The sequence below is a fragment of the Eulemur rufifrons genome, chromosome 8 (assembly GCF_041146395.1).
Source record: "Eulemur rufifrons isolate Redbay chromosome 8, OSU_ERuf_1, whole genome shotgun sequence".
Taxonomy (NCBI): Eukaryota; Metazoa; Chordata; class Mammalia; order Primates; family Lemuridae; genus Eulemur; species Eulemur rufifrons.
This window is the reverse complement of record NC_090990.1, coordinates 25728542-26013246: the sequence shown is the minus strand read 5'-3', so window position 1 is coordinate 26013246 and position 284705 is coordinate 25728542. Positions and strand designations below refer to the sequence as shown.

Sequence of the window (284705 nt, the reverse complement as noted above, 5' to 3'; positions counted from 1 at the left end):
CCTCCTGCCCCAAGCCGTTCCCTCCTCCTCCTCTTCTTCCTCTCTGGAGACTTGAAGCTTTTCTCCAACTCCAGCCGAGATGAATGAGGGGTGCAGAGGACGTCTCTGTGTGGGGACAGGGTCCTCCAAGGAATGGCTGAGGGTCCTGTGGCTCAGACAAGAAGAGGACACTGTGGAGGGGGCATGACCTTGGTTTTCCAACCCCTGCAGAGCCCTGTGGTGGTGGGGTCCGGGGGGCCCAGGGAGCTGGTGAGTGGGAGGGACACAGGACTCGGGACAGACCTCCCTCCGCGGGGGTCCCATGTTGGGTCAGTAAGGGGAGAGTCTCTAACAGGAGAGCTGCGGGGGGCTACCTCGAGGGGTGATAAGCGCCCCGTCTCTGCACGGCTGCGAGCACAGGTGAGGACGGTCGGATAGAAATTTCCAGGTCAGAGTCTGTGAGAACCGGGCGGCCTGCGGATGCTCCTGCAGGCTCCTCGGGAGGCGGGGAATGCAGGGGCGAAGGTGCTGCCTCTCACCTGTTCCCTGGGGGCGGGTGGGGCCCAGCTGCCGCCTCTGCGATTTGCATTCAGCCCTCGTGTGTGACAAACTCTGCGTGCAGCAGCCTGCTCCCAGAGATGTGCTATTTTAAGTGCTTCCCCTCCGCCCCTAAGGGTGCCATGTGTTTATCTTGCTTTCGAGTTAAAAAGGAAAATCGATTTCACTCTTACCTGAGGAAGGTTTGGGGGCGGGGGCCATGGGGTGTCTTGGTTTCATTAAAATGGAAGTGGGAGGGGGGGCAGCAAGAGCTTCAGATCCCCCCCACCCCCGCCCAGGCCGGTTATGAATAAACAACAGCCTGGGTCCACAGCCGGCTTCCTTCCTGCTTCCCTCCTGCTTCAGCCCAGACCTCAGGGTCCCCGGAGGCCTGGCGATTGCCTAGAATGGGCAACTGGATTGTGGGGCTACAACCCTCACTCTAGAGAGAGGACCAAGCTCCTCACTGGGGGTGTGTGTGTGTGTGTGTGTGTGTGGCTGGTCCATGGACTCCGGAACTCTCCGTAGTCTGGTCACTGTTGGCCTTCTTGGCTACTTGAGCGGAACCAGGCTCTGCGTGCTGGACGCCAGCCTCTTGGATGGACGCAGGCTCAGCTGGGCTAGACACTCTGGCCGTCCTCCTCGCCTTTCCCTTCGTAGCTGCCCCTTGGTGGTCTGTATTTCTGTCCTGGATCTTCCCAGCAGCCGACAGGGAATCCCAGCTCCAGCCCTTGGCCAAGGCACTGCCTGGGCCGCCCCCTGCCCTGGGACCCGGGCACAGCAGGCTGGGCTGCCCCAGAGAGAGAGGCCGAGGCGGCCACGTGGAGCCTCCCTCTACGGTGCAGGAGGGTCTGACCAGAGAAGGGCGGTGGTGGTCTCTCTTTCCTGTCCGGGAATTTTTTCATGAGAAGGACCTTTGGAGTTGAAGGTTCAGAGAAAGGGGCTCCCTGGGGACGTTCTGGAGGTGGAAGACTAGAGATGGAGCCACAGCCTCCCTGTGCGGCCGCCTGGCCCCTCCACAGACCACCAGCCCCGGCTTCAGCGAGAGCAGAATGAATGCCGGGGGGGCAGGGGGGGTGGGGACGTGGGTTTGGTTGGCTTCTTTCCCATCCTTCTAATTCTGGAACTGACATTTACTGCAGATCCTCCATTTACAGCCATTTTTACATTTCCTTAGGCCCATCCGTTTACCTCCAGTGAGGGACATCAGTGAGCCAGACAAGGTTCCTGTCCTCAAGGGGCTTATGATCCGAGAACCAGACACAGAACAAACTGGATGGGGAGTGCTTTGTTCTGATGGAGAACTACAGGGAAAAGGCTCATGGAAGTGGGGGTGGAGCTGCCCCTGGAAGGATGAACAGGGTTTTAAAAGTTGCCAAATCTGGTGAGGAGTAACCCAAACCGGGAGGATGGCCCTGGCAGACATTCGATGACATGTGTGTGCTGGACGAGGGGGCAGACAGTGGGCTGCAGAGGGGCAGGTGGGTGGGAGAAGACACTGGGAGTGTGCACAGAACCGTGGTGTCCTGAAGCTGTAGCGGGCCCAGCATCCTGCTTTCATCCTCACGGCTATACTTCAAGGCCAGCGTGATCATCCCCAATTCACGGATGAGGAAACTAAGGTACAAAAAGGACAAGTGATTTGTCCAAGGTCGGTCAGATAGTAAGTGGCAGAGTTAAGATGCAAACCTGAGTTAATCTGATCCCAGGTTTGTGCAGCCAGGAACAACTGACTTAGACGCTTAGTGTTCATGATGGAGGCAATGGGGTGGAAACAGGGGTCTCGAAGGTTTTGGGGGAGAAAAATGGAAGGGCCTCAACTGTTGACGTAACATTATTACTTTGTATGCGCGGTGGAGAATGGATTGGACAGGGAGGAGGGGACAGGGTCCAAGAGCCATCAGTGGGCTGTCAAAACAGCCCAGGCTGGAGACAAGGAGTGCTGGCAGTGGGAGTGGAGGGGACAGGAAGGAGGTGGGAATCGGGGCTTAGTGGCTGGCACTTTAGAGCTGGCACTGGGCAGGGCTGTCACCACCATCTCACAGAATCCATAGGTTGGGAGGTGCCCGTAAGGTCATGTGGTCCATACCCCTGCCCCGACCCCTGATGCTTGAGTCCTCTTTGAAACTCTCTGGTCTTTGGGAGACCAGTGAATGACTCAGCCAGAATTCAAAAATACCTCCGCTCCTGAGTGCATCCCTCACCAAAGCGGGTGCTCCCTACCTTCTGATTTTTTGGTGCCTCTGTCTGTTAGACGTGTCTCCTTTCAATGGAAATGAAACTCGCCTCTCTGCAGCCTCCACCCATCGATCCAATCATGTCTCCTGGGACAAGACAGAAGGGTCTGATGCATATTTCATATGCCCAGTCACCACATACTGGATGATAATTCTCATGTCCTTACAAACTCTTCTCGTCTCCAGGCTATTTAGTAATAATGGTAATTATATGAACATTTATTGTGCTTTTCTTGTTTCAGGCACTGTGCTGAGAGCTTTGCATACGCCGTCTCAGAGGCTGCTCATGAGTAGCTTTGAAATGTCTTCATAAGGCGTTCCATTGTAATCCCACAGGCATGGGGGCTCATTGCAGAATTTTAAGTAGGAGATGGGACATTTTAGACCACTCAGGTGGCTAGTGTGAAGAGTGCCCTGGCGGGAGTGAGAATGAGGCAGGGGCAGGGGGGCTGTTAAAATAATCCAGGTGAGAAATGAATAAGATGTGAGCTTCTGTGGTGGACACTTGGAAGACACTCAAGGGTAAAATCAATAGGACATGGGGAGTAGTTGGATCTGGGAGGTGAAGGAGAAAGAAGAACCCAGGGTAGCTTCAGATTTTTGTTGCAGGTGATAGTCTACAAGACAGAAAATCTAAGAAGAGTATGTGGATCATTTGGGAGATGATGGCAGGAGGGATTAGAAGGAAAGATTACATTTAGCTTTCAACACAAGGAATTGCAGATATCAGTGGTATACTATTCGTTCACTTCTTAGTTTATTCGTTCATCCATTTAACAAGACTTTATTGAGGATCAACTATGTACTAGGCACTCTGCTAGGTGCTGAGGTTAAGAAGATTTGGTCACCCTGCTCTTGACAAGTGTGAAAAATTAGTATTGCAAAATGTCCTTCAGTAGATGAATGGATAAACAAACTATGGTGCATCCATACAATTGAATGTTATTCAGTGCTAAAGAGCAATGAGCTATCAAGCGTGAAAAGGCATGGAGGAACCTTAAATGCATATTACTAATTGAAAGGAGCCAATCTAAAAAGGCTACACAGTGTATGATTCCAACTATGTGACATCCCAGAAAAGGAAAAACTATGGAGACAGTAAAAAGATCACTGGTTGCCAGGAAGGAGGGGAGAAGGAGGGATGAACAGGCAAAGCACAGAGGATTTTTAGGGCAGGGAAACTCCTCTGTATGATACTATAATGGTGGATACGTGTCATTGTACATTTGTCAAAATCCATAGAACGTCCAACACCAAGAGTGATTCCCAATGTAAACCACGGACTCTGGGCGATAATGATGTGTCAATGTTGGTTCATCAGCTGTAACAAATGCACGGCTCTGGTAGGGGATGTTGATAATGTGGGAGGCTGTGGCTGTATGGGGCCCAGGGGCATGTGGAAACTATCTAGGCTTTCTGCCCAATTTAGCAGTGAACCTAAAATTTCTCTGAAAAAAAAATTAAGTCTACTGAAAATTAGTATTGTGCAATGTTAAGCTTGAAATATGTACAGGGAATAGAATGTTAAAGGAAGCGGGACGGTCAGGAAGGGTTTCATCTAGGAGGTGACCATTGATGTAGGGCAGGGATTAAATGCAGATAGTGGATCCATCCACCAGTCTGTAGCTCAGGGCAGGGCTGTAGGTGGGAGACAGTGCTTTGGAATTCATCAGGTTGTTAGTGAACTCTGCGACAGCCAAGGGCACCCCAGGAAGTGTGCGTTGAGTCAGAATAAAAGAGACACGGAGGTGGCACCGCAGTGCTCATGCCACAGGGGAGGGAAGACCTCGGGGGAGAGGAGAAGGCATGGTCTGAAAGTGCAGAGGAAAATGAGAGAAGAGGGACACTTGGGGAAAGGAGAATGATGGAGAATGGAAGAGCAGCTAATTCTTTACGAGAGTCGCCCGGAGAACTTGGAAATGAGGGAAATCGATAACCCTCCGAGAGGCCATTCGAATCAATGGATCAGAGCAGAGAGATGCTAGGTCATCTCACAATGAAAAATAGCTTTGGGGCCAGGACTACTGGGCTGTAGCCTATCTGGTGTGTCTAGAAAATCTAAAATAAGGATGTGTGGATCAGAAGCCAGTTGGAGAAGGAAGTGAGAGTCCCCAGAGGAAAGATGGGCAGTGCCCGTCCCGGAGCCATCTAGAAGAGAGAAAACCTGGGCCCTCAGTCTCAGCAAACTTGAGGACAGATTCCTCAGGACAGGTACAGAGGGCTCCAGCCATACAACTTTGGGTTTTCAGGTCCGAATGGCAAGACCACCTCAAGGGCAAGGTGGATGGAGGCGGCAGGCTGAGGTGGTCTCTAGTCCCTTTGTTTGGGTGGCCTCCTTTGCCAAGTGCCCCAGTGCCTGGGTAGATGCCAGGTCCTGAGCCAGCCTTCCCCAGTGGAGACTAAGAAGTCACAGCTTGGGCTGCTCATCAGATCCTTCCTACATGGCAAACGAAACCTCCTCATCTTCCCCCACCAAATCTGCTAACCTATCATGTCTGGTTATGGTGGATGAAGGTCTCGTGTGCCCACCAGGTGCAAGCCCTTCATTAACACCCTGGCGTTCACCCCAGCCTGCTTTGCACCTTCCGTCTCCCCCCCCCCCCCACTAGAACATCCTCATCTGCAGATGCGCATGCTCTGGAATAACCATCTTCTCAAAACTCCTCCATCGACCAGACACCTACCTGCAGATGCTGTCTCGTTTCCCTGCCATGCACAGCAAGACATTTCCAATTAAATAACCGTCTACAGCCACCATAATCACTTCTCCACCTCGCATTACCCTTTGACCTTTTCTACCCAGGCTTCCCTCCCAGCGCTCCACCCAAACTGCTCCTGGCGGGATTTCCCACCACCTCCATCTTGCTAAATCCACCTGCTGCATGTCACTGGCACGCACCCTGATGACGGCACCCTCTGCCTTATAACAGCCCCTCGCTTGGCTTCTGCAACACCCTCTCTCTTTGATTCCCTGCCCCTTCCTGGGCCCTCTTCAGTGTCTTTTGCAGGCTCCTCATCTTCTGCAGGTTGGAGGACCGGCAGCTCCCCCATTTGTGTCTTCAGCCTTGACCTTCTCCTGAGCCCCAGCCTCACCGGCTGCGCTGCATGGTTGACAGAGCCCCGTGGCTGTCTATAGGCCTCCTGAAGAGCACATGGCCAAAGCAGAACTCTTAATTCCCTGACAAAAAGCCGTTCCTTCCTGGGGCTGTCCCATCTCGGGAAATGGCACCACCATTCAACCTTGTGCTCAAGCCAGATCTCCTGGAGTCGTCTTTGATTCCTCTCCTGTTTTTCTCTCCTATAACCAGGCTAACTGTGAGTCTCATCAGTCCTACCTAGGAATTACATTCTGATGCTCATTCAGTGCATTTCTATGGCACCACCTGCAGTGGATGCTGTGGTGTGCCCAGACACACAATCCCCAGCTGCTGGGTCTTTCTCTAGGAATTCCCCTCAGCTGAAGGGAACCCCCTCACCTGAGGCTGTGCCCCCTTCCCAGGCTTGCACCTGACACCCAGTGTCTGGTTAATTCTAGGGTATGAAAACCTGGCCTTCTTGCCTCGGTTCAGGACAGCTTTGAGGGGCTCTTCCAGCTCTGGGGCTTCCCTTGGGTGGGCTGAGAGCTCTGTTGCAACTTCATCACAGTTTAATTTCTCCCTCTGCCCAATCCTGGTGTCCTCACTCCCCCACAGGTGCTATTCCTGAGTGCACTCCCCAATAAATTACCTGCATGCAAATCACTGAATTCTAGAGTCTGTCTCCTGGGAAACCTGACCTACATCTCTAGTCAAAACCATCCTGATTTCTCCCTCACACCACTGTGATAGCCGTCCCACTAGTCTCCCTGCTTTTGCCCTTGCAAAATAATCTATTCTCCATGCAGCAACCAGAGTGATCTTCATAAAACGAAAATCAGATCAATGACTTCCCTGCTTTAAACCTCTACTGATCCACTGTTGCCCTTGGAATAAAATTCAGACTCCCCCCGCCCTGCCCCAGACAGTCTACAGGGCCCTGTGGGATCTGGCCCAGTTGATGTCTCTGACCTTGTCTCCTGCCACTTGCCTGCTTGCTCAACTCTGCTCCGGCCATGCTGGCCTTCCTTCTGTTCCTGGGACACCCCAAGACTTTTCCCACCTGACAGCCTTTGCATTAGCGAGAATCCATCCCCCCCAGGTCTTCCCATGGCTAGCTCCTGTTTCCATTTGGACCCCGACTCAAATGCCACCTGTCTAGAGAAGCCCACTCTGCCCACCCAGTCTAATGTAGCCCCTCTGTGCCGCATTTTCTTTGCCTTCATTCTGCCTTCTTGTCATCATAATACTTACCACTCTCTGCAATAGTATTGTCTGTTTATTAGTTGCCTTATTTTGATCTCCCCCATGCCTGGAATGCAATCTCCATTGAGAGCAGGGGCTGTGCCTATAGCATGGGGTGCTTTAGTGCCGCCTCTGCCGTACCCAGAAGGTGCGCCACTGTGTGAATGGATGAAGGAACGAAGGAAAGTCGCCAGGAGCCAGCCTGTCAGGGTCTGCTCCCTCCTGGGTCCTCCCCAAAGAGGCTTAGATTCCGTGAGCATCCCCTTTGGGCAAAGCTCGGAGCCACTTCAGTCACCGACATCAAAGGCTACAGAGGAGTCAAGTACAGGAAGGCCCCAAGCCATCCATCAGATGTGGCAGCCAGGGGATGATTGGGACCTTAAGGAGAACAGCTCCCATGGACTAGAGGGGCCAGAGGAGTTAAATTGCAGCAAAATGGGAGTGAACGGAAAGGCAAGAAGTAAATACAGAAACCCTTGGAAGAAATTTGCCACGGTTGGACAATAAAGACGGTGTGATTGTTTCTGTCAATTTTTTGAGATGGGCTTTGCTTGGTTATAATCTAGGGGAAGGAGATGATGTGCTACTACCACTAAAACCAGCCGACACTCGTAGGCTGCTGGCTGCGCCAGGCTCTCTTCTAAGCTCTTTGAATGTGTATTCCTGTGCTATTTCTGTGTGATAAGTGACCACAAATTTAGTGGCTTAAAATGACATACATCTGTAGTCCCAGCTACTCAGGAGGCTGAGGCAGGAGGATCACTGGAGCCTGGGAGTTAAAGGCCAGCCTGGGCAACATAGTGAGACCTTGTCTCTTTAAAAAGATAAAACAAACTCATAAAAAACCAACACACACATATTACCATATAGTTTCTGTCAGTCCTGACATGGCTGACCTGGGTCCTCTGCTTAGGGTCTCAGTCTATAATCAAGGCATCAACATCAATGCATTCTCATCTGGACCTTTGACTGAGGAAGAATTCACTTCTAAGCTCACTCAGATCGTTGGCAGAATTCACATCCTTGAGGTTGTAGCCCTGAGGGCTTCGGCTTCTTGCTGGCTGGTGGCAAGAGATTCCCCCAGGCTCCAGAGGCCACCTGCAGTCCCCAGAGCATGCCAGTGTTCCCTGCCAGCTGTGCTTCTCCAACACAGCCCCTCCCTTCATCAAGCCAGCAGGGAGAGTCTCTCTCTCCAGTCTGCTGAGATGGAGTCTTATGGAACGTGACATAATCATGGGCGTGACATCTGTCACCTTTGCCATATTCTGTTAGAAGCAAGTCACAGGCTCCACCCACTCAAGGGGAGGGGACCACACAAGGGCCTGAACAGGATCATGAGGCCACCTTAAACTCCATCCACCCTAACAGGTATTACTCATTTAATCCTCACAAAACACTATGAGGTGGATTTTAATATTACCCCCATTTTATGAAGGAAAATGCTGGTGATGAGAGAGAGACAGAGACAGAGACAGAGAGAAGGGATGTCTGATAGAGCAAGGCCCCCAGGGTAACAGGGAAGGATGAATGCAGAGCACGGATGAAGAACTCTCCTAACTGGGGGAGAGACCCCTCAGTCATTGACCCTGGAGGAGGAGGAGGGAAGGACGCAGACCAGCCTGGAAGATTGGAGTAAAATCCTATGTATCCACCCAAGAAAAATGAAAGCCTATGTCCCCATGAAGACTTGCACACAAGTGTGCATGGCCGTGTTATTCATACCAGCCAAAAAGTGGAAGCAACCCACATGTTCATCAACTGACTAACAGATAAACAAAATGTGTTATATCCATACAATGGGACTCTACTCTGCAATGAAAAGGAACCATTACTGATACATGCTGCAACATGGATGAACTTCAAAAGGATTGTACTGGCTAACAGGAGTCAGGCACAAAGACTACATATTGCATGATTCCACTTATCTGAAATGTCCAGAAAAGGCAAATCTATAGAGGCAGAAAGCAGATTTGTAGCTGCCCAGGGCTGTGGGTAGGAATGCAGAGAGACTGCTTTTTGAGGTGGTAGAAATGTTTGAAGGTTGAATGTGGTGATGGTTGCACAACTTGTCAATACACTAAAAATCATTGAGTTGTGCACTCCAGATGATCTAATTTTATGGCATGTAAATTACAGTCTGTAAAAAGCTGTTTAAAAAAAAGATTGGGCAATCGGTTGACAGAGTGCCTCCCACCCCCACAAATTGGCCTTTTTGTCTCCAGTGGAGGTAAGACCACACGCTGAGTAAGGTGGGTGGGTGGGGAGGGGGCTTGCTGAGAAGGGACAGGCCTGAGAAAGGCAGTGGGGGGACTGTGGACCAGGCTGATATGTGGAAGGTCATTGCTGGAAGAGCTGAGGGTCCAGCCCAAGGTGGGGACCACGAACCAGCTACAGTACAACACTGTCCGATCCTGCTTCCCTCAGAAACCCAGTGTCCAGGCAGGAAAAAAGAACAGTTGGATTAAACCAGACTTGGCATTTTTGCTGGGTGGAATAGAAAAAGGAGACAGGGGGCTGAGGATGCTGATGAGAAGGGGGCAGTGCTGGGGTGCTTGGAGGGGCCCATGGATTGAGCCCCAGAGGAGAGTTCAGAGGCCAGAGGTCTCCTGAAGGTCAAGAGCCAGGCACAGTGGGAGAGAGGGTCCCAAGGTACAGTCAGGGGGGACGCTGCAGATGCTGGTTCCTTCACCCTTCACGTCCTCAACTGTCCATGTCCTTCTGGAAGCGTGGTGCCCAGGCCTGAGCATCCGTCCCACCGTGTGTGGCCCAAGCCACAGAGCAGATGGTCCCCTCCTTGTTCTGCTGAGGCAGCCGTGTTAGAATAGTCTGTTTGGCAGCTTGGCGCAGCGTTTAAGAGCAGGGCCTTGCGGCCAGCGTGTGTTTCAGATGCTGCTGCTACTGCTCTCTGGTTACGGACCTTGGAAAAGGTGCTTCACTGCTCTCGGCACTCGTTTCTTCCTCTGCAAACCAGGGGTAATAACAGTACGGACCTCTCAGGGCCACTGGGAGGATGCCGTGGACACTGCTGTGAGTGTCCTGCCTGGCCCGAAGAACGCTGGGGCACGCGCCGGCTGTCGTCGGCACCCAGGCAGAGCGCTGATGGACACCCAGCTCACTGTTACTCACAGCCTGACAGCTGCGCGGCAGGGGCTGCTCTAAGCCCACAGGTGGGTTTGGGACAAAATGGGCAAAATCGGCAAAATTGCACATTTATACTTACGACATTTCATCTTACAAACCTCAGCCTCTTGGTCCAGCCTGAGGATGTCTGTTTGATCCCAGACCCTCCACCGCGACGCCACAGCCTCTTGCAGCTGTGTGCTGTGCACCTGTCTGCAAGCAAGTGACATTTGCCCATCCTGAAGTCACTGGTGGAGACGCTGGATCCTGGGCCACCCACAGCTCCTCACACTGCCTTTGGCTGGGGCCCCTGGATCTATCATCCAAGGATGAAAATATAAAAAAAAAAAAAAAAAATGAGCCCTTGGGTCTTTAAACACTTGCTGGGGATGGGAGGGACCCAACCTCTTCTATTCTGAGCCCTTCCTGGGGCTCAGCACCTCCTCTCCTCCCGCACCCAGGGCCCTGGGGGGCGAAGGTGGGGTCCTCCCAGCCCCCTCCCGGGCGCCTCCCATTCATGCTCCCTGGTCCCCGGTCCTCGGGAGGGAGGATCGATGCTTTCTGCGTCTCGCGGAGACGGCCCCACGTTCCCGCAGAACTATCGACAGCCTCGCCTCTCCTTCGTATCTTCCATACTTCATTTGTGAAAAGAACTGTAATTACCCTCGAGGAGTCATTGGAGAAAAAGTGTACAAATTGAAAAGGACTGGAAATGGGCACCTCTGGCTGCGGAGAAAACACTTTCCCTATCGAACCGTTCTCTCCCGGGCCGCGCGTCCCCTTTGCTCGGCCGCAGCGTTTCTGCCCGAACTGTGGCAGCCTTTGTGCCCGCCCCGACAATGGGCGTTTGACACGGAGGGCAGCGAGATTAATGAGAGACCAGAGTTTTCCATTTCTTCCTTCGGCAGCTAACTACTTTCTTTTCAACTCCCACTGCTAAGTAGCTTGGACAATTAATAAAGCTTCAGTTGTGCTTCTTTTTCTCTCTCTTTCCTCCCTTTCGTCCCACACAGTCGGTTGCTTGCGCTGCCTTAACCTAACCACCCAGCAGCCTTGTTAGCTGGTCCGGAGACGTTGCTCTTGCCAAGTGTGGAGAGTTCTGGGATTTGGGGAAGAAAAGGCTCTTGTTTGTTAGCGGGGAGTCATCTGAGGACGAGATGCTGAAAGCTTGGCCCCAGACCCTGAAAGGTGACCCTGCGCCAGGGCCACGCCCCGAGCTCCCTGCCCTGCTTCCTGGGCCGATGGTGCCTTTTGGCCTTGAGACCTTTCTGTCTGGGGAACTGTGTCCGTTTCCTGGGGCTGCCGTAACAAATGAGCTCCAACCAGGTGGCCTACAACAACAGAAATGTGTGCTCTCCCAGTTCTGGGACCAGAACTCCAAAATCAAGGTGTCGGCAGGGATGGTTCCTTCTGGAAGCTCTGTGGAAGAAGCCAGCGTTCTCTGCTTCTCTCCTCGCCTCCGGCTGCGGCCAGCAGTCTTTGGTGCTCCTGGCTTGCAGCTCGACGACCCCATCTCTGCCCCATCTTCACGTGGCCCTCCGCTCGCTGCGTCTCTGTGTATTTTCCTTTTCTGTCCCTTACAAGGACACCTACTGTTGGATTAGGGCTCCCCAATCTAGGATGGTGACCCCTGGACAGCAGGGTCCCCTCTGACCCTGCGGTTCCTGGCTGTGGCTGGGCTCATCACCAGGGCCTGAAGACTGCAGCTCCGCGTGTACCATGACCCTGGATTCACAAGCCAACCTCGGGACACCATCTTGTGTCCTCGCCTCCCGTTCTCAGGACGGGCAGAAGGGGAGTCACCCCATCACGCTTTCCCAGGGAAAGTGGAAGCCGCCCAGCCTGCCTCCTTAGGAACCTGAGAGATTCCCGTCTGCACTCCCTGGGTGGAGGAGGGGATGGCCTTTCAAGTGTCTTTGACTCTGGCTTTTGCTGATTCTAGAAATGGTAAGGGTTTTGGTAACTGGAGAAGGAATAGCAATTAAAATGCCAAGTTAATTGCCCTTAGTGGTCACGGCTTACTGCCCTTGGCTTAGGTCCATCTCTTCTTCCACAGAGAAGAAAGGAAGGTATTAAACTAGCGGAGCCAGAGAAGGGTTGTTCATCTTTCTCTCTCCCTCCCTCTCCCTCCCTCTCTCTCCCTGCTTCTCTCTCCCTCTCTCCCTCTCTCTTCCTCTCTTGCCTCCCCTCCCCCGCCACACACAGACACACACGTGTGTGTACAGTGGTTGTGGAAAGCCTTGCATCTGTCTAACAAGAGCTCTTCTCCGCCTGGTTCCACAACGAACGAGAAAGGACCCGATCTTGTCATTCTCGTGGGAAATGTGTCTGCTCTTTCTAAACACACAGTGTCTCCGAGGCGCTAGCTGCTTTTCATCGTCTGCTATAATCGCTCGTTTTTTATTGGCACATAAAAGGGCTTCCTGTAAAACATATTAAAGCTTCCAATTCTGAATGAAAAGCACTTGATGTAAAATCTCTCCACGAACAGGAGCCACAGTCAAGGTGGGGCTGATGGCACCCTCCCTGTGTGGAAGGGACAGGGCAGCTCGCGCGTGGTCTGGCGCCACCCCTCCGAGGAGCTGGGACAAGGAGATCATTCCGAGGAGGGACACGGCCTGGCAAGACCTTCCAGGAATCTCCTTCACCTCCTGCTGAGCTGTCCACAGATGTGTTGAGACGTACCGAGGGGGATTTGAAGCCCAGGCAAACATGATGCCTGGCTCCCACATGCCTATTTTATTAGAAGAGGCAGAGAAAAATGTTATCGTCACATGCAAACAAACGTGGCAATACTAGGGAGCAGACAACAAAATATGCATGCATTTTTAAGAGGAACACACAAGATTTTAGAGAGACTGCCTGGCTTTGCAACATGCTCCCTTCTAGTCAGGGAAGTTTGAGTGGCAATCATGTTTGAATTCTAGCGGTAATTCCTCCGTGTGGCCCCGCTGTGGGGGTGTAAAAGGTCACCCACCTAGAACACAGGGTCCCCTGATGCAGGTACTGAGGCTGTCAGTCCCACCATTGTACCCCTGGCACCCAGTTACTCCAGGGGACAGATATAAAGCAGGCACGTAATAAATATCAATGACATAAAAGGAGTGAACGAAAGTGTGCATGACCTAACATGCCCTCTAAAACACGTGCTCCAGCCATGCTACCCACAGCCCCGCAGGGTGGCTCCTCCTGCTGCATCCTGCCTAGGATGCCCGTCACCTCTCCCTCACCCTGGGAAACTTCAGTTCATCCCTTTCACCCCAGAGCCAATGACACCTCCGCTATGTCCTAACTCCTCCAACAGAGTTCGTCACCCCTTCCTCATGCCCCCACCACGATCTGACCACCCCTCTATTGGGGGTGTAACTTGCCGGCTGGATGTCTGTCTCCTACGTTAGGTAAGAACATCTCCAAGGCAGGGACCGGGCCTGTGTGTTTCTGCATTGTTGGCCCCTGGCACTTAAGAGTTGACCAACAGACTGAGTTAGATATGTGAAATTGAGATGGTAGATTTGAGACAAAGCGAACAAGTGAGAGAGTAAGAGAAGTTTGACTACTGGAGATTCTGGTCTGCAGTTTAGTGGTGGGGCAGGGCCTGAAGTGGGGGTCACTTGCCCAGAGCCAGAGAGGCCGGGGGCAGCTACCTGAGACCCCCGCTGCTCTCTGTCCCAGCCTTCTCAGCAAGACAGTTCTAGCCTAAGCTTTCCGCTTAGGAACCCCTACTAGAAGGAAGCAGAGCTCAAAGTCAGGCAGTTCTTTTGAAAGCCCACCTTTCAATCTTAAAAATGTACGTGTATTTTGTATTCTACTCCCTAATATTGTCATGTTTATTTGCACATGAAAATAGTGATACTTTTTCCTGAATCTTCTGATAAAACAGGCATCTGGAGCCACGTGTCCCGTCCAGGTGTAAGAGGCCGTTTCTGGCTTCTGGCCCTTCTCCCTCTCAGCCCACAGGCTCTGGGACCCCCTCGCCCCATGGATTCTTCCCGAACACTTCAAGGCCTTCATTATTGAAATAATGTTTACAAAATTCTTAGCACGGCATTCAGAAAATGTTAGCTATTGTCATGACCAGCTTTATTTGATAAGAGTGAGAAAACTATTGTGGTGAATATACAAAACACCTGTCTCCTTGGTAAGGTGCCATATAAAGCAACTAAACTGGCCAAAAAACCAACCAAACCAAACCAAAACAAAACAAAAAACCAAGTATTCAAGTGAAGAGATACAGACAAAACCATCCTGGCACACCCGACACCTGGCACCTGGTCCTACCAAAGTGAATGCAGCCAACCGGCGGGGCAGAGTCTATTTTATCACTTGAAGGGCACTGTCATCCCCTCTATGAGCCCAGTGTAGCTTGGTTAACAGGCTGGCCAGCTGATTCACCGCCCAGCTTCACAGCTAGACCCAAGCCTGGTCCGCTCCTGGGCACGGGATGGCTACCCAGGTGGCCTCCTTGTCTGAGAACCAGGATGCCCCCCAGCCCCTGGCATCCTGTGCTTGCCCGGGTATCACGAAGGCACTTCCCTTCAGGCGTGACCTGCCCCCCTTGTCACCGCATGTCACCCTCCGTGGTGACGTGCCTTCCCTTCCTCAGGCTGGGTGTGTAATTGGCCTTGCATTCCCCAGTAGTCTCTGGGGAATTGCTTCTGTCAGGAACGTAACAAGCTTATCTGTTTAGCCTGAGTTATGTCACCATGTGCTCAGTGTAAATCTGACTGCCTTCCCGACGCGCTGGGCCTGGATGGATTTGTGAATAATTTCACCACCACAATTATTTTACAATTTTGAATCTTCGCTGGCAACTTAATGCATAGTTTGCAGCGAGAAGCTGCATAAATCAGGACTCCAAACAAAGGCTCTCCAACCAGGCCTGGGCTGCCGGTCACGCCCGAGAGAGGCCGGTGAGCCCCTGACTCAGGGGACGGGAAGCTGGGCTCCATCCCCAGCCTGCAGGGCCACGCCCCAGCTTGGAGCTGCCATGTGCCCAGGGGCCCTGCAAGGCCCTCCAGAGTAGCCTTTTTGCATTATCTCAGTGGTGTTAGTTGATGTCCACCTTTATAAATGGGGGTGGGGGTGATAGTGGTTTCACCTCCTCTGCACTCTCCCTAATCTCTCCACCCTCCAGCCAAGCTACAGGTGTTACCTGAGTGGAATCCCCGGACCTCAGAGCTGGCAGAGGCTGTAGGGAGCAGCTACTGCAGCCTTTTTCAAAATCTGTTCCCAGAGGGGCCCCGGGGCTGCCTTGGGGGCAGCAGATGGGTGGGGGAGATGATCTCTGTCAACCAGAGCAGCTCCCTTTCTGTTTATCTCAACACTGACCTTCAGTTTGAATAAAGGTGTGGAGCCACTAAAAAAAACTCTGAAAATGCCCCGTCTAATATAACTCCTTTAAGTTTTACAGAATTGGAACTTGGGGCTCAGGGAGAAGTGGCATCGCTAAGTAATTTTGCTCTAAAGCACACATGTTAGAGACTCAGGCTCTGGAATAGGTCCTCAAAACTGGCTTTTTTTATTCACTTGCTTGTGTGACCTAGAGCTAAGCCTACTTAAGCCCTCTGAGCCTCGGTTTCCTCATCTATTAAATGGGACTAATAATAGATTTGTTCTGTGGATTCAGTGAAGCACATACATACTCAATAAATCAATAAGCAGTAGCTAATGATGTTAACCTGGGTCTCGGCTCCAAGCCACGAGAACACACGGAACAAGTCACTTTGCAGTAGAGAGTGGGTCTATAAGTAAAGAGGATGCTGGTGCGGACTGGGCGCCTGACACCTGCCGGGCTCTTGCCATTGCGTCTCCATCATCAGCAGGTGGAGTAAGAGGTGGGGCTGAGGGTTTTGATTTGCATTTTGCAGGGAAGGAAGCTGCAGCTCCACGTGGCAGAGCGCCCTGGGCAGCCCCCCTGCTGTGGTCCTACCTTCCTTAGACGGGGGCAGGCTGGGTGGGGGCCTCTGCAGCCGCTTCAGTTTCAGCTGGAAGGATTCCACTGGTGCTCTGGCTGGGCTGTTAGCAGCTCTCTAAACCCTGTTAGCTGTTTTTGCTTCCTAAGTACGTCTTATTAGCAGACTTATTTAGTCTTTACGCTGCCTTTTGACCGTGTTTGCTTTTACAGCATTCTGTTCCTGAAGTCCATTAGCTACCTTTTTTCCTAATTTTGTTTTGCTTTTACACTCTCTCCCTCCTGTACGTGGTGAGACTCAGGGGCCTCACGCTGGCACACCTGGGGGAGGGGGTGGCGAAGCTCCCAGAAAGTCTTAAGGCAGTGGATGAATGGAAGTTGTTCCTTCTCTGTATAGATGGGAAGGGACTGGCATTCATTCATTCTCATTTAACCATTTAGTGGACACTCACCAAGCAGCTCTAGGCACTGAGGACACAATGGTGGATGAGACAGACCTGGCCACTGTCTTCTTGGCACTCAGAGTCCAGCGGGAGGGCAGCCAGGTAAACCAGGCTCGGGAAGCCTGGGTGGCAGTGTCAGCATAAGAGAAGTCCTTGTTGTGGCCCCATCCCAGTGCCCCACTCAGGACACGGCCCAGCAAGGTCTCAGCAAAGTTTGCTAAAGGCACATTTGTGAGGAGTAACGGTGTCCAGCTCAGCCCGGGCAGCGCCATCGCTGGGGGCCTCCCTGGTCCGTTCTCAAGGGCCCACACCTGCGTCTGCCCAGCCCTGCGGTCACCCCGAGGACGCTCTCCACAGTCCGTGCGCAAGGCCCCACTATCTCCCCTTCCTCACTGGCGCTGCAGGTGCAGCCCTTTGTGGGTGTTCGCTCCGCTTGCCTCTGGGAGGCCTCCCATTTCCAGGCCGTTCTGGGAATTCCCCCCATTTTCCTTCCCTGGATTCCATTCAGGACCTGACAGATCCCAGCTGAAGCAGGATGAGCTGGAAAATAAAAGTCCTATCATTTTTAACACATGCAGTCATACATGCACATACGTGTACAGGTTCCTACTACACATACATGCACACAAAATTGCACACCCAGACAGGTGTGGGCATCCAGACAGCCATGTTTGCCTCCTCAGAGGTATGTGGCAAGCACACACACACACACACACCCCCCCCACACACAGAAAGCATAACTTCACCTGGTCACTAAACACCTGTTGAAAACCTACTACATACCAGACACTGTGCAAAGCACAGAGAACAGCAGGGTTATAAAGAGACACAGTCCCTAAGTCATGGAGCTTGCTGTCTGGGGGGGGTGGCTGGGAAATAATATAATAATAATTGACAAGTTAACATACAAATAAAGGTGTAACAACAAATGGAAATAAATGCATTAAAGGAAAATAAAAGGGCACTGAGAAAAACAGGGACCAGGCACTTGGATGAGGAGTAAAGTTGGATGAGGAGGTGACTAGCAGGGGCAGGAGGTGTCAGGCATGGGAAGCACACATGCAGAGGGCTTGGGGAGCAAAGAGCTCGACCCATTTGCGGAACCAAAAGACAAAATCCACGTTCATATGAACACAGAACACATGCGCGGACAGAGAAAGCCACACACAGAGCAGCATGCACAGCCAGCACACAGACCACACATACATAGACAAAGGCATGCAGTGCTCACACACACACTGAAGCACACATACGTGTGCGGACGAGCTCGTATGTACACAGGCAGCGCAGTGTGCAGCCGTACCCAGAGCGACGTGCATGAATGTGGACTTAGCAAAGACAGATACAAATAAACAGGGAAGTACACTGAGGCACCCGGCACCCACATCCAGCTGCACAAAGAGACACACACACACAAGTTTCTATATACACGCAGACTCTAGATGAGTCTACAGTGCGCACTGTATCTACACAGTTCTGCACACACCCACCCTCTGCACACGCATGCACACACATGCACACATGATCCATGCAAGGAAACGGCCAGCATGTGCTCCAGAGCTGCGGAAAGCTCCGTGATTCCTGAGCCCCGGATCATTAAAGTCAATGGCCGTTAAGTAGCTAATCCCTCATTCAATTCTCCCAACATTTGGGGGCATAATCCGTGGCCTCCTCCATTTCTGCGCAGCTTTGAAAGGATTCTAGAGGGTGAGGACAAGCAGAGGGAGATTGGGTCCTAGTTAGAGTCCTTGTTGTTGTTAAGCCTGTTCCCAGTGGTGGCTTCTCCCCTGGGCCCTGGGTAGGTGTTGATCTCACGCTGCAGAGAGGGCTTTGCTCTGTAATCCATTTTCCTATGCCTTTCTTTGGAGATTAGACAAGTGCCCCGCTGGCCACAAAACCAGCTAAAGCTAAAGCTTTCCCAGGCCTGGAGGCACTGTTTCCAGTTGACGAGGGATTGTTGAAGGCCCGGATAGCCCTGTACACTGCTGGGTGAGCAAGGCAGGCTCTGGGGACCCTGCTCTCTAGGGACATTCGGCCTGGCCAAGGAGTGCGAGAGATTTGGCTAAAGTTAAATAAACCTTAAAAATATCAAACTGCTTGCGAACAATGTGAGCTAAGTCTGAGCTGCCCAGACAGAGAGTTGCTTAATGTTTCTGAGCTTCTGTTTTGTCATCTGTAAAATGGGCCTAAAGATACCTTGGCTCCCACCTCCCTGGGCAATTTGGAAGACAAATGAGATAGTGGCCCTCCTTTGAGGCCCCTCCAAGATCTGAGGCCTCTCACTGCCCTCCCCAACCTTGTTATCAGCCTTCCCCACCCCAACCTCCTCCGGCACCACGGTCAAGGAGGAGGAGGAGGAGGAGGAGGAGGAGGAGGAGGAGGAGGAGGAGGAGTTGTTCAAGTTCTGCAAAGGCACCCACGCCTTTGCCTGTGCTGCTTTCCCTGCTTCCCTCACTTGTCTGCTCAACACGTTCCCTCTGACTTACCCAGACCCAGCCTCTACCACGGAACCCACCCTGGGCCACCCAGGCAGCATGAGCTGTTTCTTCCTCTGTGATTCTGTAGTTCCTTACTCGTGTCCCTGGTAAATCAGCTCGTGTCCCTGGTAAAGCGTGTCTCTGTGACTGTATTCTCCTGCCCCATTTGTAACTCCTTGAGGACAGAGACCATGTCCTGGCCATCCCCACGTCCCTAGGTGTTCAGTAAGAGCTTGTCGGTTGCTGAATGGATGACAAAGCACACACACAAAAAACATAAGGCCATGGAGATTTTAAAAAGACAACCTATTTTAAAAGCCAGATACAGAATTCCTCTTGGGAGAAAAATTGCCTTTGTTTAGGAAAGTGCTTTGGGGCGTAGAAGGTAAAGCCACTGCAGCCCTCCCCACCCAGGACATGGCCAGAATAAGCTAGAAAGTGAAAGGTAAAAAGGAAATAAAGAAGTGCTTTTCAAAGTGCTTTCCACTTGCTTTTCAAAACCAAGTGGAAAAATTTGGAATTTCAGGGGCAGCTAGGAGAGGGAAAACCAGGACCCAGGAGTAGGGAGGGGATAAGGGATGAGTGAGAAAGGACCTAGCCACATAGGGGGACCCTGGGGCCCCGGGAAAGAGCACCCATGGGACTGCTAAGAGCAGATTTGCAATGTGTGCCTCGTGCTGGGCAAGAGGTAATGCCTTCCACCCCCACCTCCCGACTTCAACACAGTCGGCTGTGCAAGCAGTGCCTGGGCTGGTCACACTTAGGGGAAACAACGTGGACAACAAAAGCCACGGGGCTCGATGCCAGAGGAAGAAGCAAGCAAGAGACACAAGGTGGAATTGGAGCTCAGCAGGAAGTGGGGGAGGGGCAGGGTGAGCTGTGAAAACCAAAGTCTCCGCGAATTGGCAGGAATCTAGGGGCAGACCCTGGACCTCCACAGCGGGTTCAGCCACCAGCCTGGAGGCCTTGGGCACCCTGGGCAGCTGAGAGGTCTGCTGGGGTAATAATCGGAATCTCAGGTCTGAAGCAGCCCTGAAGCCCCGGGAGTGGGAGTGAGGTAGGAGGAGGGGCAGGGAGATTTCCTGAGGGTGGGGGGCCTTGGAGTCCTCAGAGATGCGCAGAAGTTGGAGGGGCTCTGGAGTGCTAGGAGACCTGGAGGGAAGATTGACCAGGCTGGGTCTAAACCCAAAGGACTTGTCAGGGGACAAGAGGGACCTGTGCCATCCCTGCCAAATCCCAGGATAGGGGCAACCTGCCAGGGACTGGTCCGTCCCCACTCCCTGGCCAAAGTGGGCTGAGGCTCCAGCGGGGCAGTTCTGACCCCCGCAGGGGCCGCTGCTGCAGCCCCTGTGCCGCCGCCTCCCTGCGGGCTGCTGGGGGCCCACACAGTGAGCAGGAGGCTCAAAACATGCCCATCACGCCTGCCCCTGGGGAGGCTGAGCAGAGTTCACTCCACTCGCAGCCATTCAGCACGTCTATTAAATTAGATTGAGCAATTACGCTCGGCTTAGAGGCAGGGTGATGGAGCGGGAGGAAGGCATGTCAGGGAAGGGGAACGCAAACGCTTCACTGGAGTCACACGGGCTGGGTCTTTCTCACACGGCCTGGCTACCCGGCAGCAAAGCCCCTGCTCTCAGCCACTGAGCACTCCTGCCTCCCGGAGGGCTGAGCGGGGGTGGGGGTGGGGGGGATGTAACCCAGAGCTCTGTGGTCCTGGGGCAATCAGGACGCACTGGGAGAAAACTCTTTGAAAGGAGAGAGTGAGAAAATATGAGCAAGCAACCTACGGAGACAGCTGGAGGATCTGATGCTGGTCGATTTGAGAGAAAGGGGCAAGGAGTGAACATAACATATGGAGCTGCCTAGGAGAAACTCCTTAGGGACAGCGTTTCCAGGAAAAGCAAAGAAAACAGCTCATTCATTCATTCAATAAATATTTACTGGCCGGGCGCGGTGGCTCACGCCTGTAATCCTAGCACTCTGGGAGGCCGAGGCGGGTGGATCGCTCGAGGTCAGGAGTTCGAGACTAGCCTGAGCAAGAGTGAGACCCCGTCTCTACTAAAAATAGGAAGAAATTATATGGACAACTAAAATATATATATATACAAAAAATTAGCCGGGCATGGTGGCGCATGCCTGTAGTCCCAGCTACTCGGGAGGCTGAGGCAGTAGGATCGCTTAAGCCCAGGAGTTTGAGGTTGCTGTGAGCTAGACTGACGCCACGGCACTCACTCTAGCCCGGGCAACAAAGTGAGACTCTGTCTCAAAAAAAAAAAAATAAAATAAATAAATAAATAAATATTTACTGGGCACCTGCTAGGTGCCAATTCTTGGCATCCGTGGGAGAGTTTAGGAGAGCAATTAGGTTGGAATTTAAATGTCCGGACAAAGAGCAGAGTCCTGAATCTGAATAGTGAACTTGGAGCCTCAAGTTCAAGTGCTCTTATTTCCTCTTGATCAAGAAAACTTGGAGGAAGCATCTTTGATTTGACAGGGAGGTGGGGACATGGAGAGAAGCCAAAGGTGGAAGTGGGAAATGAACTTGGAGAGGTCGGTGGCAGCCTGACTAATGAGCCATCAGTGCCAACCCAGCAGAAGTACCTGTGCCTGTGGCGGGCGCCAGCTACCTCTGCAGACAGTGATGGAGGCCTTTTGCGCTCTGACCAGCTGAGCGAGACCGTGTGTGAGCTGAAGATGGCACGGAGGAGAGGCCTGGGGGGAGGGAAGAGGACGAGGCAGGACCAAAGCCTCCCCTTGGGTGGCAGCAGCAAAATGAAGTCAGGGCACAGGGCGTGCGTGCGTTTGGTGGGCCTGGCGCAGGGTCAGACAGGGGGTGAGGCGACCTGAGAGGGGAAGGGGGGGCTCCACACCTGGGCAGGGAAGGAGGAGAAAACAGAAGCCAACTGAGGTTCAGGGCAGGTGGGAGGCACTCACTCACGCCCCTGGCATGGATGTGGCTCCTGGTCTCTGTCCCACCGCGGGAGCCCTGGTCCTGCGGGGCCAGGAGCCAGGAGAGAAAGTGGGTAGAAGGGGCCAAGGGAAGATGGGCAGAAATGGAGGAAAAAACATGGTAAACACCAAAGAAATGATGCTATTTAGAAGGCCTGTGTTCGGGGAGCCTCCTCTCCCTGTCTCTGGAATAGGCTTCAGCCCGTTTGCATGAAAATGTTGATTTGGATTGAGGAAGGTGTGACAGTGGCCTGGGGAGAAGGACTGCAGCAGAGGAGAGGAGGAGAGAGAGAAAGGCCTCCCCACAGAGCCAGAGTGGAGCAGGCTTTTCAAGGCAGACCCATGGGTCGTGTGCCCCCGGGTCAAGGATTCCGGGCTGAGTTTGGCAGTTCTTGTCTAGATTTTGGAAACACTAACTCGGACCCTCCACCCCCAGGTTGGTGGCAGGACTGTGAACATAGAAAAAAATTACAAAAACTTTGGGGAAAGACCCCAACATGCTCCCATTTATGCTCATTCGATTGGTAAAAATAAAGAAACGCAGTCATACCACGTGTGGAAGAGGATGTAGACAGACACGATGTCAAACATTGCTACGAGGACGAGTCGGCACAACTGCCCTGAAACACAGTTTGACATTGTCTTGTAAAATTGAACAAGTCAAATACCCTGTGCCCTAGCAGTTCCACTGCTAAGTATATATGCACAGAAAGCCTCGCACCTGCGCCCCGGGAGACGCATATCCGAGGCCTCCGAGCAGCAGTGTTCATAAAAGTAAACATAAAAACACTGCAGTCTGGAAACAGCCCAAATGCCCAATGCTGGAAGAATGGCTAAATAAACTGTGGTAAAACTCACACAATAGAATGATACAGAGCAATGAAAAATGAATGAACTGCAGTTACACACAATAAGGTGGATAAATCCTAGCAACACAGCAGAGTGAAAAAGCAAGTCTCAGAAGGCAACACGCTACTTGATGCCTTGTTTATAAAGATCAAAAAGAAGACAGACTAAAAAATAATTGTTTAGGCATGGACGCACGTGTTCACCTGTTGAAGAGAGGGAGGGAGGGAAGGGAGGGAGGGAGGGGAAACCACAAACTCAGAGGAGGAATTCTCTGCAGGGGAGGGCAGGGTAACAAGATTAGGAAAAAGCACATAGGTAGATGCAAGTTACTTGTCACGTTCCAACTTGTGGGTTGAGAGTGGGTTCATGGTTGTTTGTTATATTACTGAAACAAAATTAAAAAAAAAATAATAACACAGGGTCCTAATAAACAGAGTGTATTATGAGCAAAAGTTGATAACTAAAATAGTTCTGTGCTCTGGGGTACAAAAATCAGCTTGGGGCCCCTTTGGCGGTCCCTCGTAAGGCCTTGCCCCAGCTCACCCCATCCTCAGTGCGCCCAAGTCCCACCCTGCCCCCGTCCTCCCGTCACCTTCCTCAACGTGTCTTCCCCGGCCCCTTCCTGAGCTCACCCTGCGGTGGGCACTCAGAAAGCAGGGCTGTGGCACAAGGGGGCTGACTGACCTGTTGCTGCGTCCCCAGGCCCAGCACGGGGACACCCAGCATCAAGTGGTTGAAGAAACGGGTGGTCTCCGGGTCTGGTTTGGGTCTTCGGCCTCTGCCAGCTCTTTGCTCCTTCCTGACCCCCTCTCTGCACCTTCTGCCCATGACGGGTGGGGGCACTTTCTGTGAGAGATTCACAGTCTCGGAAACCGTGGAGTAGCCCCCACCCACCTTCCCTCGCCCCCATCCCAGCCAGCTCAACAGCTCCTCCTGCCAGGTACAGTTCTGACACCAAGGACATGGCAGTGGACAAGAGGAGCAGACGTCCTTGCCCTGAGGAGCTTACATCCTTGGTGGGGCAGAGGGAGGATGGCGAGACGGGCAATAAACCAGACAAACATGGAAACATCCAGCTCAGTACGTAGTGGCGATGAGTGTCGTGGAGTGAAAAGAGGAGGGGGACTCGGGGTCAGGGTGAGGACGGCTGCCCCGTAAGCAGAGGCCAGCGAGGCCTTGTTGAGAATTTGGCATTGAGTAAGGGGCTAGAGGAAGGGAGAGTGAGCCAGGAGGACACTGGGGGAGGGAACAGCCAGTGCCAAGGCCTGAGGGGGAGCAGCCCGTCGTGGGTCCAAAGAACAGCAGGGGGTGCCAAGGCGGAGGGACTCAGGGAGAGGAGGGGGACGAGGCGATGTCAGAGGGGCACCTTGTGAGGGTCTTGGCTTTGACTTAGTGAGACAGGTGTCCCCGAGAGTTTCTGGCAGAGGATGATCTTATCTGATGTCACAGGATCATTCTGGCTGTGGCACCAACAGGTGCCTGTGGAGGAGGCTACGGTGACACCCAGAGGAATTGATGGCAGCCTGGACCAGGCCGGGGGCAGCTGAGGTGTGAGCAGAGCTCAGACTCTGGGTGCACACTGGAGGTAGAGCCGGCAGGGCTGCCAGATTGATGAGTGGAGTAGGAGGCAGGAGTCAACGACGGCACCAAGGCTTTTGTTGTCAGACGCTGAGATGGCAAAGCTGTGGGTGGCACAGGTCTGGGAAGAGCAGGACTTCTGTTTTGGACACGTTAGGTTGATGTCCAGGCAGATGATCAGTGGGAAGTCAGAGGGAAAAATCGGGAGTCAGGGCAGAGCCTTGGGCTGGAGACAGATGGTAGAGTCGCCTCTGCCTGTGGTTCCAGAATACTCAAGCTCCCTTTAGTGACTGTGCCCACCCAGGCCAGCAGGAGGGCAGGGGTCACATCCTGGGCATCTTGGCTCCTCAGTGCCCACTACAGGGCCTGGCCCACACTCTGTGTTACATAAACGAATGAATGAATGAATGAACAGATGAGTGAGTACACGAAGAACGAGGGTGTCAGCTGGCTGGTCGGATACATGAAGCTGGTGTATGACCAAAGAGGAGGACCTAAGAAAACGTGAACCATAGCTACAGGTACATTTTCAGGGGGGCTCTGAGAGTCAGCGAGCCCATCCCTCTGTTTTCCTACCCCAGGGTGGGCATTGACGGCAGGGGTGTCCAGGGCAGCGGCAGGGGCAGGGCTGAGGGCACTTGTGCTGACACCACCCTCCCTGCTCCTGCTCCGGGGCCGCAGGGAGGGAGCAAGATGTGTGCAGAGACTTGGCTTGTGGGTGAAGACAGAGCCCCCTTCCCCAGGGGCCTCCTGGCACCTCCCTGCCCTCTCTCTCACATGGTTTGGTCTAGCCGGTGGCCTTCAGAGTGTTTTCTAAAATCATGGAACCCTGCGATGAAGTCTCCCGTGGAGTGGGGACCGGGTTGCGGGGAGGAATCCCCAGGGTGCTGCACCCACGGGGGTGCCAATGTTGGTGCTGGGCCAGGGACGGGCTGCATCCAGCGCCAGACTCCCAGGCTCCCCACCAGAGAGTCTGAGTCAGCGGGTCTTGTTTGCGCCTCTGGTTTCTAACCCTGTTTCCTAAGGTCTGTGATTTGGGGCAGAGCACTCACTGTCTCTGGGCGTCTGTCTCCTGTGAAATGAGGACTCTGAGCGCATCGTGTCTGTAGACCAGGGTCCTGCAAGACAGTGCATCCAAAGCCGTGACTGTCCCTTCTCTACTGTCATTATCAAAAGGCTCCTCCAGGTGCTCCTGAGGTAGAGCCAGGTTTGGGGACAAGTGTCTGGGAGGTCACTGCCACTCTGAGGGCACCATTGTTGTGGGATCCCATTCTGCTCTTCCGCCAGCCTCTGTGTTCAAGCACTTTCCACAGAGCTGCAACTGCAGCCTTCTCTCCTCGCTTTCCCTCCCTCCTCGCTCCCACCTCTCACCTGCCTCCTCCCAGCCGCCCACCCCCAGGCCCAGGGAGGGATGCAGCCACTCTGCCCAGCACCTGCAAGACTAGCAGGTGCCATGGGGACTTCACAAGAGTCCCCCGCTTCCTGCAGGGCCTCTCAGAAATTGGGGGCAGCTTCTGAAGACGCTGTTTTTGGCTCAGGTACCATGGCCCAAACAAAGGCACTTTCCACGGCTGCTGGGAAGGAGCCGATTGTTTCCATTCCGCAAACATTTGCTGCCAACACCAGTGTTTTCTCTTGGAAGCTAACGTTCGGTTGAGAAGACAATGCCAAGCTAAATATTTTCTCTGCATAAAAATCCCTTTAATTTTTTAATCATTTGGCAAACACCACCTTCCTCCCTCCCCTCGCCCTTCTGTTCCTTCCTCCCCTCACTCTCTGCTTCTGGCTGGGGCTCTGCGACACCCAGCATCTGGACAAGAGGGAAAGGTTTGGTGGGCCACACAGATGTTTCCAAACCCACAGATGGTGGGCTTTGTGCAGACGCACATCTGGTTGATATGTTAACATTGTGTTCTTAGATGCTTTATCTGGGTATTTAGATGGATGCAGATGTAGCCTCCACCCTATTCTAGTCCATTCTGGGTGCCTACGTTAAACCCCGGTGAAGACGGGCCAACCAGACAGCGACGAGGGGCCCTTAGGCTGCCAACCAGGGGCGAGGGCTAATGATAGTTTCCATCACTCAGTGGCTGGTGGCTGAAGCGTAGTTAGGGTCCCTCTTGCTTCCTGAGTCCCCCTGAGGAGGAAGCCACCCATCTCACTCCCTGTGCCAAGGTCTAAGGGTACTCAGAGCAGCTGGCCGCCAATTTCCCTGGCTCTATGGAGGGAGTGTCCCCTGCCCTGTTCCCCACCGTGTCTCCTTCCTGATAGCGCCATAGCTTGGGGACTGGACCACTCTCTCCCACCGCCATCACGCCTGCCCTTCTGAAGCTGCCTTCCCTCATCCCACCAGGGGTCAGCCTCCTACCTCCCCCTTTGGATGCTAATGTGCACCTCAGATGAACTTGTTTTTGCCAAGCCCTCAATTTGGATTTCACCCAGGTCCCCTCCCCAGGAAACGAGGATTTCCATAGCACAACCCAGAGGGTGAAGCATCTCCAGTCAGGACTTGCAGAATAATGGATAAATAAGCCAGTGAGTGGATGGGTGGAGGAATTAGTGAATAGGGGAATAAGCGAGTGAGAGACCAATAAATGAACTCATCCTGCGTCTGTGCCCAAGGGCACAGTATGTGCACTGACATTGGAGTTGAGTCAGATAAATGTGAAATTATGTGGAACAAGTCTCCACGGAGCACCTCACTAGTAAAGGGCAATCGTGTTTATTCCTGGTAATGGTAACAGCTTTACCATCCGCAGAAAGAGCACCGGCTTTGGGGATGTGGACCGTCTTATCTGGGTTTGATTCCAGGCTTTGTCGTTTCTTGGCTTGTGCCCTCGAGCAAGTTGCTTCACTCCTCTGGGCCTCAGTTTTCTCATCTGTAAAATGGGATGTAACTGGCTTGAAGGGTTGTTTGGAGAATTTGAGGATTTGTGCATCAGGCACTTGCTCAGTATTATTATCTCTTCTCTCCCTAAAGGAAGGGGATGTTTCGGGTCAGTGGAAAACATAGGCTTTGGGGACAGATGAGCGGTGGCTGAACATTGCCTGGGAGTGCCGCAGTGAGGGCCACCTCTGCCTCTCTCATGGGGGTATGAGGAACCCTGCAGGAACACGGATGTACCCAGAGGATCGTCAGACACCTGCACTTGTCATGCCTGTGCTAGCTCCTGGTGAGTGTCTGACATCATGTGAACCGGGCCAGGGTAGGGGGATTTAGAAAAAATCCTTCTTGACATGAAGGAGGAAACTTCCTAGAAAGAATCACTACTTGAATACTTAGCACGGGCAGACCAGACAGAATGTTCTCTGGGGCTCAGGCATGTTAACCTCGGTGACCTAGTGATTGCTGCCAACCAGAGTCAGGCAGTGATGCAAAGCCAGGACAATGATGATGAGCTACGCACTGGCTTTGACCTTGGCCATGGTACTCAACCTGTGTGCCTGTTTCCTCATCTGTATGACAGTGATAATAGCGTCCACCTCAATGCTCAGAACAGTGCCTTTCACATGGTGAACAATATATAAACGGTAGCTATCCCGGTAGATTGGATTATTGTCACCAACTCTTCACTCCCTGTCTTTGCAAGAGGATTATACAATCTCTCCCCATTGACTTTGAGCTTGGCCGTGTGACTTGCTTCCGCCAATGGAACACAGGTGTGTGGGCCTGTGTTCTACTTCCCAGAAGAGGCTTTTAAGAGCATCTTGTGCTCTCTCTCTTTTCCTCCAGCCTCCACCAGAAGAATGGCCCATCCTACATAATGATTATTTCTTCAGCCTAAGACCTGGGGAAAAAGCCACATCAAGTCCAGCCAAGTCCAGCCAAGTGCAAGTGAGCTGCAGCCCTCATGTAACGAAAGCAAGAAAGACATGTTTGTTATCGCAAGCCACGAGATATTGCGTTGTTACTGCAGCAAAAGGTGACTAATACAGCCATTATTACTATCATTTCTCCATTTTATAGGTGAAGAAACTGAGGCTCCAAGAGGTTAAATCACTCGGTCGTGGCTACACAGTAATTAAGTGGTGAAGATGGGATTCAAACTCAAGTTCATCCATTCATTTAGCAATTACTTGGTGAGCAGCTACACGGTGTGGCAGGCACCGAAAAGGCAGAGAGGGTCCCTGCCCTCAGGGAGCTTCCATTTGCATGTGGAGAAACAAAGAAATGCAAGTCAACCAGTAATAAACAAAAATATTCCAGGCAGTCATAAATGGTTTGAAGGATATGAAATAGGGTGGTGCCATCATGACCGGGGAAAGGGTGAGGGATAGTTTGGAAAGGATACGCAGAGAGGACCCCTGAGGAAGTACCGTTTGCATTGAGATATGAAGGATGAGAAGGAGCCAGCCATGGAAGGAGACAGGAGAAGAGCATGGCCGGCAGGGGGAACAGCAAGTGCAAAGACCCAGAGGCTGGAACAAACATGGAGTGTTCCAGGAAGAGAAAGGGCCCAGTGTGGCTGGAAGGGAATGAGAGGCAGGGAGTGGAAGATGAGGGTGCAGAGTGAGAAAGGCAGGGCCACATATGGCTTTGTCATAAGCAGTTTGGAATTTATTCTATGTGCATGGAGGGCTTTCAGCAGAGGAGAGATGTTTTGGGTTTATATTTTTAGATGATGGTGACTTTGTATGGAGAAGGACCGCGGGAGGCCAGCAGGGAGACTATTGCAGTAGTGCAGGAGGGAGATGCTGGCTAGGCCCGGGGTGACCAGGGTGAAAATGAGCAAAACAAACTGCCTCGAGCTACACGTCCGTGGTAAAGGCTAGGTGTTCACGGAAGTTTGGAGGTGGGGATGAGATAAAGCGATGACCCTGGGTGAGAGTGGGGCCATACGCTGAGCTGGGGAGAGCTGGAGTCGGGCTAGGTCGGGGGCAGAGGTGGGGGTGACGGGTGGGGGTAGAAAAACAGGAGTTCTGCATCAGACAGGCTCACTTTTCAAGGCCTATTAGCTTTCAGGGGGCCTGTGAGCTGTCAGTGGGCTGTACTAGGCCAAGTTCAGTACACAGGTATGATTTAAAGGGACAGGACGCAATCACCTGGGCACTCAGGCATTTGGAAATCAGTTGGAATTGAAGGAGGAGCCAGAGAGGTACCTCTGTCCAATTCCAGAGACAAGGCTCATTGTTAAAGAAGCTCCACGACCCTTGAAGTCTGAGACTTTGTTGTCCGCTAAGGTCGTCACCAGCCACATGTGCCGACGGAGCACTTGACATGTGGCCAGTCCACATAGAGACACGCACTATGTATAAAACACACACTTCATCCCAATGATTCAGTATGAAAAACAGAATGTAAAATATCTCACTCATACTTTTTACATTGATTACATGTCTGAATGATACTATTTCAAGTATACTGGGTTAAATAAAATCAAGGGATAACATCAATTTTACCTATTTCGTCCATTTCTTTTGCTTTAAAAAATGTAAGAAATGTAGAAAATTTAAAATTACTATGAGGCTTGCATTTGTGGCTCACGCTGCATTTTTATTGGGTAGCTTTACCTGAGAAGGACCACAGCGGGGTGTTGTCCCAACACTTAATGATGTCATTGCCAAAGCACTTCCCAGAGCGGTCCCCAAGACTCTTGCCTGTCCTGGCCTCTAAGGTCCCCGGGCTTCCCCAAACAGAAGTAGCTGTCAAATTTCTCTACAAAGGCTCCACTGACAAGTTCTCACTCCAGCCCATCCGGCCTGTTTTTGCCTAGAAACCACATGCAGTTTTCATCAGAAAAAAAATACTCACAACATGAAACTAAAGAAAGGAGCAAGATTTCCCTGATGCACTGCCAAACGACGGTTCTATTTCCCACAACTCCCTGCAGTTTCTTCAAACACAAAGACGTTTGCCACATGGTCAATGAAAGCATTTGGGTAAGTGTCAGAAGACCATATGGGGGGCCAGGAAGTTTGGGAGCCATGAGACTTCCCCATTCTCCATGATGGTCTCTGGCCTGGGCCTCCACGCAGAGCTATTACCCATCTCCCCAGCTCAGAGCTTCCTTTAAGCCATGGCCCCACCAAACCCCAGTTCCCAAGGTTGGCATTTAGGGTCTGTGTGGGCCCTGGGGACACCTGGGGCTCTGAGCAGTGATCACCCTACCTTCAGGGAGAGGGAATCTGAACTCAGTAGGGTGAGGCAGTAATTAAAAAGTGCCATCTTCCTCTTGGCTTGTCCCCAGCCCAGACTGGGTAGTATGTCCCCCTGCCCTGGGGCCATTAAACAAGGTGCACCTCCGTCCTACAAGACAGAGGCCCTAGAGATACAGAGAGGGGCAGAGCCCTGAGAGACCACACGAAGAGCCTTGAGACAGTTGGTGAGACAGGGAGGACAAAGACCACAGGATAGGGAGGGTAACGTGGGGACTGGGAGTGGGGGCAGGCCTGAAGACAGCTCAGAGGAGGGGAGAGATGGAAGGAAGTGCATTCATTCCCTCTTTCATTCATTCATTCATTCGGGAAAGCGTTACCGAGTACCTTCTGTTTGCCAGGCGCTGAGCTGGGAGCAGGGCTGTGATAGTGAGTGAGGCTGTGGCTCCCACCCTCCTGGGCTGATGGCCCGTCAGGAGGATGTTGAACAAAGGAACGTGTGACTCTATTTAAAAGGAACACTGGCAGCGCTCTGCAGGACAGCCATAGGCTGCTGTGAAGTCACCCGCAGCGGCATTTGAGTGAGACCAGGGGAGACTTCCCTGAGGACATGGCATTTGAGCTGAGATCTGAATCTCAGTTAATTGCACAAAAGGGAGATTGAGTATGACAAGCAGAGAAAACAGCACGTGCAAAGGCCCTACGGCCGCAGGGCAGACTGGAGTTGAGGAATGGAAAGCAGCATGACCAGAGCAGGAGCAGCTGGGAAAAGCGTGGCAGGAGAGGAGTGTGGAGGGAAAGGCAGGCCCAGACCACACGAGCCCCCACAGACGCGTCAGGGAGGTTGGGAAGTAGAGTCGAGACCCTGAAGCCAGAGGCCACACAGAGCAGGAGACGTGTTCGTAACCAAGGAGCCCAGCGGCCTGGTGTCACCGGCCGAGGCAGTGATGAAGAACATCACCGAACCATGGGTGGGTCGCACTGGATTCAAGCAGACCCGGGTGGGTCCCACTCCCACGCTGTCGATTCCCGGCTAGGTGGGCCTCAGGCCTCAGGTACACGACCTCTCTGCCTCGACTTCTGCATCTACACAAAAGAGAGAATTTTTCCCTCGAGGGACTACTGTGAGATTGAATGAGACAATGCCTGGGATGATCTTAGCAGAGCTCGGGCATGTGGCAGTGAACACAGCTACAAAGCTGCTATTATTCCATTATCAGTATTGTGAAGGTGGGAGGGGGACCCACATGGGGAGCCCGAAGCAGAGCTGAGAGTTTAGGGACTGGAGGGCCAGGGCTGGTGTCAAACCAGGAGTCGGGGAGGCACCTGGGGCTGGGCATTACCAGGCTTCCCCACCAGCCGCCACAGTCTAGAGACCCAGTTCCCACCTCTTCTGCCACGTGCCGGGCAGTATTGGGTTGTCGGCTGGTGCCTCCCATGAGGGCAATGCAAAGACGGGGTGTCCTGGGGCTCTATCCTGGTGTCTCCCTCCCTCTGAACAACGACCTCAGCTTTGGAGCTTGAGTTAAAGAAAGAAGACCCTTGTTCCTTGTGCAGTGACCCTGGCACCGGCTTCTGACGCCTCCCCTGTGGAATCCAGTCACCCTGGAGCCTTCCGGGCGGAGCCTTCAAGGGCGCCTGGGAGACCGGCTGCTGCCAGGATTAGCATCAAAGGCCCACAGACGTGCGGACTGGGAAGGACGGGGCTTGGGGCATTTTAGTTTTCTCAAAGATCCCCCACTTTGAATCTGCCTTTAAAACTTTTTTTCAATTTCAAAGATTTAGTGTTGTTTTTTAAGTGCTGTCTATGTCAGAAGAAATCTGAACAAAAGAACTTGGGGAATTGGGGAGGTAATTAGTATAATGTAATATTTATCGTTTTTTTTCCTTAATTATAAAAGTAACATATGCTCAACCTGGAAACTTGAAAACACAGGAAAAGACAAATGTAAAAACTGACCTAAGCCAACCCACACTCCACACAGTCTCGCTGTTACTAGCATGAACGTATAGTAGATATTGTGTATTTGAGCTGAAATTACAAAATATAGCAGCCATGGCACTGTGGCTTTTCATACTTGATCTTATTTTGTTTTCACAACAACCTTGCAAGGTAGTTCTATTTTTCTTCCCATTCTACAGATTAGGAAAGTGAAGCTTGGAGCAGCTATACAGTTCATTCCATGTCATTTGAATGAGGTGAGAAATAGCCCCGCTGGAATCCAAACCCAAATCTGGGCTTAGGGATCTGACCCTGAGCCCACGCGGATCACGGCTGCCTTCCACTTCCTTTTTGGGTCACATCCTCATGGTCCTCTTTTCTGTGCATACATTTGCATTCATGCGTAAATTGCACTTGCACCAACTGCATCCCCCAGACTGTTTTCAGCCTGTCCTTTTTACTTCTCGGCACATCATGTACATTTTCTCAAATCAATCTCTATTCTTCTACAATACTATTTTTAACGTCTGCATAGTATTCTGCGGTTTATACTAGTGATTCTCAAACATCAGTAGCTCCAGCATCGCCTGGGAACTTGTTGGAAATGCAAATTTGGAGGCCGCACCCCAGACTTAGTGCATCAGAAATGCTGTGGATGGAACCCTGGGGATCTGTGTTTTAGCAAGTCCCCTGAGTGATTCGGATGCCTGCTAAAGTTTAAAAATGGGTCCTCTAGATGTTCCGTGTTCTTTCTAACCAATCTCCTGGAATTGGTACCTTTAGTTTGTTTCTAGGTTCTGTCTGTCAAAAACAAGGGAAAATCAGCATCCTCGTATCTGTGAAGATCAAGAAAGTGGTTTTAAAATAAAGCATGTGTCAAAACCAAACCAAAGCAAACAAAAAATGTAAATTAATAAATGTTATATTTAAAAAAGAAGCTAAAAGAAAGCAGGAGAGATTTTGGTCAGACCTAAGGAAGTACTGTCTTTCCTGGTAGGACCACCTGGTAGGAGGAATGTTGCTGGAAGCTTCAAGTCACCTATGGGGCCAGCTCCGTCCTGCAGGCAGCCCAGGAGGTGCAATGTCCCCAAGCACTGCCCCTGAGCTCCAGGCCTTCTCCTGTGGTTTCCAGGCTTTGGAGGGTAATGGCTGAGGTGTTTGTTAAAGAGACAGCTGCTGTCTGGGCCCACCCAGCAGGCGGAGGGCAGAGGGGCTCCGTAGCTGCTAAGATGGAGCTAGAGGGCAGGCTGGCCCCTCGCCTCCCAGCCTGCCAGCGATTTCATTAAGCACCGGCCTGCTGAGAGGGCTCTGCCCCGCTCCTTACTGTTGTCCTGCCAGACTGTGTCCTCGTTAGCCTGAGGCTGAGCAAAGGCTTCTGAAACAAACTCCAAGCCCTTCCCCAGGGTCTGGGAAGACACCCCCCATCTGATGCTGGGTGGAGATCTGTCAACAGGGCATTTCGCTGCCTGTTCTGGAGCTGGGGTTGCTGCCACTGCCTGCCAGTTGGCACCTCCCATCCAGATCCACAGCCCCCCTGTCGGCAGAAAAAGTTTCCTGGAATCTAATGGTCCCAGGAATGGCTTTACGGAGAACCAAGAAAAGCGATTTTAACTTTCTGGCATATGTCAGTTTCCTTACCTGGAAGGTGAGAGCAATAATCCCCCTCCAGTGAGAAAAGGGACCAAAGGTGGGCTGTAAATGGTAAGTCTTAGAGATGGATTTTTAATGTCATTGCTATGCTTTTTTTTTTTTATTCTGGAAGCTGCTGCTCGTGGCTAGTGAGGAAAGCACGGGTCTTTGGGGACATACTGGCCTGGGCTCAAATCACAGCTGACCTGTGTCCACTTACTGACTGTGTGACTCTGGGTGAATTCTGTCTCCTTTCTGAGCTCCCATTTTCCCACTAGGAGAATGGAGGTGATGGTACCAGCTTTGCCAGGCAAGCATGAGGGCCGCACAGGCTAACAGGGGAGAGAGCACCCAGCACCCCACGCAGCACATGGTAGGCTGCTCCCCAAGTGTGTGCTGAACCCTGGTCGCAAACCTTCCTGCTCTGGGGAGCTCATCTGCCTTTCTGCATGGGAGACAGTATCGGGTAGCGACCTCAGCTTCGACATCCCATGCCTGCAAGCGTGGCTCCTGGCTCTGCCGGTGAATGTGTGGCCTTGAACATGTTACTTCACCTCTCTGTGCCTCAGTTTCCTCATCTGTAAAATGGAAGAAACAGTAACACTTATTGCTCTCGTGAGAATCAAATAAAATCATATTATTAAAACGTGAGTGCTTGTTAGATTTCACGGCTATCATGTTTCCAGATGTGGCAAAGGCCGAGTCTTTGTGTCATCAAACATGGGAAGTGTGGCAATGCTTGGAGAGCTGGTGGAGAGCTGGCTGCTTTCCCGCTGTGACTGGACATTTAGCTGACAGATACTGAGCACCGATTATGTGGCTGGCTGCTTACCGGCCCTCCGGTCCTCTCAACCTGGGGCTGGTGGGGTCTTACACACGACAGAGAGGCCTCATGCCAGAGACACAGGAGGACGGAGGGGCCCTTGTGAAGGTCGGGGGCGGGGGGGACCACCTTTGCCACCTTCCAGCAAGGAAGCCAGTCCCTCCGCCCGCGTAGACGCGTCTCGAAACAGGAGCCATCTTTGACAGCCCCGCTCCCACGACCTCCAGACAAGCAAGACCTTGAGAAATTTCAGGTTAAAAAACTGCTTTCAAATTCCACTGTAGGTTATTCAAAGGAGAAAAAGAATAAAAATCAATGCAAACCCAGTCTCCAGTTCTGAGGAGCAGTCGCATCTTGTTGTAACCCAGAGGGATCAATAAGAGATGCTTCTTCTGGTCCATTTTTTAAGCTCAATACCATGGATGCAGTTTGGTTGACAATTATGAACAATCAGTTATCTCGTGGAGTCCTCCCGCTGCAGGCCCCCCGATCGGGCAATCATGAGCTATTACTGAGGGGGGCGGTATTGCGGAGGGGCTGGTTCCTACTCACTCACCAGTGATCGCTCAGAAGTAAACGGAATTTGCCGATCAATTGAGTCGCTGGATTGGAAAAGTTATGAATACTCGGATGCAGAAGCCTGGCTTCTTGAGTTTTCGGACCCATTAGCCACAGCATAAGTTCCTATTGATTAAATCATCTATCCCCCTGGCTTTGGCAGTTTCGAGAGGCCGAGAGTCTGGAATAGGACTTGCAGGAGTTCAGAAAATCCGAGTGCCCCTTGCTGCCATCAAGAATGCGGAGGGACAGCTGTCTTCATGACACCCACATCTGAACTGAGTAGATGAAAAAGCTTCAGAGCACCTCTGAGTATTAAATGCCCAGAGACAGGCCTGAGCCTGAGCTTGACCTTGGCAATTAATTCCCTTGCGGGGAACATTCCTCCAAGATACTTGGCATCTGGCCCCTTCACTGCTGGAACCCACAGGACTAGCCCCGTGCCGGGTGGCTGAGCACTGGAGACCTCAACCCCTTTTGGGTTGTGGATCTCTTCGAAAAACCGAGTGAAGGCTCTGCTTCCTCTCTAGAAAGGTGCTCAGATACCCCAAATTTTGCATGTAATTTTAGGGAGGACTTATGAAACCTAGGATAAGAATGTCAAGCCGGGGCTTTGGGAATCAGATAAATCTCAGTCCCCATCTAGTCTCTACCATTTGCACGCTGCGTGATTCTGGATGAGTAGCCTTAGTTCTCCCCGCCTGTTTCCTTCCTGTGTCAGGAATGGTAATAGTTTCTACCTGATAGAATTGCAAGACAATCCACGTGAAACAGTAATCCATATGCCGAGCATGTAGTAAGTGATTAATAAACATTAATTAGTATTAGTATTAACATGAATAATAATTAGTGGGAAATAGCTATGAGTCAGGTAATCTCTCTATGCTGCATCTATAAAATGAGGACATCATAGGACCTACCGCACAGACACATTTAAGGAAGTGTTACTTAAAAGAATTTGTGTGGAACTTGTAACCTAGACCTGGCCCATGGCAGGTGCTCAGTGAATAGTAGCTGTTTATTATGATTATGATTGTCAATATTTTGTTACTAGTGAATATTTCTGATTGTTTCCTGGGTACATCCCATCTGCCCAGGACTGGGCTGTGGCTGAGGGTGAGCCAGTGACGAAGACGATGGTGTTTATAACAGACTCTGGCAGGGTCAGGGTGCATGGGAAGGCAAAGCACAGCCACATGATGTGAGGTCTGTCATGGACATTCTGCGTGACCTTGACTCTCTCCCTCTCTGGGTAGCACTCGCCCTGAGCATATGGTGGAGGTTGAACTTGACAATCTCCAGTGGTCTAGACGCTAGTTGGCTCAACCCATCAGATGAGCTGCTGAGGAAATTTCCTGCAGCTGACAGGGGGTCTTGATAGGTGTGGCTTGACGGTGAGGGTGGACCAGAAGGGAGAAACAACCTGGGCAAAGGCAGAGTGTCCTCCTCCTCTGCCCTCTCCTGTCCCTTGGAAAAGACCGTCCATTGTCATTGGCCCTGCCAGGTCACCCAAGTGCTGTGTTCGATTCAGGTCCCTGACAGTCAAGCCTAACTTCCTTGCCAGACTGCAGTCTCCATGAGGCCAGGAGCCACGTGGATTGGCTTGATTCACCCTCGAGTTTCCAGCTCCTGCTCGAGTGCCTCCCACATGGTAGGTGCTCAATATACACCCATGAATGGGTGAAGGTATAGATGGATGGATGGATGGACGGAGAGGTTAAGAGGGAAAGTAAAGCCTTTCTATAGAGGCAGCCCTGTACAGGTGTGAGTTCAAAGGCAGTTAGAAGGGGACCTACATCCAGACGTCAGTGTTCTGTGGGTGTCTGGGAGGCATCACATCTCTGAATCAAAACCCAGGTCTTCAGCTCAGGGCATTGCCACCAGGAACCTGACAGAGTCACAGGATCCCAGATGGGCCCCACCCTTTCCTGAGTCTCTGCACCTGTGCTTCTTTCCACTGAGCAGAACCTTGTGCTCTTGTCTTTCTCACCCCAAACCGTCCTGATTTCAGGAAATGATCCGACCCATTTGGGAGTGCCTGAGACTTGAGTGAATTCCATTCTTGGGGTTATTTGCATTTTAATGACCAGGGATAAAAAATTTAAGTCCAGGGGTTGATGCAGAGATGCTGAGACAGCAAGCCCCTTGTGTGGAGGCTCTTCCTGACACTCAGAGAGAAGGTCTCTGGGTAAGGGGGCTTGGTCCTGCTGGTTGATGTCCTCTGGACAGGGCTGTGGATCATGCAGCTTTTCTTCCCAGCCTGTCCCTTAACATCTACTGCTCCAAAAACATTCTTTATTTCCAGAATCGAGCTGGGCTCCATGGTGGCCATCATGGAGTCTTCCAGAACCCAGCTGCAGGCTCTCCTTAGCTTTTCATCTCCTCCTCCACCCCAGCCTGGGGTCTCTCTGCCTGCTCAGCCTGGCTAGAAGCCCCTGACTCAGTATCTCCCAGAGCTGTGGCTCCTGCATGGGGAAGCAGAGGTGAGACCAGGGCAGCCAGGCTGCTCAGAAGCCAGAACTCAGTTTGCAGGCAGCCCCCAGCCCCCAGCCCCTCCCTGTAGTTAGGCAGGAGCCGGCGTGGAGGAAGGGAGCTGGAACAGGCCTGCAGCACCAGGAAAACAGCCCTGTGAAATGCCTGTGGATTCTCCTTTTAAACCCTCTCCCAGAAGGCCTAGATGGCTATCAGTGACCCCAAAGAGAACCCTGGGGGGCCGGTGGTGGAGAGAGATGGGTCAAGAGGAAAGGGGCCTTTTCCCAGCCTCCCCGGTGGGGTGGGAAATTGCTCTCCCAATGAAAAGAGGGACAGCCTGCGTTAGCCTAAGTGGCTGGTCGGTGCAGTGCACTCATCTGGTATTCACGATCCTGGCATTATCTCTAATGGCAAGGCACTGCAGCTCTGGCTTGGATACTCAGCACGGCTTTGCCGCTCCCTTCCCGGGCCACTCTGTGATTTCCCATTAGCGAAATGAACCCGCAGAACTTAGAGTGACAGTAGCCCAGACTGCTGGGCGGGGCGCACATGGCTGCACATGCTTGCACACGCAGGCGCGCATTGGGCTGGATTCCAACCAAATGCCTGGGGAAGGGTGGCAGGAAGGGCACCTCCAAACCCAGGTAAGCATCCTTGGGGAGCTGTCTGGGGGCAGCTGTATCATAGGGCACCAGAGAGCTACAGAGGAAGGTCACTGTCTCAAGGTGAAGAGACCTGGGGTGTGCCCCAGCGGAGAGCTAAGATGTGCTGAGTGTTACTGTACCCCTGATGCTGTACCAGGTGCACCATGTGCCTTATCTCCTCAAGCTCGCACGACAAATGCTCAAGCAGGTGTTACGAGCCCATTCTACAGATTAGGAAACGGTGATCAAGCAACTTGCTTGACATGATACGACTAAGAGGCAAAGCCAGGATTTAAACCAGGTCTGTCAGATTCTGGCCAAAACACAAGCTGGTACTGTCACTCTGCTACTTACCAAACTCATGACCTTCTCAGAGCCTCAGCTTCCTCATCTGCAAAATGGAAGCTCACTCTTTTTCCCCCTCCTGCACAGGAGTATTGTAAGAATGGCGGGTTACACACGTACAGACAGACAGACTCACTGAGATTTTTTAAGCCTTTTAGTTCATGTTAAACTCTAGGGTAAAGATTGAGATTGTCTGAGAGAGCAGAGAGAAGTCTAGATATTCTTGCCATGAAAATTCAGTCCAGTAACTCCAGAAACTTTCTCTTCCTTATGAAAAAGAGTGGAACTGACAGAGTCTGGAAGAAGCACCCCTAGCCAGCCTTGGCAGTGCCCGAGGAGACCAAGCTGAGACTTTCTGACGTCCACCTTGGCCTCCCGGACTCGTTGCCTTGAGGGCTGAGGCAAGAGTCAGCAAGAGGGGTTTGAGCACTCTGGCCCCTCAGCCCAGGCCCCCGTCTCTTCAAAAGGAGAGGAACCTGCCCCCCAGCAAACCTCCCTGCACCCAACCGCCCTGTGTCTTGCTGATGCTTCCCCCGTCAGCTTGCCAGGGCCTTGGCTGAGGGACGCTTACTCCATTTGTCCCCAAGTCAGAGACCAATGAGAAGGCTCGAATGGGCTTTCTGGGAAGAGGACTGGGCGGTCAGGAGGCTGATTTTCCTGTGGCTCGAGGACCTGGGCACGTGGAAGGTGAAGCCGCCAGGTGCAGGCTGCCCTGGGAAGACTGAGGCAGCAGAATGCCCGTTTCAAATCGCAACCCTCTCCTCATTACCCCAAGCACAGACACAGCTCCAGCCACCTGCAGCAGGGGTGGAGGGGTGCCCAGCTCACCAGTCTGTCACCTCCGTACCGAAATATCCCAGCCATGGGCACACGGAGACTTGTGCGTTCCAGGAGAGATAGGTGCTAGGAGACACAGCAGGGTGATGAAGACATCTGCTGAGCCCCTTGTCCCAGAGCTGGAGGAGGCCACAGGGCAGAAGCGGGCAGGGCCCTGGAGAAGAACCCGTCAGGGTGCTGAACATGAGCTTGCTGGGAGCCACCCTTGGGGTGAAGCTCCGCCCCCCTCATACTCCCCTTTCTCTGCTCAGCCCAGGGGCAAGGAGCCAGGAGCCTCCTCTTTCCTTCCCTTGATCTGCAAGTCTTTCTCACCACATTTTGTGACAGACCCTGCCCCGAGGACCCATCAGTGTGGGCGCACACATACTGTATGTATGTACATATGTGTGTATGCGTGCTTGTATGTGTGTGCATATGCATGTACAGATGTGAGCATGTTGACGTGTGTGACAACACATATGTGTGCATGCACACGAGTGTTTCATACACGCATAGGCCCATGTGCATGTGTGTGTGCATTCTCAGCCCTGCCCTCGTCCTGACTCGTTTCCCTCCCTGGGTAACTGGGCTTCCAGGGTCTGTTCTTGGCTTTGCCTCCCCTGAGCCTACACTCTCGTAGGGATCTCATTCTTCTCCATAGCGTCCTTCTTCCCCCATGGCGATGAAACTCCCAAATCTGTATTTCCAACCTCTGTCCTCTTTCTAAGAGCTAAAGCCTTATTTCCAGTGGGAGATCTGTGTACATCTCAGCCCAGTGGTCCCAAATTCTTCCTCCAGACCTACCTATGCCTGGGATTGCGTTTGTCACATCTCATCTGCTAGAGTCCTGTGGCTACTTCCTGTGAAATATCACCTTTTCTGTTTCCACCACCGCCATCTGAGGCCAGGCCCTTGTCACCATAAGCTTGTTCTACTCACCAGGCCGTCCCTAGCTGGTCTCCCAGCCCCCAGGCTCTCCGGCCCCCGTCCACCCGATTCAGGGACAGCGGAGCCATTTTTAAAAGCGCAATCTGATCATCTCCTTCCCATTCCAAACCTTTCGCTGGGTTCCTGGGCCTTTGGAGTGAGCCACACCTGGACCCCAATCTTCCCTCTGATTCTCGCTACATGTGAGTCCCTGACCACGTTATGGGACCTGTCGGAACCAACCACGGTTTTCCCAGAGTTATGAAAGCTGAGCGAGACAACATGTGAACGTACTGCCAAGAGTCTTTTATGTAATATGTATGTTATATAAATATGTTTTATATATATTTTATACATATGCATGTGTATTATATAAAATATGTATTTTCTTAATTTCAGTTCCTTGATTTGGGGAGAAGTAGTAGTAGTAGTGTGTGTGTGTGAATTAACAAATATCCTGGAAAATGAGTACTGTATGTAACTGCATGCACAGAAATACTTTTATCTACCTTGTTATTCATTCTCTCACTCATTCAGCAAGCATCTGTTGACACCTGCTATGCGCTATGCATTGGCTCAGATACATAGCAAGATACAAGTTCTAGCCTTTAAGAATTTGGCACTGTGTATGAACTTTCTCCTAAGTCATAAACCCTGAGAAAAGTTCAGATTTATCAAATCCTAACTCCTTTTCTCAGTCACAGTTCATGGGGGTGTAGTGGTGTTTTCAAGGAGGCCTGGCTGGCCCTCTGTTCCCATAGCTGAGGGACCCCTCACCTGGAGTTATTTGCCTTGGAAATTACCAGGCTTAATGAAGAGTCTTTTTGCAGTCTGGAAAGCCTGTTCTCTGCCCTGCTTTGCACTGTGGAGCATGAAGCCCTGGTCAGTGCAGATGGTGGGCCTGGGCAGAGGGGCAGAGGGGCAGAGGGGCAGAGGGGCAGAGGGGCAGAGGTGGGGCGAGGTCCCTGCACACAGCGCCCGGAAAAGCCATGTTTGCATTTGGGTGGGGGGAGGTGGAGGTCGACTAGACTCCATCAAACTGAAGTCTTTCCAATTTACTTTCAGGAAGGAGCTCCATTAACGCGAGCGTTTGGGGAAAAAAACAAAAACACTAATCACCATCCGAAATGTACATGCTATTTCCCATCTGGTGTGCGGAATTGGATCATCTCGGGAGTCTCAGGAATGTGCAGCAGATGGGCTGGGTTTGGAGCTCGTCTCCCCACAGGCAGTGGGGAGAAGAGGAAGAGACTTGGCACGGGAAGCCGGCGTGTGTGAGGGATGGTGGGCCCCGCCGGGTCCCCATCAGCCGGGTCCTGGAGGAACCCTCCCCACCCTCAGATGCCTGATGCAGCCAGAGCAGCTGTGTTGGCTGCCCCTGTGGCTTCTAGTCCATTCTGGGAAGCGGCAGCTCATGCTCTCAGTTTGCAGAAACTCTATTTAAGCTGCAGTAGGGCCGGGGAAAGATTTGAGGGGATCAAAGATTCAAGGATATTGCTTTCTAGCTGTGCAGCTCTGGCCAGTCGCTCACCACGGATCACAAGCAGTGCCTTCCAGAGTCACCAAGAGGTCAAATGAGGTCAAGGGGAAGCGCCTGACACTGTGCTCACCTGTGTTACTTGCTTTGGATGCCCCCAAACAGGGGACTTGGGGATGGAAATGTAATATTCCTCCCTCTACTGAGGAGGAAGACTCACCCTAGAGCTTGTCACCTGCTAGGCTGAGGAAGAGGTCCCCAGGGTGGTCCCCATGTTGCACCACTGCAAATAGGGCATGTGCGTTGCAGACAGCAGGTCATCCTGTGACCTTTGGGTGGAGTCAGCAAGGAGAGGGCGTGCACAGCAGGCGGGAGGCTGGAACTCCTCCTAGCAGGTGGAAAGAGAGAATCAGGTGAGAAGACAGGGACCCTAGAGAGAAGGACTATGAGGAAGGATGCCCTCAGGACTCAGAGTTCCTTCTAGAGAGGGGGCAGCCCCCTCCTCCACCTTCTCCCAATTCCCACGGAGGGCTGATGTCCTATCAGATGGCAAGATGCCACCGATACCTTTATTCTCTGCAGTGACTGTCAGGCCCCCTCCCTGGAGCACCCCCACCCCACCTTACAGCATCTAATTAAAGAGAGGAAAGTAATTAAGAAAGGGCATGCAACATTCCCTGTAACACTGAACTTAATAACGCCCCCAACCCCTCCCCCACTCCAATCCATAAATATGACATGCAGAATAACTCACTGCAACACCAAATTGTTTATTGCTTGCTAAGCTGGAAAGCACTTGAATTAACCTCCTGCATAAGTGGAGTTAGGAAAGATCCAGGCGTCTTTAAGTGGAAAGAGGACATGAGCCAGACAGAGTCCTTGTCAGGGAGCCCAGAGAATGGGGCCTCATTCACCCCCTCACCCACGCCCTCATTCATGCGAGCGTTCCCTGAGTGCCCACTCTGTGACAGACCATGTGGTAGGGCTCAGGAAGCGGAGGAGAATAAGCCAGTGTCGCCTCTGCAGTTGGAGACATGTTGTCCTCTGCAGGTTTAAAAATGGCAGCTGTGGCCCTGTGAGGCGAGGGCCTGTTGCACTGGAGAGAAGACCCTCCCTGGGCGGGGGGCTGGAATCAGATGGCGAGACACCCCCTGCCCCCGCTCCTGGCTGGACCCTTGCAATCCGGGAAGCCTGTTATGTATTGCAGGCACCGTGGGGAGGGGTGTGGACATTAAGCAGACACTGACCCTGACCCAGAGGCACTCACAGTCAAGGTGGGAAGACAGGCTGGGACAAGACTAAGTGCAGCATTCAGAGATCCTCTCCTAAACGGAGACGTGCACCAAGTCCAGGGAAAGCACAGGGACTGGAAGAGCGAACCTTTTCTTGGGGAGTTGTAGAAAGGGTCACAAAGGAGCTGACACTGAAGTTGGGTTTTGAAGCATAAACAGAAATTCCCAATGGAGAAAAGGGTGCTGGAAGAGCTAAGTACAAGGAAAGGCTTGTGCAAAGGCCTGAAGGCATGAAAGAGAAGATGGCCCATTTGGTTTGAAGTGGAGAGGGGTGGAGACAGGTGGGGAGGGTGGGCAGGCCATGGAGGTAGCATTAGAGAGGAAGATGATGCATAGCCCATGGTCTAGAGGGTAGGAGAATGGGAGCTGGGCAACCGGGATCCCAAACCTGGTCCCACCGCTTACTAGCTGTGTCTCCGTTTCCTCATCAGCCAAGTGGAAATAATAACAGTACCTAGAAGGGAAATGGCGTGCATTCAAAGAATTAACAAGTGTACAGTGCCTAGAACGCTGCCTGGCGTGTATCAAGCACCCGGTGCCTATGACCATCATTGACTTCTTATCACCCCCAACCCTGAGACGCCTGCCCAGGAGCCCTTGGAGGGTTTTGAGCAGAAGAATGGCACCTTCCCTTTGCATTTTGCATTTTGGAAAGGTCCTTCCAACATTGGCTGAGATACAGTGTGTCCCTGTCTTAGTCTATGTTGTGCTGTTACAACAGAACACCTGAGACTTGGCAATTTATAAAGAACAGAGATTTATTTCTTCCAGGTCTGGGAGCTGGCAAGTCTAAGATCAGGCCGAGGGCCCACATCTGGCAAGGGCCTTTGTGCTGTGTCATCCCATGATGGAAGGTAGAAGGGCAAGAGAGTTCGAGAAAGCAAGAGGGACCCAAACATGCTTTTCCATTAATAACAAGCCCACTCTTGTGGGAACAAGCCCACGCTCATGATAGCAAACTCACCCACAGAACTGGGCACAGAGTAGGTGGTCCCAAGCACACACTGGGGATGCACTGCCCCAGCTTCCTGTGTGGCGTGTGGATGGTGCTTCAGAACCCAGGTGGGGCCCCAGGAATGTGGCCTTGCAAATGCCTTGGCCTTCAACTCCTGGTTGCTTCAGCAGCTACGCCTCATAAGATGCTTCTTCATCTCCTCCTCCTCCTCCTCTGCCTACCACCAGCCTTCATTCATGTTTTTTCTCCCCTTCAAGGCTGCAAGTTGCTTACAGGGGAGATTCTTCTTGTGTCCCCCAAGTCCTCAAATTTGTCCCCTCAGTTTTTCTCTGGGTCTCCACGACCCCTACCTGTCTTCCTCCAGCTCTCGTCTGGGTCCTAAGAACTCCTACTTGGCTGTGACCCCTGGTGTGCCCCTTTGTCCCCTGTGTGGGTTCTCTAGTTCTCACCTGTCCCCTCAAACCCTGCACATATCCCCTTTGTCCTTTTCTGCATCCCGGTGATCTCTACGTGCCTTCCCTCTGTCACCACCCATGTCCTTTGGTCTCTCCCATTTACCTATCCCCTGGACCCCTCCTGTGACCCCGTGGCCCTTCTGTGTCACTGAACCTCTCCTGGTATCCCTGAGACGGTGGATCACCAGTAATGTTTGGGGGGAAAAAAGAGTAAATGAGGGATGCAGCTGGGCAGGATTTAGAACCAGCTTGAAGTGTGATTGGTGTGAAAGTGTTTTCCCCTGTGTTATCTGAAAAGTGTTCTACGTGTTACTCAATGGTATGTGTGCAGATGCCGGCCCAGCCCCGAACACCCCACCATGGGCTCTGGAGCTCCTGTTCACACCCTGCCCTCTGTCCTGGCTCTGGCCACAGAAGCTAGAATCAGCAAGGTAATAACCATCGAGCTGGGGCGTTGGCTCCCCCAGGGGGTCCCCGGGAGAGGAGTTGAGTAAAAAGCCAGCAGTGGCCCCATCCCAGCTGCTCGTTGTGCCCCTCTCTTTCCTGGGGCAGTGACCCCTGGAAATGGCCCCTGTCAATGGCCCCTGACCCGAAGCGTAGAGGGCCTCCTGTCCTTTTGTCAGGGAGGGCCAGTGGGTCATGTCCCTGAAGAATTCACATTGGAAGCTTGCTCTGTGTCCCCAGGCCCTGGCTCTCACCTGTCCTCAAGCTGGTCAGCTTTTCCGGGTGTCTGTGAGCATTGTGTGTTTGGAAGGGATGCGTGTGCATGTGTGAGGGCAGAGAGACTCGGCTGGCTGAGCCAATAGAACGAAACGAAGCCAAATCAGAAAACGAGGCTTTGGCCACTGGCACCTGTCCGCAGCCCGTTTACTCAACCCAACCAAAGCCAGGTGGAGGGCAGGAGCCTGGGATTAACTGATTGGCAGAACTCCGGTCCCTGCCGCCTCAGAGATAACAGAGCTGGGCTGGCTCCTCCAGCCAAGCCTGCTCCCTCCCCGGGCCAAGGCTCCCGCCCACCCCTCTGCCACGCCTCTGCGTTCCTTCTGCCCCTGGGAGACACAGCAGCCTTTGGCAGCAGCTGAGGCTCCCGAAGGCTCCCAGCTCTGGGTGGTGGGGGGGTGTGGGGGGTGTTCTTCTCTTTCTAAATGGGTTCTCCTGAAGTGTTCCCTCAGGTCAGAGGCTGGGCAGCTTCTCTGGGGATGGGTTGATACTGCACTGAGATGCAGGGAGAAGTCAAGGATATCACCAAGGGCAGGATCAAGAGGAAACCCAGGTGGGTAGGGGTGAGGGCATGATGGGACTGGGAAGGATCCTGGAGAAATGTCAAAACCTGGCAGCAGGTTTAGGGTGCAAGCCCTAGGGGTTTCCTTCCCCCAGGCAACCAGCCAGACTGCTGGATGAACACAAAGACCCTCGATTCAGCAACCCCACAGCTTCCGTGGTCGCGTGCCATGTGGTGGGGGGAGGGGGAGGTGGAGGGACAGCCCGACATGGCCCAGTCTTTCTGAGCCCTCCCCTCCCAGTGCAACATGCCCTTACAGTGTGCCAGGCACAGTCTAAGCACATCAAACGCATTAACTTGTTTAATCTTTGCAACAGCCTTGCAGGGCAGAAACTATTAACATCCCCACTTTACAGACAGGAAACAGAGGCACGGAAAGTTAGGTATATTGCGCAGAGATACTCTGCTGGTAAGAGACAGGGCTGATGTGAAGCCAGGCTGTCTGGCTCCAGAATTCCTGCTTTCATCAGGCCAAGGTGGATGTTATATTAATAGTTTGTGTGCGTGTGTGCGTGCACTCGTATGCAGAAGTATGGGCGTGTGTCTGTACCCATGAGTTTGTGTGTGTAACAGCTTAGCACCAGGGACAGGAACCCACTCCCGCCCAGCTCCCTTCAGTGAAATTGGGAGGAATTTCCCCCTTCTCCATCCCGAAGGAGCCTGTAGCTCTCCCCTGCCCAGGCTGCCTCTGCCTCTAATCAGTTCCATGAGGCTGGGGCTGAGTCTTTCTGCCCTCTTGCAAGGAGGAAGAACAGCAGTAAAGCAAAGGCACATCTGGACACATAGGTGCTTGGGTGTGGGGCGAGCTTGATTCTCAGCACCTGCTGCAGTTGGAATTTTGGCCACTCCCAGCCCATTCTGGGCACAAACAACAAGTCCTTCCTCCAACATTTGGTGGTTGCTGGAAAATCTTGTCTCCCTGGAGCAAGGGGGGACAGAGGCTGTATCATCAGGATCTGCCGTCTTTCGAGGTAGGGGATAGGACTGTCCCGACCAGGGCCCATGTCTAGCATCGTTGGGGCAGGGGGGACCCAGTGCCCACTCCTGTCTGGACCTTGGGCAGGGAGGCAGCATCTCTTCCCACAGCCTGCTGTCTCCCTCTCCCCCGGCTCCTCCTCCTGCATGTCTGGGGCACGTGCTCCTCTCCACTCTCAGCCTGGCTGTCTGCCGCCTCGCCTGTCTTGCGGGCAGAGAAGCGCCATACCTGTGTGCCAGAGAGGCACAGGTGTGTCTGCACCAGTCTCACAGTGTACCACCTGCTGGAATCTTGGCGTAGGGCAGACTTGGGATGGGATCCACGGGAGAGACAGTCTGTGGCATAATTAAGAGGGAGCAAAACACAAAACAAAACAATGTTTTCCTTCCTCTCTCTTTTCTACCACTTGCCCTAATTATTTTCCCACTTTAAAATTCTACATCAACTTTAATTAAGCTGGCCTCGGGCAGGGAAGTCTGGCAAACTTGGAGAAGTTCACTGGTTTATTTTCTTATCACTCAGTGATTGGATTTTCAAGACTCTCTCTCCCTTTCTCTCTCTCTCTCTCTCTCTCTCTCTCTCTCGATGATGGCAGCCTCCTGCCCGTGGGGGGACAGGTGCAGCTGAGAATTGGCTGGCTGCGGCCCCGAGGGAGGCACTTCTCTACAAAAATCTATTGTTGGCTGACTCATGCTCTAGTTTTGCACCGTCCCCCTTGCTCCACCCTGCAAGGTCAGGGTGTGGTAGAGGGCAGCAGTTGGTAAGCAGTGCAGAGAGTGCTGGGTTGGGAGTCCAGAAACTTGGGTTAGAAGCTCAGTTTTGCCACTTACGTTCTGGACACAAGTCATTCATTCATTCACTCGTTCATTCATTTATTCTTTCATGTGCCCTCATTGATCCCTTCGTGCATTCACTCCCTCACTCCCTCATTTATCCGTTCTCTCCCCATCACACCAAGTAATGATACAGCCCTGCTTCTGCCCTTCCTGGCAAATCCTTTGACTCCCATTTCTTCATCCCTGCATCCCTGGGTTGTTCCAAGGGCAAAAAGAGATGATGTAAGTGAAAGGCAGGATGGCTCCTGGCTCAGTGCAGAGGCACCTCGTGACGGCTCTGATGTCATATCCGTCACCAGATGTGGGCCCTGGGTCTTTCTGGGCCTTGGTCTTCGCTAGTAGGGCAAATGCCTAGACCATCTCCAGGGTCAGGGACGTTAGATGAATCCTGAAGTTTGCTGAAGTTTGTGATACAGTGGAGGATATGAAAGCTGGGGCTCTGGGAGGCTGGCTGGGGAGCTCAGCACATTGGTGAGGTGTCCTGGGTTGTAACAGAGACCGATGGTGTCTGAGGCTCAGCCCGAAAAGTGACTGAGGCTAGGAGGAGCTGGCAGGTGTCTTTGCTGGTTTGGTGGGGAGGCGGTGCGTGGCCCAGCAAATGAGAGTGCACGTGGATGAATGTGTGAGTGAATGAGCGAATGGTGATTGGGCAAAGGATTGAATAAGCAAATGAATAAGTGAGCAACCGAATGATTGAATAAAAGAAGAGACAACAAAATGAATGAATGGATGAACGAATAACAAGTAAGCAGCTGAATGGGAGTGAATGAATGAGTGAGAAAAAGTGAGCAAATAAGCAAAATTAATAGATGAATAAGTGAATGGCTACATGGGTCACTGAGTGATTGGGTGAATTAATTAGGGAATGACTGAATGGTGAGCCGGTGAATGGAGTGCAGATTAATTAGGGAATGATGGAGTAAATGAATCAATGAGTGGGTGAATGAGTGGATAAAAATGAATGGATGATCTTAGGAACAAACGAAGGAATGAATGGGACTGAATGAATGGCTGAGTGAGTGAGCAAGTGACTCTGGTCCCCACCCCTGGGGCTGCAGAAAGGAAACTGGTTGCTGGTGACCTGGTAGGCCAGGTGGTACTGGTTCCCTGTGACAGTTCTCCCCACTCCCCTCCCTGAGTGGCCGCAGGGCCCCCGTGGCTTTCAGCCCATCAGCAGCTGTTTGCTTCTGTGCAGATACCTACAGGATTGCCATGTTTCCTTCACCTCCACCAGAACTGCACCCAAACTATAGAAATGCAGATGTCAGTGGAATAACATATCTCTAGTGGCTTGTCTACCTGTATCCCTCACTGCTGAGAAATAACTTGCAGCAGCGGGTTAAGCTGACAATAAACACAGGAATTGACTTCAGTGGGAATGAACTTGCTTGACTGTTGACAAAAATCTAAGGTGATGCAACCTTCGCTGGGCTTGCTGCTTGCTCAGGTGGCAGCCTGGCTGAGCTTCTCTCTTCTTGGGACCGGTGTGAGGGACAAAGCCCCAGGCTGATGGAAGGGTCCCCGTGCCTGAGCCAAGAGGCAGGTCGCAGTGTCCTGCAAAGGCTGGGACTTTGCCTTTGTGGTGAGCGTGCACTTTGTGTTGAGATAACGCTGTGCAGTGTGGGCACCGGGGGAGGCTTCTTCCCTCCCCTCCCTGCTCAGGCAGTAGGCAAAGATCAGGCAAGGGCTGGAAGCTGCCTCCTTCCAGTCCGGGCCCCCTCCCCCATTCTTACCAAGGCATTCCAAGCTCAGGTTTGTAGAGAGGCCACAAGCAGGCTGGTGGTAGGTCACTTAGGGGAGTGGCCAGCGCCCCAGGGCTTTAGCATCCAGCCACTGCCAGCAGCCTGCCCAAGCAGCCTGCCCGCGGGCAGCCAGCCGGAAGGGAGATGAAGGTAGGCAGGCTTCAGCAGAGGGCACTCACGTCCTAGGAATCTGCACTCAGCCACCGCATGCGTTTGCTCGTGGTTTCCCAGGGAAGCAGAGATCATGAATCTCGGTAACTCGAGCCCAGGGCCTCATCACTCAACGTGATTGTGGGGGGATTGAGAGCTAGAGTGGATCAGTCTAAACAAAATACGCACACACGGGACTCGTCCAAACGAGCCCGATCGGCCACCACTGCCACCCCCCACCACCACTAGAAGCCAGGGAGGGGCCAGGGAGGGGGCTGGCAGTCTCTGATTTCTTCCTGGGAGTCTACTCTCACTCCCCACCTGTGAGCCGGTGGGAGACATGAATCTCCCTGGCAGCAACTTGGGCCAGCTCAGCCATTTTCAGGGATGTTAATGAAATGCGGGAGCACTTGTCCTTTCAGACAGCAGCCCCTTTTATTTGGGAATGAAAAGCTGCATTAGTCTGAATGAGGTTTGGAGGCCTCATAAATCCGGCGCTGGCTGCCTCGTGGGGGAGCAGGGAGCCGAGGCCTGGCTGGTGGGTAGACTTGTTTACCAACAATCTGAAAAGCTGGGATTGGCGGCTCTCAATCCCCAGAGATACGGTTTGAGATAGTGCCAGACCTGGTGCCTACTGGCGGCAGGGCAGCCTGGGGAGGTGCAAGATGCTGCCAGGGAGAGAGGGCTGCAGGTTTCTCTTCATGAGTTAGGGAGACTGAGCTCCCCAGTTTGTTCTGGTAAAGTGCCCAAACCCTGTTCTACTCTCAGCCTTCCTACAAGCAGCTTGGGGCCCCAGGGGGGCTCTGCAGAGGTGATGAGGATCTTTCCCTAGAGCCTGTACCCTGCTCAGCCCAGGGGCTATAGGATAAGGGGTAAGCCTGCAAGCTCAGGGGGCTGATGAGCCTGTATATGCACCTTGGATCCTCATCCACAGTGCGTGGCAAACAGTGATGCCCAATAAATTCTAGAGGGAGGGAGGGAGAAAGGAAGGGAGGAAGATAGGAAGGAAGGAAGGGAGGGAGGGAGGGAGGAAAAAGCAGGGAAGAAGGAAAGATCACATACTAGCTGTGTGACTTTGGACCTCTTAACCCCTCTGGGGCTCAGAATCTTCATCTGTAAAATGGAAAAATAGCAGAGATGCTATCATAGTGGGTTGTGGAGAGGATTAGATGAAGTGATGCGTGTAAGGTAGTGAGTATGTTGTCTGGAACATAGAAAACACATAATAAATACATACTAGTGGTCATTATTATCATTGCTGTTGTTGTTGCAATGCATCCCCGCTCCCTCTGGCTGGGAGGGAACAGGCTGCTGTCAGTTTGGGAAAACCTCTGTGTCACAAAATGGCTTGCAGATAGGTCAAGAATAAGGCCCAGTCCTGGGTTGGGGACTGCAGCTTCTCTCTGACCCCAGGGTTGCAGCTGGGCATCCAAGACCAGGGACTGAGCCCACAGCCTGTGCAGCTGGGAGGCTGTTTCCCACCACAGCCTTACGTGGCAGCAGAAAAAAGCCTCCATCCGCAGCACGCTGGGTAACTCCCGCCCACTCTGGGATGCAGCAGGAGCAAGCCCGGCTTGCTCTGCTTCCCTGGGGGTGCTGAGGGGCTCGCAGGTGACAGGGCCACACTGCCATCCTCTTGGGGCGACAGATTCCCACGTGCCTTCATCCATTCACTTCTCTAGTGCCGCTCTCGTGCTAGCTGTTTTGGAGGCTGCTCCTCCTCTTCCTGCTCCCCATCCTTCTTCCCTCCCTCCCACTGGCCTCAGATCTGCTCATTCCTGCGAGCCACACCTGTACCTTTCTGCTTCTTCCGTTTCCCTGCCAAGCTTGCAGGACAGCCCATACAGAATTAGCACCCAGGCTCTCCCCTCCTCGCCCCATCCCTAAAGCAGCCTTGGACACTGTTGGCGATGCCTTTTTAAGCCCACGTCCTTTGCTTCCAGTTCAGGTCCCCTTCCATCTCCACCAGGAGAACAATTTTCTTCCGTAGGGAACAGCCAGGCCTTTTGGTTTTTAGGGGCAAGGAAACCAGCTGCGGAGGCTGATAGGCAGGCCATGGGGAGGGGGTTCGAGCCTTCAATGAGGAGGCTTCCCCAGCTGTATCCTGGAGGGCGTGGCCCTCTGCTCCCCTCTCCCGCACTCCCCTCTGGCTGCTGCCCACTGGGGACGGTACCCTCTATCAAGAGGTGGCAGCTGCTGCTTCTCTGGTTCTGGTCTGCCTGTCCTTCCCTCTGGTCCCCGGGGCGACATTTTCCAGTGGCTGCTTGGGAAACCAGCCGCTCCTGCTCCAGGGAGAGGGAGGCCCAAGTTTGGCAAAGACCGACACCGGTAACCTCCATTTGCTGGATTTTCGAGGATGTCCTCAGGGTGGGCACACCTCTCTCTGTTCTTTCGCAGGGAGCTCGGGGAGCCTCTCCTCCTCCACTTCAGGCACTATGTGGAGTCCCCTCCCTCACTGGCGGGATTGGCCACACTGCCATATTCATATCCCCACACAATGCCACGGTCCCCTGAGCCCAGGAAGGGAGGGAAAGAAAAGAGGGAAATTAACAGGCGGCTTAGAGCTCGACTCATAGTATATTTGTAAGAAAATTAAAGATTTGCTCCTCAGATGTTGGGGGCCATGCTCTTACCAGACAGCTGGCAAATGCGAGAGATTGGAAATGATGGAATAGATCAAATTATTTAAATGAGAAAAATAAATTCACACACAGCCTAGCCGCTGCCCGGTGACAGATCCGTTTATTTATCTACTGTATCGGTACCGCTTTGTCTCTGTCAAAAAGGTCATTAAACTCGCCTAACTGCGTAATCCGCAGCCTCCTGCTCCAGCCTCGCTCCACAGCCCTTCCCTTCCCTTCCCTCGACACCCAGCGCCACTTGAAAAAAAATTTATTATTGCTAATAAACAACGTTTCTTTAACCCTTTCAGCTTGCTCCCCCACGGGTCCTGCTCCGCCCCACGGAAATTTACAGTTTCTTTTTATGCTCTCCCAGGAGCAATAGGGAGGGGGCAGCAATCCCTCCTGCACGGCTGGGGTAGAGGGCCGAGAGTGAGCGGGGCCGGCGCACACGCCCCTCTCATCTAAGGCGTTAGCGGTCTTCCTCGAAGCCCCGGGAGTTGCGGGAGCGGTCAAGCCCTGCCTTCCACAGCAGGGGGCCTGGCCTGGGCTCTCCCACCCCTACCAGCCCCTGCAGCTGCCCTGGCCCAGCGTAGATAGTTCTCTTTGAATTCTGTCTTCCCCCATCCCCAGCCCCAACTCTGCTGCCAGGAGCGATGCGGTTGGGGAGGGAAATCGGGCCCCGGGTCAGTCTCCCGCCGCTGCCGTCCAGCCAGCGCCCGCCGCGTGGGAGCTGGAAGGCGAGGCTCCGCAGACGGCGGGCTCCGGGTCTCGCTGCTCCCGGCGGGCGCGCCTCCTCCAGCTGGTCGGGCCGCTGGGCTGCCGCCGTCTCCCAGCTCGCGGTGCCAGCTCTCGCGCTCCACGCCTGGCTCCCGGGCTCGGTGCCCTCGCAGTTGAAGGGACTGGGGGCGGCAGGGCGGATGGGGACGTCTGGGAAGCGAGGAGAGTCCTCGTTCTCCGGGAGGCCCCCCAAAGCGAGTCTAGGGTCCCCTTCCCCGCCCCCCGCGCAGGTGTGAGAGCGCGAGTGTGCGCCTCGGCGGGTGTGAGTGTGAAGTGTGTGTGCGCCGGGGAGTGCGCGGAGGGAGCGCGGGCGGCGGGCGGCGCGGAAGGCGGGAGGCAGGGCGCGGGGGAGGGGGCTGGGAGGGAGTGTGTGCGCGCGTGCAACTCCACTCCGGGGCTTTGTGCGAGCCCGGGCGATAGCATCGGCGGCGGCTGGAGGAGGAGCGGCCGGAGACGCGTGCAGCCCGCCCGCCAGCGCCCGGCAGCCGGGGCAGGTGGGAGCCCGCGCGGGAGCCGAGCCGACGCGAGCCGGAGCCGGAGCTGAGTCCGAGCAGAGCCCGGGCGGAGCCCAGGAGCCTCACTCGCGGGCGGCCCGTGGGCGGCAGCCAGGCGGGGCGGGCGCCAGCGGGGCGGCCCCCCAGTAAGATGTGCGCGGCGCCGCGGGGCGCCCCCCACTCGCAGCGGCGCTCGGGAGCCGGGCGGCTGGGCCAGGCGGCGCCTCAGGGGCTGCTGCGCGCCCGCGCCTAGAGCTGCCGCCCCAGGGAGCCCGCCACGGCCGCGCCCTGGGCACGCTCGGCGGCGCCCAACGATGACCGCTCCCTGGCGGCGCCTCCGGAGTCTGGTTTGGGAATACTGGGCCGGGCTCCTCGTGTGCGCCTTCTGGATCCCGGACTCGCGCGGGATGCCCCACGTCATCCGGATCGGTAAGGGCTCCCTGGAGCCGGGGGTCTCCGTGTGCCTGGGCGGGGGCGGGAATGGGGGACCTCTGAACGCGATCCCGGGAGATTTTTCCAACCTCTCTCCGGGCTGCCGAGCCGGTAACCACCTGGAGGCTTGTCCCGGTGAGGACAAAGTTCCAAAGCCGGGGTCAAGGGCCTTACTTATTGGGGAGGAGGCAGCCGGGCCGCAGCGGGCGAGGGGCCCTTAGCGCGCTCCTGGGAGGTCAGACCTGGCGGAGTGTGGCGAAGGGTTCCAGTCCCAGCCCGAGTCGCGGGCGCATTTCGCGGCGACTGCCAGCATGACCGGCAGCAGACCGAGTTCTGGGATCCGGCTTCTCCGCCGAGTGGGAACCCTGGGGAAGGCGCCAACTTCTCTTTTTTCCCCTTCTCGCTCCCCTCGGGCCCCTCGCCCCCACCTCGGGCACAGCTCCAGCGGCCGCGGCGGGGGCGCAGGGCACATATTCGCGTGACGAGGGCAACCGGTCTCCTCTCCGGTGGCCTCCCTCGGCCTCGGTGGCCCCCATTCAGCCCCGTGGCGTGGGGCAGGGAGGGGCCATCCCCGCCACGCTCGCTCCAGCGGGTCCCTCGGGGCCCGGGCCTCTGCGCCCAGGGCAGCGCGGGTGGGGGAAGGGAGCGAGGAGGCCGCCCAGCGCAGCAGAGGAGGCGGCCGAGGGCTGCGAGTGGTTTGGAAAGTTAGCCGGAATCCCTCCGCAGCTGGCGGCGGCTGGCAGGGCTGCGCGCGGCATTTTGAGGCTGGGGCTTCTCCGCGTCTCTTCTCGCCGGAGACTCTTACTCCGGGCTTTAACTTTGTTGTGGCCGCCCAAAGCACCCTGCGGGCAGCGCTCTGGGCTGTGCCGGGGCGCTGCGCGTCCCAGGCCGGCGACCGGCAGGGCTGGGCCCGGCTGGGCTACGCCGGAGCCTCCATCACGGCGAGCCCTGCGCCCGCCGCCAGGCCGGAGAGACCTGGGCCGCCTGGGTTCACGAGGCCCCACCACCGGCGTCTGGCACAAGGCGAGCAGAACTCTGCCGAGCCAGGGCCACCTTCCTCCTCTGCGGCTCTTCTCCAGGGCGGACCTTGGGCTGCCAACGCCGTGAAAGGGTGCCGGGAAGCCGTGTCGGGCTTGGTTTCCAGATTTGAGATTTTCCTAGGAGGAGATCAGAAACCCCAGAGGGTCTGTCTCCTCCCCAGCTCTCTCCCGCGAGCCGGACCCTCTCGAACTCATATCTGGATGGGGCAGAGCACAGTCCTCAGCTCTGCCCACACTCTCAGGTCTCTCAGTCCATGCTCAGGACCCTGGCAGGCCGATTTGGGAGGCAGAGGAGGCCTGGCACAGGCAGGGCACGGGAGGGACTCTGGGGACAGCCCTCACGGTCAGGCTTAACCCTTTGCAGTCCAGTCTGCTCCCTGGCAAGCTGAAAATGCCTTCTATCTCCGTGTCTCTGCCTGCCCCAGCACCCAGCTTGGTACCCTTCCAGGGGCAGGCACTTCCTTTATTCCTTCTCTCTTTCCCTCTGCTTCTTGGGGGCCTGAGTGGTAGGGTGCCCTTGAGAGGAAAAAGGGGGGACTCATTGGGTGCTATGTGCTCCTCGCATGAATTGTAGGTGCCTCTACCTTGGTCCTTCCTCCACAGGGATGGGACGGGTGTGCTCCCAGCCCAGCCTCAGGGATAGAAGTCTTTGGAGGCCCGGAAAGACAGGAGCAGGGGAGGGCAGCCCCAGAGAGATGAACTGAAAAGGCACAGGATGATGTATCCTTACCTGCCCCCTCTTACTGTGGGATCGAATTGGGCTAGTTCCTCCCAGCCTGGAGGAAAAGCACATCCCCAAGCCTGCCCACCCTTTCTTGGGTTCAGCGTGTAATAATGCAATTAAAGGATGGCAGAGCCCTCCTCTCTTCTAATCTTCTTCGTATTAAGCCCCAGGATTAATTAGCGTGTCGGCCCAGGCCATTCATATCCAAGAGCCCTGCCCCATTTGATTTCCAGCCCATGGCCTGGGGTGCTGTGCTGGTGCCAAACGTGACCGCCGGAGCGGTGCCAGCTTGGGTGGAGGATGGGAAGGCTCTGAGGCCTCTGGGCTTCTCTAGAGCCTCCTGGGGAGCTGACTTTCTGTCCTTCCGTCCCTGGAACCCTAGCTGGAGCCAGGGAAGTACAGTGGACATGGCAGGGTGGAGGGGAGGGAAAGAGAGAGAGAGGCTGAGAAATGTCATGCTGAAACCCAAACCCACTGCCTTGGCTGGGCCCAATGCCATCTCCCTTTTCCCACCTGCCCCCCACTCCCACTTCCCGGGATCTCAGGGCTCTGGCTGGGGCTGCAGGAATTGGGGCCCTGGAAATTGGGCTCTGGAGTGTGCTGGGTGTTTCTGGTTCCCAGACTGGTGCCTCAGTCAGCCGAGCTTGGAGCCGAATCCTTCTCCAACAGCCAGGCATCACTGAGCACCAGCCCGGAGAGGGTTTTCCTGCAGGTGTGCGAGGGGCTCTCTGGGCCCGGGAGCACTGTACCCGCCCTCTCTCTTTGTGCCTCTTTTGGGGGCTGAAATTTCCTCTTAGACAAGGAGATGGATAGCTCAGCAGTGTGACAGAGTGTTCAAACAATCCATCTTGAATAGATGAATTGCATTGCTCTGTCTTTTTGTAATTGTGTCTATCAGAGGGAGAGGTCAAGGCATTGATTGCTTGGATGGTTTGCAAGTAACAAAGGAGAGTGAGGGAGAGAGTGAGGGAGAGAGAGTAATTGGATTGTAGTCTGCAGGAAAAAATGATCATTGATTATTTTATATGAATATGTGGAAGATGTATTCTGCCTGTGATTATCAAGTGTTGCTCATTGAAGGTTTTCAAGGCATATTGTTCTGCATTTTATTATTATTATCATCGTTATTATTGTTTGCACGGATCCTGGTCTTAACTCACAGAAAGCAGTTTAATGTGTGGGTTCTTCTCTCAGTCAAGTGGGCTTCTGTAACCTCCTATGGGGACCTGGATTTCCAGGTTACATGACCTAGAAGCTGAAGTGGAAGGGGTGCTGTGCTTGGAGCCGGGAGGTCTGGGTTTTCTGCTCTTTCTGTCACTAGTTTACTGGGCCACCTGGATCAAATCACACTCTCTCTTTGACTCCAAGCCTCAGTTTCTCCATCTGTACACTATTGAGTTGGCCTTAATAGTTGGGATTAAGGTGGTTTGAAAGTTCCCTTTAGTGCTGGATGGTGGGAACTATTAGTGCCGTTGCAGGTTTCATGGTTAGTTCTTCCCTCACGTTACAGACATATGTAGGATTGAGGGCCAGCCTGGAATTTGAAAAGGGAACCAGACAGTGGTGGCGCAGCTGGGGAAGCCTCGCCAGCTCTTCTGTGTGATGAGGAGCTTGAGTGGATGGTGGCAGTCTGCAGCCAGCCAGTGGGGAGGTTCGAAGCCAAATGACTGCAGAGACATAAAGCAGGGGTGTGCGCGCGCGCACGCGTGTGTGTGTGTGTGTGTGTGTGTGTGTTTGTGTACGGAGGGTGGGAGGGAAGGGTTGGCCCAGCTCTGCGCTTTCTGAGCATCTACAGACAGAGCAGAACAGAGCAGCGAGGTCCTGAGTTTTCTGAATGTACAGGGCCCCAGCAGGTGACAGCAGCCCATCCCAGGGCAGTGAGGCCCCTCCCCTGGAGTTCCCAGACCAGCCCCCTTCTGCAGCTCCTCTGATCAGTTCACCCCAATTGTCCTGAACGTTGAGGACGTTGAGTTTGGGAGCTGCTGCGTGTAAAACAATGAGAGATTTCTTGCAGTGACTGGTGATGCGCTGAAACATCGCTGCCTTGTCGGAGCAGACAGCAGCTGAATGAAGATCAATAGGGTTTTCCCCCCTGGAAGTAAATAGCTTCAGACAAGACCTGGGAGTGGCCCGAGGGGCCTTAGAAAGCATTAACTTGAGGAATTTCTGCTTCCACTTTTCAGCCCAGCTGCTTCTGTCAGCCTGGGCTTTCCTCCTTGTCGAGCTGGAGTTTAATTTCTTCCTGATGCCTGCCTTGCATTGCGCTAAACAGTCTTTTAACGTCAGGATGACCTGGGGTTTTTAGAGGTGGTTTCTGCAAGGTGAGCCAGGCACCCTGGCCAGACTAGGCTCTTCCAAGGTCACCTGCAATCCCCCTGTGGGCCGGCACCACAGTTGACTTCAGAAGTCCAGCCCACTGTGCTATTTTGAAAGGACTTTGTGGGGCGGCTCTTTATCCCCCACTCCTCCAGGAAAGCAAGGCTGCTTGGCTGCTTTTAGGATCCTTTGTGGAGCCTTTGAGCCTCCCTGAGTCCCCGCGTTCCCACAGGCACGCTGTGTCCCGGCCCCAGGAAACAGAGCCCCTCCTTTGGGGGCGGTGGAACTCACCCTCCCCTTGGGGGCGGTACGAGGCCATGTGCAGCAGAGGCTGCAGGGCTGCAGGGGGTGCTCTTTTGGGGGAGGCGGGTGTATGCTCAGCGACTGGGACTGTTTTTCATCCTCTGAGGCTGAGCCTCCTCCACCCGGTCACAGTCAGCTGCCCCTGCCCCTTCCTCCCGCAGCTGCAGCCGGGCCTCGCTCGCTCAGGACCCCCAGAGCAAACTGAGAGAACCGGTGCTTCACTCCGCAGTGCAGTGCGGAGAGGAGCCGGGGCTCCCCAGGCCCTGCCTGGCCACAGAGAGGACTGACGCTCCAGGAGCAGGGGAGGCTCTGGCTTGTCCTCTGAGGCTGGTGTGGGGTGGGGGGCTGCAGCTTTGGATGGATGGATGGATGGATGGATGCACCGAGGGCCCAGTGGAAATGGGGCTGACACCCTGGCCATGGGCTTGATTTCTGGAGTCACCCTTCCGCCAGGTGCTGATTCCCCAGCAGCAGCACCAGAGGGCAGTGTGCCTGTGCTGAGATGGCCGCAGTGTCTCCTGTCTGGGGGCGGGGGGGCGGGGGGGCCTCTGGGGTCTGGAGCAAAATCAAAACAATAGAACAACAGCAACAACAATACAATGGCCCTAATTGATGGTGCACTTACTAGGGCTAGGCACTGTGCCAAGAGCTTCTCAAACAATGGCTAATAGTGTGGGTGCATAGTAAGTGCTCAATTAATCTAGCTGTTGGGTTTTTCTCTTCATCTTATGTAGCCTTTGCAACCCTGCAGGCATTATCCCATTTTCTGGATGAGGAAACCAAGCTTGGTGAAGTCACTGGCCCGAGACCACACAGCCAGTGAGCAGTAGAGGCAGGATAGGAACTGCAGTCAGCCTGCTTCCAGGTCTTGTGCTTTTGGCTGGCTGTGCAGTCTGGAGATGGAAAGCAGCAGTTTTTAAAGGGGTTGCACACAGTGTCCCCGCCCCTGTGGTTCTGGTTGCAGATCATGGTCTGTGTGGGTCGGACTGCATTGTCCTGCTGTGGGAGGATGGCTGAATGGGCTCTGCCACAGCCAAGCCCACCAGTGCCAGTCTCAGTGTCAGACTGGCCTTGCTGATGAAGCATGTGGCCGATTTGCTTCCTCCAGGGGACACACACCCCTCCATTTACTGCATCCTGCCTCATCCTGGCTTCTGGGCTCTGCCTGAGGCTTTAATCCAGCCCCCATATAAAATATGGATTCGCCCTTGGGTGAGGTCAGTTCACCCACAGGAATCCCTTTGCTCTGGGGTCTCCAGTCTACACATCCCAGTGGGAGCCACCAGGCTGTCCGCAAAGACCTTGCCAAAGCCCTGAGTAAACCCAAGGGTCTGTGTCTGTGTCTCCTCCTGCCCCGACCTGCATCACCCGGAGACCTGGCAAGGGAAGGTGCTTGGAGAAGTAGCTCTCTTTGCTCTTCCCTGCCTCCCCTCCCCTTTCCCTCCTCAGTCCCATCCCCTGTCCTCTCCAACATCCCTCCCAGGCTAATTTTATGGTCATTTTATTTTAAGCAAGAGTCACATCCTAACCTTCTAAATGGAGTCTGCCTTGTCAGGAATTGAATCCGGTGGGCAATATTCGAGGGTGAGGCCTGTTGCCACTGGGCCCTGGAATATGTGTTGCTGACTCACAGACACCGTGGGTTGGGAGTGGTGGACCTGGATGCAAGAGCCTGCGTCTTTCCCATGCCAAACCCAAACCTACCCTTCTCTGTCCACCATGTTCGTTCTCGCAGGGGGCAAGGGGAGCCTGGGATAATGGTGGCTGCCAGGCACAGAACTACTCTGGAAGTGGGGGAAGCTGCATTGCTCAGTCACTGCCGAGCTGAAAGATTTGGGATGGGCATGGTCAGAGGGGTCATGTTATTTTCCAGGGCCTCCATTTTCCCATCTGTAAAATGGAGATGATACTGTCCATAGGGTTAAATAGCTGTGATGTCCTTTCACAAAAGCATACATGCTGTCCAGCAATGGGCATTTCTTTTGATCGAGAAGTCTGTGCACAGGGCTGGGACTAAGGTGAGGCCAGTGAGGCCTCCAGGGAGTAGACTTCGTGCAGGGTCTCAGATGGGGACCCTGTGCCTGCATAGCTGGCCGTGAGAGTGACTGCCTCCTTGGATCCTGGCCCTTTGCTGTTGGAGTCGTCGTTCCCTTCTGCTTCTCTCTGTGCTCTGGAGACAGATCTTATTTGGGTGTGATTTGGAGAGGTGAGACGGGATTGAGGGCCAGGGGACTGGATTGAGGAAAACTGATCGTTCCGATTTTGCTTTTCTCTCCCTTTGGCCACGTTTTAGAGCAGCCATGGCCCAGAGCCCTCTGCCTGCCTTCCTGTGTTTTATTTCCTCTGGAATTACCACCAAGGTCCACACTGCCTCCCGCTCCAAGTCTGGCACTTCCTTCTCCTCACAGCTCAGTTTCCCAGGTCCCTCTCTTCGCTTCCCTTGATCTTTTTACCCTGTTTATTAATGGCATTGACCTTGGCTGTGGTTATGCTGGGGCGTGTCTAGGCTTTCTCTAACAGCATGTGTCATGCCTCCCCCATTAGACAAGGACCTGCCCAAGGGTGTCGAAGGCCATCTCTTCCCTGTCACTGCCAAGATGCACAATGGATTTTTTTTTGAGTCAAATAATATATTTCACTGATTCTAAGATGGACTCCCTCCACCCCACATTTTCGTATCTCTGAAATCGGTATGTGCCTCACGTGTCATGTCCAAGTTTACTTGCGGGATTTTTCTTTCTTTCACTACAAAAATTTTGTGGTGCGTCTTGGGTTTGATGAAAAGTGGTGGATCTGTGTTTGAGTGTGAGTCTAACATGTACTTGCTGTGTGACCTTGGGAAAGTCACCCCACCTGTGAACCTCTACTTCCTCATCTATGAGATAGAAGTGTTAATGTTCTATTGATCCATGTTCAGCTGTTTTTGACCTACAGAAATTTCGTATGGTAGAACCTTATAGTATTGTCTGCACAGGGTTGTTGTGAGGATTAAAGGAGCTATCGATGAAGCTCTTTGCACAGTGCCTGGCACTTAGTAAATGTTAGGAGAAAAAAGGAGGGCTGCCCAAAGGTGAAGGCCATGCCTCCACCATCAGACTCTGAGCTCCGAGGCCGTCTGCTTCTCATGTGCCCTCTGCTTTGTGCTAACCCCACTGCTCAGTACTCCGGGCAGCGCAGCATGCGGCGTTTGTCTGTTGAGCACACGACCCACTTGCCCCCCAGTGGAATGAGTGGGGCCACCTGTGCCAATTACCCACCGAGCCAGGGAGCAAAGAGGTGCCCTTTCTAGGATGCCCTGATGTCAGCTCCAGACTCCTTCTGGCCCATTATTTGTCATACACCTGCAGCCATGGGGCTCCGGTTCTTTCCTGCATTTGCAGCATTTGAATTGAAATGCATTTTGCGTGTGTTCAGAGCTGGGAAGACCCTGGTTATGGGATGTTCTTGAGGGGTTGGTTCGGGGAATCCTGATCAGCCCTTCTTGGATGGGGAATCCAGTTGCTTCCTGGGCAGGCCAGTGGAGACCAGGGAGGATCTGTGGCTGGAGGCTGAGCCCTAGGGGATGGACTCGGCCGGCTCTACTGGGAGGCAACTGGTAATGAGGCCACGGGCAAAAGCCAGGGAGGAGAGAGTCCCCATGGTGATCATACATATGGGAGATAATGAGATGGAGTGAGATCCGGGGGGAGTGGTGGCTTTGACTCCAAATCTTTTGGTGCCATGCTGAATGGTGGTTAAGGATAGCAGAGGGGAAAAAAGGAGCAAGAAGGAGTGAAGATTCTGGTTTTTGTGAAGAGGGTTCCGATCCATAGGAGACAATTAAGTCTTGCGCTATTAAAGGGACTGATGCAGACAGGCTGCTGACGGAAGGGGCTTTATAGAGTTCTTGGAACAACTGCAGGGATGAGCTCTTTAAATATGGGCATGGGGGAGACTTCTGCAAAGCTTTCCCGCATCTGCTTTGCGGAACTGAAATATGCTATTCCAAAAGCTGCCCAATTGGGCGGAAAAGCAGGAGCGGGGAGCCAAGGACTTCCCAGGGCTTCAGGAATCACATTTTCTGTCTATGGTGAAGGAGCACAAATCCAGACTGGAAAGTACCCCAGGGGGCATTCTAGGCCTCTGGTTCTGAAACATTACTGGGCACCAGAGTCACCTGCATCACTCATTAAAATGCAGATTGCTGGGCCCTCTCCCCAGAGCCTCTGCTTCAGTGGGGCTGGGGTGAGGCTTCAGAATTTGCCTGTTGAACAGGTTCCCAGTTAACGCTGAAATTGCTTGTCTGAGGGCCACACTTTGAGAACCACTGTTCCGGGTGGGTGGAGGACCTCACTACGTGCAGGTGGATATCCAGTCTCTGATTGATTGTCACCTGTGATAGGCAGCAGCCTACTTTTAGGCCCCATCCACTCTTTATTGTGTTTTGGCCCACTCTGATCTTTATTGCAAATATTCCCCTAAAAAAGCTGAAATGTGTCTCCCTGTAGTTCAGGCAGGCAGTATAACCAGGATGTTGAGAATGTAGGTTCTGAAATCCATCTGTCTAAGTTGAAACTCTCATTCCTTCCCTTGTGGCTGTGTGACTTTGGGTAAGTCACTTACTTTTTCTAACATTAAGGAAACGTTAGAATTCCTCACCTGTAAGATGCAGATAATAACAGATTTCACCTCATGGGATAATTGTGAGAATTAACATGCCTGGTGCAAAGGAAGCTCTCAATACATTTTAGCAATCTAGTTTTGTGGATAAGTCCATAGATTCAGGAATCCAGTGGCCTGCGTTTGAGGGCTGCCTTCATCTCTTCCCACCTGCATAATCTTGGGCAAACTATTCAATCTCTCAAAATAATGATGATGATGATGATGATGACGACAACACTACCTGCCTCACAGGGTTTTTGTAAGAATTAAATGAGTTAATGCATGTAAGATGCTTAGAACACAGCCATGCTAAGCACTCAATAAATGTCATCTGTTGCTCTTACTATTGTGGTCACCCCGGCCACTGATGCTGGTGCGGATTTGTTCCCACACTGTATCTCTGCAGAAACGTAAAGGCATTTCTTCCGACTAAAGGGGCCTGATTCCTCCGGCACGGTGTTGCGAGCTGACCACAGTACTGCTTATTTGTTGAAACCAGTAAGAGTGTCACCTCCTCAGATCTCAGCTTCAGTGTCTGGTTAAATGACCCCAGATAATTTCAGCCCTTTTAGCAGCCATTTCACTGTGTTGATTTATACTGAGCTGGTGGTCTCAGGAGATCACAAGGGCTTTTCCACAGGCATCGCCACTGATCTATAACTTCTCTCATCCTCCCTTTGGCAGTTGATCTTTTGAGCCTAAAGGCAGAAGCTGTCATTTATCCCCAGTAAATTCTGTCGTTGCACCTTCGGGTGGTTATTCTCTCGCATTGTTTCTGGCCCTCCAAAGCTTATTCCCACTGCTCCCTCCTTGGAAGGGAGGCACAGATGACACCCTCTTCTTCCTCCCTGCTGCCCTCCTGGGGTGCATGGTAGAGAGGTTAAGTGGTTATGAGTCTATAGTATGGTTCGGGCTGGGAACCATTGTTTTCTGAACAGGGAAGCTTTTGGGGCTCCCATTCTGTTTTCTAGCATCCTTCATGCCATCTGGAGCCTGGGGTACACATGTCTTCCCTCCCTTCAGCTAGGCCTTCTGTAAACCCATCAGGCAGGAAATGACCGATGTCAGAGTCTGTTGGCTTTCTCCAAGTGGTCATGGACCCACTGCCCTACACTGTAGCCAGCTTCAGAATCCCACGGGCTTCCTTACGCCCACAGGCCCTTTATGATCTACATGGTGGCGTCGCTGGCTCCTGTGCTGTCCTTCCTTGCCTGGTGCTCTCTGCTCCCCTGTGTGGGACGTCTCAGTCCCCAGGAGGCACTGTGCTTCTCTCATACCCTGGGCCTCTGCTCTGCTTTCCTTCCTAGCCAACTTCTCCTCACACTCAGGTCTCAGTGAACATGTCTTTTCCTCCAGGAAGCCTTTCTCAACCTGCGCCCCCTCCCGTGAGTCCCCACAGCACCCCGGTATAGCACCTGCTGCATTGTGAGTCTCCGTCACTTTAGAGATAAGTACTGGACCAGCATGGACCACAGCTGGCTCGTGCATCCCTTTATCTAGTGCATCTAGCATAGTAGATGATTAATAAATATTTGTGGAATTAATGAATGCATTGATGAATATAGTCATTTGAATGTAAGTCCACCTCACTGCCCTGGTATGCAGTCTAACACTTTCCATTTTGTCAATGAGGATTTCATGAAAGACGTTAGATTTTTTTGTGAAGTCAAGGTGCTAATGATGTGTGTGGTGTTCTCCTGACACACCAATTCGGCAGCTTCTTCTACATGGTCTATTGGGCAGAGCTGGAGTATTTGGGGGAGTGGGCCCTTCTTTTCCAAGCCTAGGATTGGACTTTACATCATTGTCTGATTCATATCATGACAATTCTCTTGAGAGAGACACAAGCTGTCTACTTCACAGAGAGACTGAGGAAGAGACCACGATCTTCCTGCCTTTCCTGACCTCACCCCTCACTCCTTCCCACTTGCCCCTCGGCATCTCCTGTGCTCTCCGGCAGCTGAACCAAGGAAGGGACCTTCTGCTGTGCCATCCTTAATAGGCTGAGCGCTCAGGACAGTTGTCAGCCACCGTGCCGCTGCCAGGCTCCCCTTTTCCTGTCTTCACTACACCGTTGGATCCTGCTAGATGTGTAGATGCCTGGTCTACAGGACAGCTTTGTGTAAAGCAGAGGTGTTGACAGTTCATTTGGAGATTCAGGCTGCATAGACAGTGAGCCTGGGCCATGTGACCCTGGAAATATAGGCACCGTCCACACTGGTTCTCGGGAGTGTGTGTGCATGTGTGTTGGTGCACTTGCATGAGATGACCAAATGGAGTTTGCTTCTTTAGCACAGGCTTCCAAAATTGGGGCTCAGCAGCCACTCTTGATCCCAAGCCTGAGGAGTGAGTATGGTGACTTTCCTTTGGATTGGTAGAGAAACTGAGGACTTAAGTGATCATCTTGCTTCCTGACTGGCTGTATATTGTAGCTGAAAGTGAGGATGGGACAGGTTTGCAGTGCAGCCCTGAGCTCCCCCTCCCAAAGGCAACAGGACCTGGCTCTCCCCCAAGGCTGGGCTCTCTCCCTTGCTTGCTTTCTTCCCTGGGGAAACAGATGACACATGATGAGCAGGAAGAGCCTGTTGCCTACATGACCATTTTTCCTACCCAGTTTAATAGAGGTGACAGCCGTCTATTTTACTTGTCTCGTAACATTGAATCAGTAAATAAAATATGGGTGAACTCTCAGGTTTAGCTGAATTATGGCTGGTCCATGGGGACTGAGGGCTGGGAAAGTGTTGAACAGAGAGATTGAATCCTTGCCTTCTTGCAAGAGAAGCAGAGCCTTGTGTTTTCCCTCTGGATCCGGAAAGTCTTTTAGTGCTAGAGGAAGCCAGGCAAGGTCATCCTGTTTGATGGTCTCTGAGTCCGTGGAAAAACCAGAACACAAGTGGAGGCTCCACAAATGCTGGGGCTACAAGAGTATTGCCTGTATCCATTCTTTTCTGTCACCGATCAGGATGCTGAGGACAGGAAAAGGGAAATGACTTGTGCCATGTTTTTGGTGAGCCCTGGGAAAACCAGACAAATGCATGGGTCCTCTGACCCTCAGTCTATTAAGAAAACCCAATCTACATTCCTATTACACACACACACACAGAGACACACATACACACACGTTCACAAATTTGAAGCTTTAGATTTGCAATCTTAAGAGAGCTAAAGAGCCTAGATTTTTCCAATGTGGAAAAACAAACCTATGAAACATTTTCCACATTGAAGGAGAAATATAGATCTAATTTCTATGTGTTTAGAAAAACTCATAGATAATGGATACACCATGTGTGGTGTGACAAGAGCAGGGAGATTAAGGGTCACCTCAACCTCTATGTTCAGCACCACGGACAGCAGCCAGGCCCTGGGGTAAGGCAAGGCGCCATCTGCATGCTGACTCTTCTAGCAGGGGTGACGTGGTTACTGTAAGGTCTTGCTAAACAGGCATTCTTTTTTCAAATGCTATTCCTGTAGGACGCTGGTATTCACAAACTGGACGGAGGTGTTTAGTAGGCACACAGTAGGCTGGTAAGAATGGTTATTTGTGGTCGTTCAAACAGAGTAACACACAGTAAAAGAAAATGAAGTTAATGGATAGAATTTTCTCCTTTTTTTTTTTTTTTTTCCTAACACATAAATTGTTCTTAAACCTTTGGTGCCTTGTACGGCTTGTCTGCTAGGGAGCAGCAGCAGATGACAAAACGAGTGAACATCCCATTGTCAAATATCACACCTGATACCAAGCATCTTTGCTGAGCTTGTCAGCGTCATCTTTCACATTGCATTTGGTAAGTAGGCTTGTGTTATGTATTTTTATCTTGCTAAATGTGATTTCTTAAAAAGTATTTTGTGTGTTATTATTTCCTGAGTTGTGGAGCCTTGCATACCTATAATAGAGCTGTATTTTCTGCTAGTAAATAAAATTACTCCTCATTCAGGTGATGGGAATTAAATGTGTCACAGCTCTGTGGCATTCCCCAAACAACCCCAGCCGTTGCAGGTGCTCCACCACCTGGATGTGTCTAAGAAGCCTTGTGTTGGGGGTGGGATTTGACAAAGGCCTCTCCCAGACAGAAAAGTCATGCCAGGGGTGACCTTAGCATGTCTCGGAGAAAGGGGAAGGTTTTGTCCCTTACAGGGGTAATGAGAGCTGTCCAGGAACACCTGGACGAGAAGCCAAAGGGCCAGAGTAGGTGAAGAGTTTTAGAATGCCAGAGCCAGAGGAATTGGCATTTGCCTCTGAACTGGGAGTGAGGTTTAGGTAAATGGGCCCCAAGGATTTAGGCGGTAAGATGGCATCTTGAAGTCACACAGCAGATAGAAAGATCTGGAATGGTCAGAGAGGAAGTGGGGGTCTACAAAGTTAGGGCTCCTTCACGGGCCCTGGCTTTAAGATGTCTCAGTATGAAGAGATCTGGGGCTTTTTTGCTGCTCCTGCTTGAATTCGCAGAATCAGAAAAATCTGCTTTGGAAATGTGGTTATTTTTATGCTGTTTGTAATTTCGTGTTTATTTCCTGTCTTTTTCACATGGATTCTGGGCTGACTCATTGATTCACCAAACGTTTATGGAGCACCCACTCTGTGTACTGCAGAGTACACAGGGCAGGGGATTTGCGGGGGCTTTGGGGCAAGCGGGTGGAGCAGTATTCCCGCGCTTGGTGGAATCTGAATGTCCTTATGGTAGGTCTGAGTAGGTGACCTTCAGTGATAGCCACGGTTCTTTGAACATACAGGTATGTACAGTTCGGACCAGAGCCGGGCACTTGGATCTTCCTCTCTCTTCTGTGTCCTGGGTAGGAATCATGAGGAGCTCAGAGAGGCAAAGAGATAAACTGAAAGTCACACAGTAGAGTTGGCAGGAAGCCACTTCTCTCCCTTCACCCTTCACTCCTGCCCTCCTTCCTGCCCTTGCCACTTCGGAATCATTTCATCACTTATGTTGTTCTGAGAGTGTTCTTTCTCCCCTGAGCTTTCACATTCATCCTCAAGCCCCCCTGGGGTTCATTTTGGCCAGTTCTCTGTCTTTAGGAGAACTAAACCTTAACTTTGGTAGGCGGATGGATGCATGTGTCAGTGGGGAGGGGAAAGGTAGGGGAAGAGGGGTTATTATCCAATTTTTAAGCCTCCAAGTGATACGATTCTTTCTCCTTTGCTGAGAAAGTTCTTCTTTCTGGCTAACTCAGATTCTTCCTGCTGCAGTGTAAATCCGTTTCATCCCTGACATGACATGGCCATTCCGGGGGTGGGGGTGGGGGGGTGAGCAGTGGGAGGGAACATCTGGTTTGGAAGTCAGTAGCTTCAGGGCCTTTTCTTTCTGGGGCCACAGCAAAGAAGCTCTCAGACAATTAAATCGAAATGGCTACACTTTCACTCGCCAGGGCTGGGACAGATTTATAATATTTTCTTTTCTAAAAACTTGGGGTTTTGTTCATGGAGACAATGATTTATAGAATAATCAATTCCTTTATCTACCTAATACATTGGAGTGCTCCGTCAGCGCAGGCATCCATCTCTCCCTGAGGCCGGGGAGGGCAGACAGGCTTTGAGCCGGAATCACTGGGCAAAAGGTGGCTTTTTTCTGTGAGCTACTTTGCTCCCAGAGCCTGTATCTGAGAGTCATGGGGAGGTAGGGCAGGGATTCTTCCAGCCAAAATGCTAATTCTTTCTTCTTGTTAGTCTCCTCTCACCTGGAGAGGAATGAGGTGCAGTACGTGCTGTCCCCATCACACAGGTGTGGAGATTAAGTGCCAGAGAGGGTGCTCAAAGACCAGGACTCGGAGGCATGAAGACACGAGCCTCCATCTCTAAGTCTCTAAGGGCTGCAGTGTAGACACAGGAGCAAATCTGGTCTTAGAGGCCCCAGTAGAACTGGAGCCATTGGACGATGGGCCAGTAATATGCCTTGGGGAGGAGTGAGCGTCCTGTTATGGGAGATATTCAAGCACAGGTTGGGCAGGGATGTGACAGAGGGGCCCTGGATTCCTTTCACTGTGAAATTCTAGGCATGCCCAACCGTTCAGCTAGGGATGCTGTAAAAATCCAGACTTTCCGGGTTCCCTGCAAAGGCCAGGACTGTGTCTGCTCCTGGTTATGCAAACGCCGTGAAGGTCAAGCTCAGTGTGGGGGTTGTGAGGAATGCTCCTCCACTTCTTTTTAAGTTTTTAAAAAATTCTTTTTATTATAAAGAAAAAACACCTTTTGATGGCTCCCTCTCTTGAAGACAACCCCCTTTGCTTGGAATTCAAGGAATTTTCTTTCTGAACTCTATTTCTAGCTATCCCCTCCCCATCCCTATCAATTTCATTTTAAGTTGAATTAGTTTTTTAAGTCTAGTTAGCCAATATTCAAAAATCGGGATGTTTTATATAAAATTTTGGGTTTCCAGCTTCTCTTCCCACATTCTCGTATGCCACGGTCCCCACCTCTCCTTATAGTCATCCCCATCCGAAAGGGCCATTCATTGTCTGCTCTTGCTGCTTTTCTTTCAGCAAAGAGGGAAAAGTATTAGTAAAATGTCTTGTGTACCTATGATTTTATTATCAGGAGTAAACAGATGACAGACTAAGAAGGCCCATGTTTTCAAAATTTTTTCTGTCACCCATCCTGTTTTACTTTGTTTCCTGTTGGCTCCTGCAGGCATTTAGTCACTGGCTTCCTGCGTGGACAAGGAGCTTCTCAAAGGCAGAGATCTTGTCTCATTCCTGTTTCTCAGGATGATGACAGCTATTGTTTATCGAGCACTTTCCCAATCACATTGAACCCTCGCACTCACCCTAAGGTGAGTGTAATTATCCCCACTTTCCAGATAAGGAATCTGACCCGTAGTGAGGTGCAGGTAGGTGGCAGTAAGTGACGGGTGTCACCAAGATTTGACTCTGGCGTAATCCCCTGTGTATTCCCAGCAGCTGCCCCTACGCAGTAGGCAGTTAATGAGTGCCTGACAAGTCAACTCGAATTCCGGAGTCGCAGGTGGGATGGAGCCAGGCGGGGAACTTCCACTCCCAAGGTGGACCGTGGCACATTTAGGAAGCTCCTGGGTCTTCTTTCTTTTGGCGCCTGGCTGGCTGTGAGCCTCTGCTGTGCATCTCCAGGGCAGCGTTACCCAGAGTTCGGTTAGCATGTGCCAGGCAGGGAAGCTGCTGCTAGTCCCCTGCACATTACCATGTCTTTGAGGTGCGAGGACATGGTGCGGGTGTCGGAGCTCAGCAGGAGCATTTTAACAACCTCTGTCCTTGTTCGTTCTCTGCAGTCCTCGCAGTGGCCTCAGGCCCATCGCTCCAACACAGTCCCAGCAACTAATTGGGCCTGGATAATAAAGCACAGGGACACGCGCTCTTTCTCCCTCCCCTTCCGGACTGCAATGCGGGCGGGGGGCTCGCAAAGCTGCCACCCTCTGCTGGGACGGGATGGGGGAAGAATGGGGAGAAGAGGGGTGCGGTGACTCCCGCCACCCCAGGCAGGCATAGGGTGCTGGACACTCTGCCCTTGGCTAGGCTGTGGGCCTGGGGGCCCCTGTGGCAAGAGTATGGGCTCTCTGGTGCCACGAGTTGCCTGTGGACGTTGTCGGGAGGTGGCTGCCGAAGGGAGATTTAGCAACGAATGAAGTCCTGGCTCTCCAGCCTAGAAGAGTGTCTGTAAATCCCACCTTGCCCAGATCGCGAGATTTCATTATTCCACCGGCCCCTTGGAGCCAGGTGGCAATGAGAAGCTTCAGATTAATTTGAGAGATGTTTTCTTTGCAGAACCTCCAGCTTTCTGTGCAAGTAGATTAAATTCTGGACCAAATAGGGGCTCTTACTTTCTTGGCATTTGGGGCTGGCTTTGCTTTCCTGCCTGCGAGGAAGGATATGCTTTGGATATATGAATTATCCCCCAAATCCAAACTCTGGGGTCCTGAGGCTCAACAACGGTTCCAGTTTGGGATTCTAGACACCTGGCCTTTCTGGGCCTGGAAACAGGTTCTTTTCTGGGGAGAGAGTGCTCTTGACTGACGGTGCTGGATGTTGCAGCAGGGATGTGGAGTGAATGACACCACCCGGGAGGGTGGCAGAGGCCTCCTGGGTGTACAGTTCAGGGCCCACTCCCTGGGCTGAGCTCAGACCCTGCCCCACTGAGGGAACCGAAAGGTCTCAACTCCCTGGAAATGACAGTGGCCATAGAGATCAGAGTGGAGACTCGGCCTCTGCGACAGTCTGTCTGAGGGGCCTTTGTTCTTCCCAACCCCTGGTAGGGCATGCTGGGCTCATCAGCCCACCCACGGGGCAGCAGACCTGGTGTGTGCACCTCACAGGTGCTTAGAAAGAGGGGAGAGGACCATGGAATATGTGGCCTCTTACAGGCTCACGGCTTCCTGTTCCAGCTGGAAGTGACTTTCCAACACAGACCAGCAGGAGGCACAGGCCCCCTTGTTGGCGCAGACCTCGGACCCTCCAGGGTTTGAGAAGAGAAGAGCCCAGGTTCCCTGTGGTCCCTTGGGGTTGTTGCTTTAGCGCACAGTCCCCAGCGAGATATGGCTTCTTCTTTTTCTCCCACCCAAGGTGGACAGAACTACCTTTCCTCATTGCCCAAACCCAGGAAACACGCTAGCACTAAAAACAAACAAGCCTAAAAAAAAAAGAACTTGACTTAAACCAGTTAAAAAAAATATAGCCAGTATTTACTGGGCATTCACTATGCCAGGTAGCATTCTAAGCACTTTCGTGAATTCGTTCGTTTAATCCTCACAGTGACCTGATGAGATAGTAGTTACTGCCATTTTAGAGATGAAAAAATTGTGGCCTTCAGAGATTCAAGGACCTGCCAGGGTCACGCAGCCAGTAGGTGACAGAGCCGAGATTCCAACCCAGAGGTCAGGCTTCAGAGCCCTGGCCCTTAGCCATTTCACTCTAGGACATCACGAAGTAATTAGAGAACATCTAAATGATTTCTTAAATAGTAATTTCTTTCTGATTTTTTGAACCTAGAGTCCTGATAGAATCTGAGCAGGAGTTTCCTGGGTTTCAGCATCTCTCGATGCTAAGATGCAACAGGATGTTTAGACTCTGCTATTTGAACCCTACTGTTTTAACCCCTGAATGAACCAATGGAGAAGAATTCTAGTTGAGAGATGAAGAGTGAGGCAGGAATGGGAGCCAGTAATTGAGACAGAGACACTCAGAGAAAAGGAGACAGAGAGAGAAAGAGAACGAACAGGGACTGTGTTCTGGAATTGGGATGGTCAAGCTCTCATATGCCCGGTGGGGTCAAAGCATCCTCACAGTCAAAGTGGCAGGTTCAAATGTCCTAGAGCCCCACTTAGGACCACTTTTCTCTGATCCCCACCTGTGCTTCGGCCTCCTTGCTTGTCTCTAGCTTCCCATCAGAGAGGCCACTGGGTGTGGTTTATCTTCTATGGAACAAGTACCATCTATAAAATGCTTAAGGTCATGCCCACCTGGCACAGAGTGGGGCTCCATGAATTACCTGGTAGAGTTTCCATGGAAGAAACAGGTGATCTAAATGGGATACACATGGGAAGACCCCCTCACTCCATTCAGATGTGAAGAGATATCCCAGAACCCGCCAGAAAAGCCGGTCTGTAGATGGAATACACCTGTCCTTGCTGGTGCTCAGAAGCTGGTTTGCAGTTCATTTTGCCTGGTTCCTTTCCCCTCCCCTTCCTCCCCTCCTCCCTTCTTGCTTTTCTTCAGTAAGTGTTGGTTGAGCACCTACTATGTGCCAGGTATAGAGTGATGATCAAAGAGATGAGATTTCCATGGTCTTGGGACCTTGTCTACTCAGGGCGACAAACACCAAATACGTAAACAAGTAAGTACACAGTTATGAATCACAGCAAATGCTATGCATGAAGACGATCAGAGAAGGCCACGCTTGTTTAGCAGCAGGAGGAGCCTCTCTGGGGAAGTGGCCCTTAGGCTGAGGCCTGCGTAATGGGCGAAACCTGCGTTGTGAAGGACGCAGGGGCGTTCCAGGCAGAGGGAACAGCGTGCATGAGGAGCTTGGCACGGTCAAAGAACAGACAGAGGCCACGTGCCTAGGGTTTGGGGTGTACAGGGGAGGGGCATGGCATAAGACGAGGCTGTGGAGGTGGTTTTCCAAAGCCCTGCTCTGACTTTGTCTCAGGCCCTCAGGAGCTGGCCCAGGTGCGGGTCTGAGGCACAGGCCGGCCTCACACTGAGGACTGTTGACTTCTCTGGCCCTTTCGGGCTTCGGGTCTCAGCCTCCTTCTCCCTCCTCTGCATCCTTCCGTGGGGCTGCTCTTGGTGAGGGACGCCCCTCCCGGCTGGGGGCCTCACCAAAGCCTGCCTCGGGTGTGCGTGATCCCAGCAGCGGGGAGGCAGCGTTGCACCACCCACTGCAGGACAGAGCTCTCTGCACGGGAGGGACTTTCTCTGCCAGGGAGATTCATGCCTCCTGGCCAAGCCCAGCACCCAGGTGAGCGAGCTGTGGAGACCTCAAGGAGCCTGATCATTCTGGGGACAGGGTTGGGGGAGTTCAGTGACAAAGTTTCCCGTTGGCCCCTTCTATGAAGTGTGTGTGCCAGGGTCTGTACCTACAAGTGGCCCACATATCTGGGGGAAGGGTACACACACTCATCCGAGCACCCACATGTTTGGAGGACGGGACACCTGGCCATGTGGTTCAATCCACTGGTGAATTATTTAAAGCTAAGCGCTTCGGGGGATGCTGGGAAGAGAAACCGCTATCTGCACGGGCAGAATTCTCTTTGATTTGCCAGGGGTGTTCACATGGTGTCTTGTTTGATCCTCCCAACAGTAGGTGGGGCAGGACTGAGGATCCCCGGTTTGCACGTGAAGAAACTGAGGCTCGGCAAGGTCCAATCAAACGAGTCAAACTTGTCAACTATTCCAAGTCAAACCAGTAAAAGTGGCGTCAGGAAAGCCGTGAAGCCAGATGTGGATATGAATCATTCTCTTACCTTTAGTTGCTCGGGGACCTTGGGGAACACAACACCAGCCTCATTTTCCTCATTGGAAAACATGCAGAAATGTGGTGTCAAAGTGCTGAGCTTGGGGCCCAGTAAACAGCAGGTGCTTCATAAATGTGAAACTCCCTTCCCCTTGGCCTCCCGACTCTGAGCCAGTGTGTTTCTGAACGCATCGCCGTCTTCCCGGCCTCGTGGTGTTTCAGGTTCACGGTTGTGACCTTGCACAGGGAACATCTTGATATCTGCTGCCAAGTAGACAAAACATCTGGAAGATTGGCCCATCTTTTTTCCTCTCCAGCCAAATGTTTTGGTGTCATGAAGATAAAGCCACGGAGATGTAGCTGCCAGGGCCCAGTTCCCAGAAGGCCATAAAATAAAGGCGATCCCGCCTGGCCCGGCCCGCCGCCATCCCGCAAAGTGCGCCTCGCATCCAGCACACGGTTATTTTTTACAAAATCGCTGAACTAGCCATGTTAGCTGTATTGATCAATAAATTACTTTGATGAAAACTCAATAGACAATGGCCCCCTGGCACTCATTCCCACACAAAGGAAGGGCTCTTACACTTTTTCCATCTCAAAAACCTTGGTCCCTTTTCCTGTCCCATTTTTCTCTTCTGCGTGTCACTCCCAGGGGCTGCTGCCTGAGCTGGTCCCTGCCTGGAGGGGACTGGAGATCTCTGGGGCCACAGGCAGGGGTTTGTCTGGCCCAGGGCGTGGGGGCTGAGTGGGGGGAGAGTTCATCCATCTGCCAAGGCCCCAAAGAAAGGTTTGCTTTCCGGGGCACCTGGGATCCACCGGCGGGCGCCACACTTGCTGGGCATTTTCCCGAGGTCTGTGAAATCTGTCATGAGCAGCCCCGCTGGGAGAAATGACCGCCAGTTACAGCACCGGCCCCCCTGCTTGCGAGAGCCGGGAGTCAGAACAGGCCACGGTCTTCCCTTAAATTCATTCTTTCATTCACTCACGGTGCATTTTTTGAGCGCCTACTCTGTGCTGGGAGCTTTCCTTGTGTAACCTTAATGAAGCCTTAACCTAAGGGCAGGTGTTGGAAGTTAACTTCTGCCCGCTCAGACATAACAGTAGCCTTTATTGCGTGTTTATAAAAAGCAGGCGCCGTGCTGAGCGTATGTGCATCATGTGCCTGGGATGAAGCACTGCCTGGGTTCAAATCCCGACTCCTAACCGCCGGCAAGTTCTTAGCTTCTGTGTGCGTCAGTGTCTCCAGCTATGAAATGGGACTGAACAAGTGTTCACCCTGTAGAGATGTAGAATCAGTTAGGTGAGTGACCACGGGAAGCATCAGGTACTGGTACACAGTAAGTACCACGTTGGCTGCTTTTCGCTGGTGAGGATGAAACGAACTAATACGTGTAAAGTGCTCAGAAACGTGTCTGATGCATAGAGCTTAGGGCACAGAAGTGAACATCATCATCATCTCATTTAATTGTCACAGCAAAGCTGCGAAACAAGAACTGTTAGTGTCCCCATTTTACAGATGAGAAAACTTGAGGTCAAGCAGATTGCCCAGGATCTCAGAGCGGAGATTTGAACGTGGCGGGTCGGACTCCAGCCCTGGGCATTTCTCCCTAGTGCTGAACTGCCTGGTGCAATTGTGGCGTTTTGGAGTTCGAAAGCGCTGGGAGATACTGGACCACAGAATAGATGTAGTTCAGACGCCTGGGAAGGGACAGTGCCTCCCCTGACAGCACCCAGGCAGTCAGATCAGATGTCTCCAGGTGCTGGTGACTGCGCTGATTGTCTGGATGGTCCTTGTTGTGTCGCCCTGTGTAGTTATGAATAGCACCCTCTTCACTCCAGGGGCGTCTTTAACCCATCGTAGCATAGCTGTTAAGAGAGTAGGTTCCCGAGTCAGACTTGCTGGGTTTGAATCCTGGATCCACCACTTCCCAACTGCCTTGGTTTCCCTAGGGCTGTAGGAAGGATTAAGTGGGATGAAATGTCTGGTGCATAGAAGGTACTCAGAAAACGTTACCCCTTGTTTATTTTTCTCAAGAATAAACATTGAAATAAAAAGAATAAACATCCTTTTCTACAGCTCTTAACATGTTGACAACTCATTCTGACCCTCAGGCAACTCTGGGAGATCGAAGGGTAAGGTTTATTTTTCTTAATTTGCAGCTGAGCAAAGAGAGGCCCAGCTTGGGTGACTTGTCCAAGGTCACACGGCCCCATGCTGCTGGGAAACCCAGCCACCCCCAATGAAGCAGGTAAACATAGCATGCTGGCCTCTGAGGACTGCCCCCCCCCCCCCCGGGTGTGGGTGTCAGTGGGGGTGGCTTCCCCTGCTCAGCAGGCCTAGTACTTGCCGCATGTTCTCCCCATGAGCAGGGCATTGGCCACCCGGTCTGCTCCCTGCTGCCCCCCACCCACTGCATCCTTAGGACGGTGGCTGCAGGCCAGGGGCCATTTTTCCTAATTACCACAATTGCCCAAGTTCGTCCTCAGCCCGGCCCAGCCCAGCGCCATTTGCATACCATTAGCTATGATGCCATGCATTATGGATTCATATTTAATTTTAGTACTTTTTGGAGGCAACTCTAACCTAATTAAAATCTCCTTCTCCAAGAGTCTGACATTTCCCCGAACTCTGGTAACATGGGCTCGGCACGAATGGACCACACACACACACACACACACCACACACACACCCCTCCAGCTGTAGACACATGCTGCCATCTCAGCCCAGTTCTGTAGATTCCTTTTTTAAATGAAAAGGACAAAAATGAAAAAGTATTTTTCCTCCAAGGTGATTTGCATGCAGACTCAGCTTCGGCAAGCCCCCGGGGGGTCCTGCCTGGCCAGACTGCCACAGTCCGGCTCCGCCGAGCATCTGGGGCTGGAGGAGTGAGGGGACCCAGGCTCTGGCCCAGCCTCGACCTGCCTCCCTCTGTGAGTCACTGAGCTTGCCCAGGCCTCAGTTTCCCCTCTTTCTTGAGCTCATCGGAAGAGCAAAATCCCAAGTCCTACTTCATACCATAATTCTCAGCTCATTCTCTCTCAGGCGGTCTGAAATAAAGTCCTTGGAAATTTTCTTCCTTAACCAAATAAAAGAAAATAGCTTCACATTTCTTGAGTGCTCACCATCTGCCAGGCATTTTACATGCACTAATTAGTTAATTCTCATGACGACAATGTGAGGTTGACATAACTATTATTAATACATCCCCACTTTACAGATGAGGAATTTGAGGCTCAGAGGAGTAAGTCACTTGCCGAGGGTCACACAGCAAATGAATGGTGGAGATTAGATTTGGCCCCACACAATCTGGCTTCAGAGCCCGTGGCCTTAACGATACCACAACTGCCTCTTCCTTGGGAGATGGGCTGGAATTAATCCATTGTTCTAATTCTATGATAATGGCTTCATTCTCTCCTAACCCAGGGCAAGGTGTGGGCTACCATCCGTCTCTCTGACATTTCTCAGAATCAGCGTCAGAATTTTCTGACCTCATCTCGCTGGAGGTGGCAGAGCTCAGACCAAACCAAGCGAGCTGGGCCGACCCTCTCTGGGGGTGTGGGTGGGGAGCACATGGAGCTCCCCAGGGAGATGGGACGCCAGCCCAGCGGTGACCTGCCCATCCTCCTTCTGGAGCAACCAGAAAGATGCATCAACATGAATCGCTTTGTCTGGAAAATATAGTGTTTGCTTTTTCCCCAATATTTAATGATGAAAATTTTGAACACACAGAAGAGTTGAAAGAAGTTTACAGTAGATGCCCCTCTCCCCACATGGTGTTTTTCAGTCACCATCTGCTCTGTGCGATGGCACCGTCCTGGGTGGCTTCTTCATACAGTCATTTCAGTCCCCACACGAACCCAGTGGAGTGGGGCTTCTTGCTCCCATTTTACAGATGAGATGCTGAGGCCCAGACAGATGGAGAAACTTGACCGGGGAAGCCGGCTCGGCAAGGGTGGAGCCAGGAATTGCACCCGGAGCTCTCTGACCCCCAAGCCTGGCGCTTCCACTACTCCAGCCTCTGTTAGTCCTCTTGACAGTGGCAGGTAAAGCTGCTCCTCCCCCAGGCACCGCCCCCCTCCAGGTGCTGGGAGGGGACATTCGTGTGTGGCAGAGAATAAAAGGTAGACATAAGACACAGGGTGTTTCTCCCGGGCGGGCGGGCTCGAGCTGGGCACAGTAACCTTCACGGCAGTGACTCACGGTTCTGCGGCTCCTGGTCCGTGCAGGAAGCAGAGCTCTAAGGAGCCCAGGCTGGGGGCTCCCCAGCTCCAGGGTCCTTCCTGCCCAAAGCCCACTGCCACCTCCCGCCGCCGCCGCCTGTCTGGTTTGGTTTGCCACACAAGGAGGGCCAGACCAGAGCTGTGTCCTGTCGCTGCTCTCCTCATAACCCTGGTTCCCACGGTGTCCAGCTGTCCTTGGACGAGTCACTCCACCTCTTTCGTGGGATCGCCATTCTCCAACGGTGAGGCGGAGAAGTAATTGTTGAACCGATCCCACGGGCTGATGGCGCTGAGAAAATGCTTCGAAAGGGCTCAGCCCAGGGCCTGGTGCATAACAGGCACATGGTGCGGGGACCGTTCTTGTGGCCCCATCTGGAACTTCCCAGGGAGATTGATACCCTGTCCCCATCCGTGCACGCAGGCCTCCTGGCCTTTGTTCATTCAGTCCTGTCTCTCTGGAGTGCCCTTCCGAACATCCGTCAAAGTCAAATCCCGCCTCCCCCAGAAGGTTTTACGAGCTGCCCCCAGAAGGAATGGACTCTTCCCCGCTCTCCCTCTCCCCGGCACCTGAACTCGGTGGTTAGAAGCAAAGAGTCTGGTGACAGCCATCTGGTTTGACTCCCAGCTCTGCTACTTACTGGCTGCCTGACCTCGGGTAAGTTGCCTATCTGCTCTATGCCTCAGTTTCCTTGGCTGTGAAATGGGCGTGGCAGTAGCACCCACCTCGTCGTGAGGCCTAAGTGGGTTACGATATGAAAAATATCAGCTCATGTGCACACGTAGTGGCGCTCTGTGCAGTGGCTGCTCTTGTTTTGTCTGGACCACAGCCTCTGCCGGCTGCCTCCCAGGCAGCTCTCCTCCTGGGAATGGCCTCCGGAAGGCAGGCCTGGGGGCCTGTCCCCCGGGACTACCCGCCTCCATTCCCGTCTCTGAGCCCTGCACACCTGAGTGAAGAGGTGGGCTGCAGGCCTGCAGGGCGGGTGCCGCGGACCAGGGTCTTGGTCATGAGAAGCAGCTCTGGTGACAGGTGGACCTGTGTTCGAGTCCTGGCTGCACCACCGGCTCGCTCCTTGGCCTGGGGAAAGTTCACTGAGCCCTCCCAGGCCTCGGTTTTCTCCCCTGGAAAGACAGCAATTGTACCACCTCCTAAGGTGCGCAGCGCAGCCCGGCTGCAGCCCCCCCGGCATCCGTTCCACAGCTGCCACCTGTTCGTCTTGCGCCTGGCTCGACTGTCCCCACCTCCCTCACCGCACAGCCCCCGCCGGTGACTCGGTGACTCAGAGCAGCTCCGCTCTGATGTCTCGCCCACGTGCCCGGCTTGCACGGAGCCTGCCCTTTGTCCAGAGGGATTTACATTTTTAACAAATAAGTTCACCTGAGTCCTGTGGGGTACCGACTCGAACCTCCTGTTAGCTGCGTCCTCCTCTCATGCTGAGGCTTTTGCAGAAAATCATTTAATGTTTTCTCTGTGTTTAAAGAAAGCTCTGAGGGCCCATCAGGCTCAGGCTGGCTGGCGTGAATTTGAAACAAAGTGCAGTCCCCAGCGGAACATGGCAACCTCTGCTCTTAAGTAAATTCGGGGGAGCTTGCTGCACGTGGCCTGGCTGGCTATATTTAGGCCAGGCCTTTGAATTCCTTCCTCGTTGCATTATTAAGGTCACTGTGGGAGTGAGAGGGCTGAGGCCGGAGGGCAGGGGGAGAAGCCCCTGTCCCAGCCAACACCACTGGAGTGTGCCCTCCACGGTCTGGCATTCATACGTGGCTCTGACAGCTGTGCGTTCAGGAGAGAAGGCCACTGACCCCGAGGATGCAGACAGCCTTCTGTGAGAGGAGGCTCCCCCAGCCTCGCCCTCTTGAGTCCCCGTCACACTCCTGTTGACCCAAATGCACGCTCTTCTTTCCCTTGCTACAGTGTCCTCCCTGAAGCTGGCTGTCATCACCTTTCATGCTGGTGATTCTGACAATTTGTGGTATGTCTCTGCAGGGCACCTCACCCTCACTCTGAAACCCTCAAGGGCTCCCTAGTGCCTGTGAGATAAAGCCCAATCTTCTCAGTCCAGCATTCGAGCCTTCCCTGCTCTGGCCCCCACTGCCTCTCTGTCCTCGCTGGCAGCCCTAAACCTGCTTGCGGGTGAACTCCACGGGGACGGGGGATTTTGTCTGTTTTCTTCACCCCACATTGCCCAGTGCCTTGGAGGGTAATGAGAACATTGTAGGTGCTCAGTATATATTTGCTGAATGAATGAATGGCTAAGCAAATGAATGAACGATGCTATAGTCTGCACATTCCCCACCATCGTCTTTGTCCTGCGGCCCCTGTGCACCTGCGTTCCACACTTTAAGGCCCAGCCCTGGCGATCCCTCCTGCTAACTTCAGCACTCTCTGTTGTTACACACCCGGTGCCTCCTTGTCCTCTGACCTTCTAGGGGCCGCATCTGCTTTTACACTTGGCTGCACACCCCTTGAGAGTGGTGAGCGTGCCTCGACCCCCTTGGCCTCCTGACACCTCTCAGCGTCCCTCTCTGGCTGCTAGTGGATGTGGGAAGCGTTGGTCCGGTAGGATGGAACTCGAGCTGCCCAGGAGGGCAGGGCCAGCCCTAGTGGGGCGGAGGGTGGGCCAGAGATGCAGCCACAGGGAAGGGATGGGGCCTGGTCCTTTCAGGACAGATTGTGATGTCCAGAGGGACTGGCAGCTGGCATCAGGTGGGGACCCAGGCAAGCAGGGCCACCAGGGAGGCATAGCATGGGGTAGGGGAGTGGCCAGAAAGTGACAGAGCCCAGAGGGGGAATCCTAGGAGTAGATAAGCTTCGAAGTCCCAGGCAGCAGGTAAAATGGGTTAGAACTGGGGGTTCTGTCATCAGAGAAACTGTCCTTAGAGGGAAGAGGCTGTTAGGCAGGTGTCTGAGATGGACACCCGTGCCCAGGAAACAAGGCAGGAACCCTGTACCACCCCCAGGGTCCTAGGTCAGGGCTCCAGCTGGCCAACAGGGGCCCTTGATGGTGGGCCCAGTCCCTGCTGTCCAGGGCTGGACTGGTCAAGTCCCTCCTGCCTCAGCTGGACCTGCAGGTGGGAACCCAGTGGTCTCAAGGGGGATGGTGAGGAAGCTCAAGTTACCCACAGTGTTTTGTAAATGTGGGCTGCAGCCACTGCAGATAATGGCTGTTCCCATTGTTGTCACCATTCCTATGTCACACATGTGCCGTCTCCTCCATTGGAGGGCTTTAGAGGACACACACCGAATTCAGCCATGACCAAGGGACTCCAGGCATGAAGTTCAGGGAGCAACCAGGTGCCCTCCCCCATGGGCCCTGGGGACCCCTTCTCGGAAGACTGAAACGAGGGCACAAAGGAAAACCAAGTGAGTGGCGATTCCATTTGGGTGAGGGGCGAGAAGTGGGGGCTGGGGGCCCCTTGGTCAGACCCCAGGCCCCTGCCCCCTCCACATCCTAAAGCTCAGTTTCTCCCTGATTCTTCTGGGGTCACTCAGCTCTTGAAGGGAACAATTGCAGTAGCAATTCGCTACCTCTTTGTGTGAGTCTTTATCCTTTTCAAAGCCCTTTTGTGCACAGTTTTCCATTTGATGCACCACCCCCCCCCCCCCCCCCGTGAGATAGGCTGGTATTATTATCTCTGCTTTAGAGATAAGGACATGGAGGCTCTGAGAAGGTGCTGTGGCTTGTCTGAGCCCCCTTGGAGGGGGGCTGTGGAGCAGGGATTAGATCGAACCAGGAGCATGTGACTTTCTGCCCTGTTGCATTTCCCTCTGCCTTCTGATGTGTGGGTTTCTTTTTCTGGAGAGTGGCTTCCTTCGGCCGTGACGCCCCGATGGTTTCTGGGTGTGTGTGTCCAAGGGTTGGGGGGAGGGCAGGAAGGCAGAGACTGGGCCAAGTGCCGCCTCCAGTATTTCATCTTCCTCCCACTCCCTCAGGCTGGCTTTGGGGGTCCTGACAGGGGGCAGCTCCAGTCCTGGCTCCCTCCCTCCTCCCCCCTCCTCCTGCAGTGGGTCAGTGGGGAGCGCAGGGTGAGGAGGGGTGGCGAGGGAGATGGGAGATGCCACATCGGCTGGGAAGGGTGGCAGCCCACGGGGCTGGACTGAGAATTCGTAAATACGGAGGAAGCAGAGAGGAGGAACAGCCTGGCTCTTTGGTACCCACCCAAGAGGTACTTGGGTACATTGGGTCTTGGGACCCAAAGGAAAAATTTCAGGACAAGTTAAAAAGAGTTAAGATGCTTTTAGGGGAGAGATACAGGTTTATAGCCGGTTTCTCAGAACGCCCAGGAGCTGGTTTAAAGGTAGGAATGAAAACAAAGTGAGTGGCAGTGCCCTTTGGGCTGGGGGCGGGGCAGGAAGGTGGGGGAGCTGGGAGCTACTAGGCCAGACCTCACACCCCCGCCACCCTCGCCACCCTCCAGATCCTGAAGCTCGGACATCTTCGCCTTTTGAGGCTGCTCCATGGAGTTTGAGCAAAGGTCCCCTCTGACGTCCGAGGCAGACTCAGCAGCTGAAGTATCCTGGCACCGACCTGGGAGAGCGTTGTTAACGTGTCGCATTTGTGTCTGCAAGTGCAGTTTGGGCCATTGGCTGGGCTTAATTTGTAATTAATGAATTGGTAACTGTTCCATCTCGTTCCACAAAAATAATTTGAAGTTGTTAACAAGAATTATGTTTAATAAGGTAGTTAGCTTACTCAAAATAATTCAGTGCCAGGAAAAATATAAATTAGAAATAAAATGTTTCTTAGGAGGAAAACTAAAATGCTATTAAAATATTTAAGTCATGATGTCCACACATTTGTTATAACTGTGCCAGATATTTGGCTCTCTGCTCCCTGGTGACCAAAGGGAAAAGGGAATTACTACTAGTTACGTAAGTTTCACCTCTCCTATGTGGAAAAATCACCCTAGTATCTCTGGGACAAAATAAAGCTTTTATTAACCCTTCATTTAAAAACAAATTTTTCATCTGGGGCTTTATGTGGAAGACGTGAGAAATGCAACCGCCTTCTGACAAATGGCTAGCAGGTTTCATGGACTGCGTCTGGTGTTGTGTGTTCCTCATGTCAGACATAATGACAAAACACAGTTTAGGGAGTGAAACTATGCAAAGAGCTGAGGAATGTGGTTCAAGTGCACAGCTTGCTTCAGGGATAAATCCTAGACTCTGGGAAAGAGGTGGCTGGCCTGCTTTTCTACCAGTTCTCCAAAATGCAAAATGCCCTTTCTCTTCATCAGTTTTTTTTTTTTTTTCCTTGAGACTGGGTCTCGTTCTGTCTGCTGGGCTAGAGTGCAGTGGCATCATCATAGCTCACTGCAACCTCAAACACCTGGGCTCAAGCGATCCTCCTGCTTCACCCTCCTGAGTAGCTGGGACTGCAGGTGCATGCCACCACACCCTGCTAATTTTTCTGTTTTTTTTTGTAAAGATAGGGTCTTGCTCTGTTGCCCAGGTTGGTCTCGAACTCTTGGCCTCAAGTGATTCTCCCACCTCAGTCTCCCAAAGTGTTAGGATTCCAGAGCCACCACGCCTGGCCTTCTCATCAGATTTTTTGACTCATGTTGGGCAGTGGATGGAAACAGTGACTGGCAAGACCCGGCATCCTGCTGGTTGGGTGGAGGAAGCTCCCATTTAATCTGGAGCAGTAATCACTGGGCTTCTTTGACTATGTACCCATTAGTAATAAGGTTTGTATGCACCCCGATTGATTTAATTTATTATAACTGGGTTCATCTACTGTGTACCTTGTAAATGATACCCAAAATACGTAATTAAAAGGGATGAGATTCAAATCCACATAGGTAAAAGTTAATATCTTCTTCCTCGAACCAGTGGATTGTCTTGTGCAGTCCTTAGGCTGGGAACACCCCCCCTCGGATACCTGTACAAGCGGCAGCTGCTTACGGAGAATGCCCGCTGCTCTCTGAGAGCATTTCTCTGGCTTCGGGAGCATCCTGCTGGGAGGGGCAGTGTTAATGCCTCCTGCAATGAGGGAAGAGGACCTAGTCTTTTACTACCCAGCGTGTCCTCTTCTCCCAGTTGTAAGGACTCTGAGGCAGGTTCCACACTTTCTCCGAGGTCTCCGGTGGCAGGATTGAGTGCCAGTTGTCCAGAGTGATGATCTGCTTGGTGACACACCTGTTACGTTCTGCGCTCCCTTCCTTCCCCCAGCCAGTGTGTCCTCAGCTCCCCTCCCAAATAAACTATTAATACTTGCACTGGAATCTTTATCTCAGGTTTTTCCCCTGGAGAAATCCAAAGTAAAACAATTTGAGGAACCTCTCAAGGATCTTGTCTTCTCACTTTGACAAGGAGCGTCCATGTTTTTTTTTTTTTTTTATCTAATTTAATTTTTTAAAATAAAAACCAGTGCTCTGTCTCTTCCCACAAATGAGCAAATGGCCAGCTCTGTGCCTGGTGTGATGATTCTGGCCGGGAAGGTTTTCTTATCAAACACTCCAGGCCCCCACCGTGAGCAGGGAGAAGTTCCGTAATGCCCCCGAGGCCTAGGGTTGGAGCAACATGGCTTCCTGCCAGGGTAATTGGGTGCAGAACGTCCTCCAAGTAACTAAGTTAAGTTTCCTGCCATATGGAGTTATTGAATATAAACTCGTTAAATTTGAGAGGACAACTGCCAAATGCAATTGATTTTTGCTTTGGAACAATTGATCTGAGACAATTCTTTCTGACAATAGGCAGATGAAGGACCACTTGTCCATCATGGCCATTCGGGTTTGTGACAATAAAACGGAGCCATTGGCCCATGGGGGCTCATCTTTCGGAGTGCTATGGGCAAGGGGGTGGGGGGCATGGGACATACATTCACAGCATCTAAAGGTGTTTGATTCTTTATTTATTTTATTTCATAATATTACAGAGGTACAAATGTTTCAGTTACATAAATTGCTTTTGTACTGTTGGAGTCAGAGTTATAAGTGTGCCCATCACCCAGATAGAATGCATTGTACCCGTTAGGTGTGAATTTACCCATCTCCTCCTCCCTCTTCCACCTGCTGGATTTCCAATGAATGTTATTTCCATATGTGCACGTAACTGTTGATTGATTAGTTCCAATTTAATGGTAAGTACATGTGGTGTTTGTTTTTCCATTCTTGTGATACTTCACTTACAAGAACAGTCTCCAGTTCCATCCAGGTTCATACAAGAGGTATTAGTTCACCTTTTTTTTTTTTTTTTTTTTGTGGCTGAGTAGTACTTCATGGTATACACATACTACATCTTACTAATCCATTCAGGTATTGATGGGCACTTGGGTTGTTTCCACATCTTTGCAATTGTGAATTGTGCTGCTGTAAACATTCTAGTGCAGATGTCTGTTTTATAGAATGTCTTTTTTTCCTTTGGGTAAATACACAGTAGTGGGATTGCTGGATCAAACGGTAGTTTAACTTTTGGCTCTTTGAGGTATCTCCGTACTGCTTTCCATAGAAGTTGTACTAGTTTGCAGTCCCACCAGCAGTGTGTGAGTGTTATTCTTTTAGTTATGAATGAGAATTACTGGTTGGTAGTCCCAGGAATATCCTTGGATAGTTATTGACAGGAACTGAAGTAGGAACTACTGCAGCCTTATGCGTTTCACTCCCTAACTTCTGTAGCCAGGTAACACTGCCCACCTTCCTGGCAGAGGATGAAGTGAAATCAGGTACTCAGGGCAAGGCTTTGGTATTTGTCAGTGGGTGTTCATTGAATGTGGATCTCAGAGATGGAAGACTCCCGTGGGCATTCAGACCTGAGAAAAGAATTTGGATCCCTGCCACTGTTTCCAGTTTCTCTTTCTATAAAATAGCGTTATTGCCTTATAAAATACTTTTAGGCATTGAATGATATAACAGTTCACATAAAGCACTCAGCATGGTAACTGGCACATGGCTGTGTGACCTTAGGCAAGTTACTTAACCTCTCTGAATTTCATTCACCTGTCAGATTGGGTTAATAGCACTTACCTCATAGGGTTGATATGGAAGATTAAATTAATTAGATTATGTGTGTAAAACATTTTCCCAGGATCTGGCACATAGTAAGTGCTCAGTAAAAGTTGGCTGTTATCACTGTAATTACTCACTTGTGTATGTGATAGAGGTAATAAACGTAACACCTGTCTTGTCAACCTCAACCACAGGAGGGCTGAAAGATCAAACGAGACACTGGATTTCTGAAAGTCATCCATTCGTATTTCTTAAGTGCAGTGTGCCAGCACTTTCTAAGCGCTGAGGAGTGAACAGAAAGCAAAATAGCAGAACTCCTGGCCCCCAGGGAGCCTCCATTCTTTGGGGACACTGGTCATCAGCATGATAATTAAAGTAAAATACAGAGTATGCTTGACCATACTCAGTTCTAGGGAGACAAAGTAAACAGGGACGAGGAAAGGAGGTGAGGCAGGGGCGCCGTGGGCCCAGTGAGAAGGAAGGCTATTTGGGCACAGACCTGGAACGGTGCTTTGAAGCTGGGACGTGTCACCCACATGAGGGGGACTGTAATTGGGCCTGCCCTGCAGTGCCTTCTGTCTGTGTGGCCGAGTGTGCTGCCCCAGGCTCCCAGCCAGAGGACCCTGCTCTGGACTGGGGATGGGCCGATACTCCTAGGGGAGGGGCTGAAAGATCTGGGCTGGGCTGGGACAGATTCAGTGGTCACCTTAAGGCCCCTGTCCAGCTGCCTCGGGCCTCTGTGGGTGGGGAGTAGGGGAGATGGAGTTAGGGCCTCAGGGTGCTTTCCAGAAAGGACCTTTTCAGAAAGCAGCCTGGAAGATGGGATGTGGAGTCCTGCACTCTTGACCTGCCCTGGTGCTCACCTGGCTCCTGACTCGGTTTCCTGCCCTCTGAGAAAGCAGCATCTGGTTGGGGGAGGAGCTGTTTGCTCCTCCACCTGCCCCTGCAGCTCCCTGCTCCTCCCCAACCTCCCAAGTCTGTGCTCCCGAACCTGCCTCCCTGACTCCTGGGTTGTCCCTCCATGTGTGACCGACTCACCCCACTCCCACCCCCGGCTCTATGCACTGGAGCCCCCAGCCTTGGGCGCCTGACCCTTCTGCTGTGTACCTCATGCCCCCTCAGTCCTCTTGAGCCGCCCTCCCAGGTCTGGTCCCTGGGGAACCCACATCCCTGCCCCCTCCCTCCCCAACCCCGGCACACACACACCCCATTTCTGAAGTTCCCCAGAGTAGGGCAGAGTGGGGGTAGGAAGGGCTCTTAGGGGAGCTGCAAACCCAGCCAGATGCTGTCTGAGCACCACAGCAGGTGCCTCGGAATCCCTCTAGGCTTGGTCCACTTGGAGGGGCCCTTCGGTGGTTCCGAGAGGCTTGCCCGGCTCCCCCTGCCTGCCTGGAACTGAAATCCGAGCTGTCATTCACAGGCTGGGAGAGGGGCTCCCTTCCACACTAGGGGGCTGTGGGAGGAGCAGCAGAGTGAGGTGAAGGGGGCTTCTCTGAACTTCAGGTTCCTCTTCTATAAAATGGAGATGATAATCCCAAGCCACAAAGTCATCGGGAGGGTTAAGTGAGATGAAGCAAGTGAAACAGTGCTCGGCACGTGGTGGGGAGTCCAGTAGAGGAGAGCTGCGGGGAAGAAGGTGCTGCTGTCGCACGCGTGCCAGTCACCTGTTCACTGGTCAATCTCTCCAGCAGACATTGATTCAGTATCTTCTGTGTCTGGGCCCTTGTCCGATGCTGGAGACATGGAATAAGCCAGACATGGGGCTGGTCCTGGTGGAGGCAGCAGTCCCAGCATGGGGGCAACGTTGAGTTACAAGGCCCTGTGGTCAGGCCCTGACGGAAGTGAGACTGGGTGCCTGGGAGTCCAGCAGTAGGATGGGGCGGGGAAGTTTCCTGTTTCACCTGGTTGGAGGAGCCACTGATGGTCTTCCAGGCCTCTCTACCAGCGGGAGGCAGCAGCCTGTCGGCCAGAGCCGTCCGTCCCCAGATACGGATCAGGTTAGTGGCCACCTGTCTTGCTGGTGTCCTTTGTGTCCTCCAGTCAGAGACCTGGGCTTGAGGGAGCGGTGTGGCCAGCTTTGCCCCTATAAGATGAGCCTGGACACCACTGCCCCCTCCCATTCATTCATTCATTCATTCATCCTGCTGTGCCTACCTGTGTGCCAGGCATTGTTCTGTGCTCGGAAGTCACAGCAGGGAGCAAAGCAGACCCTGGTCCCTGGATTAATAGGGTGTACATTCTAGTCGAGGGAGACATGGCCAATAGCGTGGGCCTGGTCACCTCTGGCCCCTCCCAGGCTGGGCCTGGTCCCCTTTGGTCCCTTCCAGGATCAGGGCAAGGCTTGACCACCCTTGGTACCACCCAGCTTAAGCCTGACCATTCCCGGCCCCTCTCAGGACCCAGACTAGGCCTGAACATCATGGCGCCCCTCAGGCTGAGCATGGTCACCCCGGCCCCTCCCACGGTGGTCCCGGCCACTCCCGTTTCCCCAGAAGCAGCCTTAGAGGCCAGAGGTGGCACCAGCTTTGGGCAGAGTCCCTCTGCCTGGGGGCACCTCTACTGCTCCCGCTGTGGCTGTCTCCTGAGCCCCCTGCGTCCATCTCTCCAGACCTCACTGACCCTCCTGCCCGGTGACAGGGGAGGGGGGCCTGCTCCCCATGTGCGTGTGCGTGTGCGTGTGCGTGTGCGTGTGCGTGTGTGTGGTGTCGAGCTCTGGAACTGTATCTCCTGATTTAACAACTGCGCGTGTTTGCTGCAGCTTTACTGCCTTAAAAATGTTTTCTAATAATCCCCAGGTGTTTCTCTCGCATACAATAGTCTGGCTTGCTACAGCCCAATTAAATCCTTATTTGAGACGCTTAATTAAAACTCTGAACAGAACAAGCCATAAAGCTTGCTCCTTGCCAGCCTCACGCCAGGCGTACCCGTCCCTGCCCTCACCCACCCTCCCTGCCAGGGCCTGCCTCTGTCCACTGGGGGTTTGGGCTGGGGGGCAGAGACATCTGCTTCCCTCCTGGGGCGGCCCCTGGAGGCCAGGCTCAGTGACCGAGAGACACGGGGACGGGCTCCTTGAACCCTTGGCTTCCTTCCCAGTTCCTCACCCGGACCTGCCTCTTCAGGCTCCCCTAGAGCCAGGGTTCTCAGCCTCGGCAGCCGTTGGGCCAGGTGATTCTTTGGAGTGGGTCACTGAGCTGTCATTGTAGGGTGTTTAGCAGCACCCCTGGCCTCTTCCCACGAGATGCCAGTAGCACCCCACCCCCACAGATTGTGACAACCAAAGACGTCTCTAGACATTTTCAAATGTCCCTAGGGTGTGGGGGGATACTCCTCTATTGAGAACCACTGTCCTAGAGGGAGGCACCGCCCAACACCCCAGATGCCCAGAGCCAGGGGACAGCTGGGCAGCCGCCGGCAGCTAATTCTCACTCCCCACACCTGATCAAGTTCTAACAGAATGGGAGCTACAGACAGGGACACCTTTGTTCCCCACTAGGAACAGGGTGCCCCAGGACCCCAGGAATGTGCCCGGTGGGGGAGCCGACAGGAGGGCCTGCCTGGGAGGCCACAGACACACACTTCTCCATGATGAACCAACTCTTTTTCACATCTTCTTGGTCTTCACCTCTTCTCCCGTCCTCTTCTCAGCCAAGTCCCTTTGAGTGGCCCTGTCCTCCGGGTGGAAGCTGAAGGTCTGGTGACCGCCTTGTCCTGGTTTGCCCGGTGTTAGCACTGAAGGCCCAGGTCCCTTAGTCTCAAGCAGACAGGGACAGTGGGGAAGGGCTGGCCATTGCCCATCCCTCCACGTGGTCCCTGAGTGTTAAGAGCAGCTGCCATGAAATGAATTGTTATCGATAAGCCGTGTGTCCAATGCGCACCATCTCACGTCAGCCCGGTCCTGTGGGCTGGGTGTTATTAACTTCATTTGATGAGTGGAGAAACTGAGGCTCAGAGAGACTCGCTTGCAGTGACACCGCAGGCAGATGCAGAGGTGGGATCCGCCCAGCCTGTCCCTTCCCACTCTGCTCTCAGAGACCTTCTCCACCGGGCACTGTGGATTCCGATCCGCGAAGCCTCTCTCTGGCCTTGGCCCGACCACGGAGGAAGTGGTGCTGACTGCAGGCTGACACAGAGGCAGGAGGTGGCCGCCACGGGACAGCTCAGACCGCCAGCCGCCATTAGCGAGGAGTATCCTTGGCCTGGCACAGAGCCTTTGCTCCGTTCTTGACTTGCCTGGTGACAGTCCAGCTCCCAGCACAGAGTGAACGTGATCGGAGGAGCTGCCTGGGACCTAATTCTGGCCACAAAGAAGGCAGCTGGTGCAGGGGCATGATGTGAGCCTGGGAGGAATCTGCCTTGTCAGCTGTGTCTGTGATGTCCAGGGAGCCTGCGGCCCGAACTTGAGCAAGTGACACACGGAAGCTCAGGGGACACCTGAGCACGGTTCTGTGGCCTGCGACAGGCTCTCAGAGAACCGGGAAAACTGCAGGCCCTGGTTTCTGGCAGTGTAGCTGCAAATTGACCGAAGGAAATAGAAGGGGGTGGAATGTTTCCTGAGGGAGCTGCGTGGTTTCGCAGGGAGCTCTCAGGAGAGACTGGATTTGTAGTGGGCGTATTCCAAGGACGGAAAAGAAAGGAAGGTTGGCCATGAAGGCACATGAGAAGTGATGTGATTCCTGGGACTCCTCATTCCCTGGGAGGTTTGAATGCTGAGACTTTGGGGCAGTATGTAGAAAATGCTCAGAGAGAATAACCATAAGTCATACCATGGCTGCGTAGTGAGCACTTACTGTGTTCCAGATGCAGTCCTAAGCGTCCTATATCTAATGGCTCAAATAATGCTCACAGCAGCCCTGTGAGGTAGCGGGTACCGGTCACCCATTGTTCAGATGAGAAAACAGAGGGCACAGATCATGCACCTGCCCAAAGGCTCACACATGGTCAGTGGTGGAGGCAGGTTTGAGCTGCTGCTTGACCTGGGTTCAAGTTATAGTTTGGCCACTTGCTGTGTGGCCTTGGGTCTCTTTTCTAGAAAGGAGGCTGTGAGACTTGAACGAGTTTTCCGTGGGATGCATGAACACAGTGATGGGTGTGTGGCTGTGTCCGATAAATGGGAGCTCCCTTCCCTTCAACAGACCTTTCAGAGTGTGGAGGGCAACGCCCCTGAGGGGGCTGCGCATGGAAGAGGAAGGGAGAGAGAGGAAGGCCAGAGGGGGGCAAACAGTCTTTTCCATTTCTACCAAGAACAAGAAAAGGGTTTCATGTTGATGGGTGGCAAGGGATTCAGAGAGACACTGCACTTCTGTTTGGCTTTACCATTGAGGGGAGTGAAGGGGACAGCCTAGACCTTAGGAAGAGAAACAGTCCCGGGCTGGGAGCCCCCGTGCCTGGGCACAGAGAGAACTTTGAGCTGAGATTATTGACCTACCGCCAGTGACCTCTGGAGAACAGAGGATGGGACATTCCTCAAAGACTGAGAATGGAAGATTTCAAAAGGGGCATTGGTTTCCAGAAACTGCAGATCAGGGGACTCGCTTGAGATCAAGGTTTGTGAGCATGTAGACCCAACACGGGTCCCCCATAAACAGAAACAAAGCTTGATTGAAGACCTGCCATGTGTCACACACTATGTTTGGTTCGAGGACAAGTTCTGCCAGGCTAGACTTTCTTTGTTGGGCAGGATTGTTAAACTTTAGGTCAGGGGCATGCAATCTGCCTGAGTTCATCCAGGAGTTGGGATAACCTCTCAAGCTCTCCTGGTGCACAAGAAATGCAGATATCAAGAAGGACACTTAGGTGAATTAGTCACTGGCCCAGCAATGGCATTCCGAGGGTGCTGGCTCATTAACAGTTCTGCCCACACGGGGAGGAGTTTTGGCCGGAGTGCCACAGGGCTCTGCCCTCAGCTCACAAGCACAGGACGCCCTCTCATTATATCAGTCATGAGGGTTTCCTGCCAGTGTACGTGTGTAGGACCCAGTAAAAGTGTGCAGGAATCAGGGCTCGGGAAGCTGAAGGTTGGTTTGGGGGTCCAAACATCCCCGAGGCCCTCAGCGACAGGATGCCCATAGTCAGGACTCAGTTTCCCCTGCTTTCCTGCCCATTTCCTTCTCACCCTCTCCTCTGTCCTGGAGCTTCCGCTCACACACTATTCCCGGTACCTTGTGCCTGTCACTTGCACAGGGTGCCTGCAAGGCCGCTCCACCCTCTCTAAACTAATGGCCTTTCAGCTTCCACTGCTGGTCGCTCATGCTCAGCATTTCCTAGGTCAGATTCCCACGAGAAGGGATCTGGTGGGGCCGTGGATGAGGCCATTGTCACGGGCCCTGGCCATCCCAACCGTGGGATCTGAAGCTCAGTCATTTGACGCTCAGGGAGAAAGAGGTTGGGGGATCCCAAGACAAAAAACAAAAGTGCCCAAGGGCTGTCCCTTTGGCAGATGCGGTGGATTGAACATGACCACCGTGAACGACAATAATTATTATTGATGGTGTGGCAGGTACAAGTATGCATATTAAATTCATGTGTAATGTCAAATTGTGGGAAATTGCAATTACACTGGGTGACAGCAGCAACATTTGCAAGGATCTTGATGGCTCTGTGGTTTTCCCCAAACCACTCCCTCGCTCTGGCGGGCATGTGTGAAGCTCCGGGCTTCCGCAGCTCACTCAGTCCCCGCCGGCCTGCAAAGGTCACGGCAGCGTGTGTCCGTCTCATTGGTGAGTTCGCTCTGCTCTCCTGTTTGTGAAGGGCTTCCGCCGGGCTGAACCAAATCGAACAAGGAGAACTGCAGCAGAAAGCAAGGTGGTGCCGTGCATGTGCATTCAGGCTCCAGCGTGAGCCAGAAGCAAACACATAGCATGGAAGTATGTGTGAAAGGGTTTACGGTGTTTTTTTGTTTGTTTATTTTTAATTTTTTTTTTTTTTTTTTTTTGGCCAGGAAGTTTAGAATGATGCTCAGTGCAGTGTGGCAGATGAAAAGAATCACTCTCCAAAAATTCCGGGCTGCATAATTAGAAATAAAGGATCTAACACAGGGGAGCTGGTGCCACATGGTTCTGCGTGGAAGAGACCACAGCCAGGGGTATTGCATTCAGTTCTTGGTTCCAGCTGACAAAAGGGGTGTTCTGAAGGTAACAGCCAACATTTATGGAGGATCACCACGTGTAAGACACTGCTCTGAATGTTCCCTGGATTAACTCAGTCATCCTCACAACAATCTATGAGACTGATGCTACTTCCTAGGTACTAAAACTGAGGAACAGAGAGGTTAAGTAACTCACTTAAGGTTGCTCAGCTTAAAATAACTTGAAACCTGATGTTTGTAAATTATTTGAGACACTAGAAATGAGAAAATTTAATGGTCAAATAGAAGGCAGAGCCCGTGTGGCATCACAGGCAGTCGTGAAGCTCTTTAGAGGCCTTTCCTAGTTTCACACAATTGTGTGAGGTCGGGGTTATGATCCCCAGTTGACAGATGGAGGGACCCAGGCTCAGAGAGGTGAGCTGACTTGCTCCAGGTCACTGAGTGGAGAAGGGAAAAGGGGATAACTGTGATTTGTGTTGACCACACAGCTCAACGATTTGCAGAATCCTCAGAAAGGTCAGCGCAGCCACCTGTTGGGAGAACTAGATAATGGCCCGCTCCGCCCACCCATGGGCAGGTGGGGTCACTTGGTCTTAGTGGCATTGCAAGTGGGGGCTTGGCGATCTCTGGGCAGCGGGTTCGTTAGGACTGTGCGTGGGATCCACCCCAGCGGGAGGGAGGGGTGGGAACAGGACTCAGCAGAGAGAGACTGGGCCGCAGCACAGTCACAACAAAGGCCCCTGCTGACCCTGTGAGGAGCACTGGAGCTGATGGCCCTTCTGAGTTGGGTTTTGCCGGGACAAGAGGGCCAGGCTCTATCCGCCTGTGTTGATCAGTTATTTTATACGTGCCCCCCAGCCCTGAAGGAGGCATGACCTTGGGTGAGGCACATTTCTTCAGCTGAGATAATCCCCAAAACAGGTACTAAGGGCTGTTCCAAGCAGCGCTTCCAGCTGTAGCGGAGTAATCTGGGGGCACATCACCTGCCACAGCCCCTGTCTGTCTCCAGCTTGTCATCTGCACACACCTGGCCCAGACTCACCTCACATCACCATACTGGGAGGACGCGTGTTAGTATCTGTTGGAGGTCCTGTTGGACGTTGTCGAGTTTGATCCTCCCACGTGCCTTATGGACTGAATATTACTAGTGTCCCCCTTGAAGATGGGCACCAGTGCTCAGAGAGTTAAGAGATTGGCTCAGGTGTGTAAATCCAACAAGAGGCGAGGTGGAGAGTCACAAGCCCAGCCTGCCGAGCCCAGCTGGAGTGCTCCTCGCACCAGGTCCTGGTGTTTTCCCATGCCCCCTCCGCCCTCCCATGCCCCCTCCGCCAATGGCACCCTAGATTTGCTTGCTTGGTCACCCTCCCAGCCCTTCCTCAATGGCTGGTCCATTGACCGTCTCCCTCCTCTCGCCCCCACGACTCCCATCCCAAGGCTTAATCAGCCATTTCCATGCTGATGTGTCTGGAACTTCCATGTTCTCCCAGTTAGCCCACCTGGATGTCCCAGGGACACCGTGGACTCACATGTCCAGCACCGACTTAGCATTTAACCCCAGGGCTGCAAGGCAGCTAGTGGCAAGAGGTCAGGCCCTGGGATCAGACTGCCCGGCCACAATCCTGGCTCTCTCTGTGGCCTTGGGAAATCACTTGGCCTCTTTGTGCCTCAGCTTTCTCATCTGTAAAGTGGGGCTAGTGATGGGGAACCCGCCTTCTCCTCTCCACCTCTGCGTACTTGGGTGTGCCTCCCCCTTGCCTTCCCGCCACCACCACCTTCCTCCACACGACTCAGTCTTTCGTAGGGGCCCACCCAACCTGCCCTCTGCCTTTCAGCCGCCAGAATTTGACTTTTGTAATGTGAACATTTCCTCGTGGGCCTCTCCTGCTTCCAGTCCTTCCATGGCTCCCCGTTGCTCTCAGGGTAAGGTCTGATTTCCTGACGGGGGCATTTGAGACCCTCTGCCGTCCCACCCACACCTCCCTCTCCAGCCTCTCCCTGAACTCCTGGGGCCTGGTTCTTGCACAGCCAGCCTCACGCCCTTTCTCCCCAGAGCGCTCTTGTCCTCGAAGTCAGTCTCCCTTCCTTTCTCAAACTCGGGAAGGGCAGAAGATGGCATCTTGTTCACTTCTGTGCCCAGGGTCCACCTTATTATAGATATCAGCAAACTTGGGCACAAGGAGAAGCAAACAATGGAGGGGTCCCGTCTCCATCACAGAGCAGGGGTTGGGCTTTCTCCTGGGAACCGCTCCGCCGGGCCCCTTTTCCCACAAGGCATGGCCTGCCCAGATTCCCAGGCCCCATCCAGGCCCTTTCACCTGCTGGGAGCAGCTGAGGGCTGGCCACACCAAGGCAAGCCTCCCGGACCGTGCCGGAATCAGGGCATCTCTGTGCAGAGCCTGCCACTGGCCCTGGGCCCTCCCTGCCACCTAGCTGAGGACTCTGGCTATTATGGTCACCCTTTTGTTTCCTGGGGCTTGACTGAGCCCTAGCAGACACCGGGAGAGATGAATAACCCGAGGCAAGGCTGCAGCCCGCAGGGACCCCGGGGAGAGCTCCTTGCGGAGCCAGCAAGACCTAGGTTGGCACTCGGGCCTCTCCGTTGCCGGTGGTGAGGCCAGTGCTGGGCATGTTGCCTCCCCCGCCAGAGCCTGGCTCCTCAGCTGTAAGGTGAAGGCTGTTGACAGGAGGCTAGGCAGCAGCCTCCGTGCAGGTGAGCCTGTGGGGCAGCTGGGTGCTCGGGGAAGCTGGACCTGCTGTGAGTCCAGCCTCTGTCATGGACCCGCTGTTCACTGCCTCTCTCTGGCCTGTAAAATGCAGGAGTTAAAGAAGATGTTCCCGTGGCCCCTTCAGGCTCTGACCTGTGATTGTCTAGGACTCCTGTGAAGGGGAGTCCGGAAAAGGGGGAAGAAAGAGTAAAGGGAAGCGCATTTATGAAGCCTGCACGATGTACAATGTCCCCACACTGTGCTAGGTGCCTCCCGGGCATGAGCGCGCTGGATCCTGGCTGAGGTGAGGATTAGTATTCCTAGTTTACTGATGAGAAGACAGGCTCAGAGAGGTAAAGGGTCTCACCTCAGGTCACACAGCGAGGAAGTGGTGATGTGGATCTGGGGCCCATGTGCTTTCCTCAAGCAGCTCAGGGTAATCTACAGCCTCCGTCCCTCACCAAGGAAGGTGCACGTGGGGGACATGGCAGGATGGACAGGTGGGGCAGGGCCTGGGACCTGGTCTCCACACCCACACTGGCTGTGGGGGCAGAAGCATTGCCTTTTCCCAGGGGGCTCGTGGCCATAGCAAGGCTTGGGCTCAGGTCTGCAGCGAAGCCACTTTCCTTCTCATCTGATCCTAGCAATCCCCTCCCAGGGCCACCCTCCCCACTCCCTGGAATTCTGGCTGCCACCACTCCCAGGGCCCTGGGCTCAGTGGTTTGCAGCTGCCCAACTGCTCCAGACCTCAGACCAGTTCCTTGTGACTGTGTCCGTACTTCCCCCTCTCATCCCTTTACTGGAGCTCAAGATCCTGTAAATGTCTTCATTTGCTACCAGAGATAGAATGAGTTTTGTTTTCCTCCTTTGCAAGTTGGGTCCCAGCCCAGGCAGCTCCCTGGAACTGAGATATTATAAACAGCAAATTAACGAGAGCTTGTCTGGGGTGGAGCTCTTCAGGAGTCCAGATGCTTCTCCGGAACTTCTGGCTGGTCCTCCCAACAGCCTCAGAGAGTGTCTGGAGCCAGCTCCTCCTGGAGCGCTCCTGGCCCCAGGGAACATTGCTGGCCCCGCTGCAAGGGTACTGGCCCTTCCAAGCTGGAAGGGAAGCGGGATCTCGTGATGGGGGACCCAGATGGCGGCCCAGGGGTGGTAGATGTGTCTGTGCAGGGAAAGCCTAGCCCAGCGGATACAGCAGGATGTGCGCAGGGGGTGCACAGTCAGGGGGATGGGACGTCGTGACCGTCGGGGCTGGCTCATATTTCAGAAATGGGATCCCAAGCCTAAGGGAGATGGCTGGGAGGACTGGGCAGGGGCTCGGGGCTCAGCCAGGCAGGGCTGGGTTTGGGGAGGGCTGTGGTCAGGACAGGGCTGCTTCTCGGGCACGAAGTAGGAGAGCCCTGTACAGCGCAGTGGCTGAGGCTGTGCACTCTGAAGCTGCACCGCCTGGCTTGGGACCCCGACCTTTCTCCCTTCGACAAGTTACTCAGCCTCCCTGTGCTTCAGCAACCCTATCTGAGAACTGAGCATGAGAATAATAGTATCTGCTTCATAGGATTTTAGTGGGCACAAGAGGCATAATGTCTGGGAGGAGCTTAGCACGGTGCCAGGAGTGAGTAACTGCTCAGGAAAATGGGGGTGTGGTTACTGTGCTATGGGTGCCAGGGGGGGAGAGGCTGTGACTTAGGGCTATTCAGGCTGAGACCGTGGTTGGGACAAGTCCTGGTGTCCGCAGGACATGCAGGAAGTGGATGCTGTGGGCCCCAGCTTTTCTGAGCCAGCTGAGACCTGGCCTGCGTCCACTGTGCCGTGGGCGAGGCTGGGCGGGGAAGCAGTGGGGCCCAGCCTGGGACTCCCAGGAGGGTCCCAAAGATCTGAGCATGTGATTCAGGGGGGCCATTTTGCCGACAGCTCCCTCTGCCACACCAGACTCCAAGCAATTAACCAACCAGGCCCCGGGGAGGAGTGCTCGGCGGCAATCAGGGTAACCTTGACCTCCTTTGTGCGCTGCCGCAGCTGCCTCCTAACTCTCGTCTCCAAGGTGCTCGTGTGTTGCTGAAGGGCAGCTCCTCCCCAGCACGGAGAGAACTCCTCCTCCTCTGCCAGCCGCAGCAGAGGACTCCTGGGCCTGGCCACAAAGGCTGGCACTCAGGTCTCTGCCCGAGACAACCGACCTCATTTGGCCTTTACTCGCTGAAAAATTGCTTCTGAACCTGGGCACCTTTCTCGGAGATACACAACCGCCTCAGTGCATGTGTGCGTGTGCGTGTGTGTGTGTGTGTGTGTTTGCACAAAGAGGGGAAGGCATGGAGGACACGTGTGCATGGGGGTGTGTGCAGGAGACACCTGTGCGTGTGTGTGCAGGGAGAGGGCGCATGTGCTTGGCGGTAGGACTGCGAAGATGTGTGCAGGAACTTGGAGGGGGTGAGGGCGTGTCTGTGGGGAGGGGACGAGGGCGTGGGCCTGCGTTTGTGGACGGGGGTGTGTGTCTGAGCATCACGTGAGTGGGGCTGGGGGGGAGGTGGGTTGAGGGGTGTGTAAGGCTCCGTTTTGGGATGTAGTGACAGTCCTCTCCCCGCCGCCCCCTCCCCACCAGCTCAGGCCTGTACGTTTCAAATACTTCATTGTCAGCCCTGGTAAAGCCTTTATTTATAAAGCGCGGGTGTTTCATTCAGCTTAACTGAAAAGGCCTTTAAATCACCGCAGCTGGGAAGGGCTAATTGCAGTTAGAGTTGTCAAGGACTCTCTTGTCTGCTTTTGCCATCTGTGACATAGTGAATGCAAAGATCATTTTAAACATAGGCAGTTAATGCAGAGAATAATTTGAGAGCTTTAGATATTTATGGTAAATTATTTAACTTTATAGTTGAGTTTTATTGCCTCATTATTCTATGTGTGAAGAATCTTGGCGTTTTCTGTGACTCGGCACTTTGTCGAGTTTCACTTTGCAACACTCAGGAGTAAAGTTACTCTCACTCTCAGGAACTCTGGGTACATCTGAAATCCTCCCACGGAAGGGGTGCTCCGGTTGCTGCCCGTCTGGCCGACAGCCACGGCTTCCTCCCACCCTGCCATCTGGGTCTCTGGGCAGGCTTGGGTGCTCCTTCCTGCGGTCTCATAGGTGGGATGGCAACTCTGCCAACCACAGCATTGCTCCTACTGCCACGGTCCCCATCTTCGAGGGCTTCCCAGTGATCCAGTGATGCCGTGAGGCCAGGCGGAGCTAGGATTCTGGAAGGATGGGGTCCAGGCTTGGGTTTTCATTTGCATTAAAGCTCTTGGACCCTCCGTGCTGGTGCCTTTCGTACCATGCCTGAGTTCTGTTAGGGCAGGCACTTGTCATTCAGTGTCCTGTATCTGCTTGGGTTGTCCCTGATCACTGTTCAGAGGTGAGCCTCAAACTCAAGACTCCCCCGTCCCAGGAGATAGCATGTCCCTCACGGCCACGCCCTCCCTGCTGCCATCAGAGGCAGCGCCCGCAGCCCTGTGCACTCACTGTTCCAGCTGTGCCGGCGGGGCTTTGCTGCAAGCACCTGAGCCTCTGTAGGAACTTTCTCCAGGCTGGAGGTGCTGGCGGACCCTTACAAGCTGCCGTCCGCCAATAACAGATGGTAATTGGAGGTTTACACCCCAGCTTCTATGCTCCTCTGGCAGGATAATCCTGGGGTGTATCTATATGTGTCCCAGTACCCCCAACTCTGTGGGTTTGAGACCAAGGTGCCCTTGGTGATAATCTGCTTGGCAACACACCCTTCGGCCTCCTTCCCTTTCCTCCTTCCCCAATGCCTCCTGGAGCAACTCCCGAGTAAACTACTTGAACTCAAATCCTGCTCTCAGGGTCTGCTGCCAGGGGAAGCTCTGTTGGGCAGACATGGAGTTGAACCACAGTGCCACCCATCTGATGGACTGAGAGCTGTGGCCTTGAACTCTGCCTCCTCAACCCCCGGCTTGACTTTGGACATGGTACATCCATTGCTTTGGGCTCTGCTCTTGATAGTTCAACCTTGATCAGAACATCTGTAAGAGGGGAAAGGGAGTGCCCAACCAGCCAGAGCTGCAGCATAGCACCCTGAATGAATGTGCTGGGATTTCTAGGGGGAGGTTGTATCCTTGGGAGGGCAGGGTGCCTATTTTCCGTGAGGCTCCAATTCCTAGATCAAGGTGTAACATGACTGCATCAGATTTGAGCTCAATCGCTGGAGAGGATTTAATTTGAACCCCAAAGTTATTAGTTGTGGAGCTAAAACTGTCACAAGACACCTCTAAGGTATGTCAGAATGAGCTCTCCCCAATGTCTCTGGCTGGAAGACTGCCACTCATTCTTTAAGACTCCACTTAAATGTCACCTCCTCTGCCAAGCTCTCTCCAGCTCCTCCAGCCTTTGGCCCGTGTGCTTCCACAGCTCTTTGTTCATAGCCTGGTAACTGCACTTATCACATTGTCTTGTCATTTGTGTGTCTGCTCATCTCCTCTCAGACCAGGCTGAGAGCTCCTCGAGGGCAGGGACTGTTTCTGTTCTTCTTCTTTGTCCCTAGAGCCCCAGGGCCTGACACAGCATGAACTCAGAGCACATTATTTGAATTGATGGATGGATGGATGGACTGGTGGGTGAGTGAGTAGATGGATGGATGGATGGATGGATGGATGGATGGATGGACAGACCAATGGGTGGACTGGTGGGTGAGTGGGTGGATGGATGGATGGACTGATGGATAGATGGATGGATGGACAGACTGATGGATGGACTGATGGGTGAGTGGGTGGATGGACAGATGGATGGATGGATGGATGGATAGACAGACAGACCAATGGATGGACTTGTGGGTGAGTGGGTGGGTGGATGGATGGACTGATGGATGGATGGATGGACAGACAGACTGATGGATGGACTGGTGGGTAAGTGAGTGGGTGGATGGGTGGATGGATGGATGGACTGGTGGGTGAGTTGATGGGTGGATTGTTGGATGGCTGTTAAAGAAACATGGTATTCTGTACTCTACTGGAGCCTCAGAACTAGGAAACAGCAGCTTTCTCCAGTGACTGTCTTGGGCAACCAGTTCCTTGGATTCTCCCTGGAGCTCTGAGAGAAAGAAACAGTGAGTCTGGGCCCCTGGGAAAGGGTGAGGGCTCCTCTAGGCTGAGGGGGCATCCCTTTCTCTTGGACTGAGTGCGGAATGGCTGGGGGGAGCTGTGGTCCAGGGAGACTTCATCGTCTCTCCACCATTCCTGCCCCCACACTCTTTACAAAGGCCACTGTGAGGAGGGGACGGGAAATCAGCTGGGCGGAGACACCCACCCTTCATTGCTGGATCCTACTTTGTGGGATGTCAGACAGAGAAGGGCCTCAGTGTGACACAGCACAGTGGGGGGAGGGGCCCCATACACGGCTTCGTGGCAGGAGGTCTGGGAGGTGGCAGGAAGCTTGGGTGCCTCTGAGGGTTAATGACAGCAGCAGGGAGCTTAGGGCATGACCTCTGAAAAGCCACCTCTGCCACTTAGCAGTTGCTGTGTGGAAGGAAGGCCAGGATCTAAGGCCTTTCCTCTGCCCCTCAGTGCCCCAGTGGGAAAAGTCACCCCCCTGCCACACCTAAAACCCACCCAGGGCACCACAGTGATGGACCGCCTTTTGCCCAGCAGGGACAAGGCACCGAAGCACGTGTGCCCGAGTGTGTGCCCACGTCTGCCCTTGCATTTCGGTGTGTGGGATCCTGTGCAGTGCTTGTGGGCATGAAATTCACACTGTCTGCTCTGGCTGCCTGGTTCCAGACGTCAAGGCAGGCTCCATGAAGATCATGCCTTGAGGCCCGTGTCCCCAGGTGCTGGCAGCACCGGGAGGTAGTCGGACATGAGGGCTGGTGGGGAGGGTGCTCCAGCCACAGGGAAACACCAGATTTATTAGGGATAGGCGGGACCACCTGCTCTGCTTTGGAGCTGGCAGGGGCAAGGCAGGGCAAGCACCTCCTGACTCTAAAGAGAAAGGGCCTGCACACTGCTACCCAGGGTCTCATGTTTGTTCCTCGCCAAGCCTCTCCTTTTTGTCCCCTCTGGCCTGCCCCATGGGCTCCAGAACTAGGGGCTACCCCACCACCCAACACTCCTGGACACCCACCATGGGGACAATCCCGTGGGTGTCGGCACCCAACGTGATCTTTCTGCATGGAGCCTATAACCACGTGCTGATCCCTGCCCGGGCTTCATGCCACCCAGCTTGGGCTGGGACCTTTCTCCATCTGGTTAAACCTGGTCCCACGTCCCCCTCAGCTGCCCATTCTCCATGTGCCAGGCCCTGCCTGCGATGTTCCTGAGGTCCAGGATGTCCTGCCTGACCCCAGCCTTGCCCTTGCTCACCGTGACCCTCCTGGCCTGGGCTCCGCACAGCCCACATGGCCAGATGATCCTGGCCAGAGGAAGGGCCATGGAAGAGAAGGGTTGGGACAGTCCCCAGCAGTAATTCACTACCTTCCTCTCCCTTCTCCCTGGCTGCCAAGCCCCAAGGGTTTGTAGCCACCCCCTACTCTTCTGTCTGACACCCCACCTTTCCCTGCTAGACCCAGAGGCATTTGATACCCCCAGAGCACCTCACTGTCCACCCTGACACAGTCTTCATGGTTCCCAGGGCTCATACGTCCAAACAGGAAGTTGCCATTTGGGGATTTGGGGCAGGATCCCTGGCTGCCTGAGAGGGTCACTTTCTGGGGCCAGGTGTGCTGAGTGGCAGCTTTCCTCCTTACGTGGCCCCTGGCTCTGGTTGGAGCTCCTGACTCACACCCCTGCCCCCACCAGGGTGGGAGTGGGTGGGTGTGAACATGGTGGGAGAGATTGTGTGTGTGTGTGTGTGTGTGTGTGTGGATGGGCAGGTGTGCACATGTGAATGTGGTGTGACCATTAGAGCAAGTGTGCAGGTGTGTAGGTGTGCAGTTATGTCTAGATATGAATTGCGTGTGAGCATGTGTGTGTGCATGTGTGACAGTGCCTGTGTGAAGATGTGGGGGTGAGTTGTGACACGTGGGTGCTTAAGCTGAGTGTGGCATCACAAGTGTGTGAAGCTTGGAACCCAGGGCTCTTCACCCGGGTGCACGTGTGTGCAGATGCAGGAGTGTGTTGTTGCCGCGCAGTCCGTGTCATTCGTGCAGTCATTAATTGGCCCTTCGGATGCTTATTGAGTGCAGCTCTGTGTCAAAGGCTTCCTGCTGGGCAATGTGGACGGAATCCCTGCCCCACGGGGGACAGCAGTGGGAGAGACAGAGACTAGCACAGGCCTCAGCACCCAGGACAGGGCCTGGCTCCTCGTGGATGCCCAATACGCATTTGTAGAATGAATGAGTAAAAATTAAAAGTCCCATAAATATGTCATTAACTGTGGTAATTAACATCAAGGAAAAGCCCAGAGGGGCTCCAGGACCATATATCACAGGAACCTAATTTAAACTGGGGGCTCAGGGAGGACCTCAGTTTTGAAGGCTCCTGGCCGTGAGCGTCATGGGATGAAGCGGTGTGGAATAGTGGTCAAGAGCTGGGATTCGAGGCCCAGCTCTGCTGCTCATTAGCTTCGTGACCTTGAGCAAATGCCTTGACCTCTCTGTGCCTCCATATCTGTGACATGAGAATGATCATGGCCTCTACCTCCGAGGGGTGCAGGGAGGAGTAAAGACCTGGAGGGTGCCTAGGACAGTGCCTGGCACACAGGAGCTCTCAGTGAGCGTTCCCTGGAATTACACCCCCTACCCCCAGTGTCGGGAGGGGTGAGCATGTGTGTGGCGTGTGTGTCACATGTGCATGCGGGCGTCCCATGCATGTGGGAGCGTGTGTGCCAGGCAGAGTAGATGTGGGTATGTGGGTGCATACATCCCAGAGTGTGTGTGCGTATGAGCTCCTGTGTACATGTTTCAGCGTGTGTATGCCTGATGTGCGGGGAAGGGTGTGCTTGTGTGTTTGTGTGTGCACCATGTCCAAGAGAGGCAGACATCCCGAGAGCACAGGCAGCCCTTGGAGGATGTGTGGGGGAGAACACGCACACTGCTCGGGTGTGCACATGCATGGTTGCACACCGATGTGTGGCATAAGTATTGCAGGGAATGCGCGGTTGTATACGGCGTTAGCAAGCGGGCGTGTGCGGCTGGGAGAGGGCTGGAGCCAGAGTTGCTGCAGCAGCAGGTGGGCTGGGCTGCCAGGGCTCACTCGAGACAGCCAGGTTTTAATTGTCCGTGGAGATGACGGAGCTCTGGGGAGGTGTCAGCGGCCCTCTGAGAGCTGCTGTCGGCTCCTTGCCCTACTTGTTGGCCAACAGCCTTCAGCCCGGCTGGCAGCAGCCCCCCTTCCCCACCTCCTCACTTCCTGCTCACCCGCTTCCCTCTCCCGGGGCTGAGCTCTGTTCCTGACTCCCCCATCTTTTCTCCCCACTCCCTCCTCACTGCTTAAAGACCTCCTCCCAGGGCTGCCCCTGCAGCCTCCCTGACCAGTGACCTTCTAGGGAGGTCAGTGGCTGTCTCTTAGGAGGCTGGGCCTGGCCTGGGGGTGGGCACTGCCTGCTTCCCTGCAGATCCGTGAGATGTTTCCCTGAAATAAGTGATCTAAGCCAGTTCTCAGTTTGAATCCATGAATCGTCCATGCATACATCTGACTCTTTCGGGCCCGAGACTCTGCATTCCCAGCAAGCCCCCACTGGTGCAGTTGCTGCAGGCCACACACCGCACCGAGCAGCAAGGACCCGAGGCTTTCAGCTGTGGACCAAGTGGTCTTTTTCAAGAACTCGTATCCTCCTCACCCCTCTGGATGGTGGCCCGAGCCAGGCCACCACCTCTGGAAGCTATGGGAGCCATAGCCACACGTGAGACCTCAGCCTGAGGACCATAGCCACGGTGCTCCCGGCTGCTGGCCTGGTGCCCTGAGCATCTGCATCTTGTCCCAGGAGCTCCCCTCTCCCCAGCACCGCCCACCCACTCCTCCTGCCCCACCCGGTTCAGCTGAGACAACTGGCACGTTCCCCGAGCGTGTGTAGGAGACACGCTGTTTGGGATGCGCGGACCTGTCTTGCTGAGCGCGTTGAGGTGGTGGCTTCATTAAGAGTGGGATTCAGGAGCTGGAGGGAGTGGGGAGGACTCGGGAGCAGGGTCAGGGCCCTGGAGAGGGCTCCTTCCCACCTGCAGCGCCTCCTTCACGCTCTGCTTTTGCTTGTTTGCTCACGGTCCTTTGCAGTCTACTCCCAGAGCGACTCGGCACGGCAGGCTGCTCCCTTGCAGCTCGGCGGGGCAGCCTTTGCTACCTGACGCCGCATTCTGCCTTTATTCGGTTACAGTCCGACTCCCTCAGCTAAACTCCAGGCTCCAGGAGGGACCTTGTTCAACAGCATATTCTCAGCGCCTAGAACAGGGCCTGGCATGTAGCAGGTGCTCAAAACCATTTACCACTCGAATGCCACAGGCAGCCCGTCTACCCTCCCGGGAAGGAGGAAGGACGAGGCAGGCTCGCCTCCCACCCCCAGCCCTCCTGGAGGAGTATCTGGCTGCATTCTGGGAAGTATAACGGACCAGGCGGCAAGCAGGCCCCTCGCAGGCCTGGCTGCACGCCCTGGCTTGGCCACTTACAAGCTGTGTGCTGTTGGGCAAACTCGTCTCTCCAATACTCATTTTTCTCAACTGTGAAATGGGAGCAATGGTCCCCACCGCATTGTGTGGCTGTCGTCTGAATAGAGCTCACATGGTGGTTCCTGTTCCCTGTCCCTCCATCACTCCTGACCTTGGCTGGCTGCCTCGCCGTCCCACCTCCCTGGTCACTAGGCAGCCAGCCAGGGGGGCATGGTGATGCGAGACCCACTCTCCCTCCCGGGGCCCCGCTCAACCCTGGCGAGGGCAGGTGAGCACCTGCAGGCCCCTCTCTGCTCATCCACAGTCCAGCCACTTGCTTCCACGGAGAAGTCCCGGAAAACCAGAGTTGACTGAGGCCGCTCAGGGCAGCAGAACACGCATTAGCTCTGGAACAGGACTCATTTAGTGAGTGTGAGACACTTAAAAACCTCCCTGAGCCTCAGTTTCCTCATCTGTTTAATGTGTTGTAAGGGTGAAATGAAATACCCATGTAGGACCCTTAGCACAGCACCTCGCATCTAGTCAGCACTCAGTAAATTTCAGCTATGGTCGTCATTGTCTTTGGCTATGGCCACCAGCTCCTTGTTCTCTTGCCAAGCCAATGGGCCAGGAAGGGGGAGGTGGGATGGACGGATGGCGGGAGCTTTCGTTTCCTCATCTGTAAAGAGGGAAAGTCCTTCCGTGGTTTCCCCTGGCTGGGATTTTGTGGTTCTTCATCTGCTGAGTGGACATACTCCATCATCGTCCCCAGGAAGGGGTTCTCTGCCACTGTGGAGCCTAAACTGACCCCTCTTCTTTGTTGCTATGGTTACGCTCTCTTGGGGGGAAGATCCCACTGAGGGAAGCCAGACCTTGCAGGACTCTGGGAGTGGGCAGGGCTGACCACCAGGCTTGCAGTAACCCAGGCACCTGCCGATCTGGGTGAGGCTGTCCCTGAGGCTGGGTGGGAAGGGTTCGGGTGTGAGGCCATCCAGGCATGTCCAGTGTCCAGACCACACACACTGGAATCCCGATAGGCAGGGAGGCAGTTGGCACCACAGAAGGAGGAGGGAGAGTGCCCCAGGCAGAGGAAGCAGCCGAGGCAAAGACCTGAGTAGGGAGCAGCGTGGTACCTTTACGCCACCAGGGCTGGGTGCCCGCGTGCAACAGAGCTGCTGGCAGGCCAGGGGCAGCGTGGGGGGTGGGGCGTGACCGGAGGGCCGGGCAGAGGCCAGACCACACAAAGCTCCCTGGGCTTTGGCAGGATTTGGGGTTTATCTGAAGAGCAGTGGGAAGCATCCAAGGGCTTTAGGCAGCTTTATGGCCTGATCAGATGTGTGTTTTAAAAATATCCCTCTGACCACTGTGTGGAGAACAGGTTGGGGGGCCATGGTTTGGTTCCGCTGGTTCTGCCGCAGTAAAGCCTGACTCTGCAGGCGAGCTCTACTAGAAAGCTGGCAACAACACGCAGAACACGTGAGCGCGTGGAGTATCGTCGTCGGGTTTGTTAAGTTGCCACTCGAGAGGGCTTACTCTCAAGAGGCACAGGGATTGGAACTGCAACTGGAAAGCCTTCTGGAATCCGGGGGCTCCGGAGAGTAGTGTCTCTCCCTCCCACCCTCTCTCCCTCCCTCTCTCCCCCCCTTCCCCTCCCCCATCTCAGGGCCAATATGGTTTCAGCTCTGTGAAACTTGAGCCAGCCTCGTCCCCCCTCCCTCTACGTCCTCTGCAGTGGCCATCGTGCCCTCTCTGACCTCATGGCACCTCAGGATGGTTCAGCCGCGGCTCCTGCAACCACTGACCAGCAAGCCTTTTCCATGTTTCTCAGTTCGGATTCCCAAGGGAAGAGCTCTGATTGGATCGATGCTGCTTTATGAGCCAGGCCATAGGTTGTTTGTCTTTGGGTCAAGTGCTTGCCCCCTCATCCGACCATCTGTGTCCAAGGGGCTGTGATACAAAACATGGCCTGCAAGCAGCAGAGGCTGTGAACGGGGCAGCCACACACGTTCAGAGCATTCCTGCACCAGCCTTCCAGGTCTGACTGCTCAGTGGGTGGCGCTGGGGGCCAAAGCCAGCCTTTGAGCTCTGGGTGGACCAGAACTGGACACCAATCCCCAGCCATAGAGAAGGCCTAATTCCAGCCTGTTGGTTCCCTAGTCTAGGCCATTGGTCCCACCAAAGGAGTGTGAATGGTTCCTTGCAGGCCAACCCCGCAGCCAGAGCACATGTTGTAGCGGGGCTGGTGGATCTGGAATCCTCTTCTGTCTCAGCAGACGGTCCATTAAATTGGAGGATATCACACTTAGAGGAGCAATGTAGTTTATAGAAGTCACCATAACTAGTAGCAAGTCATCCATCCCTGACCCGGACTGTACTGCTCCAACATCGCAAGGTGGCGACTGAGCATGGTCAGCGCCTGCTTCTCTTAGTCTTCCGCACGTGTAGTTCAGGCATCTCTGTAGTAGGCTGAGAGCAAATGGCTGTGATTCTTCATTCCTCCCTGTATCCACTGTCTGCGCAATGTGACAAATTTCCCACCAACAGATGGTGTCTCTTTCTCCACCTCTCAAATCTGGCTGACCATGTGACTGACTTAAGCCAATAGAATGTGATAGAAGGGACATTGTGTTAATTCTAAGCCTAGACGTCAAGTTCCTCGCATGTTTTTACTCTGTCTTGGAATCCTGCCACCGTCACAGTGAACAAGGCTGGTATGCCCATTGGATGAAGAGAGATGAGTGGCCAAGCCACCCTCACTGTCCTAGTTGATAGCCAGCCAACTATCAATTATAAATGAGGCTATCCTAGACCAGTTAGTCCCCACAGATCACAGATAAACTGGTGAGTCCAGCCTAGGTCTGCCTTGTTGACCCAAGTCAGTAGATCCACCTAGTGTATCTGTAGACTCCTGAGCAATAGAAAATGCTTATTGCTTTAAGCCACTGAGTTTTGGGGTATTTTGTTATGCAGCCATGTCTAACTGATACACCCTCCCACTGAGAGACCTAAGATGTGTTGATGTTTGCTTTCTAGCTGAGTACATGAGCCTCAGGAAGTCTGCTCCTTGAAGGCAGGGCTTGAAATGTGGTTGGACTCAAGTTGCAGTGATGGCTTGGTGCATCGATAGGTGCCCCATGATGTGGGTGTGGTGTGTGCCAGGCAGCTGCACTTCCTGCCACTTACAGAGAATTTGCTGTAATGCATTGTGATGCATTAGCATAATAATTGCTAAGCATTCGCAAATGAATAGCTCACTGACTGATGGATTTTGTACAGAATCTGTGAAGGTTACATCGAGGGTGAAAACATTTCACTGTGTCAATGAACATACTTAATTTTTCTGGAAGTGCTATTTAAATTGCGTCGTGCTATGACATTAGCATAACAAAGACATAATGCATTCGTTTATGCTGTAGTAGGGAACGCTGCCATCATCAGCAGACACGATGGGGGTGTGTGTGTGTGCAGAGAGGGGCCTGGGAGCTGTGAGAACAGCCCCATTGGGTGCCTGTGGCCACGCAGGGGAGGTCCTGCCCTGCAGGGCCCGCCCCCAGACGTGGCTCTACCTGGGGCTCTGGGGGCTCTGGCGGTGGGTGGACTCTGTTTATTGGCTTGTTTCCTTTTCGCTGATTTCCTCTTCTCACTGCTCTGGCCACCAAGTCCTGCTAATGGGTGGGTGGGTCTTGGCTGTCAGGAGAGAAACCCTCAGGGGAATTAGGAAACATTCAAATCTGGCAGGATTCACCCGCCCCCTTCAGCAGCGCAGGGTGGCCTCCTCGGCATCAGCAGCTGGTCCCAGGAAGCTGTGCCTTGGGCCCTCCGTCTCTGCAGCCCCTCCTTGAACAGAGCCTTCAGAGCTGTCACAGGAAGCTTCACAGGGGATGGCTTTATTACCTTAATTTTCTACATTTTCTACATATCTGGCTCTTAAAGGAGGAAGTGTTTTGGGGAAGACAGAGCCTGTTAATTGTGCATCTATTGCCCGCCAGGCCCTGAACTGTTTTTACGTACAAACAGCTCGGCTTCTCAGCCAGCTGTGCACAGACGGTGGGGATGCTCTCGGATCAGAAGGTTTCATGGTCCAGCTCTGGGTTTCTTTTATGCAGAACTTTTCAGAACCTATAGTATAATAATGAATTTTACATATTTCCAAGAGGGAGATAGAAGGGTCTCAAATTTTTAAGATGCTCCAACCTGGTTTGGGAGCAGCAGGCATGATTTTATTTGTCACCATATAAGGACTCAGTGAGGAAAGGATTATTAACCCCGTTTCAGAGCTAAAGAAATGGAGGCTTCCTGAGGAAGCAATTTGCACAGAGCTGGCAAATGGCCCGTGTGGGAATTGACTCCACATGTGGCCTGGCTTCCTGAGGGGGATGGAGGGGACCCACAGCCAGCCTTTGGAGGGAGAGACCAAAGTGAGCACTGCCCACGAGTGCTGCTGGTCACACACTCTTGGGCTCTTTAGCCCCTGCTTGGCCATTCCATGCCAGATGCTGGGGTCTGGACATAGATGAGTGATGCTCATCTGTCCTGTGGCCAGAGGCCCTTCTGGGATGCGGTTCAGATGTGTGGGTGACCAGGGAGGGGATTGGTCAGCCCACGCTGACCCCTGCAGTGGGGGTCACAGGGAGGTCACCTGAGTGTCCTGGGGCTTTGGGACTGGGCTGCTGTGGAGAGGAAGTGGGTGAAAGGCTATTTGGGCTCAGCCCCAGGTGATGACTCAGAGTCTCAGGAAGGACAGAGGAACTGGGAGAGCCAAGGACAATGGGGAAGGGCCAGGATCAGTACCTAGCGTCCCTTCAACCAGCAGCCTACCTTGAGATAAAGCTGAGTTCATACCTCCTGCGTCCCAATCCTCAGGGCAGGAGGTTGTGAGGCTGGGTAGTGGCTGAGCTTGCTGGGTGGGCCCTGCACCATCGCCCGCCAAGGTCCAGGGCCCAGGGGACAGGGCACTTTGAGTGGGACCCTGCCCAAGTGGTTTTTTCCTCAGAGCTAGGCACGTCTTACTCTTTGAGGGACTGCAAAGTCCTTTCGGTCCTGATGAAAACTGTGGACCCTTTCCCTGGAAAAACGCACATTGTTAGAATAAGTTGCGTACAACATGAGGTGTCAGAGATGACCTGAAGACCATCCCTAGGCAGGACCTCCTGTCCTGGGGCGGGGGACGTAGCTAAGACTTAAGACCCTGTCTAAAGGGAGGGGGCAGAGAGCCCTCCCTGCTTGCAAGGACTCACCCAAATGCTGCAGGTGAGCATCTGAGGGCTCCTCTCACTCGCAGCTTTCTCTGTGACTACCCTCCACACCCAGCCTCCCAGGCCAACTTGCAGCTCCCGGAACACACCACGGACTTCCCTCCTCAGGGCCCTGCTTGAGATGCTCTTCGGCCTCTTTGCTGCCAGAGGAAATCTTGCTCACTTTTGGAGACTCCCCTCTTCCAGGTGACCTTCCTGCTAACTTCTAATTCCATTTCATCCAGTTGAGCATGTATGTATTGAGCACTTCCCACCTGCTACCTGCCGAGTACAGAAAGGAACGGGGCAGACGGACCACTGCTCTCATGTGACCCGTGGGCCAAGTGGGGAAGCAGCGAGGAAGTGAGTGTTTACAGGTGTAACGAGTGGTATAGAAAGGAGAAGGTGGGGGGTGCCCGAGGCGCACGCAGCGGCAGGAGTTTCGTTTCTGGGGCAGGGCTTCCCCCACCGGGATCCTTTCAATTCCACCTGCACAGTTCTTGCCGTGTCAGCATGCCGATTGTGCTATTGTTTACTTCTCATTGTTTTTCTTTAAATGAACTTTAAATAGGCTTACTGGTTTTCTTAGCCTTGTCCTAACCACTATTATCTGTGAAATCGTGAGTCTTAATGTGCTATTTATATATTTTAAAAATGCTTTAAGTGTTTTATTGTGGTAAAATATACATAACATAAAATTGACCATTTTAACCGTTATTAAGTGTACGATTCAGTGGCATTAGGTACGCTCACAGTGTCATGCCACTGTCATCACTCCCCATTTCCACAGCTTTTTCATCATCCCAAACAGAAACTCGGAACCCATTAAATAATAATTCCCGTTACCGCTCTGCCCAGCCCCTGCTGGCCTGTGTTCTACTTTCTGTCTCTATGAATGTGCCTATTCCAGGTACCTCGTGTAGGTGGAATAATAAGAGTTTTATCTTTTCATGTCTTGCTTATTTCACTTAGCATATCTTATAGGTTAATTCCACGTTGTAGCATGTATCAGAATTGCATTCCTTTGGAAGGCTGAATAATATTCCACCTATGTTTATACTACCTTGTTTATCCATTTATCAGGAATGGACATTTGGGTTATTTCCACTTTTGGGCTATTATGTGTACTATTTATATTTGAAATATACATATGTTAACATATTTTAATGTATATACATAACAATTAAAGAAAAAAATAGTTTTCTGTGGTCACCTGTCCTGAAACAGAACCTAAGGTGAAGAGTTGAGCGCAGGTCGTTGATTTGGGAGGAAGCAGGAGGGAAGGGGTGGAGCAAGTGAGACAGGGAAGGGGCGAAGCCAGTGACATCCTGAGCTGGCTTTCGCTGTGGGCAGTCGGAGCTCAATCCCACGACGGTCTGGAGAACGACATAGAACACACCTAGAGGTATCCTCGCTGGAGGACAGGGCAGCTGGCTCGTATCTGCAAGTCCCAACACCCATTGCTTTATTTCTCCCCACACTTCCTGGTTGCTCCTGGGGGCTGAGCGACCGTCCCAAAATTCAAGAAAGTAGAGACGCCATGGCCTGTGCTTGAAGTGAGCCGTGAACAGGGAACTATCCACGACAGCTGTGCTGAAATCAGCTGAGCCCGGAGAGGACGTGGCAGGCAGCCTCATGAACATCTGCTGCATCATCCACAGACATTTGTCACACCTCAACCCTCCACTTTGGGAGGGTTGGCCCCTACAGAAGTGATGTCTAAGCTGACACCCAAAGAAGGAGGCAGAGCCAGCCAGGCAGAGTGTGAGAAGGGTGTTCTTGGTAGAAGGAACAGCTCAAGCAAAGGCTTGGTGTGCAGACATGGCGAGCATGTCCCCAGACCCAAGAGAAAGCCAGCACTGCTAAAGCCAGGAGGAGGGGTGGAGAGATGACTCTGGGGAAGAGGGCAGGGGACAGGCCATGCCAGGCCCTGGGAGCCTCTGTGACGTCCAAACAAGGGAGGGTGAATGTATGAGGTGACTGTCTGGAGAGGTCCCTTCCTCCTGTTGTCCTGGGGCAGATACCAGACTGGCAGGGGTTGCTGATACCTGACTTTCTTCCCAGGGGACTTGGCACTCCCAGGGCCAATGGGCAACTGGGACATGCTCAGAGTTGATGGTGATGATGGTGGAGACCCAGCTGCCTGGCTGGGAAGGCCAGACACCCATGTGGTTTCCCTCAGCGTCAGCAAATCCTCTCTTGGACACACGTTCCAGCCCATCCTTAAGCCCCCAGTGTAGTCGAGAGAAAAGGGTCACATGGAACTGGGACCTGCCTCTATTCCAGCTAGCTGAAGGACCTGGGCAAGGCATTTTTCTCTCTGAGCCTCAGCTTCCTAGTCTGTAAATTGGAAGCAATAATGCCTGTCCTGCGTGGCTGTTGGGCAGATTCCATGAGAAAACTTCACCCCGGACACAGCAAAGTGCTTGGGACCATAGCAAGTGCTCAAGGTACAGGGATTTTCTTTCCCAGTACCCTACACTCATCTTGCTCCCTGAATGTAACGTGGCCCAGCCTCCCTGGGGGACAGGGGGAATAACGGTGGCAGCCTTGAAGGTGGTGGGGCTTTCGTTAGGATGGGACCCACCTCCCATTTCTCAAGAGCCTGCTCCCACCCCTCCCATCCTCCCTGCAGTGTCATTAGGGGAGACCTCATCCTCAGTGCACTTTCTCATCCCGGAGCTGGTGGGGGTGCGATGGGCCTGTTACTTTACCTCCAAGATGCCAAAGTCGGGACAGACTGGGCCATTCCAACAGGATCTGTCCACTTCCAGCCTTGGCTGGCTCTTGGGGCCTAGGCGGAGTGGGGTCCTCGGGGGCTCCAGGGTGGCTCCAGCCCACTGAAGTCCTGACAGGCAGTTCCCAGAGCCTGTGGATTCTCCTTCAGATATGATGGCCTCGTTGGGATGCCGGGCACGTGGCGTAGCCCACGCCAAAGATGGATCAGGAGCCTCCGCGTGTGGCCGGGCTGGGATGATTACTGCCGCTAAGTAAATTGCCAGCGCCTCCCCAAGCCCCCTCCTGCCTGGCTCAGTGATTCATTTCCGTTCAGAGAAGTTTAATAATTAGCAAAGGGGATTTCTAACAACAGATGGTGCCTGGCCCTGGGGAGTGGTTCCGCCGCAGAAGCACTTTGCGGAAGGTAAGCTGGAGACGTTCCCCCACTCCCTCCAGAAGGGCGTCTCCAGGGCTCTGTGACTACGGCCCAGCCGGCCCGTTTGCATAATGCGGCTGCAAGAAGAGCAGAAGGAAAGGAGGATGACAGGTGGGGGCACGTGTGTGCTGGTGGCTGTGCTAGAGAGGGGATGGCAGGCAGCAGTCCCCTTCACTCTGCTGCCCACCTGGAAGTCCTCAAGCACTGAGGGTCAGAGCTGCTGAAGGTCACCCAGGAGCCTTCCTGGGATTGGTGCAAGGTTCTAGGAGCCTCCGAGAGCCCCTAGGAGGCTTCTCACATCGGGGCATAAACTGCCCCCCTCCCACTCCTCTGGAAGCAGAGCAACCTGCTCATCTCCCATCCCCCTCATGGGGGTGGGGGGCACTTAGACCCTGGACTCTTGATTTTAGGAGGCCACCTCGAAGTATCTTAAGTAAAAGGGGAATGAGCAGGCCCTCCGAACTGGGCAACCTAGGGGTAGACTGGCTTCAGACACGGCTAGACCTGGGGGATCAGGCCATGCCATCCCTTGACCTGCTTCTGTGAGGCCTAGATGTGGTCTCATTCTGTTCTACCGCATAGGCTTCCTTCTGTTTGTGTGAGCAAGGTGCTGCCCCTGCTAGCTCTAGCGTGAACCCCTCCAGACTGGTCTGGACTTGGTCACGTGTCCATCTGGAGTCCATCTCTGTGACAAGGAGGGCAACCGTGCTGACTTGCCAGCTGGGGCACTTGCCCGTCCCTAGGGCTCGGAGGACGTGCTTTGTGACTCACGCCACCCCCCCCTGCCCCCCACCCGGCACTCTGGTGTAGGGGGCTCTCCAAAGGAAGGGCTGCAGAAGAGACAGACTGAGTGTGTCCTGGAGGTCCAGAAAGAAGTGGTGAGCCAAGGTCACACAGCGGCAGAGCTAGGGTTAGGCCAATTATGCTTTGCCTGGCTAGTGGCTTCTTGTGGCTCAGCCTGGCTCCCCAAGGAGGGCTTGTTACGAGGACATCACCGCCTAGTGAGTTTCCACCGGGACTTGCCCAGTGGTCCAGGGCTGTCTTGGAACAACACATAAGGTCTTTCTTCCCGTGGTAGTCGTAGGCTACTTGGAGAACAAAATCATGAACAGCCAGTTGCAAAACCAAGAGGAATATAAGAGACATTGCAGGGCCATCTGTGGAATCAAGGTGTGATTCTTTTCCCAGTGAGCATGGCTGACCCATTACCAGGAATTAAGAGAAACAAGTAATCACAGTGCAAAGGAGTGGGCTGGGGGCGGAGGGACCCTGGAGGAGAAATTTTAGGAGCCAGTTTTCTAAAATAAGCTGGATTTGGGTAGGGGTTCCAGGCAGAAAGAACGGCATAGTGGTAGGAATTCACTCACCTGGCGGGCCATGCATGTATCTGGTCACCCTCTTATCTATCCTATAAAATACTTATTCAGTACAATTTATGTGCCAGGAATTAAGCTTACAATGATGAGCAAAAGAGTGGAGCATGTGGGTGAATGGTGGGTGCAATGGCCCAGCTAGATTAGGCAGGATTGGAATGAGAGAAAGGCTAGAAATGTAGTTTGGGTCAGCATATGGGGAACTCTACTACCATAGTCAGGTGTTTAAGGATTTTCCTGAGGGCAGGGAGGCCTGGCATGGTGAGGTGGCCCCGTTCTCCGTCCATGGATGCCACGGGAATGACCTCCTAGGTCAGATTAGGGGTTTCAGGAGCAGAGAGACCCTCTCCAGCTCTAATCAAACTGCAGAAACTGTGTAGCTGGTTGATAAGATTTTCTCAGTCGTTTCCACCCCTGTGTATTTTTATTAAACCTTTGGTGCCCGCTAACACTGGTCCCTAGGATGTGGTAGCAGCTGACAAGACCAGTGACTGTTCAGTTTTCAGATATTCCTGCTGACATCAAGCATCCTCGCCTTAACTGTCAGCCTCACCCTTCACACTGCCATCGAGGAGAAGGCTCTGATATATATTTCCCCCTGCCAACATGAACATCTTAACGGTGCTTCATAGTGTTATTTTTGATACGATCACAATTTCTCTTAGCTGAATTGTTCTCAGCTCACACAATGGAGCTCCGTTTGTCCACATATTCATGGGGCTCCATGGGAAGCTCTGGGATTTCTGGGTGTGCCACACCCAGATGGGTTTGAGAGGATAGATGTGTGTTACAACCAGGACCCAAGACTTCATTGTACACGGTGAGCTCCGTGTCTCCCTTTGGTGAATTCCACTTATCCTGCTAGTACTTATGCCAGCGTCCCCTCTGCAATGAAGCCCTTTCTAGTACCCTTGGAAAATATGGAATCTTTCCCCACCATATGCTGCTAGAGTACCTTACACATGTCTCCACTGTAGTATTTAATCCATCGTGAGGGTTTTCATTTGTGCAGTTCCAAGGCCTAGCAACAGGCCTGGCACGTGATTGGTGCCAACAAATGTTGAATGAATGATATACTAAATTCCATTTACTATATGGGCTAAATGAAAATATAGAATAAGTGAATCTATCAGTGATTGCGTATGTGTGTGTGTGTGTTGTGTATGGGAGGAAGGGGGTTAATTTGTCAAGATCAAAGCTCAGTTCTAAAAACAAAACAAAACCAAAGAAATCTAGCACTGTTCCCGGTGGCAGACTTGAACAGGGATCCCAATCTCCTTGTTACCCCGGCCACTGCTGTCACAGGACAGAGTGACGGTGACTCAACACAGACCCTCCGCCGGCTTCTGAGGGTCCCTGAGTTGTTTGGTTTGTTCCTCCCCCACCTCCCTGGCTGTCTTGACTGGCTCCTGCCATTGGTGGGGACCTGCTCAGCCCCTAGGGAGGCTCGTGGTGAGGAAACTTCTGGGGCTGATTAAGGGGATGAGCCGGAGGATGCCTGCTTGGTTTTCTAGACAGGTTGCTGTGTCTCGAGAGCAAAAGTGAGTAGGGGGAAGGGAGGGTGGCATTTGCAGTCAGTCCCATTAGTCTGGCTTCTGCACGGGCGCAGAGAGAGCAGGGAGTAGGCACTTTGGTGAGGCCCGGAATTGGTTTTTCTCCCCGGAAGAGGGCTGGGGAGGCTCTGCCTTGGCTTTGTCTCCAGATGAGTCATTCTGTTTGCTCAAATTGCCGACTGTCAAACAACAGCAGAGAGTGCTGCCCAGGTGGGGGGTGTCAGTGCTGTCCCGACAGGCATATCTGTTCCCAACACCTACTGGTGGGGACATGGAGGCTGCACTGCTGCCCAGTTACCATCCTGAATGTCTCGGCAAGGGCCCATTGGGGTGGGGTCAGAGGCTCCAGGCTATAAGGAGGAGTCAGCTGCTGTGACCATGTCCCCATGTCCCCATGCTGGTGGACTGGCAGGGTGTCTGCATGTGTGTGAGGGAGGAAGCTACAAGTCATGGGCCTTAAAAGGGCAGGTGAAGGTATCTTCTGAGCTGCCCAAAGCTTGCCTGGACACAGGCTAAAATATTCCCTGCTCTTGGGGGCATAGCAGTACCCAATACCTGGGGGAAGGATGCTCAATCAACCTCCTTAACAAAGTGCTTCTGACCTGCCTGTGGGAACGTGTGTCACTCCCAATGGGCACCAGTTATCCTGCCCTGCAGGACAGTGGTGGTGATGGTGGGGGAGGGGCAGAGACAGGAAGAGAGGGGACAGAAATAAAGCTAGAGAGAGAGCATGAGCAGGAGACAGAGCAGAAAGAGACAGAGAGAGAGAGTGAGGGGGAGGGCGCACAGGTGAAACTGGGGATGAGTGAACAGTAGTGTCCCGTGGCCCACAGTGGGCGTGTCCAGGGATTTTCCTACCTGCAAGAGACAGATACAGATGGGGCAGCTGGGGCGGGTGTGGGGGGTCTGCTGCCATCCCAGAATCCCAGCCCTGTGCCAGCTCAGCTTCCCAGTGGGACGCAGGGCCTGATGGAGAACGCACCAGGGGCCTGGCACTGAGTCTGGGCCTCTGTGCCCACGTGCCTGGCACCAGGTCCTTTAGGACAGGCTCAGTGGACAAAGTCCAAGTCATTATTTTCATATTATTATTATCATTTATTGAGTGCTTACCATGTATCCTAGATCTATTATCTCGATTAATTCTCACAGGGATCTATTTTTGCTATTATTGGCCTGATTTTATAGACGAAGAAACTGAATCTTAGAGAGTTTAAGTAACCTGCCTGTAAGTGGCAAAGCTGGGTGTCTAACTCAGTACATTCGGTGCTCGAGGGATCTTCTTAACCCTCTGGCCTTCACCTCTCATCGTGTACCTTCTAGAAGCACTGCCTAAGGACCCCTCCCTTTGTCCATACCACTGTGTCTGGCGAACTGGATTTCCCACCTGGTTTTCCATCCTGCCTCCTCTTGACCTCCTGTCTGTCACCTGCCTCCTTCCCAGGTGTGGCCCTGCTAGCCACAGGTGCCCTATGACTCTCTGCTTCCTCGTTTCTAATACTTTCCAAGGGGCCCTGAGTCCTGTCGTGGAGTGACTCTAAGCAGAGAGTAGTCGAGCCCTGATGGCCATGGAGGGGAGCAGAAATCCCAGCCAGGCCAGAGGACAGCAGCAGAGTGAGAAGCACTTCTCAGGGCTTTGTGGGACCCAGGTGAAGGACAGAGAACTGAGCACACAGCCCGTGGCCTCAGCTCTCAGTGGAGACAGGAGGACCAGAGCTTGGGAAGAGAATGGAGGAGCAGAAAGGCCCTTCTCTGCATCCACGGGCTCTTGCACTCTATCGCAGCTCTGATCAAACTACACTGCCCTTCTCTAGCAGTCAAGAGGGCAGGCCCTGCAGTCGGGATGCCCAGGTTCAAATCCTAGCCCCGCCTCTTGCTGGCTGTGTGATCAGATAATAATATCGCCTGCTTCATAGCATTTCTTAGAAGATTAAATGATATGCTGTCTATAGAGGGGCTCACCACAAGACCTGTACTTAGTAAGAATCCAACAAATATAAGTGATTATTATCATGAACTTATTTGTCCTTCTCACCTCTTAAGAGGGCAAGGATTCCACATATCTTTTTTTTAACCATTGTATCCCCAGAAATAAGCAGGTTGTCTGGAAAACAGTGGGTCTTAATACACATTTGTTGAATGAATGAATGAGAGGCTGACCTTGCCGGGATCTGTTATTCTTTCCTTCTCAGGGCCCAAGCCTGGAGATCAGAATCCCCACAAAGGTGAGGATGCCAAGGGGCGGTGGGGAGGGGGGAGGGGGGAGGATCTGTACCCTGGAAGAAGGTTCTGATGAGAACGATCTCAGAAACAAGCTGCCATGTCCAGAGTCATCCCAGGATGTCCAGAGACACCCAGCTTTGTGAGGGAGGGAAGGAGCCTCTTGCATGGATGAGGACTAAGTCTCCCCCAAAAGATTAAGATCTGCCTTCCCAGTCCTGGCCTTTCAAGCTAGAGATTTTTCTCACCTTCACTTCCCAGGCTGGGCTAACTTGAATTGTGGGAAGTTAAAAACCTATGGTCATTACTGTCCTCGTCAGCCTTAGCCAAGCAGAGCCTTGCTGGGAGCTGTCCCTGGTGCTGACCTCCCAGCATTACATCTTTCCCGTTAAAGAGTCTCTGATCCAGACTGACCCAGTCCAAGCTGGCCTGTTCTGATGAACTTCCAAGGCCCCTGTTGGTTTGGCAAAGTCTTTAGCCAAAGTCCAGGCCAAACCATGGCCTGTCTGACACTTGTCTCATAGCTTATCTTGTCCTATCTCCTGCTTGAGACATCACAAATCTGCCACAAGCTGCCTCAGCTGATACAGAGCTGGGCCTGTGGAGAGGGGATTGGGGTGATCCCTCAGGACAGCAGATAAGGTGCACATCCGTGCACCAGTGGCTGGACCTGCACCCTTGGCTCGCACCCCTCACAGGCCGCCATGTCCCATAGCCTCATCTCTTGGGACCATGGGCCATATTTCTCTTCCCGAGCAAAACAGGTGTCACAGGTGGGGCTGAGAAGTGCTGTCTCAGCAGGATGCTTCCCTGGCTAATATAGCACTGTGCAGGCTTATCCCTGGAAGGGCAGATTAATCATTTCTGCCCCAAGTCACCATCCGGGCCAGATTTATGGTGGCGGGAGCATGGGAGCCCCCGACTTTATGGTCTTGTAAATTACGGAGCTGCTTGTGCAAGAGGCAGGCTGGGCTGTAAATCATGTGTAATTGCTTGTAAATTGGGAAACAAATAGTATTTTTGCTTAAATTACCCTCTTTGCGATGTTTCTTAGGGAATTGAGGTTCCACAGAGGACCTTTAACCTCCCTGGGACCAAAATTTCCATTGGGACTGAATCTAAACCATCTCAGAGGCCCTCAGAGCCACATCCCAGCAGGTCTGGAGGCCTTTGGGTCAACAGAGAAGAACTGACTGCAGTTGTCCCAAATTCCTCTTTCAGGTAGGCTTAAATCGTGTTCCCCTGGGACCTCCCTCCCACTCTCCCCCCATTTTGAATTAACTCTGAGAGTTCTATCTGGCCCCTAGCTATGGCCAGCCCTCTCCAAGGCTCTGGGAAGATGCCCAGCGTGGTCTCCAGAGAATCCAATTTCATTCCTTTTTCTCCCCACGCGAAGGCAGTGACTCACTGCATGCTGGTGAGCGTGGCCCGTGTTAAGATGCTATTGCTTGCTTTTTCTCATCTTTTTCCATTTCAGCGAAATTACATTTATAATCTTTTTTGCCTGCCTTGGTCAACTTGGAAGAGTCATTACATTTTCAATAGGCAGGCTGGTAAACTTTAATTGAATCACGAATCATGGTCTCCTAGAAGGTTCAGCCTACAGGGACCTTCAGGACCATATAATTCAACTCTTTCATTTGACAGGCAAGGAAATGGAAGTCTAGGATGGTTAAGGGACTTGCCCAAGGTCATACTCTGAGTGAGGGCAGCTCTGGGCTGACTTGAGCCTCCTTTCTCTAGTCCTGCACACTTTCCCCTCCATGGTGCTGGGCCCTTGGCTGTAGCTCTCACTCATGCTGCTCTCCTGCCTGATACACCATCATGGGATCAATAGGCATTGTCTTACAATTGGGAGAATTAATAGCATTTCAAAGCCATCCCTAGGAAACTGACTCAGCTAATGGGCTTAGGCCGTGATGGCGGTACATGGCAGCTATGGGGGACTTTTGTCTGAATGCCCACTCTTTTAAAGTGGCACTTGAGGCTTGAGTTTGATGCTATTGGTGATGACTGTGCTGGTCACATAATGGGGGGTAGCTGTGGAGGGTGTGGATGGTGGGAAGGACATGAATGGTCTTGAAACCAGGCTCTGCTATGGGCAAGTCACCCTGCTGAGCCTCAATTTCCTCATCCATCAGTAGACATCAGGAGCTGTCCCTTGCAGGGCCACTGTGAAAACTATGCCAGGTGAAGTGTGAGAAGGTGTCTGGGCCAGAGCCTGGCACGAGGGGAGCCTTGGTCCATGCTGGTTGTATCAGAAGGGCAGAGATGTGGGGCTTTGAGTTTTAAGTGGTCTGGACTTGGCTGTGGGTCCCGTATATGTAAGGAGTAGAGGGGGTAACTGCAGAGGGCACCCCTGGGTCACGTAGAGCCCTGTGGTCTGACTTCCTGCCCTTGGGGTGCCTGTCAGCTGCAGTAGATGAGGCTGCCAGGCGGGGGCTCATGGTCACCCTCCACAGGGAGGACTCCAGTGCCATCCAGGGGACTGAAGTACAGCAGCCCAACACACCTGCTCCATCTGTGGCAGGCCTGGTGTCCCCAGATTGATGCATGGCTCTCTTCTTGCCCAGGCTGGGCCCATGGCTCATCAGCACCTCCTGCCGCAGCAGGCTTTGTCTCATGGGGCCTCCATGGCCAGGGTGGTGCAAAGAGCCCCCAGCCCACCTCCCAGTCTTTGCTCCTCCTTGGGAGGAGAAGGCTTCTGGCTCTAAATACTGGCTCTTTACTCTTCCTTGTCCCTGGAGACGATGGGCTGACAGATACAATCTGGGACTCAGTTGCAAGCATTGCATGCTTTGGCAGGCCCTGTCCACAACAGCCATTCAATTCAGAGATGCTTCTAGGATTGTACCAATCTGGGGAGCATGCAGGATGTGGGGGCCATCTCACTGGGGGTTGTTTCCTGGAGGACTCTGGGCCTTTGGAGGTAGGGAGCTCCCCCAGAGAAACCAGCACCATCTCATTCTTCTTTATAGATGACAAGGAGTAGAAGTTAAAAGCAGGGGTTCAAATCCCGGCTTCACCACTTCCCAGCTGTGCAACTTTAGGTGAGTTCTTGAACCTCTCTGAGCCTCAGATGTTCAAAGGGAGTGAGTAACGGTGTGCAGCTCAGAGGTGTTGTGAGGACTCAGTGAGATAGTGCGTAGGAGCTTAGTGTAGTGCCTGCCACACAGAAAGCTTTCCCCACATCGTGGTTATTAATGCAACTCCCAGGCCTCCTTCCAGGCATTCAGGAAGCTGTCGGGAAGCATGGTGCTGTGACTTTCACATTCTACCTGGTGTCCTGAGTGTCCTGGTCTCAGGAAATTGAGCAGGGGGGTTGTTTATTCCCGGAGCTGTTTTCTCCGTCGCCTGTCGCTGCCACCCGCCTCCCCCAGACACACTTATGGAGCCAAGTGGGCAGGAGGCAAGGGAGAGAGCCCTGCCAGCCTGATGGAGTGGAAGACCGAGGATTAGTTCCCGTGGACAGGCAGATGGGGAGAGGACACTGGGCACGCAGCCGACACCCCAGGCCTCCCTGCCTGCAGCCCTGACCCCAGGGTTGGCTTGGCCTGGACTCGCTCCTTCCTACTCTCCCCACTTCCAGGTTCCTTTCTGCTCCTTAAGCTCCCTGGCTCTGTCCCCACCACCCTTTCTGTCCTTTCTGTTGCCCTCTCCTCCTCCACCCAGCCCGGGTCATTTTGGGCTAGCTGTCTCCTAATCTTTTTCATTCATCCATCCCTCTAGCTTTTGTTCTTTCCGTCCTTCCTTTGTTATCCGTTTGTACTGGACTTTCTCCACCTGGTTGGGTCCCTCTCTCTGACCTTCTGTGCACTTCTTCCCCGCCCCCCTTCCACTGGCCCCTTCTCCAGCCTCCTGCTGCCTCCGGTGTAACCAGCCTCCACTGTAGATGAGCCCAGGGCTCCGGCTCAAGACTCCCCAGGTGCCCTAGACCAACCAGCTCAAGTCCCTTGGCCTTCTTTCCCTTCCCTGCCCTTTCCCCAGAGTTCAGAGCATCACTTCAGTTCTTTCCTGAAAAGTGGGGTGGGGACTAGGGCTGACCTGCTGGGGCCATGTAGCCGGGAGAGAGCCTGGATCCTCGGGAGGAGAAAAAAGGGCAGGAGGGAGCAACAGAGGCCAGAGGCCACCCTCCATCGTGGCCCATTTCTGGGAATAGACAGGCTTCCACGCAGGATGCATTGAGCCTTCTGTGTGCCCAGGACTGTGGCAGATACAGGGGAAGTGGAGAGTGCCTGTTTGCAAGGATCTTTCCCTCTGGTTGTGGAGGAGAAGCTGATATGTGTGAACTTGTTCAGAAGCAGGTACCGGGTGGCCAGGGGACAGCAGCTGAGCATCACAGTGTCTGGGATTGTTGGGGCCAGCAACTGCTCCTCACTCAATCCCCCTTGGGTCTCCTGTCCTGGGTTTGTCCATGTCTTCCCTGCAACAAGTCTGGGTCAGGTGTCCTTCACCTGGGGCACCCTGGACTCTGCAGTAGGACCAGTTATCACCGTGTACAGGTCACCTCGCTGGGCTTCTCACCCCCTCCCCCAGGCCGTGGCTCCCCGAGAACACGGATCACTGGCTGTCCTGGGTCCTGCTGAGTCCCCAGCGCCAGCACAGTGCCTGGCACAGAGCAGGGGCGCACAGATCCTGGGCTCTTGACAAGCGGGGTGGGGAATAAGAAGACGTGACTTGCCTTAAAGCAGGACAACCTTCCTTCAAGGGTCTTTGCATCCTTCGGCAAAATGATTTTGTTGAGGATATCCTGGCTCTGCCACCTCAAAGCGTTAGTGTTGGAGCCGGCAAGACCTTGGAGATCACTTTGTCCAGACCTCCTGTCTCATGGACGGGCCTGAGGCACACGTTGAGCGTGGCCTGTCAGAGGGAAGGGGCTCCCCGGGGCTCTGCTCGGGGCCGGTGGACATCCCTGCTCTCTCTGGGCTGCTGCCTTCTTGAGAGCAGCCTCTCTCCGTGCCTGCTGCTGTCTTTGTCTCTGCCCCTGGCTGTCTCTCTGTCTGCCACTGTCCTTGTCCTCTCTCTCCTACTTTTTTTTTCCTCTGATGGGATAATTATGCTAATCAGCCTGTCAGAACAAAGATAATTTGTGGTGGGCTATTTCAGACTTCGGAATCCAGGCCAAGGCCCCTTTCCTGCTTGCTTCTGTGTGCACCTTTACCCCCGTGTAGGGCCTGAGCCAGGCAGGTCTGTGCAGGGAGGGATGGTGGGCACCTGGGGACAGGTAGCTGAATGAGGATGTGCGTGTGTGCACAGATGAGCACACGTGTTACACAGGGCCCACCTGTGCGTATAGGGGACACGGTGTCCAGCGAAATGTCTGCAAAAACCAGCAGAACATGGAAAGGACGGTAGAGAGCCAGTATCCCTGGGATAGGAGAGCTGAGAGCAGGTTATCTCTGTGTGTCTGGCTCCAGACCTGGAGTGACCACTGACCCACCGCAAAGCTGTGACAGGGGTGACATGTGCACCGTGGTTCCCTGGTAAAGACCAAATCAGCACCTTTCCTCTATGGGAGACTGTACTCTGCCCCGGCCCCAGCTCCCCAGCCAGCTCTAGGCTATGAGGTCCCTTGGGGAGCTTAGTCCCCGGCACGGTTGGTCATCACGGACAAGGGAATCATGGGCTGGCTTATCAGGCAACAGGGCTGGCCAGGCAGGGCCAGAGGGGCAGTTCTGTGCCCAGAGGGTTGCCAGGAGGTGAGGGGAGCGACCCCTAAGGAGCCAGACGTGGGGCCCTGCTCTGCCCCCCTGTTTCTCCGAGGCTCTGAAGTGGGCCAGAGGAGCAAGGGCTCAGTCCAGGAGTGGACCCAGTGCCCTGGAGGCCACTGCTAAGCCAGCCCAGGCTCCTTCACACACCCCACTTTATTCTCAGGGTCCCCCGCCTCCTCCAGGGGGCAGTACCCTCACCTGCCTGTCGCTTCCATTCACTCAGTGATGTTTATCAAGCATCTGCGGTGCCAAGTACTGTGTTAAGCACTTGAGCTACAGACATGGAACAGGCAGACTCATGGAGCGTGTAGAGTCTTGGAGCACACAGACTCGTGAGGCATCTGGACTCACAGAGCAGGTAGACTCATGGAACATGTAGGCTCACGGACCGCACAGACTCATGGAGCACACAGATTCATGGAGGAGATGGACTCGTGGAGTGGGTAAATTCATGGGGTATGCAGATTCAAGGAGCAGGTAGATTCGCAGAGCAGGTAGACTCATGGGACGTGGGGACTCGTGAAGCACATAGACTCATGGAGCAGATGGACTCACGGAGTGGGTAGATTCGTGGAGCATATAGACTATGGGACATGCAGACTCAGAGCAGGTAGACTCATGGGACAAGTAGACTCAAGGGACAGGTAGGCTCACAGAGCAGGTAAACTCACGGGGCACGTAGACTCATGAGAGCGTCTCAGAATCACCCTCCCACTCCCCCTGTGGAAAGTTCCCTGCAGTGTGCACATGTCCTCTCTCTCTACTGGTAAGAGCACAGGCCCCCAGTCAGTCTGACGAGGGTTCGGGACTCAGCCCAGCCTTACTCTGGGGCCTGTGTGTCGGAGCTCGGTTTCTGTACCAGCCGCGTGGGCATCCGCGGAGGACTGCGGCTCTGTGACCTGCTCCAGCAGAGGGGGTTTTGCTTCTGGTGCCCAGGGGTGCTGGGTGTCACCCAGAGTGACACAGATGAGGCCGTGCTGTCCACTCACAGGACAGCTCCCCACGGTGAGGACAGGGCCTCAGAGAACGTCGATGGAGTGAACAAGTGCATAAGTGAATCAATGATGAATGAGCGTTGTCTCTAAAAGAGAGGGGCCAAACTTTTTAAAAAACTTTTATTGCAGAAAATTGGCAAAATCTCCCAAAGTAGAGACTAGAACAGCAAGCCCTCACGTGTTCATTCTCCAGAGTCAGTGGGTGGCTCGTGGCCGGTCTCGTGTCATCTGTTCCCGGCCAGCTTTGCCTCGTTTCACCTGTAAATGTTTCCTGTGTGCCCCCCACACCTTCCCAAAGATGCTGGGCTCGGGCTCGGCCCCTCTTAGGTCCTCGAAAGCCTTGCAAGGATTCAGCTCCGCCGCAGTGTGATGGTCAGAGGAATGGCGTGGGTGGGGACGTGGCCCCGGGCAGCACTTTTCCTGGGCGCCGAGAAGTCTGCTCACCCACAGGCCTGCGTGGAAGGAGGTAGCGGGTTTCTCCCTGTCTCTGGTGTGCGTGCAGAATGCTGCCGTCTTGGTAAATTGTGGCAGTTTTGCATTCGAGGCTTTGAGTCATTTAAATGGCTGCTGGTGAGACGCTACACTGACTCATTTAATCTTCCTAAGTAACTTTCCTCTGCTGGGCTTCTGCTTACGCAGCAGCTGGGCTCAGTCCCCAGCCAAGGTGTCCGCCTCTTGCCACCAATCATGCTTGCCCCTTGCCCCAGCTCTTCCAGGGGCCTGTGCCCCGTGCTGCTTCCTTGGCTCCAAGCCACTGGCCAGCACGGTCTGAGAAGGGAAGAGGCTGGTGTTGGAAAGGGCTGGTGTCAGAGCCCCGTCGCCTACGTCCCCCAGGCCGAGGGCTCCGCGGCTCAGGACTCCTGCCCCACTGAGGCCCTCCATGGTGCTTGGGGAGCCTGGAGGCCTGGGGGAGGCGGTGTCACTGGGACTTCTGTTCTCGACACTGTCACCTACCAGTTCTGAGATCCAGTCTGGACACTGAGCCTTGGTCAGGAAGCCTTGGCTGCAGGCCCTGTCTGCCCTCATGGATGGCCAGCCAGACACCAGACTCCGGCCCTGCTGGCCAGGAGGAAGGAGGAGGGGACCCTAACTGCCAGGGCTGAGGCTATGAGCCAACGAGTCTGCGGGCATTCTGGATGCGTGCATGACTGCTTGTGTGCGTGCAAGTGTGTTTGTGCATGTGTGCCTTGTCCTAAACACCTTGGCGTATCTGATGCATCTGTGTCCATACAACTTGTGCCAGGGTGTTATGAGCCTTCTGCTGTTGTGCCCACGTATGTGTGTGCTTGGCGTAGCTTATGTGACTGCTGTATGCTTGGCTGCAGTTGTCCAGATATGCTTGTGTGTGAATGTATGTGCATGTGCCCTGTGTTTGTATGTAGCTGGACAGCTTATCTATGCATGCATGTGCTCTGGGGGCTGTCTGTGTGGGGTGTGTGTGAATGCCATGTGTCTGTGGCTCTGTGTTTGGGTGATGTGTGGTACCTCCTAGTGAGGGCCTGTGACCCAGTGCATGTGTTCCTCTGTGTGTCGGGTGCCGTGTGTGTGCTCATGCCTGTGTATCAGCTTCCACGTGTTTGTGTGCACGCCCACCATGTACACATGTGCACGTGTGTGCTTCTCAGGGTGTGGATGGGGAAGCACAGTCGGGGCGGTGTCAGGTCAGGCCCAGCCCCCACGTCCCACACCTGCGCCTTCCTGTCCTGCTGGCAGGGTTGACGACAGCCATGCCAGGCCTGCCATTAGCCAGGTGGGCTGTCACTTATCGACGGCTGCTATTTTAGAAGGGGAAGCAGCTGCTGGCACGTGGTGTGTTCACCTGAGCCTCAGTGAATCGGTGCACTAGAGGCCCCTTCTGGGGCAGCCCCTCACTCTGCCGAGGGCTGTGGGTGAGGCCGCTGCCGACCACTAGCCCATCACTGCCTGCAGCACCGCCGGCCACTGCAGAGCTGGCTTGGGCTTGAAGAAATAGGCCCTTACCCAGGGCTCTTATGGGCCCGTGTGTGTGTGCACACATAGATATACATAAGCACGTGTCCCTCCGCCCACACCAGCAGGCACTTGTCCATTGTGTACTTATGCTTGTGTGCTGAAGGACGCCTTTGTGTGGCCTGAACTTGGGTGTCTGTACCTAGTGTATCTGTGACCTGTCTGTGCATGTGTGGGTCCTCGTGTGTGTGCAGGGGTATGCACATGTGCCTCTCCGCAGGGGTGTGTGTGTGTGTGGACCTGTGTGTAAGTGCATGTATGTGTGTGCACACTTTCCCCTGCCTCCTGACAGTAATCAGGTGAGGCCTCAGGTACCTGTCCTCCTACCTGTTTTCCTGCTGCCAGCCTCAGCCCCTCTCTGCATCCTCAAATGTCCTGGAGACCCACACACCAGTGCTCACCCAGTAGGCAACGTGCCTTCTGTTGGCCTTCAAGGTCAAGGGCCTGCTCTAGGCTGCTCTTTCACTGCTCCCTCGGACAAGCTCTCCAGCCTCTCTGATTTGCACGTGGCTTCCTCCATCACCCTTTATCGAGCAAGTCCTTTGGTCCTGATGCTGTGTGCTGGGCTCTGGGACAGTAAGCACAGGCCGGCATTCCAAGATGTCTTAGGCTAGTGCAGCTCAGAGCTGGGGTATAGGGCGTGCTACAGAGACTGGTGAGCTCAGCAAGGAGCGAGGACTTCCAGCAGGAACAGCCCCTCCATCTCGCTTGGAGAAGCCCCCGCCCTGTCTTTGACAGTCCCTTGCACAGCCCCTCTTCTTGTTCCCCAGATGAAAGTGTGCCCTGTGTCCTCCCTGACCTCACACTCCTGGGAGGTCCCCTTTCTCTCAGGACTGGAGGTTTCCCCAGGCCAGGGCTTGGTCCAGCAGCGGGCACAGGGGAAGCTGGCCCAGGGCAGTCTGAATGCAGAGGCACACCCTGGGGGCAGGCGCCTAGCTGTGGCTCCAAGTGCAGCCTTCCTCATTCAAGCCATTAATTAACTCTCAGGGTTTCCCTTTGTACTTCCCCTCACCCCACCCCGCCCCCCACCCCAGGAGCTCCTCCAGGGCCACACTTTGGCTGTTGTTAAGCCAGTGAAGCCCACGTGAGCGTCTCCTCTCAGCCCCACACTCACAACTCCCACCACTTGCCCTGTGTCTCCACTTGGATGTCTCAAAGGTACCCACCCAGCCCCCAGCGATGGCACCAGTTCCATGAGCTGGGAACCTGCAGGGTCACTGCTGACTCCTTCGGTCCATCTTCCCTCTTCCCCTCCCCGGTCGTGCAGATTCACCTCTGAAGCATGCCTAAGCCAGCCCTCTGCTCTCCACCCTCTCGGCCACCAGCCTCCCCGGGCCATTGTAACCATCACCTAAGCTGTTCTCCTTGCCTCCGCCCTGGCCCCTGCCCCTCAGTCTGCGCCACTCATGGGATCTGAGGATTGGGTCATGGCGTTCCCCTGCTAAAGCCATCAATAGCTCCCCACTGCTCCTAGGACGAGCCCTGTGCCCCCCACTTTGCCCCTGACTCCTCCTCACCCTGCGGATCTCGGCTCCACTGCACACCCTCAAGGAGGCCCCGTCTCACCTTGCTCCCCTTTCCCCGGCTGTGCCAGGCCAGGTCCTCCTGCCACCCGCTCTGCTAACTCAGTACCCTCAGCACTTGCCAGGGCCCCAGGGTACCTCCTCCTGACTCAGTGCTGTGAGGCAGGGGCGTGGGGAGGGCTGTCCAATGTTGCCCTCGGTGCTGGCAGTGAGGCGTGGTGTCTGCACAGACTGGGACCTCAGTGATGTGTGTCAGATCCGTGGGTCAGTGGAGGGCACACAGGTGCAGTCTCTTCCTCCTCCCCCTCCTCCTCCTGCTCCAAGCAGTCCCGTGTCAGCCTGCAGAGCCCCTTCAGAGGACACAGAGTGGACACCTTGATGGTGATGCCGATCCTGCCTGTCATCTGCCTTGCACAGAGTTGCATGTGCTTTTCCTCACGTCACCTGGCCAGGCCCCTTCTCATCCCTCAGGCCTTGGCTTTGAGTGCTCCCACCCTGAAGAAGACTCCTCTGACCGCCGTGTATAGATTAGACCCCCTACACCACAATTCTCTGTATCCCTTCGTGGCGTTTTCCTTCCTGGCACTTACCACAATTGAATATCACTCCTTCATGCACCTACTTTTTAACTGTCTGTTTGCCCCACCAAACCGTGCACTCCCTGAGGGCAAGGGCCAACCAGTTTGCTTCCCGCTGGTTACCTGGTGCCTGTTAGAGCCTGCTGGCACCCAGTAGGTGCTTAGTACACATGTAAATAAAGGGTGGCATTATGCAACTTACTTCCTAACCCTGCAAGGCATCCGTTTTAGAGATGAGAAAACCGAGATCCGGAGAAATGAAGACGCACCCGTGGTCACAGAGCTGACAAGAGGTCCAGCTTGGACCGACTGGACAGTCCGATCTCATCCATTCTTTCATTCATTCAGTGCCCATGCTGTGCAGGGGCCCCGTGCCAGGCACTGGGGCACGGAGGTGACTCGTCGGAGCTGCTGCCTGGGAGCCGTCTCAAGCCGGCAGGGAGAAGACCACAGAGGATTCGGGGGAAGCGCTGAGGAAGGTCGCGGGAGCCCCAAGGAGACGCCCCGGAGGGAGGCTTGAGGGACGAGTGGGCCCATGCAGTACAGCAGAGAGAGCACTGGACAGCGAGTGGGAGGCCTGGGTTCCAGCCTTCCCGTGCCTTTGGCTTTGGAACTATCGCTTTCCCTCCCTGGCCCTGTTTCTGCCTCTGTGAAGCGGGGCGCTGGCCCTGCTCCACGGGTCTGTGGGCTGAAGTGGCTGATTGGCGGAACGTTCATGCCCCTTGCTCCTCCTCAAGAGGGGACCCGCCTGACAGAGGCCTGGGGGGGCGAGCGGCCTCCCCCTCCTGCCCTGTGCTCCCTCCCTGCACCTCCCTGTTTCTGCCTCCTCACCCCTCCTCCTCCTCGTCTTCCTCCTCTCCTCCCCCTTCTCTCCCACTTTATTTCATCCCATCCTCCTCCTCCTCCTCTTTCCTCCTCTTCCTTACCTTCTCTTCCTTCTCCCCCTTCTTTCTCCAGCTGCCCTGCCCAAGGGGGAGAGCACAAAGGGTAGTCAAAGTTAATTTAGGCTCAAGTACCTGGTCACCTAGAAACAAGGCCAGTCCCCTGATGCAGGGCCTCAGCCGTGGCCTCATTAATCTGCGCGAGACTGGCATTGGTGGTGCGACGTAAGTAGGACAGAAGCCACACTGCCGTGGAGAGGGGGCCTTGGGCTCTGGCCACTTGGCCCCCCCAGCAGTCACGTGGCCACCCCCAATGTGCAGAGGAAAGACAAAGGAGAAGGAAGGAGAAACAAAAGACCCCAGGGTGTCTGCTGTCCCTTCTGCCATGTGTCCTTGTTCCCAGCCCAAGGACCCCGAGTATTTGCTATATTCCTTTCTGGTGTGTGTCCTTGAGCATGGTCACTTGTCTTCACCCTGAATCCAGGGTTGTGTTGGGCCTTCCCTTCAGAGGGTGCCGCTGGCCTTGGAGTCACCCGTCCCAGCCTCTGCTCACATGCACTGACCCTCAAAGGGCTCCCGTGTCCAGCTTCCCAGCTGTGACTTCTGCAGCAGGAGTGCAGGTGACATGGAGCAGCTTGGCCTCCCACCCCAGCTAGCTCCTTGCAAAGCCGCTTGCTCCCAGGTGCCTGCTGTGGGCCTTCTTTCCTGTGACCTGCTCTGGGAAGTGTTCTCTTTGGATATGAGTGCATTTGTTCTGCACTTGGCTAACATTTAGAAAGACCTCTGACCCCAGCCTGCAGCAGAGGCTCCGTCATGCCCCACCCAGACCCTCCACTCCCCCTCACTGTAACTTCACAGGCCCCCAGCCTCTCAGGAGGATGTGTGATTGGTAGGCGAACATGTGATCATGAGTTCAGTCCTACAAATCGTGACCGCTGCCCCCGCCCCCCGCCCCCGACCCCAAAGCCACAGTTCTGCTCCGCTGTAGGGGAAACTTCAAGTTTTCCTAGAGACAGTCCCTAAGAATAAACAGACACATCTCTTAAACAAAGCAAACTGTGCAGCAGGGTGGGGGTACCAGCTGGGCCACCACCTCAGTACCCAGGGCCTCTGCTCAGCGTGGCTCACCGGCCACACAGCCAGAGACGGGCTTAGCCAAGCCCAGAAACAGGTTGTCCAAAGGCCGTTCTAGCTTTGCCTTCCTGAAATCTGATTTATCTGGGAGTGTGGAAATATGGGCTTCAACACTCGCCACGACCTGACTGCCAATCTGTTAGGATTTGTCAAGTAAATGATGGAGCATTCACGTTTTATTAGAAAAATATCACTTTATAAATGGAGAAAAGACTGGCCGGACCTGTACCAAAATACTAATGCTGCTTTCTCTGGATGACATAATTATAAGTGTTAATTCCTCTCTGTTATTCAGTGGACATGCATTTTGTAAGCAGGGATGATTATATTTAAAAATGAGTTTGAATGCCAATTTGATCGTGTCTCAGCTGTGCTATCTTTGGCAAGCCGCTTCTCCTTTCAGAGTTCCAACTTCCACACTTCTAGGACTGGGCTAATAAAAGTCATTTCATAGCGCTGTTCCGAGAAAGAAAAATGAGATTGTGTGTGAGCACGTGTGCGTGTATGTGTGTGCGTGTGTGTGTGTGTGTGTGTGCACGTGTGCGCCAAAGCAAGATCTGGCACACATTTAGAGCAACTCCAGTATGATGGGCACACACAGGCACTCTAGGGCCGGGTGGCCTGGATTCGAATCCTGGCTCTGATACTTGCCAGCTGTGTGTCTTTGGGAAGGTTGATTGACTACTCTATGCCTCTCTATTTCTCATCTATAAAATGGGATTGTAACAAGGAATAAAGGAACTAATATGTGCAAAATATTTGAAATGGTACCTGTATACAATAAGAGTACAATAAATGCTAGCTGTTATTATTGCCCTTTACATGTTCTTTCACTTTCTTTCCCGGGCCATTGGGATTGGAAGCCCTGTGTGACCCATGGGGCTTCCTTTCTCAGAGAGGGCCCTGCCCGCCTGTGTGTTTCACAATTGAGAGAGACAGAGAGTGATGGTTCTCCAGCAGCTTCTATGAAGGGACTGGAGGCCACCATGAAAACTGGGGTTCAGTGTCCAGCCGGGGTCAGAGATCAGACTGGAGTTACAGTCAAGGCTAAGTTGAGGAAAGTCACAGCAGTCTGGGGCCAGGGCCCAGTGGAGCCAGGCAGGGCCTGGGGTGCGCTCCTTCCTGCTGGGCTGGGCAGACAGAATGGCCTTTCTCTGGGTCCCGCTCTCACCCCTTGGGCCTCTTTCCACTTGCCCACAGGCCAGATGGTGCCCCCCTTCCCACCAGCAGTGACCTTGACTCCTGTTCAGACTATCCCCAGGAGCTGCCCTCTGTGTCCTGATCCCTAAGCTCCTTCCAGCTGGGGGAGCGGCCAGCTCAGCTCTGGCTGGGGGGAGGGGCACCCCACAGCACCTGTGCCAAACCTGGGCTGTATTTTTAGAATAGCTCCTGCCCATCCACCTGGAGGACGGTGGGCCGGAGGGCTGGAGACAAGGAGGCCGGGCGCTCCTTCCCCTGGGCGCTGACAGGTTGATGGAAGGCCCAGCTGCTCCCCTGAGCCGAGCTGGGTTCCTGCGCTGGGCCTTGCTGGTGAGGAGCCGGCACGGAGCTGTGTGCACAGATGGCCCTACATGTGCTCATAATTTGCCAGAATAAATAGTTATTATTAATCTCTCCTGTGCTTTCCTTCTTCCCCTTCCTCTCCCTTTTCCTGCTTTTCCCGGGCTGATCATGAGGTGCACGAAGGCAGGGCCTGCCTTGTACTTACCGTGACGCCCAGTGCCTTGCTCAGGACCTGGTGCACAGTAGGTGCATTCTCAACAGGAAACCAGCACACAGCTGCCCTTTCCATCATAGGAGTGCATCTAAACAAGATCTATACACAGGAGGGCTTCAGCCAACTCAAGTCGGCACACAGTAGGTGCTTCCTCAGCATGGAGCCTGGCACAAAGTAGGGGCTCTACCAGCACAAGACCAGGCACGCAGTAGAATTTCCTCCAGCATTGGCACATAGGAGAGCCTCAGCCAATCCAGAGCGTGCCTTGGAGTAAGTAGGCAAGTTTCAGAAAAATGTTTGCATTGTCTCTTTGCTGTGCTCCAGAAATATTTACTGAGTACCTAGTATCGACCCAGTTTGGTACCAGGTGTTGCAGTGGGGAACAGGGTAAATAAGACACAGACCTTTCACTGTTACTTAAGGAAACTACAGCCAGGTGATGAAATGCTAGCCCTTCACAAGCAATCCATCACGAGGCTGACCAAGGCAGGTGTAAGAAGGAGGGCTGCCTGGAGGAGATGGTCCCATGTCAGCTCAAGTGCAAAGACAAGTGCAGACGGTGAGTGGGGCCTGTCAGGATGGCGGTGAAGGATTGCTGCAGCACAGAGCACACTGTGGGGGGGCCCGGGTAGTCATTCACCTGCTCCACGAGTATCAGGTGCCCGTGAGGGGCTGGCATGGCTCTGAGCTCTGATGAGTCAGCTCTGAGTAATACCGTCCCTGCTTCATGGGGGGCAGGAGGATAGAAAACAGCAGTACATTGGATGTCAGCTGCTGGTGGTGATTTGAGGAAAAATAAAGGAGAGGGGGTGACAAGCTCACCGGAGGGGGTGCACTCTTTTGGAGGACTTCTCTGATAAGATGACATTTGAGCTGAAACCTGCCGCCAGGAAGGGAAATAACATGGCAGGCAGAGGGGAGGGAGGGCAGGACTGCCAAGGGCCTTGAATGCCAGGGCGAAGAATTTGGATTTGATTCTGTGGGCTGCGGCCAGACTCTGAAGGCTTCCGAGCAGAGGAGGGACGTGAGAGAGCCACAGGAAGGCTCGTGGGCAGCTGTGAGACCAGGGTGGAGGGGGTGGCGGTGGCCCAGGTTGGAGATGGCGGGTCTGGAACAGGGTGTGAAGGGGGAGGGGGAGAGGAGGGGCAGATGCCATCGGAAGGCAGGTGGCATTGCCTGGTTTGGCGTGGGGGGAGGGGCACAAAGCAAAAAGGCGTATGAGGGTGAGTTGGGCACCGAGAGCAGGAACGGCAACACCAGCCCCAGGGGTGGGCTGGGGAGCAGATGGGCCGTCCCTCCCAAACTGTTATTTTCCCCCTGCCCATGAGCCTCCTCTTCTTCCCCCACGTCCCCTGTCCCCTGTCACCTGTCCTCTGTCCTCCTCCTCCAGCGCCTCCCCCTGCAGTCCGAGAAGCCCCACAGTCCAGATCCCAAGTATCTGGGCTTCTCCTCTTCTTCCGTTTGACGTGTTTCTCTTTCCCCGTCTCGGTCCTTTCTCACCCTTCTGAGCCAGTGTTCCTAGAGGAAATAATAAAAGTCAAATTGCCGAGGTCTTCCTGGGGTGTCCGGTAGCCTGTTTGGGCAGGGACAATGTCAGGGCAGTTAAGTGCCCTGGATTTTGTGTCAAACAAAACAAGGTTTGAACCCCAGCCCCGCCGTTCATGAGCAGCACGACGCGGGTGAGTTGTTTGACACCCCTGGGCCTCTGATTCCTCATCTGTTAAGTGGGAAGGTTCATGGGCTGGCACAGGGCCTGGCACAAAATCGGGGTTCCTGAGCGGTGGCCACTGCTATGATTGTTGTTCGTGGAATTGTTACTTATTAACCAAATGTGAGGCTGTCCTGGAGGATGTTCAGGATGTCAGAGCCACCTGCAGTGGGGCATGTGTGTTTTAGGATCAGGCTGATGGGCCGCGTCCCTCTGCGGGATGGGCAGTCCCTGGTGTCCGGAGTCCCCACTCCAGACGGGCTGCCAGCAGCCTTGTGGGCATCCTTCCTACCACCGCAGGAGGTGCTGGGCCCTCAGTCTGCCCGAGGAAGGCCCAGTGGGCACTTGCAGCCTCTGTGCTGCCTGCCGGAGCCACGCACCCTGGGTTGCCCCCAGGTCAGGACCCCAGTCTGCATCGCACAGCCTGCGGGCCCTCTGGCCAAGGGCCAGTGTCCCGTCTGTTCTCTCAGCCCCAGGCCCCCGGTGTCAGGGCCTGCCTGGGAGGCTGTGGGTGCAGACTTCTCTCCTGCCCCTGGCCCAGACCATGGCTTTGACAGAGGAACTTCAGCCATCTGGGCTTCACACTGACCACAGACCCAGCCCAGAAGTCTGACCGCGCTTCTTGGGCTGCCTTTTCTGGTTCTGCCTTCCTTCTCACTTTGTGCCAGGCATTCTCATGTGTGTCCCCTGGCTCTTCACCCTGGGCAGAGACTTCCCCAGGGCCAAGAGTTTGTCACTCTAGGGAAACCAGGGTGCCCCAGAAGGGGGTCTCTCTGGAGGACAGCAGGGCTTAATCTGTAGGGACCCATGGGAATGAAAAACACATCCCTGTCCAGCGTGGGGTGGCGGGAAGAGCAGAACATCCAAAGCCACCATTCATCAGCTGTGTGACCTTGGGCCAGTCACCTAACCTCTCTGAGCTTCTGTTTCCTCAACTCAGATGTAAGACTAGTAGTGCCATCCTTTCAGGGACAGCATGCCGAGTCTATGAAGTTACACACACCAAAAGCACCTTTGAAGCTGCGGCTTGCTGGAGAATGCTGGTTACCTTCCAATACCTGAGCCAGGAGGCCCAGATTGTGTCTCTAACTTGATAGACAACTTTGAGCCATCTGTATTCTCTTGTGCATCTCTGGTGTCCTCCTGTCTGTCACGTGGAGGACCAGTCTAAATGATGTCGCAAGTCTCTGCCAGTGCTGAAAGTCTGTGATTGACACTTGGATTTTTCCATTCCCTGGCAGGAACCCGGAGGCCTGGGAGCCAATCCCTGCCCAGGCAGAGGGCCCGGGCCTGGTCCTCGAGACTGGCTCAGCCCCCTCCAGCTGCCCGGTCCCATTCTACTCCCCACTCTCCCTTCTCCACTCTACTTCCCTTTCTACCCGAAACTGGTGCTTTGTCCAGAAAACTAATTGCTGTGACTCCACTGTTTATTTGGAAACAATACAAGTCGATTGAAACTGCTGCATCAGGAGAAATATGTTCCACTTAGATCTTTAAATTAGCTCGGTGCCGGCCTTTGATGAGTCCTGCTTGAGAGAGGCATCCGCCCTCGTGCTCCACTGATCATTGGCCACTGTGGGCCATTTGCTTAATGAACGGCGTGGCCGGCAGCCAGGGGGTGGGACCCTGGACACACCTGCTGCCCACAGGCCAGCGTGGCGGGGGCAGCCTCACTGCGCCACCCCTTGCTCACCGCCCCGGCTCGGCAGCTGGCCCTTCAGGTTGGAGAGGGCACCGGGGCCAGCTCAGCCGCTGCTAATGGCCATAATATAAAGATGGCATCAGCCACCGTTTGCTGGCCTCTTCCTGCACCCTCTGCCAGCCATGGGCTGAGCACTCTGCAGATAATTTCCTGGCTGAAAATAAGAGCAGCTTCGAGAGGTCAAGGCTGTTGTTCTCCTATTTTACAGACAAGAAAACTGATTTAGACCCACATCTCCCTGACTGCAAAGCCCGTGCTCCTAACCACTACCCTCAACGGCCCTGGGAGGCTGCAGGGAAGAAGGTGCAGTGGAGGAGTGAGGTGCAATGTAAGGGGAGACTTGCTGCCAGAAATGGGTCCAGGAAGCCTTACATGATGTCTCTGGGGCCCCGTTCGTCTTCCCTTCTGATCTGGTTCTTGTCTCTCTTGTGGCTTCAGTCATGGAGCAAGTTCTCTGCAGCCGGAGAACACTCTCTTCCCTCTCCTCCCTCCCCTCCCCCTCCTCTTCCTCCTCCTCCTCCTCCTTCCTCTTCTTCTCCCCCCTCCCTCTTCCCTCCCCGCTGCAACCCTCACTTTCCGGCCCTACCTCCAGATTCCAGTACTCAGGGGACTACAGAAGTCAGTGGGAGGCCTGCACCCCTGCAGCCTGAGGGCCTTTCCAGAAAGGCTGCCCCTTTGCCATCGCCTGTATTTGTCTCCAGGGCACAACAATCTCTCAGACGTTCAGAATCCACCTGTGCCTTCTAGCTGTTTTGTTTACTAGCAGCTCAGGCCTGGGAAAGCTGTTCTCCTCTCTCCTCTCCTCCCTCCACTTCTTTACTTCCCCTCCTTGTGCGGGATGGGGACTTAGAAGGTGGGTTGCAGCCCTTGGAGGAGCCCCCAGTTTAGGCTGTGTGCATCCTGGGTGGAAGCCCGTGTGACACGGTTCTCAGGTTTCTTCGGATGCCATAAGTGAGATGCCACATCCTGAGCCGGCTGAGAGCCTGGTGAGAAGGTGCCAAGGGCCAGGGGCACACCTTCAAGGCCAGGCTGAGGTCTCTGACTGGGAGTTGAGCCTTTAGCTACAGCCAGATACCTGGCAGGTACCTGCAGGGCCTGGAAAAGCAGGGCGGGGCTGATGCCTGCGGCAGACTGGCTTGTGGTTGGTCGGCTGGGGGCAGAGATGGGGCCTCCCTGGCTTCCCAGGGCTCCTCCCTAGACCTAAGCGGTGAGGGCAGCACACGCGCCTTGCTCATCCTAGAGCCCCGGTGACGGTGACGGCTGTGCTCTCAGGGCCTGGCAAGAGCAGGCGATGAATGAATGAATGAATAACTGGTAGCTATCATTCATTCAGCTACTGTTCGTTCATTTTCTTTTGTTTGTTTGCTCCTTTATTGTTACCCTTGCCAGGAATTTTCTGGTCCAGATCTTAACATATAATTATCTCCAGGGCCAGGACTAGGGAGACACTAATGGTGCACCTGAGGCACAAAACTAAAGGAGACGCTCACTCTCAGGGTCATGCAAGCGCCTGATCCGTGGGAGCCTTGCTGGTAGGTAACGTGATTCCCGTTGCACAGGCGAGGACGTGGAGTCAGACGAGGGCTACCTTACTTCCTCTGGCTACCTGGCTGGTAAATTTCTGATCCCAGATCTGTGATTTCAATGCCTTCCTTCTTTCCTCTGAATGGTTCTCGGTTTCCCTGCCTGGCCTGACCTCTGAGCCAGGGCCCTGGCATGGGGGAGGGAGGAGGAGTTGCAGCTACTTGCTTCTTTGTTTTATACCCCCGCCCCCATCTCCTGCACCCTAGCACAGACCACAGGGTGTCTACGGTAGAGGAGTGTGACCTTGGGCAAGTTACTTAAGGTCCCCATGCCTCAGTGTCCTTATCTGTAAAAAGGGACACGGTAATTGTCCCTATTTTATGGGGTGCAGTGAGGATTCTGGTGAGTGGGAATATGTAATGTGCACTTAGAATAGCACCTGCCACATAGCTATTGTTAATAGCTATGTAACAATAATTGTTAGCTATTATTTTTGATAGTCTTGTAACCTATTATCACTTGAAGGTGGGGAGAGTCTGCAATGAGCCCCAAACCCTCAGCCCATGGTGCCCCCTTTCAGGAGAGTAGTCCCTCCCGCTCCCAGGGTTAGCAGCTCCCAGGGCCGTCCCTGGATCGCCTGACTCTCCCGGGCTGGCGAGTGCCCAGGTGCGGCTGGGAGGTGGACCATGGTGTGGGGTTTGGCCCCTGACTCCCCAGTCCCCCTCCAGCTACAGGCAAGGGAGCATCCTCCCCGGCTCCTTCCAGCTTTGAGCTCCCCTGGAATTCACAGGAGGTTTGGAGAGAGAGAATTCACACTTCAGTGAAAATGTGTTTCAAACAATTAGCAGGTCTTTACCAGAGGAGCCTTTGAAGCCGAAGCCCAGACCCATCTCTGTGAAGGATTTCCCCAGAACTGACAGGCTGGCAGGCGCTGCCATCAGCTCAGCCCTGCCCTGAGTGCCAGGGGCTTCTGGCTCTGGGCTGGCACCACGGGACTCATGGAGTCCCCCCGCTGTGGCAGCTCCAGTGTCCTTGGTGGCCGCTCGATGGAGAATTGAATGAGTGCTGTGCAACCGCAGGCAGTGCAGTGGAGCTGGACTTCCAGCGGGGGCCTGCGTCAGGTCCACGAGATTTTCCTGTTCGTCAAATCTCCCACCCCTGGGCTAGATGGAGAAGCCCTTGACTGAACGTGGAGCCCCTGCATCCTTGAACAGTGCCTGGCCCTGCATATCATTATTGGGTAGATGGATGGATTCCTCTACTGATGGCCTGGTGGCCTGGAGTTGGCCTCCATTTCCCCTGCAAGCTAGAGACGGGCAGGGTCGGGAGGGGTGGGCCAACTGATCTCGAGCCCCCGGGGCTAGAGCTCACTTTCCTTAGAAGGGTTCATACTGCAGTGGAATGCAGGGAGGGTCCTAATTCTGCTCTCCTGTTAGCTCCATGGTCATGAGCCAGTCAGTTAATGCACCTCAGTTTCTCCATCTGTGAAATGGGTAAAATAATCCTTATTTTGCAGGGCAGTTGTGAAGAATTAAAGGAAGTGATGCCTAGAAAGTGCCTGGCACAATAGATGCTCGTGGTTTATTGGGTACAAGTCACGCCTCTTAATGTGTCTTTTCTGATTGCCTCTCCCAGAGCCAAAGTAGACTGTTAGCCATGGTGGAAGGGGCCCTTTATGCAGCCCCCTCACACCCCACACTGGAGGGGGGACGGAGGGGCAGAGAGAGCCGGCCAGGATGGGAGCTAGAAGCATCCTGCCCGCTCTCCTGTCCCGTGAAGCCGCCCCTCCAGCCTGGGGCTCTAGGCTTGTGTTGGATTCCTTCTCCCTGACATTCCATCCATCATCATAATTGCTTCTCCCGAAAAATGAATTTGTAGTTGATTTCTTCAAAAGAGAGAATCAGCCAACAGATAAAAAGGTTGTTTTATTTAATTTGCATGAAGAGGCTGCCTGCTGCCGCCCAGCTGTGCGCTGCGCTTCGGGGAGGGCGGCTGGCGCGGTGTGGAGGGTGTGCACAGGTAGGCGCAGCCTGCGCCCCGGCTCGGGGCTCATCTCACCAGGCTTCCTAGATCCCGGTGCCAGAGACTGGATCATTGTGCCAATCCTGATCTGAAATCATTCTGTCGTAGGATACCTGCACCTGCTCCACACCTGTCATTTCTGGGGCAGAATAGGGCTTCTAGCCCAGGAAGCTGAGACCCAAGAAACCACTCAGGGGACAGAAACTCAGGCGGTCAGGGGATCTATAAGGCCAGGGACCACTGCACATGGCAAAATGGCATCAAGTTTTCTTCGGGGGGGGGGTATTTAAAATCCATGCGTGGCTGGGTCAAATTAGGAACCACAGGCTCCTCTTTGAGACATATTTCACCTAAGGGTGTTGTGTTTCCTCTTGAAATCAGCAAATGGTGGTGTTCCCTGGTGCCGAAGGTGTGCCTGGTGCTCTCCGGGAGCTCCTAATGCAGTGGTGTGAGCTCTGTCTCCAGGAGAAATCCTCTGCAGGGGATGGGACTGATGGGCAGGGCAGAGCCCCAGCTGGGCCATCAGAAGTGGGATCAGGCAGGGAGGGGCATGTGGATAGATGCTGCACCCCCTGCCAGGGCCCTCAGATGCTGGGCAGTGCCAGGGAGGCAGCCCCACGGTTTTCTGGGGCAGAATGCAGCAGGACTCCTACTGTTGCACAACATCTAGAGAAGGTGCTAAATATTTCATTCTGGCATCAGGATGCTCCAGGAATCCAGAGACTTGGGTGCTCCATGAAGGGAGGAGCCGTATAATTTGCCTTCCAAACCTGGAGTACAGCAAGTAGAGGAAGGTGGGTTCTCTTAATAGTTACTCCAAGACAATAGGTGGAAACTAGGATTGTCCCTGGCAAAGTGGGACATAGGAGTACTCTGACCGTGTACCAGAAGCAATAGAAACAAAGACAGATACAGATTATCTTCCCAGGAGTTGCCAGAAAGAACACTGGACATACCTGGAGAGAGCCACAGGGCCTCCCTGGGGCTAACAGGACCTCAGGATGAAGGTGGAGCTGTAGCCGGGTGTTGCCGTGGGGAGCCGGGGAGCCGGGCTCCAAGCCCTGGGGCCGTTGCTTAGGCACATCCCTCACCCTCTCTGGGCCTCCGTTTCCTCTCCGTGAGACGCTGAGCATCGAGCAGCGTCGTGTGTAATTATTACGTTCTGTAATTGCCTTGTTCCTTTATTTGTTTACTTGCTTATTGCTTGTGTCCCCACCTGTCACATAAGCTCTTGAGGACGGAAGCCTTGTCTGTCTTATTCATGGCTATGCACCCACCTCCCAGCACAGTGCCCAGAACCAGCAGGCCCTTGATGAATGAGGTGTGGACTTGGGAGGTCACCTGGGCCCCTCATTTGCAGATACCTCCCAGGTGCGGCAGGATGGCTGTGCCACTAGGGTCCAGGGACAGCTTTAGTGGAGGGAGGTGTTGGCCCAGGCCTCCTCTGGGAGCCTCTTGCTGGTCTGTGCTGTTGCTTCCTTGTTGCCTTCTCGGATTCACGTGGGATCCTTCTACCCCCATTCTGTAAGAGGTAGCAACATGCAGACCTGGGCACACAGCTTAGCTGCAATTATTAAGGGAGGTTTGGGGTTGGTGTGTGGCAGGGGGTGGGGGCCTGACTTAAAACTTTATGAAGATGACGGCAGGATTATTGACAATGACTAAACACTGTTTATAATTTTCTACCAGTGAACTCAGAAAGTGTTGTGGACAGCCTGGGTAGCTCACCCCGCTGGGCTCCAGTACTCATATCTGCCCGTCTTCCCTGCCCCACCTCGGATGCTGTGCTGTGCTCTGATTGCTCCTCCTGCCCAGCCAGCCCTCTAGGAGGCCCCTCTTCTCCTTCTCCAGCAGTTCCAGTCCTGCCTCGGCTGAGCGGGGCTGGTGCAGCCTGGTGGCAGTGTGGCCCTCTTACTATGTGCAGAAAGGGTTTGTTCTCTGCTTGCACGTGTGCAAAGCCAAGGCCGGGGTCTTTTTCTATTGCTCTGTTTGAGAGAGTTTTCTTCCCCCAGGCTCCCTCTGGGGTGCACGATCAGCTTTTCATGTTCCACTTCCTTGCATCGTCGTCGTGTATTGGAAGGACATTAGGCTTTGACCATCAGGGATGGAAACCCCCTATCAAGTAGGTGACATGTCAGGAGTGGCATTTACTGACTCTTATAGCCAAATGCAGGAAGGGCAGTGTTGGCTTAGCCCTAGGACAGCCAGAGCCAAGGACTGAGGCACAGACAAGACTCCCTCCCTCTCTCTCTACCCGCACCCCGCCCCCCATCTCACTCTGGCTCACGTGCCCTGCTTTTTCCTGTGAGTCATCTTCAGTCTCTCAAGTTGGCTTCTCCAGGAGGCAGATTCACAGTCCCTGGGAGCTCCAGGTTTTCATTTATTGTAGTTTTATGTCAAGAGAGAAAATGTCTTCTCTCTCCCATCTCCCGTTTGAAAACCCCCAGGAAGGGACACTGTTGGCTGAGGTCGGGGCAGCTGTTGACCCCCCAGCAATCACTGCGGCCAGACAGCGGGCTCAGGTACGAGGAGGGCAGCTCCCGCTCAGAACACAGGCCGGGAGTGGGAGGACCAGGTCACTGTCCCACAGGAGATGGGGCCAGGGGTGACACGGACTCCACTGCTGGGCGATGATGTGAGCTGGGAGGGTCATTCTAGGTTGTGACTGACTTAGGGGGGCTTTTCATCTCCTGGCCTTTCAGCAGGAAGAACTTTGAGAGTGAATCCAAGGCTGAAAACACATTTCTCCAGTGAACAGAGACACAGCACCACGGAATTCCTGACACTATTGATTCCTTCGCTGGCAGCACAGATCAAGGTTTCACTGTGTAATCATTGCAAACTCCTGCTAGGTGGTCAGTGATTCAACTCCGGATTTCAGAGGTGCTGGATTTGGCAGAAAGCGCCCTCACACTCTTTATGGAGAAGTACCCCCACTGCCTGGCCCAGAAGGGGTCCTGTCTCCCCTGTCCTTTCCCTCTGCCTGGTCTGGGTTAGGACCCAGGGGGTGGTGCCGTCATGCTCTACTTTGGAGCCACTTTCCACCCCTGCTCTCCAGCCCCAGCCCCTGCCCTTGGTCTCTCTGCTGTCTTTTCTGCAGTTGCAGATTGCACGGAAATCGTGGAGGTTTTTCTCTCCCACCAGTCCATGAGCCCCTGAAGGGCATAGACTAGGCCTTGTTTATAGGTTTGTCCCTAACACATGAACAGGGCTGTGCACCCAGTGCATCTTTAAGGGAATGCCTATTGAATAAATTTAAAAAACGTATAAATGCTCAACTCGCATGCTGGCAGATTAAGTGAGCAGTGGGCTGAGTTGACCAGCAGGGACCACTCAAGGCATCCTGACCAGCATTTATCTGAGGGGCCCCCTCGGGTGGACTACGTAAGGGCATTTTCCTCCATCTGGGTTAGTTCAGGGGGATTGTGGTCCCTGTATTATTGTAAATTGATGTGATGCTTGATTGTTCATTATAAACCGGAATTGATTGCAATTGGAAGAGCTATTTCCGAAGAGCTAGTTGCTTTTCTTTTCTTTTTTTCTTTGAGTGTTACTTGTTTCCTCAACTGGATTGTCATTTCCACAAGGGCAGGAGCTAGACCTTTGTCACCTCTGCTCTGCACCTCCACCCTGCCCGCCACCCCAGCCTAATCAGATAGAGATGCGGCTGGGGGGAGGGGCAGGGCTTGTCTCTGAGGTCATTTTTCTTCAAGATTTCTGTTTCACTGAAATCACAGTAACCTCAGGCTGAACGTCTGTGATGTCAGAGATAGTCATCCCGTAATGAGAAATAGCTCACAAGGCCTGATTGTATCTTTCATCGTCAAATTTTGAACCTCAAAACTGAGTCCAGTTCCATCCATGCATGCGGAGTGGAGCAAGATATTCTTCCTTCTCGATTTCCCGACTTCCACAAATGTGGTGGCTGATCTCCTTAGCTGCCTAGAAAGCTGATTCACACCTGAGGGGGTGGCACTCAGCTGTGTCGTCCCACCCCACCCTGTGCTCTGAGAATGGGACAGTTCCTCTTTTCAGAGTTAGCCCACTGTTGCAGCTCGCCAAGAGTCTTCCACCCTGATCCGCGGTGCCAGGGCTTTGTCCCTTGCCCCCGTCTGAAGAGCTCTGTGTTCTGAGTCTTCAGCCAAGCCAGCAAGAAAAGTGGTGGAGAGGATGGACACCCATTATGCTCCGCTGGTGAGCCCGTGATCACCTGGGTGTGATCGTACACTCTGGGGGATCGCCTGTCCCCCGGCTGTTCTTGTGTCCAGCTCTGAGTCTGCATCTTTCCCGCAATACCGTCATGAGATGCTTTGCCAGGTGCTCTGCTAAAGTCCCCATCCAATGAATTTGCAGATTTTCTCTCCCTTCCCATCCCAATATTCTGTCGGGAAAGGAAGTGAAGTGTAAGCCTGACATGGCGTTTGTTTGCTCATTCATTTGGAAGATAGTTATTGAGCCCTTACCAGGTGCCGGGCATACCCAGCAGAAGACTTAATAGACAGAGTCCCTGTCCTCATGGAGCTTACGCTGCAGCGAGAGGAGAAGAAAGTAAACAAGTAAATGTGTACGTTGGATGGTGCTCGCTGCTCTGGAGAAAAATAAAGCTAGGTGGGGTCTGGGAATGGGGAAGGTTGGGGAGGTGGGGAGGCAGGGCTGCTTTCTGTAGTGACATCAGGGCAGCATCCATCACACACTTTCAGCAAAGACCTAATTCCTGGTGAACGATGCTGGCTCAAACGGGTCACGCCTTGCTTTCCTAAGATCTTGGAAACTATAACCTTTGAAGAATTGAACCTGAGATTTTTCTTAGATTGTCACCAACCACCTTGGGATTTATAGACTCTACTTTTGGAAAACGGTTCCATATCTTGTCTTCCAACCCTTCCTAGTCACTCCTTGAGCTCACAAAAGCCATTGGTGAGCTCTCGCAGGACCTCCTGGTCTGCCCTCAGGGGGGATTTCTCCAGGACAGGGGGATTCGTCTAGTTTAGACCAGCAAAGCGTAGTTTTGTATGTTCTTCACCCATCTCCGCCTTTGGTTTCCTCCCATCAAGGCTTTGGAAAAGAGGCTTTACTCTCTTCCATCTGAGGATGATTCTTTCTGACAAAGAAGAGTTGAGAAGTTTCTATCTGCATTATTCATCTCCCCTGTAGCCAAAATAGCCCCGTTCCCTGTTTCTGGGATCTGTTTGTAGTTTCCTTTTTTCCCTGAGACGCGAGTTTCCAGGACAGCACGTTTAGGAAGGGAAACGAGAACGCTGCACGGCAACAGCATCTTCTTTCTGGATTTTCAGAAAGCAATCGAGGGAGTCGGGGTGGCGAGTCTTCCAGCGCGCCATCAATTTGCGGTTAATTGGTTTAGAATTCATTAACCACGTTTGCTTGCCTGCCTCTGGAACGGTGCTTGAGTTTTCCGATTCTTTGAGTTGCCAAACTAATAATTCACCTACTTTATTTCCTGACTCGCAGTTAGTTTGTTTTAGTCTAAATAATGCATATTCAGCTTCATTAGCATATATTTGGATCATTTCCGACTTGGATGTATTCAATCCCATCAATTTACCATTAGTGAGATCATTCAGGAGGGAAGTTTCCATATCTTTAATGCTTGTGTCAGTCATTCTCATCTTTACTGGGTGTGGGGGCAGGGCAGGGACGAGGAGATGGAGAGGGGAGGGGAGGAGAAGGGGAGTTTGTTGTCCCCAGAAACAGAGCTGTCCCGAGGACTCCAGTTATCCCAGATTCAGAGGACTCCCTGCCTGAATGGGACGAGTATAATCCAAACATGGCTGGGAATTCTGGATACCAATCTTGTATCAAGAGATTAAATAGGCCAGGGAATGTGTACTCATCTGTGGTGACCTTCACATTGGGTACATGGGTAGCCAAGATTGGAGATCCAGGGGCACCAGACATTCAAAGGGAAACAAAAAATGAGTTGCTTTAGAAAAACATGCTATTCCTTCATTCTTCTGGTATTTATTGAGGCCCTGCTAGGTGCTGGATATACAGCGGTGAATAAAACATCCATGAAGCTGTGGGGGTGTCACAGAACTTCCAAACAGTAGTGGTGACAGTTACTAAATCAATATACATACGTGTACATGGTAGAATACACATCAAGTTATGAGATACTCTCTTGCTCCTTTGACACCTCTTGTTTGGCTGGTGGGCAACAGGAGGGAAGGGATTGGAAGAACAGAGAGATTCTCCAAATACAACAGGGAAACCAAGGCCTGGGAGGGAAGGTGCCAGACATGGAGGAGAAGAAAAGGAGGCGTGGGCGCCAGGGTGGAGCGCCAGGAGAGGCTAAAGAAATGGAAGAGTAGAGAACTGGCAGCTGCCTTGGGGTTGGAACTTTGGGGAAAGAAGAGACATTAACATGATTTTTATGGGCAATGTGTGCTGAACTCCTTTGCTCCATCTTCCCACATTACGTGTGTCTCCATTTGGGAGTGAGTGTGCCTGGCAGGTGTGTGCATCTCAGTGCCGCGACAAGCCAGTCTGCAGCAGCGTGGCACTGGGAGAGGTCTGTCACCTTTGCAGCTTTCATACCTAATTGCAATTTGTTATGAGAGCTGTGAAGGAAGAGAACAAGGCCTGGGTGGCGGGGAAGGCTTATCTGAAGACATGACATTTGAGTTGAGACCTGAAGGATGGGAGTCAGCTGAGAAGAGTGGATGAGAGAGCATTCATGCCATCAGAGGGGACAGCAGCATGAACCCCTGAGCTGGGGAAGTGCTCCTTGCTCAAGGAACTGAAACAAGGTCATTGTGACTAGGGTAGAACGAACTGTGGTTTTAGAATCAGAAGAAGGTGAGATTTAGAAAAGTGTTTGGGTGACCAGGAACAAAGTGATGTCATGGGAGTCTGCAAGTAGGAGAGTGGGCAGGCAGAGAGACCTCTCGGACACCTGTCTGGGCTGTGTGCCAGGAAGGGGAGGCTCCCTGTGGCCCAGGGCAGGTGCAGGGAGGGGAGGTCAGGGGCAGCTGTACAGACTGGATACAGATTCTCACCTGGGAAATGCAGGGTGAAAGAGCCTGGCTTCCTCGATGCCCTGTGCCACCCAGTACTGCCAGGCCCTCAGGGCAGACCTGTCCCCACCTGCCCACCCACTCGCAGACAGAGACATTGGAACAGAGAGCAGAAGGGTAGCCCAGGTTCTAGCCTCAAAGGCACAGTGTCCCTGCCCACTGTGAGTGTGGCCCAGTGGACTCCGAATATGCAAGCTGACAACTCCTCATCTCAGGGGTGCACAGAGAGGGGGTGGTGGATGGCAAGATGATCGGGTGAAAGTTCCTCCTTCTGGTGAAAAGCAGAAGTATGAGGAGAGGACAGTGATGTCCCCTCCTCATACCCAGGACTCACCTAATCTAACCAGTCAAAGAAACAGAGAAAGGACATGATCTCTTCTGATTTCTGCTCTGTGTGCCTTCTACTAGACCTTGCCGCTGCCCCTGAACTTGGAAGCAATGTTGGAAAAAACGATATAAGACACATGAATGACTACTGCTGCCTCCAGCCAGCTAACGCCACTAGAGATATTGTAGCTTTGATTATGATATAGTCACTCAGTTATCTGTGTGTGGATTAACTGGCCGGCAGATAAAACCTGGGAAAACAAATGATAATAAGGAAAATAATGGGGGGCGGGCAGATGTGGAGGGGGGAATCAAATTGATTACCAATCAGCGATAACATCTTTATTTCAGAAGGTGCCAACTGTTTGGAACTACATGGTTTCCAGTAGGTCCACACCTTGTGTCTGGCAGCAGGAAAACATCCCTCCCCATCAGCAATCAGTTCAGGCAGCACATGGAGCGCTGAGCACGTTGATGGAAATACCTTCATGAGTGACTCGGCTGTAGCATGGGTGAACTTAGTTTTCACACCTTGAGCAAAGTGCAGCCACTTGGCAGAGAGCTGGGGAATGGCAGGGGCGGGGGCAGGGGGTGGTCACAAAATCAAGACTGAAGCTGCGGGGCTTAGCTGCCTTGGCCCACGCGGGCTGCCAGGCTATTTAGAAAGCAAGGAGTTCAGTTGCTCAGTGACAAACGGTGTTAGTGTAGGCTTTGTTCTCTATTCACAAAAAAAAAGATAGTGCAGATAGAAACAGACAATGTAACAGACTGTGGAATGAATGGTAAATGTGTTTCTTCATATTGGATGCGATTGTAACAGAATCAGTCTGCATTAAATCTATTGTTTGGCATGTTTTGCTTATTAGTATTAGCAATGATAAAAGGTTCTCCGTGACCTCTCTCCCCCTACATTATCCCAGTACGTGCATCCCAAATAGATTCATGAGCCAGGCACTGGGCTAGAGATACGACAGTGAGCAAACAGACCTGGTACCTGGCCTCAGGGTGTTTCCAGGCAAGAGCTTACTGTAGGTACACCTGTGACAGTGACCAGGTGTAAGTGCCTCTCTGCCCTCTTCAAAAATGCTCAGATGGAAGAAGATAGAGCTCATTTAGGAGGTAGAGTGGACAGATGCAAAGCGGCACTTTGGAAAACAATGGTAACCTTATTTTTGCCAAGAAGCTTCTTAACAGAAGCCTAATAGAACTGGCTATAAACTGGTCGTTTTGGTTGCTCTACTTACATTGGAAACAAAAGGCCCTTAGAGTGTTGCCTCCATGATCTCTGACTTTTAACCCCAGAAGAGAAAGGATGCAGAACTTCAAGTGTCGCTGGTAGCAATGAATGAAGAAAGGCAAGGAAGGCCATGGAAGTACTCAGGTGTCTCCTATGCCTCCCACCCAGGTGGAAGAGGGGACAGTGACACATCGAATCCCCAAGGGCCAGAGCAGACCATGAGTGCTGCATTCTTGGGAATGGCATTCCCTGAGTTTCTAGAGATGGAGCACTAACCAGAACCCCGGGCCAGCTCTCTATACCTGGAAGTTCTATAGCATGATAGGAATTAAAACAGGCATTAGATTAAGTCATGTAGAAACTAAGATCGGTCACATTGGAGTTAAGGCCACTCAGCAGGAAATAGCATCGGAACTCACAGCCTTGCCCTAGAGAAGGAAGGAGGAAGAAGCTGAGAGGCCAGCAGATACGTGGGGTGTTGCCCTACCAGAGAGCCCCAAGCATAGAACATGTTCACCCAGGAAGGGGAGACAGTGATGGGTCCAGGCTGTCACAGCATCAGGCAGAGCTGGGTCCTGTCTCAGGGGAGGGACAGAACGCAGGGGAGGAGTGGGCTGGCAGAAGGGCTGATGTCTCGCAGTGTCCTCCCGAAGGTCCAGCCAGGACCAGACAGAACAAAGATGCGATGGACTGTCCACTCCTGAGAAACGAGGGCTGACAAGAGACGGGTCAGGAAGGCAGCCCCAGCCAGCCAGCCAGCTGGGGAGCAGACAGAACTCCTTGCCAGATGCCTGAGACGCAGCATCTGAGATCCAGACAGAAGGGGACGCGCACGCTGCTCTGTGGGGTGGGTTGGAGATGCTCTCATCTGGTCCTGATGCCAAATTAGGAAGATGGACTCTCCCCCAGATGTCTCCACTCTCAGGCATATGGCAAAGGAAAACACTTCCACAGAGGCGGGAACAGTCAATTACCGAACACCAGCCTTGTGCTGGGCGCTGAGTACAGCGTGGGGAAGAAAACCGTCATTGCCCACATCCTCATGACCCTTGCAGTCTTCTAAGGGAGATAGACAGTAAACAAGTAAATAAATACGCGTGTAATTACCAAGTGTGTGAAGTATGAGGAGGGAAACCAACAGGATTCACAATGAAGGGTGACACGGCCATGAAACCTTGGAGACGGTGATCAGAGAAGGCTCTTCGAGTAGGTGAGGTTTGAGCTGAGACCACGGCACAATGAGGACCCTGTCGTGTCTCTCTCCAGGGGAGGCTGGGCCGAGATGGAGCTTACGTCAGCAGGAAGGGCGGGCAGGCGTTTCCATTTCTATTCAGTCTTGCTCCTTATTGAATTTCCCTGTTTACCCTGCTTTCATTAAGAGTCATCTCAGGTCTACCATAATAGTTGGGCAAATTTACTTTCTAGAGAAAGAACTTGCTAGTATGGAAACATGATAAATACTTTTGAGTCCCAATAGACTGAGTGAAGGAGATCCTGATGAACCTGGCTCCCTCAGCCTTGGTGACGGTGACCAGAAAGGCAGGCCCTGTGCCTAGAAGGACATGGTCCCCAGGAGTGTGCTGCGCACCTTCAGGCTATGCCAGAGGCATAGGGTCAGCAGGCATCTCGGGTGCACGCTCTGCTTTCCCTCCCACAGGGATAGCTGGTTCTACCACCACCTGGTTGGCTGAGCTCTTGCTGGCAGGGAAGGGTGGGTCTTGGGTGCAGAGAAAGCTCCAAGTTCCTGTTGTTCCCTTGGATAGTGGTGGCAAAGTCACTCAAGGAAATGACACTTTTATAGTAGAGCTATATGGGCCCCATCCCGTAATATTCTCCCCATACTCCACCTCCACAGAGGCTCCACTCACACCATCCCCGGCCTGGAGTGCACCATACCCTTGGCCCACTGTGGTCAGATCTGTAGGCAGGTCAGGCTCTGGAATGCACCGCTGGAATTTTGGCACATGGACTTACATTCTCATCTTGTCAGGTGTGTGTGTGATGGAGACAGAGCACAGTAACTGCGAGCCGTTGTGTGTTAGTCCGTTTTGCGTTGCTGTAAAGGAAATGCCTGAGGCTAGGTAATTTATAAAGAAAAGAGGTTTATTTGGCTCACGTTTCTGCAGGCTGCACAAGAAGCATGGCACCAGCATCTGCTTCAGGAAGCTTCCAATCAAGGGGGAAGGGGAAGGGGAAGGAGGCGTGTCACGTGGTGAGAGAAGGAACAAGAGAGAGAGGAGGTGGGATGCCAGGCTCTTTTAACAACCAGCTCTCGCATGAACCAATAAAGTGAGAACTCACTCATTATCGTGGGACTACACCAAGCTGTCCATGAGGGATCCGCCCCCATGAGCCAAACACCTCCCACCAGGCCCCACATCCAACACTGGGGATAGAATTTCAACATGAGACTTGGAGAGGCCAAACAGCCAAACCATATCACGTGGGTCATCATTAACTTTCTCTGTGACCCTGGGACATTCCTTTGCCTTTGTTGGCCTCCATTTTCTCTTCTGTGAAATAAGAGTTTGGACTGGGTGGTTGCCAGCTCTGACACTTAGGATTTATGATTCTACAAGGTCCAGAGGTTTAGGAGGTCAAGAGAGAAGGCAGCCGATGGGAACAGAGTGTAAAGGCCACTGAGTGTAGCCACTGGGGAAATGTGGTGGCTAAGATGTTCAGAATAGATGTTTGTGTGCACCTGCAGGTCTGGAGGGGGTACACACCCCTATCACCAGGTTCCAGAAGCTTGAACCAGAAGGCCAACTGGTTAGCCAGCCTCCAGGGAGGCCCACAGTGATCCTTGCCTCCTGGTATTCATGCCTTATTTATTCCTGTTCTGCATTGTATCAGGGTCACCCTGGGTGACTGCTAAAATATGGTGGGACTGGTAGGCCATGACTCCTAATGCTAGGTCGTACAGGATATTGCCACCTCCACCTTGCTGTCCTGCATCGCTCTCTCCTAGGAAGTCATGTCGTGCGGACACTTAAGCAACTCCGTGGGTGGTCAGGAGCTGAGGCCTCCTGCCAGCAGCCAGCACCGCTGTGCCAGCCACGTGGGTCGGCAGTCTTGGTAGTGGATCCTCCAGCTACAGCCAGGCTTTCTGATGCCTGTGGCCTTGGCTGACATCTTGACTACAGTTCATGCAAGACCTTGAGCCAGAATCATCCGGCTAAGTTGCTTCTAAATTTCTGAATTACATAAAGAAATTGCATGAGATAATATTTATTGCTGTTTTAAGAAGAGATTTCAGGTGATTTTTTTCCCCCAAGCTGCAGTCTAGGCTGGATTCCTGAGGGGTGGGAAGCCAGGGAGAGTTGCAAGGAAAGGTGTGGCCGGATGGCCTTCTGTCCCCAGGCCCGGCTCAGCCTGCTGTTGGAATGATGTATCACAAGGCCGAACCTACACACACCCGTGCAGAACTCCGTTCTAAACCCTGCATTGGTGGACAGAGGTTTTGCATGGCAGGGAACAACTCCAAAGCTGAGGACATCATTGCTCCCGCCCCCACCCCCTGCCACTGCCACTTTGGTTCAGAGTCTCCAGATCCCCAGATGTGGCCCCTCGACCAAATCCAAACTTCACACAGCAAATCCCCTTGTTAAAAGGATTTGTTTTGTAAAATTTGGATTTGGTCAAAAGGCCGCACTCAAGGATCCAGAAGGCCACATGTGGCCCCAAGGCTGTAGGTTCCCCACCCCTGGTTCAGACATCTGGTGTACCAGGCCACACCCTCTTTTGTTCACCTGGGCAGCCACAGTGAGAGGTATGAGTGATAATATGGAGTTTGCTTAGGTCCTTGGGCCTGGATCCCTGAGGTAGAGGTAGCTGTGGGCTAAACCATGGCTGTAGGAGTTCCTGTTATACGATAGCTACCTTGCACACTCAGAGGGCTTTTGCAGAGAGCAGCTGATAACTTTAATTCAGGAGCTGCCTCCTGGCCCTGGCCTACTCTCACCTCTTCCCCCCTCACCCCATCCCCAAGTGAGTGGCTACCTCTTCTTTGAGACGGAGCTCTGAAGGAACCTCAGAGATGACCCCACGGCCTTCCCAGCTCTCCAGAGGCAGTTCCCAACCAGCAGGCCTGGCTCGGGGGCTCCCTAACCTCCCTCCCAGCCCACTCTCTTTGAGCAGGACAAGTGGCCATGTGCCAGCATCTCCGGGAAGGCCAGGCGAGGCTGGGTGCCCCCACCTCCGCTCTCTTTCCCTCTCACGCACAATTCCGGAGGCGGAATTCTAGACCATCTCTTTTTCTTCTTAAATCTGTGAAATCAGGAACCAGAGGGCAAGCCGGGGCTCCAGGGCTCCAATTATCTCTCTCCCCCTGCCTCTGGGGGACTCTCGCACTCTCCCACTCAGCTCCAAGCAGTCAACAGCCTCTCGGAACCTGTTGAAATCTATTACCGACCTTTGGTCTCCTCCACCACAAAGGAGCTTTCTGCAGCGCAGAGACGGATTAAACAGGAATGAATTGGCCGGCGGAGGCTTTCTGACCCTCTTCGTTCCTGCCTCCCTTTCCCTCTTTTCTCCTTCTATCTCACTTTTATTTTTTTCCAGAAAGCCAGCTGGGCACAGCCAAGATAAGGTGACGTGGAGTGTGGCCTGAATGAACGGAGGTCACAAACACCTGAACGAAATTCACTTTGTTCGTATTGCAAACTAGGACACTGGCAGTTCCTCGGCACGGGGCCTGTTAGTGCTAAATTCATCGCATCTGGCAAAAAAGAAAATAAAACAAAATGAAAAGCCCATAAAGTCGAACAGTTAAATATTTAGGGCTCGTGATGAACAGCGTGTCATAATATTTGTTGAATTGCATTTGCTAGTCAATGCATCTTTTCCACTTAAGGCCCCCGTTTTTGGAGGTAGATGGAGAAAACTGGAAGAATTAGGTTGCGTCAAAAAGGAAACGTGAGCTCTAATTTAACCTCGAAAGACAGATCTCGCTGTCTGCGCGCCCTGGGCTCCGTGGCTGTTAGTGCTCTTGAACGGGGGTCTCTGCCTCCCCTGGAGCCTGTCTCTTAGTGTTCACACACAGCTCTGTGTGTAATTAAGCAGATGCTCCTCGATACTCAATTTAAATTATCAAATGTCAGGACATGACACTTTATTTGTGTGTGTTTTCCTTGCTTAGCAATTCAGGCAGTACCTGGGGAAGGGCGATGTGTCTGCTCAGCTCTAGGAAGGAGCTTCTCCTTGTAGCTCTATGATGTCTGAAATTCTGCCATTAGAGGGTCACTCCTTTAGTGTGTTATCTCTTTTCATGCAAATTCCCCAGGAGAACCCACACAGACTCAGTCACTTACCTGATCAGAGGGTGGGCTAATACGATCTTTTCTTGAGATCAAAAAAACAGGAATGATTACAAGAATCTGGGGATGCTGAGAGGCAGGGAGGCCCTGGCCCTGGCCCCAGAGACAGTAGCAGATTCCTTTTCAACAGGCCTGGGAGATCCTGCTAAAAAGGGAGGAGGGAAGAAGGGAGGGAGAGGGAAGGAGGGAGGAACTTCAAGTGCAGACATTGTGTGTGAACCAGCAAATTCCCCCAAAGCCTCAGGCTTCACCTTCCCAGTCACCTTTCCCCCTGCCTGCCCCTTCCCATGTGCTCTGTGGTGCTGACCCCCTGTCAGGAAGTTGGCACTGCACAGGGGCCTTGCCTCTTTGTTCAGAGCACGAACAGTGAGAGCAGAGGGCAGGGCTGGGCTTTCCTAAAGCAGAAACAAGGCCCTGGGAGTCACTGTGGTCTCAGGGGTCACAAGGAAATGGTCTTGAAGATCGCTGGCCAATGACTACCCAAATCACTATGCAGTGACCTTGGGAGTCAGTGAGCAATGACCTTGGAAATGAGTGAGGAGTTGATCTACAGCATCAACCTTGGAAGCCAGTGAATAGAGATCTGGTGGTGACTTGGTGAGTGATGATTCCCAGGGTCATCACTCAGAGGGGCTTGGAGGCGGCAGCCGAGGCCCAGGTACCCAAGTGGGCCAAGCCACTGGGGACCAAGATAGTGGGTAATGCTCAGGGTTCCCTAACCAGGCTCCCACTACACCAGCTGTGAACACTCTTGCCTCCCCAAGCATGCTAGGACCTAGACATTCCAGATAGCCCTTCGCTGAGCTGCCCGGGGCTCTGGAGAAGTCTGGACCCCAGAGCCGAGCCCTTCCTTTCTGTTGCCAGGCTCTTGCACCATGCTTGGCCTATGGCGGTGGCCACAATGGCTGTGCCCTCAGCAGAACCCCTGAGAGGGCCAGCCACTCTGCAAGGCCAGGCTGGAGCCAAGTCTTCAATTTCAGCAGGCTTGTTTGTTTCCACACAACATCTGGGGCTTACCGCCACCATCTGGACTTGCTCCTGATCAAAGCTCACTTTCTCTTGGTGGCTGCTGGTGCCGTTATCGGCATCAGCCAGGTGGCCTGACCAGAAGCTGGGCAGCTTGCAGGGGAACGGCTCAGAGGGCATGAACTGGCTCCCTGGGGTGTGCACCCTGGGGATGCTGGAGCAGAGAGTACCTCTGCTGGGAGGGGAATGCATGGAGTGTGTGTGTACGTGTGTACTTGGGTATGTTTCTGTGATTGTGTGAGTTCAAGTTGGTCTGTGTGTGCTAGTGTGTCCATGTCTGTGCCTGTGTATCTGAGTGTGCATGTGCCTTTTGGTGGGCAGGTACGTGTCAGAGACGTGCATGGTAAGAGCACTGGCTGTGGAGTCTTGCGGCTGGAACTTTGTTTTTTATCACCTGAAAAATGGGAATGTCATTTAGGGTTATCAGGAGAGTTGGGTTACATAATGCATATTAACCACTTAGAAATACTGCCTGGCACATAGTAGGTGCTCAGCACAGATTACGTTCTTCTATTATCTTGAGAGTGTGGGTTTGCCTGTGCGTGTCTGTGTGTGTCTAACTGCTGAGTATCAATGGTGTATATGCACCTGCGTCTCCGTGGGTTTGGGGAGTGAGTCTGTGCGGGTGTTTGTATCCATGTGTTGGCGCGTCGTGCCCCCTGAGAGTAGGTGTGTGCACGTGTGCTCAGAGCCAGACGCCTGCTAAATATTTGCTTTGCTGGGCCCTGGGGAGCACAGTTGGCAGAGCTGCCGGCACTGCCGTGTAGTGTTTCTGACAGCTCGAGCACGGCCTCCACAAGTGTGAACTTTCCCAGGGTAAACAGCTAATGAACCACGGTGCCAGCGCTGACCCCCTGGCAGGCTTCCTCACAGGCTGAGAGTCATTAGGAAGCTTCTGGCTGGCACCTCCCCTCCCGCTCCCCCAGCAGGGCACCCAGCGGCAAGTGTGTGTGTGATAGGGCCTCGGCACCCAACCCGCTCTCCCTCCCCTCCCCACAGCCAGCAGATGGGCTGTGGAGAAAACAATTTCTCTTAGCCAATCTCTCCCTGCCCTCCGCCATCAGCACCTGGGACAGCGTCACTTGGGGAGGCGGGGCAGAGGGTGCCAAAGCGGCACAGCACCAGCCCCTGCTTTGGTCCGGATGCGCCAGGGGCAGCCAGGACTGGGGTTGTGGGACTTCGGCCACCCCAAGTCTCTGGATCAAGGGAAGCCCTGGTGGGGATGCGATTACCTGGTTAATTTATGTGAAACCTCATTCTTGCCTGAATTGGGTCATAGCCCCTGGGAGCTCCTGAAACCCTGGCACAAAACCTATTGCAGTGATGAGAAAACTGACCCTTGATCCTCTGCCCCAGCGGTGCCCTCACTCCCACCACTGTCTCTGGAATGTGCTCAGCCTGCATGTCCCTGACACCCTTCTGCCCGTGCATGACAGGACTTCACTTTCCACTCAGCTGTGTGTGCACATGTGTGCGCTCATGTGCGGATCTGGGATCTGTGTGTCCGCGTGCAGGCTTGCGTGTGTGTGTGGGGTCCTTGAATGCACATGTGTGCCCGTGTGTACATACATGTGCATAGACACATAGGGGAGTGCCTTTCGGGCCTGTGTCATAACAGGGATTTCCCAGAAGCCATGCAAGGGACGGGGCTGTCTGCGGACACCGTGAATGGTGCTCTGCTTCCCACTGGGTTATCCTCTGGGGTTAAAGACATGGTAAGCACTGGGATTTATCCTAGAAGCCCGTGACTGAGACAAACAAGAGTTGGGAGAGAGCACTGAAGGCTGTTTTATTCTCTCCAGTTTGTAGATGAGGAAACTGAGGCCCTGCCGGGAGGTTGACTTGTGTGAAGTCTGCAAGGACAGAGCCAGGGGCAGCATCTCACAGTACCTTCCCCATGCCATGGTCTGCACTGTCCCCACCCCTCATCAGTGGCCTGCTGCTTCTGCTGTGAGCCCCCTCCAGCAAAATTTGCCTCTAGAAAATCAGAGGTCAAAGATTTCAGATTTCTCAGGTCTCCAGTTCAGACCCGAGGAAGCCCCCTTGGGTCTTTCTTCCCCGCCCTGCCCCTATGCCAATCAGTCAGGTCCCTTTGACAGATGGATCAGGCCACCCCCCGCCCCCACCCCCTGCCACTGCCTCTAAAGAGAGCGAACCTTTCCAGACAGCCCCTGTCTGTGTTTCATTATCACGACGCAGCCATATTCCATTAATTCCTCATTTGCTGTGGGCAAAGCGCTGATACGTACATTTTTACCTGGGGTGGTTTTAATCAGTTAATTTAACCAGAAACATTAATAATGTATTTCTTTGCCACTCGACTGCCCATCTGTTGAACAACTTACCTGTTGGAGAGCAATGTCACCTCCTGAGACTCAGAGCCCTCGGCTGCCCAGGAACAAGATGAGATTCTGCATATTTGATGGTGCTGTAGACCAAGGGTGAGCGCTGGGGGTGCGGCTCCCTGGCCTGGCGTGGGCTCCCAGGCTGCTGCTCGGCTGGGCAGTGCAGCCTCCCTTTACCCATCTCCTGCCTGTGCCTTTGATCATTGCTTTGTTGTTGGACTCGGGGCTGCAGAGGCTGGACCCCTGCTTACAGGCTCAGGGGTAGAGGGGCCACGAGAGACGGAGCTGCAGCAGACAGATCTGAGCGCTGAGCGCCGCTTAGCTGCCCCCTGGGCGAGCAGCCGCACCTCCGGAGCCCGTTTCCTCATCCACCTCTTGGCTATGTCTGCAGGATTTGGGGAGGAGGCCTGTGTGAAGTCCAAGCACAGCACCTGGCATTGAGTGGTTTCCTTCCTCGATAAATAACCTCCTGGCTGCCTATCACCAGGCCCAGTCCCAGTGAGGCTGGTAGTCTGAGCTACCGTGGGGGAGTCAAGGGTGATATTGAGTGTACGTAATCACCAGTCTGAGGGGAGGGGTGGCAGCCGATAAAGCCCCCTGTATGGCCAGGCATTAACCATTTAGTTGCTGGGTCATGGGGAGCTCAGGGAGGGGGTCCACAGGGAGGGGACTGAAGCAGCTGAGGCAGTGGCAGAACTTCCAGGGGCTTGAGGATGCTGCTCGGCTGAGGGGTGGGGGGTGCCAGCCATTGGGCAGAGTCCACAGCCTGACCTTCCCTACATCGTGGCTTTCCTGGGGTTCTCACTGAAACCATGAGGCAGCCAGAATTCGGGGTGTGCTCTCCACTGCTCACCTGCACCTCTGGGACTGACATCTGCCCACCCAGCTCTGTGTCCTGTCTTCCCGCAGTGCTGCAGATTCCGGAGGGTGGCAAGGCCACTGTGTGTCCCCCAGTGCATGATGAGGACTGGATCCGAGTGCAGACTCTGCCAGACACCAGCTCTTGCTACCGCCAGCCTGGTGCTGTGGCCACACGGGGCCCCGGGGAGCAGCATAAAAGCAAACAAATGCCGCTCTTAGGGCTCCCAACATCCCTATCTCCAAGGACATTGAGAGCTCACCCCTAAGGGAAGGAGAGAGGTGGGAGGGAGGGAGGGGGCCACTGGACCCCTGATGATCAGAGGGATTTGTCATGGCACAGGACCAGGGCAGGTGGCATACACTCAGGACACAGCAGGGCCAGGTTCTCGGTGGGAACTCCTCCTCCTGCCTTGGTCGGCTTTGATTTCATAAAATCTAAGGCACGTCAACTGTAAGATACATAATTTTATGTACTTCCCTAAGAGAGAAAAAAATGCCACCAATTAAACTATGACAGTACTTTCTTATCATCTATTGCAAGACCCATCTCAATTTCAGGGATGTTAAATGTGAAAAAAAAAAGTGTGATTTGGAATCAATGAAATATGGTAATAAAAATAACACTAGCTGCCATTTACCAAGAGCTCTCCGTGCACCTGGCTCCCGGCTGAGGCTTGTGCGTGCGGCATCTCTTTCCATCCTCACAGAGCCCTGTGAATTGAGATATTGCTCAGAGAGGCTAAGCAATGTTAAAGGTCACACAGACGATCATAATCATGCTTCTGTAGTATTTGGCTATGATCATCTCACAGACCTGTGGTTACGGACATTGAGGCACGCAGAGTTTGTGTGTCTGAGGTCATGCAGCATGTAAGCGGAGAGGAGCTAGGATCTGAACCCCGGCAGCATCTGCCTGGGTGACCGCTCAGCGGCAGGGCCAGAGCTGTGCTTCAAACCCTGCTCCCTGCAACTCCGATCTGTGCTCCTAACTGCTAGGCATTGTTGTCTGTTTGCAAGAGCAAAGGCCAGCAGAGGGGGTGGTTCCTGCATTCCTGGCTGCCCACGGGATTCACCCTCTCTCTGGCCCTCCCGGCCCTTTGGAGGCTGCCCCTGCCCCAGCCCCTTCCCACCTCTGGACAGGCACTTGCTTTCCCTGCTGGCTGCTTGTTGGAGGGGGATTCCCACCTCTCTGGCCTCCCCCAGAATCCTAACAGCCGTGTGCATGAGGGGGAGCAGCAGGCAGGCAGGGACGAGGCAGAACCAGAGAGCAAGAGAGCTGCTGCCGAAAACTCACAAATTGGTCCCAGAGAGAAATGGAGCCTCTTTTTGACCATCAGCTCACTCCCCCAACCATTACCAGGCAGGCAGGCAGGCAGGCAGGCAGGCAGGCAGGCAGGCAGGCAGGCGAGGGCCTTGGCTGGAGCGAAACCCAGGTGTGGGTGTGGGGAATGGCATCGGGGCAGCGTGGCTCCCTTCCGGAGGGGCTCAGAGGCCTGGAGGGGCTGGTCTGGCTCCGCCTCCTCGGAGAAGGACGGGCTGGAGCACAGGAGCTGTGCGAGGGGAGGAGGTCAAGGCTCACCTCGGGTAACTGCAGGTGGATGAGAGAGGCCAGGCCCCACCGGGTATGGTGGGAGGGGCAGGTGTGGGGCAGATGGACCCAGGACCCAGGGCCCCAAATCTACTCCAACAGCAGATGGTGGCTTTTGGGGTCGGATATGGACAAAAATTGGGGTTGAGCCCAGGAGTGGAAAATTTAGGATTGGGCCTTATTCCAAGCCCCAGGCAGAGAGTGGCAGGGAGGGAGAATGAGGAGCTGGCAAGGCCCCCAGTGTGTGACAGGCACTGGGCCGAGAGGTTTATGTGTATTAGCCCCTAACCTGCCCAGCAGCCCTGGGAGGTGAAATTCCCATTTCACAGATGTCAAAACTGACGTGTAGAGGGAGTAACAGCTGGTGAGTGGCTGAGCTGGAATGTGACCTGTACCAAAACAATCTGGCTCCAGGCCACTGTACTCTAGGCCTTCTGGGTAAACTGAGGCATCAGACAAGTGAGCCAGGCAGGGCAAGATGTGCTGACAGAGCCAGGGCAGACCAGCTTCAGGGGTCGGTCTGCTGCAGCTCCTTAATTGCATGGCGTCTCTTCTCAGCCATGGTCCTCTGCCCTCGGCAGAGCGGAGCCTGCAGTGGGACACATGCTTCGCTTTTGACAGCTGGGAGCCGAGCAGCATCCACTCGGCATCCACAGCTATAGCCCAGGTGCTTCTGCTGACGGCTCGGTGGAGCTGGCTGGGCCGCCGGGAGGGGTGTTGTCTTCCTTTCCCCTGCACCACGCGCCTCTCTCCTGAAGATGAGGATGTGCAGCAGCAGCAGGCAGGGGCTGGGGGCCACGGGCGCTGAGCTTTCCTGCAAGACTCCCTGACCGGGGCCTCGCTGGCAGACTGTGCTGCAGGGAGTCGCAGTGGAGATGCAATCACAGTGTGTCAGCTGTCAGCCGGGCACGGCAGCGCCGGAGAAAGGAGCAGCAGTTCCTCGAGGCAGCACGTCTGTTGTAAGCCAGAGAGTGGAGATGGCAGGGCAGGGCGTGACTTAGCCAGGCCTCGGTCTGATCAGCATACTTGTTCCTGCTGCTCCTGCTGTGTCCTCTGCATGTCAGGCGCTTTTATTCCTCCTGTGCCATCAACTTCTGCTCATTCCTCAAGGCCCAGTTGAAATATCACCTCCTCTGAGAGGCCTTCTGGGATTCTTCCAGGCCATTTTTGTTCACCCCAAACACTACATTTATCACAACAGCGCACTCGTCACCCTGATCGTTAATTATTTATTTGACTCTTTCTCCTTTTGGTCTGTGAACAGCCCAAGGGGACGACTGACGCTTACTCATTTTTCTATTCCCTGTGCTGAGAAGGTGCCAATGGATGTTTGCGGCATTGAACTTCCCTTGGGAGAGCCGTACAAACAGTCCCCTGTAGGCACTCCCTGTCATATCCCCTTTCACAGGTCCCTTGCAGCTTTTATCAAGGCAAGGTTGGTGCCCCAAAGGCAGGGAGCTTGTTCAATGCCATATCCCCAGTGCCTGGGACAGTCCTTGGCCTGTCATATGTGTTCAATGAGTAGTGGTTGAGTTAATGAATGAAAGAGAGAAAGCCTGCTCAGAGAGTTCAGTCACACAGGGCCAAAAATGTGGGATTTATCCCCCCGGCTTGCTCTCTGGGCACCGTGCACATTGGGCCGCACGTCCCTTGGCCATATGTCTGCTTGGGGGCAGACATGGAAACAGTGATGGGGCAAGTGCTAAGCCAAAGATTGGACCAACCAGTGTAGCCCAGGGGGGCAGGCACACCTGGACACACCTGGCTGCAAGATTTGACCTATGGGGAAGTTACGCCTCTGTCTGAACCTTGATTTCTTCACCTGTAATGTAGTGGGAATCTAGCACTTAGGGGTGTTACAGAGATGAGACAAAAGGATGCACATAAAACATTTGGCACAATTCCTGATGCATGAAAAGGGATCAAATACTTTGTCACCATTAATAATAAACCTAATGTCGTGAGCAAAGACACAAAGACGTGGCAGTTCATGGCCTAGTCTGAGACCTGTCTGATGTGGCTAAACCGCACACTGCGAGGGGACATCGAGTGGAAGATGAGACAGAAAGGTAGGTGGTGGCCCGAAGTACGAAGACACTGAGTATCAGAAAGAAAGCTTGGCCCCATCCTCTGGGAGGGCAGGAGGACATTCCAAGGCTCGTGCCATGGTGCAAAGTGTGAGCTGGAGGGGACGGGAGAGGGAAAGACAGGCTCAGAGTCATCTGGGGCAAGTGGTGAGGAGGGAGATGGCAGGAAGTGATGTTGACACCATGGTTTCCAGCCCAGACCACTGAAGGGTATTGGTGCCCTTTCCTAAGATGGGAAGCCCAGGGAGAGAGTAGGTTTGGGGAGAAAATGCTGTATTTGATTTCAGAAAAGTCCTCCATATCATGGAAGACTTGAAGGTAGATCATAAAACAGAGATCCTTACCAAGACAGAACATGACGTGTTCCTTAGCCACAGCCTGGAGGCCGCCAGCCTCTCAACAAAGGCCACATGCGTTTGGGCACAGGTGCAGAGCGTTGGGCCACAGGTGCGGAGCTCCCTGCTCCTGGTCAGGATGGCTGGCAGCCACCCAGGCGTGAACAGCCCCCTTCGGAAGGGGGGCATTTACTTAATCTATACTTCTGGAAAACAAGATTTCACCTGCTCTATTCTCATGGACTAATTCCTTCTACATGGAAATACTTGAACTTTTTTGGTGAATTATAACCTTTTAAGGCAATAAAAGAATTATTAAAAATTGCTCTAAAATTTTTTTGAATGATAATCACAAGCCAAAATGTGCGTTTGAAAGAGTGAGGATGTACCTTCACAATAAACGTAAAACAAGAAGCATCCAAGTGAAATAGCAGAGATACCAACTGTCAGACTTGGTATGCAGGGGAATCGGACATTTCATACTTAATAACATAATGGTTGGCAATGACTGAAGCCACACTGCAGAATGAGAACCACACACCATTTACTAAATAAACATAAAGCTAGAAACAATAATTTATGGATAACTTACAGATTTAAGGACTCTGTGGGCACTAGTGTTTCCTAGGTGAGACCCTCTCCCAGATGAGGCTCAGGAAAGAGATTCTGTCCTGATTCTGGGACAGATTCTCTATTTCATCGCTGTGTGGTCTTTACAATTTTAGGTTTCTGAGTCAAACCAGAACCCAAATCTTGGATCTGCAGAAGCTGTGGGGTTTTGGACAAATCACTAATTTCTTTGAGCTCCAGCTCCCTCCTCCGAAAAATGAGAATAATAGTGGAATCCAGCTGCTGGGGTGGTTGTGAGGATTCAATGAGATAGTAACTGAAAATGCTTGAAACACAGTCTCGATAGGTGTTAGTGATTCGTATTGTTTTTTTGACCTCAGAACTGCTTTTGGTCTACCTGCTAACCTACACCAGATGGTTAGAAAATTCTGTGTTTGCATTTGCTCAAAGTTTAGAGGAGTACGGCGTCTTTAAACCTGCATTGAAAAAATTCAAGCTACTGTTCTCCATCACTGCTGACAGTCCATGCAAATTTTGAGATGGCAACTTTGCTCCAGTTCTGCAAATGCACCTTCCGGCCTCCCTGCTGTGAACTGCCTTGGGGTTGCTGAGTGGCTGTGAACTAGGGGGATGTATGAGTCTTCCTGGCTTTTGGCAAGAAGGGTTCAGCTTTCTGACCTGGATACTCCTATAAAGAATCTCCCTCACCCCATTGCTTAAAAGCCCTGAATCCCATTCATCTTGTGATGTCCCGTCTACCTCCCCAAGGCAGCAGCTCTGGTTAAAAGCTGTTGTTCACCGGCTTACCTCCTGGGAGTTATGCTATTTAACTGTTTCATGCTTGCTTATACCTGCATGTTTCGTACATACTTATGTAAGTTCAGGAGATGTTTCGTTAACACCTATCATGTGCCAGGCACTGTTCTAGGCACTGGAGAGAAAGTGATGAAAAAGATGAAAAGCTCTGTAGATCCAAAGAGCTTACATTCCAGTGCTGATGGTGACGGGGTGGGCTGTAAACTAGACAACAGATAGATATTTAAGATAATTTCAAGCTGCATTAAGAGCTTTGGGGAAGTAGGTGTTACAGGGGCAGAGGTCTCCCCGTTGTTTATGTGCTGTATGTCCGGTGCCTGACACATGGTGGGTGCTCCCCAAGTGTTTGTTGAGTGAATAAAGGGCCGAGTGGATGAACGTGTTTATCAGTGGTGTTTGTGGAGGACAAGGTCACTCGGAATTCCTTCGTGTGAGCGCCGAGCTTGTGACGATTCAAGCAGCCTCACTTGCTAATGATCGTAAGTCAGAATCTCTTATTTCAACCCAGTGCCTTGGGGAGAAGGACCAAAGCATCGGGCTGATGGTCTGGCTCCCCACGCTTCCCTCCCGTGTGCTCACACCTGCCCAGGTGTACACGTTCACGCACACGCACACGCACACACACAAATGAAAGCCTCGCAGAGTAATTACATCCGTAAGGCTGTGTTAAAACAACCAGTTGCTGATGCCCCAGAATCAATCCAGTAAAAAACAAACTCTATCACACGGGACCCACGGGGTTCAGTAGATCGAACACGTTCACTTTCATACCTGCTTCACTCTTTCTTGTGCGCCTCAGATGCACAGGGCTGGGGAGCAGGTGTGCAGGCCAGTCTGAGATGTGGAGGATCCAGCCCTGGACCTCCAGTAGCTCCCACCCCAGAGGGGGCATAAACACTTTTCCCCAAATCACTATAACATGGCAATTCCCAAAACATGTTTCTAGCGAGATATTCTGCCAGAAAAGGTTTCCACGGTTGTCAAATAAGTTTGGGAAATGTTGCTACCCACTTCTCGGAGACTCGCTGTGTGATGTGAGTGGTGCAAATGCCCAGAGAAGTCCTGCAGGAAGGAAACCTGCTCAATCTTGTTCACCTTCTAGTTTTCCCACCTTACAAAAGACCACACCTGCCTGGGTACCACGCAGCTGCCTCTGTGGCAAGCGGGGAGCTGTGGATGGGGGCCAGAGGTGTGCCAAGACCAAAGCCACGCCACACCTCTAATTCCAGGTGGCCGGTACAAAGTCAGGAGCTGAGACCCCAGAGGAGGACAGAATATGTGAGCTGGAAGTAGTGGGAACAGCTTTGGCAGCATTTGTGTTGCTGGGGGTGGATGGGCGGGTTGGGGGAGAAAGCTAGGACCTGCAGGTGGGTGGGCTGAGGATTCCGGCCACTTGAGCGGATTCTGGCCAATGGTGGGCTGTACTGATGTTTTCAGCATCTTAAAGTCCTGCCTTTGAGAGCTCCCATCTGGGAGAGGTTTGCCGGTGGCCTGCCTGGAAGACCTCCTCCCGGATGGTCAGGGGCCTTGCTGGGGTGGGGAGAGGCGCTGTGGGGCGATGTTTGTTGTCGCCTAATAAAAACATGTGCTTTTGTGCCACAGGCCCCTTTCTGTCACCCCAGTAGTATTGTCAGAGAAGAGACAAAACAAAATCGAGAGTGGAAGTTGATTCTATAATTAGTGCAGTTTCTTCACTGTTCATTCAGAATCTCCAGAGATCAATTAGCTTGCTTTTAAGCTAAAAGGCATCTGAATAAGTATTTAACCTGAATAGCAATTGATATTTAAAACAGATGAGGATGGGAGTAATAATGCAGAACGGGCTCCTTTCTCCTCCGCTGATTTCCCAGGCCTGCTCCCCGACCCTCACCTCTGCCCACGCTCGTTTCTGGAGTGGCCTTAGTCTGGCATTGCCAGGGCAGGTCTGTGGGCAGCAGGCTGGCACGGAGGGGCCAGGGGGGCAGGGCTGTCTTCCTGACGCTGGCACTGCTGTGGAGCAGGTGCCCAGGTGTGGAGATGAGCTCCAGTCGGGGGCGGCTGCAGGACACGCCCCAGCCAGGAGAGCCAGACCCTCTCTGCAGCCACCTACCCATGTCAGGCACTCGGCGCCCTGTCATGCATGCCAGGGCAGAGTGTGCACTGAGGGCACCTCAGCCTCAGTTTCCCCATCTAAGAACAGCCGATCAGTGCTGGGGCTGGGATAGGGGCAGGGGTTGGTGTCCTCCTGGCTGGCATAATCATTGCAGATGGTTTGAAAGATATTTGTGTGTTTTCTCATTTGTCACCTAAATATCAAAGTCCTGAACTAGAGTTAACTTCTTCAAACAAGCAGCATCTATGTTTTAAGCACACAGACACACAGACACAAATACATTTATTTAACAAACATATCTTGACATCCTTTCCGTGCTCAATCGTGTGCTAGGCACTGAGGGAAAGAAGGAGATGCCAGGGTGACAGAGGTGTGTCCCCATCCCCCAGATGACCACAGCCTAACTCAAGGGTGGGGGGACACGGCTAACCACAACGTGACGTGGCACCGGACCGTGTGGAGGTACAGAGGAAGACGCGTTTGGAGCTCAGGAAAGGTGCCTTAGTCGGGGACCCCAAACGCAGGTCCTGCGACAAGGATTGGCGTGTGAGTAGTTTATCTGGGAGGTGAGCTGGCATCAGCACCGTGACGGAGCAGGGAGGTGAGAGTGGAGGAAGGAGAGCCAGGCAGGCGTGTGCAGGCAGGTGGGTTGCACGGTGGGTACCGGGGCTCCGAACAGGGCGTTTGTTTATCCACCGCTCCCTCCTCCCTGGTTAAGGCTGCCACTGAGCTGCTCACGCCCCGGCACTTGTGGCTGGTCCCACGCGCTGGCCAAACCCGCGCCTTTGCCAGAGCACGTGGCAACAGAGAAAGCTGAGGGCGTGCAGAGGACGTGTCTGCAGGTGGCCTGTGGGGTGGCACGAGGGGATGGGGACTGTGTCTGCGGCACGAGGCTGGGAAGGGAGACACGTGAGCCGCAGTGGGAAGGACGAAACAGAGGAGGAAGGAGAGGCGATCCCCAGAGGGAGGCGTGAGTGAGGAGAACGGCGAGAAGCACAGCGTGGGTGGACGGCACCCTGCCCTGAGAAGCTGAGGCTGGAAAGAGGTTGGGCTGGACGGGGAAGGCCTCGAACGCCAGGCGAGGGGCTTGGCCTTTCTGCTGTCGGTGGGAGTGAGCGCGAGGGTGGGCCACGGAACTGCTCTGCTGACTGATCGCGGAGGGGGGACAGCCCCGCCAGTGTCTCAGGGAGGCCCGTGTGGCGGCTCTGGATCTCCGTCCCTTTGGCCCCTCCGGCAAGGGTACGTGCTGCCCACTGGGCCCCTGCTCAGCCCTCTGCCCACAGCCCGGCTCCTGCTCGGGCTGCCCGATGACAGCCCATCCCTCATCAGGGTCTCTGGGCAGCACAGGAGCCTCCAGCCATCCTCCTGACACGGTCGATTCTGCAATGTTTGACTTGCATGTCCCTGAGTTGCGCAGACAAAGCTCCGCATATCACCAGATCAATTAAAACAACTGCCACCAGGCCCCGGAACTCAATCAGGTCCCCCTGGGACCCCACGGGAGTGCACATCCTCTGCTCACATCTGCCCCTTCTCTGGATGCCCAGCTGAAGGCCTCCCAGCCCCGCTGCCATTCACAATCTCTTACTCTTAGCAAGGGCGTGCAGTGTGCCTTAGGTGATTTATGCCATTTAAGCCTCAGAATACCCCTGTGTTGGAAGCACTATTAGTGTCCCTGTTTCACATGATGAAACAGAGGCATGGGGCAGCGAGAGGACTTGCCCAAGGTCACACAGCTGGAGGGTGGTGACGTCAGTGCAAACTCTGGCAGTCTGGCTGCAGAGCCCACATGCTTAGCTATGTCTCTTCCTTGCTCAAATGTTAGGGTCATCTTTGCTGCACCCCCTGCAGACCCCCACTTCCCCCCTCAACTTACTATTGACCTGCCAACCCTGCAGCTCCCCTCCTGCCGGGCCCTCTCCCTCCCTCTGTCCCCACAGCCCCTGCCCGAGCACAGTCCCCATCACCGTGACAACCCACCCAGCCAGGCCCCCCTGGCTGCCGTGTTCCTCCCCCAGCTCAGCCCTGGGCAGGTCAGGGGCTGCCTGCCCCATGAAGACGGCCACAGGAAGCTCTCCTCTGTGTCCCCAGCGTTTAGACCGTTGCTGTCACAGGAAGGGTTTTCACCTTGGTGGTGTTTTTAGCTGTGCCCCTGCTCTTGTCTCTCACTGACCCCGCTGGTGCCCAGCTTAGTGCCTTATTCATGGTTGTGGCCAATAGACGTCTGGTAGAGTGAATGAATGAATGAGTAAGTGAATGCATGAAGGACTGAACCTGCTTGTTCAAGAAGGGGGACCCACATACTCCTGTCTCCCCTTCCTCACCCAGGATGTCGGAAAGCCCGCCCCTGGGCCTCTTCCGCTGGGTGCTGCTCAGCCGCTGTAACCGTGTCCAGCAGAGACAGCCGGCCAACGTGGCCACCCCGGCCTCCTGCTGAGCTGAGGGCACAGAGAAGCCCCAGAAGCAGATTCAGAGGCACCACCGGGGCCCCCAAAGGGCTGGCTAAGGTGCAGCAGGGAGCAGAGCCTGGATCTTGCAGCCTATGGCTGCGCCAAGCCGCAGGGCCCCTGGCAGGGAGCAGAGAGAACTGATGAGAACAGACAGGGAGGCGGGCCCGGGAAGAGGCTGTTAGCAACAATCTCACTGATCAGCCTCTCAATTAGTCTCTACGACACCTTGGAAACTTCAGAAAGAGAAAAAAGCAGACTAGAAAAGAAAGAGCGGACTCAGGCCGCTCTGAGACAGACGGAGCCTGGGCCTGGTGCTGAGAACGTGAGTGTCTTGTGGGACTCAGCTGCCAGACAGACGCTGGTGGCATCCTGCACGCAGGCCCTGCCTGCGCCTCCCCACTCACTGCACCCAGGGCTGTCTGGGCTGTTTTTGCAAGGGTCAAATTCAAGAGCACAAAGTTGTTGAAAGGAAAACCTCAACAGACTCCAGAAGATCCCTAAACAGTCATGAGGTCGGCACCTTGAGCGAGGGACGCAGCCCTCTGCGCCCACCTGCCTGGGACTTGCGCTTGGGGGACTCTCTAGGACCATCTTGTCCAGAGGTTGGGATGGGGCTTTCAGAATTCCTGAAAATTTAACGATTGGTTCCCAAAGCTGGCACCAGCTGGCTCCAGCACACCACTGGCTTTGGTTGCAGAAGAGAATTTGCCATTCAGTAGTTTTAACAACATCCTAACCTCCCTGGACCTCAGTGTGAAATGGGGCAATAATAGTTTCTATCTAATGGAGTTGCAGACGTTCTTGTGAGTGTTACGTGTAGTGAGTGGAAAGCCAGCAGCCACATCCCTGGAACACAATCAGTTGCTCTTGTTGTTATTTGTTTTACCCATTGGGCTTCCACATAAGGTTTTGTTTGAAGAAAATATCCCAGCTGCACCCTGCTCCACCCCTGCTCACATCTCGTAAGACCCATCACACACATAACACACACACACACACACACACACACACACCCCCTATCCCCTTTCCTTAGCGGCCCTGGTGTCTCTGCTCCATTTTATTAAAGCAGAAAGCACTGACAATTATTTTCATAATGAACTGGCTCTTCAAATTAATGCCAATTACACTATGCAATCATGATTAAGATTATGCATTAATCAACGGTGCCAACCTACTTATTAGCCTCTTTAAATAACGATCATGAGGAATGTATGGGAAGGGAGAGAATGGAGAGGAGCCAGTTGAACGGGGAGCAGCCTCGGTGGGGCAGGGCGCTCCCTCCAGAAGCCGAGACGCGGAGCAGCCTCTCTCCCGTGGGGCGGAGCTCGGATCCGAACCCCGGACCACAGCACGCCTGAGCTTCCGAAATCATCAGCTCTATGGAAGCTGCCTGCACAACAGGGAGAGGGCACAGGGGACCCAGGAGGGAGAGGGTAGTGGAGAACCTTGGTGGTTTATCAGTTAACGAGGTTCAGCGTCCCCTTCCCCTCCTCGACAGCACTGCAGGTGAGCGCGCTGACCCCGGAGGCAGAGCCTGGGCAGGCAGTGGGGTGTGGGGGATTTACAGAGGGGAATCGTGCTCTTCAGGAAACCCTATAGTGGAAGGAGCAAGGCAGAATAGGGCAGGGGACAGGGCTTTACCTGATGCAAGGTGGGGACATGTCACACTACAGGTTATGCCCACCCTGAGGCAAGGAGACTGCCCTATTGAGCCCCAGTATTAGTCAGGCATTGGCTGCAGGCTGCCCCCAGGGCCAGGTGAGCAGCCTGTCCTCCTGGGCAAGGTGGTTCCCTACCCCTGAGAACAATTCTCTAGAGAAAAGGGCAGCCTGTGAGTGGAACCAAGATTCAAACCCAGGTCTGCCTGTGCCAGGAACCCACTCTCTGAACCTCTGTGCTATACCCAGATATTTGCTGCCTAGATGTCCTGAGACATTGAGGCTTTGGGGGGGTCACCTTGCCCTAACATGTTCAAGTAGAATGAGCCTTGCACTGCGGTTGGGGCCTGAGGGGGCGGCGTCTCCCCGACACTGTTTCTGAGAGTGCTCCAGGGTTTGCAGTTCCTCCTGACCACCTCTGGCTCTGCCTGGCTTCTCTGCTGACTTCTCCGTCTCCTCCCTCATCCCGCCTCCTGCCGGCCTTGTCCTCTTTCTGCCCCGAGTCACCTTGTGCCGGACGCTGCTCACCCTCCTTCACTTTGCCCCAAAGGACAAGAGTGGCGTCAGTTCCCTGTGGCCGGCTTTTCTAACGACAGGGCGATCACAGCGCAGTGCAGGCTCCCTGAAGACCGAACACCAGGCATCACTGTATTACTGATAGAAAGACCTGGCCCCTTCCATCCACAGGGCATTTCTTACTGGCCTCGCCCACCTTTGGGCCTAGGTTCTGTCCTTTTGGGCCCACTTCATGTCCATCCCCTTCCTCTTAGGCCTCCCCCCTCACGTCCTCCCCGTCACAAACTCAGCATCCCATCTTTGTTTCCTTTGCACCACGGTTTAGTTCTGTCATTGGCTTATCTTGTTCATCCAGGCCCTAAGCTGATTTTCTTACGGCAAGAATCACCCAGCTCTGAGATAAAGGCTGCCTGCCCCTAGAACTGGGTACAAACTGCAGCCTAAGGGCCATATCCAGCTCACCACCTGTTTTTTAACTTAATTTTATTTTTATTGATACATAATAGATGTACATATTTTCAGGGTACATGTGATCATTTAACACATTGATATCATTTGTGAAACTCAGATCAGAGTAATTGGGTTAGCCATCCTTTTAAATATTTGTCTTTTCTTTATGCCAGAAACATTTGAATTATTCTCTTCCAGCTGTTTTGAAATATACAATAGATTATTGTAAACTATAGTCACCCTGCTGATCTATCAAACGCTAGGTCTTATTTCTTCTATCAAACTGTGTATTTGTACCCATGAATCAACCTTTGTTCATCCCCTGATTTTGTGAATAAATTTTTATTGAAACACAGCTGTACCCGCTGGTGTAGACATTGTCTGTGGCTGCCTACATGCGACGGTGGCAGAGTTGAGTCATTGCAACAGTGACCGGCCCACACAGCCAAAAATATTTACGAGTTGGTCCTTTACAAAGTTTGTTAGCCCTCCCCTAGAGTGTGGAAGCTCAGAATTCATTTTGTTTTTCTAAATAGCGTTGTTTCTGTCCTCCTTTGATAGCTGCCATGGACTAAGTCCTCATCAGGTGTCGCGCATTTATTTACATCGTTTTATTTATTCCTCATAACAGTCAACCCTTTGGGCATGTATCCCATTTTGCAGATGGTGAAACTGAGTCTGAGAGAGATTAAGTTCCTTCGATGGATAAAGCTAGGGTTTGGACTGAGGCATGACTGTCACCGAGGCCTCAAGTGGGGAGGTCTTCACCCTTGTGTCTAAGAGTGGAGCGCCAAACAGAAGCCAGTTGCTAATGTGGCTATTGTCAGCTGCCCCGCAGGCCTGAGCACTCCCCAGAGAGCAGGGCCTAGGGCTGACTTCTCTTGGTATCCCAGGGCCCAGTGTCACATTGGCTTGGGGCAGAGATCGGTGGGTGTTTATGGAACTAAATTGTGTAGACTATGACTGAAGCTCCATCCCTTAGGCTTGGGTCTCAGTGGCTGAGATGCGACATGTCACCACCCTTGTTGAGCTATCAGCCACTCTCTCTCCTCTCCTCCCCACCTGCCAAGGTCTGAGAGGCCAGGAAGAAGGTGTGAAGCCCTGTCGAGATGGCTTTGTCCCACGCTTTGACCCTCATTTGGCATGGGCCAGGGTAGTTTTCTTCAGATTGGTAATGACAACCAGGTATCCCCCCAGCCTCTCTTTGGTTTTTTGTTTGTATTTTTACATTTTAGATTATTTATGTATTTATTTATTTATTTTATTTTTTTGAGACAGAGTCTCACTCTGTTGCCCAGGCTAGATTGCTGTGGCATCAGTCTAGCTCACAGCAACTTCAAATTCCTGGGCTCAAGCCATCCTCCTGCTTCAGCCTCCTGAATAGCTAGGACTACAGCAACACGCCACCATGCTTGGCTAATTTTTTTCTATTTTTGGTCACCTGACTAATTTTTTCTATTTTTAGTAGAGACAGGGTCTTGCTCTTGCTCAGGCTGGTCTCGAACTCCTGACCTCAAGCAATCCTCCCTCCTAGCCCTCCCAGAGTGCTAGGATTACAGGCGTGAGTCACCATGCCTGGCCCATTTTAAATTAATACTGCATATTTCTTGTAAATAATTTGGAAAAATTAAGAAAGTACAAAGAGCAAGATAAAAATTATCCATAAACCCCTCCTATCCAGATATTCACTGGTAACAAGTATCATAACGTAATATTATTAATATTTTGTAGCCTCGGGCGGGGGGAGAGGATGAAAATTCTCTGTGCCATTAAGTATTCTTTAAGAGCATTTTGTTAAAGCTTTTATTTTTCTTATTGCCAAAGCTCTTTCTCAATGAGAAGGACTTGGAAAACAAAACCGCACCAAGCAAAAGCAATCCATTATCTTTTTACTCTCTAGAAAGAACCTCTGTTAACATTTCGGTGTATGTCCTTCTGGTATGTCCTTTTTGATTTTAATTGGAATTGCATTAAATTTATAAATTAATTTGAGGAGAACTGACATCTTTACAATACTGAACCGTCCCTTCCAGGAGTAAGTTATGTCTCTCCATTTATTCAAGTCTTCTTTTATGTCCCCTAGTAAAGTTTTGTAGTTTTCTTGATATAGGAATTGCACATTTATTGTAAAGTGTTTTATTTTTTTGTTGTTGTTGCTTTTGTGAATAGGGTCTCTTTTTTCCCTATAATTCCTCGATGTTTATTGCCGATATGTGAAAAGGCTGTATGTTTTTCTATATTTGTATGCTGGCTCTTTGATGAGTTCTCTGTTTACTTTCTGCTAGGTTTTCCTCTGATTCTCTTGAGTTTTTAAGGGAACAGTAATAAGCATCTGCAAGTAATATTAATTGTGTCTCTTTTCTGATTGCAATGCCGTGATTTGTTATTTTTGTCTTATTCATATCATGATTTTAAGAAATATTTTTTTATGAAGAATGTCTGTCATACAGACGTGGAGAGAATAGCAGAATCAGTCCTCAATGTTCCCATCATCTTGCCCCGGCGACCATCAACCCATGGCCTCTCCTGCCCTCTCCTGCCCCCTCTACACCCCCTCCCATCACCCTCTCCCACATTTTGAAGCAAATTCCAGGCACTGTATCATATCATCCTATACTTTCATTGTTAACACCTGCAAATTCTCCTGCCATATGGGTGGGTTTTAATATATTGAGTAATCTCTTGCTCTTGGACATTAAGTTGTTTCTAGTTTTTTCAATAGTATGTAAAAAAATCCTTATACAAAAATGTGTTTATATATCTCTAAAATTTTTCTAAATTTATATTCCTAGAAATGAAATTACTGGGTCATATGGTATTTTGATCATTTATTTCCCTTTAAACACACACACACAATCATGATGGCTTTTCCGATTAGAAATGTAACACATGTTCACTGTTACTTTTTTAAAATACAGAAAAGCACAAAGAGGGAAATTAAATTTACCTACAGGCCTACCACGCAGAGAAAACCACTCCCTTTGTTATACATTCTCCTTGTCTTCTTTGATGCGTGTGTTTAGCTGTTTATGCACACCCACACAGATTCACATGCGTACACACGTATGTGTTATAAATTGTAAGCATGCTCAAGTACTCTGGGAAGGGGCAGATTTATTTTTTCACCTTTTAAAACATACATTGTTTTTTTCTGCTTTTTTTTTTCTTTTTAATAAATTTCATTTTTTGGAGTGGTTTTAGGTTCACAGCAAAATTGAGCGGCAGGTACAGAGATTTCCCATCTACCCCCTACCCCCCCACATTCATAGCATCCCCATTATCAACACCTCCCACCAGGATGGCACATTTGTTACAATTAATGAACCTGCATTGACACGTCATTATCACCCAAAGTCCATGGTTTACATTAGGGTTTGCTCTTGGTGTTGTTCACTCTGTGGGTTTTGACAAATGTGTAATGACGTGTATCCACCATTGTCGTATCACACAGTATAGTTTCACTGCCCTAAAAAATCCTCCGAGCTTCCTTTCACCTTGTCGTCCCTCCCTCCCCCCAACCCATGGCTATCACTGATCTTCTTACTTTCTCCATAGTTTTGCCTCTTCAAGGATGTCAAGAGTTGAAACCACAAAGTTTCAACTTTAGCCTTTCAGGATTGGCTTCTTTCAGTTAATAATATGCATTTAAGTTTCCTCCATGTCTTTTCATGGTTTGATAGTTCATTTCTTGAAAGTGCTAATACTCCGTTGTATGGATGTACCCAGTTTCCATTCACCTACTGAAGGATATCTTACTGCTTCCAGATTTGGCCAATGATGAATAAAGCTGCTATAAACATCCATGTGCATGTTTTTGTGTGGATGTGTTTTCAACTCCTTTGGGGAAATACCAAGGAGTGTAATGGCTAGATTGCATGATAAGAGTAGGTTTCCTTTTATAAGAAACTAAAAAATTGTCTTGCAAAGCTACTGTTTTTTATTCTTACCAGCGATGACTGAGGTTTCCTGTTGCTCCACGTCCTCACTAGCATTTGCTGTTAGTGTTCTGAATCTGGCCATTCTCATAGGTGTGTAGTGGTATCTCGTTGTTTTAATTTGCATTTCCCTGATGACAGATGTGGAGCATCTTTCCATATGCTCATTTGCCATCTGTATATCTTCTTTGGTGAGATGGCTGTTAAGGTCTTTGGCCCATTTTTTAATCAGATTGTTTGTTTTCTTATTGTTGATTTTTAAGAGTTCTTTGTATATTTTAGATAAGTCTTTTATCAGATGTGTTCCAGTCTGTGTCTTGTTTTTTCATTCTTGTCACAGTGTCTGTTGAAGAGCAGAAAATTTTAATTTCAATGTAGTCCAACATATAATTTGTTTCTTTCATGGATCATGCCTTTGGTGTTATATCTAAAAAGTCGTTTCCAAACCCAGGGTAATCTAGATTTTCTCCTAGGTTATCTTCTGGAAGTTTATAGTTTTGCATTTTACATTTAGGTCTATAAATACATTTCGAGTTCATTTTTGTGAAGGATATAAGGTATGTATCTAGATACTTTGTTTTGTTTTTTGGAATGTGGATGTCCAGTTGTTCCAGCACCATTTGTTGAAAAGCCTATCTTTTCTCTGTTGTATTGCCTTTGCTCCTTTGTCAAAGATCGGTTAACTTTATTTATGTGGATCTATTTCTGAGCCCTCTATTCTGGTCTAATGATCTATGTGCCTATTCTTATGCAAATACCAAACTGTTGTGATGACTGTAGCTTTATAGTAAGTCTTGACATTGTGTTAGTCTTCCAACTTTGTTCTTCTCCTTCAATATTGTGTTAGTTATTCTGGGTCTATTGACTCTCTATGTACACTTTAGAATTAGTTTATCATTAGCCACAAAATAACTTGCTGGGATTTTGATTGGGATTGCATTGTGTCTATAAATCAAGTTGGGAAAAATTGACATCTTGACCATACTGGCTCCATGAACATGGAATGTCTCCCATTTATTTAGTTCTTCATTGATTTCTTTCATTAGAGTTTTGAGTTTTCCTCAAATATTATAGCTCTTATACGGATTTTGTTAGATTTATAACCTAATTATTTCTTTTCTTTGAACGCTAATATAAATAGTATTGTGGTTTTTATTTCAAATTCCACTTGTTCATTGCTAGTACATAGGAAAGTGATTGCCTTTTGTATATTAACCTTGTATCCTGCCACCTTGCTATAATTGATTCATTTGGAGTTTTACACATGACAGATGATCATGTCATCTATAAACAAAGACAGTTTTTTCAATTTCCCACATCCTCACCAATACTTATTTTCTGTTTTTTTTTTTTTTTAATAGTGGCTATCCTAATGAGTGTGAGGTGGTATCTTATTGTAGTTTTGATTTGCATTTCTCTAATGATTAGCAATGTCAAGCATTTTTTTTTGTGTGTTTATTGGCCATTTGTATACTTTCTTTGGAGAAAAGTCTGTGGAAATTCCTTACCCATTTTTGAATTGGGTTGTTTTTTGTTGTTGAGTTTTAGAGGTTCTCTATATATTCTGGATATTAATCGTTTATCAGGTATATGATTTACAAACATTTTATCCATTGCCTTTTTACTCTATTAATAGTGTCTTTTGATACACAATTTTTAAAAATTTTTTATTAAGCCAAATTTGTCTAATAATGTGTCTTATTACATTGATCAATTTTTGTATTTTGAACCGTCTTTACATTCCAGGAATAAATCCCACTTGTTCTTTTATTCATTTTGTTTTAACTTATATGTGTCTTTATATTTAAAGTAGGTTTCTTATAGACAAAACACAGTTGGGAATTATTTTTTGATCTGCTCTGACAATCTCTGTATTTTAATTGATACATTCAAATCATTGATGTTTAAAATGAGATTTGATATAGTTGGATTAATATCTGCCATATTTGTTACTGTTTTTTATTTGTTGCCCTTGTTCTTTGCTCCTATTTTTTGTCTTCTACCCTTTTTCTGCCTTTTGTGGTTTTAATCAAACACTTTTTTTCTTTTTTGAGACAGTATCTCACTCTGTTGCCCAGGCTAGAGTGCAGTGGCATCATCATAGCTCACAGCAACCTCAAACTCCTAGGCTCAAGCAATCCTCTTGCCTCAGCCTCCCGAGTAGCTGGAACTACAGGCTTGTGCCACCATTCTCAGCTAATTTTTTATTTTAGTTTTTATAGAGTCAGGGTCTCACTCTGTTTCTCAGGCTGTTCTTGAACTGCTGGCCTCAAGGGATCCTCCCACCTTGGCCACCCAAAGTGTTAGGATTACAGATGTGAGCCACTGCCGCCACCATTAATTGAGCATATTTTATGATTCCATTTCCTCTTTCTTAGCATATTAGTTGTACTTCTTTTTTTTTACTTTTTTTAGTGGTTACCCTAGAGTTTGCAATATATTAAATACACTTACAAATGATCCAAGTCCACTTTCAAATAATGTTACACTTCATTACAAGTAGTGCAAATACCTTATAATAACAAAATAATCCTAATTTCACCCTCCCATCCTTTTATCATTGCTGTTATTCATTTTGTTTACATATAAGCATACATAAGTATGTGTATATATACATATGAATACATTGTTGATATTATTTTGAACAAACTTAGATCAATTAAGAGAAATAAAATTTTTTATTTGACCTTCACTTATTCTTTCTCCATCATTCCTTTCTTTACGTAGATCCAAGTTTCTGACCTATACCATTTTCCTTCTCTATAAAGGATTTCTTTTCACATTTCTTGCAAAGCAGGTCTACTGGCAACAAATATCCTTAATTTTTGTTTGTCAGAGAACGTCTTTATTTCTCCTCATTTTTGAAGGATTATTTATCAGGGTACAGAATTCTAGGTTCGTGTCTTTTCTCTCAACACTTTGAATATTCCACTCCACTGTCTTCTTGCTTGCATGGCTTCTGAGGAAAAATCAGAGGTCATTCTTATCTTTGCTCCTCTGCATTTGTTACTGTTACCATGTTTCTCACTGTTTTCTGTTTGTTGCTTTGTTCTTTGCTTGTTCTTTGTAAGATGTATTTTTCCTCTGGCTTCTGTCAGGATTTTTTTCTTAATCTTTGTTTCTCCTTTGTTTTAAAATGATACGCCTACGGAGCATTTATCCTGCTTCGTGTTCTCTGAGCATCCTAGCTCTGTGCTTTAGTGTCTGACAGTAATTTGGGGAAAGTTAATATTGTTTCGGATCTTTTTTCTGAGTATTTCTCTTTCTTCTCCTTCTGGCATTTCCGTTAGGCATAGTTACACCTTTTGTTGTTGTCCCACAGTGCTTGGATGTTCTGTTGTGGGCAGGGGTTTCCAGTCTTTTTTTCTCTTTGCTTTTCAGTTTTAGAGGTTTCTGTTGAGATATCCTCAAGCTCAGAGATTCTTTGCTCAGCTGTGTTCAGTCTACTAATAAGCCCATCAAAGGCATTCTCGTTTCTGTTACTGCGTTTTTGACCTCTGGCATTTCTTTTTTTTTTTTTTCCTCTCAGAATTCTCATCTCTTTGCTAACCTTGCCCACCTGTTCTCACATTCTGTTCACTTTATCCATTAGCGCCCTTAGCATGTTAATCATAGTTGTTTTGAATTCCTGGTGTGATAATTTCAACATCCATCCTTGAGTCTGTTTCTGATACTTGTTCTGTCTCTTCAAACTGTGTTGGGGTTTTTTGTTTGTTTGTTTGTTTGTTTTGCCTTTTAATAGACTCTGTCTTTTTTTCTTGATAGTCACACATGATGTATTATGTAAAAGGAACTGCAGTAAATAGGCCTTTAGTGATGTGTGGTAAGGTGAGGGGGAGGCAGAAGCATACTATAGTCCTATGGCAGGTGTCAGTCTTTTAGTGAGCCTGTGCCCCTGGGCTATGAATGTCACAAGTGCTTCTCACTGCCCCCCACCCAGGTGGGACAGATGGCTAGAGTGGGCTGAACTGGGGGCATTTCTCTTCCACCAGCTCAGTCAGGCTCTGATGAAACCTCAGCAGGTTAGGCCCTGGGTAACTTGTTTCACCTGAGGACAAACGTGGTTAGGAATGGAGTGCTCCAGCATAGGTCAAAGTGGGTCCTTTTCGCCTCCCGCAGCACGTGGGGCTGTTTTTCCAGTATTCGCTGGGAGGACCTGGTTGAGTTCTGGAAGTAAAACTCACAGAAGTCCTGCGGGCCTGATGAATGGGTCTCCCTGGGGTTTTTGTCTCTTGGACTTGTCCAGATGAGCATCCAGCAACTTGTCAATGATGCTTTAGGTTTTCCTACCCCCACCCTGGTTGCCACGGAGGTTTCTGCTCCAGTAAGTTGTAATTCTATTCACCTATCTCCAATTTAGGGGGCAGTGCTTTGCCCTGTGACCTCACGTCGTTCACAGATCTGAGAAGAGTTGTTGATTTTTCAGATTGTTCGGCTTGTCACTGGTTGTTAGGACCGAGGGGCAACTTCCAAGCTTCTTAGGTATCGGTCCAGAAACTGCAAACCACTATATATTTTCTTAATTTTCAAAACAATTAAAACAATCCCAATACCCATCTACTGATGGATGGACAAATAAAATGTGGTGCATCCATACAGAGTAATATTGCTTAGCATTAAAGAGGAATAAAGTGCTGACACATGCTACGATATGGATACGCCTTAAAAACGCTATGCTAAAGGCAAGAAGCCAGACGCAGAAGGCCACATGTTGCATGATTCCATTTATGTGAGTTGTGCAGAAAAGACAAATCTCTAGAGACAGAAAGTAAATTAGCGGTTGCCTGAGGGTGGGAGTGAAAACTGTGATTGACTGTAAATGGACATGAAGGATCTTATTGGGTGACAAGAGGGTTCTAAAACTAGACTGTGGTGATTGTCACACAACTCAGTGAATTTACTAAAAATCATTGTACACTTAAAACAGGTGAATTTTGTAGGATGAAACTAGTACCTCAATAAAGTTGATTTTTAAAAAGAATAAAGATTTATTTGTAAAATATAGAAAAGCATTAAGCATTAAGAAAAGAATAAAGGTTTATTTATAAAATATAGAAAAGCATTAAGAACAAAATACGCAGTTTCCTTCTATTGTTTTTTTTTTTGTTTTGTTTTGTTTTTGAGACAGAGTCTCACTCTGTTGCCCAGGCTAGAGTGAGTGCCCTGGCGTCAGCCTAGCTCACAACAACCTCAAACTCCTGAGCTTAAGTGATCCTCCTGTCTCAGCCTCCCGAGTAGCTGGGACTACAGGCATGCACCACCATGCCCGGCTAATTTTTTCTATATATATTTTTAGCTGTCCATATAATTTCTTTCTATTCTAAGTAGAGATGGGGTCTCGCTCTTGCTCAGGCTGGTCTCGAACTCCTGAGCTCAAACGATCCGCCCACCTCGGCCTCCCAGAGTGCTAGGATTACAGGCGTGAGCCACCACGCCCGGCCTCCTTCTATTCTTTTGTTAATGACATAAATTCCTCCTCTTCTTCCTCCTCTTTTTTTTTTTTTATTATTTTCACCACCGACAAAACGTCTGGACTCTTCTTCCTCTTCTAAGGTGGGGTCTTACTGTATCTCCTGCAGAAACCTTCAATGTTCACTTAAAAATATATCATGGATATTTCCCGTCATTAAATTTTTGCTATTATATGGATATATGCTTCAGTTTATTTACTATTTCTCTGGTTGAATATCTCTAGATCTCCTTCCCCATATGTTATCCATGTGCCCATGGTTGCTGTCAGAGTCACTTCCTAGAAATCAAAGTATTGCATCAAAGACATGCACGTTTTTATTTAGGGCTTTTTATAAATTTCTAGCGGCCATGAAGAAAGGCTCAGTGTACTGGTTTCCCCTTCCGCCAACGCTTAAGCAGGTGTCTATTTCCAAACACCCTCACCAAAGCTGGCGTTTTACTTTATTTTATATCTTTACCCATTGATGAGCAAAAAATGATGTCTCCACTATTGGTTTAAATTGAGTTTATTTAATTACTAGGGAGTTGCACATTTCTTCAGTGTTAATAGCTCATTTGTATTATTTTCTTTTCTTTTGTGAAACATCCATACTTGTACTTGGTATATTTTTCTATTGGAATATTTGTCTTTTTTGTTGAGTACTAAGTGCTTTTTATAAAATCAAAATGTCATACTTTATACTGCTATATACGTTACAAATATTTTTTCCAAGTTTGTGTTTGCAATTTAATTTTGTGTATGGTACTTTTGATGTATAGACGTTTTATGTTATTTCTGTGGAGTTAATTTTTCTTCTGTGGTTTCTGACTTTATTGAAATGCTTAGAAAGGCCTCCTTCAAACCAATATTGTATAATATTCACCTATATTTTCTTCTTTGGTACTTCTATAGTATTTTCTCTCCTCCTTTTATTCTTTATCTACTAATATTTAATTCATCTGGAATTTATTTTATGTACAGATTAAGATTGGGTTCTAACTTAAATTTCTCCCAAATAATTGAATAATTGTCACAGTACAATTAATGAATAATTCATTCTTTACTTACTGATTAGAAATAGCCATCTCTATCATGTTTTAAATACTTATCTCTACTTGAGTCTCCTTCTGGGGGCTTTTTATCTTGTTCCAGTGATCTATTTGTGTTTGCCGATGCAATTACAACATGGAATTAATTATTTGGCTTCATGATATATTTTAAAAACTGGCAGTACAAGTCACCTCTCATAATTGTTTTTAAAACATGTTTTGATCATTATCTTATATTTGGTTTTCCAGATACATTTTGGAGTCATTTAGTCAAGTAAAAGAAAAATCCTTCCATGACTCTGATTTAAATTGTGTTAAACTGAAAAAATAATTTGGAAAAACGGACACGTCTATCCTTGAACCTTACTATTCAGGAACACATCATGCCTCCTCATTTGAGTTTATGTTTATATCTCTCACTTAAGGTGCTTTTGTTTTTGTCATTGTTTTAAAACTGGAATTGCACTCTTCTTCCTTGGTTTATTATTAGCTATTTAATATTTTTGCTGATATTGTAAAGGAAATTCATTTGCCATTAAGTTTTCTTACTGAATGTCACTGATATAAAGAAACACTGTTAATTTGTGCTAGCTGGTCATTTAACTTAACTCTCCTACTAGCTCTTACTGTTTTCATGTTTAGGGGTTAAGAGTTTTTGAGGGGGAGGCATCTATATCATTTGCAAATAAGAATTTATGTCTTTCCAAAAGTTGTGCCTCTAACTTCTTTTTCTTTTTTGTTTGATTGGTTAATGGTATGATATAAACCCTCATGCAGGCCTTTTTTAAATTCTTTAATGAGAATGCCTCTGGTGTTTCATCATTAGTATGATATTAAAGGCTGATTTGTGCTAAAGATGCTTCAAGGAAGTGTCTCTTCTAGTGCTATTTTATTAAGCACTCTTTCTTAACAGCAGTAGATATTGAATTTTATCAAATGCCTTCTTGCATTTTGTGATTTGATCATGTGGCTTTTTTTTTTTTTCCTCTTTTGAACTATTGATGGGGTGGAATGATATTCATAGATTTCTCTATATTGACAGTCTTAGATTCCTGGAATAAAATTCTGCGTGGTCATGGTACGTTATCCTTGTAATATTCGGGTAGATTCTACTTGCCAGAACTCTATTGAGGATTTTCACAGCAATATTAATAAGTTGGTAATCTTATTTCGGCCCTGTCAGGCTCTGTTATCGGGAATTTGCTGGTTGAGTGAAATGAACTGGGAGGATTTTCATATTTCTTATGCTCCAGCACAGTTTCTGTGTCGGGCAATTATCTAGGGTATTATTGAGTATTTCGGGGGCAGGGGGGACCTTGTCCATAAAACCTTCTGAGCCGAGCGCGCTTGCTAGAGCCCCGGCCTCCTCCCCACCGCACACAATCTCACCCACCGTCTCTCACAGGGGGGATCTTTGAGTACGCGGATGGCCCCAACGCCCAGGTCATGAATGCCGAGGAGCACGCCTTTCGATTTTCTGCCAACATCATCAACAGGAACAGGACTCTGCTGCCCAACACAACATTGACCTATGACATCCAGAGGATTCACTTCCACGACAGCTTCGAGGCCACCAAGAAGGGTGAGTGTGCAGCTCCTGGCTCTGTTTCCTTCCTGGCCTGGGGAGGGGGAGGGCTGCGGTCCAAGGCCCTGGGCACGGGCCAGAGCTCTGTCTTGCAGCCTTTCCCACCTGGTTTGGGGACCTGCCTCAGTCCCCGTTCAGCTCAGGCTGTGCCATCCCCAGGGAGGGGTGGGTTTTCTATCAAGAATTCCCAGGCCCTGTCAGAGGCTGTGAGGGAATGAGAGGGCAAGGTGGGGGGGCGGGGGGAGTCTAAGATTGGGCTGGACAGGAAGCAGTAGGGGGGCAGCCCAGGTCTCCAATGACCCTGAACCAAAGCAGGCATTTTCACACTTGGGTTTACTTTCATTGAAATCTGACCCAGAATGTCAATATTTAAAATACATATAAAACAGATGATTTATAAGTTCAAATATGCAACATTTACTTGCCATAAAAAGACTTCATGGAAAGAACAGAGCTGTTTCAGTGGCTACAACGACTTGACCCCAGAGGCTATGGATGACCCTTGAAGTCTGATATTGGCCCCAGTATTCAGTATGTTTCTATATTTTGTTTTGGCTGCATAATCATAAGAAAATCATAATTCATAAAAATAAGTTGTAATAAATCCAATTAAAGTTTTCCGACACCTGAATTTTTATAAATAAAATAAAAACAAAAATTGTACCACATCCTTCCCAAATAGTAAATGCATTTACTATAAACTCCAATGACTACACAGAAAGAACTGGAGAAATTTATTCTAAGGTCCTCACTAAAAAACAAAACAAGGTAACTTATCGATACCTGAATGAGCTAGCAGTTTCCAATATGGTATATAGCATACTTGACTACACAAATGTGCTTTTCTTTTTGTTACTGTTTTTTTTTTAAAAAAATATATAGGATGTGTGTGCATATATATATATTTTTTTTTTTTCAAATTCGATTTAAAGGCTTGCATAACTCTGGAAATAACTTCCATAGAACCCTAGAGTTCCATGCAACTCTGTTTAAAAATCTCAAGTTTTTTTTTTTTAATAATTCCAAAACTGTATTAGGTATCACCAAATAAAGTAAATAGATCTCTTAAGTTAGAGTTTTATTGAAAAAAAAAAATCTCAGGTCTAGAAGTCTCATTCCCAAAGAGACTAGGTCATCCTTCCCATAATATGCTATCGTAGCCCCTTGCTTTTCTCCTTAAAAGCCCCTATCATAATTTGTAGTTAAGTATCATGAGTGTTTAATGCCTTTCCCCCTTTCTCCAACACCACTGCAAGGAAGGCTCTCTGTTGTCAATTGATATACCCCTCTGGCACCTAAAAGACTGGTGTGTAGTAAATGCTCAATGAAATGATTAAGTGAATAAATGATATGAGAATGGGGTATGCAAACCTGAGCATGATTGCCCAGCCCCCCATCAGCTGAGCTTAGGGGACAGTGTCATCTGTGCTTCTTGGGAAGACTGAGACCCATCCACAGGAGACCAACACCCCTTGTCTTTCTAAGGGGTTCCCAGGATCTAATCAGGAACACCTTTCTGCCAGGCCAGGACCCTTGATCTCGTGGGCCCCCGGGTGCAGACCTGCCCAGGTGTTGCCTCCTGTTGGCTCTGTTCTCCAAAGCCCCATTGTGGATAAACATCTTAGCACAGAAAGACAGCACAGCATGGGCTTGGAGCCGGACTGCCTGGACTTGCATTCTAGCAACTCCGATATTAGTTGTGTGACCTTGGACAAAATACCCTGTGCCTCAGTTTCCTCATCTACAAAATGGATGCCTCTCTTTAAAGTGCTTAGCATAGAGTCTGGCACGTAGTAAATGCCATATAGGACTTTATTCTTATTGCCCTTGGCTGCCTTGCCCACCACGTGCTGAACCATCAGGTCAGGGGCCAACTCCTGTGTCCCGCCCTCCTAGCCTTGTGTGCCGAAGGTCAGAGGGTCCCTGATACTGAGCATAGTCACTACTGACATTTTTGACGGTGCTCCCCTGAATGTCAGAGCCAACCTGCAGACAGATGAGAGGCACCCCACTCTGGTTTAGCCCCAAAGAGTGGTCCTTCACCCATGACCCCTCTCCCGGCGCTGGCATGCCCTCCTCCCTGCCCGTGTCCTCCTGGTCTCATTCCAGCATGCCCTGCGGCCGACACTGTGCAGTGGAGTGTCCACCTTCCTGCTGAGTGTCCATGCTGACACTCTCTACCTGGCCTTGTCCAACTACAAAATGACTGAACTCAACCAAAACTGCTCAGTAAAAAGGTCAGGACACAGAACAAACGCCTGGAGTCAGAACACAGATGCCCACATGCGTACAACCACCCCCAAAGGGCAAGGTTGGGTTTCTGTCCATTTTTTCTAGAAATTACTAAAATAGTATAATGACTCCTTGGTGCTGCACTTGCAATTCAGCACAGGGACCTTCGCCAGCCAGGAAGGGAGCCCAGGGCAGAGTTTAGAGCCTTCCCAGAGGCATTTCCTCCAGGGGCTAATAGTCCCACCCTATGTGCAGCAGCCAGGTCATTGGTGAACAGGACCAAGACAGAAACCCCCAGCTCCTGGAGGTCCTGCCCTGGGCTTCCAAGTGACCAGAGCCACAGCACCACCACTGCCACCAGATCACATGACTTGCTTGCTTACAACCTTGGATGGTGTGTTCTTCCCACAAATCATCCTCAGAGCCCTGGGAGGCCTGGCCCGTCTAGCTGCAGCCTGACCTTCCAGCCACATCTGTGCCATTTGCTCCTCAGCCTCTGGGTTCTGGCCATACCTGTCATCCTCAGGGTGCTGTGCTTGCTCCCACCTCATAGCTTGTGCGCACACTGTTCCCTCTGCATGTAATTCCCTTTCCCCAGCCCACCCCTCTCCTGCCTTTGCTGAGCCAACTCATCCTTCTGCTCTCAGGCTTCTGTCCTCAGGGATGCCCACCCTGAGCCCCCAGACGAGGTCAGGTCTCCTTGCTTCCATCTCATAACACTCTGGACTTTTCTTCACAACCTTGACCTCTGTGTGATGTGTGTGTGTGTGTGTGTATGTGTGTGTGTGTGATTGTTGTCCATTTCTTCCACTAGACTGCAAGCCTATTACCTTTTCACTGCTCCACTGTAGAACCTAACACGGGCCTGGCACACAGGAGGCACCAAATCAGTATTGGTGGTTTGGTTGGATACACAAATGAAGGAATGAGTGAATTCCCAGTGGGAGACAGGCCCTGCCCTTCACAAGTCACACTCAAGGGGTAGAAAGCTGGGCCATAGGGCTAATGGCTAGAATAGCTGGAAAATGGGAGAGAGCCACATGTGTGCTGTGGCACAAGCAGGAGGGCTTCCTGGAGGAGGAGAACTTTGAGTTGAGCTTTGAAAGATGGTGGCAAAGAGTAAGGGATGGGGTAAGGCAGAAAGTGGAGTGGAAAATGCAAGTTATTAGAAGGAGGCCAATTTATGTAGTTGAAAATCCTCTGTTGAGCACCCATGGTGTGCTGGGTGCCGTGGATCCCGAGGTGGGCAAGGCGAGGTGGCCAGTCCCTGCCACCATGGAGCTTATATCTAGTGTCTGAAACAACAGATGCAGGACTGGGAGTTGCAGGAGAGAGTGCAGGAAAGGGAGAGTGGACCCTTGCTTGGCCAAGGAGTGTTGGGTTATAAGAAACAGACGCCTACTCAAGCTGGCTCAGGAAAAACGCAGCGACCACCCAAATTGAAATACAGACAGTGCAACCCTTGGGAAGCCTCCCTCGTGCCCCTAGTTGTTACCCACTGAAGGTCACCGTTATCCTGACTGCTGGTGCCCCACGCTGGTTTGCCTGTTTTTGAACTTTACATGAATAGAATCATCCAGTGTCTACCTTTCTGAGCCTTGCTTCTTTTGCTCTACAGTACAGCCGTGAGAGTCACCTATGCTGTTGAATATAGTAGCAGCCCATTGCTCTTCACTGATGTATAGTGTTCCACTATATTAATACAAACATGCCACAGTTTTTTTAAAATCCATTTTACTTTTGTTGCACCTTTCAGTTGCTTCTGCTTGGAGCTATTATATGCGGTGCTGCTATGAACATTCATGTAGATAGCTCTTGGTGCACATACACACTCACTTGTGTCGGGTGTATACTCAGGAGTGGACGTGCGGGGGTCATAGGACGTGCCTAAGTCCAGCCAGTTTTCCAGCATTGCTGTGCCAGTTTGCACTCCCTCCCGCAGTGCCGGAGAGCTGCAGGTGCACTGCGTCTTCTCTAACACTTGGGAAAGTCAGTTTTATTTTTACATTTGGCTGTTCTATTGGTTTATGTTGTTCTAGTGGCTTATGTAATGAGTATCTCATCGTGGTTTTATTTTGTATCTCCCTGATGATTAGAGACAGGGAACACATGTCTTCTGCTAGTAGGCCATTTGAATATTCTCTTTCTTGGAGGACGTTTTTGAGCCTTTCAACCACTTTTTAAAATTGAGTTGCTAGTCACTTTCTTGTTGATTTTTAGGAGTCCTTTATATATTCTTGATAAGAGTCCTTTGTTGGAGATTATATATACACACACACATATATAATATATGATATATACATATATAATATATGATATATACATATATAATATATGATACATATATCATATATCCATTGCACCTGGGCTTGCCTTTATATTCTCTTAGTAGTTTCTTTTGAAGAGCAAAGTTCTTAATTTAAAGAAGTCTAATTTTTCAATATTTTTCCATTATGATTAAGGTCTTTTGTGTTGTTTAAACAGTCTTTGTCTATCCTAAGGTCATGAAGATACTCTCCCATGTTTTCTTCTAGAAGCTCTGTTGCTTATCTTTCGTAGCTAGTGCTATGATCTCAAATTGACAGTGGGGAGTAGCGGTTGAGGTTTATTTTTTCTCTGTAGGGCTGGTGGGAGTGAAAGCTTCAACTCCTCGGGAGCATTGTTTGACAGTATCCACTAAAGCTTGTGCCTACAAGAACGTTTCTAGCCATTTTAGTGATAATAACCACAAGTTGGAAATAACTTAAGGGGCCATCAACAGGAGAATGGATGGATTGGCGTGTAATTATACAATAGAATTTTAATCAAAAATAAAAAAGAACAAACTTGCTCCACACAACATTCTGGAGGCACCTCGCAGACGTAGTGTTGAGTGAGAGAAAAGTGGGTGCCCCCAGGGGAGGGAGTAGTGTGCTGCAGATATTGCCTGGGAAGGGGCAAGAGGGAACCTTCTTAGGTGTTGGAAATGTTCTACATCTTGACCAAGGTAGTACATGATACGTGAGTGCCTGGGATACATGAGTGCAGTTATAGGTAAAAATTCATAAAAGGCATGCACCTAAGATGAATGCACTTTATTACATTGTGTTATGTCTCAATTTAAAAAAATGAAGTGGCACCTTTCTGCATCCTCAGTGTCCCTCTGATGACATGCACAAGGCAGATAACATCCCTCTGCTGGTGGGAAGTGCCACCGTCTGACCCCGGGGGCGTTTCTGCCGTTGGGTCGCACTCCCTATAGGGTACCCTCCATCCCTTGGGGAAGCCTCATGTTTCTTTTCTCATGTTATTTTTTTCTTTTGATCTTTGGGTTTTTAAACAGCATTCCTCAGGAGTGTCTTTAGGACTCTTCCAGGGGGTGGACTTGGGCCTAATTCTAACTAATCCAGTGGAATTCATTTTCCCCAGATGGAAGTTCTTGTCGCCGCTCCCTTCCCCACCAGCTGGGACCAGCCACCTCGGGCCATGTGGGTGAGGGGCTCAGAGGCACAGAGCCTGGCACTGCCCGCCCCCGCCAGCTCCAGTTGCGTTAGTCCCTCCCTCCGCATGAGGCCCAGGAGGCCTTTCCCTATTAAAAGGGACTTTCACTTATTGTCTTTATCTTTAAATGTTTTGTGGAAAATTAAAAGATGAGTGACTGCCAGGCAGCGCCCGCGCCAGCCGCCCAGAGCGTGCCTGTGTTCTCTTCCAAGCCTGGCCGGAGCGGGCCTGGAATCGACCCAGCGCTCCCCAGGCTCCTCTGCCTTCACTTATTCTCCGGGCTGCTCAATTCCTTTTAAGACACAAATTGATTGGGATAATTTTTGCTATAACTACGATTGCCATGGAAAGGGGGGTGGGGGGAAGACATTCAGGCTGTGGACTCCCGCAATGACTGTGAACCATTGAGTTACTGTAAAATGACCAGAAAATGGATTCAAAATTGAAGCCACAAATAATGTAATTACTGCAGTGCGCTCAGGGCTGCCAGAACAAGGGCTGGCTGCTGCCCTGGAAACATCTGGAGGAAAAGCTGCCACGGCTGCTGCTGTGGCCACAACCCCTGCCCTGGTCCCTCTGGGGCGGCAGGGCTCTTCCCGGCTGGAAGGTCCTCAGAGGATGGAAGGAGCATGGAGGGGCCAGGAAAAGAGATGTGGAGAGAGGCCAATGTGGTGAAATAGGGGAAGGGCAGGACTGAGGCCTCCTGCTAGCCTAGAGTGAGGTCTAATCGCTGTGTCTGGCAGAATGAAACCCAGTGGGTCATCGTCATGTCACCACTGACACTGCTTTCAACACCAGTACACCAGCGCCACAACGACTGTCATCAGCAGCAACAATGGCATATCACCTCCACTCTAACAATATCTGTACCTCCATCACCACCCCTACTGTCATCATCTCCATCATTGCCATGACAACAGCATCGTCAACGCCACCCATCTCGTCAATGCCAACACCACCACCACCATCCCACTGACACTGTCATCACCATCATCATTCCTATCGTTATCACCAGTACCCTGAGGTCATTGACACCTTTCTCATCGTCGATTTCATCAACACCAACATCAACATTGCCATCTCACCATTACCGTCACGACATCAACATCGTCCTCAATTTCACCCTCATCAACGCTGTTGATCAACACCTTCACCACTGTCGTCAACAGCCTCACAAAATGGTCTTCCACATCACAGCTACTACTTCAGTTACCTTTATCATCCTCCTCACAGCTGACGTCAAATCAAAGTCACTTCCTTCAACAGCACTCTTGTAACCCTCTGATCGTCGTACCTTGTGTTTGGTCTGCTGTCCCCTGCCTCACTCAGACGGGATGCCCAGCTGGGGCATGACCTAAGAGATGGGCTGTATAAGGGTGGGCATGAGGGGGAAGCATGTGCCTGCCTGCGTCAAGGCATAGATCAGAGGGGGAATCCACAAGGCAGATGCTTGGAGGAGGTGGTGGCGGCAGTGACATACGCAAGTCATTCACCCGAGTCTTCAACCAGAAGGTCTTAGGGGAGGATGAGAGCATAGAGCCAGGGACAGAAACCACAGACATCAGGGAACAGCCAGCCTTCAAAACAGAGGTAGGAGGAGAGCATGAGAGAAACCTACCAATTTTATAGGGTGCCACAGCCTCAGGCTTGGACAAGAGTGAGAGACCAGTCCTGGAAAGTTGTCACTAACTGTCACTATCTCGTCTGTGTTGATGTCCAACCTCCATGGCCACAGAGTGACTCACACGTGGCCCCTTTCCTCAGAGAGTGCCTCACCTTAAGGTGACAAGGTGGTGGGGACAGACACCCAGCACACCAGACAGCAGAAGCATCGCGTGAGTGGGCAGGGAGAAAGCAGGTCAGAGCATGGCCCCCGGGAGGGCGCTGAAAAGGAGAACTGTCCCTAAATTTGACAATTTACCAACAAGCCCCGAGTTCCTATATTCGAAGCCTTTATTGTCACTGGTTTGCCTGACATGCACACTCACACAAAGGGTGACAAGAGCAGGGACAAAATGCTGCTTCCCTGTCTTGGCCTGCAGAACCACAGAAGCACCAGGAAGACGTCACGTGTCCCGCTGCTTGTCCTCTACTGCACCTGGCATTGGTCACAAGGAGTCCTGGGTCACCAGCAGATGCCCTCTGTGTGGCGCTGCTGCTGTTCTGTCCCGTGTTCCAGGTGGTTCCGGAAGACTCCTAAAAATAACTAGCCGGCCTCCGACATTGCCTCATCTTTCACCCAGGTCATAAGTAGCACTCTCTGCTGTTCTTGGGGCAAGTACAAATTTCAGGAAAAATGACTTCTTTACATAATATCTCCTATTTCTAAGAGGCAATGGGGTTGGTGGATGTTATTCAAGAGGAAAAATACTCGAAGACCACACGTTCTGATGGATTCGAGACCACCCTGTATCTCTGGATCAATTCATACCACCCTTAAGCCCAGGCAGGAGGGACCCTTTCCCAGGACCTGTGCTGTGGATGTCCTGCCCCCTTCCTCCTCTCTCCTCCCAGGACAAGGGGTCAGTGGGACCAAGGGGACTTACTCACTAGGAGCCTGTGCCCTGCCCTTCCAGACTTTGCTTGAAGTTTCTAGAACCCTGAACTTCCTGCCCAGCGGGCCCTGAGCCCACTTCCAGGGCTTGCATGAGCCACTTCCAGGGCCCGCATGAGCCTCTTCCCTGGGCCTGTCCTCTGGGGGAGAGCCGTGCGTCCAGGGTGCACACTCCTAGGCCCTGGGGGTGACCAAGGGGCAGCTATTTGCAGGGGGTGTGGGCAGTGCATGGCCATGGAGCGTGCAAGGCCCTCATGGTCCAGGTTGGAGCCGGTGGTGAAAGGGAAGGGGACAGGGTGGGGGCTGGTGCCTCCCTCCCACGTCATGTCTGTGAGCGGTCTCTATTCCCACCTGACTTCCCAGCTTGTCATGAAGGTGCATTTGTCAAGGTAGGAGAAAAGGACATGCTTCACTTAACAGTTTATTAGCTTGATGTACAACATGTAAATATTCAGCGACGTGGTACGTGGGCTTCCACGTGTACTCTCGGCCTGGGCCTTGCAAATCTTAGGGGTGGGCCTGGGCCCAGCAGGTCACTCCCGGAGGCCCTCGGGGCAGCCAGGACAAGTCTGAATCCACAGTGTATTCCCCTTGGGCACTCTGCCTCGCCTCCTCCCGTGTACATCATGTGTTCATACGTGTGCATGTAGTGTCATTCCCATGCCCATGGGCAGGTGAGCTTGCTCATGTTTTATTGGTGGGTTGCTGATGGTTCTAAGTGGCAGAAGACCAAAACCTAAATGGCTTAAGTATTTTGCAAATCCAGAGTCCAGGGTTTCACTTGGCGGGGGACTCATATTTCTCTCTCTCTGGGCTATGCTCACCTCCACACCAACAACTTCCACAGACAAGTGCCACTCTTTCTGTAGGAGCACAAGATGGCTGCTGCAGCTCCAGGTCTTACTTCCTCCCACGCTCAGTGAAAGCGGAATGTGCCCTTTCCCAGCCCCCTGGAAGCTCACGGCATCCCATTGGCTCTGACAGGTCACATGACCATCCTCTACACCAATGGCCATGGACTGGGGAAGGGCAGTGAGTGGTCAGCCTGGGTGCCAGTCACATGCTCTGTACCTGTGGGCCAAGAGTGGAAGAGGGAGGCAGGCCCCAGGGAGAATTTGGGACAGCTGCCGGAAGAAAGGGGGGTGACTCCTGGACAGCCCTCCCCCCAGAGTGACCCTAAGAGGTCACATTGTTATGGATCTTTCAGGCAAAGTCCCTCATTTGGGCCCCTGGGTCTGCTTGTCTGGTGACCCCAGATAAGCGGAAGCACCTGCTGTCTCTCCTGCCTGAGCCCTCGGGCTCCTCCAAGAACAGGAACCGTTTGGAGGCAGGGACTGGGCATTCCTTCGACATTCCAGTGTTGACTCAGCACTGCAGAGACAGCAGTACACAACATAGAGCAAGCCCTGGCCTCTTTGGGACTCACATTCCAGTGGAAGGAGAAAGTCAACAGATGAACACGACTTCTGGTGGTCTTTAATAAGGATAGAAATAAAACAGGGTATGGGCTTAGGGTGTGTGGTGGGACAGGAGTTGCTATGACAAGTCGGTCAGTGCTGGCCTCCCTAATAAGACACACAGACACAGAGACCTGAAGGAAGAGAGGAAAGGAGTCATGAGGATATGTCAGGGAAAAGATCCCAGCCAGAGAGGACAGCAAGTGCAAAGGCCCTGAGGCAGGAGTGCGCTTAGTGTGTTTGAGGAGCATCATAGAGGCCAGTGGGGCTTGAGTGCTGCAAGGGAGGGAAAGAAGGAGGGGAGACAAAGTCAGAAGAGTGCTGGGGTGGGGACAAGGGCAGGGAGGAGCTGCAACAAGTGGGGCCTCTTTGGCCACCGTGAGGACTTTGGCCATTACGCTGAGATGGGAGCCCTCGGAGCAAAGGAGTGACGGCACCTACCTTACGCTGTGACAGGCTGTCTGGTTGCTGAGTGCAGAATAGACAGCAGGGAGGGTGACTGAGGAGCTTCTGCAGGAATCCCAGCAAAATACCCCAGTGGCTTGGACCAGGGGGAGGGGGAGTGGCAAGAAGGGCTCAGATCGTGATGCGTATTGATGGCGAAGCAGCAGGAGTTGCTGATGGATTGGGAAGTGGGTGTGAGAGGACGAGAAGAATTAAGACAAAATCAAGGCTTTTGGCATAAGGCCTGGGACACGGAGCTGCCATTCCTGAGGTGGGGAGGCCCGGAGGGGAAGCGGGGATGTGCTAGGTCCGGGGAGCGTCTTAGACACACAGGCGGCGATGCGAGTGAGAGGTGAGCTGCACCGGTCAGATTTTAGGAAGAGGTTAGGCTGGAGGCTGAAGCTTTAGTCACCAGCCAGGAGATGTGTGATTCCTGTTTCTTTCCCAAGTTCCCCCAGACGGGACCTGGCGCAGAGCTGGTGACGCTATCACAGCAATAATAACATCAAAGGTGACGATCATTTCTTTGTCACGAGTGCTACCTTAGGACCAGGCACTGTGCTCTGGTCTCACACATGTCACCTCGCTCCACCTTACTCCGATCCCATGAGGTAGGGACTCTTGGAGCCCCAACTTCCAGGTGAGCAAAGTGAGATTCAGAGAGACAATCCGTTGTCTGCCCTCCGAGGGTGGTTGCCGTTTGTCCCACGTGCTTACAGGGTCATCGGAGTCACTGACCGCCCCCCATGCCCACAGCCCCGCGCTGACCCGTGTGCTGCCCCTCCCTCTGTTGCAGCCTGTGACCAGCTGGCGCTGGGCGTGGTGGCGATCTTCGGGCCCTCGCAGGGCTCCTGCACCAATGCCGTCCAGTCCATCTGCAACGCCCTGGAGGTGCCCCACATCCAGCTGCGCTGGAAGCACCACCCGCTGGACAACAAGGACACCTTCTACGTGAACCTCTACCCCGATTACGCCTCGCTCAGCCACGCCATCCTCGACCTGGTCCAGTACCTCAAGTGGCGGTCGGCCACCGTGGTCTACGATGACAGTACAGGTGGGTGGCTGGGGCAGGGGTGAGGGGGGACAGAGCCTCAGGATCGGGTCTCTGTCTGTTTTTCCAGTACAACTGCTTCTAGGGAAAGGGCTGTGTCCCACACCCCAACTTCACCTGGTCACACACACCCCGTGCCCGCTCACACTCCCGTGCACACCAGCCACGCTCACACCTCACTCAACCCCAGCTCACCTCACACCTGCCTCACACCTTGCCCACACTTCCACCTCCACCCTCAGCAGCGTGAGTGCTCAGGTCTGCCCTTGGCACCCACCTAGCACCAACATGCACACCTGCAAGCCACGCCCACACCTGCCCACACTCTCACACTCACTCAGCCCGTCTGCAGCAAACATGTCCACTCACACCTGCACACTCTCACACGCAGCTTACTTGTGGTAGGGTGTAATGTTACGTGTGTACACGCTGGAGCAAAACCTCCTGGTTTTAAATCTTAGCTCTATCACCTGCTGGAGGTGCAGCCTCTTTGTGCCTCAGTTTCCTCATCTGTAAAATATGACGGGTGTAATGCAGAAGCACCTGGCACACAGTGAGTGCTCACTGAAGGTTCGTTCTTCCGATCATCCTCACACCTGCACCCCACCACACACACTCACCTCCACCTGCACTCACACGCAAAGACACCTGTACACGCCCAGCCATACACACAGACACCAGCCTTTGCGCTACCCACTTGACCTTGGACCCCAGCCAAGGCCAGGCCTGCAGAAGCAAGCACCGGGCTCTTGTTGCATTCTCCCAGGGCAGAGGGAGGAAATGGGCTCCAGGGCCTAAGGCTGGACTCCCTGGTGTAGAGGCCCCTGTCCCACACGCTCTGCCAGCTGGACCTAACCCCAGCATTCTACTGGGGAGGACCTGCTGGACCCATTCCTGCCCAACCTTTCAAGTCCAGCCTGGGCCCTTCCAGAAAACTCTTGCTGCAGCGTGTTTCCCCTGCCTCTCAAGTCTCAGGCCCTTCATTGTGGGCACAGAGCACACACTTAGCAGATATCCACTAACAAATCCAGCAAACGCATTCTGGGCCTTTTCTTTGGACCCCATCCATCGCTGGAAGCTGGGGATACCTGGGTAAATAAAACTCAGTTCTTGGTCCTGGCAGGCTCTGCATCGTAGGGGAGCACAGACAGGTACCGCATAGCTCCCTGTATGCAGCCGTGTGCAGAGGGCTGGTGGGCTGCAGTAAGTCACAAACAGGCCTGAGCAGCAGGAAGGGGGAGGGGGAGGAGAGCCACAGGGGGAGCTGAGCACTGCCTGGACCCTCCCTTCATCCTGAGTCGTCCTCACGAGGGTCTGCAGGACAGGCACGGACCTGGAGAGTCCTCTAGTGACAGGAGAGGAGTGCTTCTGGATTCTACATTTAAAAAAGACCACTGTTGCCTACTCAGAAGCAAGTGGTACAGGTGTGATCTCATTTAAGGCCATGAAAACCTCATAGTAACTCTATGGGGTGATAAATTAGAAATGAGGAGCCTGTGGCTCAAAGAGGCGCTGTGTCCTGCCTACTGTCACCCGGCTAGTGAATGTCAGAGCCACACATACCCACAGGCCTGTTGGAGTCCTCATAGCCAGCGTGGAGCTATTTCTTCTCCTCCTCTTTCTTTCCAAAGACTCGAGTCTCAAGACATTTCTTAGTCCAGCCTCTTAAGAGAGAGTGACCTTGGCAAGTCACTTAACCCATCTAGCCTCGCTCTTCCCACGTGTCAAGAGCTGCCACAACAAGCCTCGCAAGAGCCCTCCAGCTCTCAGCTGCCCGTGATTCAATGTCAGCTCTTGATTACACCCTAATGGGCAGTGGAAATAGTAGGGAGAGACTCCTCGGAAAGTTGTTTATTTCACTTGGGCTTCTACAAGCATCTGTTGAGTTCCTGCTATACGCAAAGCACCAGACAGGAGATCCCTGAGAGCAGGGACCCCCAGCCCTCTTAGTGCCCCTGGCAGGAGGGCTCTGCCATTGAGGGGCACTCCTGCCAAGGTCCAAGCCACCCCCAGGGTTTCTGCAGCACCGCGGAGCTGTCTGTCCTAACAGACCAGCATGAGTGATTGTTGATCTAGGAGCCTGTTTCTGCTTCCAGATCAGGAGTTTTGGTGCCTCCAGGATTTAGCACAGGGACTACGGGTGTAGTGTAGATGTTTTTAAATGTTGTTTACACTGAATTGAATTGGAATGGATTGAATTCAATTGAAAATCCAGTTGAAGTAAATTCGAATTAAAAATTGCAGGAAAGAGTGTAAGAGTGAAGAAATGAAGAGGTTGTTATCCTGTCTTTTTTTGAGAAGTTAATCATATTATAGGGGAGTGGGTGCCGGTCCAAGGGTCATGGGTAATTCCAGGCATCAGAGCTGAGGATGAAGTGACGTGTACAAATGGTCAGAGCTGCAGGACTCAGGGAGAGGACACTCTGTGGCCTTTGCTCGTCTGAGCTGATTTCCCAGACGAGGAGAGATCTGCGTGGGGCCTCGAGGATGGGTGGATGGGGAGAGGTGTCGTGAGGGCGTTGTAGGTGGAGGGAACAGCCTAAGCAACAAGTAGAAGGGGCTGTGCGTGGCAAGGGGACCAAGAGGACAGCCTGGCTGGGGCAGGGCATTCAAGTATGGAGGTGGGAGGGAAAGCCAGATAAGCAGGTGTAGCTGGCGGTGCGAGGTCTCTGATGTCCGGCCTCAGCTTAGATTTTTATCTTTTAAGCGGCGGAGGACCAATGAGTATTATTGAGCAAAAGAGTGGAATAATCAAAGCAGAGTTTTAGAACGTGGTTCCATGAGCAATCGATGCACACGAAGGATTGGGAGTGGAGAGGGCTGTGCTGGTCTAGGCAGGAACAAAGGGGGCCTGAATTTGAGGAGTCGCTTGGAAGCACTCTTGGGGCCAAAACGGAAGAGAAATGGATGTGAGCAGGGTAGTGTTGAAAATAAAGAACCAGAAAGCCACACAGAGCTGTCAGGACAGACACTGGCGTGAACCACTGCCCAGCGGGGCGGGGGCCTCCAGGCCGGATGGGGTGGAGGGAGTGGCTTGCAGAGGAAAGGACGCTGCGGCGCAGTGGTGGACACCATCTGGTGAACCTGGCCGGAGCTGATGCCGGAGTCTGGCGCTTGCTCCTCCATGTGCTCTGGCCGTGTGTACCTGTCACGTGGTCCTTAGCTCCGATGGCCTGGAATTACCAGCGACCTCTGCCTGCACACCCACTCCCCTGCAATACGACCAACCTCTCAAAAGGAGACAGGGTAACAGCGTTTCGTTTCTTCAGCCTTACCAGGGCCCAGCACATTCTTCCCTTAATCTTTAATTACAGTTTAATTCAACCTGATTTTCAATTCAACTCAATTCAGTTCAATAAACATTTAAAAACAGAGGGGAGTCAACGGGGGAGCGGGTGTGGTCAGGAAAACGACTGAGACTGGGGATTCAGGGTTGGATTCGGCCAAATAATAATATAACAAATGATGAATAGTGGGTAGCAAGAAGTGCACTCCCGGAATCAGGATATGTCAAGAGGCAGGACAACTTGTGAGTCGTCAAACCCCGTGGAGTGGGAAGTGCCCAAGGCTTTGTCTGTGTTTGCTTTGGGGGTTGTGTCCATTTGGGTATTTTAGCTGCAAGTGACAGACAGCACAACTTAAACTGACTTGAACGGTTGCCACTTAGTCATCTCTCTGACAAGAAGTCTGGGGGCGGGCCTTTCCAGGGCAAGGTTAGCAGCTTGACAAAGTCAGGGTGCCGGGTCGGGGTTGCCACTGCCCTCTTGGCTTTCCCCTCGTAGTCACAACAGGGCTGCTGCAGCTCCGAGCATGCAGTAAGTACCATACAGCAGGTGGGGTCCAAGGGAGTTTTCTTCATGTGACTCATGCCTCTTATCAGAGAGGAAAATCTGCCTCAGATCCTTCTAGAAGACAGTCCTGTATAGCTCCCTGGGTCCATGCCTATTATGCTAGACACTGTCAAATGGGAATGGGATTGCCACTGATTGGCTCCTACCATTCATGAGTGATCTCTTGGGACTGGCACATTGTCATCCACACAAAATCACAGTTCTTTTCAAATGCTAGAAGGGGGTGCCTCTGTTATCATTTTTTACAATAATGGTGCATCATAACCGTCCCCCAAACTTAGTGCCTTAAAATAAAAATATCTGTTTAGCTCAGAAGCCTGCAGGCTGGGCAGTTTCTGCGGGCTCAGCGGGATCTCACCAGCCTGGGGGTTGGCTGGCTGTTGGTTGATCGAGGCTGGCCTTGACTGGGACAACAGGCAGAACATGGCTCTCCTCTGCGTGTCTCTCATCCTCCAGCAGGCTAGCCCAAGCACGTTGTCATGACAATGGCAGAGTGCAAGAGAACAAACCCAATGTGCAGCTCCGTTTCAAGTGTCGGCCTACATTGTGCCTGCTAACATCCCCCACTGGCCAAAACTAGTCACGTGGTCGAGCCCAGCTGGAGGGCACAGCAAGGTTCCATGGCGAAGGGTGTGGACATAAAGAGGGGTGAAGCGTTGGGGTCATCATTGCAACCTACCTCAGGGGGAATGGCTGCTAAGGAAGCAACTGGTGTTTGCCCTCCAAGCTTTGCCACGCCTCCCCCTTCCTAATCTAATCTGTGCACAAAGACAAACTCATATCAAGGGTGAAAGGAAGAGGTTTTAAATAACCTGGGGTGGAGAAACAGGACCCAGCCTAGGAGCCAAAATATTGGGTCTCTATGATCCCATTGTTGGGATGCTGCAAAACTCTGGGAGGGTCACTTCACCTCTGTGGTCCTCGGTTTCTTTATCTGTAATGCTGGAGCGAAAATCCTTGTTCTATATGCCTTCTAGGATTAGGAGATAGTTAAATAGGGTAATGAATGCAGAAGTGCTTTGTGAGTGAAAAGCATGATTCCAACAACCATGATTCACTGCAGATATTTTAAGAGAGATTGATTAGGGAAGCAGCCAGTAAGGAAAGCTCATCCCAGGCAAACAGAGCCTAGTCCTCGGTTGGGGTGGGCCGAGAGGAGCCTCTGGTCTCCTTTGGGAGCAAGCTGATGGGAAGGAGGTCTGACATTTGCTGCTGGAGAATGTGGGTCACCGTGCATTACACGGGGCGATGTGCTTGGCTGATAAGAAGGTCCCAGTGGCCTCTGCTCCAGCCTCCAGCCTGTCCCAGTCCTCATGTCCTGGGTCCCCAAAGCTCACACGCCTGCTAATGCTGTGCATGAGTCTGAAAACCAAGCAGGTGGGAGCAAACTGTGCACTCTGGACCTCTCGGGGTAACAGGTGTGGAAAGGCAGCATCATTCAGCCAAACCAAGACTGTCTGAGATACATTGGGAGGGGACAGGCCTGGGTGTGTGTTTGGGGGTAGCTGTGTGGCCTTTCCCTCCTTTGCTAAGGTCAGCTGATATCCTCTTCCTCGTCCCCACCCAGTCTGGTGCCAGGAGGCACTGGGTCCCTGTTTGGTCCAGAGCCCTTCCCAATCCCTGTACCTGGGTTTGGGACTGTTCGGTGGGCTAAGGGCCCCTGATGCCTACGGCCCTGATGCCACGGCCAAGCTTGTCTGGGAGCTCTCTAGGATGCTCAGGTTACGGCGATGTGTCTCTGCCCTCCTCGGCAGAGTGGACTGATGGACACCAATCAGATTGCTTTCCCGACATCCAGCCCATAGGAATAGGAATGAGAGCCGAATAGACCCAGGCATGTGGACCAGAGATTGTTTTGGAAACTGGCTCTCTGTTGGAAGGCTTCTGAAGTCAGCTGAGTGGCGGGGCTCTTTTCAGATCAGGAGATACTGTAACAGTTGAAAGTAAACTTTAATGCAATGCAAACTAGCTTAAGCAATAAATAAATAAAGGGAGTAGGGATTTTTTTTATTTCAGCATATTACAGGGGTACAAATGTTTAGATTACATATATTGCCTTTGCCCCACCCGAGTCAGAGCTTCAAGCGTGTCCATCGGGGGTGGGGATTTATTGGCTGCCTTTACTGGAAAGTTCAGGGGTAGCTTTAGCTTCAGGTACTGTCTGCTCCAGAGGCTCCAATGCATACCGTCAGGACTTCATCCTCTCTGACTCCTGCGCTGTTGGAATCCTTCTCAGTTCTATGTTGGTGACACTCAGACTTACATCCTCCCTGTTTGAAGCTGAGTGGAAAAGGGGATGTTTCTTACCCCCTTCTTGTGCCAGTTGCTCTGGCAAGATTTCTAGGAGTCGCTCTGATAGAACCCTCTGTGTCATGTCTCCATCTCTAATTCAATACCTGCTTCTAGAGGCTGTACTGACCGGCCAGGCTGGGCCCACGTGCCTTGCCAGGAGTGCTGGGCATAGATCCCTCCTGAGTCACAGAATGAGAGCGGGGCAGGAGTTGTTCCCCGAAGGAAAATCGGAGTGCTGGTAGTGGGGGTGCCGGAACATGCTGTGTGAACACTGAGCCCTGAGTGGGGGCGGGGGCGGGGCACGGCCTGCTTGGGACCTCGCCCCGTGCTGGCTCAGCCCCTCCTTCCAGTGGGGGTGGGTGTATAGAGAGCAACGAGCAGGCTTGCTCCCAGGCTATGCAGAGAGAAGTTGGCAAGAATGGACCTTGAAATGGGAACGGAAATGGACTTAATTAGACCTAAGCAAGCCATTTGTCTCTAGGCAGTGACATTCAGTTTTCCCTGGAAGTCCCCAGATTAAGTGGTTTTACAAAATGCTAACCATGGTGGAGGATAGATTTTTCAGTGTGGGGAGAAAAAAACAGCAAGTCAGTCCAATTACGGAAACTTTTGTTGAGTTCCCCCTAAAGGGCAGGCCCTGTGCTAAGGGTGATGGGGACCCAGCCCCGGATATCAAGGTGCTCATAGCAGGACAAGGGGAGGGAGGTGAGGCCAGGGGAGGCTAGTGCTGAGGGAGGAGGCCACCAAGCTGGGGTGGGGGTCATCTGGGGAGAGGCATCTTTGCTGAACAGAGCAATAGAGGAAGGCTTCCTGGAGGAGATGGTTGCATTAAACCTGGAAGAATGGATAGGGCTTACCAGGGAGCCTGCCGTTGGCTCAGGGAAGAGACACAAATATGACTTTGCCTACCTAGTCCAGGGGTTGGTACCGGTTAGGACAATGGGGCTGGAGCTGCCTCTTGTGCCCACATCCTGGAAGCAGTTTGCTGGAGAAGTTTAGGGAAATTATGTCCCATGTCACACAATGTCGGTGATGGGCGGAAGAAGGGTGGCCTTTGGTTCAGGCTCTGCAAGTTTCCACACCCATTCTGTGTCAGAGCAGAGCAGGTGGTGTGGACGGTGGGAATTTGCTGTCCATGCCTACTTTTCAGTATGCATGCGTGTGTTCATGTATCTGTGTATACACAGGCCTTAATCTACATGTACACACATGTGTTTATAAACCCAAGTGTCTGTCCCATCCGTATCAACATGCATGCGCGTGAACCATGTGTTTGTATGGGCACACACATCTGCTCTCAGATCTTGTCCGTGCACACGTACACGTCTCTGTGGGCCACATACCTGAGTCTGTGTGTGTCTGCAGACCTGTAGCCAAGGCACGTGTGCGCACACAAGTCTGAGTGGATGCCTGTGTGTCCACGTGTGTACACGTGTGTCTTTGTGCCCCATGGCCCTCAGGGCTCATCCGGCTGCAGGAGCTCATCATGGCCCCATCGAGATACAACATCCGCCTGAAGATCCGCCAGCTCCCCATCGACTCCGACGACTCACGCCCGCTGCTCAAGGAGATGAAGCGAGGCCGGGAATTCCGCATCATCTTCGACTGCAGCCACACCATGGCGGCCCAGATCCTCAAGCAGGTGCGTGAGCGCTGGCCGGCGGTGGGACGGGGCAGGGGCAGGTGGCTGGGGTCTGCCCGCCACCTCTCCCACCTCCTCTTTCCCAGGTACAGGTGTGATGCCACCAGATCTAAGCTTGGCTCCTGGCTCTGCCACTTGCCGGCTGTGTGACCTTGGGTGGTCATAGCAGCAAAACGGGCTCCGAGTTGGTGTGAGGGTGGATGATCTGCCCCAGCCAGGCCTGAGTAAATGCCAGTTTCCACCCCACCTCCATGCTGGTGCCTGAAGCCACACGGGAGCAGAACCTGGGGGACGCAGAGGGGCCTCAGATTCTCAGGCGCGGCCCGCAGAATGCCTCACTGCCTCTCCCAGTGACTCAGCCCCCGTAGCCCGCGGCACTTGGTGTTACTCTCCTATTACTGGGAGGTTTATCGAGTCTCCTCGTGCCATCTGCTCAGCTCTGCAGTGACGTGGGGGAGGAGAACGGCTCTCAGTCCGGGATGGGCCTCCGTTCCCCGCTCAGCGTGGCATGCTGGGGACGAGAGCCAAGCTCTGCCAGCCACCTAGGAAAATAAACAGCGAAATCGCCTGCAACCCCCTCTGAGGGTGCCGCAGCTGACACCAAAAACACTGATTTGAGCCGGCGCTTTGTGTAAAAGGCAATTATGTCATCCCAGAAAGCATGCTGGTGACTGGAAGAGGCATTCTGCAGGGATTTGACGCATGACCCGGCCAGGCCCAGGTGGCAAGTAGGGGACCTAGAGGGTGCAGGGGGAGACGCGCTGAGCTGGGGCCAGGGGCATTTTCAAGGCCTCGAGGGGCTCAAGTCGTGTCCTCCAGCTGGGCCCCATAGGGATGCCCAGGCCAAGTGGCAGCCCCCCTCCCCCCCCCTGCCCCCACAAAGGACGCTCCTTCGCATGGTGGCTGAAAGGCTCGTTTGAGAGTTTAAGTTCTGCTTCTACCCGTTCATGGCGTGTGGCTCTGGACCAAGTGGCCCCAGACTCCCTTCCCGCCTTGCAGATGGGGTCAGTAATCCCCACCCCATGCAGCGCTGGGGGCATCAGTGAGAGGAGGGAAGCGAAGAGTTTTTCCCAGTGCCCAGCGCGCAGTCGACACTTTCAGTGGCACCTTTAAAGCCACAGGCAAGGAAACACACACACCCCAGAAATCCCTCAGCCCTCATCCTCGTGGCCAACCGTACCCAGTGTTTCTCTTCCCTGCCCAGCACGTGGCACAGAGTAGTAGGGACAGTCATGACCTGAGGTCACTGAGCAATTACTCTGTGCCAGGTACATGTCACTCCTCCTTCCGCCATCCGGGAAATAGGGAGGATGATCATGCCCACTTTACAGGTAGGGAAACTGAGGTTCAAGGGGAAAGTAACAGACTCAAGGGCATCCAGCCAGAGAGTCGGAATCTACCCCTAGGTCTGTCTGATTTGAAAACTTCTAGAATTAGAAACGGTTTGGCTAAACCAGGAGTTAAAGTTAAGCCCGTCTCCTACTGCAGGACTTCTCTGAGCCTTTAAGGTGCTGATGTGGCCCGTGAGTCCCCAAGGTGGGAAGGAATGCATGGCATTTGCAAAGTGTACTTGACCCAGTGACATTTCCCCCCAGAGCACTCTGTGGACCCAGCATTCGAGGCACTCTGTAGAAAATGAATTATAGCCATTATTATTATAGATTATAGGCTTCCATCAAAATACATAAACTATATATTAGGTCATTAAATACGAAATGTCCGATGTCGAAACAAAAGCTTAGTTCATTGCATCTCAAACAAGAAGCAATACAATTAATCAAAGTATGCACCTAAGCTATCCACACAGTTTTGCCATCTTAATGGTATTTAATAGCTTGTTTATGCCAGCAGCGAAGAAGCCTCAAGAGCGAGTGGTGATGAAATCTTGAAAGGCGTTTCCCTCACAGCTTGCTGAGAATTGAGTATTTATCCTTGCGAGAAGCAGTCCAAAGCCTGGAAGAAGTGGTAGTCAGTTGGTGCAAGGTCTGGTGAATACAGTGGATGGCAGAGAGTTTCCAAGTCTAGCTTCTGTAGTTTGAGCAGCGTTGTTTGTGCAACATGTGGTCGAACGTTTTCTTGCAAGAAGATTGGCCTGTCTCTAGTGACCAATCTCAGCTGCTTAATTGCAAGCATCCTCATCATTTCATCCAACTGATTGCGATAGACATCGCTGTAATCAATTGACCAGGTTTCATGAAACTGTAGTGGACAATACCAGCGCTGGACCCCCAAACAGACACCATTAGCTTTTCTTTTTTAATGATTATTTCAGAGTATTACAGGGGTACAAACATTTTGGTTACATGAATTGCTTTTGTGCCATTGGAGTCAAAATTACAAGTGTGCCCATCACCAAGATCACATGCATTGTACCCGTTAGGTGTGGATTTACCCATCCCCTCCTCCCCCTCCCACCTGCTTGGTTTCCACTGAGTTTTACTTCCATATGTGCACACGAGTGTTGATCGATTAGTTCCAGTTTAATCGTGAGTACATGTGCTTTTTTTGATGAATATTTGGTTTTGGGCTGTGTTTCAGCACTTCATCTTTATCCAACCATTGTGCTGAATGCTTGCGATTGTCAAAAAGAATCCATTTTTCATCACACATAATAATACGGTATAGAAATGGTTCGCCTTTATGTCGTGACAGCAAAGAAAGGCAAGCTTCGAGATGATTTCTCTTCTGATGCTTATTTAATTCATGAGGTACCCATCTATCCAGCTTCTTTACCGTGCCAATTTTTTTCAAAGGGTCCAATATTTTTGGAATATAACGTCAAATCTTGCTGCTAATCCACATGTAAATTGAGATGGATTCACTTCCACTACAGCTTTCAGCTCATCATTATCCACCTTGGTCTCAGATCACCCACGTGGCTCATTTTTAAGATTAAAAGCACCAAAATGGAACTTCTCAAACCATCAACATACTGTGCATTCATTAGCCACATCCTTCCCAAACACTGTGTTGATATTTCGAGCTGTCTGCGCTGCATTCGTTCCACAACGGAACTCATATTCGAAAATAACACGAATTTTTGACTTATCCATGGTTTCGCAAAAATTGCTCTAAAAAAAAAAATCTTTGAAAAATAATCACAAGCCAAGATGTGTGTTTGAAAGACTGAGGATGTACCTTCACAATAAAAATAAAACAAGAAGTGTCAAAGTGAAATGTCACAGATATCAACTGTCACACTTAGTACTTAAAGACATCAGACATTTCATACCTAACAGCCCAATACAGTATAGACTTCCTGATGGAAGTATAGTAATAATAATTCTACAGTAGCCATGTGACCCACTTTGTGGTCAGCCAGGACTGGGGAAGGAGGGATATCTCAGCCCTTCTGGGGGAGGCTCAGACCGAGGGCAGATCCCCTGCCTCTGGGACCTGGTGCTGTCAGGGAAGGGTGTACGCTGTGGGGGGAGGGTGTACTCTCTGGAGCCAGCGCAGAGAGCTCAGCGGAGCGAGCCCGGAGCACTGGCGAAGGCAGTCTCAGTCTCGTGCTGATTCCGTCAGCATTTCTCCAAGTGTGGCAGGCTCAGGGACGCTTGCTAAAAAGAGACAACTGGACCCCACCCGGCCCTGCAGAATTCAGAATCTATGGAGAATGTGACCCAAAAATCTGCATTTTAATCTGTCTCAGGTGATTTTGCTGCACACTCCAATGCAAAATGGACTGCCGTCACTAGCCAGTACTTGTCACTGTTTGGAGGTGGCCTCAGAAAACACCTCGCTCCATGCGGCCAGCCTTCTCCAACCCACTGCCAGTCCTATCCTGTCCCCCCACCCCCACCCTGTCCTCACCCCTGGGGCGGGGAGGAGGAGGGGGCTGCTTGGGTGTCCCTGCAGGTGGCTAATGCTCTGCTTTCCTGCAGGCCATGGCCATGGGCATGATGACCGAGTACTACCACTTCATCTTCACCACTCTGGTAACGTACCCCTGGGAACTGGCACGGGGAGGGGGTGGGGCTCTGTGAGTCAAGGTCATTGTGGCCCAGCTTGGGCCAGCCCGCTGGGGGCACTTGCTGCAGCTAGAGGAGATCCCGGGTGGACTTGCTTCCTAAGGCTGTGGCCCTAGGTAAGGGCACAAAGATGTCTGTGTGCCCCACCCACTTTTGAGAAGCAGCCTGACGTTATCATTAAGGGCAGGGACTCTGGAGCCGATTATGAACAAAGCTCTTCTGTTCAGTGGCTGTGGGACCTTGGGCAAGTCCTTTAACCTCCCTGCCCCAGTTTCTTCCTCTGCAAAACGGGCTTCTGCCTCCCATGACTGTTGTGAGTACTCAATAAGTTAATAAGGTAAAATGTGGACAGCAGTGCCTGGCCCAGGCAGACCTATGGAAGTATTAGCTATTTTTACTGCCATGACCCTTGGTTCCTAGCCCACGCTTCCCCACACATGTCTCAGGCCTCACAGAAATTGCCACTTTGGATTCTTGCAACAACCATGCTGACGTCTGCCCACTCACTGTCAGCTGGGCCCGCCCACCTACAGGCTCCAGATGGGGCCTGTCCAAACTCCAAGAACATTTAGGGCCATTTAAACCCATTAGGATAATTAGTTGTGGCCTGAGATCAGCAGAATAAAGAGCTCCGTGTGCCAAGGGGCACCGGCACTGAGCCGCCCCGCCTGGGAGCCAGACGCCCTCAGACCTTGCTGGGGCTCTTCCACCCATCCCGGGTCTGGAGCCAGTGACAGCCTCGCTGACCGTCCTCCCTCTGACACGAGCCTCCTGCAGTGTGTGTTGGCCTGGCCGCTGCAGAGCTGCGGGTCTCTAACTGTGTTCATTCATCCGTTTATCCAGCACCCACTTAGGGTGCCCAACCCAGTGCCTAGGAGGCGCTACGTGCTGAGGGCCTGGTGGAAGGTGGAACGTTTGAGGCCATCTTCACAGAAAAGCAGATACTGGAACAGGGCCTGGAAGGGTCAGTAGAAGTTCACCAAGGGAGAGAGAGGGAAGGGTATTCTGCATAGAATGAACAGCATAAGTCGAGGCCTAGAGGCAGGTTAGCCCCTCGGTGGTGTGCTGGAGCTGGCGTGCTCGGGTGTGAGAGCTGATTGTGTACATCTCCCAAACCACATCCTGTTGTACCTTGAAATTGCCATGGTGGGAGCACTTATACCACAGAAGCTGGCAAGTGCTACAAATCAGCACGTACTTCCCCACACCCCCAACCCTCCGCACCCTGTGTCCATGGCAGAACTCAGGGGCCACCCTGCATGTTCTTCTGGTCCTGGGCACCTGCCAGGAGCCATGTTGGGAGAAAGGGATCCTAGAAGATAGTGACTGAGACCAGGCACCTTCTCCCCACAACCCCCTTCTGGATTTCTACTTCTCCCTGCCATGCTGAGTCCTGGAAAGTCATTGGAGGCTTAGGATGAGGCCGCCAGATCCCTGATGCTCTACCTCTGTCCAGATCTGGGAGCAAGGCAGAGGAGCAGGCCTGGGCAGGTGGGGCGGGGCACACTCCAGAGGCCCATGGCCCTCTCCCATCCCGCCCTGGGATCCTAGGGTGCTGAGACCAACTTCTGGGCCCTGGGGGGCTCCAGCCAGCCCTGCTTCAGTAGCCCAGCACATCCTTCTTGGACTTTCATTCTACTGAGTCACCTCCCTAGGGCCTCGGCGCCCTGGGTTGGTGTGACAAAGCCCTGGAGTCCATGGTGAGAAGGCACGAGGGACGGACAAGGGAGCACTGCAGAGGCAGGCCGACCTGCCAGGCCTGCTGCGGGTCCCTGCAGACTGTGCCCCCGCACACTGCAGCACAGTGCGGGGAAGGGGCCTCGGAGGCAGACGGGGAAGAATGGGAGCATCAGCTCCACCGCCTCTTAGCCGTGCACGTGGGCAGCCTCCTGAGCCCCCGGCCGGTTTCCTTTCTGTGAAGTGGGCTAAGTGTGCTGTGATGCTTCTGGGCTCCAGCTCCCTCACTTGGCCTCTCCTGACTGTAAGGAGCAGAACTCGCTCAGGTAACCTCACGTCATCAGGGAGTTCTAGAATGAACCATCAGGCCACAAGGGCAGACACAGAAGGTGGTTCTGGATCCAGAGCAACTTTGGACCTCGCAGGGATTGTGGTTTTCACCCCCATGTCTGCTCCCTGCCTCTTCCCCGGCACCCTTCCCTGCTCTGGGCTTCTGCTCCTGCCTGTTCTCTCTGTCCCCGGAGGCTTCAGCGCATCACAGCTGCCCAGGCACATCACACCCCAGTGACCATCCATCCCTCCCCTGCCTCCCTCACCACCACTCTCTCTGAGCACCACCCACTTTCCCAGGTCACCTGCTGACTGGCCAAGCACCGGTCAGTGTTTCTCCACAGGGAGAAACAAGCATTCAGGCCTGGGCAATTCGTCATTCCAGAATGTCCTGCCCACCATAGAATGTTTAGCATCCCCGAGCCCCACTCACTCATTTCCAGTTTTGGTGACAAATAAATAAATGGCCCCAACATTTCTAAATTCTCCCAGGGTGGGGGCTGGGTCACCAGCCAGATGATAGAAACGTCCTTGGGACAGGGGACCACTCCTTGGCCAGTCATCTGAGGTCTGCCCGTGGGATCAGAGAATACAAGACGGAGCCATCGAGCAGAAGGGCTGGGACATTGGGAGGTTCCTTTAGAAGCATCCTGTGGTCAGGGCAGGAGTAAAACCTGTATGTCTCATTCACCCATCCTGAGTACACCCTCCTTGCCCATTCTGTCCACACAGGGCCTGTGATAAACTCCCTCTGGGCCTTGTTCCTTGTCCCTGATGTAAATAATTAAAAGCATTTCCAACAGGCTCAAGCCCACATTCCAAGACCAGAAGGGGCATCCCCTCAGGGAACTGGTGGAACAGCAGAGCGTGAAGCTTTGGACCCTCAGCCCTGAGGCCTGGCTGACCTTCCAGGGCCAGACTCTGGAGAAGGCACCACCCCAGTGACCCCAGAACCCTCCACATTGATGCCATTGCCCACCGGGGTCAAGGTCGGAGATCTTAGGAAAAGGATCCTAGTGCCCCCAGGGCCCCACCCTAGCCCCAGACTTACCTTTCTCTTACCTTTCATTTCCTTAATCCATTTATTTGTTCATTTGTCCAGCAGCCATACACAAATGCTTTCTAAGGTCCCAGGCACTGAGCCAGGCGCTGCGGTGGGCGAGTGTACAGAGGTGGATCTAACTCAAAGCTCACAAGCTGGTGGGCTGCCTTTGGGTATTTAAGGATCAAGGACTGTGCCTGGTTCACCTCTCTGTCTGCAATGCCCAAATAGCACCTGGTCCACTGTAGGTGCTCACTAATGCCTGGATGGATGGATGGATGGATGAAGGCAATACAAAGTGGAAAATAATCAGTGAAATTGTCAATACATCATCATAGCAGCAGTCAGTTTAGACCACGGGCTCTGATGCGAGTCTGCCTGTGTTAGAATCAAGGCTCTTTGACTTCCTTGGGCAAGTTACTTAACCTCTCTGTGCCTCATTTCACCGTCTATAAAATGGTCACTATAAAATGGTGACAATAATGCACTACCTCATAGGATGATTAAGATGAGTATGGCATGCATTGACAACGGAAAAGGGCTTAGAACAATGCCTGGCACTTATTACTGTGCAAGTTAAATAAACTGATTAAATAACTCCTGCTTGTGTTCCGTGTGTGCTCGGCATACTCCATCCCAACCAAAATTCAGAATAATGTTCAAAGGAGATGTGCCTCTCCTAGTTTTATAGAAAAAATGGAAACTGAGGCTCAGAGAGGTTATTCAGCAAGAAAGGGGCAGGACAAGGGTTCCCCCCAGCAGGGCGCTGTCCAGTTCCAAAACCATCCGCTGAAACCTGCCATGCTCAAAGTCCACACAAAGCGTTCCCTGGGCTCCTCTGGCCGGCTCAGTTCCACACGATGCCTGGCCGAGATGGCCCAGGCATGGTAACCGAGGCTCTTGTAGGGAACAGAGCCTCTGCAAATCCCAGGGCACTGACATTTCACTGGTTCCAAAGCCTTCTGTTATTCCTCTTCACCCCTCTGAGGCCAGCAGGGCAGAGTCTTGCTCCTCATTGGCTTATGGAGAAACTGGGGGGCTGTCTCCCAGGGTATTCCCAGCAGTGCCCCACATCAGGGCATCAGCTTTGTCCCCCTGGGGGGCCTCTCCCTGCTATATCCTGCCCCCAGCTTCAGGGCCCTCCTTCCAGGCCTGCTGGCCCAGAACTCTGCCTCGTGGTTCTCTCTCACGGTGCCCATTGGTCAGCTGCAGCTGTGTTTGGGAGGACAGTGGCATTTGGCATTTACTTCCTTCCCTTTAGGAATCCCACGTCACCAACTCTTTCTAAAACATTCTCTAAGTTTCCTTCCTCCGTGCAGAAGACATTTTAATTACCCCAGCTGCCATTATCTGTTCTAGCCAGCTTCGAGCCATTCCCAGATAACCCTGCGTTAATCAGCCCCAGCTGAGCCCCTGCTACATGTCATGTGTTAGGTAAAAGCCTGGAGGTGAAAAAAGAATTATAATAAATTAATAGATAAGCAATCACAATTAATGCCACTTCCCGGCAATAACAGTTATATCATGGGGAAGATATTTTCATCTGTCATTCCTTAAGGCGATGTTTTCCGAGCTTCAGCTTCTACCCATTCAGACCCATGGGGTGCTAATGAATTAGTCTATTATGTTATGCTGAATGTTTCTAAAAGGTCCCTCGTTGATACTGAATTCAGTGTGTCAACATTTGGCATCAAGAACGCAACTTTTTGCCAAGCAGCAAGGTTGCACACAGTTCACTGTGTACAGCACTTGGGGTCTTGGCCCAGGGCAATTTGGGCAAAAAAAAAAAACTGGAGCTGGACAAAAAGGGCCTCTTGACCAGCTGCCCATTGTCACTGCCCTCACGTGACAGGGATGGGGACACTGTGTCACAGGCCCTGCAACACTTTGCAGCTAAGCCCAGGCTGGAGGGTGCCAGGGAGGAAGGTGGCCCCCAGTCTGCCACCCCATCACGCCCCCTCCCAGGCTCTGACTGGCTGCAGCCTCTGTGTGCGTCTCAACAGGCCAAGTGCCGCGTCTGGAGACGGGACGGGCTGGTTTCACCAGCACTGGAGCCCCCACCACAGCCAGGGATGCCCCCCTTCACGCTGAGGTCGGCCTCTGCTCCCAGAGGAGGGTAAACTGAGTCATAGGGGCCCTGGGCAGGCTAATGCTTTGGCGTCTCTTGAGCCTTGGGTGTTAGGTCATCGTTGGATTGGAGAGGCTGAGCCCATGCAAGGAAGGGTGAGGAGGGCGCCCCCTGGGGGCAGAGCTCCGCTTCTCTTCCGTGGCCCCAGCAGTGCAGCCCCGGCCTCAAACGTGCATCCACCATTCTGCAAAACAAAATCCCCCCAGCTCCGCAGACGCTCCTCCTTCAGAGGCAGTTTGGGGAAGGTACCATCCTGCACCCCAGGCAATTCACCAAACCACTCCCAACTTCCAGGCCCACAGAGAGCTCTGCCTGAGAAGAGGCTGTGAAACTCCAGTCTCCGCATTCCGGGCCCTTCCCAGTGATGTTTAAGTGCCCCAGGCAGCTCCCCAGCTGGCTGGCCCTTCTTTCCACTTTGGGTGACAGTATTTGGCTCTGGAGCTCATAGGGGAGACAGACCCAGATCCAGACAGTTGTTACCAGTGGGGTGAAAGCCCAGGGGTTCCAAGGATAAGAGCACAAGGACCCCTGACTCACCTTGTTTTGCATGGGTAGCGGAGCAGTCAGGGGAGGCTTCCTGGAAGAGGTGACTCTAGAGAATAGTCCACCCAAGAAGGGGCAGGAAGACAGGCATTCCAGGCAGGGCACAGAATGTGCACAAAAGCACTAGACATAGGGTTGAGAAGCAGCATGAGGGGGCCAGGCCACCGGGTATGGGAAGTGGGGACTAAAGTATTTTGGCGTTCCCAGGGCACAAAAGGGGAGGGGTGGGAAGGAAAGTGAGGCCGGAGGTTGGAGAGCTTTCCAGAACTGTACTAAGGACTTTGCACTTTATTCCGAGAAGAATATAAGGAGTCATTGATAATGCTTTAAGCATGGGAGTGGCAGAGTTGAATTTACACTTCAGAAAGATCCCTGCAGTCCCTGCGTGCACAGTGACCACGAGTCCCATGAGCGTGAACTGGAGGCTGTGTGGTCGGAGCCTGCAGCTGGGAGGAGGGTACCGGGAGGGAGGACTCTAGAGCTGCTCAGCCTGCAGTTGACCCCACCACTCCCCCACTACTGGGCCAGAAGGCCTGCTTTCTCATGGCTCTGTTCCTTCCTCTAAACTGGGGTGATAACAGCACCCTCCTTGTGGGCTGGCCGTGTGAATTAAACAAAGTAACATATTAACATATAAGGCCCTTGGCACAGGGCCTGCTGTGCTGAGGTTGACAGGTGCTCCGTAAATGTTGGTGCCCTGTGATTGTTTTTATATTGCCAAGAGGGGTAAGACCAGAAGGCCCAACCCATGTTTGCTCCAGTAACCCGGTAATGTCCCCGGGGGTGTTCCCGGTCATCCACACAGCCTACTGTCAGAAAAGGCAGAGCGGGAATATTTGTCAAACACTTACATGTTTTGTATGTACCTGGCATGTTCCAAGTATATCTATGAACTCATTTCTTTCCCGAGACAGCTAGTGTTGTCACCCCCATTTTGCAGAGTGGATGAGACTTGAACCCAGATGTTCTGGCCACATACCCGTCACCTCAGTGTCTGCCCCGGGAGGGGCCTTCGGGACATGTGTCCTCCCCGCCTTGCTGCCCTTCTCCGACTCTACAGGCATCCTGGTCGAAACCCAGACCCCTCCCTGTGTGTCCCCGACTCCCGAGCAGCAGCTTAGAATAGTGGCTTCGAAAAACAGATTTCCCAGGCCCCGCCCACACTCTGGATCAGAATATCTAGATATGGTCCTTACTTTACAAAAAAAAAAAAAAAATCTCCAAAGACAATTCAGATGCATGTCTTGCATGAGACAACCACTGGGGACACAGAGCACGGGGATTTTGAGTAAGACAAACAACGGTGCATTAGTAAATGTTTAACAGCCAGCCCTCTGAAAGCGAAAAAACAAACAAACAAAAACAAACACAAAAACCGTGATTTGTAAGGCTTGCAAATTTCCATGGTGCAGGTACTCCCACCATGGCCAATGTCAGCCACCAGTGTGACGTCGCTGAACGCAGACTTGGGAAGAAATGCTGATATTCAGCTCTCGTGGCCTTCGTGGGCCAGCACAGCATTGACACAGACCAGGGAACAAATTCACCTCTGCCTTTTATGAGCTGTGTGACCTTATGCAAGTCACCTCATCCCTCTGACCCTCCTTCCTCATCTGTAAAAAGAGACTCAAGTATATTAAATACCTGCGTCTTGGGACTGTGGAGATTAAACCATATATATTCCATGTGCAGGGCTGAGCACTGTGTCCAACCTCTGCTCCCCACTGAGACTGGGGCCACATAGACACCTTCTGGCCATCCCAGTGGGGACCCCCCCATCTGCTGAAGCCCTCGTGTCCTGCTCTCCCCCAGTCCCTTCCCCATCCCCGATCCTCACCGAGAGTTAGGGCCACATTTGCTTGGGCCAGCTTGGAACTAGACTTTCTCGCCTGGGCTTTAGCCTGCTCCAGACCTCTTCCCTACGTCCCAAACTGTCAAAGAGGAAACCAACACGGTGCATTCCAGAGGGGGCCATCTTGCGGGTGCAGGAGTAACAAGAGGAGTTTGGCATCCATCAGGAACATCGACCAGAGGAAGCCAGAACAGTGTGAAAGGGCTCCAGGTTTTATCACTCGTCACCTTTCCGGCAGCCGTCACTGATCGGCGGAAGCTGGGACTGTGATGGGCTGCATGTGCCTCGTGGTGGCGGCAGTCACGGGGAGACAAGCGCAGCCCACGTTGTGTCCCAGCCACTCTGTCCCAGCACGGGATGGAGCGACAGGGAGGGGCCAGGGGGAAGGCTGCTTAGTGGGGGGAGTGTGGGAGGGTATAGACAACGGGCAGGGAAGAGCTCAATGACCTTAAAACTCAGTTTCCCTGCTAGTGGGATGGGGCCAATTAAGATTGTCAATGTATATATTTCAAAAAGTCAGAAACGTGAGTCTCATGCAAATACAGAAGAACGTGTGTCGGAGATGTATTCAACCCACTAATGAGGGAACAGGGGGATGGTGAAGCCGGCTCAAACAGCATTTGAGGAATTGGGTATTTATAGGTGTTTCAGGCAGGGGGTGGGCATAGGATGAGACTGCCAGGTTAGACAGAAAACAGATTAATGTCCTGTAAGGCAATAGCACCGCAACCTTGAGGATTGCCTTTTCTACTGGAGAAAAATCTACAAGTTAGACCAGAGTCTGGGCCTTTCACCAGCAGCTGACAATGAGGTCAAACCCAGTGTGTTGTCCCGGAGACGCTGGGCGGGCCTGGGAAACTGTGTCTCCTCGTTTAGTGAAAGGACACGCCACTCTCCTTTGCCTGACTGACTCCAGGTTCCGGGGAGGTTCCAACAGGACAGAGCCTGCCTGGCTCCTTGTACTCCCACCTGCCACCTGCCCCACTGCCACCCCTCCCAGCTTAGGGACACCTGGCTTCTCTCTCTGCCCCCTGCCCTCACCAGCCCACCTTGCCCCCAGAGCTGGAGCTGCAGGGAGGACGGAAGCAGGCCACCTGAGCATTAATACCCTGTCCTCCTGGCCCTTTGGCTGCCTGTGACCTGGCCCGGGACAGGCAGGCTGACCGCTGTCAGCTGCTCCTAGGAGGCGGGGGCCGGGAGGCCCTGGCGGGGAGGTGGGGGACGAGGGGAGGGAAGAGGGCAGCACTCTGAGTCCCAGGTGGAAAAGACTGTTTTTAAACACCCTCTTCTAGGGGATAAATACTCCCTTCAGCCCCCTGCTGGGTAACTTGGCGATACCCAGACCCAGTGTCTCTGTCTCCCCAGAGTGGGCAGCGGGTCTCCCCCATGGGAGGAAACGGGCGTTAGGAGGCTGCTTGGACGTGTGGGGCTGGGCATCTTGTGCGAACTATTCCACTGGGTCCTAGAAAGGGGAGCGATCCCCATTTTGTAGATGAAGAAACTGGCTGAGGCCCCCCCAGTTAGCACGTGGGGTCTGTCACCCAGCAGACCCCAGTTCTGAGTCAGACTCCAGGGCCGTGCTCCTAGGGGCTGGATTCGGAGGGGCGGGGGTGGACTGGGCGCACGGCAGGGCCACGCCTCGACCTCCACAAACCTCTCTCTGTCAAGGATCTCTATGCGTTAGACCTGGAGCCCTACCGCTACTCGGGGGTGAACCTGACCGGCTTCCGGATCCTCAACGTGGACAACCCCCATGTCTCGGCCATCGTGGAGAAGTGGTCCATGGAGCGGCTGCAGGCGGCTCCCCGGGCAGAGTCGGGCCTGCTGGACGGAGTGATGATGGTACGGCGGCCGGGGGGCGGGTTCCAAGGGCGCCCACCTGCCTTCCTCCTTTCCTGCTCTCCTGCCTCCCAGTTCGGTCTTCCCTCCCACCCCTTCTCTTCTTGAGACCTGCCATGTGTTGGCCAGACCCAGACTGGGGCTGGGGACACAAAGATGAAGCAGACACAGTCCCACCCCAAGGGCCCCATCTGGTGGGGACCCAGGCCTGTAAGCACATGGTCACCGAGAGCAGGGGTGAGGCCCAGGGATCCTGGGCACGGTGGGCCTGAGGCTGTGACACGCAGGAGTGAGGGCTGAGGGGGCAGGGAGAAGAGTCGTGGTCAGGGCATAGGTCACAGCAGCATGGGGTAGCTGGGTGGGGTGGCAGGGGCTGGCAGGAGGAGGTCTGAGCTGCAGAGGGGGCACGGGGGCGTCTGCAGGCAGCAGTCAGCCACGCCCGGCCTCTCAACAGAGGCATGGACAGCGTCACCTCTAGCGCCCCCAACACCATGTCCCTCACCAGGACACCATGTCTCTGTGGCTGGGGAGGGGAGGGGGAAGGGGCAGGCAGGCTGGGGACTGGGGGGGCTCCGGATCCGCTCTCAGACAGGCCGTGGGCCCTCCCCTCCAGACCGACGCGGCCTTACTGTACGACGCCGTCCACATCGTGTCCGTGTGCTACCAGCGGGCGCCCCAGATGACCGTGAACTCCCTGCAGTGCCATCGGCATAAGGCCTGGCGCTTCGGCGGCCGCTTCATGAACTTCATAAAGGAGGTGAGTGACCCCGCGGCCCCCACCGGGGCTGCCTCCCTGGAGCTGTGGCTACTGTCGAGGGCCCGGGTTCGGGAGTCAGACGGAGCTGGTTTCTAATCCATATGAACGTGGGTAGGTTGCCTCACATCTCTGAGCCTCAGTTTCCTCGGGTGAACATGATAGGACCACTCTTACGGGGTATTGAGAGGCGCGAGCTTTAAAGCACGGATGAGGGTCTTTCCTTCCCCGCTGTGTGACCTTGGCAAGCTGGAGAGCCTTGCTGGGGCTGTCCCCTCATCTGTGAAGTGGGGGTGTGGAGCGTGCCCGCCTCGTGGGAATGCTGTGCAGATAAACTGAGGCACCACGTGGACAGGGCCTAGTGCAGTGCCTGGCCGAGGAGCCCACCCCACAGACGCACCTTCACACCTCGGGCCCATGGGGACCCGGCTCTCCTGGCACCGTGGCACTGTGGAGAAGCCCCACCAGGGGAGCTGATTCTAGAGAAACCAGAGAACGGGGAACCTGTCCTGCCACTGAGATGACCATGGAAACACAGTGTCAATTTTTAATTTCAAAGGATTCTGCATCTGCCATTGTCCTTGTGAGCTCTGGGTGGCAGGGTTTACTGTGCCCATTTTATGGATGAGGGAAGCCAAGGCCTGGACTGGCATCCTGGCTCCATCACAACTAGCTGTGTGACTTTGGTGAGACCATTAGCTCTTTGACCTTCAGTTTGGGACAGTAAGAGTGCCTGCCTCAAAAGGTTGTCGGGAAGACAGTGCAAAACCGTGTGCACAGCACCTAGCCCAGGGCCCGGCCAGAATCAAAGATAGACAAAGAAGGCTTGGGAGGACGAGACCCAGGCAGGGTTATCCTGGGCCAGAGGGAGTGACCGTGTCCAGGGCAACACCAAGGGCAGTTAGGGGGGCTCTGGATAGTCGGTCTCTTTAACCACAATGGACGGGAAATGACACGGGCTGCCTTGGCCGTGCATTCCTTTATTCAACAGCCCTTTGTCGGGGGCTGCGGGGTTCCAGGCATGGAGCTATGCACCAGGGGCCCAAAAGGGCTAAACCAGATCAGCCCCTGCAAGCACAGAGCTCACAGCCTGGGGCAGGGGCGGGATTCATCGCATCCTGGCTCGGATGGAGGATGGACGTAAGCCCGGATGCGCAGGAAGGCAGCTCTGAGCGCGAACAGCAGAGGGACTCCCCACCTCACCTACCGGGCAGGGCAGCTTCCCCGAGGTCCCGGTTCATCATTGCTGCTTCGGGATAAGGCCACGGACAGCTCCTCCCAAGTATTAGAACAACATTAAAAGGAACATGGATGAGACACGGGCTTTAGACCTTGACACATGTGCTCTTGGATCTCATACCTGCCTCTTCCCGGCCGTGTGGCTTTAGACAAGTCACAGGACGTCCCTGAGTCAGTCTCCATGCCTGGCAGACACCACCTCACGGTCATTGTGAGGGACCAGTTACGTCCTCAGCTCTAGTTCCCTCGCCCCGAAAGGGACTCCAGCACCGGCTGTTTTCGCAGAGGACCATGGCAGTCCCTTCTCATCCAGCCCGTCACTCCTGCAGAGGACGTCCCAGTGTCCGATGCCCCGGGCAGGCCCCTGGCTGGGCAATCGTGGGCCTGCTCTCGGGGACCCTGAGCCCCGACCTCCTTCCTCAGCAGACCCCCAGCACCTCCTTCCTCAGCAGGGCCCCAGCTGAGCAGCCAGAGGCCACCATGAGTGTCTCAGTGATCCAGGCCACCACGCTGTCCTATCCCTCCTGACTCAGCGGGGGGATTTGGGAGCCTTAGGGGCCAGACAAAAGTGGTTGGCAGTGTAACCGCTTACCGTGTGACCCTGGAAAAGCTCCTGAAGTTTCCTGCGACTCAGTGTCCTCCTCTGTGCAATGGAGATAACACGTGTGTCACAGGGTTGTTGTGAGGATCCGTGAGTTATGGTACATGTGACGCTCCTAGGACAGCACCTGGCACATAGCAAGGGCTGAGCGGGTCGGCTGCCATCACTGTCATCTCAGTGACAGTGACATCATCACTACTGTTGTCACTAGGCTTCCCGTTTGGTGGTGGGGTTCCAGCTAGTGGGGCTCCAGGCCACATTGCTTCAGGAACACCCACCCCCTTCACCCTTCACCCCTTGCCCCTTGGCATTTTTGAGGCTCAGCTGTGAATCCCTGGGGGGAGCAGATGCGCACTGCCCACCGCAGAGAGGGAGCCCCATTCTCCCTCCAGCCCTCGGCGGCATACCTGGCCCCGGGCCCAAAGAATGACCCTCACCCTTCATACTCCGTTACGGGTCCTTTCAGAAACATTCATCCCGTCTCCACGGTAGGGCCGTGGAGGCCCAGAGCAGCCCGTGGCCTGTCCGTGGTCCCACGGCTGGCCCAGGTAGCCTGCCTGAGCCCGCACAGCCTTCCCTCCGACCGTTTCCGAATGGCCCATCTCCCCATCTGACTGCGTGACAGTAAATCATTTTAAAGACCTGGCATTTCCGAGAGGAGCTGGAAAATACCAGGCCGGAGTTCAGAGCGTGCGAAGCATCTTTCATTTAGCAAGTCCTGAGCGGTGTCTAGAGGGGGCAGGAGGCCCGGGAAATGTCACGGGGAGGAGCCGCCAGCGCTCCCTGCCCTGCCCACCCGCCCACAGACAGGCCGGGCACCTGCTGGCATTTAATTCCTGTGTGTCTGACAGGCGGAAGGCTTCCCCCAGAGGCAGGCTTGAAGGCACCTGCTGTGATTTCCCCTGGGGGCCAGGAGATAGCCTGAGGGCCTGGGGGCCCAGGAGGGGGAGCGGAGGGGCTGGGGAGCCAGCCGGAGGGAAGCTGAGCCTCCCTGTGAAGTCATAAACGCTGCTTTTCACCTTCTCTGATGCATCTTTTAATCTCTGTCCCCAAGCTCTTGATCCCCAAGCCCTGGGCTCCATGGAAGCTCTCCCCAGTGCTCCTTGGGTGCCACGTCCCAGGTCTTTCAGCTCTGCTGCTGCAGCAAGTGAGTCTGCCCGGCCTCCCCAATACCTGGGACCTGCGTAGTTCCATCCCTCTTTGAGCCTCAGTGTCTACATCTGTAAAATGGGGGTGACGGTGACACCCACTAGCAGGGTCACAGAGAGAGCTCAGTGAGCTCATGCAGGGAAGGATACTAGCCCTCTCTGACCAGCTTCCCAGCCCTCCCCGGCCACGGGCCAGCCCTGATCTAAGGGAGCTCCACAGATGGAAGCAGCGAAGGAGAAATAATAATCTCTACCACTCAGTCGTGATTGCATATGCGGGCATTGTGCTGAGTACTTTGCACACCATTTCTATACCTGTGAAGTAGGTAATGTCTCCCTTCCTGAAGCTCAGAGCGGTTAGATCGCTTGTGCAAAGCCCAGTGTCTAACCTCCTTTGTCTTAGGGCCTCCTGGGCCCCTCAGGGTGCTGCCCCCGCCTAAGTTAGTATACCCATTTGCCCATCTGCCCTGCCCATTTACCCAGAACACTGTACAGTACCTTGGAGTAGCTCAAATGCTTGGAGATTGCCAGGGTTTTGGTTGAAGATCCCCAGGGATCTGTGGGCCCATGAACTCGTGGGTTGGATCGTGAGTGTGTGCATGGTGCTGGGGAACTTCAGCAGGGAGAGGCCGTGGAGTCTGCAAGGGGGCAGGACCCAGAGTGGCAGAGCAAGGACTTGGGGCCAGGTTTCTGCCATTCAGACCTTCCACTGCCCTGTGCCCCTTCTCGGGACACCCTCCCTCGCTCCCCCACCCCTTCTCTATGAGCCCCCAGATCTTCTCCCCTCTTCTTGCTCCCAAGTCCACCTCTGTTCCCAAGGCCTCCAGGATGTGTGGGGTTTGTTCTGCCAGACACAGAAAGCTTGGGTGTTTCACTGTATTCTGGCTGCTGTCCTATGCTCTTGGAGAAGAGAGAGGAGGGAAGGGAGTCCAGACTGAGGAGTGGAGCCCTGGGACCCCACCTTCTTGTTTGGCTGTGCCTCTTGTTCACTCTGTGAGCTTGCGTGACCCACGGGCCCCTCCAGGCCTGCTTCCTCGTCTGTAAAATGGGAAGCACAGTCCTTGCCTGGCCCACCGCCCACGGCTGCTGCCGAGGTTAAGTGACATGAACGTGTGAAAGTACTTCGTACGGTAAGATGTTATCTAGAATGGAGTCAGCAAACTTTCTCTGTAAAGGGACAGATAGCAAATAATTTCGGCTTTGTGGGCCAGATGGTCTCTGTCTCGAATATTCAACTCCACGGTGAGCAGTGCAAAGGCAGCCCTGACAACACGCGAACACACGGGCATGGCTGTGAGCTAATAAACATGTACAGAAGCAGACGGGCCAGTCTGACCCACCAGCCACCGTGTGCCAACCCCTGATCTAGAAGAGGGAGCTGCTCTCAGTTTAGGTCTGCCCCAACCTCTGCCTGCCTCTCTGTGTGTTAGGGAAGCTAATGACGATTTAAAAATGACAGAAGCTACCATTTACTCAGGGCTCAAGTTGTGCCAGGCACCGTTCTCAATATCTTACATGACTTAGGTCATTTCACCCTCATTGCATTTTGGTAAGATGGGAACTATTATCAGTTCCATTTTATAGATGAGGAAACTGAGGCAGAGAGGTGAAATGAAACACTCAAGGTCACACAGCTAATTCTGGTTGGACCCAGCCTTCTGACCCCAGAGTTCTTAGCCACAGTGTGCCTGGAACTGGAGCCAGGGGATGGGAGTGACGACCGTCTTGGTCCCCCTCGGCCTCTCTGGGGACTATTCCAAGTGTCTGGTTTTACAGCCAGGAACAGCTCGGCCTATTGGCTTTTCTGCCTCTGGGCGCATCTCGCCTGTCCCACCTCTGCCCACCTGCCCTCTCCAGGGATCTGACATGGGCCCCCCCTTCCTGTGACTTCGAGGCGGGGGCTCATTTGAGCACATCCAAGATCGATGTTGTACACGAGAAGGTGCAAATGTAAAGCTGGCTAAAGAGCATAATAGAATTTATGGAAATCGCTGGCTCGCACCGCAGCCCGAGCAATGATGGAGGTGATTATTAATTAATCATGGTCTTGGGGGAACAGTATCAGTGCAAGGAGTAATTAAAATGAAGCATTGTACAGTTGTACCGAATGATGATTTATGAGCCCAAGGAATTGCCGCTCTGCCCTCTCCCCTCCGCAGGCTCAATGGGAAGGATTAACTGGACGGATTGTTTTCAACAAAACCAGTGGCTTGCGGACCGATTTTGATCTGGACATTGTCAGCCTGAAGGAGGACGGGCTGGAGAAGGTGCGTGGGCTCAGGGGAGGAGAGGGGTTTCTTGAATCCCCCACGACTGACCCCAGGCAGAGGCCCAGAGGCAGGCGCAAGACTCAATCCAGCAGCCCTGCCCAGGGCTAGACGAGACCCCATGTGGCCTGTGCCTCTGTGGGCCCATCAGAGAGCAGGAAGGCCTGGGGGGACTGGAAGGTGCAGCAGCCAGTCGCCTGGCTACAGCAGACACCCAGACCGTCACCCTGTGAGTGTGGGCCGCTGGGGATGCATAGCCTGGGAAACATGACAGAAGTTTCATGGGGAAACAGACTGTCTCTGAGTCCCCACAGGGATGTCATAGGGCAGGAGGACAGACAGCAGGGGGTGTTGTCCTGGGGAGTAGTGAGCTCACTGTCACTGGAGGCATTTAAGCAAAGACAGAGCAATTGCTTGTCTGGGAGACTGGAGGTGACTCTTATCCTGGGAAAGAGGCTGGAGCACGCAGATTCTGAGCCCTCCCCCGCAGGCTCCCAAGGCCTCTGTGATTGCAGAGAGTTTGCAGGGGGAAAGCAGGCCTGCCTGGAGCCTCCCATCTGGCCAACACAGAAATGTTTCAGTGAGGCCAGTCCTGATCTCTGGGCACCTTCCGCATACCTTGTCAGAGTCAGGCTGCTGGGCTGAGAAGGGATTTAAGGTGAGCCCCCAGGTCTCGGCATTGCCTGAGACCTGGGGTCTGGGGGCTCAGCCGCACTCTGTCCTGGCAGGCTGGTCCCCGGGAGCCGCCGGGGCACCTCTCCAACCCTGCAAGGCGGGTGTATAAAATGCAGGGAGCAGAGGCCGGGAGAGTACAGGGGCCACTGCTGGTGCCTCCGAGCCTCAGGGATCTGACTGTTCTTTCCTCCCTGCACTGCCCTGTGAGGCTCAGGCCTCTTACGTGGATTATTTTAACACCTCACCCTGGGTCTTGAGCCCTCCAGCCATCCCCAGTGTACACACAGATGAGCTTCCCCAACCACAGCACTACCCTGCTCTGAAACTGCCCGTGGCTCCCCAGGGCCGAGTCATTAAGCTTCAGCCCCTCACCTAGGCCTTTAAGACCCTCCAAGAGATGCCCCAGCTGGCGTCTCCAGGCCTGGTGTCCACTGCTCCCTGAGGCATACCCACGGTCCAGTCACGCCCCCTCCCTCCTGTCCCTCCAGGTCTTTGACCATGCAGTTGCCCTGGTTGTGGGATGTGACCTCTGTCACTCAGGCACGAGCCTGGCTCTGCCTGGCCCAGCACTGGCCTCATTGTACCTGTGGCCATGGTCACTGCAGTCACTCACTCCTGAGTTTCCCTCCGACTCCTTGGAGCCACTATGAGACTCGGGGCTGGAGGAGGAACCCTCACCATTCCTCTGCCACTGTTTCATGCCACATGTAGCATCAGGCTTAGGAAAAGGGGCTGTGGCCTCCCTACCTAAGATTGTCAAGGCCAGTTGATTCAACTGTATACAAACTACATGAGTTCTCATGAAGAATCTTCCAGCTTCTGTGTTTTTTTTTTTTTTTTTTTTTTTTTTTGAGACAGCGTCTCACTCTGTTGCCCAGGCTAGAGTGCCGTGGCGTCAGCCTCGCTCACAGCAACCTCCAACTCCTGGGCTCAAGCGATCCTCCTGCCTCAGCCTCCCGAGTAGCTGGGACTACAGGCATGCGCCACCATGCCCGGCTAATTTTTTCTGTATATATTTTTAGTTGTCCATATAATTTCTTTCTATTTTTAGTAGAGACGGGGTCTCGCTCTTGCTCAGGCTGGTCTTGAACTCCTGAGCTCAAACGATCCACCCGCCTCGGCCTCCCAGAGTGCTAGGATTACAGGCGTGAGCCACCGCGCCCGGCCCCAGCTTCTGTTTAAACTCCTGCAGTGACAGGGAGGACCCTTCCTCCTCTAGCAGTGCTATGATGAATACCATAGTCACTCAAGTGGCTGTCCCATTCTTGCTCTCTCTGTTGTCCATCTCTGGGGATAGCCCCCAAATTTGCAATGAAATGGCATGCATGCCCCGACTTCCGGCTCTGTGCCGCGGCAGGCATCAGTAATTGACCATTGGAGCACTCTTTCCATCTGAGCCCACCTGCAGCATCCTTCTCCCAACTGCCCTCCAGGCAGCTGGTACAAATTGACCATAGCTAATACTCAAGAAAAACTCCATTATCCCTGGACAAAGGTTGGCCTGCAGAGGCTCCTGGTCACAGCCACCTGGATTGTGGGCAGAGAGCCTCTGCAGGCTGCATCATCCTCAGTCCTGACTGTTCTCGCATGCCCCATGGCACCTGGTGTCTGGCAGGGCATGCAGTCGGAGCTCAGTAGATGCCTGCCGGGGTGAGGGTTCCTGCTGTCCATGCAGCCTCTGGACAGATGCCTGCTGAGCACGTCCTGCCCCCGGTGCTCTGCTAGGCACCCTCGTGCTGACTTGGCTCTGAGCTTGGCCCACTTAAGAGAAGAGCCTCTTCAATGCCGTCTGCCCGTCTCTTTCCCTCGTGGCCCCGGGTGGTCCACGCCGGCAGAGATCCTGCCCTGAGGGGGATGCTGAGCTCCCAAACACGGCCACTCTACCTCTCATATTATCACTTCTGTTTGCTAAGCCGGGTCATAGCTGATCCAGCCAGCTCCAGCCGGTGGCTTTGGGAGGATTAAGGCAGAATTACCCAAGCATAATTACATGTCTCTCTGCTATCTGCTCTGCACAGCTTTCTTAATGGGATGTTTGCATTCAGCCTCTCTGTTTAATTGATTAAGTTTCCTGAGTACCCCCCAACTGGGCCAAGGACAGAGTGGGCATGCTGAAGCCTTCCTTGAGTGAGGGGGGGCTGAGATCAGGCAGAGCTGGGCTGAGTTGGGTCAAAAAGACCTCCAAGAGGCCCAGGGCTTTAGGACCATTTGTAAACTTGACCTTTCCCTCCCTGCCTCTAGCCTCAGGCCTGATATCAATAAGGATGCTGTGGAAAGAGAGATTATGCCACCTTGGCCAGAGTATCTGCCAGCTTAGCAGTAAAACCACAAAGCAAACTGCCTTCAAACCCAGCCACACCCAAGGGTGAACCCAGGGAGGTTCATCCCCTCCTGTGCGACCAGCCCCAGAACAGCCACCAAGGCCGGCCTCCTGCCCCAGCCTGCCTTCCTGCACATGACACTGTTCATTGTCCTTTACAGGGTCCACAGATGTATAGTGAACATCTCCCTCATTCCAGGCCCTGTCCTGGGCTTTGGCAGGCAGCTGCACCTGGGAGCCGCCTGGGGCTGAGGCCTGATAAGTGAGCGCCCAGGTGCCCAGGGCCTTCCCCAGGAGGTGTCCCAGGGCAGGACCTGGCACTGACCACGGACCCCTGATTCCCTCCGCATCGTTTAGCAGCTGCGCAGCCCCAGGGGTCCCTGGGCTGTCTGTGCACTCACCGTCTCCCTCTGCACCTTCCCTTTCCGCTGTGGTGGGTTTGCCAACAAGGGGGCGGCAGAATTCAGGAGATTCAGCACCTTGGGGCCTCACCGGGGAAGGAGGGAGAACAGCAGGGTTGGTGTCAGAATGGTCAGCTCGAAACACGACAGCAGATGAAGAGGACGATGATGGTCTTGGCAACACGGAGAAAGGATGGGTAGACTGAGGACTCAGCACGCTGCTTTCTGTCTGTCTGTCCTTCCAGGTTGGGGTGTGGAGTCCTGCTGATGGGCTCAACATCACCGAGGTCGCCAAAGGCCGAGGCCCTAATGTCACGGACTCCCTGACAAACAGGTCACTCATCGTCACCACAGTGCTGGTAAGAGCCTGCAGCCCCTGTGGGAAGGACTGTCTGACCTGGAGTGGGGTGACCATGTGGGCTGGACAGACGTCTCTGTCCCCCACTCGTCACAGATAGGGTACCTCTTATGAGGCTGCTGGGGGGCCAGAGGATGGTGGCCGTGGGGCTGCAGGAAGGTGGAAACACTAGGGTCTCCGAGAGCAGCTGGGGCAGAGCAGCTCCGCCCAGGACCACGGGCAGGAGCCCCTGTGCTTTACCCTCTCACCCCACTCACTCCCTGGGCCCTGATGTCTGAGCAGGACACACGGTGGGGTGGCAGCAAGCGGGTAAACTGCCCTTTGCAACAGGACTCAGTTCCCAGGGAAAGGCCCTTCCCATGGGTCAACCCAGATGTGGTGGGGGTGTGGCCACACCACAGAGCTCAGTGGGTGCTGGGAGTCTGTACACATGCCACACTCCCCAACGTCGTGTCCCCAGCCGTCAGCCACAGCCACTGCCCCTGAATGGAATTGCATCCCATCCTCTCTCCACTCCCCACTCCTCGCCACTTCCAACCCAAGAAGGGGCTCCTGGGGTCTCCCACAGGCTCTCTGCACCGTGGAGCTCGCGGGCAGGCAGGGGACAGACGGGGCCACCGGCCTCCCTTTCCTGACCAGGGCTGCGCTGGCTCCACCTGCACCGGTCCCTCCTGGAAGGCCCCAGGGTGCCCACAGGCTCAGCACAGACCCACTCAGGGACACAGCGCTGCTCTTGGTCCCCCAGCCGGGGCATCTTGGGGGGAGGCAGCCCAATCACAACCCAGTAGATTCCAACTGAAGACCCTTTGAGGACAATTCTGGCTCTAGTCAGTGTCTACTATAGTAAAGCCTATATGTCTGTAAGGACCACGTGCTGAGGTCGTTCCTCTGCACACAGGGAGCTCAGCCCATTTTAGGTTAAGTAAGGCTGCCCCTGAATAGAACCTCCCATGGTGCTCAGACAGGACTTGCACCCACCTGTGTCCCCCCACAGGCAGCTCAAAGGGCCCTATTGGACCGTCTTATGTCCTCCCCTCTGGGGTAACTCACCACGTATGTGCTCTGCGGCTGGGTGGTGGACGTCATGGAACAGGAAGGGGGGTGACAGGAAGAAACCCCATCCTTCCAGGAGTCCCAGGGAGTGGCAGACACCAGGGTGCTGTCGGCATCTAGAGGGGAACTTTAGCCTGTGGGTTTCATCACCAGCCCCCAGGGTTATGATCACTGAGAGGATCCACGTTAAAGGCGACAGAGATGTCACGGTGGTTCTAGACGAGCTGCTGGGAAAGCCCGAGGAGGTGGCCCGGAAAGACACCCACCCTCCTTTTTGGGACAAGACGCGCGAACTAGCGTCTTCCTGACAGCCACACACCCTGCCGGACTTTATTGATCAACTTTTCGTTAATCAAACAAATACAAAAACCAGACTACTAAAAGCCAATAACTGAAAAGATCTCAAAAGGAAGAGGAAAAAAACCGTAATATAAAAAATATAAAAGACAAAAATAAACATTTAACAAGCGCAAGGGGATGAGAGTGAAGACTGATGCACAATTAAAGAGATATTGACGTGGACAAAAATAGAGAAGGTAGAGGAGAGTGGAGAGGGAACAAAATGAAAAGGTTAAAAGGAAAATAATAAAGAGAAGATGAAGATGAGAAATGAGGTGATAAGGGAAGATATTAAGAAAGACGAAAAATTAAATAATTTATAGCTCCGCCTAGGCAAGGTAAAAAATGTAAAACCAAAATGTCAAAAAGCGAAAGGATAAAAGTGTGACAAAGCTAAAATGTAAAAGGGTAAAAATAAAATAATAAAAAGGTGGTAAAAGATTAAAAGCAGGGCTGCATAGAACGGGAGATATAAATAAAACACTTTTCATGAGGCAAGATTTTAAAAAGGTAAAACTCGTCTGATTTAAGGGATTAGGAGGAGAGATGATTGCATGAGCTAAGGCGACTCGGTCACAAAACAATACTCTGAACACTGCGAGGCAGCTAAGGACCGTGTACCCAAAGGAGGCAAAATAGAAGCACCTCGAAAGAGCAAGGGGTTAAATTTTATTGAAATGGCAGCAGCCTGATTTCAAGGGCGTAAAACCCTTCTGCAGAGGCACAAGGGATTTTTCTGCACAAGCAGAGGAAGAATCCGGCAGACACCCCATGCCCTTGACCTGTGAGTGCCCAGAGCTGCTTTGTCCATACTTGCAGCTTCTTGCAAAGGTCCCTGACCTGCTGTGGAGGTCCCGCCCCCAGCATCCGGCTGGCTCCCAGGCATCCCAGGGGACAGGGAAGGAGAGAAGCCCCTGTTGGCCCACAGCCTGGTCACAGCTCCGTCAGTCCCCCTCCCCTCAGCTGCAGGGCCTCCAGGCAGACGCGAGCCCAGCAGGTCTTTGGGACATGCGGCGTGTTCGGGACGCAGGGGCAGAACCATGGGATGATTAAGAACACACACCTTTGGGGATGAATCCTGGCTTTCCTGTTGACTGACTGAGTGACCCTGAAAAATCGCTTCCTCTCTCTGTGCCTCAGTTTCTCCATCTGAAAAAGGGAGGTGATAATAATCTTACCTACTTCCTAGAGTCGAGAGGACGAATGATTAATACGTATAAATGGTACAGAGTGAGTGCTAAGCGATAGCTGTTAGTGGGATTCGTTACTATTGATTACAGATCCGGTCCCTGGTGAGCTCAGGCTTAATGCAACATGCAGAATGAGAGTTCTGGAGAAAACCTCTGCTCTGGCCACAGGCCTGAATTCCACCAAAGACATCCCTGGCCATGGCCACAGAGGTGATCTCTAGCACAGGGCGAGTTATGTTATAAACTTGAATTTGCATTCGAATGCCACTCCCTATTGGTTACACTTGGCTGCTTCTTAGAATGTTGTTTCCCCGCTGGTCCCTGAAGGCTTTAGGGTTTGCGACCTCGACCTCGTGAGCCCCTTGTAGCCTCCTGTGGAGACATAAAACTCCAGATCACCCACCACCTCATCCTCTGCCGTGGGCTTGCGGTCAGAGCTCCTGGGCCTGATGTCACAGTAATTCCTTGCCCCTTGGCCCCATTGCCTTGACCTCTGACACAGTTGCTGACCCACTTGAAGCAGATTTCCCACTGCCCGTGGATGGGACCACCAACCATCTTAACCCCATCATGCAGTGTCAGCACTCACGTGGTCTGGGGGTGACCCATGATTCCGCTCTCCATCCCCTCTGCCTGGAGATCACGGGAGGGCAGGCTCTGCTTGTCCCTGTGGGGCAGTGAGAGAAGCTTTGTCTATTCTGGAGGCAGGGGAGTGGAGGGAATGTCCCCCGATGGGGACCAAACATGTGACACACAGCCTTTACAAAGGTCTACAAGAAATTCTGTGTCCAGCTGAAAGTATCCTCAGGGTCTCCTGGGAGAGAGATGCCCACTCCCATGCAAGGACAGGTCTCGGGCCACCTGAAAACCTAGAGCTGCTCCAGACACTCCAGGGAATGTTCCCGAAAGGCTCAGCGTGGTCTGCATGTCCTGGAGTCCTGGGGGATGGTCTCAGGCTTGGGGTCTTTGGGACAGCTGCAAGGCAGTGGGGAGTGGCCCAGCCTGGCCCAGCCCCAGCTGCTCTGGCTGAAAACCCAGCCCATGCTTAGCGGTCTGAATGCAGGACCACCACCTCCTGCTGAGAGCACAGCCCCTGCCTGTCTGGGAGGGTGTTGTCAGGGCAACGGCACTTTGAGTGACAAGCAGATCCCAGGGTACCAGCACAGGAACATCAAACTGCTCTGCCCTAGAGAGCAGGGCCTGGATCCAAGACCCCTGATGAGAGGGGTTTCTCCTCCCTTTCTTTCCCCTGGAATCCGGCTAAGGCAGAAGGCAGCAGCTCTGTGTGGGCTGCCCCCAAACCCACCTGCTCTTCTCCCCTGTCACGAACCCTGAGATTGGGCGCTAAGGACACCTTGCCCTGGACAGACAGATGGACAGAGAGCCCGACACTGCCCTCTCTGTCCCTTCAGAGCTGCAGGCAGCCTTCCCGTTCCTAGGACTGAAACAGCAGCAGCAGGAGCCTGGAAGCCGGCCCTCCCCCGCCCCCTCTCTGCCCGGCCCCAGCCTCTGTTCTGGTTCCGCTCTTCCTTGAGCTCATGAAAAATTCATCTGCCCAAACCTCAGCTCACACACCGAGAAAACACACCCGATCCGCTCCTGGGGGCCCTGCTTTTGAAGGTTCGGGGCTCTTTTGGCTGCTGATGTGAGCAGTGGTGTCGGCGTGCGTGTGCGTATGTGTGCGGGTGAGAGACCGGCTATGCACAGGTGTCTGGGTGCTCACTGATGGGTGCATCTGTGCCGTGTGCACATCGTGACCCACATAGAATCATCTGCCAGGCAGGGCCGAACCCTCAGCACCCAGCGGCAGGAAAGGGAAAATGCTAAGGCCAGAATGTGGGCTGGGAGAACCATCCCAGGCCGGGGGACCATTTTAGGCCCCTCCTGCTGGGAGGACAGGACTCCTAATGCTCTGTCCTGGTTCTGACTGGCAGAGGCCAAGGCCCAGGGTCCAAGCAGGGCTAGCAAACAGAACACCTGAGACTGTGGTGTATCTGTGCCAGGAGCATTGTACATACATGCACATGTGTGTGTGCATGTGGGTTGATACTGCCTAACTCGGAGGGGGCTTGGGAATGCAGCTCCCAGGTGGCTAAGCCCTGGATCCTTCTCTACTTAGGGGTAACACCTGGAGCCCCCTCTTCCACATCCATGGGTCCTGCCACTGGGAGAAGCTTAGCACCGGGCCTGGCTTTCACACTGGTGTAAGCAATCGTAGAGAAGCCAGAGCGAGAACCCTGGCAACGGAAAGTTGGAAACGGTTATTTTTCTGGGCCCTTGTTTTCTGTGACTTGTTGAAGAGAAATATTACCCCTGCTCCTCCGGCTGCTCTCCCAGAGCAATAGGAGAGCGTGAAGTTATGAAATTGAGGGCACCTTCACTGAGCAATCGATTAGCAGCCGAGAGAGCTTGTGAATTGGCTGTCTGGACATTTCCAGTAATAAATTGTGAAATAGTCCATGAATAAGTAGTTGGCGGAGTTCAGAATTACCCCCTAGGAAATGTTGCAGGTCTAGAGACACATTACTAAGGCGAGCACCATTTTAATGCTCTGGGCTTTGGCTGTTAAATATGTATGCCATCCGCAAAGCACTTCCCGAAATTAATGGCATTTTACAGCTGCTCCGAAGGCAGCGTATTTATATGGAGATGTATAGATTCTGGGGCTGTGGTGGCTTCACAAATGAAGTGCTAATTTTAGAGGATTGGGCCGGGGAGGGGCGTGGAGAGAGGGTCAGGAAGTGAGCTGTCTCAGGGACCTTTCCTGAAATGGTTTTCCACCAGTCATGGTCTTTAACCTTTGATGACTTTGGGAGTGGTCTCCAGTCTGGAAAGGTCAGTGCGGCAATGGGACAACTAGTACACCCGAAGGAGAAGAAGATGATGATGCCGATATTAATAATAATAATAATATTGGTGGCTAACATTTGCCAGGCACTATTCTGAGTGGTTTTCATTGATTGACTCATTTTATCCTCCCAACAACCTTGTAAGGTGGGTTCTATTTTTTCTTTTTTTCACATTTTACAGAAGAAGATAGATTTTGTCTAGGATTTTTGTATGTGGTGGTAGGTCCCCTGGGAAAGATGGCACCTTCTCTCTAATTCTTCCCTTGAACTAAAGTCAGGGCCACCAGGTACAGTGGTAGAGCTTGTTCACTGCACAAGAACATCAACCAAAAGGCTGAGTTGGGACTGAAATCTCACCCAGGCCCTGTTCGCCAGGCCACATGCCAGGGTGCCAGGGTGCATCTGCCCAGAGACGAATTTGCATAAAGGCAGTGTATGGACCAGACAAGGTCCCCTGTCCAGCTCAGCACCTTTCCCAGGCCCCCACCTGGACTCTTCTCCAACCTTGATGAGCTGCCTCCTGGGTTGGAGGGTGAGCGTGAGAGGCACTGAGGTTCAGCATGGTGCCTCCCAAGGATCCAGCTTTCTGCCCAGTTAGACTGAGAAGTGGTTTTCCCAGAATCCCTGGAGAGGTGGGAACCCCTTCGGGAGTCACATACTCCCTGGTTTCTCTGAAGCGTCCCAAGGGCTGCTGAAAAGCTGGGATGGATCAGTCGTGGGGTGGGATGGGATTCTGACAGGCAGTGTTGCTGGAACCCAGAGAATGGAGCCTGCCTGCCACAGCGGAAGCCCAGAGCCCGGCATGAGGCTGGGGGTGCGTTTCTCTCCTGGGACTTCTGACGAGGGTCTGCACCGGGGCCTCCGCTGCTCACCTCACCTCAGGGGCCCATTAGGTCAAGGGAACGGCCCTGCCAGTGGAGGGGATGATGAGACAGGTGTGTGCCTTATTGTGGGCACGTGGACATGAGCTTCCCGGCTTACATGCCTTCTGCCAGCTCACGGTTATCACCCTCCAGCGGAAGGCCTGGGGCATCGTGACACCTGGGCGCTGAGGTGGGTGTGAGGAGTGTTTCGTGACAGGAAGAGGCAGAGGAGCTCAGGCAGAGACAGGGCAAGGGACGGATGAAGGAGGCCCAGACAAGTCCAAGAAGACTAGAGTTGTTGTCCAGGAGCAGGTGTGAGGATGGCAGCTCTCGACCTGGTTTGGGGATCTAGAAAGTTCCATAGGCAACCTTCCTGAGGGGTCACCTGCCCACCTGGGACAGACAGGCTCCATGGGCTCAGGGTCTCTGACAGAGAACACACACTCTGGGGTCAACCCAGTTCAGATCGTCCCTCAGTGCCAGCTGGGTGGCCTCACACAAGTCACTTGTCCTCATGAACTTCCCTTTCTGCATCTATAAAATGGGATCACTAATAACTACCCCAAAAGGTTGGCATTAAGGTTAAGTGAGGCGATAGCAGCTTCTGTCTGCTGAGCCCTGGTGCCCCGCTGGGCTCTGTGCTGTCTCACGTGCTGATTGACTGGCCCCTGGCACAGCCACATATAAATGCGAACTGTCACTGTTATCAGCAGCCAGTCACCCAGCAGATCCTAAGGCGGGGGACTGAGGAGATCCTTGGAGAGAGAGAAAGGTATCAGGGAGTGTGTAGATCTAATCTTTTAAGTGGGAGTCGAGGGGGCAGTCAGAGCAGACACTTGCAGAAGGGCTTTCTGCAGCAGTGTCTGCAGACTTGAGCGGACATCAGAATTCCCTGGAGGGCCGCTGAAAGCACAGAGTCCTGGGCCCCGCCCAGAGTCCCTGGTTCAGTTAGGTCTGGCGTGGAGCCTGGGCACGTGCCTTTCTGACAAGTTCCCAGGTGGTGCGGATGCTCCTGGTCCCTCCACACTCTAAGGCCCCCGGCCTGTGTTACTGGGCTTTGGGATCACACAGTCCCCAGTTCGGATCCCTGTTCCACCGCTCACTAGCTCTGTAGCCGCTGGGCACTTACAGCAGCAAGTACCTACTGAGCTCCCACCCTGTAGCAGGGGCTGCTGTAGGTGGCCGTGCATGAGGCCCCAGGCTGGCTCTCAGGAACGTGCGTCCCCTCTCCTGGCCTAACAGGCCATTCGCCTGCCACCCCAGTGGTTTTATAGAAACACAGGCAGCGGTTCTGGCCCAGGCTGTCCAGCCCAAGCCCCCCCTCCACCCTGCCCGCCAGGCTTCTGCAGTCCCCTCCCATCTGTCCCGCAGGAGGAGCCTTTTGTCATGTTCCGGAAGTCCGACAGGACCCTGTACGGGAACGACCGGTTCGAGGGCTACTGCATCGACCTGCTGAAGGAGCTGGCCCACATCCTGGGCTTCTCCTACGAGATCCGGCTGGTGGAGGACGGCAAGTACGGGGCGCAGGACGACAAGGGCCAGTGGAACGGCATGATCAAGGAGCTCATCGACCATGTAAGCCGGGCGGGACCCCTGGGAGGCTTGGCGGAGCGCTGTGTGCACCACGGCTGGCCGTCCTGGCCGCGGGGTGGCCCTGGGGGCAGGGGAGATGTGACCCTGGGGATGGGGGTCCCCATGTGAAGACGTGTGCCCTAGCTCTCTTGGGCCTGCCCTTGTCATTCCTCTCCATGCAGACACACACACACGCTGGCCCCCACCTGACTTGGCACCAGCCCCACTGACAGCTTCAATTTGCTGGTTCTGGAGGATTCCCTCAGCTTCTCAGTGCCTTCTGCCCCTTTAAGAGCCACCAAAGTGTGTCCCGACCCCGTGCATGAGGTGCCAGCACGAGGCACTTCACCAGACTCTGGGACGCAGAGATAAACCTGTCACTGCCTTGAGTAACATTGGGTCCAGTGGGGCTCCGGGGAGCTGTGGCCTGGGGCGAAGGGATGAGCAAGGCTCCGCCGGGAGGCGCCATGAGGCGGCCTCTTACCCTGCCTGGGACCAGGGAGAGGACCCAGGGGCGTGTCAGTGGGCAGGGCAGGGAGAGGGAGCAGCCAGTGCGAGGGACCTGGGGTTCTTGGGACATTAGAAGAAAAACAGGGAGAAGCCACAGACTGGGGTCACAACAACAGAAGAGGAACCAGGAGGCCCTGGGTCTGAGTCCAGTTCTTCACTCATTAGCTGTGTGAACAGGAGCAAGTCACTTGACCTCTCTGAGCAGTTTGCACATCTGTGAAATGGGTGCATGAATATCCCTCCCCCCAGGATTGTTGCACTACTGGCGCAGGGCCCAGGCCATAGGAAGGTCAGTACAAGGGTGCCTTGTGAGATGCTATAAGCAAACACATCATAGTTCTTAGAAGCCCAGGCTGTGGTCCAGGAGACCTGGGATTCCAGTCCCAGCTTTGCCACCTGCTAGATGTGTGACTGGGTAAGTTCATCAACCTCACTGAGCCTCAATTTCTTCATTTCTAAAATAGGAGTAATTAGCAACCACCGTAGCTCCTCAGGCTGTTAGGGAAATCAGATGAGCCCCATTCGCACAGCTGACTGGCACGTGGTAAACATCACCTGCCTTCCGGCTCAGGCCTAAAGCATTTCCTATCAGAGAGCTGCCACTGGATGCAAGGACCGGATCCGTGCTAGACCCCTCAGGGTCCTTCTCTCACTTGTCCTTATGACAGCCCAGCGAGGTAGGTACTGTTATCAACAGCTGTTTCGCAGATGAGGAGGCTGAGGCAGAGAGAGCTGAAGGCCCTCAGCTGGTAAGTGGTAGAGCCGGGATTCAGAGTGGTGGAGTTGCAGAGGCTCTTGGCCTCGTAGCCCTGTGCTCCAGCCCCTACAAAGAGCCATCCTGACCCCAGGGGCCAGGGCAGAGGGAGGTTCATGCAGTAGATCTTCACAACCTGGAAAGTGCCAGCCAAAGGTTGGGGGTTACTATGGCTTCGTCTCTCCAGTGTGGGGGCAGGCGGCAGGGCCTTCTCCCGCCTCTGTCTGAGGGGAGCTGCCCTGCAGAGACCTTGCAGGCTGCGCGTGGGAGGCAGGCTGGCGCTGAAGGCATGGCAGCTGGAGCAGAGCCTGGCCCCGTGGAGTCACTTCCAAGGCCCCAGCAAATCGAGCTCCCAGGGGAGTCTGGTAGGAGAGGCTAACAGTACAGAGCGTGAACTCGGGCCGGGTTTGGTTCCCACGCTGCTGCTTACCAGCTGTGTGTTCCTGGACTAGTTTCTTAACCTCTCTGTGTCACAGTTTCCACATCTGTAAAAGGGAAATGATGTTAATCGGACCTACCTCATAAGGTTGTCCTGAGAATGAAGTTAACATATGTGCATTACAGAGCCGGCACCGTATCCGTATTTGCTTTTTTTCTTTTTTCTTTTTTTAAATTTTATTCTTACAGCTGTTTCTTGGAGGCTGGGGAGGGGGCTTCAGGACGTCTCTTTAGCTCCCTGAGCTCCAGTTACTCTGCTCGACAGTGAGAATAATGACACCCGCCCCGCGTTCTTCCCAGCTTGTTGTGAGCCCAGAGGAGACAACGGGTGGGGAAGCAGCTTCTAGATTGTAGAACTCAGTATAAGTGGAAGGGAGTGTGTTGTCACCGTTAGTAATAACTATAATTATTATGGAAATTAGGCAGCAGGCCCCGGAAGCATCTCCATCTTACCCACTCCCCTGTACTTGGCGAGGGGGCCCTGGATTCCGGGGCTCTGGGAGGGCTCTGAGGCTGTGGTTTGCAGAGGCGAGCAGGGCTGGGGTGGGAAGGGGATCAGATCACGTGGAGAGGAGAGCCGAGGCCACGTGCAGAAATGAGCAGGGCCGAGCCAGCCTCGCCACCCACCGTAGCTCCAGGGGCCCGAGAGCTCTGAAGAGCCGTGGGCAAGGGGCTGTGATCAGAGAGACCCAGCGGCAGCTGGACCTTCCTGAGCTGACCCTCAGCCGGGGAAGGGCGGGTAGCCCCATCCGCATCCTCCGCGCAGCTGGGCGGCGCTTCCGGCAGCCCCGTATCCATCAAGGCCACGGGCCCTGACAGAACATGCAGGGGACCTTGTTAGACCCGATTCCCTACAATTGATGAGCCTATTAATCCTAGCTTGGTGCCATTTTTAATAATATCATAACCATTTATTAGTGTCATCAGATAATTAGTCTTCTCGCTAGCCCATAGAAAGCATGGTAAAGGCCTGGCAATATTATTACTTCCTTATTAGGGATCTGAACGTAGGCATAAAAATGATGAATGCCCACCTTTGTGAGTACCTGCCTCCGGGGGCCCATCCAAAGGCCCTGGGTGGGGCCTCTGACCAGCAGGACTTGGAAAGCACTTCCTAGACACTCCCCGCTCGCCTCTGTCCCCTGCCGTGTGGCCTTCCAAGGGCTGCGGAGGAAGATGGGGCACCCGGAGGATGCATCCCCCTCCTGCTCACACGCTCACTGTCCCCAAGCCGCCTTGAACTATGCGGCAACTAATGTGATTAAACAGAGTGGTGATGACTCCACCCATCCCCCATCTCTGCTCCCAGTGGTCACTCTCTCCGTATTTCCTGCCTGCTTGCTCTCACGTCCCCCTCCTCAAAAGTCTACTCATATCTGTGCCTTAAATTACTCCCATGTGTTTTTGTGATTCTGGGATCCTGTAGAAAAGAGTTTAAGTTCTGGGTCTGGCACACTTCTGCCAACAGTGGGAAAGTTATTCAACCTCTCTGGCCTCCATTTCCACATCTATGAAATGGGGATAATAAAAGGGCCTTCTACCCCAGGGTTCAAGGGAAGATTTAATGAGACGTGGCACCAAATGCTCAACAGAGTGCCCAGCGCTCAGTGAATGCTTGGTACACAGAAGCTGTCCCGCTCATCACTATCCCTCCAAGGGCAGCCTCCCTGTCTAAAACATGGCTGTGCTTGAACGTGAGGGCAGCGGGAGGGTGGCCCCTCAGCTGTGGTCATCCTGCTAGGCCACAGTAGTTCAGGACCTAGACCTTACTCCACTGAATCCAAATAATAATTTCAGGGAACTGACTCACATTGTTCAGACTCACAGGGAACTGAGGCACATACCTGGTACCACCCCTTTACTTGGGACATTGGCCTTTTCTCACACTGGGAACAAACACCCCTGTCCCCTGCCACCCAGAGCTTCTGTGTCCTGGCACCAGCTGCCCAGGAGCCTGCTTGGGGAGTGTGGGGATAGAGCCCCAAGAGTGGAGAGCCTAAAGCCAAGAGGAGAGCTGCTGCTGGAGGAGGGGGCCAGAGACAAGCCTTGAAGAGTCTTGAGTGCTAAACTGAGGAGTTTGATTTTAATCCTGAGAGCCACAGGGCACAACTGAAAGACGTAACATCAACCTGGCATTTGAGGAAGGTCGCTCTGCTGCTGGGCCAACCTGGAGCCAGTGTGGAGGCCACCACTGGGATTAGGTGGGGGTGAGTGTGGGGGCCTCAACTCAGAGTGTTGCCGTGGGAAAGGAGGGAAGGAGACAAGGGGGTAGAAGTGATGAGATTGGTGACTGGCTGGATGGAAGAAGTGGGAGGAAGGGAGGAATTCTGAACAGCTAGGGAGATGATGGTGGCATCCCCAGACCAAGAGCCCCCTGGAGAAGTCGAAGATTTGGGAGAGGTGGTGAGGTCAGTTTGGGGCATGTTGGGATTGGGGTCGGGTAGGTGGCCAGCTCTGTGGCTGGGCACTTGGAGAAGAGAGCAGGCTGGAGGCTGAGCATTTGGGTGGTCGGCACAGCCTGCAGGGAGCCTGGGAGGTGGAGACAGGGACTGCTCGGGGACCCTGAACAGCAGGAATGAAGGAGGAATCTACAAGACGCCTGGGCTGGCAAGGGTGGCGAGGAAGGAGGAGACCCAGGAGAGCACAGGGTGACAGAGGCCTGAGGAGGAGAAACTACTGGAAACAGGTCAGGGTCACAGGCTGCAGGGAGGTCAAGGGAGATGAGGAACGAGCAGCGTCCATGAGTTGGCACAAGCGTGACCTCCTGAGGGTCAGGGCCAGCCCCAGCTTGGGCTCCTGGCCTCACACTTTGCCCTCAGAGACCCGGAATCCTGTCCTGGTTGCTCTCCAAGGCCCTTGACACACAGGGGTGGGCAAATTGGGGGAGAAAAGGGCCAGAGAGGTTATGAAGGTGATGGGCAAATACCTGCCAGGCCACAGGAAGCCATTAGTTCTTTTATCTGTAAGTTGTTCCATCTCACAGTAGTACATATGGCCAGATGAGTTTTCCCTGCTCATAGATGGGGCTGGACCCAGATGAAGTATGAAACAAGATGGGGACCAGGAGTGGTCATGGGTAGCCTTGGCACCACCCCGTGTCCCCTCTGCTTCCCCATAACACCAAGTGTAGACCAGGAAAGGTGGCACAGCTGGAAGTCCCCGTTTCCCTGCATGACTCCTCTTCCAGACAGTGAGCACTTGATGGACCGAACTTGGCTATTGCCCCAAAGCCTGGCACGGGGCTGGACACACGCAGAGCAAGGACTGACGAATGAGCAGATGGACTTGCACACCTACCCAGAGACGCAGCTGCAGGGCCCTGACCCGTGGGCTTCCCAGCCACAGTGTGCAAGGGGAGGTCCGAAGGTCAAGGCCGTGACCCCATTGCCCACTGTGTCTCCTGTCTGCCAACCAAGAACTAGATCTTATTTCTGGCCTACATGCACTGGTGTTAGGAGGGGCCCCACATCCCTGTTTGTGTGACCAGGGAAAGCTCACTTGGAAGCAAGGCATGCTGGGAGCTCACCTAGGGCAGGCCAGAATCCTGGTGGGACGGGGCAGTGGAAGGCAGGGGAAACAGGAACAGCAAAGGTAGACACTTGTCAGGGCAGCTGGGTTGCCCAGAGCAGTGGCTGAGGAGCTATGGGGAAGCTCAGGGTGTCACAGGATCTGTCTGAGGACCAGGTGAGCAGGTGAGGGGTTCAGGAAAGACTTGGCACCCCATTGAGAGTCACTACAGAGCTCAGACCAGCCTGGGGAAAGGCCTGGAAAGAACCTGGCAGGGGGTCAGGGTCCAGACAAACAGGCACAGGAGAGCAATAGTGCTTCAGGGTGAAGGGAGTATTGGGGGAAACTGAGGCCAGAGGGAGCAACTGGAATGTGCACCTCCCCCTCCCCCACTGGGGGTCACCCCCTTCGTTCATCAGTTCAACAGCACTGGGCCTGGGTTCCTAGAGAGCGGAGCCTGAGGGGGGCTCCTGCCACCACTGGGTTAGGGAGTGTGATGCCAGGAGAGAGCAAGGGGCCAGGGAGGCAGAGCAGCGAGGAGGGGAAGTCAACTCGAGGACGCGAAATCATGTAGGTCTCTACTGAGTCTGACCAATAGCTCAGTCTGAGTCTGCACCCTGGAAGAGCCTTACAGAGTGCATCTAGGCCCGTGTCTTGGAGTAGAGGGAACAGGTTTACCCACTGGCTGCAACTGCCATGCGTTCTGGGTTTGGCGTAGGGGGCTTAGGAGCCGATCAGGACCCTGCAGCAGTGTCTACAAGAAGCCACAGGGCTGGAGGTGAGACGCTGTCAGATTGTACCTGCGTGAGGTCAGCCAGAGCCAGAGGGTCTGAAATGGTGCCCGAGAGGGGTCTGAGCCCAGCACCGACCCACAATGTGCCAGACCCGGGGTTAGTGACTAGGAGTGGGGGTGACCAAGGCAGACATGATTCTTGCCCTCTAGGAAAAAACAATAAATCAGACAAGTGAAATTTCATTAAGATTTTGATCGTTGCAGCAAAGGGGATTACACGAGGGATTACAGAGGACAGTGACTCAGGCTTCCCTGGGAACGAGGAAGAGATGTCCCAGGCAACACACCTAGGCAGGGCGCTGCGGCTGCTGCAGTCTGCACCTGGTTGGGGCTGGCTGAGGCCGCAGCTGAGCGCATGGAGCCCCGGAGCGCTGGCTGGCTGTGGGCAGACACACCGTGTGGGCACACGGGGAGTGGGGAGAGGGGATCCTTCTAGAGATGGCAGTGGAGGGCCATCCCTCGGAGTGTGCCATGGAGCCCGGAAATCCCGCTGAGCTCCCTAGCCAGGCACAGGACTGTCCTCGTGGCCACTCAGGCACCAGGCAGTTCTCCCGGCTTGCGAAAGCCACACCCGTCCTTTCTCACTGCCGGGCAGCCGTCAGCTCAGCAGGCCTGTCTGTGAACCACAGGGACATGACCCTTCAGCTGACACTTACGAATTTTCTAGCACCTATTACCCATCTCTTCTGACACCCATAACTGTTTAGAGCGCGGTTTTCCGGCTATCCGTGGCCCAGTGCCAATGGTTGCATTTGGCAGCTGGCTGGCAGGTCATCTGCAGACACTCTCCGTGACTACCGGTGTACCCCCCGAACACTGCAGGGTGGCACTCCTGAGGGAGGGCTCACTTTAAATCTCCAGTGCTTCCATTGACCAGTTTATTCGTTTATTCACTAGATCTATTAAGTCAGGCCCCGTGCTAGGTGCTGTGGATACAGCCGTGAGCAAAACAGGCAGGGCCCTTTCCTGGTCCTCAGGATCTTGCATTCCAGTGGAGGAAACAGGCAGTTGTCTATGCACATGCGATGAGATGGAGATTCAACAAGATAAGTCTCTGAGCAAGGAATGCGGCCGAGTAGAAGACCTTCCCTGGCTCCCAGATCGGGCCCTGGGCCGACAGGTCCTGTGGGTGGTAGAGCAGGGGGAGTCGCTGTGACCCATCCTGGGAAACCGTGGAGGAAGATCCTGGAGATTGCCGGCGACAGGGGTAGCCATGCCCTGTCTTCCTGGCCAGCGACAGTCAGAGGCGTCCAGGGAAGGCGTCTGGGTCATTTCTGCCTCCCTGGTATTAGCAGAGGATGGTACTGAAGGCTGGGTGAAGGAGGACTTGGACTTGGGGGGCTGTTCCCCCACACTAGTATGGCCATGGCACTGTAGACTCTGGTCTCCCAGCCTCCAGGTAGGTTGGCAGGAGTGACGGGAAGATCTGGTATCAAAGACACCACCATTGCTCCACCGTGTCCTGTCTTCCTCCCAACCAGGAAGCAGACCTTGGTTCTGACTCGCATGCACTGGTCCCAGCCCCTGTTTGCAAGGCCAGGGAAGGCTCTGCCCCAGCCTGGGGCAGGGCACTTTAAAGCCAGCCGTGCTAGGAGCTCACCTGGGGGCAGGGCAGAGTCCTGGATGGAGCAAGGCAGGCTGGCTGGGGGGGAAACAGGTGGGCTCCAAAGATGGACCCTCCCCAGGTCAGCCAGGTTGCCCAGGGCAGTGACTGAGGAGTTCTGTGGGGCTGAGGATGTCACCAGGACCTGCCTGAGGTGGCCCACAAGGGCAGGTGAGGGCTCTCAGTGCTGCGGATCCACTGACAGGTCTGAAGAAAGGAGCTCGCAAGGTGCCCGTGAGCCCGTGTGGGGTCAGGGCACAGCAGAGGCTCCACACGCCGGAGGAAGACAGGCGGGGAAGGTAGGGTGAGCTGGAGGGGGAGCATGGGGTGCTGAGCAGGACACCTGGGGCCAGAGCTCAGCCCACGGGGTGGGGGCAGGAGGTCAGGACCCCGGTGGGGTTTGGATGTTCATTCTTCCGACTAATGTGATTGAGCCCGACTTTGAGCTAAGCCCTGGGGACACATCAGTGAGCGAAACAAGCTTAATCTCTGCCCTCCTGGAGTTTATATGCTGGCGGAGGAGCCAGATATTAAAGAGTGACTTGCAAATAACAACTCAGTTGTGACAGGGCACTGAGGAGCCGTGCGGGCGGCCACGCAGGCGCATAACCGGGACCTAACCTGGTCCGTGGGGGCAGGGCACTCGCTGCCCTGGGACTTTTCGGGGGCAGGACCTGCCCTGTCTGGGCGGACACAACTGTCTCGGACCTACAGGGCGAGGGAAGAGACCTTGCAGTGACAGGGCCCGGACAGTGGGGTCAGCTGGAGGTGGAACCTGTGGTGCATCCAGCCCAGGGCCCCAGGGCCAGACGCAGGGAAGACCCCCTGGCCTTCCCGGGAGACAGAGGCACAGGGTGGGGCCCGCGGGGCCTCAGGAATTGGGCACTTCTCCAGGCCCAGGAAAGGCACCCACATCGTTCTCACCGTCAGGCAGGGACGCTGGCACCAGCTTAGGAAGCCAGTGAGTGGGTCGCAGGTGTCAGTCGCTGACCCACTGGTTGGCACTTACGAACAGACCGGCGCCCATTTCCCCTCCATTCAGATGTGCGGGTGGTTCAGGGTGTTGGTCTGTCCGGTCGGGGTCCAGGGCCCTTCAGGGACACAGCGTTTTCTTAAGCTTAGGGGCAGGTAGGTCAGCGGCAGACACCGTCTGTGACTTGCTTTCCCCTGTCCTAAGCTGCGTGTGCTCAGCCAGCTGACTCTGAGGACATGCTGGCCCGGTGTTGTCCCTTCTAAACCGACAACGTCCTATTTCTCCACTCCCAGAATCTCTACCGAGGACCTAGTGGGTGCCAGGCGCTTGGCTAGCTGGGGGCACACGGCAGGGAAAAGATAACAGGCTCTGGCCTCCCTCTCATGAGCTCCCGAGACCATCACAGCCGCGATCAGCGCCAGGGGCTACAAGTGCCCCGTGCGACAAGCGTAGTCACCAGGGGACCTGGTTTCCTCTGGGGACTGAGTCTGCGGAAATGATGTTCGAGCCGAGATCTGAAGGCGAAGGAGACACTCGCTAGACAGAGAGTCTGGGGAGGAAGAGACTCCAGGTGGAGGAAAGCAGCTGAGCAGGAGAGACGACAGGGCTGGAGGATCCGAAAGGAGGCGGCAGGGAGAGAACAGGCTGCGCCAGGCAGGGCATGCGGCGGGTGGGGGGCGGGGGGCACTTGCCAACACTGCAGCCACCAGCCAGGTGGGGTTATTTAAATTTCAACTTAAATTAATTAAAATTAAATGAAAGTATAAATTCAGCTCCTCTTGTCCCACAAGCCACACTTCAAGTGGTTGACAGCCACATGTGGCTCGTGGCTGCCATACTGGATGGTGCAGGTGTGGAGCCTTTCGATCACCGCAGAAGCTCTGTTGGACAGCACGGGGCTAGATCATGTACGGCTTATGCAACCCCCAGTAAGAATGTTTTACCCCAAGAGCACTGAGAAGTCCTAACCTATTTTAATTAGCATGGGGGAGTCTGGCTCGAGAAACACCACTTTGGGAAGATCAGAAGGCGAATTCCACGATGCCACACACCAGAGACGTGGGCAGGGAGCCAGCAGACAGAGCCCCAAGGATGAGTCTTGCACGCATGGCAGGAGTGAGGCTGGTTTTCAGGCAGCAGAGGGACCTGGGAGGAGGTGGGGGTGTATCAGTAGTTTCCTACAGCCATGGGGCCCCCAAACCAGGCAATGAAAATTTATGCTGGGAAGCCCCCTGGTCGGGAGCCAGAGTCAAGTTCAGGTCTCTGGGAATGTAACACTGGGCTCAGGACAAGGCAGGGTGGGCCCAGCCATAAAGTCTGCCCTTCAGAATGAGAGAGCTGCCAGGCTGGGGCCGGGAGCAGGCCGTGGAAGGAGCCCCACGCATCGTGCACAGGATGCATTAGAATACTAGGGCAGCCACAACAACTGACCACAAACCACACGGCTTAAAACAACAGAAGCTCACTCTCCTGTGGTTCTGGAGGCCAGAAATCAAGGCGTCAGCAGGGTTGGTGCCTTGCGGAGGCTCTGAGGGAGAATCTGCCCCGTGCTCCCTCCCGGCTTCTGCGGTTGCCCGCAGTCCTTGGCGTTCCTCAGCTTATGTCTGCGTCATTCCAGGCTCTGCCTCCGTCACCACATGGCCTTCTACTTTGTGTGTATCTGTGCGTCCTCTCCTCTTCCTATAAAGACACCAGTCATCGGACTGGGGGCCCACCCTAATCCGTATGACTTCCTCTTAACCTGACTTCATCTGCAAAGACCTATTTCCAAAGAAGGTCACATTCACAGGTTCCAGGGGGTTAGGATTTGAACATAATTGAGGGGCACAATTCAACCCATTTCAAGTGGCCTGTGTGGTAGAGTGGTGAAACGCCAGGCTTTGGGGTCACAGTGAACTGGGTCCAAGTACTGGCTCAGCCACTCGCCAGGTTTTTGCTTGTTTGTTTGAGACAGAATCTCTCAGACTTCTTCTCTCCCCTGGGCTACTGTTGTTTAATTCCTCCTTTTTTTTTTTTTTTTTTTTGTTTGAGACAGGGTCTCTCTCTACTGCCCGGGCCTAGAGTGCAGTGGCATCATCATAGCTCACTGCAACCTCAAACTCCTGGGCTCAAGGGATTCTCCTGCCTCAGCCTTCTGAGTAGCTGGGACTACAGGCATGTGCCACCATGGCTGGCTAATTTTTCTATTTTTTGTAGAGATGGGGTCTTACTCTGGCTCAGGCTGGTCTTGAACTCCTGGCCTCAAGCAATCCTCCCCCCTTGGCCTCCCAAAGTGCTAGGATTACAGGTGTGAACCACTGTACCTGGCCTGTTTGTTTGTTTTTTGAGACAGGGTCCCACTCTGTTGCCCAGGCTGTGGTGCAGTGGTGCTAACATAGCTCACTGCAGCTTTGACCTCTTGTGCTCAATCTTCCTGCCTCAGCCTCCCAGGTAGCTGGGACTACAGGTGTGTACCACCATACCTGGCTAAAATTTTTATTTATTTTTTTTTTAGAGATGGGGTCTTGCTGCCCAGGCTGACCTCAAATCATCCTCCCACCTTGGCCTCCCAAAGCTCTGGGATTACAGGTGTGAGCCACCACGACTGGCTACACTCACCAGTTTTAAACAAACATCCTAGCCTAAGTAAGCTACCCTATCCTCGTCTGGAGTTTGGTGATACCATTTACTAACTGGTGGAGACCATATTTGGGACACCAGACACAGGTAGCAAGCTGGGATTCAGGGACCAGATCTTAATCCCCAGGGAGGACCACCGTCCTAAGAGAAGGCTGATCAGTGACAAGTTGCCAGAACTGGGACCACAGTCCCAACGCCATCCCTAGAACCTGGCAGGAGGTGGTCCTGGTTTCACTCTAGGGTACAAGGCAGGGTTCAACTAGCAGCCAGGGTGTCAACTAGTAGCCTGGATACTGAGGCCCACAATGTGGAGGTGTCACTGGTTAAATAATTCTCGCCTTCAGTTCTGGGGCTGGTGGCCTTGTGCAAGAATAGAGGAGACTGGGAGGGGCTTAGAGCCATGCGGGTCCCAGCAGATCCTTGGTAAGTGGAGCTGCTGATCGGGGGGAGCACGTTCTGGGAAGGCCGTCCTGCCTGCTGCGGAGGTTAAGAAAATGTGCAGAAGGGTCTTCGGTGAGGCAGGAGGGGCCACCAACTCACCCGTAAGACCAGTGACAGTGTTGGACAGGTTGGAGGGCTGGTGTTCGAGGACACGATTACTGTACATACGACAGCAAAGAATTCTCCAAGCCTCAGTTTCCTTCTATTAAAAAAAAGTGTGGGGTTGGAATAGATGTATTCTCTCGAAAAGACTTAAAGGTCTCTCATCCAGCCCTGACAGCCTATGATTTTATGAATCATCCTCAAAGAAAACTTGCGCAAGTGAGAAGAACCTGCCAAGATTGGGCCTTTCATTCTGAGTAATGAACTGCAACGGCAAAGGCTGACATCTGTTCCGATCTTTCAAGGGAAGTTGGACAAAATAATGCCTTTTTCGGGGAGATTATAACCAATGGTGAAACGTAGTGTTTCCTGCCTAAACCAAAGGTGAAGTGGAGAACTCCAGCCCTCCTGCAGCCCACGGGAGAACACATATCCGAACTCCCAGCGCAGGTCACGTGGGCCAGCTGTCTCGCAGGCGCAGAATGCCACAGACGCCTCCACCTCCCAGCCCTGGAAAGCCAGAGAGCAGGAAGAGTGACAGGGAGATTCGGAAGACTCAGAGAGGGTTTGGGAGAAGAAACAGGGACTATGGCCCTGTGGTTGGCTTGCTCACCAGCCCCTGGAATATTTCTGGTGAAATAAGTGTTGGCTGCAAACACCTTGATCTCCCAGCCATAACTCTGTCATCCAACTTGCCATCAAAAGTCAAAGGAAGTTCCACCACCACTGACTTTGAGCTTCTTCCCAAGAATCCACTCCAAGCCCCAAGGGCCACTCCCAGAGACCAGTTCCAAATGCATTCTGAGCGTTGCTGACAACTTTGGCGTCAGAGCCTCCCAAAGCAACGTATGGTTAAGTATCACTTAACAATGGGGATTCGTTCTGAAAAATGCATCTTTAGGTGATTTTGTCATTGTGCTAATATCATAGTGTACTTATACAAATCTAGATGGTCTCGTCTGCTGCACCCCTAGGCTACGTGATCTAGCCTTATTGCTCCCAGGCTACAAACCAACACAGCATGTTACTGTACTGAATACTGCAGGCAATTGTAACACGATGGTAAGTATTAGTGTATCTAAACATATCTAAACACAGAAAAGGTACAGTAAAAGTATGGTATTATAATCTTTGGGGAGCGCTGTCATGTATGTGGTCCATTGACAGTTGACTGAGATGTCGTTATACGGCACACGACCGTACTTAGAAGCGACGGAGCTGGGGGAGGCCAAGTTCAGGAATCAAAGGCCGTCCACATCCCTGTCACACTGGCATTATAGAGGATCTCAGAATTTCAGGACTGAAAGGGACCTTCCAGGGTGTCCTACCCAGGCTCCCACCCCACCGAGGAATCCCACCTACAGCCGCCAGCAAGGGCTCAGTTAACCGGAAGCTCTGTGACCACAGGGTCTGGTGTCTCGCTCACCAAACTGGGCCAGGGCCCGTGCACAGTAGGTCTGGAGCAGACACACGAGTCACTCTGCACCTTCCCGGCTAGTTCTGTCTCCCTTTGTCGCTTGCCTTTGCACACGCCCTGAGCTGAGAGGGCTCCGGGAGCTGGGGCGGCAGCAGCTGCCCCGTTCCTTCTTCCTCTGCCTTCAAAGCCAGGCGAGTTCCAACTCACACATTCAGAAATCTGCAAAAGGAAGGTCCCAGTATAATAATCCTTAATAACAGACGACTCCTCCCTGTTTTTCCTGGGTTCTGAAGTCCACCAAATCCTTGGGCTCTAAGTGTCCATGATGGGGCATGGTGGGGACTTCCATGAGAAGGAGAAACATCGGGGTGGGCAGTATCAGAGTTGTAAGTATCCCAGCTCTTCTCAGCCTGGGGCACCTGCAGAGTCTTCTAGAAGCTGGGGCTCCATACACACTAACCCTTCCCTCCTTGAAGTCTGATTTTGGCTGGACTGCTAGTTCCTATGCTAAGATAAGTGAAGTCAGAGATAGTGTTCATGGATATCATTTGGTAAACAGTTGATTAATGTCCATCGTCCCTACTGGACTATAAACCCCACGAGGGCAGAAACCAGGTATGTCTGGGTCAGCTCCGGATCCCTAGTGCCCAGTGGACATGAATAAATGAATGAATGAATGAAGCAAGCTGGACCAAGCCAGGGGGTGGCTGCCTCGAGGCATTGCCTTGGGAGGAGGTTTCAGAGGCAGGGTCTTTAGTGCTGGCCTGCAGGACCCAGCCGTCCGTCCACCCCACCTGAGGAAGGGAATTGATAACTGTCCGCAGTCTGAGGAGTAAACAACCGCTGGGGCCCCGAGAGGCGGCCTCTTGACAGGGAACGTTACTAATGAGCAAACATTGCAGAGGCCGAGGTGGGGCTCGGGGATGGGGAAGGGAAGCCGGGAAGCTGCCACAGCCCCAGCCGCTCTCAGGAGCTCACAGGCCGATGAGCAGATCAGACACGAGGTCGCAGGGGGCACAGACCGCGCCACTGCAATAGGGCTGGGTGGGGCCTTACGGTGGGACAGCGCCAGCCTCAGGGGAGGTCAGCACTGGAGGCTGCCAGGGAGGGTTTCTGGAAGGGGCAGCACGTGCAGAGGAGTGCGGACGGGTGAGAAGGGGACAGCGGGGGAGGGCGATGCACACAGGGCAGAGGCAGCTGGGAAGGGGAGCATGGCAAACAGGAAGCCGTTCCACGGGGCCCCACGTGGGAGGAGACCAGTGGGGTGAGTCTGGAAAGATGGCATGGGAATGAGGGATGAGGGAGTTTAGAGTTTTAATTAGGAAAAGCTTCAGACCAGAGACACAGAACTTTAATCCCCTCATTAAAATGGTGATGGGCTAAAATTTGTTAACATATGCGCTTCCCCGCCCCCTCCCACCCCCTGTTCACGAGGGGCCTGGATGCGCCTGTTTCAGTTTCTCACCTGCCCTGACCCTCCAAGGAGGGGACTGTCTCTGCCCAGCTCGTTTTGCAGGACTTTCAGGATATGAAGAATATCCAGACTGGGGTGGAGCCACGGATGGGAGACGAAAGCAGGTTTAAATGAGTGTTGTGGATTCTGTGTCCTCTTCGTGGCATCTGAAAGACATGAATAAGGAACATGAGCTGTTTTTAAGTGTTTGTAGGTTGCTGGGCTGTGTTTATTTGACAAAGCACCATTTTGAGAGGGGACCACGTGGTTACAGCTTTAATAGTGTTTCATCCTCTGCATGTGTTCACCACCGTCCTCCCCCTCAAGGCCACGGCTCTTGCAGAACAAAGGTTACGTCCATTCTTGCATTGTCTCCCCACATCCTGGGCACAGCCTGGCCCAGAGGAGGGTTACTAAGTGTTGTCACCGAAGAGCAAAGTGACCTGGGGCTCGGACAACTGACTCCATCTTCATCTCTCCTCCTCTAGGAAGGGTGCTCTGTGCCCGGCCAGTCTGAGGCTTTGCTCATTGTCTGTCTGTCTGTCTGTCTGTCTTTGCAGAAGGCAGATCTGGCCGTGGCGCCGCTGACCATCACCCACGTCCGCGAGAAGGCCATTGACTTCTCCAAGCCCTTCATGACGCTCGGGGTGAGCATCCTGTACCGCAAGCCCAACGGCACCAACCCCAGCGTCTTCTCCTTCCTCAACCCCCTGTCCCCGGACATCTGGATGTATGTGCTCCTCGCCTACCTGGGTGTCAGCTGTGTCCTCTTTGTCATCGCCAGGTAAGGCAATCCCTTGGCCAGAGCGCGGGCCCAAGGTTGAAGCTTTAGGGAGCCAGGCAAGCCGGCACGTCCCCAGCCCTTGGTGCAGATGGCCCAAGGCTCAGGCCACCGCTGTGCCTGCTCCTCTCCCGCCCCTTGTGGCTCGGATCCCTTTGGATCCCTCAGGGAACACTCCATGGCCCCCAGGCCTGAATCACCCAATCCTCACCCTGGGCGGTGTCCACAGCTCTGAGATGCAGCAGTTGCAGGCTTGGAGAGGCTGAGTCACTGCCCAAAGCTGTACCCCTTGGCCCAGGCATCTGGTACAGCACACGCAGTGCATTGGGTGGCCTAGGGGGTGGCTTAGAACTTGGGAAACGGGCTGTGTCTATCTAATCCACAACAGCAGGGAAACAGTGCCCCATAAACTCGTGCACATACTCACATGCAGAAACATGGCACATATATACCCCTACCTGTCTGGGATACATGTTAGCAACATGCTTGCACATTCGGTTATTCACATGGAGTAGACATAGTGCTCCCTTGCTGGTGGGTGGTAGGAGGAGGTCATTAGGAGACCAGTTTCACTCAACCTTTAGTGAGCGCCTAGTGTTTGCCAAGCGCTGTGCTCTTATGTAGTTCTCACAGCCTCCCTGGAAGAGGAGACACCTGAGGCTCGGAAAGTGTCACTACTTGCCAACGTCATGCCAGCAATAGGTGACACATGACACATTTGAGCTTGGGTCCCCAGGTGTCTTCTCTGCGACCACCCCCTCTGGCCGGGGGTCCTCCGTACCCCACATCAGTGGCTGCTGAGCCCAGTGACCCACCCCCTTCCCCCCTGGGCCCTCTGCCCCCTCCCGCCAGGCCCAGCCCACACCCCTCATCTGGTTCTTTTTTTCTCTAAATCCTAACACAGTGCGAAGAGACTTCTCTGGAGAGGCAATTTGAGATCCAAGGACTTGGTGTTTCTGCCTTTTTTCTCCTGAGCCTCCTTTGAAAGCCTTCCCCCCACTCTGCTCCCTCCCGCTCCCCCCTCCCACACAGAGAGAGACCAAAGGGGAGGCTGCCAGAGGCGAGATCACCCTGCCCCCAAGCCTGTGCTGCAAGCCTGGCCCTGCTGCGGGGGCCCTGCCTCATCAGCCAGGTGGCAGGTGGCAGAGAGGCCTTCCAGGTGACAGGTGGCAGAGAGGCCTTCGTTACATCCCTTGTCTCTAATGGCCTAACAAGCCTTTGAAAGCCAGGGGCCCCTCTCCGAGCTCTCACGTTGACTTTGGTGGCTCCAGCAGCCTCTCAGCTCCCACCCCCTCAGAGGCTCAGGCTTTTCCAGAGCCAGCTCTGCTCATGGGACGCGTGTCCCATCCCCTCCGAGTCCTGGCCTTTCTCCAGCGGCTGCCAGCCGAGCCTGCCTCCCTCCCCTGCTCTTGCTAGGGAAGCAGGAGTCCCCTTCCCAAGCTTAGACTTCCAGGAAGAGATATGATTTCTAGAGCTGCTGGAATGGTAGGAGATCTCTGAGAAGAGAGGAGAGCGATAAGGGTTTTGGCCACTGAGCCTAGAAGAGCGTCATAGTACAGTTGTCACCTTGTGCAGCACCCACATAACACAACACCCATCTTGTCAAATCCTTACAACAGTCCTGTGAGGTGGCTATAATTATCCCCACTTTACAGAAGCAGAAACTGAGGCTCAAGGAGATTAACTCATTGCCCAGAGTCAGAAAGCTTTTCTTCAGCAGAGCTGGGCTTCAAACCCCGACCTGCCCAACTTTGCAACAAGGGTGGCCAACACAGGTGCCTGCCAGGGCCAGACAGGTAGCGTAAGGGCATGAAGCAGGCCTGGTGACAGGTGGCAGGGAGTGGTGGGGACTGCAGCAAACTGGAAAGCTCACACCTGGCAAAAGGGGGCAGCCGCCACTCGGCCCCAACGGATTGCACTAGGCAGAGATGCAGGGCCAGTGTTGCAGAATTCATGGCTTTCAGAGGGAAATTCAGATTTTTATGTGACATCTCATGGTTTTTCTTTGTGGCCACTGATTTGATTTTTTACAACACTGTTGGGGTCAAGCACAACACATCTGGAGGGTGAACGCAGGTGTCTTCCCACCCCACCCCAGTGACCTGTGCCCTTTGGACCACTCCATGCCGGCTACTGGAGATCTGGACACAGCTGCCCACACCCGCAAGAAATGGGGTCTGTGAAGGTCCCCAGGTCCCCAGGCCCACTGCGGGGCAGCTCCGGCTTGGCACAGGGCTGTCCATCTTGCAGACTGGCCTGGCCTGGCCTGTGCCTGTCCTACACCAGGGGACCAGGGATTGTGCAAGGACTTCCCTTGCCGCTGGGATATTCCGCTTCCTGCCTGGTGAAGGGAAGGGACGGGGCTTGCTCTGCACAGATAGCAGGGCAGTGGGCGCTCGTGGCAGGGAGATAGTCCTAAGTGCCTGACCCAGGATGCAGGGCTCAGGGTGAGCTGCCACTCCAGCCCCTGGGAGCCACATTTCAGCCAAACCTGGCACAGATAAGTGTCCCAGGGAAGAGAGGGCTACCACCACAGCGGATGCCCTGTCTACCTCCATGGCTGGAGCCGGAGTGTAACCTTCTCTGTGAAGACACAGATTGTCTCCAGGTCAGCTTCTTCTAACTCTTGTTTTCCCTCAAGACCGGAGGAGCCACAGGCTGTAAACCCAAGGTGCATAAATATAACAACTTCAAGTGGCACTTTCCTCCCTTGTCCAGTGGCCATCTCACTCCTCTTCTCTCCTGTGGCCTTGGGGTTAGAGTCTGCACCCTCCATCCCACTGACTGCAGGATCCCAGTGACCTGTCTGTGAAATGGGCACCCACGTGCTTTTGCCTCTCAGGAGGTGGCAAGGACCCCAGCCTGCAATGGCACTTGGTGACCGAGAGGCCCGTGATAGGCAATCCCACCTCTAGGAATTCACCTCACTGGAACGCCCCCATTAAGCCACCCTCTAGAGTCCTCCCGAGTCCAGAAGCCTTTGCAGCAAAGCCCCAGAGGACCCCCTTGGTGCTGGTGCCCACAGAGGTGTGTCCAGGGATGTTTCCTCCAGCAGAGAACACAACAGTGGAAAACGGGACGGCTTAAATGCCATCAGTAGAGGAATGATTAAAAACACCCATGAAGTGGTTATGGATGATCAGCTGGATCCTTAAAAGAGGTTGATGATGTTAAGGGAAACATGAAGTTCTAGGACAGTGTAATGCATGATATGGTATTTTTTGTTTCAAAAGATATCATTCATATATATATATGTATATATATATAGTGTGTGTAACTGGTACATTGAAAGAGCAGGACTCATGAGATCTCATCAGAAATTGTATTTATTTTGCCTCCCACCCCACCTTCCGGGGTGTCCAGAGATGGGAGCTCTGGCCATGGCCCCTCTGGCAGCGTCCCCTCAGCAGCCCACTCCCTACTCAGCCCCTGGTCTTCCAGCAGCCCGTGTCCCTGTAGCCTCTCCCTGTCGGAGTCCCATTGCCCTTCTAGGGTGGCAGTGAAGGTGGGCTGGGCTGGGTCTCTCTTCTGCACGTGTCCGTCTGGTCCAGGGGAACACCGGGGACCCTGCGTCCCCAGACCTGCCGGGCTCTGGGCCCGGGGGCCGATGCTGTGCAGCAGGGACTCTTCCGCCTCCACCTGCGGAGCACACAGCAGCCCACCCCTCACCCTCCGTCTCCCCGGTGCACCTGCTCAGCTCTAGGGCTGCACCCTGAGCCCCCAGCCCCCTGTGAGACCCCTCTCACTACCTGGCAGGGGCAGGGAGGGTGCTCCAAAGGCTTTCTCCAAAATCCCTTCTCACAACAGCCTCTCGTCTCTGCTCTCTTGATCCTACGTCTCTTCCTTGTGGATTTTAGAGCCTCTAACCAGTTCATGGTCATTTCCTCTGAAAATCCCCCTCTTGGTTTGAAGCCTCATTTTGGAATTTGCTATCTGAGGGATCTTCCTGCTTCATGAAAACAGAATTCTTCCCATCGTGAGCACTGGTGATCAGAATAATGTCTTAAAGCTTTGAGAAAGGAGATGGAAAAGGACAGTCGTCACCACATCCCACTTAAGAAACAAAACAAAATTCCTCTGGACTTGTCGCTCCTTCCAGGTCTCTCCTCCTCTGTCATCCCAGGACACGCCCCCACCCGTCTCCCAGCCGGGGCCTTTCTCCAGGGCCCCTCCCACTGGGGGCCCACGCCGTAAACAAAGATTCCCTTCAGTAAGCAGGACTCCTCTTCCCTAGAAGGCAGTAGGGGGCTGTAAATAACAATTTTTTTCCCTGTCATATATGTATTTGTATATTCAAAGACAAAAATCTGAAAAATTACATACCACATTGTTCTCTCCAGGGGGTAGGATACTGGAACACTTTCGCTTTCAAATTGTATTCTTCTATACTGCTTGAATATTTTATAAAGAGTGTTTCTTACATTTTTCCGTTTTAAGGTTTATTATACCAAAAATTTAAAAGCATGTTCTCATTTTTAAAAATTCATATAATCCATATAAAGCAACAAGCCTTCCTGCACTTCCTTCTGCTACGCTAACTCCCTTCCCGCGAGGTAAACACTGATATTTTTCATATATGGATCCTTCCAGACCCTTTGGTATGCATTTGCATACGAATAAACATAAAGAGCTATATGGTTATGCCTTCAGGAATCTATTTATATAAATGTGGTCATATTGTTCTTATGTTTTATTGCTTTCTATAACCAAACAATGTGTGTTGCAGGTCTTTCCCTATTGGTATTTCTAGAAGTATCTCATTCTCTCTTAACAGCCACATAATATTTCAAAATACAGTTGTGGCGTGGTTTATTTAATCATTCCTCCGTTGAAGGACATTTAGGTTGTTTCCAGTTTTCCGCTATTACAAACAATGCTTTGATAAACACCCGCGCGCGCCTCTTCATGCCCGTGTACAAATGTTTTTCCCAGGGTGGATAATGAGTTGCAGAATTGCTAGGTTGAAGGGCACATGCACTTTTAATTTTAAGAGATGCTGCTGAATTACTTTTATAACCAGAAACAGGCACTAACAATAAAGAACAAGAAGAAAAATGGCCTGATTTCCCATTCCCTGCCTCCCCGCAGAACGACAAGGCTATCAGCGCTCAAGTGGCTGGCACAGCGGTGTTTGCTAAACCTCCGCCTGCCGCCACACGGACGCCCCTTCCCTCGGTGTCCCCGCAGCGCAGCCTCACTGCCCCTCTCTCCCTGTGGCAGGTTCAGCCCCTACGAGTGGTACGACGCCCACCCCTGCAACCCCGGCTCCGAGGTGGTGGAAAATAACTTCACTCTGCTGAACAGCTTCTGGTTCGGGATGGGGTCCCTGATGCAGCAAGGTACGTGCCCTCTCTCGGGGCCTCCTCTTCTGGGGTCTGCTCTCCGCAAGGGGCCCTCAGCCTCTGTGGAGTGAGCAGCGCCAGCCCACTCTCCCAGGGCAGGCTCAGAGCCTGCGAGGCCGTCAGAAGGTTGGAGACACCCGGGCTACCCGGGTGCCCTGGGTCTCCCCCGACCCCGACCTCCCCACACCACTGCTCTGGCTGGAGCTAGCTCAGAGGCTGAGCCCGAAGCAGATAGGCCACCGGACCCCTGGCAGGCAGGACGCATCCCCAGCACCTCCTGCTCCAGCTGCGGTGGACATAGAGCATCCTGCCGGCCAGAGCTGACGCCACCGATGGCCTCACCACCACAGAGTCCAGCTGAGCAAAGTCGGGCTGTGGCTGGGAGGCTGGGTGGAGGCCCATACAGGAATGAGATGATATCTGATCAGGGTGGTGGCCCTGGGGGTGGAGGACGGAGGGACTAAGAGAACTTAAGGATGTAGCACAGACAGGACTCGGAGACCACCTGGCCGTGGGCTGCCTGGAGTAGGAGGGGCCGTGGCTGAGGCAGGGACTTCCGTGTGAGTGCATCGGAGGTGAGGTACACAGAAGGACACGATTCTCTTACATCCTCTGGAGGGAAGGCCAGTGTGCTGCACCTGGCCCTGCGCTGGTGGCCCACCCTTTGGAAATACCTGCAGCTACTCAAGTATAGCAGAAAGCAGAGCACCTGCTCTCACTACAAGGCGTGAGAAGCGGAGACACCAAGGAACAGGAACGCAAGCACTGGAAAGGGGACAACCAGCCAGGAAAAGACCCCCAGGGAGGACACCACCCCCCAGCCCTGCTGGCCAGGAGCCATGTGCTCATTGCCTCTGCCCATGGAGTCCCAGGGCCGCTTATCTCAGGGAATGGGGACAACCAAAGTCTCTGCACGTGTTAGAGTCCCACTGACTAGGGGTCAGGGAAGGGAAGGGACTTCAAGGCACAAAGAAAATTTCCTTGTCCCTTACTCACCTGTGTGTAACCTGAAGGCCCAGTAGACATCCATCAGCAAACGCCAAATGAATGAATGAGTGAATGAGTGGTGCTATCCCAATGTGTCCTGAGTGCCACTCCATGCCATGCCCTATGCTGGGCACTTGAGTGACAGAGGAAAGGAGAAAGAAAATCTGCCCCACACAGGAGAGACCTCTCAGCCATGGCAGAGATAAGGGCAGGAGCTCGGGCCTGGGCGGGGGTCCAGCCACTCTCCTTTGGGGGCAGCTTGAACCCCAGTTTGGTGCAAACTGGGGAAGCTGGGAGCGGCTGGTTGGGGGGGGATGCTGAGCAGCATTGGTGGTCTCCAGCAGCTCGGAAGTGACAGGTAGCTTTCAAGAGAAGTGCTGCAATCTGTCCCCGCTATTAATGAGTGTCCTGAAGCCTCACCTTGCTTTTTTGTCCATCATCTTTGTTCAGTGACAGCTGGGAAAGACCTGGAAGCCCCTCAATGCAGTAATAGCTTCTCCTCTTCCACCTCCTGCTGCTATTCAAAGCACTGGCCCCCGATGTATTCTCCGTGTGGTTTTGATTAGGAGGGAGAAAAATAGTTATGTATTTGAAAAACTCTCCCTTGAGTGATTTCTTTGAGGAAAAAAAAACATCCATATCAAAGCAGATGCTTTTCAAATTGCAGGTCCAAATATTCTGGAAAGTTCAGCAGTCACTTGCTATTTAAATCTCTTGAAAGCCACCTAGTTAATTACTTCAGTTAGAAGGTTTCATCTAAATTGTGCTCCACACCCAAGGTCGGGGAGGAAGAGTGATAATATTTCAGCAAAGAGCTTCAAAAAATGTTGATTTTTCTCCTTTTGCAAAGTACTGCATGGCAATCTTGAATTTGTATACCACTTGTATTGCCAACGCAATCTCTCCTCAAATTATATCATTGCGGCATCACGATATTTATGGGAGGCTGGGACAGTGGAAGGACAATTCTCCACTCTCTGCAGAGTCCCAGAGAGGGGAAGTGTCTGGCACAAGAGCACACGGAGAGTTGGGAGCAGGATTCAGTCGAGAACCCAGGGGCTGCGACACCTAGGTGTTCTTAACCCAGGTCCACACAGATGGTCTGTGATTAGGCATCTGAGATTCTGATGAGCTGGTGAAACGCTGTGAATGTGTATGTTGTTCTAGAGCAGTGGTTGGTCAATTGCAGCCTGCATCAGAGTCACCTGGAAGGCTTGTTCGAAGCACAGATTGCTCAATCCTGCCCTCCGACGTTACTGACTCAGTAGGTTCTGGGGTGGGGCCCAAGAATTTGCATTTCTAACAAGTTCCGGGTGGTGCTGATGCCGCCTATCCAGGGACCACACCTCTGAGAACCGCTGGTCTAGAGAAAGGGAACCGGCTTTCAGTAGAGCGTCAGTGGAGTCCACGACACAGGGGCCTCAGGTGGTCCTGGTCTAGACCTTGTAAGAGAACGCCTGTCTCCTCCTTTCGCCCAGGGTCCGAGCTGATGCCCAAAGCTCTGTCCACGCGTATCATCGGCGGCATCTGGTGGTTCTTCACGCTCATCATCATCTCCTCCTACACGGCCAACCTGGCTGCGTTTCTGACCGTGGAGCGCATGGAGTCGCCCATCGACTCTGCTGATGACCTGGCCAAGCAAACCAAAATCGAGTATGGGGCTGTCAAGGACGGCGCCACCATGACCTTCTTCAAGGTGAGGCCCTCTCCCTACTATGGAAACACCATGATCTGACCCTCCCCAAACCCTTTACTGAACAGAAGAGGAAAAGGCATCTTTGTTCTTCCTTAGCCACACAGAGCCAATGGCCCCCAGGGCCCAGCCCCTCTCTGTTCAGCTGAGCCGACTTTGGGAATGTGTGGTGATGTTGCCATATGGGTTGGTCTCAGCACAAATCCTAGAAGTTTCTGTACCCGAGACAAGCCCTGTGAATGTGTTATGATTCCTTAAGCCATGAGAGGAATACAGGTGGGGGGTGGGGGAAGGAGAATAGTGGCCCAGACACACAGACAGGCACTGGGACCGGTGGACTCCCTGCCCTTGGCTTTGGGTCTCAGCGCCATCCGTCTGCGAGGCTGGCCTGGGAGGGGTGAGCTCTGCACCACTGAGACAGCAGAAAAGGGGGCAGATCCTCAAAGGAGGGCAGGAGGCTTAAAACTTGAACAAGTGTCTACAAACATTACTTAGCATGTTCCACTGTTGGAATGCTTGTGTCTTCAGCTAGCGTCCCTGTCACCTGCTCAAGTTACTGCTCTAATGGGTATCCACCATGACTTTGTTGCTCCTCCTGCTTTGGAAAGTGTTGGCTCAGTTCCTCAGTGTTTTTTCACCTTCCACCAGAGTAGCTGGGGGTTTAGGAGACTCTTAGGCTGACACTGGGAACGAACAGCTGTAAATGTTCTTCCAGAAATCAAAGTAATAAGAGTAGTTACCACCACTGAGAGCTCACAGTGGGCCAGCCACTGTGCTAAATGCTTGGCCTCATTTAACCTTCATGACAAATCTGGTGAGGCTGGTGCTAGAATTGTTTCCATTTCCATTTTACATGTGAGGAAACCGAGGCTCAGAGTGGTTAAGTGGCTTGTCCAAGGACTCACACCTGGAGAAACCAGGTACTGACCCAGGTCTGCCTTCCTCCAAAGCCCATGTTTTAGGCCAGTGGTTCCCAGACTTGAGTGTTCATTCAAACCCGCTGGAGGACTTGTTCAAACACAGGTTGTGGGCCCCACCCTCAGGGTTTCTAATTCAATAGGTCTGCGGTGGGCCCAAGAGTGTGCACTTCCAAAAAGTCCCCAGGAGATGCTGATGCTGCAGGACTGGGCCTCACTTTGAGAACCGCTGCTCCAATTATTTCTCAGAAATGCTCAAGACGTGGGAACTCTGCGGCCACAGATCCATTCTTTCATTGATTTTGGATCAATCAACTTCTCTCAATTAGCCTGGATGCCTGGGCTATTTCCCTTCCTCTGGGCCCCGGTCCTCACCCCCAGCCCTTGGCTCGCCCAGGCTAAACCTCTGGGTGCTGGATGGAGCCTCCAGAGGGGCCCAAGTGAAGGGAGAAGGAAGAGGTTGGGTGGGAAATCCTCCTACCTCCTGAGCACTGGAGCCCCCAGTGCTCTCCCTCTGCCCCCTGCCCAGCCTCCCTTATGTCCCTCCTTGAGGTTGGAAGTAGCTTAGTGAAGAGAAAGGAGAGAGGAAAGTAGCTTCCCTCCTGGACGTTGCTGCTGCCATGGGAAGCTGCGAGCACAACCTGCCTAAGAGGCCACTCCTTGTGTAGAGTGAGGGGAGATAAGAGTATTGTCAAAAGCACATTAGGAGCACGATGGAACTCTGTTTGTGTTCATAGTGTGAGCAAGCATGGGAGGATGTGTATACATACATGGGTGCATGTGTGCATGTAGCAGTACATAATATGTGGAAATGTGCATTTGTATACACACGTGCACACGTGTGCCCATGCACAAGAGTCTGTGTGGGGGTGTATGTGTACTTGTGCTTGGACATGAGTGTTTGAGCATACATGTGATGCAGCTCTGTGATCTGGGCATGCAGATATGTGCCTTATGAATGTATGCAAGTGTGTGCCAGAGAATCTACATGTACATGTGTGCAGGCAATATATGCACTTCTGTCTGCTTCAATGTCCCCTGGGATGTGCCTAGATAAGTGGGGAGGATGGGCCTGTGTGTGTGTGTGTGTATGTGTATGTGTGTGAATGTAATGGCCCATGTGTGTTTGTATGTGTGTAATAGCCCATGCATACATGTATGTCAGCATGTGTATATATACTAGCCTCTGTGTGTGTGTGATGGCCCATGCATGCATGTGTATCTGCATGTATATATGTACACTAGCTTCTGTGTGTGTTGGTCCATGCATACATGTGTGTCTGCATGTGTGTGTATACTAGCCTCTGTGTGAGTGTGCAGTGGCCCACGTGTGTCTGTGTGTGTGTGTGTGTGTGTGTGCATGCCTGCCTGCTTGTGCCTATCCCCAGGCTGCAGCCCAGCCCTTTGTGCCAGAGCATCTCTCATGCATAACCCATGAGCCCGTCTCTAAGCAGGGCTCCCGATCAAAGGGAAACAGCATAAATAAGCCCGGTGCAGGCTCATTGCCGCTGATTGGATGCCCTTGCCTCCCTCCATGCTAAGATGCTCAGATTGGCTTCCACGAGCCTAGTCCCAGCTCCCCACCGAGCCGCCGTCCTCAGCATCAAGCAGCACCTCCCGCAGCCTCCTCTGCCCTCACCCACCTTCCCTGAAAACGGCACAGCAAGGAGGGCAGAGAAGGGACACAGATGCCGCCACCCAGCTGGGATGCTGGGGCTCACGGGCCCAGGCTCACAAGGGCCTGCAGGCCAGAGAGAGCAACTCCACAGCCCCCTGCAGAACCAACCCCACTCTGCCGCTCTCCTGATGGTCAATCCATTGCTCTTTATGTCTGGCCACATTGTCTCCTGCCTTCGTTCAAATGACGCTCGTCTTGCCCAGGCTGTTTTTCATGGGCAGCGGCAGTGGGGCTGCTGTGGAGGCAGAGAGGAGCCCAGGTGTGGACCCACTAGCCCCAGCCAAACAATGAGCTGGAAGCAAGGCAGCCACCCCAAGTGTCCCTGGACAGACTGACTTCCTCCCCTGCCTCTCCACCCCTGCCCTCTGTAGCTGGATTTTCTAGTCATACCTGCACCCCTGACCCAGGTGGCAGCCTCCTTATTACCACAGAACATTTGAAAGTTAGAGCTGGGAGGAGACCTGAGTTTAACCTGGAGAAACGGAGGCCCACAGGGGCTGGGCGGTTTGCTCACAGTCAGACAGCAGGTCAGGAGTGGAGCCAGGAACAAGGTCAGTCATTCTGTCTGCACACACAGTGCCCTCTGCCACATCCACTCTAGGGCCTTCTCCTGGAGGGGTGGTCCTCTCCCCTGCCCACGGCAAGGCTGACACTAGGGTTGAGCAGAAGGCAGCTCCAGGAGTAGCCATCAGATGTCCAGGGGACATTAGCAAAGTCAATAATAACAGTGACACTTATTGGGCGTCTACCATATGCCAGGTGTGGTTCCAAGCACTTTACCTATATTCACTCATATTATCCTCATTACATCTCAGGAAAGTAGATGATTATTGGCATCTCCATTTTATGCATAATGAAAGTAAGGCTCAGAGAGGCGAACTGACTTACCTAACGTCACACAGCTAGTGGAATGCAGAGCTGGGATTTGAACCCAAGAAGTCTCACTCTAGTGCCTGTGCTCTAGGTTACTATGTCCATACTGCATCCCTAAGGACCCAGCCACAGTCCTCAGGAACCCACTGGGGAAGAGGGAAGCCACAGTCAGTTGACCATATGCCCATCCCAGCTCATTCCTGCACATCATAGTCACTCAGATAATACATGTTGAGTGGACAGTGTTGTTGAGTGAAAGGATGGACTTAAAGATGGCAGGAGCCAAGTGGCACAAATGCAGGAGACAGTGTTGAGGACGGGAACCGAGCAGGTGTCATCCCTTGAAGGTCTCAGAGTACGGGAGGAATGAACTGCACTTCTGTGGTTCGCATGTTCCTGGTTAGGCTGCACACGGTCTTTAAAAGCCCCTGGCCAAGAGCCAAAGGCGAGGGAGCGAACCAGCTTCTGTCCAAACACAGAAACAGCAGGAAGCAGGACGTCAGGCTCTCCAGGGGCTCTAAATCCATGGCCCCCGCCCTGCAGCCTGGGAGATGCGTGGCTGGAGGCGGCCCCATCATTCCAAAGGAAATTTCATTTGAAGAGTTGTCAGGGAGCAGCAGACATCACAAACAGCGTCTCCTGTGTTGTCCTCCCTCCGTCTTGGAAGATAAAAATTAATTAGGAGATGAAAAAGGAGGCCTTTGAAAGCACTGTTTGGCTGTAAAAATATGTAGGCAAAATGTAAAGGAGAACGTTGGGAAAGCGTGTTCTTTACGGGGAGGGCTGCGCAGCTTTGAAAGGAGAAGTTGTTGGAAGACAGCTTCTCCAAGCACTTAGCCGTATTCCGTGTTTGGGGGAGGGGACACAGCACAGGCAGGAGGGATAGTGGCTTAGGAAAGGAGTGGGAGCTGGGGGCTGAGAATTCCAGGCTCCAGGGTCCCTGGGCATTCTCAAGCCCTCCCCCTTGCACAACTCCATCCTAGCATCTCGTCTGGAAGGTGCTTGGAGAGACCATCCAGCCCACCCCCTGCCTCCAAGCTGCACAGCAGACTCATCCCTGAGCTGGAGGGCTCAGAATGGCGCTCCCCAAACTCAGCTTCCAGTTTCTCCTGACCCGTCTGCTGGCCTCTCACATACAGCCTCATTCCTGCCTGCAAGCAGGAGCAGGGGGGAGGACCAGGGTGCAGTGAGCAGGCAGAATGCAGTGCGGCACAGCCTGGCACCGTCGAGTTACATCAGTTTTAAAGTCAGACCAGGATTTGAGTCTTGGGTGATGTCTCTGCTGCTGGTGACCTTGGGCAAGTCACTGCACTTCTGAGTCTCAATTTGCTCACGTGGATGAGGTGGATACTGATTCCCAGCAAGCAGCAATTGGTGAGAGGATTCCGTGAGCCCCTGGACGTGCAGTGGTTGGCCCAGGGCCAGGCACGTCAGAGCACTGAGGGCAAAGGCTGTCTCCTCTGCACACCCCTCCTGTTGGCTGACCCAGAAGACAGGGAAGCTGGCTGGACCCTTATCCCCTCTTGGGCAGATGACTTAACCAGAGCACATTGGAAAGACCAGCCAGTGGGCACCTAGAGATGCTCCCTTCTTCCAGGGCCCTCCGGATGGGGCCTGCTGAGCTTCGTGAAGGACACTGGTGGCTCCTCTCACCAGGTGGCTGGCTGCCTCTGCCCTGAGGTCCTCAGAGTGGGAGAGACCCAGAGAGACCAGGCAGTGGAGCAGGGACAGGGGCAGGCGAGGGCCAGTAATGATGAGGAAGTTGTTGAAAGCCACTAAGCTACTGAAGGCTCCTCTGTGCCTCAGCTGTCTCATCTATGAAATGGGTATAATAATAGCAGCCACCTCGTAGAGTTATGGAGATGATTAAATGGCACAATTCATGTGTACAGCTTAGAGCAGTGCCTGGCACAGAGTAGGCATGTGATAAACGTTAACCATTCTTATTGCTGATTGTTGTAAACTGGCAATAGGCCTGTGCAGCCCATAGATATGATTTTGAGGGCCACACATTGCTTATTTATATATGTGTATTTTTAAAACAACAATTAGCAGCAATTGTCAGGAGCTGAGAGGCAACCTTTGTCTCCAGTTAGTATAGTCCTGCCCAGCCATCTTTAGTTATTTCTGCCTGGCCCATCAGCGTTGGAGTTTTCTACCTCTGAGTATGATGTCATTTAAATTCCCTGACACTACAGAGATTTTTATCCCCAATTTCCGGATGAGAAAACTGAGCCTTAAAGAGAAACGATGACACCAGCCACGTATGCAGACTTAGGGGCCGGGATCTGCGTTGAGCACTTCACACGCCTTCTTCTCACTGAATGTTCACAATAACCCTACATCGTAGGCACTCTGATAACCCCCATTTTACAGATGTGGAAAGTGAGGCTCAGAGACGTGACGTCACTTGTCTGTGGTCACAGAAGGAGCTGGCATTGGAGCCCAGGCTGGCATGACGCCCGAGTCTGAGCAGTGCAGCTCCCTCTACCCCCAGCCCAAGGCCTCACCTCAGATCCTGCCCGGCAGGGGCCAGCCTGCAGCCTCGGGGCACATGGCGGACAGCAGGGGCTGCTGCTGGGGGAGGCCCAGCAAGTCTGTCCCACGGGGGACAGGGAGGCTGCAACAGCAGGCAGAGGCAGAGGACTCCAAGAGGACTCCCGGTCCCCACGGAAACAACCCAAGAGAAATGATTCACTGCTCAAGTCCACAGATCCGATAAGGCCAAAGACACCAAGGATAAGAAAGCCAATTAATTTAGAAAAGGTCTCCTTTCCAATATGGAAAATACCCAGGGCCTTGCATGGAGCCTCGTTGCCACAGCCCCTCTGCACACGTTCCCCGGGATTCAGCTGCCTTTGGGACTGAAATATGTATTTATGTATGCATATACAGACCTATATACATTCTCTCGTACAGAAATGTTAAACTCTCAAGATTAAGTATCTTCACTTGGGGAAAATCAATTTACTTCTTTGAGGAGGCTGGAATTGAAAGTCGTGAGCCTGAAACTTACTTTCTTGCCAGTTTTCCTGATAAAAAAGGCATCTCCATCCTGGCACTTCGCCCCTGTATTGGCTGCTGCAGACGATTCCATTAATTGATTTGGGTGACTGGCCCTGAAGCGATCCTTACTAAGGTTCCCAAAGGGGCTGGGGCCGGCAGCATGACACAGGAGCTGTAGGTATTTGGGACTCTGTTCCCTGGGGTGGTGACTACAGCTCCGACCAGTGACAGGAACTCAGGCCTGCGGTGACCAGGGACAGGAGAGGGGCTGAGATTCCAGGGTGGCTCTGGCCTTATCTCTGTCTGCCTCGGACGTGCCAGAGGAAACATTGCAGGGTTGTGTCCCAGAATCATTCAAGGACAGGACAGAACTTAAGGGGGCACAGAGGCCATGAACAGGCGTGGTTGAGAATGGGGGCCCCAAGAAATAAGACAAGAACAGTGGGTGGCCATTCTAGGGAAGCAGATTTCAGACCCATCTGCCTAAGAGTGATGGAGGCAGTAAATTTGTTGGCACTGGAGCCAGGAAGGTGGAGCTTCCTGAAATCAGCATCACAGCCAGCTTCATGCCTTGTCACCTCCCATCTTAACTGGCCACGCTCTCTCGTGTCTTTTCCCATCTTCCTCACTCAGTTCCTTTACCCACGAGTGGCTGTCATCTGTCCTTCTGCAAAGCCCATCTGTCTCCACACTCCCTCCAGCCCCCAACTGAAATCTCTGTCTCCATCTCTGGTGTGTCACTGGAAAGAGCATACGTTTTGGTGTCAGGCAGGCCTGGATATAGGAGGAATGAGGTGTTGGGGTGGGGGAGGATGCAAGGAGGAGTTTGGAGAAAGAGGAGAAGTTCTCATCCCATTCTTAGAAAGCAGGAGGTGGGGGAGGCTCGGAACGGTTCACTGTCAGGTTACATTTGCCAGGACTCGAGATTTATTGGATGGATGACTGGTTGCATGGGAGAGTGGGTGGGTAGGAAGGGTGAGGAGGAGAGAGGGAAGGATGGTTGGGTAGACGGATGAATGGGTGGATAAATGGGTAACTAAGTGGGTAGTTGGGATAGTTAGTTGAACTAACTAGCATGTAGATGGTACATGGTGAGAGCATGCTCAGACGAATGAGTGGATGGATGGATGGATGGATGGGTGGATATATAGACGATGGATTGATGGATGGATGGATGGGTGGAGGATTAGGAGGTGTAAGGGGAGCCCTGATTGCTTCATCCACCCTTGGTTCCCACCTCTAGTAGAAGAGAGAGAATTTAGAAAGCAGAAGAGACAGGGATGGAAAGGAGCTGGGGTCACCGGAGGGAGAACAGCATTTAGCTTCCAGTGACCAGGATGATAGAGTGTCTGGGGAGGGTGTGTATCTGGCAAAGCAGGATGGTTGGACTTGGCTAATCTGATTATAGGAATAGCTGGGATTCAGTTGTGTATTGGGAACAGAAGTAGCCTAGGTGAGTATGTGGGCGAGAAGGCGTTCAGTTCTCTATTGCTGCGTAACAGATTCCCTGTGTTAAGAAACTGTGTTTCTTAAAGCAGGTACAGTTGTGACCTGGCAGTCTGTGGGTCGGGCACCCAGGGTGGCTCAGCCGAGTCCTCTGGGTGAGGGTCTCCCACACGGCTGCAGTCAAGGTGGGGGCCGATGCCGCCGTCATGTCCGGGTGTGGCCTCCAAGCTCACTCACACGGTTGTTGGCAGGACCCAGTTCCTCCCGGGTTGTTGGACTTGGGGTTTCGTTCTTCGCTGACTGCTGGCCAGAGGCTGCCCTCTGCCCCTTGCCCTGTGAACCTTTCATAGGACAACTCTCTGTGTGGCAGTGGGCTTCCATCAGAGCAAGAAGAGCCAGAGAGAGAACAAGTCACAGTCTCTCTTAGCCTGATCTTGGATGTGACATGCCATCACTTGGGAGAGTTAAAAGCAAGTCACTAGGTCCAGTGCATACTCCAGGGGAGGGGGTTACACAAAGGTACGAACACCAGGAGACGGGGACCCTTGGGAGCCATTTAGGGACTTTCCACTACGGGAGAGTCAGTGGGCGCGTGGCAGAGTGAGGAAGGAACAGACGGCGCAAAAGGAGTCGGAAGTGGGAGAATCTGCGTACCAGAAATTATCTAGAGAATAAGAAACAATGGGGATAAAGAGAGTGGTCAAAAGAGCTGGACATCAGGAGTATTTTTAAGGGTGAGAGTATGGAATGGGGGGAGCCCGGGGCCTCAGGAAGAGCTGAGGGGCAAGAAGAGCCGGGGAGCTGGGACAGCAGAGGGCACAAAGGCCTGGAGGCCGGAGTCGCAGAGGGGAGAGAGTCATGCTGAGCTGGGAGTAGCTGAGGAGCGGGAGTAGCCTAAAGTAGGGCAGGCTGAGGACCCCCAGGGGCCGGGAGCAGCCCAGCGAGAGCTGCAGGCATCTGAGTCCTTCTTGCCTTTGGCTTTGGGGCAGGTAAATTTGTGGGTGGGGAGAGGACACCTGTCTAAGATGTTCCCAGGCCCTGTGCGAGCGGGAGGCATCACTGGCACTGATTCCATGCTCCAGTGGAATTCCAAGGGGTCCTGCCTGCCTCTCTGGGGCTCCCTCCTGTCCTCGTTGCCTCCTCCCCAGGGGGTGCTTGGGACTCCAGGAGCCAGTCTTTTGGGAGGCCACCCTTGCCAGAGCAGGAAGCACCAGGAGAATAGAACGTACGCTTTCCTCCCAGGCTCCACGCCCTCCTCCTGGCAGGCACAGCTTCTTCCCCACCTCCCGCCCATCCCCCAGCCCTGCGCCAGCCTGCTCAAGCGAGTGCACCCATGCCATCGTGCACACTGGAGCTGGGCCGGGTGCCAGTCAGACAGGCTGACATCACAGACAGGCACAGCCAGACTTGGAAGCAGCCGGGTACAGTGGGGCCTGCACAGCCACCTGCTCCCCTGGGCCCACCGGGGCAGGGCTGATCCCTGCTGGGAGCAGGCAGCTGGCAGGCACTACGTTCCCAAGAAATCGCCCGAATGCCCTGCCGCCTGGTCCGTCTAGTCTCCCCAGGCAGCAAAGGACACTCAGCCCTGGCCCCCCTCTCTTCTGACCCCAGTGACCTCTCTGAGTCTCCCCAGGGCAGGCACAGCAGCCCACCCGCCAGACTTGGTCTTGGGGACGCTGGCTCTGCTCACACAATGGTGTCCCAGCCCTACAGCCCTGGGCCTGGAGCAGCCAGAGGGACTTGCAGACCACCCGCTCTGAGCGTCCTCACTTTTCCCTGCAATTCACACCCTGCTTGTCTCTCACTGATGAAGTGGAACAGACAGGAACACATGCTGCAGACAAAGTCTTCCCCTGAAACACAGCACAGGAAAGAGACCTGCTTTGGTTGAATGGAGGTGGGGGCCCAGGACCCACCCAGCTTTGCCTTCGTCAGCACCCATGTCTCCCTCCCCGCCCGCACAGGTTCCTGCGAGGCAGTGCAGCTGGGTGGTTAGGGGCATGGACTCCGGAGCCTGGTGGCCTGGGTTTGAAAAGCCTGGCTCTGCCACTTAGTATCTGGGTAGCCTTAGGCAAGAACTTGGCCATGCCTCAATTTCCCCATCTGAAAAATAGGGCTCTCGGTAGTATTAATACCTGCCTCGTGCCATCGCTGTGAAGAATCAGTGAGTTAATGCAGGTAGAGTACTTAGAACAAGGCCTGCACATGCTAATTGTTAAACAAATATTAGAGAAAGAAAATTAATTTTTAAAAATTCAGTCTGAAGACCACTTGTGACATGGCAAGGAACCCAGGGTCTCCAGGGGGTGGGCCTGAGTCTGCGTCACCTTTCTCACTCACCAGCTGTGTGTCCTGGGACCTCTGCTCCCAGGCAGGCCTCAGTCTCCACATCTGAGCAGTGGGTGGCACTCCCTTACTCTGAAGACAGTAGACGGAGTTCAGTGACCCGAGCGCTGGCGGGCGGGGTGTGCGGTGCTTGGTCCCTGGTGTGCCCAGTAACCGTGTGTGCCTCACCCCTTCCCTGCCGGCCCAGAAATCCAAGATCTCCACCTTCGAGAAGATGTGGGCCTTCATGAGCAGCAAGCCCTCGGCGCTGGTGAAGAACAACGAGGAGGGCATCCAGAGGACCCTGACGGCCGACTACGCGCTGCTCATGGAGTCCACGACCATCGAGTACGTCACCCAGAGGAACTGCAACCTCACGCAGATCGGCGGCCTCATTGACTCCAAGGGCTACGGCATCGGCACACCCATGGGTGAGCGGGCGCTGGAGGTGGGCAGGGGCGGGGGTGTGGATGGCGCATGGGCATGTCCCCCTGTCCTCTCGTGCTCCCTCTCCCAGCTCATTCCATTGAGCCCGAGAGGTGGCGACTCCTGAGCCCAGAAGCAGGGGATGGAGCCACGTGCCTCACGAGGGCGGCTCTGGCCTAAGCAATGAGGACGGGGCCAACACAGGTGGGGGTCGGTCCCCAGCAGCCATGCAAACCCACCTCTCACCACCCCTGCTGACGCAGCGCAGGTACGGTAGGGACGATACCCAATGGGCAAGACCTCCCCTCCCCAAATCAGGACACCTCCACCCTCATCAGATACCTTATACAGATCTAAGCAGGGGGCCTAACAGTGATAGGGTCCCCCTTTTTAAGAGCTAACTGAGAGGCTAGTGATGGTGGCTGGCACTGACCAAGGTGTTGGCGGGACAAATGCACGATGGGCCAGACAGCACTGACAGCCAGGGTTCCCCTCTCCCCACCCAGGCTCCCCCTACCGGGACAAGATCACCATTGCCATCCTTCAGCTGCAGGAGGAGGACAAGCTGCACATCATGAAGGAGAAGTGGTGGCGGGGCAGCGGGTGTCCCGAGGAGGAGAACAAAGAGGCCAGCGCCCTGGGCATCCAGAAGATCGGGGGCATCTTCATCGTCCTGGCCGCTGGGCTGGTCCTGTCTGTGCTGGTGGCCGTGGGCGAGTTTGTGTACAAGCTCCGCAAAACAGCAGAGAGAGAGCAGGTGAGCCCCCGCGCTGGGGCCTGCAGGGGACGGGGAAGGAGGGAGAGGGAGGGGTTGTGCTGGTTTCGCCGTCCTACGTGCCAGGCGCACCGTGGTGTCTCATCTCACCCTCTTAACAGCCCACCCTGCGTCCAGTCCACCCGCCAGTGCCGCCGGCTCCACCTCTGTCCTGATGGGCATGTTTTCCCGTCACTGTCGCCCACCCCAGGCCAGGCCCCCATCACCTCCCGCTTGGATTATGCCGCAGCCCCCAAACTGGCCCGCAGCCCCCACACTTCCCCACTGCCGTCCGCAGTGCACACAGCAGCCAGTGCCCTGTTCAAAACTGAATTCAAACCGTATTATTTCCCTGCGTAAAACCCTCGAGGGTAATTGTTGAAGGTGGGTGATGGTTGCACAGGGGTTCATTATACTGTTCTCTCTACTTTTGCATATATTTGTAAATTTCCATAATCAAAAGTTTAAAAAAAGAGGAGCGAAGACCTGCCGGTCAGCCCAAGCGTACAGATGGTAGAACCAGGCTCCAGCCGTCTGATTAATTCAAGCATGGTTGGGCAGTGGTTCTGGTCCCAGTAGCAAATTAGAATCACGGGGAGAAAGTTTTTAAGTGCTAATGCCCTGGCTTCATTCCCGGAGACTCTGTGTTTTAATTGGTCTGTGGTGGAGCCTGGCATTGCCATTTTAAGAAAGCCTACGGGGTGATTTAAATGTACACCTGTGTTGAGGGCTGCTGGGCTGGAGGGGGACGTATCTCTCATGGAGAAGTTCAAAGAGGGCCAGGTCCGGCGTGCAAGGAGATTGCGGTTCAGCCCTGTGTAGAGAGAACATAAACAAGCAGCCTACAAATCCACCAAAACAAAATGGCTTCCTCTGTAACCGGCAAGCCTAAGTCAACAAAGAGGAGGGGGAAGATGATGTTATACTCGGTGTTGGAGTCAGCTAGGGTCTCAGGAAGGGACACTTCCCAGTATTGCTGAAGGGACCTAAACAGTGCTTTCTGGAAGGCAGCCTCACAGCAGGGTCAGTCTTTCAAAGTACCCATACATTTCGACCAGTCATGTTCTACTTTTAAAAACGCTCCCTGTGGAAGTAGTGAAGGTTATGTGCGGCTTTATTTACATGGAAGTTTGTTGCAAGTGTTAATTATAGCGTGAAAAAATAAGGGAAGGGGGAAGCTTTGAACGATTCAACAATAGAGAATGGTTATAAAAGATCATGGCAGAGAACAGCAGCCAGTCTCTAGGAATTCCCATCACAGTCGGAACGAGCTCCGAATGCCACCAAGGAGCCCATGGGATCGGGCCCCCATGCACCAGGCTCCTTCTGAGCCCTCAACACCGAGCACATTCTGCCCGGGGCCTTTGCACCTGCCACTTGGCAGGTCCCCTCCCCCAGAGGGCTGTGTTCTTGGCAACTTGTGGCCATTCAGGTTTCAGCCCAAATGTCACCTTCTCGAGGAGGCTTCCTTACCTGTCCCCATTTCCAGCCCCTCTTTGTCCCATGTCACTGCCTTATTCTCTTAATAGTAGCTGTCACTATCTGGAATTCTTTCTGTTCACATGTTTGTCATGTCTTTCCGTCCCATCATTAGCCCACAGGCTCCCTGGGGGCTGGGAGCTTATCCGCCTTCCATACTGCTACATGCCCAAGGCCTGGCACAGAGCCCGGCACATAGTGGGGTCGCACTAGGTGTTTGTGGGCCCTAGAAGAAAGGGGGTGAGAAGGGATGATATTCTGTATTTAGTAGGTGGGGATGGGGAGGCCTGGAGAGGTGACAGCTGGGAAGAGGCAGAGCCAGAACTCAAAGCCAGATTCCTATCCCTCTGCACCCCACGGCCTGCGTACCAGTGGTCCTGGTGCCAATGTCCCGGCCTCACTGGGTAAGTTGAGGCATCAGTAGCCCCCACTGCCTTCCATATAAGCCACAGGACAACCTCTGGCAGTTGGTCTCATAAAAGCCACCACCATCAGACACCTGTGGGCAGCACAACACTCTTGCTGTCCCTCTTGGCGACCTGCAGGGACCCAGGCCAGAAGGAAACCACTGCCACCCAACAGCCCTACAGGGACCTGCCTCCCAGTACCCACCTTGAGAAGCATGTGCTGGACTTTCCTGAGTGGGAGGACAGTCATTCCTCCCCTTAGTTGGGAGCCCTTCCAGGACAAGGGATAGCCATACATTCGGCCAGTGTTTCTTGAGCCCTGACTGGGCCAGGCCTAGTGCTGGGAGCTGGGCTCATGGCGATGAAACTGGCTGGTTCCTGCCCTCAGAGTCTAGTGGAGAAAAATCAGACAGGTAAACCAGAGCTCCAAAACTTTATGTACATGCCAGTTAGAGCCTCAGTTAGTTAATCTGTAAAATGGGCATAAGATGACAACCCCTGCACTACCTACGTTAGTCTCCAAACAAGAATGTGGGGCTTCGGAGACAGCTTCCCAAACTTCTTGTAGCGGGGAGAGGGGCGATGAGTGGGGTGAAGGTGTGAGGAAGACGGGTAGTCTTGGCGCAGCCTCTGGGAGGAAGGGGAGGAGTTGGCCAGGACCAGGCCTCACCCACGCGTCCTTCTCTTCCCCTCCCGTCCCCCCTGCAGCGTTCCTTCTGCAGCACCGTGGCCGACGAGATCCGCTTCTCCCTCACCTGCCAGCGTCGTGTCAAGCACAAGCCGCAGCCTCCCATGATGGTCAAGACTGACGCCGTCATCAACATGCACACATTCAATGACCGCCGGCTTCCGGGCAAGGACAGCATGGCCTGCAGCACATCGTTAGCCCCTGTGTTCCCCTAGGCACAGTTGGGGTGGGGACCGCAGGCCAGGGGGCTGGGCAGAGGAAAGCAAAGGAGACGGGAAGGAACGTCCCCTGCCCCCACGCCGGGCTTGGGGACCAGAGCTGCTGCCTGCCTGTTGGGCCAGAGCCCTCTGCCCTTACCTACCAGGACACCAGCAGGCCCTCAGGCCAGTTGCTTGGGCTTCATTCTCCTCTTGTTTCTTCTATGGGTTTCTAAAGCTGCCAGCCGAGATAGCCAAGGCCAAAGGAAGCACATGCCTCTCTCAGGCCAAACTCACCTGCCCCTCTCACCTCTCCTCTGGACTCAGAAGTTTCTGCCATGGCCCTGCAGAGGCCACAGAAAATGGGAAACAGCTCTTATATTGACATTCCTTCCCCAAGAGCCCAGGCCTCCTAGGGGTTGGCCATAAGGCCAGAGACGCAAGCCTTTGGCGCCTTAAGGAAGTTGTAGCGTGGTTGCCACCAGGAGCCAACGATGAGGGTGGCCACCCAGATGCCTGGGCAGAAGGAAAGCGTCATCTCTCAGCAGCTGTTCACACAGTCATGGTCTTCTGGACTTGGCACCGCCCATGGTAGTCCCTATCTTGGCAAAGCTGAAGACAGGGGAAGAGAGGAGTTTGGGGTATGAGAGAGAAGAGAATGCACAAATAGAGGCCACCATTTTGGATTCTTATGGACAATGTCCCAGTGGCTCCCATCCTCTAGGAGGTCTCCAGGAATATAAGTGGGGGAGCAGTCCCAGAAAATTCTTCTCCACTTTCTGGCCAGAAGAGAGAGGACCCCCTAAATCTCTCACAAACGATGCCCAGAGACTCAGCCAATATTTGAAGCCCAGCAGAGGAACGGGCAGGTTGCATGGAAATCCCGCAGGCCCTCAAGCCAATGGTTCTTACTTTGCTGGTTGGCGAGCTGTTTCCTAAACCCTGCTGGCATTCGGGAACCTGGGCTCTTCGCCATCTACTCATCAGCAACTCCCCATTGCTGGCTGGTCGACCTCCACCTCCCTCTGTCTCCCTGGAAAGAGAAGAGTAGCTGAGATTGAAGTGTGAAAGTCAACTCACCCCTCCTCAAAAGAGGGGTCAGTGTCCCACTGCACAGGCTACCTTGGGGGTGGGTGAAAGCCAGAGGGGACCCAAAGAACTCCTGGCCTCCTGGACTGGCCAAACCTTAAGATGCTCTCCAGAAAAAAGAAAGATTTCAGGGACAGGATGTCTTAGCTGGCAAAGGCCCCAAGGGTGGGGAGAGAGAAGCTGCTTCCTGGAGAATTAACCAAAGACCCCACGCAGAGACACAAGACCACCCTGGCCCTCGTCTCTAGTCCAGAGCAGCTACGACCTTGTGGGGCTTGGGGAAGACAGCAGAGAAGTGGCAGCAGGTGGGGTACAATGCGGAGGGTGGACCCAATGATCTGGGGGTTCCAGCTTGCTGTGATGGATGCTCTAGAGGTGTGTGACATTAAGATTCTTGGAAAAGAATGAGACATGAGGGTTAGGAACAAAGTGTCCTTAAAGAGAATACAGTGGGGCCAGCAGGCTTGCTGTGGCCGAGGACAGAGGTCTGTATGAGCAGGGGAGGGAGGCTGGAGACTCTGGGCAGGGAAGCGGGGGACACCAGCCACCCCTTCCTACTTCTGTCCCGTTGCTGTTGGGAGCCTGTTAGGGAAGAGGGACGTTTAGATCTCAAGGCCTTCTCGGCTGGGGTGAAGGGGAATCTCTAGCAAAGCCGAAGGCCACAGTGGGCTCATGTGGTAAATACTGTCCCCCCTCCAGGCCAGGAGCTGCAGGACCAAACCAGCTGGTTCCCAGAGTCACAGCAGCTCTGACTGGCTGTGTACGCTGGAGGCGCGAGAAGAGGGCCAGACGCACAGTGTAGCCCCCACACGTAATGACAGGAAAAGCCATGCTGTGGTGAGCTTCAGGGTGTACGCGGGGTGTGTGTCTGTCTGTGTATGTGTGAGCTTTGGGGCCGGGATGAGGCCAGATCTGGACACAGGACAGTTCAGGGCACGCAGTGATAGGTGAATCCTCTGGGCTCTGATGAGCACTTGTGTGTACATCAAGGGACGACGGAGGCAAATCTGGGTGAAGAGCAGAGCCACACGTATGTAGAAATAGGAGAAGCCATGTCGTAACGGGGTTCCGGCGAGTATGCATGTGTGCACGAGTGTGCGTGCTTACGTGTGTGTGTGTGTGTGTGTGCGCGCGCGCCTTTGTGCACTGAATGGCAGAGGATGGAAGACAGGAGAAAGCCTGCAACTAGCCAAATACACGTAAAAGGAGAAGCCATGTCACCAAGGGGTCTGTGTGTGTGAACATGTGTCTAAACGTGTGTGTAGGCATGTGCGCACAGTGGAGAGCAGGGGGAGGCCAGGACCAGACAGTCATGGGACACAGGGCCATGCGTGACGTAGACAAGAGCCATGTGCAGTTGTGGCTTGTGAGTGTGTGCCGCACACGTATGTTCCGGCTCGCAGTGGGAGCAGAGGCAGACAGTCAGGAAGGCAGGCTACGGGGTCTGTCGGCACTGGTGTCATGGGGAAATCATCTGTCACGGAGATCCCCCGCCGTTGCGTGGGCGTACGCACCAGGAGACTGGCCAAGTGGGGGCAAAACCCTTCAGGGACTCGTGGCTTTGCTGCAGATGGCATGTCCTGTTTGAAGGGAAAACTTTTTTTTTTTTGCAAAGTCCAGGTAACAGGATTCTAAGGAAGGTATTTGCCACATTGCTCTCAGCAAACACAGTCATTAACTACCATCTTCCTCTGTCCAGTACAGTTTGATAGCACATGCCTCGTTCATGCTCACCTCTCACACGTGTGTGTGCTTGTGTGCGTGACGCTATGTGAGCACGCCATGCTCTTCTGAGGCTATGCACATGTGTGGACTGTGACGGGAGGAAGGAAAGGAAGTGCTGTGGGGTAGGAAGAGTTTCACGAAAGGAGTGAAGAATGATGGTAAACAGAGGCACAATTCAAGTGGGAATCTCCCAAAAGTTACTGAATGGCCTTTAGACGCGCCGGCAGAGGTGGGATGGTACACCGCCTGACCTCCCGTCCCGCTCGAGCCTCACGTCGGTAGGCGCGGCTGATGCTCAGCCTCTAGCTATGGCCTGCGTTTGTGTTCGGAGTGCGGTGGGGACTGCTTCTGCCCAAGTGTGAGCCGTGTCTCTCCCAGGGCCTGAAGGCGACACCGCATCTGTGAGGTGGGAGGTGGAGGGGAGTGTTCCCGGCGAGGCAGGTCACGTGTTGCCCTGCTCGCGGGTGGGGAGCGGAGCTGCAGCGGGTGCACGCGTGTGACGTGCACTCGTACAGGCACCGAGGGGTGATGGGAAGCGGGAAAGCCGGTTTGGGTGGAGCCCCAGACGGGCCCTGCCTGAGCAGGTGCCGCGTGTCCCTGTCTAATCCCACATGTCCACCCTGAACACGAGAATGCCCCCACCTCACCCCAAAATGCCAGCGCCTCCTCTCTACCGGCTCAAACTGGCCAAACTGAGGGGCGACAGTGAGAAGACACCCTACCACACCCCACCCAGGCCCTGGGGCGTTTTACGGCGAGCCCGCCTGATCTCTCCCCCCTGGACCTGCTGCTGACTGCCCTGCTCTGGACAGAGAAGGACAATCCCGAGACTTCTGTTCAGGCGGCTCCACTCGGCAAGTGTCTGTCCAGCGTGGAAATGCCCCCGTGGCCGCTTGGCTGGACTCTGAGTCTCTGAGGGGCGGGAGGGCCGCCCCCTCCCCACGGCCGAGCCCCTGCCTCCGATGGGAGCACGCGCCCTGGCTCCCCCCGCTGCCGCGCGCCCCAGGAACTGGAAGACGGGACCCTGGCCCGGGCTGGGGGAAGGGCCAGCCAGGCTGGAAGTTGCCCCCTCTCTGCCAGGCACGCACTCGCCAAGAACAATCAGAAGCCCCCTCCCTGCCTACTTTTCCAGGGGTGCTGAAGGGGGGGCCTGCAGCTGCTGCTTCATCACTCAGCATGAAGTTGACCCTTCCCTGCGCCATCCCCAGCGATATGCACAAACCTCTGAAAACAGGCCGCACTCTGTGGCCCACATCTGGAACGGTCCTGTGTGGGCACCCATCTATGAAGGGCCTAGAGGTTTGGCCAAACAGCTGTATGGACTTAACATCTGGGGCGGGCCCAGCCCCGTGGTCAGATAAAGAACGGGCCCAACTCTGAGGGCAGCTCTTGGGATTAGACACATCTGGAAGTCCCGGGTCGGTTGAACACATCTGGAATGGGCTCAGCCACTCGCCACAGTGGAAGAGCCCTGCCCTCTGTCCCATGCCAGTTTGAATCAAGCCCTCCTTTCGGTCCTGGATTTGCCCTGGACTTAAAATTTCAGAGCTGAGGTCGTACATGAAGTCACAAAACTATTTTAGGTAGAAGGTGAATGTTCTGTACAATATATATATGAATGTAAAAATATATATATATATACTGTATATATATATATATATATATATGCACAGTGTATATATGACCTGTAGCCCATGTGTATACAACCCTTCCCCGCACGTCTGCACACAGAGTGTACATAGCCCAGCCAGCATGGGTGGGGACCAGGTGAGAGACGGGGGCTGCGGCAGCAAAGTCTGGGACGGAGGTCGCGGGGAGCCCCTTGTGGGTGGGGAAGGCCCTGCATACATCAGAGCCTCAGACCCTGGAGAAGAGGGCAGAGCTGCATGGGGCTGCCGGGTGGCCTGGCACAGCCGGTGCCTCCTGGGGAGGGCCGGAGTGGCCGAGAGGCCCTGCCTCCATCAGTCTGTCTGAGCCAAGACAGCTGGGCGTGTCTGGGAAGCAGCGTCGTGCTAGTACTTGGCCCCTGTGCCAACGTCACACTCTAGTCCCAGGGTGGTTAGTAGAGAGCAGAAGGGCTGGGAAAGGGGGCCGCCCCAGGCAGGCTCTCATACCTGCCTGCGGAGTTGCCAGGTAGGGCTCAGGCTCCGCCCCTAGTATCCTGGAAAGGAGGGTAGCGGTGGGGGGAGCACAGGCCTCTGCCTCTGATCCTCACCCACACAGAGGTGACCACAACCTGCTCACCCCACAGCTCTCAGCTACGTGAAACACGTTCTGAAGAGAGTGGCATGAGCGCATTGCTGGCATGACAATACAATGTCCTGATGCCCTAGGTATCGGTCCTGTCCTCATGACCCCTGCCTGCTAGGACAGGGGACCTCAGATCACCCCACAGTTTGTCTCTATTTTATGGATCAAAACCCTGAGGCCTCCGGGGAAGCAGCCATAGACTCAGTCAAATGCCAGCCGAGAGTTTGTCACACCTCGGACAACCTCCCCAGCCCCATTTGACCCAAGACCAGCTGTCAGGGAGTGACCACGGAGCCAGAGAGGTGAAAGATGAGAAGCAACAAGGCATTTCCTGTCCTGGCACGGCCCCTGCCATCTGTCGGCCCTTCTCTCCCCTGTGGCACCTCCCCCAGCGGGGCAGTTGGCAGAGAGCCTCCCCCTGTAGGCGGCAGACCTCTGTCCCTGTCTCGCCCGGATCCGTCTGTTCTCGGCAGTTCCCGTCCTTCACCCCTTTCACGGGTCTGAGCATCGCTGGAGCATGCAGGGGAGAAGGGCTGGGTGGGCTTCCCTGCGGTCGGCAGCCAGGCTCCAGGCCGGGCTGTGCATGACTCTGGGTCTGCCCTGGGGCCCTGGTCAAGCACGTCCGAAGCCAGCCTCCCGAGGAGGGGCCTGTCCTGGCTGCACAGAGATCAGTGGTTCCAGGGGACCCCATGCCACTGTGCTTTAAGTCCCCAGCCCACCTCTGCCTGGGCCGACTTCCTGGCTGGGCCTCCCATATGGGGACCTCAGTTCCCAGCCCCCGGCCTGCGCCCACAGGCAGCACCATGGGCCTGTGAGACCCCTGGCCTGTCCCACTACCCAGACCAGAGTGCCTGGACGCCCCCCACTCCCGCTCAACATGGTTCCCACACACTGGTCTCTGGGCCATTCAGGGGATGCCCTTTGTGGACATGCAGAATTTCTATGAATATAGTTTTTTGTAAACATTTTGTAACAATTTGGGTTTCATAGTAACTGTGTTACTTGCCAATCATTCTAGGCTGATGTAAATAAATTTCCAAACAAATCCAATTATTTTCCTTTTTAAGACACTGTGATATATCAAAGTGCACAGTTTGCTGTATGAAGTAATATGGTTTTAAATTTTAAATAAAGAAATGTTTCTAGAAAACAGGGTCCCCTTGAGATGTGTTTTCTGTTTCTCTTCTCTCCTTAGAACCGGAGGGCGCTGGGCAATGAACTTGGCCGTCTTCCCCCAGGGATGACTGTGTCCCAGGCAGCAGACCTGGTGCAAGGGAGGCTCCTGGTTCAGACATCGAGGGTGTAGGGTCTGTCCTTGAGACTGTCTGTCTGACTCTGCCTTCCCTTCTTTGGGGCATGTCCGTCCCCAACTTATCCCCATCCATGTGTTCCCTTGAGAATTGCCGCATCCTCATGTGGCCCTGTCCCTTTGGTCACAGCTGGGGAGGTTGGGTGAACATCTTTTCCAAGCTTGGCCAGAGATCTTGCCTGAGCTTTTTTAAACTGGAAGAGAGGAAGCTTTACGCTGGAGATGGAAACTGCACATTCAGTCAGAGTTCCCGGCAGGATATTTCAGGCAGGAAGGGAAGAGATGAGGGAGCAAGGCCAACCTGGGCCCCCAGGAGCGGCTCCGAGAACAACGAGGACTGACCCAGCACGGGCACAGCCGCCTCTGGGTCCAGGGCCAGAGCTGGGAGGGAAAGACACGCTCAGAGTTGCAATCCAGGGTTCAGGCAGTGTGCAGCGGGAGGCTGGGCCACCACCCACATCCCAGTTGCTTCTTATAGCCCAGGAAGTTGGAGACGGGTAAGGGCGTGGTGCTTCTGGAAAGCCTCATGCTCCCACGACAGAAACAGCCCCAAAGGGGGCAGGAAGGCGGCCTCTGCCTCACCTCTGCCTCCAAGTCTCATGCAAACATTTCACTGGGAGAGACTTATTTCCATCCAGAACCTTCCATGCTCCCCTCTGACATCATCCTAAAAATCGCTAATAGTTATTGAGCACATCTCACGTGGCAGCCGCTGTGCTAAGCTCTTAACACATATTCTTACCTTTCTGCATTCTCACCTCAGATGCTGATACAGCTCAGACCCTGACTCTACGTGACCTCTCAGTCCAAATGTCCCCCACCCGACTCAGCTGAGCTCCGGTGTCCCAGGTCTAATTCCCAGGGAGGTGGCCATGACTGGACCAGGTTGGGTCAAGTGGTCACTTGTGGTCCAATCATCTGTGGCCTGGGGGAGAGAGGGAGCACATAATATAATCATGGGACCCAGGCTCATCACTTTAGAATGGTTGAGAAAGATGGAAAATTCCAAAGAAGGCAACGTGGGTTGGCAGGCCTCCTAAAATATGCACTCTCCTATTCCTTTAGCTGACAAGTTCCAGAAAGCCAAGCCCAGGCCCCAGCGGTCTCTGCAGAATGGAGAGGAGGTGGGACCCGGTGGGCCGCAATGTCTGGGAGCTCTGGTCTAACCTGGAGCTACAGCCCAGGAAGAGGCCTTGGTCTGAGCCAGGTAGGAGGCAGGGAAAGGCCCCAGGTTGAAGGATGTCCCAGCCATTGAGGGACAGAGGTAACGACTGTGCCTGGCGGGGAGCCCACTGGGACTCAGGGTGGACTCTAGGTCCGTCAGGGAGTAGGGGGACATGGAAAGAGACCTGGTAGAAATGAGGTTTATGGTGGGGGTGAGGGAGTAGGTAGAGCACCCGTCCATCCATCCATCCATCCATCCACTCACTCACAGACTTAAATATCTTATTTCTGGGTCCTGGCTCTACCTACCAGCTGTGTAGCTTCTGACAAGCAACTTAACATCCCTGAGCCTCAGTTTCCTCGTCTGTAAGAAGCATGATTGCAACAACCACCCCCTCATGGAGCGGTTGTGGGGATTAAATGAGAAAAAGCATGTCGAGTACATAGCACAGAGAGGCACATCATAAGCCAACAGTAAGTGACAGCAATTCATTAAGAAAGAGGAGGAAGAGAGAAGAAAAACTGGCACCTCCTATGGGCTGAGTCCTCTCCGGAGATAGCGTCCTCCCTTCGTCTGTGGCACTCTGGGCTCTGCACAAGGGTCGGCCAGGCCTCTCGAGCCACTCGAGTGGCCCTGATTGTCTCTGGATTGGGCAGGGGAAGGTCAGAGCCTACGCGGGCCCCCGGCCTCTCTGAGAAACCCGGACACTACCTCTCAGAGCCTCTCAGAGCCTCTCGAAGCCCGCCTCCACCTGGCTGTCCCTGCCGGGCACAGAGCACTCTGCCACGACTCTCCCTCCGGGAAGCAAGGACATGATGCTGGGCCTCGCCCTTCCTGCACCCCGTCCCCAAGAGCAGAGCGGGGGTGCTGCTTCTCTCTCGGGCAGAGGGGCTCTCGCTGCTCCCCCTCCAGGGAGGACGTGGAGCCCACATCACGCAGCACGGCACCAGCTTCCCACTGACCGCACGGTGCGGCAGGGGCAGCCAGGTGCTGTCCTGGCCCGGGCCCCAGTTGCTGTGAGCCTGGCCATTTCTGCCCCAGCCGATGTCCTTTGTGCTCTTCCTGTTTCCAGGAATGAGGACACAGGTGCCTCCTAGGCCTGGTGCACTGGGCCCCAGGAGCAGGACATTCAAGGAGGTTCGTTGCGCAGGGATCACTGTGGCAAGGAACGGAGACCCCTCCAACCCACTGGCGAGAAAAGGGGGCTTCATTAGAAGGGGTCTGACAGAAGCACAGTCCAGTTTCTCTGTTTCTCTCTCTCTCCCTCTCTCCCCCTTCCTCTCTCCCTTCCCCGCTCCTTGCTCATGGCAGGAAATGGCCACCCCCATCTCAGCTCAGGTGCCCGCGGCCCCAGGGCCCAACAGCAACTACCTATAGTGAGGATGTCCCTCTTCCACACTGACTGCCCATGCCTCCGGCAGAGACAGCTGGATGGCAAAGCTCTCAGAGAAGGGGTGTGTGTAGGACGTGGCTCCGGAGCTGCACTTGCGAAGCTTTAAAGCACGTACAGATGCCCCGAGGATCTTGTTTGAATGAAGGCTGTGGTTTAGCTGGTCTGGGACGGGCCCGAGAGTCTGCAGTGCCCACAGGCGCACAGGGGTTTCGGGGGCTGCTGGCCCGTAAGCAGCCAGGCTGGGACAGGGGGGACAGGGACATTTAATGCAGCAGAGGCCTCAGGGAGCCTCCTGATCCGGCCTCTGAGGGCACAGGCTCCACCCCGCCCATTCAAGAGCAGCACAGAGCTGGACCCTCCTTCCCCCTGTTTAGCCTGTAGCCCCCCACCATATGAAATGCTTATTAACTGAGCCCCCACCCCACACCTCTCTTCTTTCCTCCCTTTAGCCCCAGAATGTCTGGGCTAGAGGGGGTGCCCCAAGTCCCTCTCCCAGGACCGATGTGCGAGCCCCTCCGAGCTGTAGGATCAGGGGCGCTGGAGTCTAACTTTCTGGGTTCAGCCCCTTGCTCTGGGCTTCTTTGGGCTTTAGATGGGGAGACCCACCTCTGAGGACCGTTACCAGGATTTAATGAGATAGCACATGCCGGACTGACCCAGGCACAGAGGAGTCAGAAAACCAAGGTGGCCAAATACTCAGCTTTTAAGTTCCAGCCTAAGACCCAAAGCATCTGGAAGCTTCCCCTCCTCTCCCTCCCAAATTTGGCCAAAGATTCCACAGGCTGCAGGAGGGAGCCTGGGGAGGGACCACAGACAGAAACGCAGTCAGCCGTGGAGGGGCCCCAGGCCCTGCTGACCATGCGTGTTCAGTTGCAGCCTCAGGGAGCCCCAGGAAGTGACCTGCCAGCTCCACCTCCAGGAGTCGGCGCAGAGCCTGGGAGAGGGGCCTCGCCAGTTGTCCTGCTCAGTCCCTCCACAGGACACCTTCCGTGGCAGCCGGGTGACTCCCACTGGCCGTCTTGCGGGAGTGAAGACCCATCTGCACCCTGAGAATTTGCTCAGTTCCCACTGTCCCCACCCTGTGTGGCCAAGCCGTCTTTCGCTGAATCAGGGAATCAGGACTCTGAACACTTAAGGTGGAAGGAGGTGGCAGGACCAAGTGCAACAAGACCAGAGATTTCCCTCTGAGCTGGAGAAACAGCTCCCTCACTCATTATTTTATTCGTCATCATTATTACTGTTGCTATTTCTGCCTCCAAGGCAGTCATTGCAGAGCCCTGGTGGGTTGGAGATGACAGGACAATAGTTTGTAAACACACTCTGGTTGGGTTCTTTTTTGGTCTCTAGGCCTGGGGGAGTCCCATCCCAGAGGGGCCCCTTTCTTTTGACCTTGGCCATCTCACCCCACTCAGGGCACAGAGGCCTGAGACCCATGGAGCCGGCTCCACCTCCCACACGTCTTCACCACCCCTCTAGGTCAGGGACCTGCCCTCTGTCCAGCCATCTCCCGTGGCAAAGGCCACCTATGTCTGGACAGGAAACAAGGACACATAGGAGACAAGTTCCAAGGTCCCTCTGACACCTTAACTTAAGCAGGTGACCTTGGACAATTCACCAGCCTCAGTTTACTCACTTGTGTGCCAGGGATGCCCATTTTGACTGCATTGGGGAGCTCACATGAGGATGAAACAGAAAGACTCCCGTGAAAGCGTGTGCTGAGTGAGAGGCATCAGGCTTCCTGGGTGGAAGTCCCTCTCTGTTCCTCGGTCAGTTTCCCCTTCGCTCCCTTCTTCCCCCCGCCCCCCAGGTGCACCTGGAGGAAGCCAAGGCAGGAGCAGGTCAGGGCTGGGCCACTCCTAGGGCTGCAGGTCCCCACTCCAAGAATCAAGCTGGGCCAGGGCAAGCAGTTCCTCCAGGGCCTTGATGGCACTTCCTTGGGAAACAGAAGCTGAGTGTTTAAGAAGCATCTGTCATTATGGAAACAAAGTTGCCAGGCCATTTTTTCTTTTACTATTTTTACTGCGGTTTCATTATCTTATGCAAATGAGGCCGCTGATGAAGCCTTTCTGCAGGGTGGCCCATGCTGGGACCAGCTCCACCGCGGGGATTTATTGCCTGCCTCGGCCTCCAGACAGCATCCGGGATGAGGAGGCCCCATGGAGATGGCTTCCGGAGCTGCCATCCCGCCTGGAACACTCGGCTTCCTCCCAGACAAGCCCCCGGCTCCTGCCTCCGTCCCAGAAGTGCCCTGGTCTGTTATCTCCAAAGTCCCGAGTGTCAGCCCAGCTTGGCTCAGGACTCTGTTCCCGATTCCCCAGTAGCTGGAGCCCCTTGAAGACTACATTGCCAGCACTCAACAGGATATAAGGCCAAAGATGGGAGCGAAACATATTAGATACTTAACCTACATCAAGCCCCATAGTGCTAGGAGAAAGCTACACTATTTTCCCCTTGGTTTGAGATCCCCCCAGAAGAAGCCTTGAATTTGGACTCAAGACCAGCACTTGAATACAAAATGAAGGAAGGGGAGCAGGGACATGAGATGCCAAAGGAAGGCAGCCAACAAAGGATGTGGCACTGAGCCAGCTACCTCTGTGGGCAACTGAGCTCGGTCCTGCGTGGAACTCTGGGAGCCAGAGTAGAACATGCAACTCGAGAGTTTCCCTTCAGAGGGTGAGGGAGCTGAGGTATGTACACAACACGTCCCGTCAATCTTTGGTAACAGCTGGTCCGCTAGAGGTGGTCAGTTGGGGTTACCTCTGGCATGCCACAGGGTGGCAAGGAGGGCTCTGGGCCAGGACAAGAAGCCTCAGGAAGAGCAATGCGCATGTTGGCAGTGGGAAGTTGGGTAGCTTGCACGGAAGTGGTAAGGGCAGGAGATTATGCAAGACACTGACAGCATGGGCTGTGACCCCACTTTACAAATGAAGAAACTGAGGTTCAGGCCAAATAACTTGCCCAAGGTCAGTGAGTAAGTGGCAGAGTCCAACCCAGGGCTCTCCCTCTGCCTCCCCAGCTCAAGAACCCAACAGTGCCTCACTCCCGCCTGGTCCCTGCAGCTCCCTCGTGGCTCAGGCTCCCAGGGTCCCCGTCCAGCATCCACACGCTCCTTCCTGCAGCTCTGGCCTCACTGTCAGCCCCACAATCCCTGCTCCAGGCTGTCTCCAGGCCATTTTCTCCCAGTGTGAAATGTGCTGGCAAAGCACACGCTCTCCCCAGTGAGTCCAGCGGCTCCCAGATGTGGAGAGATTTTTTCCTCCAAGAGGACACAGGCCCCCTGTCCAGTCCCTCTGGCCCAAAGCCTTTACTGACAGTTTGCGGTGAGGACCAGCCTCCCCTCCTTCCCCTGAATTCAGCCTCGGGTCACTAAGAATTCCCTAAACTCCAATAATGCATCTTCCGGAGCAGAAACAGCCGAGCATTTCATGAGAGCCGTCTGAGCTCGGGGCCTGTGCAGGTGCCGTCCTCTGCAGGGAGCTCTTCTTCCCCAGGGTCTGGGCAGCGGTGAGATTAAAGGTGTGGAAAACCAGAAGCTTCCCAGCCCCACTCGCCTACGTGTGAGGATGAGGTCACAACAGTCGCCATAACCCAAATGTCACTGGCTCTGTGCCCTCTTGCATAAACCAGACCTCCAGCCTCTGCAAAGTCCAAGGGACAGACGCCCTCTGCACCCCCATCTGAGGACCAAAGTCTTGAGCGCTCTTAGTACACGGCTCTTACTTTTCCAGGAGAAGTCGTCATCAGTTATAATAATTAGTAGTAGTAATAGTAATAACAAGTTGCAGCCGGTTGAGCAACAGCCCCAGGCCTGGCACTGCTTAGCTCTCTGCATGCCTCGTCTCACGGGACTCTCACCCTAACCCCAGGAGCCAGAGATGTCATCCCCTTATTACAGATGCGGAAAACCAAGGCAGAGAGAGATGGAATTTCTCACCCACGATCGCCCCGTAAGCAGCAGAATGAGGCCTCCAGTCGGGGACCTCCATTTCCTAGATGTGGTGGATGAGTGAACGAATAAGTGAACGAGTGAATCAGAAAACAGTCAATACCAGTGCTGTTTGCAGACACGCGGGAACTTCTGTGCTTATGGAAAACAAACATCCAAACTTGATTGGGCCAAAAACGAGAATTACTAATTATAGTCACTCACAGGAACAACCTACCATTTATGCCTAATTGCAGTGCAGTCCAATAACAATTATGCACATCAATAAATGTGTCAGATTAACTTGGTTGTGAGTTTTATTTGGTCACAACACTAAACCCCGCTAGTGGTGGCTCAGACTTGGGAGGCTCTGGCCATGCTGCCTGGCCCTCCTGGCCACTTCCGGCTAGAGGAGGAGGCTGTCGGTGCCGGAAGGGGAATGGGAGACGCGAGAGGAAGGCCATGTCTTCTCTTCCTTCCTCTGCCTCAGCACGTCTGCACTGGCAAGCTCGGGAAAGCAGTTTGGCAGGGGGTCTTCGCAGGGCGTGCGAAACATCACCAGCCTCCCCTCCCTTCCTCAACGCCAAAGGCAGCTTCCTAATTAGAACATCCATAACCCTCAGCATCTGCTCCGAGAGAATTCAGCTGCTCTAAGATGGAGAAGTCCATTAACTTTATTGCACAAAACGTCAGACGTGCTTTTAGACAGAGGATCGCTGCCAAGTGAGATAAACTGCCCGGACCTGCCAGAGGGACGGGCCAGAACTTCCCGCAGTGCCCAGCTGGATCCTCGGGACTCCCTCCTCGCTCTGTCCCATGCCCTGGGTGGTTCTGTGTCACCCTGGGAGGCTAGAGTCAGGAAAACGGTGACT

At 53.2% G+C, this 284705-nt stretch overlaps 1 protein-coding gene across 1 annotated transcript; it reads left to right on the top strand.

The window, feature by feature from the left end:
- The first annotated feature begins 54025 nt into the window (after nucleotides 1-54025).
- On the top strand, nucleotides 54026-270995 carry GRIK3 (glutamate ionotropic receptor kainate type subunit 3). Its single transcript, XM_069477688.1, has 16 exons — nucleotides 54026-54140; nucleotides 183175-183351; nucleotides 194318-194575; nucleotides 202176-202357; nucleotides 206242-206295; nucleotides 215569-215742; nucleotides 216353-216496; nucleotides 221641-221748; nucleotides 225390-225503; nucleotides 233168-233371; nucleotides 248539-248762; nucleotides 253980-254098; nucleotides 256567-256784; nucleotides 267235-267457; nucleotides 267959-268209; nucleotides 270801-270995. Exons 1-16 carry the CDS (start codon nucleotides 54026-54028, stop codon nucleotides 270993-270995), a joined length of 2760 nt encoding a protein of 919 aa, XP_069333789.1.
- Nucleotides 270996-284705: the final 13710 nt, after the last annotated feature.

What these genes read in the sequence shown, in the direction of transcription:
- GRIK3 (XM_069477688.1), top strand. Translation starts at nt 54,026, where the DNA reads ATGACCGCTCCCTGGCGGCGCCTCCGGAGTCTGGTTTGGGAATACTGG. An exon ending in GCCCCACGTCATCCGGATCG is followed by an intron (nt 54,141 to 183,174) that starts GTAAGGGCTCCC and finishes CGTCTCTCACAG; the next exon opens with GGGGGATCTTTGAGTACGCG. An exon ending in TCAAGGAGCTCATCGACCAT is followed by an intron (nt 233,372 to 248,538) that starts GTAAGCCGGGCG and finishes CTGTCTTTGCAG; the next exon opens with AAGGCAGATCTGGCCGTGGC.